The sequence below is a fragment of the Bos indicus genome, chromosome 3 (genome assembly GCF_029378745.1).
Source record: "Bos indicus isolate NIAB-ARS_2022 breed Sahiwal x Tharparkar chromosome 3, NIAB-ARS_B.indTharparkar_mat_pri_1.0, whole genome shotgun sequence".
Lineage (NCBI taxonomy): Eukaryota > Metazoa > Chordata > Mammalia > Artiodactyla > Bovidae > Bos > Bos indicus.
Window position 1 is genome coordinate 58,906,332 of NC_091762.1, and position 217,910 is coordinate 59,124,241.

Consider the following 217,910-nt stretch of genomic DNA (forward strand, 5'->3'; position numbering starts at 1 on the left):
AACTAATACAACATTATAAATCAACTATAATCTAATAAAATTTTAAAAACCCAAAGCAATAACAAACTCCCCCAAACCTGTTAATGGATAATATTTAAGGAACACCTACTAGGTGCTAGATACCATTTCTGGCACTTTACTAAGACATTTATGTTATTAATTTTAACCTTCCTAATAATCCTATGATAATGGGTTCATTGTTTCCAGTTTCATAAGTGAGGAAGAAAAGGAGGCAAAGAGCTTTTAAGTAACACAACTAAGAGCATACAATAAGAAAATAGCAGAGCCAAGCTTCCACCCACAAGGTTTGGCTTCGGAAGCTACACTCAGTCTCCACACCATATGTCTCTCCACTGCTCAAGCGATGAAAGTTTAAACCTTTCTACCTTTATTCTCCATTTTCCCCATTGTACTCTGGGGCACAAACCAGCTAGCTGTTTCCCCAACCTGTTTCCTCTCCTTTCTGGGCTCATAGAAGACTATTCCCCAGCTCTTCCCTTTGGTCACTGTAGCTGTATGACTGAGTTCCAGCCAGAGGAAAGCGAGCAGAGGTGATGGATATCACTTCCTGGCCTAGCCCATCAAGCCTCTTACATCTGATACTGCATCTTATAATTTTCTTTCAGCTTGAGGAAGGTGAGCATACTGAACTTGGATGCTATATTTGAAAGTGTTGGAGCCACAAAATGCAAGAAGGCCAGACCCCCCTGTATGTTGTTTGGAGAAGAGTCAGGAGCCAATCAAGAACATCTGTGTTAGCTCTTAAGGGAACAAGAGATACACTATCCACTTGGTTCCACCATATGTGTTGGGGTCATTTTGTTACAGCAGCTGGAGTTATCTTAACCAATGCATACATGATTTGAGCTGATCTGTTGTTCCTTGAACATGCATTTGGCTTTTGCACATACTTTTCCTTGGGATTCTTATTCTATTCTTGCAAATATTCACATCCTAAAAATTATTCAAGGCCTAAACCAAGACCACTCATCTTCAAGCAGCTCTCCTTCACTCCTACTGGCCACAGTGCTTTCTTTTTTGCTTAACTTCCTATACCACTTTGTTGATAGTAACTCTCATGTCCTCTTAGCATAGCTCTAATTTTGGATGTCTTGTTTTCCCAGTAAGCTCTTCAAGGTCAAGGATCATGCTTTAAAGCTGCCTGTATGTCTCTGAAGTATATAACATGGTAGTGTGCCTTGAGAATTCTCAATAAATATCTCTGAGGAAAATGAATTTATATATATATATTAGACTCAATAAAGTCCATGTTCCCAAAAATAGTCCTTCATCACTCAAGCAGGAAGGCATGTAAATGTAATTTACTGGAGTTTGTCTTTATTATTCTTTTCACCAACACACACATCCCAACACTTTTTGACAACTGCTTAGAGAAGACAGAAGGCATGCTTATCAAATTTCAGATGATACAAAGCTAGAGGTAATAAATAATGCACAGGATGACAGAATCAAAATGAGGCAAGTTGGAATGAAGCAGATAACATTTACTAGGGGTAACTGCAAAATTAGATTAAAAAAAAAAAAAAAAGAGGCCCAATTTCAGTATGGAACATGTGGCTAATGTCAATTTATAGGAAAAATCTTTCAGGTTTTAATTGGCTGCTGGGTTGACATGGGCCCAGAGTGGATACATGGGACTTTGTTTATAATTAGGCTCAGGGCACTTCATGGCAAAGTATTGAGGCTTTAACAAGGCATGGGCATGAATTAAGCTTGCTAGGTGGGGACCAGTGTAGGTACATGAAACCTCAGTGTTAAGTAAAGAGGGGAACCAAGTCCCATATTTTAGCCTGGGCAAGCTCAGCACATGAGGTAACGTTCACCGGTAGCACTGGTGAGAATCCCCTGCGGAGGACACCATCAAGTAATTTCTGGACACTAATTTGATGCCAACAGCATGGGTCCCCTGAGAGTTTTGCCTCAGAAGTAGAACCCAGTAGGCCTCAAAGGCTTGTTGTGTTACTTTTGGTCCCACTTCCCAGCATCAGGGTTGGAGCTGTCCTTCACTTAAAACCAGTCACTTTCAGAGCTGAGAAATGCCGTGTCATCTGGGTAAATTCAAGTCATCCTTGAGAGAGAGGGGAGAGAAGGCAGATCACATCTCCTCTGTGCTTAACTGAGACAACTGTTCCAGGATCCTTAGCTAGCTAGGTATCTCCTTGAAACCTACACTGCATGTTTGCATGCTTAGTTGCTACATTGTGTCCGACTCTGCAACCTCATGGACTGTGGCCCACCAGGTCCTCTGTCCATGGGACTTCCCAGGCAAGAATACTGGAGTGGGCTGTTGTTTCTGCTTCCAGGGGCTTAGGCAGTGTTAATAGAAGCCTAGCATCTGGAATAAGGGTCCTACTACAGTCTGTGAGAGTCAGGCCACACAGGAAGAATTGTTTCTACTCTAGATACTATGATTTAAAAGGGATACTGACAAACTGATATGAACCAAAAGGAAGATAACCAGAATATTGAAGAGATTTAGAAACCAGTCACTAGTTCTTTTTTGGTGGGTTAGCCTCAAGGCCCGGAGTGGGTTAGGACAGCGAGTGGGAGGGGGTGTCAGGTAGCAAGGAGAGCAGAACTGTCTTGGGATGTATGAATGCTGCCTTGTGAAAGAACACTTGCATGTTAGGTAATGGCAGAAGGCACAACTGGGGCCAGGGGTATATAAGCCCCAGATAAAAATGCTTTGCTTGTGGTAACTCTGAAAGCAGAATACACTTTGTAAGTGAGTTTAGAATGTTCAAGTAAAGAACTGGTGACTGTCATAGATGTTTTAGCTGGAATTCCAGAACATTGGGTAGGGAGTTAAATGAAAGTGATTCTAAGATCCCATTCAAATCTAATGTTCTATGATCTAATTAATCTTTAAATTAGAAATGTGCTACAGAATTTGAGGAAATAAGATTATTAACTGAGATGATTTTGGAGTTACAACCTGAAGTGGATCTTCCCCTCAAAAAAAGCAGATCCCATGGATTATTTTATCTGTAATGTGTGAGATGGGAAAATAGAAGCCTAGTACCATTATGAAGGAAAAGGAACTCCCAAGGGGTATGAGAAAAGAAACATTTAATAAATATGAGAATTTCAGAGTCTGATACAGGCCTGAGGGGAAGGCAAGGGAGGAATTTGGAAACCTTCTTTCCCAAAGACAAAAGAGTTGTGATGCTCCACATCTGAAACTGCTCAAGGTGAGCACTCATCTATGGCTGATGAAAACATACTTGGTCTTTTCCTCCCTATTCTGAAGGCAAAAACTCCAGAATCACACATAATCACAGTGTTCATAGCACTTTGCCCATGACTCTGTAAAGAATCCACCTGTAATGCAGGAGACTCAGGAGACACTGATTCGATCTCTGGGTTGGGAAGATCGCCTGGAGGAGATCATGGCAACCCACTCCAGTATTCTTGCCTGGAGAATCCCATGGACAGAGGAGTTTGGTGGGCTACAGTTCTTGGGGTCCAAAGAGTTGGACGGAACTGATGGAACTGAGCAGGCGCGCACCCACTCTGTTCATAAGAACCGATTGTCTTTGAAACACTGTGAGTTTCTGTATGTCTATTTCTCTCTGTGTTTCTTGTCCTTACAGAGAGGAAGAAATAAGATCCTTTTCACAATCTTGAGTCTGGCGGGGCTGAGGGGGTCATTTGCCGAGAAAGTCAAGGTAACATGGCATGCATGCGTGCTCAGTAGTGTCTAACTCTTTGGGACCCCATGGACTGTAGTCTACCAGGCTCCTCTGTCCATGGGATTATCAGGACAAGAATACTGGAGTGTGTAGAATACTTTAGTGGGTTGCCATTATCCAGGGGATCTTCCAGACCTAGAGACTGAACCTGTGTCTGCTGCATTGGCAGATGGATTCTTTACCACCGAGCCATCTGACAAGCCCCAAGGTAACATGGACTTGGGTACAAAGACAGATTCTCATCCTGGGAACTGGAGGGGGAGGTTGGGGTTGGGGGCAGGACCACATGCCGGGAAACCTAGGAACAGCAGACTAGAGAGAGAGGTCAAAGTATCTATCCAGAAAGGAATCATCCCATCCTTGGCTTCCCGACCACCAAGCAACCCCTTCCAGTCGCTCTGCGCAGACCACAGCAGCTCTCCAAATGTGAGGGGTGCACCTGCGGCGAGATACAGGTAATGTCAGGTTCAGGTACCGCGCCTTTTGGCCGAGGTTCCCCCACCCAGCACCCACCAGCGCACACCTCTCGAACTCCCCGCTTCCTCGGCCGCCGCCTTCACCCCGACTTCGTGCGACGGTCGCCACTACAACTCCCGCCTGGGCCGCCTGCAAACCCGAGAGCGCCGAGTGGGCGCGCGGGCTGCGCGCGGGCAGGCGCCCGGAGCTCTGGGCATGCTCAGTCGCGCGGGCAGGGCTCCGGGCGCGAGCAGGGCTCCCGCTGCACCACATTCGCCGGCTGCCAAGGGGAGCCGCCGGGCGCTCGCAGACTCGGCGAGCGCTGCCCGCACAAGACCCTACCGCCGCGCCCCGCGCCGCCACCCCGAGCCATGGCTTCTCTCGGCCACCCAGCCACCTTTGGCCGGGCCACCCATGTCGTGGTACGGGCGCTGCCCGAGTCCCTCGCCCAACAGGCGCTGAGGCGCACCAAGGGCGACGAGGTGGATTTCGCCCGCGCTGAGCGGCAGCACCAGCTCTACGTGGGCGTGCTGGGCAGTAAACTGGGGCTGCAGGTGGTGCAGCTGCCCGCCGACGAGAGCCTCCCAGACTGCGTGTTCGTGGAGGACGTGGCCGTGGTGTGCGAGGAGACGGCCCTGATCACCCGCCCCGGGGCGCCGAGCCGGAGGAAGGAGGTAACTGCCCGCCCGGAGAAGCGAGGGGTGCGGCCCGGGATGCTCGCCCGGCCCTTACCTACCGAGCGCGACCGACTTGCCGGGGAAATCGCGGAACTGGCCCCCGGGCTAGTTCAGAACTTCCCATTTAGGGGAGAGGGTGTGTGTGCGAAAGAGAAGTTCATTGTTCACGCCTCCCGGCTGCCGGCGCAGCTTGAATGCCTTGGAGAGGACCCGACTGAGTGTGGTCGTGCAGACTCGGGCAGGTGGGTGGGGTGGGGAATCCATCTCACAGCATTTTTATTTGTAAAGATTAAAAAGCAGTAAAGACAGTGCAACTCTGCCCGTTTCCCAGGGAGCTGGGGGCAGGGAGAGGTGCCTTTCCAGGCGGGCGGGTGGAGGCTGGGCGAAGGGCTCTGAGGGCGGGTTGGTGACCCTGAACCCACAAGTCCTGCCAAGAGCTGGGATCAGGGCTGTCCAGACGAAGGAACGGGATGTCGGTTCCCATAGATCTACGGCGTCCCAAGTTACTTTTCAGTGGTGGAGAGAGTCCCGCAGAAAGGGACTAACAAGTAAATGAATGTAAGACTGGCTTGCTGAGCTGTGGTGTCTGGGTTGGAAAAGCTATATTCAGTGTAGGGTGTTGGGTGTGTGTATGTGTGTGTATGTTTAATTGGAAATGGTTTCACAAATTCCATAATTTTTATTCTCTCTACTTTAAAACTCATAGTAATTAGAGCTTTTTGTGTTCTCAAAGGATGGTGACTACTTTAAAATATTGCAGTTTGTGAAAATGGCAGTGATTGCTTTAAACACAAGGTAGGTTAGTGGGGAGAGACAAATAGAGTGAGATTGGATTTTTAAATGCCATCTGGCCTGGGATTCTTCTCATTGCCTGCTAAGAGCTGGGGCTCAAGACTCTCGGTTGCTATTGGCATCAAGTGGCATTGCAAGAAGCTGCTAGTTTCTTTCTTATATGGAGGGTTAGGGATTGTTTTCCCCCCTATTTTGTCTTTATTTGATTCACGTTGGAAATGTCTCACAGAGCTCATAGTTAAAAATGTGCTTATTCTCCACCTGCTTCCCTACGCAAGTGGATGATAGAACTTTGCTTGATCTGAGAGAAAAAGCATATTTGGTTTATTTCTCACTGAGATTATCAGCTTTTTTTTTCTTCCCCACCCCGCCTTAGCAGAAAACCAAGAGTAACAGGTCGCATTCTCTTAGCTGTTTTATCTCCTTTGCCATGCCTCTCCATCTTTGAGTCTGTGAGATGACCTGCTCCGTTTTAAACTGATAAGCACGTAACCACATTTGAACACTTTCTGATGTGTCCTAGGCCATATGGCAAAACTGTGGTTTGTTTAAAAGAGTAAGGTAGATTTTAAAAACCCTTTCAAAATGGTACTCATTTGTTGAGGCTGGTCCAATTTCCTGTTAAGAGACTGTGAATATATTTAATCATCTATTTCATTTTATTCCTATAATAAAACCTTTCAAATTTTGGCCTTCCTGATGCTAAAGTGGGTAGTGATCTGTCTCCCCATCAGATTTTGAGGCATACATTTAAAAAAGACCTCACTCTTGTATCTTGTACGTGGCCCACTGCCAGAGGCCACATAGTGTAATAGCTTGAACATCAGACTGTAAGTGTAATAGATTGAACATCAGACTGTAAGAACATCAGACTGAATGTAATCCTGTGACCTTGGGGACTATCTCTTGCCTCAGTTTTCTCACCTGTAAAGTGGACATAATCATACCTATTTCATAGAATTTTGGTAATAAATTTGTTAATCCATCTGAAATATAGAGGGCAGGACATTTCATGAAGTGTTTTTATTCACTTCCCAGTGGGTCATGGAAGATTTGCTCCTTGAGCAGTAAGAAGTCTACTGTACACTGATGCAGTTATAGTGACATTTCCCCATCCCAGGGTGAAGGGGAGTTGTCTTCATGCCTCAGGTTCCATCCTAATCTGCTCCGTAGCACTGCCTCCCAGGTTGAGTTTTCTGCTGGTGTGTGGTCCCTCCCCACATCACCTTTGCCATTGCCTCTGATCAGATCCCCAGGGTAACAGACCTTCCAATCAGAGAAAGGAATTCAGGCAGTCATGTTGGGTGGGGTGCTTCAGAGATTTCTTTGAAATCTCTCATAGTTTGCTGCCTACATTGAAGTTAATAAATGCTTGCTGAGTGAATGAGCAAATGAATTAATAAAATACTAGTTAGCTTCCCAGGTGGCTCAGTGTTTAAAAATCCACCTGCCAAGCAAGAGACATGGTTCGATCCCTGGGTCAGGAAGATCTCCTTGAGAAAGAACATGCAAGCCACTCCAGAATTATCGCCTGGAAAATTCCACGGACAGAGGACCCTACAGGAGGCTACAGTCCATGGAGTCACAAAAGAGTTGGACATGACTTAGCGACTAAACAGCTAACAGCTCAACAATTAGCTAATATCAGTAAGCTGATAATAATTATTTTAAGGCCCTCTTGAATTATTATATATAAATATTTCATGTAACACTAATCTCCCTAACTGAAATTACACAACAGCCAGTGCATTATTTTAAAATTATTAACACTATTCAAAAAAAAAATTATTAACACTGATCTCCTTGTTTCCTGTCTCTTACTACTCATTCCATTTTCCGCCAAGCTGGTCTTTCTAAAACTCAAATCTGATCCTGTTCCTCTTCTGGTTAAAATTCTAGAAGGGCCTCCACTGAGCTTGATAAACCCATTGAGCTGGGCTCTGCTTGCCTTTTCAGCTTTAGCTGCATCTCTGACCCCACCCCACATGCCTCTCAACCCTTGGCTCAAGCCAGGTTCTTTTTCTGACTCACTATACTATTGCTTTTATGGGCATACATTTCTCCTTCACCCAGGACACTCTTCCTCCTTCCTCTCCTGCATTTTATCTGGCTTTTCCTACTCATGCGTCAGTTCTCAGCTTACTGTTACCATTAATATTATTAGCTAATTGTTACTGGGTGCTTGCCATTTGCCAGACATTGTGCTGGATTTATGACATGCATTTCAATGAATGTTCACATCAACTCTTTGAGCTCATTGTTATCATTATTTGTGTTTAAAAGTTGATGACACTGAGTCTGGGTGAGATTAAATAAATTGCCCAGGGCAAACCACTTCAGTATTCTTGCCTTGAGAACCCCATGAACAGTTTGAAAAGGCAAAAAGATAGGATACTGAAAGATTAACTCCCCAGGTCAGTAGGTGCACAATATGCTACTGGAGATCAGTGGAGCAATAACTCCAGAAAGAATGAAGGGATGGAGCCAAAGCAAAAACAACACCCAGTTCTGGATGGGACTGCTGATAGAAGCAAGATTTGATGCTGTAAAGAGCAATATTGCACAGGAACCTGGAATGTTAGGTCCATGAATCAAGGCAAATTGGAAGTGATCAAACCGGAGATGGCAAGAGTGAACATCGACATTCTAGGAATCAGCGAGCTAAAATGGACTGGAATGGGTGAATTTAACTCAGATGACCATTATATCTATTGCTGTAGGCAGTAATCCCTTATAAGAAATGAAGTAGCCATCATAGTCAAGAAAAGAGTCTAAAATGCAGTAGTTGGATGCAATCTCAAAAACGACAGAATGATCTCTGTTTGTTTCGAAGGTGAACCATTCAATATCATGGTAATCCAAGTCTATGCCCCGACCAGTAATGCTGGAGAAGCTGAAATTGAACAGTTCTATGAAGACCTACAAGATCTCTTAGAACTAACATCCAAAAAAAGATGTCCTTTTCATTATAGGGAACTGGAATGCAAAAGTAGAAAGTCAAGAAACTCCTGGAGTAGCAGGCAAATTTGGCCTTGGAGTACAGAATGAAGCAGGGCAAAGGCTAATAGACTTTTGCCAAGAGAACGCACTGGTCATAGCAAACACCCTCTTCCAACAACATAAGAGAAGACTCTATGCATGGACATCACCAATGGTCAACACCGAAATCAGACTGATTATATTCTTTGCAGCCAAAGATGGAGAAGCTCTATACAGTCATCAAAAACAAGACCGGGAGCTGACTGTGGCTCAGATCATGAACTCCTTATTGCCAAATTCAGACTTAAATTGAAAAAAGTAGGGAAAACCACTAGACCATTCAGATATGACCTAAATCAAATCCCTTATGACTATACAGTGGAAATGAGAAATAGCTTTAAGGGACTAGATCTGATAGGGTGCCTGATGAACTATGGAATGAGGTTCGTGACATTGTACAGGAGACAGGAATCAAGACCATCCCCAAGAAAAAGAAATGCAAAAAAGTAAAATGGCTGTCTGGGGAGGCCTTACAAATAGCTGTGAAAAGAAGGGAAGTGAAAAGCAAAGGAGAAAAGGAAATATATTCCCATTTGAATGCAGAGTTCCAAAGAATAGCAAGGAGAGATAAGAAAGCCTTCCTCAGCAATCAATGCAAAGAAATAGAGGAAAACAATAGAATGGGAAAGACTAGAGATCTCTTCAAGAAAATTAGAGATACTAAGGGAACATTTCATGCAAAGATGGGCTCAATAAAGGACAGAAATGATAGGGACCTAACAGAAGCAGAAGATATGAAGAAGAGGTGGCAAGAATACACAGAAGAACTGTACAATAAAGATCTTCATGACCCAGATCATCACGATGATGTGATCACTCACCTAGAGCCTGGAATGTGAAGTTAAGTGGACCTTAGAAAGTGTCACTATGAACAAAGCTAGTGGAGGTGATGGAATTCCAATTGAGCTATTTCAAATCCTGAAAGATGATGCAGTGAAAGTGCTGCACTCAATATGCCAGCAAATTTGGAAAACTCAGCAGTGGCCACAGGACTGGAAAAGGTCAGTTTTCATTCCAATCCCAAAGAAAGGCAATGCCAAAGAATGTTCAAACTACCGCACAATTGCACTCATCTCACACACTAGTAAAGTGATGCTTAAAATTCTCCAAGCCAGGCTTCAGCAATTCGTGAACCGTGAACTTCCAGATGTTCAAGCTGGTTTTAGAAATGGCAGAGGAACCAGAGATCAAATTGCAAACATCTGCTGTATCATCAGAAAAGCAAGAGAGTTCCAGAAAACCATCTATTTCTGCTTTATTGACTATGTCAAAGCCTTTGACCATGTGGATCACAATAAACTGTGGAAGATTCTGAAAGAGACGGGAATACCAGACCACCTGACCTGCCTCTTAAGAAACCTATATTCAGGTCAGGAAGCAACAGTTAGAACTGGAAATGGAACAACAGACTGGTTCCAAATAGGAAAAGGAGTATGTCAAGGCTGTATATTGTCACCCTGCTTATTTAACTTATATGCAGAGTGAATCATGAAAAATGCTGGGCTGGAAGAAGCACAAGCTGGAATGAAGACTGCCAGGAGAAATATCAATAACCTCGGATATGGAGATGACACCACCCTTATGGCAGAAAATGACGAACTAAAGAGCCTCTTGATGAAAGTGAAAGAACAGAGTGGAAAAGTTAGCTTAAAGCTCAACATTCAGAAAACTAAGATCATGGCATCCGGTCCTATCACTTCATGGCAGATAGATGGGGAAACAGTGGCTGACTTTATCTTTGGGGGCTCCAAAATCGCTGCAGATGGTGATTATAGCCATGAAATTAAAAGACGCTTACTCCTTGGAAGGAAAGTTATGACCAACCTAGATAGCATATTCAAAAGCAGAGACATTACTTTGCCAACAAAGGTACGTCTAGTCAAGACTATGGTTTTTCCAGTGGTCATGTATGGATGTGAGAGTTGGACTGCGAAGAAAGCTGAGTGCTGAAGAATTGATGCTTTTGAACTGTGGTGTTGGAGAAGACTCTTGAGAGTCCCTTGGACTGCAAGGAGATCCAACCAGTCAATTCTAAAGGAGATCAGTCCTGGGTATTCTTTGGAAGGACTGATGCTAAAGCTGAAACTCCAATACTTTGGCCACCTCATGCGAAGAGTTGACTCATTGGAAAAGACTCTGATGCTGGGAGGAATTGGGGGCAGGAGAAGAAGGGGACAACAGAGGATGAGATGGCTGGATGACATCATCGACTCGATGGACATGAGTTTGGGTGAACTCCGGGAGTTGGTGATGGACAGGGAGGCCTGGCGTGCTGCAGTTCATGGGGTCGCAAAGAGTTGGACACGACTGAGCGACTGAACTGAACTAAACTGAAAGGTCTAGTTCCAAGTGTTGTGATGTTGATCTCACTTTCTCAAGCATAGGATTGGTTCTCCTTTTATGAACACCTCTGTATGCCCTGTTATATTTATTGTAACATATGATAATTGTCTGTGTATCTTTCTGTAGCTCCCCCACTATTATGAAAGCTGTGAGGCAAGAATCATATCTGCATTGTTCAACATGTTATCCCCTGGACCTTGTATATGTGGCAAATATTTTGTTGAAAAAAAAAATGTGTCTATGATTTTAAGTCAACCTTTGTTCTCCCTCATTATGGCATATTTGGTGTTTTTTAAGCATTTCCAGTCAGTAGAGTCCCAAAAGTTTCATTGCAACTCTGGGTGATTTGTAACTGTTTTTCTCTTCCTCTCTCTTTTAATGCCTTTGTCTCTTGTTGTTGTTTTGTTTTTATTAAAATGCTGAGAAGTTTCTTTTTAATCAAAACATCATGTTATATTTAATGACTTTTCTTCCTTGGAAAAAAGGACTGAGAACCAAACTCAAGAAAGTAACCCTTCTGTGCACACTCAGTATTTGCCCTAAAGGGGCCTCCAAAGATTAGTAAAACACAGACCATGTCTGCAGCAAGCGTAAGTTTTAGTGAAGAAAACTGTATATAGAGAAAATCAGCAAATAATATTACTTGTCTTATAACTCCATGTCTTCAGGAATATGAATGCCTTCATATGTTGAATACTTTGAAGACAAATAAATTAGCCTTGAAAAGCTAGTCATATTTTAAATGAATCCAGATTACATTTCAGAGGGGGAAAAGGTCGATTATAAATATCAAAAGTTGAGTACACAAATATCTAAATGCTGAAATAAAGCAAGTGACAGGGTGTGATGACTGGATTTTTTTAAAAATAAAAATCTCTATTATACTTGCCTGTAGTACCAAATTCAAAAGGCACAAAAGGAAACATAGTAAAGGTAACTCTTTCCCCCTCACCTGACCCTTGTACCTTACCACCCACTTCTCTTCCTGAGGCAAATACTAATGCCATTTTCTGTAATTTTTTTTCCAGAAGGTTTTTAGTACTTAGTAAATGATTAACTGACAAAATTTATTCAAGGAAAATTGTGAAATATATCCTTTGCCCTTTCAGCCCTCTCTCAGAGCCATTTTATATTTTCCCAGGTACTAAGTATTAATATATAAAGTATTCTGTCTAGGAAAAAAGCCAAGCAAACTAATTCTCACAAAGTAATAATGGCTTTAGTTATCCCTACGTAGAGCCTTTGCATTGTTGGGGACCTCTTTAGGAAGAAGGCAATGCTTCAGTTCAGTTCAGTTCAGTTGCTCAGTCGTGTCCAACTCTTTGTGACCCCATGAATCGCAGTGCGCCAGGCCTCCCTGTCCATCACCAACTCCCGGAGTTCACCCAAACTCATGTCCATCGAGTCGGTAATGCCATCCAGCCATCTCATCCTCTGTCGTCCCCTTCTCCTCCTGCCCCCAATTCCTCCCAGCATCAGGGTCTTTTCTAATGAGTCAACTCTTCACATGAGGTGGCCAAAGTATTGGAGTTTCAGCTTTAGCATCAGTCCTTCCAAAGAACACCCAGGGCTGATCTCCTTTAGAATGGACTGGTTGGATCTCCTTGCAGTCCAAGGGACTCTCAAGAGTCTTCTCCAACACCACAGTTCAAAAGCATCAATTCTTCAGCACTCAGCTTTCTTCGCAGTCCAACTCTCACATCCATACATGACCACTGGAAAAACCATAGCCTTGACTAGACGTACCTTTGTTGGCAAAGTAATGTCTCTGCTTTTGAATATGCTATCTAGGTTGGTCATAACTTTCCTTCCAAGGAGTAAGCGTCTTTTAATTTCATGGCTGCAGTCACCATCTGCAGTGATTTTGGAGCCCCCCAAAATAAAGTCTGACACTTTCCACTGTTTCCCCATCTATTTAGCACAAGGTAATAAATCTCCAATGTAGAAATAGACATGAAGGCCAAGGGTGGGGGGTGGGGGTGGAGTCAGGGGTGGTGGACAGGAAGGTGTAAATGGAAAAGATAAGCAATACATATTTGCATGGTAATTTCTGTTCTATTAGGGCAGTTAGCTATTTGCATCTACATATTTTGGTCCTGGGAGAAGGCAATGGTAACCCACTCCAGTACTCTTGCCTGAAAAATCCCATGGACGGAGGAGCCTGGTAGGCTGCAGTCCATGGAGTTGCTAGGAGTTGGACATGACATAGCAAATTCACTTTCACTTTGATGCATTGGAGAAGGAAATGGCAACCCACTCCAGTATTCTTGCCTGGAGAATCCCAGGGACGGGAGAGCCTGGTGGGCTGCTGTCTCTGGGGTCGCAGAGAGTTGGACACAACTGAAGCGACTTAGCAGCAGCAGCATTTTGGTCCTGGCTTCTTATCTGGTTAGGAAAAAGCATAATTATATTATTTCCAAAGGCAAGGTGAGCATTAAGATCGTGTCTAATAACCAACCAAGTTGTGTATGTGTGTGTGTGAATAATAAAATGATAATGTTATTATTTTTGTTGTTTAGTTACTAAGTCATGTCTGACTCTTTGCAACCCCATAGTCTGTAGCTCACCAGGCTCCTCTGTCTGTGGGATTTCCCAGGACAGGGTACTGGAGTGGGTTGCTATTTCCTTCTCCAGGGGTTCTTCCCCACCCAAGGATCAAACCTGTGTCTCCTGCAGTGGGAGGCAGATTCTTTACCACTGAGCCAACAGGGAAGCCTCAGAATTATTTTTATTAGCTCTATTTAAAAGATAAGGGGACTGAGTCTTGGGTAACCAAGGTTACATAACTGATCCAAAGTCACACACAGCTAATTAGTGGCAGAATTGAACTTCTCATGAAAGTATGATCATTTTTGCTTGAAGGGCTTGTTGCCAGTTGTTGAGTTTAATGGATCATTAAATCAATATAAAACTGCTACCTGAGTTTCATTTTATACACTAACGATGTACAATATAACTTGGACATTAACTAAGTGAATCATTTTACCTCCCTCCCTCCTAAAAAACTAAGTTTTTTTTTCATTTTAGTTAAAAAAAATAATTCATTTACATGAAATCCCCAAATTGCCTGGGCACAGTTCATGAATAATTGTGCCTTATTTACCAGCAGACTGCTTGATTGCTTTTTGAAATGCACACATTTCCTCAAACTTCTGTTTAACTTCAGGTGAGAAAACTGCCCTAAGCCATAATTAGAAATTACCCAGACTCTTACCAAGCTGGAAAGTGAATGAACTAGAGGCGCCTCACATGGCAGCAGATTAACGGTTCTTGATAAATTGTCACCTCAAACTGGTTAGAACAACTGCTGCCTTTCAGGGTGTTTCTTTTCAGACTCTTTTACGTGGCCTTGGCAATAAGCTTTTGGAAATTGAACTGTTTCTTGGAAACTTGGATGCATCTAATAATGTAATCTACTCCCCTGCAGTTGATCTTGAAAGCCTTGAAAAGAAAAAATGTAATGATGAGTAGGGAGTGACTTCTATTAGATACTATTAGCTGAAAATGAGCTTTCTGCAGAGATCCTTAGAATCATAAAACTAAGAAGGCAGGGATGGATCCCTTATAATTCAGATATGCTGTGAAATTGCTTTTGCATGTTTTTGAATTCTTACTGAGCTCAGATTTCTTCAAAATTAGGTATCTAGTTCATTAATGTAAACCACAACACAGAAAAATCTACTTAAGACTTTTGAACAGATTTACCTTCTACTATCTTTGCATCATAAATAAATGATTCATGAAACTCAATCTAAATTTGGAGATGTGTGTTTAGAAAATGAGTGATGGTTATTATTTACTTGACAGCATTTGCTGTTAAAATCTGTAACCACATCAGAAAGCCCAGCTTCCTGACTGGAGATCTGGACACTTGGTAGAGTTCATTCTCCTAATCAAGAGGTACCATAATTGAAGGTAAAATCACTGAAATCTTAGTGAGAAAAGGTTTCATTTACACCTTATAGGACTGCAGTGCATTGTTTACCCCATGAAGTAGATGAATCTTTATTTACTGTAGCGAAATCCCTGATGTTCCATCAGAATGCTCCCCTGACCTTTGAAGTTGGCTTTCACTGCTTTCCCTACACTGATATTAGGCATTAAATCTGTCAGAGTCCTCAGGCACATTTCATAAACAGGCACTTCTCATCCAAATGGACAGAGTAATCTCAAACAACAAATCCCCTTTTAAAATGTGTGCATGTAACACCATCCTAGTTTACTTTGTCATCATCAAACAATGTAATAATGTACATTGTCTTACTAAAACTGAGCGCTGATGAAGGGGTAGAATCACATAGAAAGAATAGATCACTGGACTGTAGGTTCATCGTGTTTGTATGACCAGAGAAATGAGCACAGCAGACCATGAAGACAGAAGTACAAATTAGTACAGGGTGGGTTTAATTTTGCCCAACAAATCAACGGGGACAAACCTGAATTAGTTTAACATAGCAAATTAAAGGGAATACAACTTTTAGCCTGCTTTCATAGCTAGATGGGCTTATGGTATAAGTTGTCGTTCTGATAGAGATGAGTAAGTACATCAGTATTTTGCTTGACTTGAATATGTGTAAGTAAATCTTTGACTTCATTAAAAATGTGTTTGCCTTGAGTTCTCTGTCCTTATTTTGTTTAAGAAATATTGAAGTTTTCCATGGAAAACTTTCAGAAGTTTTCTTCAGAAACAGACTCACAGACTTAAAGAACAAACTTATGTTTACCAGGAAGAGTCAGGGGAAGGGATAGTTAGGGAGTTTGAGATAAACACAGACACACTGCTATATTTAAAATGGATAAAATGCTTCTAAATGGCACAGAGAACTCTGTTCAATGTTATCTGGCAGCCTGGATGGAAGGGAAGACTAGGGGAGAATGGATATTATATGTATGAGTCACTCTGCTGAGCATCTGAAGCTATCTCAACATTGTTAAGTGGCTATACTCCAGTGTAAAAAAAAAAGTTAAAAAAATAAATATTGAAATTTTGTTATTTATTTATAGCAGTAATGATGGGTGCCATGATTGTGTTAAAAATGACTGTGATTTTGAAGCTGAAGGCATAATAGTTGGATCACTCGTGTATGTTTGTGCATTCAACAACTGTCTCCTACACACCAGACTCAGTGTTTGATGCTGTGGAGATGTAGGTTAATTAGATACCACTGTTGCCTACAAGGACCTCACAGTCCAGCTAGGGAGGCAGAGCAGTGGCAGACACTTGGAGAATAGGGTTTTATGGCAGAGCTCCGTCTGGTGCTAAGGAACGTCCAGGAGGTGGGTCTGACCCATACCAGGGCTTCTCAGACGTGATTACTGAGTTAGCAGCAACCAGAGGAAGGCAGAGAGAGGCAGTCTTCAGAGACAGCACTATGGGATAGGATGAGGGTGATGGCACTGTGAAAATTAGTTTCACGAATGTTGAAAAGGATGCAGGATTGAGAAAAGCCTGCCTGTGCCCCCTCAGATCTAAAATTTTGATTCCCAGTTCTAAGTTCACCAGGAGAACTACTCCTTAATCATGTTTCCTGTTTGAGGCCCAGAGAGATTTGGCTGTCCGACACACTGCATTTCTAACTTGTACTCCCATCTTTTCTTCTGCCTTGTTCTCCATCAGGGTCTGGCATTCCTTCCAGGATTCCTGAATAGCACAGTTTGGGAACTATATAGTCTTACTGACTAAAGTCCACTCCAAATCTGAGATTCATTTCTTGAGGTTGCTAGAATGTCATTTGGCTAAGTTGTGCTTTTTCCCCTTTGGCCCACAATTCGCACATCAGGATGTGTAAAGCAGACCTGGCATCTGCCACGTATAGGTATATAATATTACCCGTGTCAATGGCAGGTAAGAGAGAACGCTTTCCTCTTTGCTGTTGAAATGTGTTTTTATTCACAAATCTTTCCATCTTAGCAGTAGACACCACTGAATCTCACACTAATATAAATCAAGTGTACCCAAAACTGAGCATGCATTTATAATCATAGGTTGAATTCTGTAGAAGCTACAGACAACAGCAGAGTCAGAACACAACACTGTCCTAGGTGTTGGGGCACGCTGGTTTTGATTTTTGTAGTGATAATAAGATCTAATATTCTTTCCAGCTCGGAGATGCTACACTTTCCTTTTGGAACTCAGAGTGTATTAGGGTGGAAAGTAGAGGGTGGAGAAGGGCTGGGGGATGGGGAGATTATAATAATTTATATTTGTGAGATGGGATTGGGGTTTGATGAATAAACATATTGGATTTCTTTCAACTGAAAACATTAAACTTGTTCTACTCAATTAACCAATCATTTAAACTCATGCCTTGCTAATGATAACCCATTAAGAGATGAAGTTGAGATGAAGTTGAATTTTCTAACTCTATGTCAAAATCTCTGCTTATCCCACCTTTTATATGGCACATTTGATAAGAAATGTTTCCCACAGAAAACTTCAAATAAAAGCCGCTGAAAGATCATAAGATTCCTAGAAATCATTCCACATGATTTCTCTCATCACACATCACTGTCATCTGTGTCTACCAGCTGATGTTTCTGTGGTGAATGTGAATCAGTGGCTCCCCAAAAATGGAGAGAATTGGACACAAGGTATGTCCTATGAGGTGTGTTTTCTCTTATAACTAAAAGTCTTGACTTGCCCATAGCACTTCTTTCTTATAAACCCCCCATGCATATGTACTAATTTCCATTTGGTGGTGAAATTTGAGTTTCATTTTCCAGATTTTACCTTTTGTCTTCCAAAAAATGCGTACAGTTATTTTTCTAAGTAAACACGAAAAAAGCAAGATAGATGTAGCCCTTCTATAATAAGCTGTGTAAAAATTAAGACTGTTGACATAAGTAAGATATTGACATAATTTTTTTTTAACTTGGAAATATGCTTGTGATAAACTTAGACATTTTTAGCCTGAAATGATTCCCAAAAATTGAAATTAGTTAAATAACCTTGGTGCAGTTACAAGATAAAAATAGAAGAAAAATACATCTATTTTAATCTTAATTTTTTTTCATCAAAAGGGAACTTCCATTTTACAGGGAAAGAGAATAACTATAGCTTGGCTTCACTCATATTTATCATATAGATGTATTTTCCAATTCAAGAGTTTTATGTGGAGAAGTTTAGTTCTTTATTTTGAGGCACTCGAACCATTTTTGCTCTTGCTTTCATATTCTCCTGTGTGCCATCTTAGTCCTTTATCAAGGGTCCTGGCTTTCTGGACCCCCTTTCTCCAAAAAATGCACTGTTGGGAGAGGGAGTGACCACAATTTAAAAGGGCACTGAATTCTTCACTTTTCCCTGTCACTCTGTTACTAAGCATCTCTAAGACTAAGCTGTAGTCTTCCCTTAGTCTCCAAGCTTCCCCAAGCTTCTCCAAATATATAAGCAGTTTAACTCTGAACAGAGCACAGCTTCAAGACAAGGCTCTTAGTACAGTGTGTTGTGTGTCTTCAAATTGCTGCTATCCATCTACTATCATGGGGTCATGAAATCAATTTAGTGGGTCATGTCCACTTCTTTTATTTTTCTTTTAATAGAATCAGTAGAAAATGTCAGAGTACATGGCAACCTAGGGACAATATTTTTTCATGAAACCTTTCACTTTATACATTCGTGTTCATGTGTATATTAATTAGGAACATAAAATATGTTTCTTACTCTGAGTCATGCTAAGAAAAAAAGTATAAAATAACCCACTATATCACCTTTCAACCAGATTGTACCACTCAGCCTTTTATAGAAATTCTAGAGGGTCATGTCTTTTGGTCTCTGGGTTCTGGGAATCATGGCCAGAATCCCAAATGCTTCTCTATACATATCGAAGCACACTGATTTCCACTTGCTTGGGTTGAATCCTTACCGGGACGGTGTCCTGGCTGTTTGTATTCCTGTCTATCCAACATCAACAACAGAAATCATAATCAGGGAACATAAGGAGGAAGAAGACTGTTTACTTGACTCTTTGCTGGGAGCTGATTCTACCTCCCCTTCTTTGATGACATTCTAAACCAGGGATAGTTACAATGACTAAGACGAGAAAGAATAGCTCCCATCTGAACTTGCATCTTTTTCACTTTGGGAGAGTTGATTAGCAGGCAGCATACTAGTCCCTTGCGTTAGGAGAGGTTGTGCTCCTGCATCTTCCCGCCTGCAGCACCCAGGTGGAAGCTGAGATCTTCGTGGACCCCAGGAGACCTCAGGGTCCAGGGTCAGGATTTGGCTGTGGGTACTCTTGGAAAGAAAACTGAAACTCAGAACAGCGTTTTTGTTGTTGTTGTTGTTCAAAGAGCCCCAGAATGTGCTAAAACAGTCATAATGTTAGTTCAAATCATTCTCAGACCACTGCCGAAAGGCCTACAGGGACCTTGAAAATCACTGCTTTCACCATTTTTTCCCACTTCTGCCATACTAAATGGGTAGAAATCCAGCTTTTATGAAAGAATGCCCAGAGGAAATTTAGTTTTCTTCCCCAAGTAATTCATTTCAGCAGTATTTGTTGTTGACGGTGTCCACTAAATAGGAGACGCTTTGACCAATGTATAGGTTGTGGTTCATTCTGAGAAAGTGCATTTGACTGGTGAGTAATGAGTTAGTCTGTAACTACAGGGAAAAATGTGTCAGGTTTTTTTTTTTTTCTCGTGGTAACCCCCTTTTCACAGCTGAGCAGCCTAGTACTCAGAGTGAAGTGTGCTCCCTCACACATGCTCTTTTGTCCCCTCCACCCCATCCCCGAAAAGGAGTGCTTTGAATATTTTGCTAAGAGACACTAATGATAGAGGCAAACAGTTTGTGGCTGTGACTGGAGAAATTGTGTGTTTGTAGGGAAAGGGCTTAGAAATGTACGTCTTGGAACTATAATTACATGAAGAAAAATGGATAGTGTGATTGTCGTGTTCATGTCTGCATTTTTCTTTGTGAGCGCTCAACTGGATAACTGAAGCCTCTGAGTGGTTTGAAAGAAACTGAGGATTAATATTGCTGCTAAACTGGACCCCAGAGAGAAGCTTCTTGGTGAGGGGGAGGAATGATAGGGATTTAAGTTACAACATTTTCTGGAAAGTAAAGGCAGAAAAATATAAATATACAAGATACAGCCTACTGGCCTCAGCTGGCTAAGGGCTCAATTATGATTCTATACACGTTGCCTGAATGAAACACAGTCAGCCTAATGACTGGAAATTCCAAAAATGTAACAGCTACTGTCCCTTGGCCTGTTTAAAACACACACACACAAACACACACAGCCCCACACTCATTCTGAATCAGGTTTGGATAAATTAACACATTCTGGGTCAGGTTTGGATAAAATCAGTTTTCTACCAATGCCTTCTCTGTAAATAATACTTCGTAGTAATGTGGAGCATCAAAAATGATTAGAGGAAAGGACTTCTATGGTGGACCAATGGTTAAGAATCTGCCTACCAATGCAGGGGACACGGGTTTGATCCCTGGGATCTGGGAGGATCCCACATGCCAAGAGGCAACTAAACCGGTGGGTCACAACTACTGAGCCCATGCTCCTGAGCCCATGCTCTGCAACAAGAAAAGCCACCTCAATGAGAAGCCCACACACTGCTCGCCACAACTAGAGTCCCCCGGTTGGCCACTACTAGAGAAAGCCCATGCATAGCAACAAAGACCCAGTGCACCAAAAATAAATAAGTAAACATATAAATAAATAATACTTTTTTTATTTTTATGTTTTTTAGAAAAAAGACCATTCAATTCCCTTTAGAAAAAAAAATGATTAGAGGGAATCTTGAGTCACTTTTGGAGAAGGAAATGGCAACCCACTCCAGTATTCATGCCTGGAAAATCCCATGGATTGAGGAGCCTGATGGGCTACAATCCATGGGGTCGCAAAGAGTCGGACACGACTGAGCGACTTCTGTGTTCTGTGTGTGTGAGTCACTTTATTTTGGTGAATCACTAGCCAGGAGAAATATTTTTTTAATTCTACTTTTTCACTGGGCTTTTCCAAGTCCATGATCACCTTCTTTCCTCTTGGTTTTACTGTTTTCTGGAACTGTCAACAGAAGAGAAAGAGCTTATGCAGTTCCTGGACCTTTCCTACCCTTCTCTAGTTGGGGAGTTTCTGTAACACCATGGATTTGTTCTCATTTCCTGGACCTTGATAGTGATGTCAAATTATAAGTCTCAACTCATAACGGCATCATAAAGTCAACTTAGTGTATCATTACCCTCTTTGTTTTTTGCAATGAAGTAGAATTAATATTTCTGATAGAAATATCAGAGTGTGCGCATAACACAGGCAGGTATTGTTTCATGTAACTTTTGTCTTCTTTTCTCACACGTGCACATATGCATGTTCCTTTGTGTGTTGTGGATTCCAGTGTAAAGTGTATTTCTTACTGTGGATCATTGTCATTGAAATCTACTTATCTAGGACACCAACATGAAAAAGATACTATCATTCTAGTTTTTGTTGACATTCTTCACTGTTTGTAGCAACTATAGAGTTTTGGCCTGTGTCAAAGGCACTTGGCTCATTGAGCAAATGGGCAGCTTGGTCTCAGGCACTCCTTTTATTACCTAATCGGAAGGTAAGGCCACTCATCTAAATGTAGCAGAGTACGTGAGATGGAGAGGAAGAGAAGAAAAGCAAACATTGGAAATATGGTGAAAAAATAGTTCTAAAGTCTTGGGTTTCTGTCAGTGAATAAGCATTTTTAGATATCAAGGACTCCCTCACATAAATGCTATAGAGTGTTTCTATACATTTAAACGTGGTATGTTCATTTGTAAACCAAAGTATGATGGTGTGCTATTATAGCCTAGGATGGCAGGTATTCAGAAAACACCCCTCTTATTGAAGGGGCCACATTAGAGCCCTGTGCATTTGCATGTTTTCTTGACACCCACCTCATTTCTGCTGATCCTACTGCTCCTTGTTCCCCACTGATCTGCACAACTGCACCTTTAGCTTGCCCCACTCTCCAAATCCATTATCACTTGAGGTGCCTACTTGTAGGTATATCAGTCATCTTCATGCCAGCATGATCACCTGGCACACGGAGCCTGGCATGTAGAGACACATGCGTTAAAACTGACTCAAGAGGCAGACCGCCTCCTGTGACATTCCTTGAGCTGTGCCTTCTCCTTTCCCAGTGCCTTGAGGGGTGGAAGAGGACAGCTATGGATTCAAATTGTGGTTCCATTGCTTATTAGCTGTGTGGCCTTGAGCAAGTTGAGCCTTCAGTTTCATCATCTATAAAAACTGGTGTAGTTTTGATCACACTATAAGTTTGTTATGTTGATTTGATCTGTTTACATGTTAAAGTGCCTAGCAGTACCATGCAGGAGGAGTTCTATCAGTGATTGATCAGTCCCTTTCCTTTCTGTGGTTGCCTGCCTTCCATCTTTCTAGAGAGCAGTCATTCAAGCCCCTAAGGATTGAGGCTGCACTTTTGTCTTGCTACTTTCTCTCCCTGGAAACTGGAGACCTCTGTCCCTTTGACTGTGGCCTTGCTACCTGGGGCCTACCCAGACATTGAGACTGTGCCTGGAGTTGGGATTCAGGGCTCTTGTATTTTGGTCCCCTGTGCTGACTCTGCCTGAAATCTGCTAGGAGGTTGGGAAAGTAACATTAGAAACATCTCTTGAGCTTGAACCTCAGTTGTGGCTGGGCCAGTCCACTAAAGCTTGTGCTACCAAAAAGGCAGGTATGATGGCAACCCATTCCAGTATTCTTGCCTGAAAATGCCATGGACAGAGGAGGCTGGTGGACTCCTGTCCATGGGGTCGCAAAGAGTTGGACACAACTTAGTGACTAAACAACAGTATGGGACCTGGCCTTTTTTCTGCCTCACTTTGGAGTGAGTCGTCATTTTCAACTGAAACAAAAATAATATTCTTTGTATAAGTCCTCTTCATCCTTCTGATCTTCTGAATGAGTATTTCAAGAATCTCTGCCGTTAAGCTTGCCATTTGAACTGGTTGCATATGGGTGTTTAGATTTGAATTCACATTTCCTTTTTTTTTTTTTTGGATGTGGACCTTTTTTTTTTTTTTCTTTTAAAGCAGTCCCATCTCTTTATTTTTCCTTTTCATAGCAGTGTCCTTTTTTTTTTTTTACATTTTTATTTATTTATTTATTTTTTGGCTGTTGGGTCTTCGTTGCTGCTGGGGCTTTTCTTAGTTGTGGCAAGTGGGGGTTAGTCCCTAGCTGTGGGACATGGGCTTCCCATTGCAGTGGCTTCTCTTGTGCAGCACGGGGCTCTAGGACACGAGGGTTTCAGTAGCTGTGGCTCACAGGCTCTAGAGCACAGGCTCAATGGTTGTGGCACATGGGCGTTGTTGCTCTGAAGCATGTGAGATCCTCCCAGATCAGGGATTGAATCCGTGTCTCCTGCATTGGCAGGTGGATTCCTTACCACTGAACCACTTGGGAAACCTGTGGAAGTAGACTGTTTTTAAAGTCTTTTTCAACTTGTTTACAATATTCCTTCTATTATATGTTTTTATTTTTGCATTAAGGCATGTGAGATCTTAGCTTCCCAACCAGGGATCAAACCCACACCCCCTCCATTGGAAGACGAAGTCATAATTACTGGACTGCCAGGGAAGTTCCTGAATTCACATTTCTAACATCTTTATACATTTAATATCTTTTCCATTTTTAAGAACTTCTAAAATTCTTACATTGCAAGGTGAAATTCCACCTGGAGTTGAGTTTTGGTTCCTCTTTGCAGTTACGTCATCTTGGGCAATGCACAGCTTTCAATTTCCAGTAAAATATCTTTTTGCTGTTGCCCAAGGTTGTTGAATATTGAAGTGTGCTGAACATTGTGATGGCTTGACATATGTGATTCCACTGGTAACATTGTTATGATGAGGGATAGAGTGTACATAACGGTAGTGAAAGTGAAAATCGCTCAGTCGTGTCTGACTCTTTGCGACCCCAAGGACTATACAGTCCATGGAATTCTCCAGGCCAGAATACTGGAGTGGGTAGCCTTTCCCTTCTCCAGGGGGTCTTCCCAACTCAGGGATCGAACCCAGGTCTCCTGCATTGCAGGCAGATTCTTTACCAGCTGAGCCACAAGGGAAGCCCAAGAATACTGGAGTGGGTAGCCTGTCCCTTCTCCAGAGGATCTTTCCAACCCAGGAATCAAACCAGGGTCTCCTGCGTTGCAGATGGATTCTTTACCAACTAAACTATCAGGGAATGGTAGTAGTAACATTATTATTTAGGAACTAGAGATGACTAGCTTGTTCTTGATGATGTCTCTGACTGAATAGATTTGACCTATGTCACTGTGACCACGATGCTCTGACAACCCTTTGGGAGAGGCCTTGATAAAAAGAGGCTACCCTTAGAAAGCTCCAGGCAACTTAAAGATCTACTCGTTAGCAAGGTAAACTTGGGCACATAAGTATAGTTTTACATATATATATATATAGTTATATATATAGTTATATATATAAGTAAAGTAAATATAGTTTGGGTATAGTTTGTCATCTGTAAGGTGTAACATGGCTTTTGTTTGTTCAACAAGCAATTACTATTAAGTGCCTGCTATATATAAAACAGATAAAGTGAATAAATATGAAACCTACCCTGATGGAACCTGCAGTCTAAATGGGGAGAAAAACATAAAATAAATAATCACAAATATATGTGTACCTATAAACAGTGGTAAGCACCTACTGTATAGCACAGGAAACTATATTCAATATCTTGTAACAGCCTATAATGGAAAAGAATCTGAAAAAGAACTTTTATATATATATATATATATATGTGTGTATATATATATGTATATATATATACACGTATAACTGAATCACTTTGCTGTACACGTGAAACATTGTAAATCAACTATACTGCAATCAAGATAATAAAAAATAAATTTTAAATTAAAATGTTTTCCAAAAACTGGAAAAAGGTAAAGGATGACTTTCCTCATAAGGTTATAAAAAGTTCATAGGAGACCTCAGCTGAAAAGGGCCTGAATATTATTTCTTAGAATACCTCTTATTAAATGGTAGGCAATAAATGTTTGTTGATCAAATGATAAATAACTGGCTGAATATGGTATTACCAGAGACCCTTCCCCAGGCAGTAAAGTGGTAGGTTTATATTAAGCAGGACCTAGACTAGAAGTCTTCAAACCTCTCTGCTTAAAAGCTGTGCAGCTGGGGGCTAGAGGACAACTGCTGTGGACGCAGGACTCCTCCCTGTAAACTGGGGTTATGCTGCTGTCAGTAACCCTCTGTTGTGCTGAAATTTAAATGAAATGAGTGAAAACACTCTGAAAGGATCATGGCTGTAGGTATTAGGTAGTGGCTACCTCTGAACTCTAACTCCAGAACCTGGGGTCATAGCCTGCCTGACCTGGAGATGGGTCCCTGGTCCCATAGTCTTCTGCAGAAGCCTTAGGACCAACTCTCTGGATCCCAGTCTGCTTGAGACAGCAGAATCTACAGTAGTGGCATGGAGTGTATCTGGCTTTTTGCCCCATATTAGAAGACGCTTACTTCTTGGAAGGAAGTCTGTGACAAACCTAGACAGCATATTAAAAAGCAGAGACATGTCTTTGCTGACAAAGGTCCATCTAGTCGAAGCTATGGTTTTTCCAGTAGTCATGTATGGATGTGAGAGCCGGACCATAAAGAAGGCTGAACGCTGAAGAATTGATGCTTTCAAATTGTGATGCTGGAGCAGACTCTCCAGAGTCCCTTGGACAGCAAGGAGATCAAACCAGTCAATCCTAAAGAAAATCAACCCTGAATACTCATTGGAAGGACTGATGCTGAAGCTGAAGCTCTAATACTTTGGCTATCTGATGCAAAGAGCTGACAGCTCATTGGAAAAGACCCTGATGCTGGGAAAGGTCGAAGGCAAAAAGGAGAAGAGGACAACAGAGGATGAGATGGTTGGGTAGCATCACTGATGCAATGGACATGAACTTGGGCAAACTCCAGGAGATGGTGAGGGACAGATAGGCCTGGTGTGCTATAGTCCATGGGGTCACAAAGAGACATAACTTAGTGAGACTTTGTTGATACAACTAGCACAGCCACAGGTTTGATGCTACCAGGTGGTGGTACCCCATCCATTAGTGAGATTCAAGAAGAATGGGAGACAAAGGCTTCCTTTCTGAAGACAGGTTTCAACTCAGCATCTGCCCATCCCTCTATCCTTCATCTATGAGACTAGCCCAAAAACTTTCCCCACCTAGCAGAATCACAGATAAGCTGGCCATTGTCTCCAGCCACGCATTTAGTCTGGGCTTGATATTTGTTGGCAGAGTTCCTCACCAAATAATTAAGCAGCCCTTGGAGAACTTTGACCTTAACTTGTATGTGCAAGAGGCATGCTTAGTAAGAGTCTGAACAGGGATCCTGGGAATGGTCCAGCTCGAGGAAGGACCCCCCCCCCCCCCCCGCCGGCTCTTTGGGATAACAAACAAGGGTTAATTCCATCTATTCACCCACAGACTTGTTCAGTCCTCCCAGAGCTGATTTGAAGGGGAAAATATGTGAAAAATATGTGAAAGATAGGGACACAGATTATCACTATTCTGGAAATAATTGTTACCCTAACTCTGTGTGTCTCAGTTGGTAACACAGACCCCAGGTCAACAATACAATAATACAAGCTTCAGTACAAGTGAACTACAACTTGCTGAATTCCTCTGCACCTACTTTTTTATTGAGGGAGCAGGGATGCACATAGAAGTATGCCCAGGCATTGTTCTCCCTGTATTTTAGAGGAGGGAGGGTAGGATGACATGCTTGGCTTTGGGTCTCAGCATCTCTTAACCCCATAACTAAGATACTGAACTTTTGCTTGAATAAACTCTTGGCTCCTTGCCCTCCCTGCCTCTTCAGTCTTGCTCTTGGGACCACTGCTACCCATGCCAATGCTCCTGTTTGTACAGCTCTTGATTTTATTCTTCTGGATATCCCCTCTCCCCTCTGTAGAGGACTAGAGTCCTGCCCCTGTAATCCAGCCCCCTAGGGACCTGCCTCTGACCCGTTCTGACTCGTGGACCTTGTGGTCTGTCTATCTCTAACCCATCACATACCTCATACCTCTCAACCTTATCTCCCACTGGTTCCTGCCACCATCTTTCCAAGAGATTCCACCCACCTGCCTGAACTTTCACTACCAAACATGTCTCTCCATGTGACAGGTCTAGCTTTCAGGTTCATAGACTCCTTCCAGTGTGACCCACCTTCTCTCAGTTAATCCTTTCACGATAAACAACAGCAATTGTGAGTCAGAAATTTAAGTCTATCATTCTTACCAGCTGTCTTGGACCTGTTCCAAGCTCTTGGAGCAGTCTTGCTATTAGGGGAGATTTAAGGACCCTTTGGTCAGTAGGTTAATGGGTCAGCCTCATCATTTCTGCTGTTGGCCTTCTCTGTCATGACCTTTGCTCATTTCATATGCTGAGGTTATGCCCTGGTTTCAGATATAACTGATTTATATCTTGACCCCTTTTGCTGATTTTCTGCCTGGATCCCTCACTAAAGACTGCAAGACTGAACTCTAGCTCTTGTGTGAGAGAATCCTTGAAACATGCCAAGACCTTAGGTACGACGTTGTTCCAGCCTTCAGGGCAAACACCAGCCTGCTTTATGCTGGGGTGAGCCCATCAACCCGATCCCTTTTGCTGGAGCCTCTGGTCCCACTATGATTCTTCTTCTTTCTGCCTGGAGTTGGAACTATCCCTGGTCGCTGGTCTTGCCCTGGTGGACCATTTTGCTGACTGGACATCAGATCCAATACATGCTTGTATGTCTTAAAGTATTTATTAGGTGCATTTTAAGAAGTTTGGGCTTTCCAGGTGGCGCTATTGGTAAAGAACCACCTGCCAATGCAGGATACATAAGAGACAGATTTGATTCCTGGGTTAGAAATATCCCCTGGAGGAGGGCATGGCAACCCTCCAGTATTCTTGCCTGGAGAATCCCATGGACAGTAGAGCCTGGTGGGCTACAGTTCATAGGGTCGCAAAGAGTCAGACATGACTGAAGTGACTAAGCACTCATGAAGAATTTTGGAGTAAGATAACTTCCCTAAGTTAGCATATATTTAATTTTTCTTTTCCCTCCTCACCTTCTATAGTAATTAGTTATCAATTAAATGCCACTTTTCTGGCTCAGTTTAATAAGTCAATTTATTCTTTGAATTATCGCTAAAGTAGCTTTAGTACAATTTAGTTAACAGGCATTTTCTGGTAGAAAAGTAATGTTAACTGTATTTCATTGAACAGATTAAAATGTGATTATCTCAATTGTCAAAAATGTTTTCATAGATTTCCTGTGTTTTGTAGTGTTGTTTCTTTTTTGGAGAAGAAGAATTACTCACATTATTGTAATTCCATATAGTGCAAAGCTAGAACAAAGGAAGTGATGCAAATCCTTGAACAGAAAGGTCATTTGAGTCACTGGAGTGTCCTGAACCATAGCGGGAACTTAAAGCTGCTATTGATACCCAGCACATTTCTTCAGATTCTGACACCACTCATTTATGTAGATGTTTTTCATGTGAATTTTGCGCTGAAGGAAAGCAATAGAGAGGCATTTACTTGTAAACAAAGATGGGTGATGGGAAGAGGGTAAGGAAACCTTTGTAGAAAATAAACCAGCTTCTCAGGATCTTGCACTCTTAAAAGTTCCTGCCATTCTTTATCTTTTAGAACAGAAGTGCTTGAGAGAATTAACAGAATTAGCAGTGATGAAAACATGAATTCTGACTGGTGATCCAGAATCACAACTTGAAACTAATAGACCTTGATGTTCTCACCAGAAATGGTGATGAAGATGCCGACTCCTGATCATAATTGGCTGGTATTTACTGTTGAGCACACAGCACTGTACAAGGCCTCCATGGCTTTCTTGGGTTAATTAGAATAAGTGATGAACGCAGAGGCACAGCTGGCTTGTTTGGATAATTGAATGTGAAGGAAGAGGATAGTTTCAGAGAGGAGAGATCTTTCCTGTGTTTTCATTGAGGATTAGCCTGTGGATGAGGAAATTCAGAGAGTAAAGGCCACTGTAACTTTTGGTTAACATTTTGCATAATTCAGACTGACTAATCTTACAGTTTCTGGTAACTCAATTTGAATCTTTGGTAAGTTTTAGAACTTGATGGGGAGTTATCAAATGTACCTCCCGGCTAAAACTAGCAATCAGTTACTGGGTCAATGATTTTTGCATTGTATTCTGGTTGTTTTAGGGCTTTTGCAAACAACAGAGACCTATCCATGGCTACTGCAAGAAATAGGAGGAGGAAAATTGGTGCGTTGTACTTACTCAAATTGAAACCACAAAATCACTCAGAACAGGGAGTCACTCTTTTCCCTCAAGCTCACTCTTGTCTCTGTGGATCTACTTCATTCTGTTATTTTCTCACAACTTCATTTCCCTGTGGTTCAGCATTTACTTCATATCAATCAGACTAAGCAGTTTCTCAATTTTAAATTTCCACATGGGGATTCTCATACTAATTTTTTGAGCCAGGCAGCCAAGTCATAGGTGGTTGGCTAGCCTAGGGATGCTCAGTTACATCCTATTCTTTGCGACCCCATGGACTACATGGATTCTCCAGGCAAGAATACTAGAATGGGTTGCCAGTTCCTTCTCCAGCCTAAGGATAAACTGGGTTTATGTCGGGTGCCTAATATTGGTTCTGTTAGCTGTGCTTCAGGGTCAAAGGCCAGAGTAGGTTCCTACAAAGCAGCAGAGTCTGTGGACAGGGCAGAGTCCTGCGTATAGATGGGCAGTGATGGTGTCTCATGCAGAGCTAGTTTCCTCCTGCTAAGAGGTGAATCTGAACACTGAACTGTTGAGGGGAAGAAAAATATTCTGGGCGACACCACCATCTTGGCCTTTTTTCTTTTTGAGTTTTGAAATTCTATGATGATGACCTTCTTTTCTCTTCTGTTGAAGGTGGCCCCCTACTATGTCTGTTCAGTGAGGATGCTTCTCTCCTGCCCACACATAAAAATTGACATAAAAACCTACAGGAGAATGGGTTCTGAGAAGAAAATGGGCAAATGGGAAGAGACAAGGAGAAGAATGGGGGAAATACTGACTTGAAATGAGATCCTCAATTTCCACCTAGAAATGTGCTGCCTCTCCAGATGATTAGGGGTGGTGATGGGAGGTTTGAGGAGGAGGAAGAGAGAGGGAGTTAGGGTTACAATAAGGGACACAAGAGCACGAAAGAGAGGATTTGGGATATTGGGCCTCAGAATATGGGAATTTCACCTTCATGTCTTTGAAGTGATATTGCCAAAGGGTAGGTCAAAAGTGAGCCTGGGATGGAGATGAACTGCTGAGTCAGGCTGACATTTAGCTCCTGTCTTCCCAAAAGCACTCCAGTAGACAAGTTCATGAGCAATCTCCTGGGCAGTACAGCTCACTGGGAGTATTTCAACTTCTAACCAGCCCCAATTAGAGATGCTCCAGAAAGCAAACATAAGCATGTTGCAGATATTTTTATTGGGCTGAAATATTTTAGTTTACCATTCTAGCAAATGGTCAGAGTTGCAGATGACATTTAACTGTTGGGATAAATTCATCTGGCTTTAAAACATTATGTGTCATTTTCACCGAGCACATAACCTTTAGGGAAAAGAGAAGGACCTCTTTATTTTTTATGTATCCTCCTTTGCTTCTAACATTAACCATCCCTCCTAATTTGTTGTCCTATGATCTGGCCTGCAAAAGCAACCTATGTCAGTGTTCCTAAATATTTGGCCTTGGGCACAGTTCTTCCATTGCATAAGTTAGTCTTTTACCCTTCTTCATTGAAAGTTAAAGAAGGGCCTGCCTGTTGAACTCTTGAATTCATCCTGTTAACCCTATCTCAGATGCCTCTGTCCTTGAAGTGATGCTAGAGTTATGTGTCCCCTGTGTAGTTAGTACAAACTGCTCTGTATTGCAATTACTTAATTACATGAAGGTCTCCCTCACTAATCTGTGAACTCCTTTCCTGCATCACCTGTGGCTGTTTCACTTCTGAGCTTCCAGTACTGAGATCAGTGAGTGATGCACTACAGGTGTTCAGTTCAGTTCAGTTGCTCAGTCGTGTCCAACTCTTTGCGACCCCATGAACTCCAGCACACCAGGCCTCCCTGTCCATCACCAACTCTTGGAGTCCACCCAAACCCATGTCCATTAAGTCAGTGATGCCATCCAACCATCTCATTCTCTGTCGTCCCCTTCTCCTCCCGCCCTCAATCTTTCCCAGCATCAGGGTCTTTTCAAATGAGTCAGCTCTTCGCATCAGGTGGCCAAAGTATTGGAGTTTCAGCTTCAACATCAATCCAATGAACACCCAGGACTGATCTCCTTTAGGATGGACTGGTTGGATCTCCTTGCAGTCCAAGGGACTCTCAAGAGTCTTCCCCAACACCACAGTTCAAAAGCATCAATTCTTTGGCGCTCAGCTTTCTTTATAGTCCAACTCTCACAGACAAAGTAATGTCTCTGTTTTTTAATATGCTGTCGAGGTTGGTCATAACTTTCCTTCCAAGGAGTAAGCGTCTTTTAATTTCATGGCTGCAGTCACCATCTGCAGTGATTTTGGAGCCCCAAAAAATAAAGTCTGCCACTGTTTCCACTGTTTCCCCATCTATTTGCCATGAAGTGATGGGACCAGAAGCCATGATCTTAGTTTTCTGAATGTTGAGCTTTAAGCCAACTTCTTCACTCTCCTCTTTCACTTTCATCAAGAGGCTTTTGAATTCCTCTTCACTTTCTGCCATAAGGGTGGTGTCATCTGCTTACCTGAGGTTATTGATATTTCACCTGGCAGTATTGATTCCAGCTTGTGCTTCCTCCAGCCCAGCGTTTCTCATGATGTACTCTGCATATAAGTTAAATAAGCAGGATGACAATATACAGCCTTGATGTTCTCCTTTTCCTATTTGGAACCAGTCTGTTGTTCCATGTCCAGTTCTAACTGTTGCTTCCTGACCTGCATACAGGTTTCTCAAGAGGCAGGTCAGGTGGTCTGGTATTTCCATCTCTTTCAGAATTTTCCACAGTTTATTGTGATCCACACAGTCAAAGGCTTTGGCATAGTCAATAAAGCAGAAATAGATGTTTTTCTGGAACTAGTGAATGTTAATTGAATGGAGTCAACTGCATGTAATATGGTTTAGCATTCACAATATTATCAGGGCCCACTCTTGTAGGGGGCAATTTTGGTGAAGCAGGAAGAGTTGGAGTCAGGACACTTCTGTTCAAGTCACAGATATGGTCACAGTCTCCCTGAGCTTTGGTTTCCTCCTATGCAAAATAGAAAAAAAGGATTCTTATTACTCAAGGCTTTTGTGAAGATGAAATGAAAAACAAATGTGGAAAGTCTTTATAATGTTAAAGTGCTATATATAAGCAAGATTTCCTCAAAATCACCATTTTGGAAATTCATTAAATAATCTTCCTTAGATGTGCATGCTCCAAGATAGATCTTTCTTCTGTGGCTCTGCAGCAAACATATCATAGAGTTGAAAGCTATGCTGTTATGAGAATAATAAACAGGAAACATCTAATATAATACTTAGCATACAGTAGTCACTCAAAGAATGAAAGCTGCCGTTACTTTTATTTCTATTACTGTTATTAGGTTAATGTAGCATTTCCTCAGCTGGCTCAGAGGAAAGCAGTTGAGTGATCTGAGAAAGGCAGTGGGTCTCCAATCTTCATATGATTCTGTAACTCTCCATCCTTAACAAGCCACTGATTGCTTGTCTCTTTTCTCTGTATTCTCATCTTGTGCTGAAGGATTACTCTGAGCTCAGAGAAGAGGAGCTGTAAAAACCCAGGTGAGTGTTGCTGTCCTCTTGAGCACGTACTTAATTCTCTTATTATCTGTATCTGTCAGACAGTGGAGCCTCTAAGGATGATGAGGCTATAAAAATATCTGCATTTATCTGCAAGGCTGATACACTACCTTATTTGGAAGTTAAGGTGGGGACAAGCCATTCAAGTTGATGCCATTGAGCCTTGTTAATTTGTGAAAGGGTTTTGTATTCGCCACCCCCCCCCCACCTTTTTAACCATTTTTTATTTTCCAATCCTGCTTTTTGTCGGCTTCAAATATGCTCACAAGAGTCCTGCCAGCTTTAGTTGGAAGGAATATATATTTCCAAGCTTAGTTGGACATCAGTTGTTTTTGGGCCCTGCCCAGACTTTTGACAGAGAAGGTAGTGTTAAGGGGGCTGATGGTGTCTAGACAGTAAAATCAGAAACTGTGTAATTTATGTTGTATTACAGACATTCACTTCCCGGATTGGAAAAGGAAAACTGGTTTTTATCTAAGGAAGTTACATTAAAAACCAAAGCTTCTGGGTATTTCTGACCTATGAAAAGTTACGGCTTGCATAGTTTTTCATAACATTCTCCAACTCCTTTAAAGACAAGAATTATTGAGAGTGTTACATGAGAATCGACCGCCAAGTTTCAGGGCACAATTCATAGAATCATATATAGTGTTCTTTCCAGCTACTCACCTCTGGTTAGACCCCTGTAAGCTTACAATGTAGTTTGATTATTGTGCACCAGTTTCAGAGGGATATTGGGAAGTTGGAGAGGAGTATGCCTAATAGCAAAAGAGGATAGAGTTGTTTGGAACTATAAAGAGGATTGATGGTCTGACTCAGGGATCCAAAAAAAAAAAACTTGGACTTTGCCTTAAAGAAAAAGCCTACTCTTAGTTATGAAAAAGTTATAGTAAAAATTTTTAAATGCCTAAGTCATACCCCAGTATTTTGTGTTTCTTTTTAGGTTGCTTGGGCTTCCCTGATAGCTCAGTTGGTAAAGAATCCGCCTGCAATGTGGGAGACCTGGGTTCGATCCCTGGATTGGAAAGATCCCCTGGAGAAGGGGAGGGCTACCCACTCCAGTATTCTGGCCTGGAGAATTCCATGGACTAGTCGATGGGGTTGCAAAGAGTTGGACACAACTCAGCAACTTTCATTAATGCTCGTAAACATCAGATATTCAGTATTCATTACTGTGGAAAATACTAGAAAGACAGAATCTTAATGAGCTAGGCAAATTTATAACTTTTGGCTTACTTTGACTTGGATAATCACCCAGGGCTTCAGTTAAAACTCTACATTTCTTTCAGAAAAGTGTAAATGCCTCTATGGCGAGCTATGAGACATTATATCAAAGACTGCTCCCTGAACTGTTTTAGAATACATGCATTTAAAATGCTGTAGTCATTAGTTTATGGTGAACTGTTTCTAATCATTCTTTGAAAAGTTATTAATAGCTCTTAAAATAGGAAAATTAGTCATCAAACTTCATTCATTACCAAGGAATTATTTTATGTCCTCTTCAGATCCTAGGATGCTCTACTAGGTTTAATTTCAGTTTAATAGTTTTCATTAGATTGTACCTATGTCTTAATAAGGCACTCAACAAATTTGGTTGAACTCTATGTTGAGCTGTTTCTAAATCTTACATGGAAAGCATTTTTTAGTATATAGTAGCTAAACAATTAAAATTACTTTAAAAGGAAGATAGTTTCAGAAACACTCATTATATGATATTAATAGTAGATATTAGAGAATAGAGAAGAGTTAATGTATTAGATTGGCCCAAATGTTCATTTGGGTTTTTCTGGAAGATGTTATAGGAGAACTTGAATGAACTTTTTGGCCAACCCAATATAATGCATTGATTGATAAATATTCATGATATGTATAACATTCAGAACTCTTTGTAGCAGCCAGTGACCGTGGAGGGGCTTTCCTGGGGGCTCAGATGGTAAAGAATCTGCTTGCAATGCAGGAGACCCAGGTTCCATCCCTGGGTCAGGAAATTTCCTGGAGAAGGGAATGACTACCCACACCAGTGTTCTTGCCTGGAGAATTCCATGGACAGAGGACTATTGACTGCTATATACTCATGATGTGTATAATATGCAGAACTCTTTTATAGCAGCCAGAGATAGTGAAAAAGCCTTTTCCACAGCACCATAGCCCTTTCACAGAAAGGCTTGGAGATCAGAATTTCAGCACATGCCTGGGAAGCTGAAGACACTTGTTCAACACGTCATCCCAGTTTTGGGTGTTTAGATTGTTGATTTCCCAGGATGATAGTCTCCACCACTCTATAGTTGCCACAGGTTTAGCACAATGCTGGGAATGTAGAGGATACACTGAGAAATTCTTAATTAATTGGCAAATTGTCTGTATAGAAGAATGCTTTGGTAACTAACATAAGCTGAAACATTAGTATTTCTCCACTGCAAGTTATGGTAGAATGCAACAATGGGAAAACTGAAAAAATGACAATAATAATGGTTACCATTAATTAATGATAATAATAATCACCATTAAGCATTTACTATTAGCTCACTTACTTTTTCCAACAGCTGTATGAATTATCACAATCTTGTCACAGTGATAGTATTATCGCAGTCTTCCAGATGGACAAATTTAAATTCAGATAAGTGAAGTAATTTGACTAGGATCACAGACTTAGTAAATACTAGAGTTTTAAGATTCATATTTAGACTATCCTGAGTCCAAAACCATCCTCATTTTTAATTGAAATATAGTTGACGTACAGTATCAGGTTAGTTTCAGGTGTCCTGCATGGTGATTTGACATTTGCATATGTTATGAAATGACCACAGCAATAAGTCTAGTAACCATCTGTCCCTATACAAAGTTATTGCAATACTATTGACCATGTTCCTTATGCTACATATTATATCCTTGTGACTTATTTTATAACTAGATGTTTGTACCTCTTAATCTCATTCACCTATTTCAGCTGTACCACACATACCCCTCCCCTCTGGCAACCATCCATTTGCTCTCTGTATCTATGAACTGGTATTCATTTTGTTTATTTATTTTTAGATTCCCCATACAAGCAAGATCATATGGTATTTGTCTTTCTCTATCTGACTTATTTCACTTAGTATAATACTTTCTAAATCTATCCATGTTATTGCATATGGCAAGATTTCTTTCTTATATGTCTAATCCATTATGATTATATATATATGTATATGTATCATATCTTCTTTATACATTCATCTATCAATGGACACTTAAGCTGCTTCTATATATTGGCTATTATAAATAATATTTCAGTGAATATTGGTGTGCATATTACTTTTTTTATTAGTATTTTTGTTTTATTCAGGTAAATACCTAGAAGTGAAATTGCTGATCACATGACATTCTATTTTTAATTTTTTGAGGAAAATCCATACTGTTTTCTATAGTACCACTAGCAATCCCACGAACGGTGCTCAAGAGTTCCCTTTTCTCCACACTGTCAACAACACTTGTTATTTTTTTGTCTTTTGATGATAGCCATTCTGACAGGTGTGAGTTAGTATCTCATTGTGGTTTTGATTTTCATTTTCTTGATGATTAGTGAGTAACCTTGAGCATCTTTTCATGGGCCTGTTGGCTGTTTCTTTTTTGGAAAAATGTCTGTGCAGGTCTTCTGCCTGTTTTTTAAATCAAATTGTTTGTTTTGATGTTGAATTGTATGGGTTCTTTGTATATTTTGGATATTAAGCCTTTATTATATATATCAATTGCAATATATCATCTTCTCCCATTCAGGAGGCTGTTTTCATTTTGTTGATAGTCTCCTTCACTGTGTAAAAGCTTTTGATGTGGCTGGGTTGTTAAAGTCCCCTTCTGTTACTGTATTACTGCAAATTTCTCCCTTTATGTTTGTTAATAGTTGCCTCAGTAATTTTGCTATGGAGTCCTTCTAGTGTATTATTCATCTCTGTTTGTTTGTTCTTTAGTTCTTCTAGGTCTTTGGTAAACATTTCTTGCATCTTCTCAATCTTTACCTCCATTCTTTTCCTAAGATCCAGTATCATCTTCACTATCGTTATTCTGAATTCTTTTCCTGGAAGGTTGTGTATCTCCATTTAGTTGTTTTTCTGGGGTTTTATCTTGTCCCTTCCTCTGGGACATAACTTTCTGCTTTTCCGTGGTGATTAACTTTCTGTAACATGGTTTTTGTTTTAGCCTCTCTGAGACTGTGCTTCTTTTTGCTTCTTCTGTCTGCCCTCTGATGGCTGAGGCTAAGAGGCTTGTGTAAGCTTTTTAATGGGAGGGACTGGCCATGGGAAAAACTGGGTCTTACTCTGGTGGGCAAGGCCTTACTCAGTAAAGCTTTAATACAATTATCTGCTGGTGCGTGGGGTTGCACTTCCTCCCTGGTAGTTGTTTGGCCTGAGGCAGCCCTTGGGTCTACAGGCTCTATGCTAGGGTTAATGATGAACTTCAAGGTTTGTAGGAAGGCCTACATTATTTATAATATACACTTGTGCTTAACACCAAGTCCAGACCCAGAAAGGGTTCAGTAGGATGGACTAACCCATTCTATAAGCAGGATCAGAGATTCTCTATTAATTTTCTAATGGAACTCTTTAAAAAACAAAGTTTCTGTTAGTGGAGTAAAAGAAAGATGTGAATAGTGCTGCAGTGAACATTGGGGTGAAAGTCACTCAGTTGTATTCGACTTTTTGTGACCCCATGAATTATACAGTTCATGGAATTCTCCAGGCCAGAATACTGAAGTGGGTAGCCATTCCCTTCTCCAGGGGATCTTCCCAAACCAGGGACTGAACCCAGGTCTCCCTCATTGCAGGCAGATTCTTTACCAGCTGAGCCACAAGAGAAGCCCAAGAATACTGGAGTTGGTAGCCTATCCCTTCTCCAGTGGATCTTCCCAGCCCAGGAGTCCAACTGGGGTCTTCTGCATTGCAGGTGGATTCTCTATCAACTGAGCTATCAGGGAAGCCTAATATTGGGGTATGTGTATCTTTTTCAATTATGGTTTCCTCAGGGTATATACCCAGTAGTGTGATTCTTGGGTCATATGATAGTTTTATTCCTAGTTTTTTAAGGAATCTCCATACTGTTCTCCATAGGGGCTATATCAATTTACATTCCCACCAACAATACAAGAAGGTTCCCTTTTCTCCACACCCTCTCCAGCATTTATTGTTTATATTTTCTAAGTCTTAATTCAAATTCTCACTGTGTTCACCGATTCTTCTCTCAAGTTTGTTGAGCATCCTTATGATCATTACTTTGAACTCTTTATCAGTTAGATTGCTATCTCTGCTTTGTTTAGTTCTTCTTCTGAGGTGTTTATCTTGTTCCTTCATTTGAAACATTTTTGCTGAATTCTCTTTATTTCTATGTATTAGATGGGTCAGTTGGGTTTTCCAATCTTGGAGAAGTAACCTTACATAGGAAACATCCTATGGATCCCAGCAGCACACTCCCCTCTGATCACCAGAGCTATATGCTCTAGGAGTGCTCCCTGTTTGGACTGTTTACAGCCTTCTGTTGTAGTAGGGCAGACTACTGAGGGTGCACTGGTAGGTGGGGCTGGCCCTGGCTGGGTTGGCTGTGAAGCCACGCCTCACGTGGTGGTGGCAGGCCCATTGCAGGCCAGTGTAGCCTTCCTGTGTGGTTGGCTGTGTGACCCATGGGTACATGGGGCTGCTATTGTTGTGCTGGTGAGTGGGGCTGAGTCCCTGCATGCCTGTCTGCATGGGCCAAGAAGGCTTGAGCCTGGATCCTCACATGGCTGTTGGCAAGGCCCTGGGGATGGGGGACAGCAGAGCACATCATATTAATTATCATCATGTTATAGAATTTTTATTGCACCTTCACCACTAGTTTTTCCTAAGAAGCTTTATTTGACATACCCTAGTCTGCTAAACAGAGCTCTCTGGGTATCCATATCATACCTTGAAAACTAAGGACCCTTTGAAAATAGATCTTCCCCATTATCATTGTGATTTTTGTTCTGGTTATTTAATGCTGCCTAACAAATTATCCCAAAACTTAGTGGCCTAAAGCAATGACAGAATTTAATTTGCTTATGAATTTGCAATTTGGGCAGGACTTAGTGGAGTTAGTTATCCCTGCTTTGCTTGGTGTCAGCTGGGGTGACTCAAAGAGGAGCAGAATATTTACATTTCTGGTAAGTGATGTGGGAAAGAAACAACTGGGGGCTGTTACAGCTAAGGCTTCACAGGCCTCTCTCTCCCACTTTATGTGGATTTGCCAGTGGTCTCTCCAGTATGGTGGACTTCCGTGGTGGCTCAGCTGGTAAAGAATCCGCCTGCAATGTGGGAGCCCTGGCTTTAGTCCCTGAGTTGGGAAGATCCCCTGGAAAAGGGAACATCTACCCACTCTAGTATTCTGGCCTGGAGAATTCCATGGAATGTGGGAGACCTGGGTTCAGTCCCTGGGTTGGGAAGATCTCCTGGGAAAGGGAACACTCTACCCACTCCAGTATTCTGACCTGGAAAATTCCATGGACTGTATAGTCCATGGGGTTGCAAAAAGTCAGACACGACTGAATGACTTTCACTTTCACTTTTCTCCAGTATGGTGGCATCAGAGTTGTCAGGCTTCCTACATGTTAGCTCAGAGTACTCAGGAAACAGAGGCATAGTAAGAAAGGGAGAGGGTTTCAGGAGAGAGCGAGGGAGCAGGAAAGCACATACATACCAAGTGGATACTCCATTGCCTTTTCGACCTAGTCTTAGAAATCTTGCATCATCACAAGTTTTTTTGACTAGAAGCAAGCCAATAAAGCATGCTGCTGCTAAGTCACTTCAGTCGTGTCTGATTCTGTGTGACCCCATAGACGGCAGCCCACCAGGCTCCCCCGTCCCTGGGATTCTCCAGGCAAGAACACTGGAGTGGGTTGCCATTTCCTTCTCCAATGCATGAAAGTGAAAAGTGAAAGTGAAGTTGCTCAGTCGTGTCCGACTCTTAGCAACCCCATGGACTGCAGCCTACCAGGCTCCTCCATCCATGGGATTTTCCAGGCAAGAGTACTGGAGCGGGGTGCCATCACCTTCTCTGCCAATAAAGCATACACATATTCAAAGGAAGGGGAATTAGTTTTTACCATTTCTTGGAAGAATGTCAAAGATTATGTGAATTTGTTTTAAAACACCATGGTACCATGACTCTACCATGAGTTGCTTTTCTGCTGTCTCAACTTGAGGCAATAGGGCTGGCCCTGGGCAGAAATGTGAAAGAAGTATGAGTTATCAGCAACATCCATCACTTCCCAGTTGTGGCCCTCGCCTCTTCCAGGGCCTCTCTTCTCACTGGTAATGGCCAAGTGTCTCTGTGGAACTTCTCTGCTTTCCCAAACTCAGAAATTTCCAGCTCCCCTACTCTACACCCCTTCTTACCTCCATCATTAATACTCATCTAGATGATTAATTCACCCAGGACAGTGAAGCCTAGAGATGCTAGGCGCCATTACCAATGCAGCCAGCAGAGCTCTGGCAGCTTCAGCACACCTAGTACCCGAGCCAACTCTGACCAAGGCTCATGGTGCACCAGTGTTGTCATTGCACACATTTTCATGAGATATACGTTATTGCTTTGTCATCTTTTGCATTAATGATAACCCACAGCTTTCCCAGGATATTTCTACCAAAACCTTCATTGTCCACTTTAGTATATCACACACTTATGTTCTCTGAAATATTAAATCAAGATGAGTGGCATAAATGGAAGCTCAGTTCAGTTCAGTTGCTCAGTTGTGTCCAACTCTTTGCGACCCCATGAATCGCAGCACGTCAGGCCTCCCTGTCCATCACCAACTCCCAGAGTTCACTCAGACTCACGTCCATTGAGTGAGTGATGCCATCCAGCCATCTCATCCTCTGTCGTCCCCTTCTCCTCCTGCCCCCAATCCCTCCCAGCATCAGAGTCTTTTCCAATGAGTCAACTCTTCGCATGAGGTGGCCAAAGTACCGGAGTTTCAGCTTTAGCATCATTCCTTCCAAAGAAATCCCAGTGCTGATCTCCTTAAGAATTGACTGGTTGGATCTCCTTGCAGTCCAAGGGACTCTCAAGAGTCTTCTCCAACACCACAGTTCAAAAGCATCAATTCTTCGGTGCACAGCCTTCTTCACAGTCCAGCTCTCACAAACCATAGCCTTGACTAGACGGACCTTTGTTGGCAAAGTAATGTTTCTGCTTTTCAATATGCTATCTAGGTTGGTCATAACTTTCCTTCCAAGGAGTAAGCATCTTTTAATTTCATGGCTGCAGTCACCATCTGCAGTGATTTTGGAGCCCCCCAAAATAAAGTCTGACACTGTTTCCACTGTTTCCCCATATATTCCCCATGAAGTGGTGGGACCGGATGCCATGATCTTCGTTTTCTGAATGTTGAGCTTTAAGCCAACTTTTTCACTCTCCACTTACACTTTCATCAAAAGGCTTTTCAGTTCCTCTTCACTTTCTGCCATAAGGGTGGTGTCATCTGCATACCTGAGGTTATTGATATTTCTCCCAGCAATCTTGATTCCAGCTTGTGCTTCTTCCAGTCCAGCATTTCTCATGATGTACTCTGCACAGAAGTTAAATAAGCAGGGTGATAATATACAGCCTTGACGTACTCCTTTTCCTATTTGGAACCAGTCTGTTGTTCCATGTCCAGCTCTAACTATTGCTTCCTGACCTGCATACAAATTTCTCAAGAGGCAGATCAGGTGGTCTGGTATTCCCATCTCTTTCAGAATTTTCCACAGTTTATTGTGATCCACACAGTCACAGGCTTTGGCATAGTCAATAAAGCAGAAATAGATGTTTTTCTGGAACTCTTTTGCTTTTTTGATGATCTAGCAGATGTTGGCAATTTGGTCTCTGGTTCCTCTGCCTTTTCTAAAACCAGCTTGAGCATCAGGAAGTTCACGGTTCACGTATTGCTGAAGCCTGGCTTGGAGAATTTTGAGCATTACTTTACTAGCGTGTGAGATGAGTGCAGTTGTGCAATGGTTTGAGCATTCTTTAGTATTCCCTTTCTTTGGGATTGGAATGAAAACTGACCTTTTCCAGTCCTGTGGCCACTGCTGAGTTTTCCAAATTTGCTGGCATATTGAGTGTAGCACTTTCACAGCATCATCTTTCAGGATCTGAAATAGCTCAACTGGAATTCCATCACCTCCACTAGCTTTGTTCGTAGTGATGCTTTCTAAGGCCCACTTGACTTCACATTCCAGGATGTCTGACTCTAGGTCAGTGATCACACCATCGTGATTATCTGGGTCATGAAGATCTTTTTTGTACAGTTCTTCTGTGTATTCTTGCCATCTCTTCTTAATATCTTCTGCTTCTGTTAGGTCCATACCATTTCTGTCCTTTATCAAGCCCATCTTTGCATGAAATGTTCCCTTGGTATCTCTAATTGTCTTAAAGAGATCTCTAGTCTTTCCCATTCTGTTGTTTTTCCTCTATTTCTTTGCACTGATCGCTGAAGAAGGCTTTCTTATGTCTTCTTGCTATTCTTTAGAACTCTGCATTCAGATGCTTATATCTTTCCTTTTCTCCCTTGCTTTTTGCTTCTCTTCTTTTCACAGCTGTTTGTAAGGCCTCCTCAGACAGCCATTTTCCTTTTTTGCATTTCTTTTCCATGGGGATGGTCTTGATCCCTGTCTCCTGTACCATGTCACGAACCTCATTCCATAGTTCATCAGGCACTCTATCTATCAGATCTAGTCCCTTAAATCTATTTCTCACTTCCACTGTATAATCATAAGGGATTTGATTTAGGTCATACCAGAATGGTCTAGTGGTTTTCCCTACTTTCTTCAATTTAAGTCTGAATTTGGCAATAAGGAGTTCATGATCTGAGCCATAGTCAGCTCCTGGTCTTTTGCTGGCTGTATAGAGCTTCTCCATCTTTGGCCTCAAAGAATATAATCAATCTGATTTCGGTGTTGACCATCTGGTGATGTCCATGTATAGAGTCTTCTCTTGTGTTGTTGGAGGAGGGTGTTTGTTATGACCAGTGCATTTTCTTGGCAAAACTCTATTAGTCTCTGCCCTGCTTCATTCCGTATTCCAAGGCCAAATTTTCCTGTTACTCCAGGTGTTTCTTGACTTCCTACTTTTGAAATCTAGTCCCCTATGGTGAAAAGGACATTTTTTTGGATGTTAGTTCTAAAAGGTCTTGTAGGTCTTCATAGAACCGTTCAACTTCAGCTTCTTCAGCGTTACTGGTTGAGGCATAGACTTGGATTACTGTGATAGCTTTCATATGGCAAGCCATTTCTTTGATGGCACAGAAAAGAGGTGGGTTTGCCTTTCTAGGAAGAAAACTTGTTACGGGGACAGAGCAGGATTTTTCTTCTTTGGCTCCTTTGATGATTTTGATATGCTAGAAAATAAAATATGGTACCTCTGGATTTTCATAAATCTTGCTGTGTATTTTTTTCAAGTTTGTGAAAATTCATTTTTAGGAAATAAAAGTACTAAAAACTTCTTAGAGCTTTGGAGAATAATAGGGATTACCTTTTTTTTTTTACTAGTAAAAGAAATTATTGTACAGTTGTCCCTTGGTATCCTTGAGGGATCCCTTGAAATACTAAAATCCATGGGTGCTCTAAGTTCGTTATATAAAATCGAATAGAATTTGTATATAACCTACTTATGTGCATCCCCCTTGTACTTCACATCATCTCTAGATTACTTATAATACCTAATACAATGTAAATGCTATGAAAATAGTTATAAATACAATGTAAGTATTATATAAATGGGCTTCCCTAGTGACTCAGATGGTAGAGAATCTGCCTGCAATGCAGGTGACCCTGGTTTGATCCCTAGGTCAGGAAGATACCCTGGAGAGGGGAATGGCTACCCACTCTGGTATATAAATAATTGCTGGTTCACAGCAAATTCAGGGTTTGCTTTTTGAAACTTTCTGGAATTAAAAAAATTTTTTTTGATTTGCAGTTAATTGAATCTGCAAATGCAGAACCCACCGATACAGAGGGACAACTATAGTTGTCAGAAATTTCTTCTGTTGTATTCCCCAAACATATTTTCATTGTGTTCTCAAAGCTGAAATAACCTGTAGGATTTATGTTGTGAGGGCCTGTGACTCTGTACCTTGTTTTTATCATCTTATGAATTATATAGTGGTCTGTGAAGGCACTACTGAAGTCCATTTTCTGATTTTAAAATATGGCACTTGATTTGAGGAGGGGCGACATGGCCCTTTGGGTTTTGACTTAACTCTTGATTCTTAATCACTTCATTATATATGAGCAGTGGTTCTTAGGCTATTGAATTCTATTTCCAAAGGTGGCTGTCTCCAATCTTTGCTATTCAGGAGGATGCAACACCTTGTACCAGGGATCCTGGTATGTTACTGCAATGATACTTTAAGGCTGAGTTCAGAAACAAGTGACTGTCATTATCACTGTGGCTATTTAGTGAGTATTTACTATGTGACAGAATCTTGAGTTTTTTTAATCTCATGAAATCCTCTGAGGTAGATGTTAATATCCACATTTGACAAGCCCCAAAAGTAAGCCCCCAAGAGATTAAATAATTTGCCCAAGATTACCTACTAATACATGTTGAAAACTTGATTCTAAACTAGACTTTCTGACTCCCCAACCCTAGCTGTTAGCCTAGTATACTCTACTACAACTGTTAATAATTACTAATTCTCCATTCTTTTACCACCTCCCACTAGCTAATCATGATGCAGACAGCTCCCAGTTGCTAAAGGATGCGCTTTCTTTCCAGTGATATTGCTATAAATAAATCCTTTTTCTCATGCACTGAGATAACATGTATAGTAAGAAGAGAATCCAAATAAAATTCTGAGAGTTTGCAGAGTTTCTATTTGCATGAGAGACAAATAAGCCTCATAGGACTCAGTGACATTTTGTTGCCACATAATGTATATCTTTTTATAATTGAATTGAACTCATGGGAAGCATTGGAATTGATAGTCAGCCTTGGATTCAGACTGTGAAGCAAGGAAGGACCCAGTCTGCTTCCCACTGCACTATGTAGGACACGACTGAGCGACTTCACTTTCACTTCTCACTTTCGTGCATTGGAGAAGGAAATGGCAACCCTCTCCAGTGTTCTTGCCTGGAGAATCCCAGGGACGGGGGAACCTGGTGGGCTGCCGTCTATGGGGTCGCACAGAGTCGGACACGACTGAAGTGACTTAGCAGCAGCAGCAGCTAGTAAAAGGAATAATGCTAAGCAAGAAGTACCTTTAAAAACTGGGAATCTGGAGGGTACAGTGTGCTTCTTCCAACTCTCACAGAAGTGGCTGAAGAAAGAAATGATGGAGCAGAGACTCCCAGATTGGTACCCGCATTCAAACAGTGAAAATCAGGATTCAGAGCCTCATCAACTGACTCTAAAAATCAGTGGCAATGAGATGTGTTTGCCCTACAAAAGTTCATGATAGTGAGGGTCTGATGACAATTCCCTTTTTAACTTCAGCTTGTGTTGTCACCTAGCCAACTCTTATGATAAAAGTTCTATATGAGGTCAATATGCTAGGCATTGCACCATAGTCTATTAGGATTGAAGGTGGGAAGAAGAATAAACAGACAACTATAACAGTGATAAGAGCTGTAACTAAGAGAAACACTGAGCACACTTGTCTAAAGTAGGTAGGTCTAGGAGGACTTACCATAAATGGTGTCATCTGAGATGAGCATTCATTTATTTTTAAAGATATTTTTATTACTTTCAGATATGTACGTGCTTATTTACATTTGTCACAGAAAAATGAAAACTTTGAAAACTTATATAATACTATGGTGAATAAGAGTGAGTGGTGACAGTAAATATCCTTGCTTGTTCCTGATCTAAGAGAGTTTAGTCTGTCACCACTAAGTTTAAAATTATCTGTAAGATTTTTATAGATAATGTATACCAAGTTGAAAAAGTTCTCCTCTATTCTTATGTTTTTGAGTGTTTTTTATCATGAGTGTTGATTTTTTAGTGCTTTTCTGAATCTATTGATAGATTAGTATCAATAGTATGATTCAATCATTAGTATGATTTTTCTTTTTAAACCTGTTTTATGGTAGATTGTGTTTATTCTTAACATATTGAACCAGCCAACTTGATTATAGTATACAATTCTTTTCATCTATTTCTGAGTTCTATTTGGTAATACCAGCTGTGGATGTTTGTGTCTCTGTTTATGAGGGATATAGGTACTAGGATAATCCTAGCTTAATAAAATAAATTGAAAAAAAAAATAAAATGAATTGAAAAATGTTCCATCATCTTCTTTTTCTGGAAGAGATTGTATAAAATTGGTGTTAAATCTTCTTCTAATTTTTGGCAGAACTTTCCAGGGAAACCATCTGAGTCAGGAGAGTTTTGTTTTGAAGTTTTAAAATTATCAGTTGAATTTTCTTAATAGTTATAAGACTACTCAGATAATCAATTTCATCTTGTGTGAGTTGTGGTAGTCTGTGTTCTCCAAGGGATTGACTGTTTCAATCTATGTTGTTAAATTTATGAGTGTACAGTTGCTTGTAGTATTCCCTTATTATTCCCTATATGTCTTCAGGGTCAGTAGTAATATCCCCCATTTCATTCTTGATATTGGTAATCCGTGTCTTTTCTCTTTTTTGGTCAGTCTTACTAGAGGATTGTCAATTTTATTGATCTTTTCAAAGAACCAGCTTCTTGAAACATTAATTTTCTCTATTGCGTTTTCTGTTTCAATGTCATTAATTTCTGTTTTAATCTTTATTATTTTCTTCCTTCTATTTGCTTTGATCTCATGGGGCTTTTGCTCTTATTCTGTGTTCTTGAGGTGAAAGCTTGGATTATTTATTTGTGACTTTTCCTCTTTTTCAATCTAAGCTTTTTAATGCTATAATTTTCCTTCTTAGCACTACTTTAGCTGTGTTCTAAAATTTTTGATATTTTTATTTTCATTCATTTCTCTGTATTTTTCCATTTCCCTGAGACTTCCCTTTAACTCAGTGACTACTCAGAAGTATGTTGTTTGGTGTCCAGGTATTTGAAGCTTTTCCTGTTACCATTCTATTATTAATTTCAGATTTGATTTCACTGTGGTCAGAGAACACTGAATAATTTCAAGATTTCTTTTCAATTGATGAGGTTTGTTTTATGGCCCAGGATATACTGAGTTAAACGTGTTCTAGTATATGTTATATGGGCACTTGAAAAGAATGTGTATTTTGCTGTTGTTGGATGTTCTATAAATATCAGTCGAATGCTGTTGGTTGATGGTATTTTTGAGTTCTTCTGCGTCCATCCTGGTTTTATATGTACTTGTTCTACCAGTCACTGAAAAGAAGGGAGTTTAAATCTCCAGTCATATTTGTTGATTTGTCAGCGTATTGCTGTTCATCCTGCTGACTATGCCTGTTGTATTGCTGGTCCTCCTCACAGCGCTGATTATCTTCCTGTTCACACTGTTTGCTGAACCCAGGGTAGACAAGGCGCAAGCTAAGAGGCTGGAAGAAGATGGGAGGAGCCGAAGGAACTACAGACACATTTCTTCTCTCCTGGCTGGCACAGCAGCCATAATAGAGCCTCTCTCCTGGTTGATGCAGCAGCCATAGCAGTAGACATAACATAACCATAACATAGCCATAACATAACCCTATATAACATAATCATGAGGCTGCTCCAATGTAGCCCCAGTGCAGCAGCAGCCAGGGCCTTCATGGTGAAGCTCATACAGGCGTGCCTCACAAAGTAGCCCGTGACCAAACAAGTACCTCCAGACGCGCATGTGCTGTGCTGTAAGTGATCTCAGCTGTTACATAACTATGCAAAGTCATTGTTTACAGAACATGGGGCAAGAGGGTCCGCGAGAGTTTGGGGCAGGACCCTGAATGGCTCCGTTTTGTTAATTTCCCCAAGGTCGCTTTCCCTTTATAATTTTTCTTCAAGTGTTTTACAGCTCTATGGGTTGGTGCTTAATTATTTAGGATTACTAGGATTCCTGAGTCTTCTGAGTGGATTGTCCCTTTTAGCATTTTGTAATGTCTCTTGTGCTCTCTGGTAGCTGTCATTGCTCTGAAGTCTATCTGACATTAATATAACTACTCCTGTTTTGTTTTGACTAAGGTTTCCATACTACATTTTCTATCATCTTATTTCCAATCTACCTATGTCATTATGTTTGACATGAGTTTTTTTGTTGAAAACATAAAATTCTGTTAGATTTTTTAACCACTTCAATTTCTGAATTTTAACTGATGTATTTAGATCACTTGTGGTTAATGTAATTATTGATATTTTAGAGCTAAGTCCAAAATCACTGCAGATGGTGACTGTAGCCATGAAATTAAAAGATGCTTGCTCCTTGGCAGAAAAGCTATGACAAACCTTGACAGAATATTAAAAAGCAGAGACATTACTTTGCCAACAAAGATCCATATAGTCAAAGCTATGGTTTTTCCAGTAGTCATGTGTGGATGTGAGAGTTGGACCGTAAAGAAGGCTGAGCCCCAAAGAATTGACGCTTTTGAACTGTGGTGTTGGAGAAGACTCTTGAGAGTCCCTTGAACCTCAAGGAGATCAAACCAGTCCATCCTAAAGGAAATCAGTCCTGAATATTCATTGGAAGGACTGATGCTGCAGCTGAAACTCCAATACTTTGGCCACCTGATGCAAAGAACTGACTCATTGGAAAATACCTTGATGCTGGGAAAGATTGAAGGCAGGAGAAGGGGATGACAGAGGATGAGATGGTTGGATGGCATCACCAACTCAATGGACATGAGTTTGAGCGAGTTCTGGGAGGTGATGAAGGACAGGGAAGCCTGGTGTGCTGCAGTCCATGGGGTCACAAAGAGTCGAACACAACTGAGTAACTGAACAGCAAAGAGCTAAGTCAGCCATTTTTGTTTTCTGTATGTTCTATTTTCATATCTCTGCTTTATTCTTCTAACCTTCCTGTGGATTATTTGAACAATTTTTATAATTTTAAGAGTATATCTCTTTGTACAGCTTATTTAGTGAAGGAAATGGTAACCTACTCCAGTATTCTTGCCTGGAGAATCCCATGGACCGAGAAGCCAGGCTACAGTCCATGGGGTTGCAAAGAGTCGGACATGACTGGGTGACTTCACTTACTTACTTACTTACTTATTAGGTATATTGCATATACATAACTTATCAGTTTGAGACATTTTATCAGTTTGAGTGAAGTATCAAAATCTTACCTTCCTTTACTTCCCTTTACCTTCTTTCATTTCTAATTGTCTTGAATATTTCCTATACCTACATTTGGAATCACATCAGACAGTCTTATAATTTTTGTTTCAAATGTGAAGCATTATTTAGAAAACTAAAGAGGAAACTGGCATTGAATTATTTATATTTTTACTGCCTGTTGCTCTTTTTTCCTAATGTTCTAAGATTTCTTCTTTTATTTTTCCTGTCTGTTAAGAGAACTTTCTTTAGCCATTTTTAAGGGTAAGCCTGCCAGTGTCAAATTCTCATAGTTTTCATTAATCTGAGAATGTCTTGAATTTCCCATCATTTATGAAGAATATTTTCATTGATATAGGATTGGATTGATGATCCAACAATCGTTGGACTGACGATTCTTATTTTTTGGAGGGGGAGTGTTATTTAAAAACTGTGCTATATCCTTCTAGCCTTCATCAGTTCAGTTCAGTCGCTCCGTCATGTCCAACTCTTTGTGACCGCGTGCTCTAACCTTCATAGTGTCTGGTGAAAATCCACTCCTCTTTGAATTGTTTTCCTTCTATATACAAGTTGTTGTTTTCTTGCTGCTTCTATGATTTTTGTTTGTTTTTGGTTTTCAGAAGTTTGACCATCATGTGCCTTGGTGTGGATTTCTTTGAGTTTTATTTTCATAATTTGTTTGGCTTCTTGAATCTATAGGTTTACATCTTTTGCCAACTTGGGGAAGTTTCAGCCATTATTTCTTTGAGTACATTATCAGCCTTACCCTCTTTCTCCTCTCTATCTGGATTCTGATGACATGAATGTTAGAATTTTGTTGTAATCTCATAGGTTCATTTGGTTCCTCTTCATACCTTTATTTCTTTGCTACAAATTTCTCTTATTCCATTTGTTTCCAGCATTGTGTAATTGCTCATCGAAGTATTTATGATGACTGCTTTAAATTTTTTGTCATATAATTCTAATATCTCTGTCAATTAGTATTGGTATCTGTTGATTCTTTTTAAAATTCTAATTGTGGTTTTCCTTGTCCTTGAGATAATGTATGACTTTTCAATTGAAATCTGAACATTTTAAGTGTTGCAGACTGTGGATTTTATTTAAACCTTTTAACTAGCTTCCTCTGACACTGCTCTGGCAAGGGAAAGAGGACAGCATTGCTTCAGTATATATATTTGGCCTCTTTTGTTCAGTATAACCTTGTGTTACCCATTGTGTTTATCTATTATGTTGAATCTGTAGATTAATTTTTGGCAAAATGACATCTTAACAGTATTGAATTATACGAAAAAGACCCAGTATGTATTTAGTCTTCTTTACTGTCCTCCTGCAATGTTTTGTAAATTTGTAGTTTCCTTAACTAGTTGATCTTTTTGGTGCTATTATAAATGGTATTATTTCTTAAAATTTATTTTCCAATTGTTTATTGCTAGTATATAGAAAAACAATTTTTTAAATTGTGTATAGTGAGTGTATATCTGCAACCTTGCTAAATTTACTCATTAGTTCTATTAATATTTTGTGGATTTTATTGGATTTTCTATGCACATGCTCAAGTCACCTGAAAAAAAAACAAAACAAAACATAGTTTTACTTCTTTTCTGAACAATATATCTTTTCCTCCCTTCCTTTGTTTTTCTATTTTAACTTATTGCTCTAAAACCTTTAATGCAACATTGAAAGAGGTTATGAGAATTAACATCCTAGCCTATTTCTAATCTTTAATCTTTAGGGGAATCTTTAATCTTTAGGGGAAAAACATTTAGTGTTTTGCCATTAAATGTGATGTTAGTTGTAAGTTTTTAATAGATGCTTAGATTGAGAAAGTTTCTTTCTACTCCTAGTTTCCTGAAAGTTTTTCTGAATTTCATGAAGGGTATTACATATTTTCATATGACTTTTCTTCAGCTTTGAGATAATCATATAATTTGCTATTCTGTTAAATGGTGAATTGACATAATTTTTTAAATCAATGATCAAATTAAAGCATAAAGGTATTCTTATTAAAAACTGTCACAAATTAAGGAGGCCCATTTTCACCTTTATTTAATATTGTTCTTCAATTCCTGGCCAATGCAATAAAATATGAAACATAAATAAGTGGCCTAGCACCATCATATGTGCTATGCTCACTTCCATCTAACCATGGCCCAAAACACTCCTCCTTAAGGCTTTGCACTGCATGTTCTGTTTGCCTTGAACACTCCTCTTTCAGATATATGCATGGCTCATTTCCTCGCTTTCATCAAGCCTTTCCTCAGAGAGGTCTACACATACTACCTTATTTAAAATTGTGAAACCTTCTACTTCTTGCCTTCCTTGTCTCCCTTATTCTACTCTGCTTTTCCATTGGATGTATCACCTTTGCACATGCTATATTTATTATGTTTATTTGTTGTTTTTATCCCCCACTAGAATGTAAGTTCCACCAAAGTGGGAATTTTTGTGTGTATTATTCATATTTGTTTTCCTATTGTCTAGTATTGTTCCTTGTGTAGGAGATGCTCTTTAGATATGCGCTGAATTAGTTAATAATTATTGGAAAGGAAGAGACTAAAATCATGATTATTTGCCTTCTTAAACTGTCTGATTAGAAATCCCAAGGCAATCAAACAGAGAACTATTAGAACTAATAGGCAAATCAGGAAGAAAGATCAATTATTATTTTGTATAATGTCAATAACCTATTAGTAAATATTTTAAAACTCTTATGTAAACCTAAAATGCCGAGAAAAACTTTTATTAAAAAATCTCAGAACCCATATAAGGCAAATTATAAAACTTTACTGATATATAAAATAACAAAAAGTAAAATGATGTGTTTCTGAATAATTACTAAATATCACAATACAGTATGAGGTTTTTTTAATATTATATATCCAATCAAATGCCAGCAGGATTTTTTTTGCTTTGACAAATGAGTGAAAGCTCATATAGATCCAAGAATGTGAGCAAAAGTAATCGAGAATACTTTTCAAGAAGTGGGGATTATATTTGGTTGGAGAATTTCCTTCATTATAAGGTGTTGAAACATAGCATTGTACAACAATAATGCAAAGGGTATTGTTTCAAAGAGTAGACATAAAAATTAATGAAACATAGGTAGTCTAGGATCTAGACTTGATTATATGTAAGAATTAGCAAATGTGTTAGGAGGCATCACAAAGCAGTGGAGCTGGGCAATTGATCAATCATTTTTAAAAATTAAGGTGTCAATGCCACTGTCTCAATTCATGCCCCACTCCTCTCCCATTGTGTCCACAAGCCTGTTCTCTATGTCTCCACCTCCATTCCTGCTCTGCAAATAGGTTCAGATAGATAGCTAGTGGGAAACTGCTGTATAGCACAGGAAGTCAGCTTGGTGTTCTGTGATGACCTAGTGGGATGGGATGGGGGGTGGGGAAGAAGCTCAAGAGGGAGGGGATATATGTATACACATGACTGGTTCACAACATTGTACAGCAGAACTAACACAACATTAAAGCAATTGTGTTTCAGTGAGTGCATGTGTGGTCAGTCGCTCAGTTGTGTCCTACTCTTTGCAACCCCGTGGACTGTAGCCCACCAGGCTTCTCTGTCCATGGGATTCTCCAGGCAAGAATACTGGAGTGGGTTGCCAAGCCCTCCTCCAGGGGATCTTCCTGATCCAGGGTTCAAACACACCTCTCCTGCATCTCCTGCATTGCAAGCAGATTCTTTACCACTGAACCACCAGGGAAACCCCTATATTTCAGTGGTGGTGGTGGTTTAGTCGCTAAGTTGTGTCCGACTCTTGTGACTCCATGAACTGTAGCCCACCAGGATCCTCTGTCCATGGGATTTTCCAGGCAGGAATACTGGAGTGGATTGCCATTTCCTTCTCCAGGGGATCTTCCCAACCCAGGAATCAAACCCAGGTCTCCTGCATTGCAGGCAGATTCTTTACCAACTGAGTTGTGAGGGAAGTCCATATTTCAATAAAAAATAGCAAAAAAAAAAAAAAAATTAAAGTCTCATGTGACATATCAAAATAAATGATAGATGGATCAAAATGTTAAATATAAAAACTAAAAAGTAATGAACCATAAAGAAAAAGAGAAACAAGTGATTTTTGTGTTTTTAGGATGGGGACGAGGGGAGTAGTGTAACTGTAAAACAGGGAAAGGAATAACAATGGGAAAAATAAATCACTTTCACTACTTTTTACACCTTAATATCATCTATTGATTTTTAATTAATAAAAAATATGGTATACAAAAATGCTGAGTTGTTTTCTTTGAATCCTACATTTGAGCTAAATAAGTGAAAAAAAAATTATCTGAGGTTTATATGTGTTTTTTTTCATCAAATATCAAAAGCATTGAACATATTATACATGGATTTTAAATTAAATAAGAAATCACAAAATATTTATTTTCCCTAAAATTTAAAGCTTTCCTAGCATTTCTTTTTATAATTAGCATAGTTTGGGTTATAAATAATATATCTATGTTGTATTACATAGTTATTAGCTTGTTGACATTGTTTTTATGAAAGAATATGGATGATTTTAAAGATTTTCTTATAAAAGGATGGTACATATATGGAAGCTTTAGGGTTTTTTTTTTTAATATGCTCATTTTTTTCCAGCTTAAGATTTTAGTATGAAGAAAGTGAATCTTAAAAGTTATCATCACAAGAAAATTTTTTATAACAATGTTTGGTGATGAATGTTAATTAAACTTATTGTGGTGATCATTTCACAATATACAAATATCAAATCATTATGTTGAAATCCTGAAACTAGTATATCAATTATTTCTAAATAAAAAATAATAATTTGATACAAGTTTTATGTATATTGTTGAATATTTGTATATGTATATTTCTTTGTTGTTATGTATATTATTCAGTACTGTTAATGAATTAACAATAATACCTGTGAAATTCCTTACAATTTTGTGTATCAACTAACCTTCTTTAGAAAATTCTAATGATGTTCTCAGATTGCATGCTAGATTTTTTGCATTATTACAGTTGTCATTGTTGTTTAGTGTTGAGGATGGAAATCTCTATACATGTCAACCCAATACTTGATGCGTTTTCCAGAAATCATTGAGGGGAGATAGATTTCATATGCAGAGGTGAATAGGAAAACCCTCTCCCTCCCCGCCAGGACAAGCTCAAACCCTACACTGCTGCCCTGCCACTCCCTTCTTCTGGGTCTGCCAGCTTAGGTCCCTTGCCAGGTCCTTGATGTTTTCCCTCCTAATTACAATTCTTCTTGGCATCTCAGACGTGCCACAAAAATTCTCGTAACTTAGCATGCATGCTAAGTTGCTTTCAGTTGTGTCCGACTTTTGAAATCCTATAATTTGTAGCCCGCCAGGTTCCTCTGTCCAAGAGATTCTCCAGGAACATAAAGGACCTTAAAAACAAAAGTACAAAAAAATTGAGCACTGTATATTTGTGTGTGTGTGTATATATATATATGTATACATACATATATATATATATACATATATGTGTGTATGCTGCTGCTGCTGCTGCTAAGTCGCTCTGTGTGACTTAGTATGTGTCCGACTCTATGAGACCCCATAGACGGCAGCCCACCAGGCTCCCCTGTCCCTGGGAGTCTCCAGGTAAGAACAATGGAGTGGGTTTCCATTTCCTTCTCCAATGCATGAAAGTGAAAAGTGAAAGTGAAGTCGCTCAGTCGTATCCAACTCTTAGCAACACCATGGACCGCAGCCTACCAGGCTCCTCTGTCCATGGGATTTTCCAGGCAAGAGTACTGGAGTGGGGTGCCATTGCCTTCTCCAATATATGTGTATATATATATACACACACACAGCCTGGCCCCTGATGGCTCAGATGGTAAAGAATCTGCCTGCAATGCAGGTGACCTGGGTTCGATCCCTGGGTTGGGAAGATACCCTGGAGGAAGGAACGTCTACCCACTCCAGTATTCTGGCCTGGAGAATTCCATGGACAGAGGAGCTTGGTGAGCTACAGTCCATGAGATCACAAAAAGTCGGACACAACTGAACGACTTTCACACAGCTTGGCTCCAAACAAGTTTTTTACATGGATTCGTATCATGCAATATAGAATGTCATAGAGTGGATTCCATGGTTTGAAGTGATCTTCTCCGAACCTATAAGTTTAAGCCAAATCTAAATGGAGAATTATAAGGTCTGGAGTGTTGTTTTGTTTTATTGGTTTTGGTTTTGGGGAGTCAGTCCAAGTCCTGATCAGTTCATGCCCCTAATTTGTTTTCACCACACCATGCCTTCAAGATGCTAAAATACCAGAGCAAAAAGGGATAAATTTTGTTGGTTTTTTAGAAGCCTTAGTTACTAAACATTTGAATTAACTAATGGAAGGTGGAATAGAAAAACCAAATCATCAAGTAAACTGAAATTCATTTATATTTGTTTCTGGAGTATGTCATGTGATATTTTCCTGGGAAGATTCACATTCTTAATTATGTTTGGTTTACAATAATATTAAAATAACCACATTTCCTGAGTACAATTCAATTGCGCCATTAAGGGATGTAGTATTCTTTCATCATTCCAGGCAGTGTGGAATCCACTGGGAGTAAAAATTGGCCATGAATAATCCACAGAAATGACTATATTTAGAAGCATATATAACATCAGATTTTGCATTATCTCTGAGTTCTAATGTTGATTAGATGACTCAGTTTCATAACTTTGGAGAGATATGGGGGAGTCTTCTTGTTAATTTAACAAAGATTTATCTGAGAGCCTTCTTTATACCGTGCACTGTGTTAGTCCATGTAGATCGAAAAATGGGAGATGAAGAGTCAATACCCTCAAAAAGTTTCCTGGGTGGTGATGCTCCAACTTGCCATCTTGAACCTTTGTTCACCCGTTCATGCTCCAGGACCACCAAACAGGGCAAGACCACTGCCCCCAGGGAGTTCACAGTCTAGGAAAGGATGTAGAAGGAGATGAACCTTAAAAATGGAGAAATAGCTCACACAGTCCTTTTAAAACTTTCTAACTGCAAAGTCAAGCTCATTTCCTGAGGATCTTTCAGAATGCCATTTATTATGCCTGCTGCTGCTGCTTCTGCTAAGTCGCTTCAGTTGTGTCCGACTCTGTGCGACCCCATAGACGGCAGCCCATCAGGCTCCCCCAGTCCCTGGGATTCTCCAGGCAAGAACACTGGAGTGGGTTGCCATTTCCTTCTCCACTGCATGAAAGTGAAAAGTGAAAGTGAAGTCGCTCAGTCATATCTGACTCTTTGCGACCCCATGGACTGCAGCCTACCAGGCTCCTCCGTCCATGGGATTTTCCAGGCAAGAGTACTGGAGTGGGGTGCCATCACCTTCTCCGATTATGCCTAGGGATGACCAACATTTTTAACTATAAAGCTTATCATGTTTTAATTAACGTAGGTCGCACCCGCTGGGATGTTAGCACAGGTTCAATGCCTGAGGTTGGGAGAAAGTATATCATCCTTTGAGGATCCTGCCTCTTGGATTGATTCCGAGAGCAACCTCATGTGAGAAATGGAAAGGCACCTTGAGACCACCCACATCACCTAGCTGGACTCTTCTCAATTTATGAGGCTGTAAATAAGTGTATGTAAGGAAGGTTGCTTATGCCTCCAAGCATCAGCTTTGTCAGGCTGTAGGTGCTGCTCACCTAGTATCAGATCAAGAGGTGCCCAAGAGGATTGAATGTGCTACAGCACAGGGGAGGATATGTCTAAGTGTTTTTAAACACTATCATAAAGTTTCATCTTAAAAAGAAAAATAAGAAGAGAAGGAGAGAGAGAAAATGTTTCCTGGTTGACAGATGCACAAGGAGGATTCTAGCTTAAGGAACAGCGTTATGTAGTTCACTTCGGGCCCTGGAACTTGCATCTTCTTGCTCTCTGACAGGGAAGGTAAGGCATTTCCCCAGACCCTAGAGACCTATCCTAGCCATTTGCACTGGGACTCAAAAGTCTCCTGTCCCCACAGCCCTCCCTAGGTTTCCAGTCTTCTTTACAGCTTTGGACTTCCGTGGTAGCCCTCTTTGCCCATTTCACTTTCCTGTGTTGCTCTTTCTAGCCACATGGCCACAGATGCTTGGATTTTATCATACATACTCAATAGAAGAAGCCTTTACTAGAAAATTGTAGCCCAGCAGAGCTAAAATGCTTGATCATCCTGCATAAAGCACTGCTTTCTTTGCTATCCAGGCAGGCAGGATTAAACAGCAAGCTGCTGGTTGTTGATGTTGTCTGGAGTTAACTCTTGAGTCTACTGCAGGAAGTCGGTGGGGAACAGGCCATTCCCACTGCCTTCTCAGATATCTGTTCACTGACCTGGCAACAACCTTCCCCTTCTTAGCATTTGTCTCCAAGTAAGCCTCTGCACATGCAATCATATCCTTCTCCCGAGCCCTGACTCTAAGAAGTCTGGAAAGGCAGATGGGTAACTTAAAGGATCTTGGGTGACACCACTTGGGTTCTGAATATGAATAGACAATTTAGTGGCAGTTAACTGAGACCCAGCTAGTTAACACCTGACTGCCACAGCAATCTATTACTTTCCGTAACTTGTGAGACCATGATACGGAATGGTGCCACGAACGTAAGGGTTGGGCTCAGTAGCTTGGATTATTCTCTCCCTCATGTTCAGATCTCAGTGTTGGAAGAGATATTTGACACCTGAAAGACCAGAGTCTTTCTACTCACTTCTTCGCCTAGGATATTTGGGAGGACAGTTCGTTAGGAAACACATTAATATTTATGAGGTGGGAAGGATGCAAAAAGAAAAAAATATGCTCAAATATCATTAACTCCTGTTGTGACCTCTTCTGACTCTTCCGCTTTTTCTACTCTTCCAAGTGTCACATCCTTAGAGAGAAACAAGATATTTTCACTATGTTTATTTGTTTGTTTTTCAAGAGCAGTTTACAACAGTCATGTGAACACACCCACTTTAACGATCATGTAAGAAGATAGATGACTATTCTGGCCTGTCCTCTGAGCTGGCTCTGCAGGGACTGGCAAGACACAAGCATTTTGCACATGCTATTTCTATATAGAGATCTCACAGCTGTAAAAGCCTTGCTTAAATCCAAGTTACCATACAAACCAGCTGGAATAAAACCCCAAATAAAAGTTCCAAAACTAGCTTGTTTCTTCTGAGCAGGCTCCTTGATGGCTAGAAATCTGAAACTTCACATAAAAAGTTCAAGAAAACAAACAGATTTGCTGACATGCCATAATCCAGGATGCTCTCTTCTCTAAACTTGTTCTTCATTGTCTCTTACATTGGAAAAAACAAAACCAAGAAACAAAAACAGAACTACTAGAATGATGAACCCCTTACAGACTGCAGAATCGAGCAGGGTTTAAGTGAGAATCGGAGGCCTGTGTTATATTTTATATGTCAGCACCAACACTGTCTTTGGTTAAATTATGAAATGGAAAGTGGAGCTAATGCTAACTCGCTGTGATCCTGAGCAAGTTACTTAACTTCTCTGAGCCTTACATGCTTCACCTATAAAATAAATAACTTGAGTTAAGATCACCCACAAGATAATAAGGATATTTAGAAGTTTTAATTCAAGTGGGTGTGCAAAGAAAATGTAATGTTTCTTGACACCTTTGAGAATTCAGATAATTTACTGAATGTCAGTAACAAATTAGTTGTTTGGGTAAGCTAGTAGCTGGTTACCCTACTTATAAAGCTTGTGTCTTGAGTCTCAAGCATTTTCAAGACTGCCTGAACAGTGGCTACACAATTACTTATGCAGTAAATTAATATTTAATTCAGTAAACATGGTTTAAGGGACTTCTGAGTGCAAGGACTTACGCCAGATGCCACATACTGACATTTTTAATCCTGTAGCACTTGGTTTAAAAATCACTTTCATATGAATTATTCCATTTTTCTACCAACACTACATGGACTGGAGAGGGCAAATATCACCATTTTACAGACAAGGAAATTGAGGCTCAGTGATGTCACATAGAATGCCAAATTTAAATCTATTGTTTCTGGGTTCCAAGGAATGGGTAAAATATAAAAGGAAAGCTTTTTGTGAAAATTAAATGTTGGATAATGATGTGGCTAACATTTAATGAGTTCTCACTGTGTGCCTGACACTAAGTCTCATGTGTAATTAATTTAATTCACATAACAATCCTATGAAGGAGGTACTAAAATTATTCCTGCTAGTGTTTAATATAATGTAAGATCCACTAGGACAGGATTTTTACCTCCTTTGTTCACTGCTATATCCCCAGCCTAGCAGGCTATATAGTCCATGTGGTCACAAAGAGTTGGACACGACTGAGCAACTGAGCACACACATACATATCCCAGCAGTTAGAATAGAGTCTCACACAATAAATATTTTTTATTTTTTTGAATGAATGAAAGTTTCTAAATGTTTTAAATGAATGAATCTCTGTATTTCAGATAGAAAAACTGAGGGACAGGATAATTAGGTAACTTCCCTTAAACAAGATTAGTCAGATAATTCAGGATGGATGCAGGATTTAAATGTAGATAGCCTAATCCAAAATTCTTTAAGACCACAAGCTATCCTTGTATTAAAACAGTCCACCAACCAAAGTATGCTTATGCTTTGAAGGGAAGTTTTAAACTACTTTGAAAAAACATAGTAACTTTTCTTGTCCTTGGATTTAAGTTCTTGCAAAGGAACATTTAATTGATATAGAATCCCAGACTTGATATTAATATATAAGCCTTATGTATTGAGATGGTCAAGATTGAAAAACAGTTGTTTAACTGAGCATTCTGGTACTTCTACTTGAGAATGCATTCTCTAATCAAATGTGTAATGTTTTATGTTTGTGTTGACCAAGGCACTCGTTACAAACTAGAAAAGGCTGCTGCTGCTGCTGCTGCTGCTGCTGCGTCGCTTCAGTCGTGTCCAACTCTGCGCGACCCCATAGACAGGAGCCCTAGCTTTAATTTATTCATCACAGAAATACAACTGTCTGAGAGATGGAGTGAATACCCATAGAAAGTTGATGTAGCTGGTGCAGTGGGGAAGGATGCAAATTCATGTCCGTCAAAATAAAATATTAAAGAAAAACTGGGTTATCAGAAATTTGTTGGCTTGTGAAGATGAACCAGTGAAAATCTAGAAAGAAAAGTAAGATAAGAAAAGAAACAATGGCTTGCCTTTGAAAAGTAAAAATCTAAAACATACAGTCTTGAAGTGAGGTTTTTGGTTTCAACATGAAAGAATTGCAGTGTGAACTATAAAGCCTGACTTCATCCAGCAGTTAATACGACATGACAGCTCACCTGGAAATGAACTGTAAAGCAATGTTTAATTTAAAAACAATACTGTATGATCTCAGTAAGTGAAATGGTAAAAGCTGCTTAGCAGAGCATAAGTAAATGTTTCAGTGAAAAGTACACTCTCTCCTACAAGTAGCTTGTGACAATAGACTGGATGACTGTGATAATTTTCATTATTGTGTACATAGCTGATGCAATCCTTACCTATATGCTGTGTGTTTACACTTGCTTCTTTTACACTGATAAACTAAAAAGGAAAGCCAAAGGTGGATTCCTCTTTACTTTGCAATTTTTTTCTATTATAAATCTAATTAATACATAATCACTGGAGAAAATTGGGAAAATATAGAAAAAGAATTTAAATTTAGCATCTCAGAGTTTAAAATTTTCCTTTAAAGAGGTGATATATATATGCCTATGTTAAGCCCTTTAGGAACTCAAAATATTGCTTTTTGTTTTTTATACCCATGTGAATTAAAGAGGAGGGAGATAATGGTACCCATTTACACATTTGAGAAAGCAGAGATACTGGATAAGGAAAGGAAAAAAAAGACATGGATTTTTAGAAGTCATGCTCGCTAGACTGTATCTGCATCTACAAAGGTCTTCCTTTTCCTGCTTAAATCTGTTCTTATATCATGTATTGACAGATATCTTCTTAGTTCATGTTTGTACAGAAAAACATAAGTATGTCAGGCTGTACCATCCACATCATACCCTAGTCTCTCTAGTCCCCCCATCTCTTTCCCATCTTGTCCCAAAGTAATTAATAACCTTCCAAAACACCAACCTTGATTGGTTTCATTGGTGAATTCTCTTCAACATTTAAGAAAGAAATGACACATTCTCCTAAGCTCTTACAGAAAATAGAAGTTGAAGTACTTCCTAACTCATTCTCTGAGGCTACTATTACCCTAATACCAAAATCAGATAAAGACATTACAAGAAAGGAAAACTACATATGGCCAATATCTCTTATTAATATAGATATAAACATTCTCAATAAAATATTAACAAACTGAATCCAACTGTGTATAAAAATAATTATATGCCATGACTGAATGGCACTTATGTCAGGTTTCAAGGCTGATTCAGCATTTGAAAGTTGTTCAGTATAATCTACCACATGTAAAGGCTAAAGAAGAAAACATTAATAATGAAGATAAACATTTGACAAAATCCAACACTCATTCACGATTTTTAAAAAAGTCAACAAAAATTAGGAATAGAGAAGAACTTCCTCAATTTAATAAAGAACATCTACGAAAAAGCAAACAAAAAAAAAGCCCTCAGCTAATACATTCTTGATAGGAACAACCTGAATAGTTTCCCACCAAGATCAGGAACACTTGATAACAAAGACGTTCTCTCTAACCATTGCTCTCAACATTGTACTGAAAGTCCTAGATAGTGCAGTAAGACAAGAAAATGAAATAAATATATAAAGATTTGGAAGAATAAAACGAAAGTGTCCTTTAGTTGCAGGTGACATAATTGTCTAAACACAAAAAGAAAATCCAAAAGAATTGACCAAGAAAAAAACAAAAAACTTCTGGGAATTAGAAGAGCATAAAAAGTTCTCAGGACACAGTGTTAATACACAAAAGTTAATTGCTTGCCTATATACCAATAACAAAAAATTTGAAATTAAAAAAATATATATCATTTACAACAGCACCAAAAAAGGAGAGAAAAAAAAAGGAAAGAAGGAAGCAAACTGGAAGCAAATATAGGTTAATAGATCTGTATGTGGTACATCCATATAAAGGAACGTTAATCATCAATAAGAAATGAGGAATAAAGCCATGAAAAGACATGGATGAATCTTTTTTTGTTGTTGGAGTATAATTGCTTTACATTGCTGTATTAAGATGTGGATAAATCTTAATGCATACTGGTAAGTGAAAGAAGCCAGACTAAAAAAGCTACATACTGTATTATTCCAATAATATGATGTTCTGGAAAAGGCGAAACCATAGTGACAGTGAAAAGATAAGTGAGTGCCAGGGATTCAAGGAAAAAGGAGGAGAGTTAAATATATAAAGCACAGGGGATTTTGTGGGGCAGTGAATCTATTCTGTTTGATAGTTATTTTGAATACGTGACACCATACACTTGTCAAAACCCATAGAACATTACAACACAAAGAGTGAACTTCAGTGTGCACGCATGCATGCCCGTGTGCTCAGCTGTGTCTAGCTCTTTGGAACCCCATAGACTGTAGCCCACTAGGCTCCTCCATTCATGGAATTTTCCAGGCAAGAATACTAGCGTGGATTGCCATTTCCTACTCCAGGGGATCTTCCTGACCCAGGGATTGAACCCACGTTTCTTGCATCTCCTGCATTGGCAGGTGGATTCTTTACCACTGTGCTACCTGAGAATCCTAAACTTCAGTGTATTCAGACTTAAGAAAAGAAAAGAAAAAAAAAAATTGGGGATGTTGGGAAACCAGGATGGAAAGCAGAATATGATTTTTAAAACCAATTTATCCTTATCATAAGGTATGAAACCACCTCACTGAAGTGGGTGGGTAAAGAGCTGCTGACCTAATAAATAACTTTGGGGATGAGTAGCATCTCTAAGATTAAAAGCAAAAGAAAAGTATATAAGCACTGTACAACAGTTGACATTTTTTTTCCTTTGGAGATACCAGGATTATTGCTGTACACATACGCTGGAATCGAACGATTAAGTAAATGGATGGCAGATGGTAGAAGCTAAGTGTCTCACTGTTGGAGCAGAGTTTGCAGATAAGAAAAGCTAGAATGATCCCTACAGTAACAGATTAGAGTTGGAGACACTGGTATGAATCCATGTTTAACTTAATATAAATACAGATGGTTACATATAGAAATGTTTGTAGATATGTGTGTATGGTTTGATATATGGAAATATAGTTCTTGCTCTGTCAACTGAGAGGGCCTACAGTAGCAACACCCCAGCATCAGTGATCCTTCCTAGCGCCCAGATCTTGGTTTCTAATATCATCCTCCAATAAAAAGAACCAGAACTCCTTATTAGAAATAGCTGATTTTAGGACTGGATCAAGAAATGTACACAGTGAACCTGGATCATCTTGTAGTGCCAGAAAAGTTAGGAAATACTTAAAAACACACATACCAGACTTCCCTGGTGGTCCAGTGGTTAAGAATCTGCCCTCCAATGCAGGGGATACGGGGTTCAATCCCCAGTCAGAAAACTAAGGTCCCATGTGCCACAACTAGAGAAGCCCACACACTGCAGTGAAGTCCCAGTGCAACAAAAATATAAAAATAAAAACATACAGTGGTGGAGCATGGCAAAGGGATATAGGAGCCAATATGAGCTAAAGATGGAACAACAAAGTGAATAAAATGTTATTGGATTATAATCCAAAGTATAAAATAAATATACTTGAGTTTATACTGATACAAATGAATTATTGAATAAATGAGTACTCATGGGAGAAAAAGCAAATCTTCTATGCAGAAGAATTACAAATAATGTATGTAGATACTCTGCCCTCTAGGATATTGGAGCAAAACTCCCTACATCTTAAGTGTAGACTGCACATGGTGACTTCGTCCCAAAGGTAGAAAAGGGAGAAAAAAGTAACTTTACATGGGAGAAACCTGCTAAAAAACCTACTAAAAACTGTCTCAGCCAGGTGATCAAGATCACTGTCAAAAGTGATGTCATGTTGACAGTACGTGCTCTTGATACAACATGACGAAAAAGGAGCTTTACCTCTGTGGTCTTCCTTCCCCAAAATCATCCTCCCCCAGTCTAATCATGAGGAAAATATTGGGCACATTCAAACCAGGGGACATTCTATGAAATGCCTGACCAGGAGTCCTCAAAACTCTCAAAGTCATCACAAACAAGGAAAATCTGAAAACTTGCTACCACCAAGAGAAGCCTAGGATGATGTGATAACTAAATGCAGTGTAATATCCTGAACAGAAAAAGGACTTAGGCTAAAACTAAGGCAGTCTGAATAAAGTATGGACTTTAGTTGATAAAGCTATATCAGTATTGGTTCCTTAACAAGGTACCAACGTATGGGAGCAAAGGTACCATACTAAGGTATGTCAATTATACAGGAAACTGGTTGTGGGCTCTGTGAGGGCTGCCTGGATTAGCTTCACAATTTTTCTGTAAACCTAAAATTGATCTAAAAACAAAGTTTATTTTTTAAAAAGATTACCCAGACTTTCTCACCGCTGCTGTCCTAAGGGTCAGTACATTGCACAACTCCAGAAAACAGCACTGGTATAAAATTCAGTGTGAATGATCTCCCCAGGAGTTGTGCAAGGCTGCAATACTTCTCCAACTTTAGTGGCTTTTTCCTAAGAAAAATGAATTGCCACACATCAACTTATGTTTTCCTTGAGAAATTTGCCATCAGTTTATTACAGATTCTACTTGACTGGTTTTCTCAGGAAGAAAAAGTTGGGCTGAGTCAGTAACAAACCTTTTTTAGACAGACATATGAAAGACACTTTCTTGTTAAGCAGGCATCAACCCAACCACATATGAGTGGAGAGGGACGTGGAGCCAAGCTGGGGAGACGTGACTACTTCTCCTGTCCTGGCACGTCCACACTCCACACTTGACCACCTTTGACCTCGGTCATTGGATAGGAACCACAGCCTGGCCCAAATGGCGGTCTTAGCGTTTCAACCTCCTGAACTAGAAAACAGCCCAAATGGGCCAGAAAAGCCAGAGAAAGTGGGAACTGTGTTTAAAGTTTCAGTGACACATTTCTGAACATCAAGAAGAGTTTTTCCACCAGCTGAAGAAATTCTACATTTTTTCAGCTTGTTCAAATGAGAATGTGAAAGGTGAAAACTTTCGTTGACTGCTCTGAAACATATTTAACTGAAATATGTAAATGAAATACTAAATCTCCATGAAATGTGAGATCTTTTCTGGGATTTGGTCCATAATTTGTATTCCACCAGATTTGAGATCATAAAGTTTCTCCATTTCAGACCAAATTAGTGATCTCTTTCTGTTCCTATAAGTTATAACCCCCAGATGTGTCAAATTATGTTATGAAAACCATATAAAAGAAAATTTTTAGGAACTTCATAAATTTCTTGTTTTACTGAGGTTTATTGGTCTTGTTTTAATGGGAGAGAAGAGAAATTAACCTTTCATGTTTGTACTTTTTTTTCCACACTGAAGGGAGACTCTGAATTGTTAGGGCAACAAGGGAAAATGCCTAACTCGGGCCAGTTTCTTGAACAGACTGTCCAATTGCTGAGATAAGCCTCTTGCAGAATCAAATGTATGTTTTTGTGTTTGGTCTTGGATCTTATCTGTCTGCAGCAGCAGCAAGTTTAATAACAAAGGAGGTTCAAACAGATGAAGCTGCTGTTTCAGCCTCTTCTGCTAGTGTTTTCAAAGATCTCAGTAGATTTGGTCATTATGCCCATCCTAATCAAACACTTTGAAAGCTTATCTTCTCCCACCATTTCCTACAGTCTTTCCGCAAAGCAGCCATTATTAGTAATTATTAGTAGAATGGTATGTGGTGTGTAAATATACTTAATAGGCAAATTTCTAAGACATTGTTTAAGACCATCTTTTAAAGAATCTAATGAATTTTGGGTTTTAGTTGTCAAATTGGAGTCTTTTGCAATTTTGCAAATCAGCACATTGCAGTTGATTGCCTAAATTTGTTCTTCAGTTCATGAGAGATAAGGCTTTTGTAGTGCAAATAAGTTGGATCGATGCCATTAACGCATATAGATGACAGTCTGAGATGGTTTCACTCTTTGTGTTGAATAATTCTACAGGAATAACATGCTGATCATAAGGAAGTTATGTATATGAAGGTTGGTAAAGGGGAATATTTTAAGGCTTTAAGATTTTCCTGGAATGAAATGGGTGGGATTCACAGTCTAAATTTGTTTTTCTTAAGAGGACCCTGTTTGCTTAAATTCCCAGAAAATATGATCAGAGTCCTTGGTCAACCAAGTTGTGGGAGTGTATAGGAGCCCAGCGCTGAGAAGGGAACCTGCCAATGTTTGGAAGTTCTGGGGGAGGTGATGCTGGAAATGAGATTGCTAGGATGGTAGGGGTGGGGACCAAAATTCCTAGAATGCAAGCATATTGAGCCCACTTGCCTCTCTGTGAGTGGGGCTCGACCCACAGGCTGGCTTCCCTGTCCTCCCTCTCACTCACCCAGCAGAGGACTGACCCAGCCCCGCCAGGAGACAGCTGTCCTTGGCTGGAGCCAGCTCCTGGCTGCAGGCTCTCTGTGCTCCACACTGCCATCCAGCCCAGCCAGCTTGGCTTTGAGGCCTCGGATTTCATCTCCAAGTGCCAAGAGTCCCTTCACGAAAATCAGATTTTTTTTTTCACCTGGCAATTCTATCACTTTGCAGTTGGTGGGTTTCGTCCACAAAAATTGTCTTCTAGAAGATAAAATCCAGTAGAGCACTACCCAGTAAAAGCTACACAGAGAACCATAATTCAAAATCCCAGGCCAGTAATCAGATTCACTCCAGATCTGACCGCACCATTCTAAACTCTTTTTTTAGAAACTAGAAATACTTGTTTTGGAAATAAATATCTTTTGGGAATGTGTTATTAACTTCACGAGCATTTCTCTGTGGATAATCAAACTAATCAGATACTATTTGCAAAAGGAAACCAAGATTATAGTCACAAAAGACCACCATGAGTGACTTCGTTAAAGTAAAAATTTCAGAAAAGATCTATTGTTTCTTCTTACCTTGAAGAAAATGTTATGCTAATATGTTCTAATATAAGCAAACCCAAAAGTATGAATATCAACATAGATAAATTAGGGAATTATTTTAGTTGCTTTACTAAGGCTTTCAGTATATAATTTATATAAGTAGATAATAACTATGGTAGGATGCAGGTAGAATTTGATTTATTTAAAAATGTAGCTCACATATGATATTTTTTAATTATTGAAAAATTTATTATACATTCAGAAGAGTGTTATAAAACATAACTAAACAGCTTAAAGAAAAATAATAAAATGAACACTTGTGTATTTATTACACAGATTAAGCAATCAAAACTTAGAAGACCCATGAATACCCTTCCTCACTCATAGTCTTCCCATAGGGGTAACTACTCATCTGAATTTGATGTTAACTTATTTCCTTGTTTTATTCCCCCATAATTTAATCATCTATGTATTTTTTTTCCTCTGAAATAATGCAATGTGTAGTTTTGTCTGGTTTTTAGCTTTATTTTTTGTGCAAAAATGCATCTTTTTTTTTCCCCTTTCAATTAATCTTTTCTTCATTTTAAACTACATTATTTTATCTCTTTTACTGGAGTATACTTGCTTTACAATGTTGTGTTGGTTTCTGTACAGTTGAAGTGAATCAGCTGTGTATACATACATCCCCTCCCGCTTGAACCTCTCTCCCACTCCCCCACCCCCATCCCATCCCTCTAGTTCATTACAGAGCACCCAGCTGAACTCCCTGCGCTGTACAGCAGCTTCCCACTAGCTAGCTATTTTACGGATGGTAGTGTATGGCAACATGTCAGTGCTACTCTCTCAATTCATCCCACCCTCCCCTTCCACCCCACCATGTCCACAAGTCCATTCTCTGTTTCTGCCCTGCCAATAGGCTCATCAGTACCATTGCAGGTTTCAATATGTGTGTTAATATTTTTTTTTCTCTTTCTGACTTTCTTCACTCTGTATGACAGACTCTAGGTTTATCCACATCTCTACGAATGACCCAGTTTCATTCCTTCTTATGGCTAAGTGATATTCCATAATATATATGTACCACATCTTCTTATAAATAGAATCATACTTTATATTTTTGTGTGACTTCTAAGCTTAACATTACTGTGTGTTGTATTCCAGAGTAAAAATAAGTACATTCAATTTGTTCACCCATTTTCCTGCTGATTTACATTTAAGTTAGTTCTAGTTTCTTGCTGTTATGAGAAAATCTTGCAATTAATAGTCTTAAACATGTCTTCTAGATTGCATGTGCAAGAGATCCTCTAGGGTACATACCTCAGAATAGATCTGGGTCGTAAGGTATATATATTTTCATCTGTACCAAGTAATGCCAAAATGTTTCCCAAAGTGGTTGTTCCTGTTTATGTTCCCACAGCAGTTGAACAAAGTGCCCATTGCATCACGTTCCCTCCAACACTTGATATTATTTGATTTTAGTTCTTTCCAGCATAGTGAGTATGAAATGCTATCCCATTGTGATTTTTGTTTCCCTGATTACCAGTGATTGGATGTCTTTTTATATGTTTATGAGCCATTTGTGTTTTCATTTACTCCATGAATACTGCTTGAGTACTTCCCATTTGCTAGGCACTGTTTGGGTCTCTTCCACTTCTTTGAAATATCTGTACCTATCCATTGGCCATTTTTCTATTGAGTTATTTTCCTTTTTCAAAGGAGTTCTTTATAAGTTCCAGAAAATCCTTTGTTGGCTATATGTTTTACAAATATAACTTCCAAATTTGTGGCTTGTACTCTATGGTATTTTTTGATGAAGGGAACCTCTTAATTTTAATGTGGTCATATCTCCTTTTTGTATTGTCTTTTTAAAGCTTTAATGTTTCTAATTAAGATTTTACTTCTATTTGAAATATATTCTTATATATTGTAAGAGGAAAAGATCCAATTTCTTTCTTTTTATTTTATTCCCCGTATGGAGAACTCACTCTTCTGGCGTCGTTACTGAATGGTGTCTCCTTTACCTGCTAACCTACAGTGCCCTCTTGGTCACGAGTCATGATCCTGTGTATATGTGTGGGTCTGTTTCTGGGTTCTCCCTTCTGTTTCATTGTTCTAGTTGTCTCTTTCTGTGTCAGTTCCACTGTACCACTCATCATGAAAAGCAGAAGGATAAAAATTATTTTGGAAGTTAAATGCACAGTGCCTAACACATGTTAAACAATCACTAGATACCCTCTATTATCATTTTAGTAGAGAACACATTTTAATATGTTGTTTTAAACAATGTCTAAACTCTGTAGAGAATTCGTAAACATTCAGTAGACATTTGATCTGAGTCACCCGGCTGTGCAGAGACTTATGACATGCACATACACTATCATTGCCTTTGCCTTCTTCTAAACCATGTGGGAAATGTGAAGATGAAGTCTATAGGCTCTTTACTCATCCTCATTCAGCAGTCACTCAGAAGGGCTAAAGGAAGGAGGCTTGATTTGGATACTTATTTCTTTTCCAAAAAAGAGTGTTAAAAGAGAAAATGATAAGAAGGAGTAAAGAAACATATTTGGGAGAGATTTTCACCTGTAAATATCTAGAACATCCAGTTTTCTACACCTTGCTTCTATTCCATGTTTATTATAAACCATCTCACAATCATTATAAAATAAACCCATTCATTTGATGAAGGAGAGGAAAGTGCCACATTTTAACTGTTACTGAAAGAAATGTTCTTTACTCTGTTGGTCTTGGACTTCCATGGAATACTTGATTCCAGATGTTAAATTGTTTTTTCAGAAGCCTTGTTAAAGTGCCAGAGCATTAGATTTTTTAAGGCGTTTCCAACCCCCAGCTGATTATCACAACACACAGGAATCCAAACTTTCAAAGCTCAGTGTTGGCTCTGAACTGTAACAGCAGCTGCAAAAAACATGTGCAAAAGCACAGGTTCACAGAACTTGGATCCAGTGTCCTTATATGGTCAGACTATAAGTAAATTTCCTTTATTTCCTGGTTATCAGAGATTCAGACCAGTTTCTTAAAGGGTGCTGAATTTCCTTGGGTCCAACAAAAATTTGTAGCTCAGTAATGGTAATAATCATGTAGCAAGATGACCTGTGGGTTTTATTATATAACATTATATATTTTTAAGAATAGCTATTAATTCTTCTACCAAAGTATTCACAACAATGAACTTATTTTACATTTTACTCAAACTGTACCTTCCAGAATCCATTAACAAAGTAAATTTTCCTCAGATTATTTTATACATAGTCACTATTTGGTTTTCTTCTTGAGAGGTTTCATCATTCCCTATGGAACCAACTTCCTGCTTTCAATCCACCTCATCTCCTTCCCCCTGATGGCACAGGGCTCATCAACAGATTTCCCAGACAAATGAGGGCAGGAAGATGTAGGATTAGGAAAGAACCAAAGAGGTACTTTTGAGCTATAACCCATCAATTGATAGTGAAGAAGAAGGGAAGACTTTTTAGATGGGAGAAATGACTAAGCAAATACACAGAGGTCATAATGACCAAGAGACTCTAGTCACAGTAAAGCAGTTGTGCCTTGAATGAAGGGGATATTATGATTTGTTAAGGGAAGAAACAATTGGTAGAAGATCTTAAAAGGTAAAAATTCAGTGTGTTCCAAGAGCTGATTGGTTATTTTTTTTGTTGTTATTTTTACTGGTTATTTATTGGTTATTTTTACTCTTATTTGACAAACAGCATGAAAGCATCTATCATGGTATAGTAGACTCTACACTCAATAATTTCTTGATGTCAGATAGAGTTGAATTTTAAAGACAATTTATGGTAAATGAGAGATTATCTCAGGCCTTAAAACAAAATGTTTAAAATTAATTTTTTTAAAGTATATTCTATTTCCTACCACTGGCATTATGCCTGGAATTTGGTACATGTTCAGTTCAGTTCAGTCACTCAGTTGTGTCTGACTCTTTGTGACTCCATGGACTGCAGCACTTCAGGCTTCCCTATTCATCACCAACTCACAGAGTTTACTCAAACTCATGTCCATTGAGTCGGTGATGCCATCCAACCATTTCATCCTCTGTCGTCCCCTTCTCCTCCTGCCTTCAATCTTTCCCAGCATCAGGGTCTTTTCAAATGAGTTGGTTCTTCACATCAAGTGGCCAAAATATTGGAATTTCAGCTTCAGCATCAATCCTTACAATGAATACTCAGCACTGATTTCCTTTAGGATGGACTGGTTGGATCTCCTTGCAGTCCAAGGGACTCTCAAGAGTCTTCTCCAACACCACAGTTCAAAAGCATCAGTTCTGTGATCCTCAGCTTTCTTTATAGTCCAACTCTCATATCCATACACGACTACTGGAAAAACCATAGCTTTGACTAGACGGACCTTTGTTGGCAAAGTAATGTCTCTGCTTTTTAATATGCTATCTAGGTTGGTCATAACTTTCCTTCCAAGGATCAAGAGTCTATTTTAATTTCATGGCTGCAGTCACCATCTGCAGTGATTTTGGAGCCCCCAAAAATAAAGTCTGACATTGTTTCCACTGTTTCCCCATCTATTTGCCATGAAGTGATGGGACTGGATACCATGATCTTAGTTTTCTGAATGTTGAGCTTTAAGCCAACTTTTCCACTCTCCTCTTTCACTTTCATCAAGAGCTCTTTAGTTCTTCTTCACTTTCTGCCATAAGGGTGGTGTCATCTGCATATTTGAGGCTATTGATATTTCTCCTGGCAATCTTGATTCCAGTTTGTGCTTCATCCAGTCAAGCATTTTTCGTGATGTACTTTGCATATAAGTCAAATAAGCAGGGTGACAATATACAGCCTTGATGTACTCCTTTTCCTATTTGGAACCAGTCTGTTGTTCCATGTCCAGTTCTAACTGTTGCTTCTTGACCTGCATACAGGTACATGTAGGAATTTAAAATCAGTCTAATGCCTCTCCCACTTAAAATCTACAAGTACATCCTATATTGGCAGGGTCATTTAGAAGAAGCGATCATGATATCAGTGCAAAAAATTCCTCCAGGCCTAGGTGATGTAGAAGTCCTGCTTTTATCCATTTCTAATTTCTTTTCTAGTTGTTAACTAGCCTCTATGCTGCTGAGGCAGAGGTCTCAGCTAATCTTTCCCGGTTTCTTAAGATTTCTTCTTTAAGGGCAGAAGCCAGCATGATCAAAATACTTCCAAGAAATCCTCAGCAGCAGTCTCCATGGGGAGCCTCAGAATGATTGTGAAATATAGCATGTACCCTCAAATGGCTTAGTAGTTGTCATCATGGCAACTCTCAGAACTGCAGATGTCTTTTTCACAGTCTTTTTATTTGGACTCAGTAGAATTAATCATCTGCTGTCCTGGCATCTGGACCTAGACAGATGTACTGAGCAGCCATTTTGCTAAGGGCTGGAATCCAGAATTGAAAGACACAGTGACAGCACACAGTGATAATCAACACAGCATCAGTCCCCCATCGGGGTCAGCATTTAATATGTCAGGAGAAGGAGCCTCTTACTTTCTGCAGATCTGTTCTTGTTCTAGTTGTTTCTCCAGCTATATGAAGTCTTTTCTTTATCCTACTTAACATTAATCCTTGTAGGTTTTTTTTTTTTTTAATCTTATTCTAAGCTACTCATTGGAATTGTTCCAGATGTTTAATTTCAAATTCTTCTAGTTCCTCTACCAACTTTGTGAAGATAACTGTTCTAAAAACCATGCCCTAAAAAACCAAAAGACAAAAAACTCAAGCCTACCTTTCTTTAGGCAATAATTCTATAAAACTGTGTGAATATTTAATTCGAACAATTCATAACAATTTATTACTATTTCTTGGACTACTCCTTCTCTGTCTAACTGTTGTTGGTCTGTTTCATGGACAATGCCTGAATATTTTCACATGCCCTGCAGTGGTCTGGGGGACCATGTGTTAACTTGTGGGCTAGACCAAGACTGGCTGGTCTGGGTCCCTGCCAGGCATTCAGTAGGAGAACCTATGAAGAATATAATTGGATAGAGTTGGATCTCAATGCATTATCTCAGACCCATGGATGAACAGTACTGTCTACACTGACTCTATACTTTTATGGCATCTTCCTGCTTCATCAGAATGCTTCTCCTTATTGGTCCATATTCCCCAAGACTGTTGCACCTGAAGCAAAAGGTTATCCTTTCATTGCTTTATTTGCTTTGATGATCCACCAAAGAAGCAAAGATTTAATTATTTATGAAATAAAGGTAAGTGAAATTGAGAATCAAAGTATTCTTGAGACTAGGTCATGCCAACGACTGCAATATTATCTTTAAGAATATATTCAGATTGTGCATTCTAAACTAAATAATAGTATCCAAACCTAAAAATATTCAAATATTAATTTCATTTTTCCATTTCTCTAAAGGAGATAAACGTTCAATTTGATGGAGATTTCCTTAGATATATCTTTCTATAATCTATGTTGGTATGAATATAAAGCAAATTGTTATGAGTATAATAGACATTATAATCAGTCCCTTGGACAGGGCAATCAAACCAATCAATCCTAAAGGAAATCAAACCTGAATATTCATTGGAGGGACTGATGCTGAACCTGAAGTTCTAATACTTTGGCCACCTGATGCGAAGAGCTGACTCATTGGAAAAGACCCTGATGCTGGAAAAGATTGAGGACAGGAGCAGAAGGGGGCAACAGAGGATGAGATGGTTGGATGGCATCATCAACTCAGTGGACACAAGTTTCAGCAAACCATGGAAGATAGTGAAGGACAGGGAAGCCTGGTGTGCTGCAGCCCATGGGGTCGCAGAGAGACCGAAACGACTGAGCGACTGAACAACAACAGTAATAGACATTGGATTTGCCTGGTTAACTTTTACCTCAACAACTCAAATAAGGATGAAGACTAGTGAAGCAGTGAGTCATGGCTGATAGCGTAAATTTGATACTTTAGCATCATACCCTCAAAATTGGTTTTTAGCTGATAAATAGCATTTCCTATAAAAAGAGTTGAAAAAGCTTATATATGCATTACAAATAATGGTGGAACAGCATGAAATGCCATTTTAGAGGTGAATGCAAACTGCTTTGGAAACACAAAAGTACATACCTGCTGTGTAGGAATCAAGTAGCCCTTCACAAAAGAGGCAATATTTGATCTAGGTCTAGAATGTTAAGTAGAAGTTCCAGATGGGGAAAGGTGAACAATATTTTAGACTGTATGTGAAACAGCATAGACATCTGACAGAGAATCTCTAAAGAACAGAAGAAAGTTTAATGTGACTAGAACTTAAAGTAACAGGAAAAAATGGGAAAGGACTGTGAATGCCAAGATCAGATGATTATGCTTTGCCCCATATTGTAGTTTATTGAAAATGATGAAGGTGTTTCACTAGGCGGTAATGTGGGGCTTCCCTGGTGGCTCAGTTGTAAAGAATCCGCCTGCCAATGCAGGAGACAAGGGTTCCATCCCTGGGTTAGGAAGATCCCCTGGAGAAAGAAATGGCAACCCACTCCAGTATTCTTGCCTGGGAAATCCCATGGACAGAGAAGCCTGGCAGGCTACAGTCCATAAGTCACAAAAGAGTTGGACACAACTTAGTGACTAAACAACAAGGTAATAATGTGTTTAGACCTTGGTGTTTGGGGATGCCTCTGCTGTAGAATAGGGCTTCCCTGGTGGCTTAGATGGTAAAGAATCTGCCTGTAATGCAGGCAACCCACGTTCCATCCCTGGGTTAGGAAGATCCCCTGGAGAAGTAAATGACAACTCACTCCAGTATTCTTGTCTGGGAAATCCCATGGACAGAGAAGCCTGGTGGGCTACAGTCCATGGGGTCACAAAGAGTCGGACACGACTGAAGCAACTAACACAACACAACTCAACACTGCTGCAGAATAGAAGATCAAAACACTTAACTCAGAGAAATTACTTAGGGCCTCCTGCACCAGTTTATGCCAGAAACTGGGTCTGTAGTAATAGTGACTATGGGAACAGAGAGGAGGAGTTAAAATTGGAGGTTATTTAGAATTGGACTCTTAGCTCTGTGAGATCAGGGACTATGTGTCTTTTATTCAGTTTTGCCCCCATAAAGTTCTCTACACCTGTTGTGATCCCTAAGTTGGTATGGCCCCTTTCTTGCAAAATTCCCATCTTTTCCACTTTACTACCCGTTTTTACTAATTGGTCTACATTTTCCAGTGTAACAAACCCGTTCATTGCTCCTGCTACTATCAGATACATAGAACTCTCATCCACGAAATTAAGTAAAGTGAAGTCGCCCAGTCGTGTCCAACTCTTTGCGACCCCATGGACTGTAGCCTATCAGATTCCTCCGTCCATGGGATTTTCCAGGCAAGAGTGCTGGAGTGGATTGCCATTTCCCTCTCCAGGGGATCTTCTCGACCCAGGAATCAAACCCGGGTCTCCCGCATTGCAGGCAGGCGCTTTACCATCTGAGCCACCAGGGAAGCCCGAAATGATTTTTAGCAATCAATTGAAAAGATGTCTACGTACAGATATGGAAAGATTTCCAAGAAGTGCTTTTTAAAAAAAGTAATTTTTATAACAATATATGACAATGTATGAAATGGAGAAAAAATCAAAATTATTAATATGTTTCACAGGCTTTGATATAATTATGTAAATATCCAAAAAGCGGTATGAAAAAAAATACTCCAAATTGATAACAGTGGTTACTTCTGAGAGAAAGACCAGAAGTAGAGGGAGGATCTTTCAATTGATCTTTATTGTTTGAATCTTTTACCAAAAAGAAAAAAAGATGCAAGAGAAAAAGAGAGAGGAAGAAGGAAAAGAAAAGGAAAAGGAGAAGGAAGTAAAGAGCCAAGAGCAGAGCTCTTTCCAGGCAGAAAGTTTCCTGTTCATTGTTTCTGTTTGTCAAGAGCAAAAGAAATTAGGAAATACGTCTTTGTTCAAAAAGAAAATGAAAGAGATTTAGTTTCATAAATTATTTTTATTACTGCTGACAAATTTGTAGTTGGTGAAGTAGTGCAATGGATCTAATACCTAACTTTAAACTATCAAATCTGTATTGTAAACCTGGACCTGCCTTTGAATAGCTAGACCTCAAGCAAGCAATTTAAATTCCATGTCCATCGTCTCCCAGTTCTAAAGCAAGAAAATAATTCTTACCCCTAAAAAGGATATTGGAGGAGACAAATGACAGATGTGAACAAAACAACTGAGCTCTTTTTGAATTTTATGTGAACATCAGATAGGATGTTCTGGTATGATCTCTATATGTATGCATATTCTGACAGATGCCAATATCTGTTTCATAACCAAGTTTGAATGTGCCATGTAAGGGTACTCTTACATAATCCTTGGGTCAATATTACCAAGAAAAAACTAACAATCAGTTCTTTCAGTTTCAGATTTCAAAAAACTTCCTTTCAGGTTTCAATTGAATGGGCAACCATCATTAAATCTCCAATTAGTAGCAGCTATTGTCTAATTAGGTGAAATTGATCATCTCAGAAAGTCTATCATTCATTATAAAAACAAGATATAATAATTCAAGCATATTTCCAGAGCCAGTGAATTGCTGGAAAGCTACAAGTTTAACTTTCCACTCTGATAGAGTTTTAAAAGAGGTCAGAGTACGTTTTACCATAGTGTCTAGCAATGTGAGTTTATTCAGACCTTTTGGCAGTCATTCCTGCACACTCAAGCTAAATCAATGAATCATCCATTGTTGGCCAGCTCCGCTCTCAGTTGCTAAGAGATTTTTCAAGCACACTGAGGTTTCATTCTACATGGTCTATAAAAAGGGCAAAATGTATTAAATTTTTAAATGTGTCATTGTTTCTAAATTAGTAATTAAAACTTTGCCCAGAACTTTAATATTGGGGCAATGGGAAAGTCAACGTGCTGCTGGAGGAGTTTCTACTTGGGAAAATACGAAAGAAAACTTCCTGTTCATAGCTCTTCAGAAATATGTGTGTGGAGGAAATGGAAACCTTTAAAAAGTGGACACAGACACCAAAAACAAAAACTCAACTAAAAAAGTCTAAACTCTTTTAAAGAAATACACACTTGTTCTTATGTTTTTCAAGAAGAAGGTTGTCTTTCATTTTTATTAAATGTACTTTAATTTTTATCGCTTCTCTGTGAGTCATAAAGACTGTCTTTGTAATTTAGCATGTTATTTTAAAGCTTTGATATAATGGCTTTTAATGTAAAAATTAAAAACTACCATAAAAATAGAATGTCATTTTTCAGCTTGCTATTTATGAATGTGTAAAGTATGTCAGGTTCTCTATGTCTCCTTCCTGAATATTTCAAGTTGTAAAATAAGGAATCCCATAATTTGTTACAGAGGTTAACGTTTCATTTTGATGAGAGGAAAGGGATAATTTGAACAAAAATTTTTAAAGAAGAAAGAGAGCATAATGAATCTTAACCTAAAAACAAGATTTTTTAAAAGTTATTGGATTTGAGAGTGTTCCATAGTTTCTCAGGATAAAATTCGATTCCATAAATTTCTCCTAAGGATGACACTTTTGAGACAGAATGTGGGCTTTGAAGTTACACAGGTCTCAGTTCTATTCCTGGCTGCCCCAGGTTCTAAATGGTGTGACCTTGAGCAAGTTGTTTGGGCCTCAACTTCCCACGTCTCTAATGTAATAATGCATGTCACACCAGGTTCCTGTTGGATTCAAATGAAGAAACATCCTAGCCCTGGCACAGAGTGGGTCTGGATAAATATCCATCCTCAGCTTCTTTAAAATTCTTGGAGGCTGATAACAATATGCTCTTAATGCTCAGAACCAAACCATGTTTGTTTTAAGCTGGCAACATTAGTGCTTGTTTTACTTCTGATTTCAACAGAGCTGTCTTCAGATGAGTTGGGGAGATCATCTCACGTTAGGGAGTTTGGGATAAGAGCACATAGAAGAGTCTTGTACCTCCGCCTTCTTTCTTGCAGAGAAGCAAAACATTTGTGATTCTTGCATCCCCTCGTTCAATGAGGTCCTCTCCTTCTCCTCGTGGACCCTAACTTCTTTTAAAACCTCTGTTCAATGTGCCATCTTCAGTTAACTATTCAATGCTGTAAAGCAGGATTTCATTGAGGGCACTTTCATTTTAGACAACAACCAACTATTTCTCCAGCCCAGTGTAGAGCAGGGGATGAGCCACACCTTAGTACGTCCTTATTCTGTTGATTCAGAACATTACTTTTTAATACTTTAAAACAAACTTACAGAAAAATAAGGAATGACCTATTTATATGCTTAAGCTTCCTAACACCTGTGTTTGTTTGGAGGAAATATCTCCATGTCTGTACTAACATTTGACGACACCCACTCTTTATAGAACCAAGTGTATTATTTTTACAGTAAATTTTTTAATGTCAGGGAAAAGCAATATTTTTTCCTTAGGTGTTTGAGTATTTCCCTCTGTAATCTTAGATATGGCTTAACCCCTATTTCTTTTAGGTAATCTTTGTTATGCTAGAGCGTTGATCAAATGGAATCGAACTCACTTGGCCTATCTGTTGAATTAAGCTGAAGAGAACTGCTCGCATCTCTGCTCTCAGAATAATACGAAGTGGCAGCTGTGTAGAACTGATAGAGAATCTAGTGTCCCCTGCCTAAAAAATAGAAGGCCTCATGTAGCTTGACAGTGGTATCAGCAAAAATACATGTCCGTCCTTGCCAAGAAAAGATAAAACAGAGCTGAAAGTGACAGAGGACGTAGTACGCAGGCTCTGCGAGGGCAGACCGTAGAGTCAGTCATTCCCTGGCAAAAATGAAGCAAAGCAAAACTCAAAGGAAAGAAGTTTAGGCCTCATGCCTTACGAAATGATGTTCCTCCCAAATAAAGAGAATCGGCATAGATTAACTTAAATTACTGTGATGACGTTCAATAAGGGGTCCAAATGGAACAACTCTTGGAGATTTCTGTTACTGTTTCACTTTGCAATTATAGTTTTTGTATAATTCAACTTGAGAGGGAGGGTGGGAGAGACAGAGAGTGTCCCTCACTTTCTAAATCATGGCTCAGTCATGTGTTATAAAACACCAAGAACGGAAAAGCCATTACGTGGAATATAAAGAAATACTTGAGTCTACAATATCATTGAACTCTTGGATTGAGTTTCAACAGACATGCTCTGTATTCCCACAAGAGTCTGGAAAATTAACTCCTATTTTTTTCTGTCTGGAGTTGCAGTTAGTGTTATTATTTGCTCCATGGCTCAATCCGGGTCAGACTGTTCTGCAGGAACACAGGTGGATGTTAAAACAGAGAATCTGTTGAAAAGATTGTGGAGGAACTGCTTCCCTAAAGCTGTTTTGGATGGCAGTTTGATGGCAGTCAGCTCTGGTAAGGACAGATGAAGCTCAGCAGGGCCTTCCAGAACGTGGTCTCGCAGGGTTTGTCACCTGCCGTGCTATAGGGAGAAGTTTCGGGTGTGATGGGTCATTGTGACCTGGTGGCATCCTCTAAGGAGTGGATGCTAGAAAGGAAGGCCATTGAATTTAAATACTTGTGAATTGTAACATTGCTCTGAATTTTTCTGATTAGCTTTATTTGTGAAATGCAGTAATACAGTTCTTAAAGGAAAATTCCATAAACCTTTTGTTCTTTTGTGTGGGCTTTAAGATATTTAGGAAATTTATTGTTAAAAACTAATTGCAGAAAGATTTTTTATCCTATTAAAAGCAGCTAGAGAAATATAGTTATGATTTAAGGTATAAAAATTGTTTTGTATACTAGTGTTTTATTGTCAGCAATTACGTTTTTAAAATGTAATGTTGCCAAGACTACAACTTGTATCTGTTTGTAAGCAATCACACAAGGGAAACTATATTTTGTGGTTCTACCCATTGAATGATTTTTCTAGTAAACAATTTGACATAAAATAGACCGAAACATCCATTTATTTTAAGAACTGTGTTAAATTACAGATTAATGGTCTGAAATAAAATCGGAACTGATTTAATACACAATTGAGCATCAGGGGGAAAATAGATCTTTTTCCAGCTGAGTGTAGTCATACTTTTTTTCTTTTCTGAAGACCTTATTTTCCCCTTAATATGTTTAGGACTTGCTTGAACCACAGCCAGTTTTGAGAATGTTTGTTCAGAAATGGTCAATGTTATATTGATGAGGAGCAACTTGGGGGTTGAAAAAGTAGATCAGTATTTTTGGTTTCTGACTTTAGACTATCTTTAAAGTAAAGGGCTGAGCGTTGCAATTGAAAATTGCAAATGCTATGGGACAGTGTGCATGGAAATAAGATTCCTGAATTGTAGAGCTTGGGGATGTTTAGGCAGCCCTTGTAGAAGCGGACCTTCAAGTACATTTTAAGGACAGTGTGTATTGCACATTTTGAACGGTTGCTCTCAGGTTTTTCTTGGATGTAACTGTTCTTTTTTGTTTGACTTCTCTTCTATAATTCTGAGATAAATCTGAGAGTTTATATGTCCAAGGAAAAAATTCCCTCAAATTTGCTATCATTAGTCTCCAGCTCAAACTCTAGGAGGCCATGAGGGAAGGTCCCAGCTGTCTGCCAAAAGACACAGATTCCTTCTTATCACTGGGAACAGATGCTTCTCTGTGGGCACGTACACAGCTTCTTTAAGAGACCAGGTATCTGTTGAGGCTTAACTAATATTTTTGGAATATTTCAGAAACAAGAATTCTGAGAAGAATTTCATTAGTTAATTGTGTTGTCTAGAAATGAAACTTAAAGTCAGCTTTATTTACCAGCAAATTCAGAAAACACTTTTATATCTCTAGTATTTGTAACTGAAAGTATGAAGTTCAGAAGAAATTATCAAATAAATCCAAGTCTAAAACAGTGTGGGAAATTCACACATACCATCTTTTAAAAATATTTTGTTTATAAAAATTTAGAAAGTAATTTCATTTGGTATTAAATGAAAGATTGATTGAGGAAAACATTTCACACTTAGACTCTGGCTGGAAGAGAGAAATAAGTGAATTTTTAAGACTACACTTTCAGAACATATCAAAACAGAACTAGATCCAAAACAGTTTATGAAAATGTCTTCTTTCAAATAAGGTAGTAATATTAGTGCTTCTTTTTTTTAATGCATACACAGCAATATCTGATTCTATGGTTGCATGAGAAATTTTAAAATATCTCAAACAATGCTTATCTTAAAATTCAAAATAAAATTATATTTCACCCTTATTGCAACCTTTTTTCATTAAGGGTAAATATTAACTGTGTTATTCTATATATGCTGTTAGAACTATCTTTAGTAGTTCTGAATTTTTTAGTCCTTCTCTTGTGTTCCCAGAAAGTGAATGAATCTGGATTAAAAAAAAAAGGTCAATAATGGCAGATTTCACTTTTAATGAATTTCTACTTTTCATAGTAGTCTCCCTTCTCTTTTCAGAGCTCTAGACTCTTGGGAAACTAGAATGTTTCTGTCCTTCTATTGTTAGACTGTGTCAACATAGTATATATCATAGCTGCTTTTAAGTACTGGAAGGCGTTTTCTACACAGCACCAAACTTTTCTGATAAAAGAGAGAGTCAGTCTAGTGTACTTGCAGTGTTTGCTTTGCAGCCCAATGTTCTGGCATTGTATAAATAAAACTTGAGAAACTTCAGACATTTACCTACACTGTCCCAAGTCCCATTTGTTCTAATCACATTGTGGGCATGGATTATATCTCTGCTTGTTACATTTTTCATTTTTTCTGCAGAAGGGATATAAGATAGCCTAGAAGGATGTATAAAATAGAAGTTAAAATCAATGGAAATATAGATAAAGGGAGAAAATGAGTAGTTACCATTGGGTAGAGCAGGGAGCACAGGTCATGAATTGCAGTCTAAGCTTTCTAACTGCTAGGGTTAATACCTGAACCTTGCAGGTGTTTCAACCCTGAGGATGGAAGATGCAGGCAGATCAGTTAGTGATCTGAAAATAAGTAAAATGTTCTTACTAAGCTCAAAGAGGAGTTTCCTCTCACAGACTCCATGTATGCCGTGTGTGATGATGTGAATAGCATCTTCTACTACATTTCTAGAATAGATACATCTCATTGGATTCAGTAATACAGGGGCGGGGGGAATCTCTTAATTCAGATGTGCATTTTAGAATTTTCTAGAAGAGGAGACTGTGCTGCTGGCAGCCCTCCTTGATTGTTTTTGATGAACAGTACCAATGAGCTCAAGATTTTATTATGAAAAAGTGGCTCACATACAGCAAAACAAGGCCAAGTTTTTCCAAAGGAAAAAAAATCTTTGGGTCTACTCAGGCATATAGACCAAGAAAAAAAAAAAAAAAAAAACGCTTTTATAAACCCCACAGTTCTGTTCCTTTAAAAAGCCTGACATAAACGCAATCTAAAAAATATGTAAGGTCCTAAATCTGGACTCCTAATGGCCAAAATAAAATCTCAATAAAACATGTATTAAATTTGGGCAATACTGTTTCCTTGCTTTGTCTCCAAGATGAACTATTTGAGAACTGCACACCCAGACAACTAAATGATCTAATTTCCTCCAGATTATTATATAAAAGACAAATAAACAGTAAAATAACTTTGGTTGTAGGATATTTGAATTGTAGTACCTTGTTTTGGTTTTTATCAGCTAATAAGTTTATCTTATTGGGCCATTCTTAGTTAGAAATAAATCAGAACACTTGGCTTTCTGCTATCTATAGCAGAAGAACAAGCATCTATTTTATCTAAAAACAATATAGCATCCTCTCTTTCCTAAATTAAAAGTTACGCTTGGAATATGGTAGGCAGGGGCCCTTTATTTCTTTTCCTGATGTTTCCTTAAAGGAAACCATTGCAGTGAACCATTCTGGTCCTTTGATCCATAACAGGAAATAGCTAATCCTGTTGGTCAGCCACATTTTTGAGTGGATTGGCAGATCACTTTGCTTCAAAATTACGGAACAGGTTCCACCTTTTTCTCTTTGCTCAACAGAGCACACCCTCCCCTCTGTTTGCTATTTTTTTGTGGAATGTCTTGAGACAGGTGGGTGGAGTGGGTTTTTAACTAGATTCACCCTGCTTGCAGGCTATGTTCATTTCTGACTGGAAGGTAGGGAACCTTGCCAGTTCTTCAGTTTGGCCATTGGATGAAGCTGCTGTCTGATCCCCATTTATCCCATGTCTCTTCCTGAGTAGTTACAGGATGGGAGAGAGGAGCGGGTAGTGATTAACATTCCTAATCACTGGCAAATAGGGCAAGGACATGGGCAGGATTGGGTTTGACTTGACAAAGAAGACTATGAAACAGTATGTTCCTTTCCCTCCTTTAACTTCAGATATAAAATGGACTAATTTCTTTTTTCTATCATAAGTGATAAAGATCCTTCTGTTTTTGTTAGAAATTGAGAAGTCTTCTAAAAGTGTCAAGTTTGATTTTTTTTTTTTTTTGGCCAGTATTAGTAAACTGTATTAACACAACTGTAACAGAAATCTTTGGTATTTTACTCATGGTTCTCCCACTGCCTGAGATTCCCTTCCTAATCCTCCAGGCATCCATTCCCCCTTCTGGGATTTAATTTCAACTCCAGCTAGAATATGAGTTTCTTGAGGTCAAGGAGTTCATCTTAATTATCCATGTGTCATAACCATTAATTCATTCCTTGCTCATTGGTCAAAAACATAAAAACCTCATCAACATCTTTTATCTGCTAGGCACCATGGTAGTGACGTAGCCATGGACATGAGAATAGAGCTACTGCCCTCCCGAGAACTCAGTGTCTGGTCCAGATCCTCATGATTAAAGGACTTTAGCTCAGTAACTAAAGCATTGGTCACAGACCTGCACAGCTTCAGCCATTCTATGCATGTCTGTTTAGTGGATAATGAGTCTATACTGATGAAAGTGGCACAGCCGGTGTTTTAAGTTTTTTGTATGGATTATCTGGACTCATATTAGAATTTAATAGATTGTAAGTAAATAATACCCATTAACTATTTACTGTGGATAGAGTGCCATGCTGAGTGCTATATATATATATGCTGCTGCTGCTGCTAAGTCGCTTCAGTCGTGTCCGACTCTGTGCGACCCCACAGACGGCAGCCCACCAGGCTCCCCCCGTCCCTGGGACTCTCCAGGCAAGAACACTGGAGTGGGTTGCCATTTCCTTCTCCAATGCATGAAAGTGAAAAGTGAAATTGAAGTCGCTCAGTCGTGTCCGACTCTTCACGACCCCATGGACTGCAGCCTACCAGGCTCCTCTGTTCATAGGGATTCTCCAGGCAAGAATACTGAAGTGGGTTGCCATTCCCTGCTCCAGGGGATCTTCCCAACCCAGGGATCAAACCCAAGTCTCTTATGTCTCCTGCATTGGCAGGTAGGTTCTTTACCACTAGAACCACCTGGGAAGCATACACACACACACACACACATACATAATTTTATTCATCGCAAGATAAAAACATTTATAACTGAGGAAACTGAGGCTCAGAGTATAAGTAATTTGCCCAATCAACTTGCAACTATCAGAACAAGAATTGGAACCAAGTTGTTCAATCTCCAATCTTGTGAACTTAAGCAATTCACTGTCTCTCAGGGATTGTTTGAATTCCTTTTTGTGAATCTTGGGCCAGTGGGACCTTAACAAAGAAGCCATCCATCAGTTAGGAAACCAAATATTTTATATTGAAAGTAGATTCAAATAGCTTCATCAAGAGCACTGTGAAGATGATACTTTCTTCTTGTCATTTTTCAAAGAGTTGTTGATTGTCCTAAAATAATAGATCCTAGGATTTTCCTGAGTGTTACTTTCAGATAAAGAGGAGATACTTATGGTTTGTTTTTTTTTTTAATTGTCAGGATTTTTTAAGGTAAAGTGTAATTTTATGCTTTAATAAGTGACCTACTGATTCTGGACAACACACTCAGGAATGGAACAAGGTTGAGGGGAAATGTTTTCCCTCATGCTTCCAGTTTCCAGTTTTAAGGAAAAACAATAAACATGGTTAAAATTGTTTTTATATAATTACCTTTCATTTGGTCATTCAGATTATTTCTTTTTTATTTTTTAATTGGAAGAAAATTGCATTACAATGTTGTGTTGATTCTGCCATACAACAAAACAAATCAGAGATTATTTCTATAATCTCATAGTTTGTAACATTTACCGTCTCTCTATATATAACTCATAGTTAAAAAGGTAGAGTTCCAGAGACAGGTTTTTTTTTTTAATAACAATAGTATTAACAGTAGCAATAGCTGAAATTGAGAGTTTTCTATATGCCAGGCATTATATTAAGGCTCTTACATGCATTATTTTACATAATCATCACAGCAACCCTATGGGACAGTTATTATTGTAATCTCCACTTTAACAATAAGAACCCAAAAGTGGAGAGGTTGAGTGATATTTCAGGGTCACACAACCAGTAACTAGTTGATGTTCTATTCAAAATGAGGTCTGGCTGATTCCACTGTCTATGAATTCAGTTATTCTTGTAGACAGCCTCCTTGCAAGGCTGAGAAAACTGACTTTAGGTTAGGCCTTCCTTGCAGCTGAAATGAATATTCCCAGTAACAAAATGATTTGAGGGGGAGACTGGTACATTTTCCAACTTGACAATATTCTTTTGAAGTGTGTTTTTAAATGAGACAGCTCTCCTAAAAACAAGTTAGTAAAGAACAGGGTCATTATAAGATAAAATTTAGTACCTATTTTATGACTTCCTTATTTTCTTCTAAGATGTTCCTGGTTTTCTTCACCAGGCCTAAATGGAATGTTTTTTCCTGAAGCCATTCTGAATTTGTTTTTGCTTCAAGTTAGAAAAGTTCCCTGGGTGTAGCTATGGTTCTCTGTTTCCAGCTGCTTTGCTCTGTATGAATGGCTCTGACTCCACCAACAGTATTCTGGCATGCTAAGTCTGTCTTTTCAGGGGCTTAAATAGATATTGCAGAGAAGAAGAAAAAAGGAACCAGCAGCAATTATTAATTATGTTACCTGGTCTCTGTTAATTTTAATATAATGATTAAATTTGCATATTAATCACTTTGCTACAGATCCATTTCCCAAGCACAGTCCAGACCAGACTGCTGTATAGTTCCCAATGGCCTCCTTAATTAACTTTCAACCTCTGTTAAAGTTAACAGCTATATTAGAGCATGGCATTTTAAGTAAAATTTAAATAAACACTAAAGGAGTTTTATCACAGTCACTGTCTACTGCCTCTCACACCAACATCACTAAAATCATCAATAATCACTATACTTATTCTTAGAGAAGTAATTTCTAAATCATACATGTATTTGTTAAAAGGGGAAATGTGGATCCTCATTGTTTTAATGAGAAAAAAGTTACTTCAGTTACAAGATATTATATAATGTTGTTATGGAGGTTGTCAGGGAAGCAGAGTAACAATGTTTAAGTTTACAGGCTTGAGCTTTCTACATCTATCCAGGAAAACCTACAAGAATTTCCTTTTTTCTTATAAACAACTAGAAAATGACCGATTATATGAAACAATGGCTTTTAAACAGTGCACAACAGGAAGTGTAGGACTGTGATCCTTGACGGAAGGGAAACAGATGAAGTAAGAGCTACAGTTGCCTGAGCTTACTGTCTGGAGGCAGTTTCCAGGCCACAGAAGAGGGAGGGGGAATGGAACGGAGCTCAGTGATCTCACTAAGTTGAGAGGACAAAGATCAGAGTTTGGGAGGCCAAGTTGGTAGAATTTGCAGGACAAAGTACTGGAAATAAGGGAGCTTCATAGAGCATTCCGGAGATCTGCAGAACTGTTCCTTTAGTCTTTGGCGAAGAGTTTGTCTGTGCATACATAACAGGATGTATGTAAGGCTGGAGGAAGAACCAGCGGAAAGTAGGCCAAACAATTCCCAGAATGCACACATAAATGGAGAAAGTTCATATCCCCACCAGTCAGAATGGAGAGATATCAAAATTGGGTAAAACCTCAGAAGTGCCATAACTTACAGTGAGAAGAGATCAATCCCAGAATAAACACTGCCCTGAAATCACCATAACAAAGCCTAAAACTTATACTCAGAAAGATCAAAATGATCTCAAAGATATTCAACTACATGTATAGGGCTTCCTTGTGGCTCAGCTGGTAAAGAACCTGCCTGCAATGAGGGAGACCTGGGTTTGGTCCCAAGGTTGGGAAGATCCCCTGGAGAAGGGAAAGGCTACCCACTCCAGTATTCTGACCTGGAGAATACCATGGACTGTATAGTCCAACACTCTTTAAAGAAATACAGTAAAATCTAGCACCCAATCATGTAAAAGTCTACAGTGCCAAGAATCTAATAAAAAATTAACAGTCATGCAAAGAAGCAGAAAAATATGACCCATGTTTAGTAGAAAAGTCAATTAATAGAAAGAGACATGTAAATGATATAGTAGAAATAGTAGGAAGGGACTTTAAAACAATTATCATTTAAAAATCTCATAAAAATGGTTAAGGATATAAAGAAAAACTCAGCAAGCCATGTATATTTTTTAAAGACTTGAATGAAATTTCAAGACAGGGAAAAAAATCTTAAATGGAAAACACACTGGATGGGGATTAAAAGGGAACTTGAATATATTGCAATAGAAACTTGCCAAAATGAAGCACAGAGAGGAAAAAATACTTAAAAAAAATAAAGAATATTTGGAGGTGAGGAGAGGACAGAAAAAAATACTTGAAGGAATAATAGCTGAACACTTTTCAAGTTTGATGAAAACTATTAGCCCACAGACTTAAAATGCTGAATAAATACAAAGCAGAAGAAATAAAGCCAAACCAAGATACATTATAATCAAATTGCTGAAAACCAGTGATGAAGAGAAAATCTTAGAAGCAATCAGAGGAAAACATGCGTCTCATATAGAAGAACAAAGAAAAGAATGACCGCAGAATTTTCATTAGAAACATTGCAGGCATAAAACAATGTAATGACATTTGTTAAAGTGCTAAAAAAAAAAATTCAACCTAAAATTCTATATCCAAAGAAAAAATATCTTTCTAATAAATTCCTTTTCAGAAACTCATGAGGCCATAAGTGTTTAAAAATTCATATTTTTTTCAGATTTAAGAAATAGGGTATGTAAACTCTGTATTTCAAAATATATCCAGACAAGTCTGAAATAGTGCCTATAACTAAACACATTAATACACATATACAGCAATACATATATTATTATTTATTCATAAACTAAATATGTTTATAGAATTACTATATATTATATTCATTCTAGATAGAGATAAAGTATGTCTGTATATACCTTCACAGTGACTCAGATTAGATTTTGCCACCAAAAAAAATGTTTTCTTGGCCACAGCACACAGCAGGCATGTGGGATCTTAGTTCCTGACCAGCAATTGAAAAGATTCTTTGTTTTCAAATTTGGCATTTCAGAATTATAGATAAGAGATTTTGTGCTAGTCACTTTTCTAGATGTTATAGTTTCATAACCTCTGATCTTTATAAAACATATAATTGTCTGAGTTTTACTCAGTGGGGACTGAGATTAAGTAAGTGATGGAGTTACTCCCAAGCAAGAAGAATGCAAGTCCAGTCTTGGATGTGATTGAAGAAATCAAGAGGAGCGCTCCTCTAGGTTCTATCAAAGATACCATCCACTGCCATTGTAAACTAAAGGCTCCATTTGACAAACCTCAGAGATACTTCAAACTTCATGGAATCCAAGGGTTAACATGGAAAATCTTGAGTAGAATAGAAATAGCTAACATCTTATCCTGGATTCTGGGCTACCATGGTGTGACCCATGTACTCCTGCGGCCTTGATTTCATACAGTCATCCCTAGTTTCCTGTCCTTTCACCATGAATAGCAGAGAAGAAAGGTGTGTGTGTGTGTGTGTGTGTGTGTGTGTGTGTGTGTGACAGAGTCCAAAAGAGAGACACAGAAGGAGAGAGGGAGAGAAAGAGAGATAAAGGAGGAAGCCAGTAGTGAAAGGGATCTTACAGTTGGGATCAGATTATATGGTTGCAAAAGGCAGCATGAACAATATAACTAGAGATCAGAGCAAGTATGACCATTTCAGCTACAATTATGCCAGTGACCAAAAATCTAGGACTGTGGTGGGATGATTGTAAATCCTGAAAGAGCCAGTACAGGGTTCTGTGTAAATGCTCTGTGTGAATATTACCGAGAAAAAAAGAGGTGGAGAAGAAAGGGAAGGATATGAATGTAACTGAGTTTAAATTTGAAATGATTCAGAAATTACTGGATTTGACTGTATTTACTTGGATTGTTTTCTGTCTCTAGAAAATACGTGCAATTATAAGAAACAAGTGACATTTTTATATAACAGAGCTTGTCATTTTTAAATTATGTACTCCATATTACTGTCATGGGGCCTGGTTCATCATCTTTGGTCAAAACCGAGGAAAATGATACCAACTTCATACAATTGTATAAGATTTCAAAGAGTAATTTTTTAAAAAGCTTTAAACATTTAAAAGAAAGTTTCAAATGTGAATGTTAGGTAAGCTTAGGTTTTTTAATTGATGAGATTTCCATTGTTTTAGGAAAATTACTCTGGTTAGAGTGTGTGTGATGAATTGGAGAAGAGAAGGCCATGATGAGGAGATCAGTTAGGAGACTGAGTGATGGTTCAGGCCATGGAACATGAAGAATGAAGCCATATTTCAGTGCACATGGATTTAAGAGCCTTTCCAGTGACAAAAATGTGGAGAAGGATGAGGAATTAGGGGGGAGTCAAAGATGACTCTTAAGGTTCCAAGCTTGGTGACTAAGAGGACAGTGATGACACTGACTTGGAGAGTAAGAATGTCAGCAAGTTTAGGGGAAAGATGGAGAAGGCAATGGCAACCCACTCCAGTACTCTTGCCTGGACAATCCCATGGATGGAGGAGCCTGGTAGGCTGTGGTCCATGGGGTCACTAAGAGTCGGACACGACTGAGCATCTTCACTTTCACTTTTCACTTTGATCCATTGGAGAAGGAAATGGCAACTCACTCCAGTGTTCTTGCCTGGAGAATCCCAGGGATAGGGGAGCCTGGTGGGCTGCCGTCTATGGGGTTGCGCAGAGTCGGACACGACTGAAGCGACTTAGCAGCAGCAGCAGCAGTTAGAGGAAAGATAAGTTCCGTTAGAATGTGCTGAATAAAGGGAACGAGAGAAAACAAGAGTCAACAGTAGTGTAATAGTTAAAAGCAAGAGTCTGCTGTGACTCTGGAGGAAGACTCTTGCAAAAGTTACTTAAGCTCTCAGTGCCTCCATTTCCTTTTCTGTAGAATGGTGGTGAAAATAGCATATACTTCATGGATTTTTATGATGTTTGAGTATAAACATCTAGGAGGAGTGCTTAGAAGGGCACCATCATTGAATGGTGCTATTGCAGCCATTGTTGTTAATGGGCATACAGTGTCAAGAACATGATGCCCTGACCACTGCTCTGGGAGACAGAAGGTACAGCTCTGAACTATTACCAGCTTATGACTTTGAATGGGAATTCAATTGGACCTCAGTCTGTCCTTCTGTGAAAAGGAGGGATTGGGTAATTCTTTATAAGTTTCATTATAGCTGTTATTAATACCATTGTATGATTGTATTAAGTCAGAGCACAAAATTTACCCCAGATAAACCATAATGGAAATAATTTATTTACAGACAATGGAGCAGTCAATGACATTTAACACATACCTGTGTGTCCAGCCTAAGGCAGGTTTTGTATTTAAACTACATTCAGTTCAGTTCAGTTCAGTCGCTCAGTCGTGTCCGACTCTTTGCAACCTCATGAATTGCAGCACGCCAGGCCTCCCTGTCCATCACCAACTCCTGGACTTCACTCAAACTCATGTCCATCTAGTCGGTGATGCCATCGAGCCATCTCATCCTCCATCCTCCTCCATCCTCCATCCTCCGTCCCCTTCTCCTCCTGCCCCCAATCCCTCCCAGCATCAGAGTCTTTTCCAATGAGTCAACTCTTCGCATGAGGTGGCCAAAGTACTGGAGTTTCAGCTTTAGTATCATTCCTTCCAAAGAACACCCAGGACTGATCTCCTTTAGAATGGACTGGTTGGATCTCCTTGCAGTCCAAGGGACTCTCTCTCAAGAGTCTTCTCCAACACCACAGTTCAAAAGCATCATTCTTCGGCGCTCAGCTTTCTTCACAAGCCAACTCTCACATCCATACATGACCACTGGAAAAACCATAGCCTTGACTAGACGGACCTTTGTTGGCAAAGTAACATCTCTGCTTTTGAATATGCTATCTAGCTTGGTCATAACTTTCCTTCCAAGGAGTAAGCGTCTTTTAATTTTACGGCTGCAGTCACCATCTGTAGTGATTTTGGAGCCCAAAAAAATAAAGTCCGTCACTGTTTCCACTGTTTCCCCATCTATTTCTCATGAAGTGATGGGACCAGATGCCATGATCTTAGTTTTCTGAATGTTGAGCTTTAAGCCAACTTTTTCACTCTCCTCTTTGAATTTCATCAAGAGGCTTTTTAGTTCCTCTTCACTTTCTGCCCTAAGGGTGGTGTCATCTGCATATCTGAGGTGATTGATATTTCTCCCAGCAATCTTGATTCCAGCTTGTGCTTCTTCCAGCCCAGCATTTCTCATGATGTACTCTGCATAGAAGTTAAATAAGCAGGGTGACAATATACAGCCTTGACGTACTCCTTTTCCTATTTGGAACCAGTCTGTTGTTCCATGTCCAGTTCTAACTGTCGCTTCCTGACCTGCATATAGGTTTCTCAAGAGGCAGGTCAGGTGGTCTGGTATTCCCATCTCTTGAAGAATTTTCCACAGTTTATTGTGATACACACAGTCAAAGGCTTTGGCACAATTAAGAAAGCAGAAATAAAATTTAAATATGGTAAAGGTAAAAAATATCTTTTTGATTTAGAATTTTAGCTGTGGATTATTCTAGTGGCTTTTTTTCTGTTTACTTGTCACTACAAATTTTCTTCAGTCTCAGATAACTGTATGGAGTCTTTTCCTGTTATGTTTGGCTTAGTGAAGTCACAGAATATTGGTCTGAATGTTTACGTCATTTACAAGAATAGGGTGTTTCATTTGCCAGAGTTTTTACTTGTTAAAAATCACAGGCTCCATAGACAGGGTACTAATTTATTGTTTTTTGAAAATCCATCTAGAACAGGTACAATTCTCTTCCCTTTAGGTTACTAGAAAGTTTTATTAAAGTGGACATGCTAAATACATAAAGCTAAGATTTGCATTTGTCATATTTATGAGAAAGCAGCCTTTAAGGAGAAGAGAGGATACCAAAGTACTCCTTCTTGAAAGCTTACACTTGTTCTAACACTTTGCCTTTAACAAGGGAGAGTTCATTCACCCTCGTTAACTTCTTTTACCCCTTTCTGGTTTCCAGAATCTGACACCCACCCATATATACTGAACAAAATAATTTTTAACTTACTTTTTTTTTATAAATTGCAATATGCAGGCTATTTTTGACATGATAGGATGGAGTCCAATATGCTATGCTATGCTAAGTCACTTCAGTCATGTCCGACTCTGTGCGACCCCATAGACGGCAGCCCACCAGGCTCCCCTGTCCCTGGGATTCTCCAGGCAAGAACATTGGAGTCCAATAAGTGACCTGTAAAAATCAGTCTAACTACTTTACTACCTCATATTCATGCTGAAAGCCTTCTTCTTATGCCATATGTTTTGTATTCCTTTAGATATGTCTTCAAAATATTCAGCTATCAGAAGTTAGAAATCAAATACAAAAACTGTGTCCGTTTATATTTTGTATTTTCCAGTTTTTTTATGTATGCAGTCTTCAAATATATTAATGAAGAGGAAGAGAAGTTATCAACTCTGGAAGCCAAATCTCCAGTCTTCAAACAGATTACTCAAAAATCTTGCTTAAATATATGCACACATGTATGTGTTTGTGTGTTAGTGTGTATGTGTGTGTGTGTGCATGAAAGAGAGAGGCAGACAGGGGCAGAGAGAGAGAGATTCTACTTTATTAAAGAACCTTTTAGGGAAATTTGCCAGACACTATGAATACCTTTGATTTTCAATTTTTCATCAGTTCAAAAAATTGAAAAACACCTGGACCATTAACTCTACATTATGTGAAAACCTCAGAAAGTGTTACTGCCTACATAATGTCACATAGGACCATAGTCCTCACCCTTGTCTTCCAGCACCAAGCCGCATTGATTCTGTGGTCTTTGGTTTCATCAGATAGCAAATACTTCCTCATTTGATACCATGAAAAGTGAAATCCTAGGCAATGTGAAAACTTTAGATAAAATCTGGTTATCTGTACTTGAGTCTAAGACAATTTAAATGTCCATATATATGTAATCAATAGGATATTTATTAATTCTCAAACTAAGAAACAATTTTTATTAGTAGCATTATCATTGATTTTTTGTCTTGAAAACATTTCCACTGAGTCAGGCCATTTCACTATGCTATAAATAAGGGACCTTGTGAATGGATAAAGTTTCCCAAACCTAGTAGGACTTGGTCCCCTGATCCATATGACTGCTAAGATCTCTTCTGATCTTAATTTTTTTTTTTTTGATTCTGTGAGTTATATATCCTTTCTAGCTTCTTTTCATTAAATTCTCCAGTCCAGAAATTTGCCAACATGTATATCTGCACCTAGCTTTGACATCTATAAGATGATCAAAAAATATTTGTTATAGGTAACTGTGTTTTGCTATTTCTATTGGGTTGTGAAATTACTGTGATTTCACAGCTTTTTATATTGGACTATTATTCATTTTTATTTTTGTTGAATGATATTATTGTTGTTTTAACATTTATTTCTTCTCTACTATGGCTTGTGCATGATTTAGAATTGATTTTTATCTGTTCTCACTAAGGTGTGTCACAGGGAAGCTGCAGGAAAAATTCTTTCACTACACCTAATCTTAGTCACTCTAAAAAGACAGACACAAATATTTTGATGATCATAAAATAATCCAGAAAGTGGATTTTACTTTTATTCAGCTTGACTTTGCTGGTAGGGGGGAAAAATCATTTTGATTACATTGGCAGCTTATTTTAAACTAGTTGCTCTGTGGAAAGAAATGCTACCTCAACTCTACCCATTGAAAAACTGACTCGTTAGAGACAACATTTTGGTACCAAAGTGTGGGGAGACCTGTACTTTCTTCTAAGGCTTTTTTGTGGATATACCAAATAAAAAATAATACACAAAAACAATTGCTTCCTATTTGATTAAAGAATTTTAAAATTAAAGCATTTGTTCCCTTAACATTAGTTTTTACCATCATACATTTTCAATTGATCTTTAAATAGAATATAAATTATTTAACTAAGTCAGTCATCAGGTAGACAGTATGCGTAGTGTATTAGTTCTTTAAAAAATGCCTAATTATGTAGGATATATATTCAACCTCACGTATTTTCAGTATTTAACACTAATACAGCAGTGGCTTAATATACTATTTGTAATTGAGAGACAGTTAATTAGTTATGCTAATAAAAAGCAAACTTTAGAGCATTTAATCCATTGTGTATTATTATTTGTTTTCAGAGACTAACTCAAGATTTATAGGGTTTAATTTGCACCCCAGAATAAATGAAGGGAAGAGAAGCCAAAACTTCCCTGGTGTTGAGGAAAAACCTTTGCTTTCTAGTTTCCTATGAAAGGCAGTACTGTTCACCACCATTAGCACAGGGGAAGTAGGCCCTGCCATTCCATACTTAAGCTTGTTTTTATTTTTAAGGAATGTCGGAAAATTGTGGAAATGAATGTTTTTTCTTTTCTTTTTCCTTAATACCTCATGGATCCTGACCTTTTCCTTTAAACTGGTTTAGTATGTGTTTCCTTTAAAATTGGTCACTGATCCAAAAATAAGTTTGATTTTCCTTTTCCATGATCTTCTTTAAAGAATTCTGTTAACAGCATACTAAACTGGATTACAAATTTACTGAATAAGTGCTTTGAATGCATGGCAACCTTGGAATAAAGGACACAGAAAGAGTAATGCTGCACAGAAGAAATTGGGTGAGTTGGTATAAAGGAAAAGAATGCAACTGTATGGCTGATGTGATCAACATCTAGTAGGTTTATTAGCAATTTAATGGAATATGTTTATTCAGGCACAATAATGGCTTCAGTTGAAATGTCTGCTCTGCTTTTTCCCATACACTTTGGAATGAGTTGAATGTGACAGTTGAGCTTTCAACAACCTTCATGAATTTTAAATCCTGTTTAGTCATAAAATGGGGTACATGGCATGTAGTCAGAGTGGACAAGGAGTTGGCAGCTTCATCAGATATCATAGGATATCAGGTGTCTTCAAGATAATGAGGAATTGGATTCACCAAGTGCATTCTGGGTCTGTTCTATGTACCCACAAGGAACAGAGGACCTCTCTTTGTCCAACATTTAATAATCAATCATTTTGAGTCTGGAATTCTTGAACGAGCATGTGGTTCAAAAACTTAAGCTTTGTATCATCACAGAAGAAAATCTTTACTGACGTCTCAGAACAAATTATTTTTTGGCAGATAAATATTTCTATTTTTTTTTTATTTCTCTGATCTGATTAATCTGATTAATTCAAAGAACTACACTGCAAATTGTGGCATAACTTTGTATCCTCAAATTTTAGCACATATCCTAATTGATCCTGAAGCATTTCTTTAAAAATTTTATAAAGTTGCTCTCAAATTATCTTTTGTTGGTGTTGTTCAGTCACCAAATTGTGTCCGACTCTCTGCAACCCCATGGACTGCAGTACGTACGGAGTTTGCCATCTCCCGGAGTTTGTCCAAGTTCATATCCATTGACTCGGTGATGCCATCCTACCATCTCATCCTCTGTCACCCTCTTCTCCTTCTGCCTTGAATATTTCCCAGTCTCAGGGTCTTTTCCAATGAGTCGACTGTTGCCGTGAGAATCCCATGAACTGTATAAAAAGGAAAATTTTCTTACCACCATAAAAATCTTAATCTTTGCTTAGGGTTAAGTTTTGAAGTAGTCTGAAATTCAATACAAGGAGCTTTATTTATTATATTTGGAATTACCTAAGAACAAAAGACTGTTTTCAGAAGAGAGTTTTTCAGTAACTCCACTTTAAAGCAATCTAAATTTTAAGTGTGAATGTATTTTTAAATTACCTTATAATAATGCCCCATGTTTTATTTAAATATGGGATGTGTGTGCTTATAGTATAATTTTATAGGTGAGCAAAAACTTTTTCTCATAAACATATTTAATAGGAAATTCTGGGAGTTTGTTTGCCAAATTATTAACAGTGATGTATATGCACGGTTTTGGGGTTAAAAAGATTTTTAATGTTTTAATTTTTACTTATCTGTACCTTCTGAAGGAAAGTTATGACCAACCTAGACAGCATATTCAAAAGCAGAGACATTACTTTGCCAACTAAGGTCCATCTAGTCAAGGCTTTTTCCAATGGTTTTTCCAGTAGTCATGTATGGATGTGAGAGTTGGACTATAAAGAATGCTGAGCGCCGAAGAATTGATGCTTTTGAACTGTGGTGTTGGAGAAGACTCTTGAGAGTCCCTTGGACTGCAAGGAGATCCAACCAGTCCACCCTAAAAGAGATCAGTCCTGGGTGTTCATTGGAAGGACTGATGTTGAAGCTGAAACTCCAATACTTTGGCCACCTGATGCAAAGAGCTGACTCACTGAAAAGACCCTGATGCTGGGAAAGATTGAGGGCAGGAGGAGAAGGGGACGACAGAGGATGAGATGGTTGGATGGCATCACTGACTCAGTAGACATGGGTTTGGGTGAACTCCGGGAGTTGGTGATGGTCAGGGAGGCCTGGCATGCTGCAGTTCATGGGGTCACAAAGAGTCGGACACGACTGAGTGACTGAACTGAACTGAACTGAATCTGTACTTTCTAATTTTTGTACCTTGAATGTGTGGAATGGGATGTGCTACCTTTTTCACTTTGTCTATAGAGATTAGGCTTTAAAGAGACCCCTCAGAAAGTTGATATATATTCCCTACAGGTAGGAAAATGCCATGGACCAGAGTCTAGGTGATCTTGAGAGCCAGAAACTGGGCAACAAATTGTTTAGATAAGGAACCCAAAGAGTGCTACTGTGTTGGTCATAATTGCACTGCCAGAGTTTGTGGAAGTGTTTGCATGGGCTAGAAATGGGTCATGCAGGAGCAAAAGCTATGCTGGGTCTTCTTCAAGTTCTGTATGGAAGGATATCGCAGGGAAGCAAGAAGACCCCAAAAGTGAGAGCCTGGATGGAGTGAGCCACAGATGAACCAGGGGCTGATATCCCAAGCCAAAAAGACTCCCACAAGATAGCTACTAACAGCCCACTCTTCCTTACCTAGAGTCACATTAATTTGAGGTGTTTAGAATAATAGAAAAAGTGCATCTGAATCTATTTGCTTTGGGAGCCAGAATGGGCAATGGTTACTATAGTTGTTGGTAGTAGATGAAGTTTTAAATGTTTAAGTATTCCTCAGCTTCTACTACTACTGACACAACAACCATTATTCACCAATCATAGCTCTTTCATTTTTGCACATTTTTAAGTCTTTATTGACAATCATACTTCTAAAAATTGTTTTAATCTAGTTTTCACCTAGTCTTTTAACTGCTAAATGTATCCACATTCTTCTTGTTGTTAAAGAATCTTTTAGTTTTTCCCTGGTTATTTATAAGGATGCTCTTCAGTTCATTGCACAAATATTCAATAACACTGATCACTGATGAGGCGATAAGTTAAACTGTGCTCTGAAGACCTGAAAGAGTTAATCTACTTTTCAAGGCTCTGAGGTACTATCGGAAAGAAACAGAAGCAACGAGAAAACCTGGCTAACTATATAATGTCAGTAATAAATACTAAGGAAGTATGTTTGCATAATTCTAAAATGCATTCAGTTTAGTTTTGAAAGCATAAACATTACTGTGTTTACAGAGATTTATTTCAAGATTTGAGCATCAGCTTCTGTGATATTAAATTTAGTTCAGATACATCTGAACACTTTACAAACTATTCCCACTGTTAGAGTGGTTTTTGGCTAACAAAGTGTATGCTTTGTTAGACTATAAGCTTTGTACATTTTATAATGAGCACATTCCTGTTGTGAAATGGAATGCATCTGATCCATAATAAATCTAGTTGAGAGACAATGGAACCTTGCCAGCTCAGCTCCAGTTCAAGGAAAAAAACAATAAATAGGGGCAATGACATTTCTGAGAATATAATTTCATCATGCTTTGCCTCATACGAAGAAAATCTAGATGGTATTAAGGTTATTGTACTTTGAGAATTACTCAAAACCAAGTCCCTTCTGTTATGGAAGGAACTAGTAGCTATTCCTCAAATGAATGTTTTATTTTAGTTAATACTTAGTGACAAATTAGAAGCAGAAATAAACCTTTGAGGGGGAAAGGGAGAAAAACTGTAAAGGCAAGAAGATTACCATATTTTTCTAAAGCAATTTGGAAAAGGCAAAACTCATTAGCTAGACAATAATTAGTTTTCCTTGGTAAAACATTGACTGGAATGTTTCTGTTAGGAAAATATTATCAGACTGTTCCAGTCTCAGTCCAGCTAAGGATGCCCAGATTTGATAACAGAGAAAAGAAATTACTCACTATTTTTATTACCATCATGTTAGAATGTGGACAACCATCGAAAACAAGAACAATTTCTTGAAGCTAGCCATCTCATACAACTACTGTTGGAAATAAGCCTTTGCTCAATATCCATAAGCATACAAATACTCAGCTGATGGCTTTTCACTTATGTGCTTTAAATAGGTTCCAAAAGAAGCAAATGTTTGAACACATGATAAAGGGTGAATATTTGCCACACTATAGCCCAGAATCCAAAGGCCTCTTCTTAGAATGAATTAGTATCTCCTCTGTTATCCCTGCTGGAGCCTGTCACAGCCATCTTTAATGAAGGCTGAAATCACAACACACACACACACACACACACACACACACACACAATCTAGACTCAGAAGGAAAAAAAAAAAAAACTAGCATTCCAAAAACCATCCTGAATATTGTGTTCAAACACTGGGCAATGTGCTGCAGTCAAAAAAGCACCAACTTGCATCAATTGTGAAGAAAGCTTATTTCAATTGGTTAAAACAATTAATAAGTACAGTATTTTTTAAAGAAAATGCAGCCTTACTGATTTTTAGCACATACAGCAATCATTGCATATCTACTAATGAAGGGTTTCTCTCAATCAAGAAAGAATTTTAGTAAACCTACTTGAATAAGGGAATAAAAATATATTTTAATTGGCACAGTAGCATTTATTCAGCCCATGGTGCTATAGTGCAAATATAGTGTAGACTGACTCATCTAAACCATGTTTGAACGTTGTTGTTCTTATAGCCTTGTATACTCTATTTATTTGCCTAATGAACTTTGCCTTGTCTGTTCAAGTGATCATAATTTCAAAATTGAAAGTTTCTGAATGAATAAAGTCATATACTACTACTACGTTGTGTAGCTTCCACAAAATTGAATTTAACAAGAAAATGGACAGGCAATTGAGAAGAAGTAGCACTTGAAGACTTTACATACCTACTACATCTGGAAAGTTCATTGCAATCCATTTATGTGTTTCCAGACCTTTAATCCTGGTGCTGTGTAATCATGAGTATGCATAAAGCAGGGCTTTGCTGCCAGAGGGAGGTTTTCCTAACTACTGCTGCAAATAGCTACCATACCTTATAACAGCAATAGATCTAAATATCTCTTGGAGTCTCTTTCTTGGAATACTGTTGTTAGGAGGAATTGTCACCTCATTTCCTGCAGGATGGAGTTTGAGATATAGTTCTCATGTTCCTTAGTTTTAGATTTTATGTCATTGACTTCAAGTCTTATTTCCAGTTCCAACTACTCTGCAGAAGTCTAGATTAATAGACTTTAAAATTAATGTCCTCTCTATTTGAATATCTAGAAGGCATTTCAATTTCAACATGGCCAAAACAAAGCTATGGTTCTTCCAGTGGTCATGTATGGATATGAGAGTTGGACTGTGAAGAAAGCTGAGCCCCGAAGAATTGATGCTTTTGAACTGTGGTGTTGGAGAAGACTCTTGAGAGTCCCTTGGACTGCAAGGAGATCCAACTAGTCCATTCTAAAGGAGATCAGCCCTGGGATTTCTTTGGAAGGAATGATGCTAAAGCTGCAATTCCAGTACTTTGGCCACCTCATGTGAAGAGTTGACTCATTGGAAAAGACTCTGATGCTGGGAGGGATTCGGGGCAGGAGGAAAAGGGGATGACAGAGGATGAGATGGCTGGATGGCATCACCGACTCGATGGACGTGAGTCTGAGTGAACTCCGGGAGTTGGTGATGGACAGGGAGGCCTGGCGTGCTGCAATTCATGGGGTCGCAAAGAGTCGGACACGACTGAGCGACTGAACTGAACTGAACTGAACTGAAAACAAAGCTTGAATTTTCTCCCAAACTTGCCTTTGGTCTCTAGTTTCCTCTATATAAAAATTGCTACCACCATTTACCCAGTTGATCAAGACCAAAATCTGAATCATTCTGTCCCCATCCTAAATCCCCTTGCTGCATATCTAATACCTTCCTGCATTCATTTTCTAGAGATACCATAGCAAAGTACCATAGACCAGGTGGTATAAATAACAGAAATTTATTGGTAAAGAATCTGCTTGCAATACAGGAGACACAGGTTCAATTCCTAGGTCAGGAAGATCCCCTGCAGAAAGAAATGGCAACCCACTCTGGTATTCTTGCCTGGGAAATCCCATGGACAGAGGAGCCTGGTGGGATACAGTCCATGGGGTCACAAGAGTCAGACACGACTTACTTAGTGACTACACCGCCACCACCACCACCACCACATTTTCTCACAAACTTGCAGGCTAGAAGTCTGAAATTATGGTATGAGCAGGGTTGACTTCTCCTTGACAAGCAAGTGGCCACCTTTTCCCTGTGTCTTCATCGCATCCTCCCTCTGTCTCTTCATGTAAGGACGCCAGTCATATTGGATTAGGGCTCAGCCTAGTAAGCCCCAATCAGTTTAACTTAATTACCTCTTTAAAGGCCCTGTGTTCAAAGAGTCATATTCTGATGTTAGGACTTCAACACATGAATTTGGGAGGGAGCCACTTCAGCTCATAATACTTGCCCTATTCATAGTCCCACACTGACTGTCTTTTTGTTCTGTTCTGTTTTTTGAACAAGTCACACTTGCTCCCACCTAAGGGCCTTTGCATTGCTTTTTGTTGGAACATTCTTCTCCCTTTTGGTCCTTTAGGTCCTTTAGATGTCAGTATGCATGTCACATTTTCAGAAAGGTGTTTTTAGCCTCCCAATCTACAGTAACTACCACTTATTTTATACATCATGCCCAGAGAATTAAATCTCTGCATAGTATCTACCTCTACCTAATATTTTTCTGTTTGTTATTTCTTGTCGATCCCTCCATATCCCTGCCAGAATACACACAAGGATTTTATCTTTTCACTGATGTATTTCCAGGGCCTAGAATAGTGCCAGATGTGTTTTAAAATGTTGAATAGGTACTTGTTGAATGACCCAATAAATGAATCAATTTATTGGGGAAGGTAAAGAGAAGAGTTAATCATTACTGTGACAAATAGACCAAGGGGTAGTGTCCTCACTTGGGGGTCTTTAGAAATAAAGATGAATCTGCTTACCTTTAAGAGTGAGAGTTGTCTAGAAGAAGTTACCCCACCTTGCGACTGTGCCTTGGTTAAACAAAGTGGATATTTTAAACGTATGCATAAATTTGTTATAACATTTCTAGAAGTCATGTCTACTATAACTATCAAAGTTGTTCAGCTGTTCTTTCAGTGAACATATTGCCAGGGTCTATCGGGGTCTATCGGGGCCAGATCTTTTGTTAGTAGAATGCCCCGAGGAACATGGGAGCATACAGAAGGCATATCTAATGCAGCCAGGGCTTGCAGCTGGGGCGGGAGCAGGGTTCTGCTGGCAGGCTTCTGAGGCAGCTTAGTACCTACAGTGTATGAATTGTGTATACTGGACACACAAAATATTTCTCATACTTTCAGTCTATTTGCCTTTATAAATGACAACATGCAACTTCTCTGAATTCATAGAAAATTATGGGCACTTCAAGCTTGATGTCTGGTGCTTACTTTGGATGGTGTGCCCAGCAAATTTTTATGCTTCTCAACTTTTGGGAAAATTAGTTTAAAATTTTAGAAACTTGTCAGTTCTCTAGTTTTTAACATACTAAATCTTGCAGGCCCTTTGGCAGCTGACACTTATTTCCCTTTGGTATTTGGTGATAAATCATATTTGTATTTGTTCTCTGCAGACAGAGTATCAGTGGCTCTTAGAAACTCAATAGACGTACTGTGTTATTATCATCAACAAGGAAATGAACCACTTGAATGAGTACATTATATCAAGAGAGTAACAAGACCAGCCAGAGCTCCTGCTTTGCTTTTCATTTAAAAACTACACGTTTCCAGCCTTCTTCCCAGAAACTGTCTTGCTGTGATATCTTAATGCATGGGCCTTTGAAAATCTAGAACTTTGCTGTTATGTCTTCATGTTCTCTCCAGATAATGACAGGGGTCTTGCCCAGTTTTCTTCAGAGCTATTTTTATTTATCCTGTGTACTCTGACCCCACTGGGTTTCTTTCTGTTTTCCTATCTAACCTTCCTATTCACATTCCTCTAGATCTAAGTCCTGGTTCAGAGATGAGAGTGCTGAACAGTAACTTCCAACTCTGACATATGGAACTATAACAATTGTGTTTTATCTACAGATTAAGGCAATGTAATACTTCCTGGGGTGCTTTTCACTTTACAAATTATTTATAATCTGTTTTCTATGAGCAGAGTGATCTTCATGTGATAAGTGACATTTGATCAACATGCTTATCAGCCAAAATACTGGGTACTATCAGTTAAAATATCATCTTACATATTGTGTCATTTGTTGAATAGCAAGTCATGGCGTAGTCCTAGAGAGAGAAAATTACTAATCTTCCATTAGTAGTTGTTTCTACATCAGAATTTAATGAGTTTTAGTAGTTTTGTCTTGTTATGGACTCTAGCTACTACTTATCAATTTTGTTATATAAGCAAATGAGTTTCTTTTAGCTGCAGCTAAGAGAAAAATCAAATTAAGGAAATGAAGAATCTAATGTATCAGAACTCCAGGGTTCCAGGACTGGTCCATTCATCAGCTCACAATGTCATCAAGGATCCAGGCTCTTTCTGTCACTCTGTCCTGTCACGCTAGGTGATATCATGGTGTCAGACCAGTCCAGTTCCAGGCACCATACAGGACAATGGACCATACAGAAAGAAGTGAGATTATGTTTCTTTCTATGTCTCCAGAAACTCAACAGACTTCTCCTCCATGGCTAAAAGTAGGTCATTTGTACCAGTCCCTGCTAAGAGGGATGGAACTGCCATGACTGCCTTAGACTAGGAGATACCTGAAGGGATGTGGCATAATTAACTGTGATAATCCATGTAAAACCACCTACCACAATGCCTGGGACTTAGAAAGAGCTTAATAAATTTTACTTAATGATGAAAGTTAAGTCTGTGGCAGTAGTGCCAGAGTTACGAGTAGTTAAGAGAGAGATTTCTCAGACCTTGATGATACTCATTCTGTGTTTAGGAGAGAGATGACAAGGATCACTTGCATGTAGCGAGCACCTGGAAAGCCCATCTACAGTGCTGGCTTGTAGAACTAAACCTCAGATTTTTAGAAAGAACATATAGAAAGACTCTACTCATAGGAAGAGACTTGGGTAAGTTACTAGAACAGGACTCCAGGGAAAAGAATCAAAAAGCAATACCTAGGGATATAGTCTTAAATGGGACAAAGCGTAAAGAAAGAGTTAATACTACATCCCAGAGCATTGACCTGGAGCTTGTTAAATCCTCCTTTTTCAGGTCATGATTGATCCTGGGGATTGGGTAGGAATGAACCCAAAGCTGATGAAATCTCCTATACTTTATATGGATATGAGCAAGCACGCAGAAGTTAGCAGCAAAGCAAGGCCTGACATCTGTCTTTATACAGGAAAGGCATTATTCTACATAGTATAATTATTCTCCCTGTTGGCAGGTAAAAAACAGTACTTTGGGTTACTAAAAAATAATAATAATAAAATATAAGTATCAAAAGTTAGCATTAAGACACACACACACCTTATTTTCTAGGTATAGTTTTTCCCACTGCAGCAGAATCCTTCCATTTGCCTCTGAGGTTCCTATCCTAGGATCTTTTAATCCACTTTTGGGTCAGTCTTACCTTTTCCCTGCATCCATATACCCAGCTTTGTGCCTTTCTTCTTGGCTGCACAGCTTATGAGCTCTTAGTTCCCCAACCAGGATAGAACCTGCCCCTGCAGTGGAAACTTGGACTCCTGAATACTGGACTGCCAGGGAAGTCCCCAGACTCTTGCTTCTGATTGAATTTGGTTAAATACTAGAATACTTTACTCATAAATAACCATCTGGGGTGTTTTCAGTAAACTCTCTAGGGGGTAAATTGAATTACAGTTAGAGTCACATTTATGAATGCCAAAAATTGTTTTGAGACTACAACTGTTAGAAATCTCGAGCTGGAAATGATCTCATTCTTAAGCTCTGCCCTCTCATCTTACAAATATGGACTCATCTTACAAATATGGACTCATCTTACAAATATGGACTCATCTTACAAATATGGAAACCATGATGTTAAATATCCTGGTCAATTTTTAGAATTTGTCACTGGAAATAAACGAGTAAGTTTAGAAATCTAAGAAATCAATGGAAAAAATGCAATGGATATTTAATAATATTACAAAGGTTCAGTAAGAGAGACATGAACTAGGTGGTTATAAAACTTTCACACACATACATCCTATAAATATTATGAGTTCCCAGAATAATCACAGGACTAATGACATTCATTTGACTGATAAGTTTTGAAGATTTTAACGTATTAAGTAATTTTCAGTTCTGACCATTTTCCTAACACAGTAAGCCTTTCCTTAATTTTTCATAGACGAAGTTGAGCTGTTTATAATCTGAGGATCATCCAGAAACCTTTCTGTTTCTAAAGAAGAATTCCAGATGACCCTCCAGCAGTAACAAATTGCTATTATGATTTTGATTCCTTAGTTTAAATGTTACTTCCTCAGAGTGACCTTCCTTGACCTACTGAATCATGTACCCCCCTTATTTCTCAAAGCACACTATTGTTTCCTCCAATATCCCTTGTCATAATGTGCAACTCTTTAATGTGTATTACCCTAAGGTCACTATATACCAGGGATCATGTCCTGTTTTTGATGGCCACTGACCACTGTCTATCATGGTGTCTAGCTCACAACACACACTCAGTATTTACTGAACAAATGAAACAAAATAAGATTGGAATGGCCCAAGGCACAGTTTTGCTTTGTATTGCTATTTACATATTTACTTTTATCATTTTAATTTTTATGAGCATGTATTAGATTTGTAATGGAATTGCAACTTGTTTTCTTCATTTAAAAATTTAACGGTATAAGATTTCAGTAAATAATAGCTTACGGAGAGCTTCCTTGATGGCACAGTGGTAAAGAATTTACCTGCCGATGCAGGAGACACAGGTTCAATCCCTGATCCGGGAAGACCCCACATATCACAGAGGAATTAAGTCCATGCGCCACAACTGCTGAGTCTGTGCTCTAGAGCCGGGGAGCACCAACTACTGAGGCCACAAGCCACAGCTACTGAAGTCTGTGTTCAAGCTTCACAACAAGACAAGCCACCACAATGAGAAGCTTGCATACAACCAGAGAACAGCACCCACTCACCGCTGCTAGAGAAAACTCCACCCAGCAGCGAAGACCCAGCGCAACCAAAAATAAATAAATAAATCTTTTTAAAAAATAATGGATTAAGGAAACTGATGGGTCTGGAATCCTAAATTTATTGAAATCATTATTTTCTTGGGAATTTCTTACGAACATTTTAAGAACTAGTACATCATATTCTGAACAACTTGGAAATGAACATTTAGTTCAACATTTTGCTTCAGATCAAAGCCTTTTTAAAGACATTTTTTAAAAATTTGGGGGTTCTCTCTATAGTTTTCTATTGCTATCATAAACATAGCATTAAAAGAACACCTATTTATTATCTCACAGTGTTTATAAGTTGGAGGTCTGGGCACAGTGTACCAGATTGTCAGCTGGACTGTATTCTCACCTGGAGCTTACGTCTTCTTCTAGGCTAATTCAGAATTCTGTTATTGACAGAATTCAATTCCTCAGGATTGTAGGACTAAGGTCCCTGAGTTTTTGCTGGCTAGCAACTGGGAGTTGCTCTCAGTTCCTAGAGGCCACCTGGTAAGCCCCCTGCATAGGCAGTTCCCAACATGGCTGTTTGCTTTCTTTCAGAACAGTAAGAGAACATACTTCTGACCTCCTCCATCTCTGACCTTTAAACCCTCTTTTAAGGGTTCACCTGATTAGATCTGGCCCATCCAAGATAATCTCTGTTTTGAGTAACTCAAGTCAACTGATTAAGGACCTGAACTACATCTGCAAAATATCTTTACCTGTGCTGTGAAATGTAACTTAATCACAGGAGTGATAACTCATCATATTTGCAAGTCCTTTCAAAACTCAAAGGGAGAGGTTTACACATGGCATATCCATTAGGGGGTGGCTATCTTGGGTACCATCTTGGAATTCTTTATGGGAAGCCTACCATACTTCCCACACAATTGCACTCATCTCACACGCTAGTAAAGTAATGCTCAAAATTCTCCAAACCAGGCTTCAGCAATACGTGAACCATGAACTTCCTGATGTTCAAGCTGGTTTTAGAAAAGGCAGAGGAACCAGAGATCAAATTGCCAACATCCAATGGATCATGGAAAAAGCAAGAGAGTTCCAGAAAAAACATCTATTTCTGCTTGATTGACTATGCCAAAGCCTTTGACTGTGTGGATCATAATAAACTGTGGAAAATTCTGAAAGAGATGGGAATACCAGACCACCTGTCCTGCCTCTTGAGAAATCTGTATGCAGGTCAGGAAGCAACAGTTAGAACTGGACATGGAACAACAGACTGGTTCCAAATAGGAAAAGGAGTACGTCAAGGCTGTATATTGTCACCCTGCTTATTTAACCTATATGCAGAGTACACCATGAGAAATGCTGGACTAGAAGAAACACAAGCTGGAATCAAGATTGCCAGGAGAAATATCAATAACCTCAGATATGCAGATGACACCACCCTTAGGGCAGAAAGTGAAGAGGAACTAAAAAGCCTCTTGATGAAATTCAAAGAGGAGAGTGAAAAAGTTGGCTTAAAGCTCAACATTCAGAAAACTAAGATCATGGCATCTGGTCCCACCACTTCATGGGAAATAGATGGGGAAACAGTGGAAACAATGTCAGACTTTATTTTTTTGGGCTCCAAAATCACTGCAGATGGTGACTGCAGCCATGAAATTAAAAGACGCTTACTCCTTGGAAGGAAAGTTATGACCAACCTAGATAGCATATTCAAAAGCAGAGACATTGCTTTGCCAACAAAGGTCCGTCTAGTCAAGGCTATAGTTTTTCCAGTGGTCGTGTATGGATGTGAGAGTTGGACTGTGAAGAAAGCTGAGCGCCGAAGAACTGATGCTTTTGAACTGTGGTGTTGGAGAAGACTCTTGAGAGTCCCTTGGACTGCAAGGAGATCCAACCAGTCCATTCTGAAGGAGATCAGCCCTGGGATTTCTTTGGAAGGACTGATGCTGAAGTTGAAACTCCAGTACTTTGGCCACCTCATGTGAAGAGTTGACTCATTGGAAAAGACTCTGATGTTGGGAGGGATTGGGGGCAGGAGGAGAAGGGGATGACAGAGGATGAGATGGCTGGATGGCATCACTGACTCAATGGACGTGAGTCTCAGTGAACTCCGGGAGTTGGTGTTGGACAGGGAGGCCTGGCATGCTGCAATTCATGGGGTCACACAGAGTCGGACATGACTGAGCGACTGAACTGAACTGAACCATACTTCCTAATGTGGCGGAAACCCTTCTCAGAAGCTCTCCAGATTAATTGAATTGGTTTGAATTGTATCCACATGTCCATATGCTATTGTAATCTCACTGTAATTAAAATATATTATTGACTATTTAAAGATTTTTCTGCAACTAATTTCTCATAATCTAATCTAGAAATTGGAAGGATGAAGTGATGACTCCTCAAATTCATTAGCCTTAGTTGGTATACACTTAGGAAAGCAAAATTTAGGATCTTTAGAAATCAAAACCAAAGTTCACATTGCTAGAAAGTTGTACCTCTGTCCCCGCCCTCCTCCAGAATATCTTAGTCCACATTTTTTTTTAAACAAATAGATTTAAGTGAATATATGTTCTGCCTGCAATGCAGGAGACCTAGGTTTGATCCCTGGGTTGGGAAGATCCCCTGGAGGAGGGAATGGCAACCCACTCCTGTATTCTTGCCTGAAGAATTCCCGTGGACAGAGAAGCCTGGCAGGCTACAGTCCATGGTGTTACAAAGGGTTGGACATTACTGAGTAAATAAGCACACACAGCACAATATGTTTTTATGGATATTATAGATTCTCACAGTCACTTCTAACAGTTTTCATTTAAATGCACAGTGGTTAGCTAAACTGTCTTTTTGTTAGTGACAAATTGTATAGCAAAGAACACAAACTTTAGAGTAAAGCTCTCTAAGGTCAGATTTCAGCTCTGCTGCTCTAAGACCCTAGGCAAGTCACAACCTTGCCTTGGCTTTCTCATCTGTAAAACAGAAACACTGTTACCACTTGTTTCATTGGATAAGGAAGATTAGGTAAATTCAATATGAGTTCTTAGTAGAGTGTCTGGCACAGGGGAAGACTATATGGATGTTTGCTGTTATCATTGCTAACTAAATTCTTCCTAAGAGCTTTGCCCTAAAATTAGAATGTAGAAGAGAATCTCAATATGTTTTTATTTAGAAATTTTTAAGTTTGAATCATTTAGTATATTAAACTCCTTTTTGATCTTTTGTGTGTGTGTGTGTGTGTGTGTGTGGTGGTGGTTTTGGTTAACTTTAGTAATTTCATTAGTACATGTGGAAAATTTAAGGGATAAACCACTGAATAAACCTAAGGCATCCCAAAGTTGAAGGGTGGCAATTAAAATGCTGGCCATCCTTGCATCCTTGGCAAACATTCCTGCCGTGGTTTGTAATCCTGTTCATATTGTTTATTACATCACACCTTAGCATCCTAGGGCCTTAACATACAGAAATGTCATCCATCTCTGATGTGAAGAGATCATGGAATCCAGAGTAGACTTAAATGTACAGAGTTGGAAAAGAGAAGACATGAGCTCCAGTTCCAATGTGAGCTGCATTCTATGATAAGACCTCAGTAGAATCATGATCACACAGTGCAGTGCAGATGAACATGAACATGGGCTCAGGAAGCTTGACTCAAGTCAGTCAGCCTCCCTTAGCCTTGGTTTACTCATGTAAAATGGGTATATCATTGTGTACCCTTCCTACCTTTTGGAGTTATTCTGAGCATCACAACAAATATTTCATCTTTCTATCATTATACATTCATAAGGTACATCTTCCCCACTGGATAGCTAACTTCCCAGGGACAAGAACTATAGTTTTGTGAGGTTTTTCAATCTTTGCAACCTATTTTGCTTGTTTTTTGTTTGTTTGTTTTTTTGAAGTTGACATCCACTAAGTGTTTATTGAAGTTGAAATGTTGATCACATGAGAAAATACATGTGAAAGAAAATATGGATGTTAAGTATTGTTACAAAGTCACCCAAATATGCTAGTTCCGGTGGCCACAGTGGCTGAAGATGTACTGATTAACCATGAACATGAAGGTGGCATAGACACATGAAGGTTTTTGTGTGACCAGGGACAATACAGTACAGCTTTGATGCAAGTTCCAAGCCTGCTGTGTCATGATGAGCGGAAGACATCACATCTGCTTCTTGAGTGACTTCCTCAGCAGTCACACTTAACACTGAACAGCAAAACAAAGTCAGTGACAAGTTGAGAAAATGAAACCATTTCACTACTAACAAAACTATGTTGCTGCTATTCAGTTCTTCAGAGCTAGACCAGGATGACAGGATAATTTTAAAGTTCCCATAATATGATGAGTTCAAAGGGATTCAGAACATTTAAATGGATGGGCACTGAAAACCTAGTATTAATAGTGTTGACAGCACTGCTCCCATCACAGGGCAGAACTGTAGGTGACTGAGGCCTGTCAGCTGCAGACAGGCCAATGCCAAGGGCCTCGTTTGTAGTCAGAACATCTGGCAGCCCATTGAGCAGAAGCAGCTAAAGGAAAGTGGCTTGGCAAACAGAGGTGCAGTTCTTAATGGAGCACAGCACAGAATGGTTCATCAGGCCTCACGAGCACAGTCACAGCATCCGAAGGGAAGGTGGGAAACATTCACAGTGGATGTTGCTGAAAATATGCATCAAACAACTTTGGATAGGGCTAACTGGAAAACGCTGGCCTCTAAATAAAGAGTATTGCAACTAATTATGGTGTGTTGCAAACTATTCTAGAATACAACTTGCCAATAAAAACGTGTAAAGTTTTTTTTGTTTTGGTATTTTGTGTTTGGGGGAATTTTGCAAGAAGAAAAGGAGAGTTAGGATCAGAATGTTTTATTTCATAATGAAAATTGTATGTTTTATTTTTATTTTTTCGAAAGAGAGCCAGAATCCAAAGCACTAAGTTAATTTAGGGTAAAATAATAAGGATACTACTGGTTTTGCACACAAATGTGTCAGGTGCTGAACTAGGTGCTTTCTGTATATTAATTTGTTACTTACATAATCACCATTAAAGAGAACACATTATCCCACTAGCCAATTAGAAAACTTGGGCTCAGAGACGTTAACTCATCCCAAGTCATATTGCTAATAAGTGATAGAGTGCTGTGCTTTGTCATTAGTCGTGGCCAACTCTTTTCAACCCTTTGGGTTGTAGCCCATGAGGCTCCTCTGTCCATGGGATGTTCCAGGTGAGAATACTGGAGTGGGTTGCCATTTCTTCTCCAGGAGATATTCCTGACCCAGGAATTGAACCCACATCTCCTGTGTCTCCTGCATTACATGTGGATTCTTTACTCACGGAGCCATCAGGTTTGCTCAGTAAATGAGACAGCCTGTATTCAGATCCTCACTTCTTGCCATCACCGTGAGAACCCAAAAGGAATGAAATGAGAAGGCAGGATGATGATGTGAACATGACAGGACAAATGAGGGAACAGAAGTGAGAGCCATAAAAGAAAATCAGAAGAGAGTAGAACAGAAAAGGTAAGAAAGGGAGACCAGGCATCAGGAAGGAGCAGAAATTCTTTAGATGAGCCTTTTTAAGTGTAATGTCTTCAATAACTGTAATCATTCTGTACCATCTTGGCTGACACTCTTTTGAGTGCTGTGGAACATCTTACAGGACAAGCCCACTTCCCACCTCGTGTATTACCTCCAGAGGGCTATTTCAAAGCAGAGATTATACAAGAAATCTACCACATAGCCTGGCAACTTCCAGGAGCTGGAATGAAATCAAATTGGATTGATTTAAATGTAAATGTGTCCTCAATGTTTGTGCCCTGACTTTACATTGGCTTTGCAGAAAAGACTAATTTTAATTCACTAGAAAGCAGATGGGATTTGTTATAGGGTGGTAAAACACAAGAAACTCATCCAAATGTAAAAGAAAGCAACAGCTTTTCTCTTGGAGGCCAGTTTCATAATACAAGTATTTGTCACTGGGTCCACACAGGCTGGTTTTAATCAAAATAGCGAAAGTCATATCTAGTATTATTGAGCAATTATCACATGCTGTTTTGCATGTATTTAATGTTGAGGAAGAGCCTAGGAAGTTGCCACTATTATGACTAGCCACCCATTTTAAAGATGAGAAAACTGAGGCTCAAAAGTTAAACAACTTAAAGTCACCTGGCTAGTAAATTGCAGAACTGGGATTTTAACCCTATGCCCTGGATCATAATCCAAGAGTGAGGAGTGACTGTGAATGTGTAACCCAAGAACTCTACATTTTTTAACATTTATACTCCAGAAAAGAAAGGGAGCAAGGGAAGAAGAAAAGAAAAAGGCAGTTACCTCAAATAGTGCGTGTTCGGTCGTGTCTGACTCTTTGTGACCCCATGGACTGTAGCACACCAAGCTCCTCTGTCCATGGGATTTCCTAGGCAAGAATACTGGAGTGAGTTGCCATTTCCTCTTCCATGGGATCTTCCCCACCCAGGGACCAAATCTGTGTCTCCTGTGTCTTCTGCATTGGTAGGCAGATTGTTTACCACTGAGCTACCTGGGAAGCCCCACCTCAAATAGTACCAGCTCTTGAAAGACATGTGGTTTGTATGATCAGAAGCAGCAAGTGTGGCCCGAACCCCCTGTGGCCAGGAAAGAAATCTGTCACAAAGGGTGGGAGGAGAAAAGTTGGGGCAAAAAGAAACAAGAATATAAACTTTAAAAAAAAAAGATGGGGGAGTTGGGGGTGACTCAAGAGGGAGTTGATATATGTATTAAAAGATGCTTACTCCTTGGAAGGAAAGTTATGACCAACCTAGACAGCATATTGAAAAGCAGAGACATTACTTTGCCAACAAAGGTCCGTCTAGTCAAGCCTACGGTTTTTCCAGTAGTCATGTATGGATGTGAGAGTTGGACTATAAAGAAAGCTGAGCACTAAAGAATTGATGCTTTTGAACTGTGGTGTTGGAGAAGACTCTTGAGAGTCCCTTGGACTGCAAGGAGATCCAACTAGTCCATCATAAATGAAATCAGTCCTGAATATTCATTGGAAGGACTGATGTTGAAGCTGAAACTCCAATACTTTGGCCACCTGATATGAAGAGCTGACTCATTTGAAAAGACCCTGATGCTGGGAAAGATTGAGGGCAGGAGGAGAAGGGGACAACAGAGGATGAGATGGTTGGATAGCATCGCCGACTCAATGGACATGCGTTTGGGTGAACTCTGGGAGTTGGTGATGGACAGGGAGGCCTAGGGTGCTGTGGTTCATGGGGTCGCACAGAGTCGGACACGACTGAGCGACTGAACTGAACTGAATGGTGGCTTGTTTGTCTTGTATGCAGAAACCAACACAACATTGTATGTAGAATGCATGTCGAGTGAAAAGGGAAGAAGTTCTTATAAATTTTTTAGGATCAAAATTAAGGTTGTTTCTCTAATTTGCCATTTTTATTCCTGATTTCATGGGCTAAAGTGACCCATTCAACTCAACCTTTGGAATTAATACTGTTTGTTCTGACAGTTTCTCTCCACCCTGAGTAATGCTAATTTCCACTCTGCAAGTTTACTGTCTCAGTGAAAGGCGGTGTTGCTTGGTCTTTTTTTTTTCCCTCTTGAAATTTAATTATGTCAACATTAAACACAGCCATGAAACCATAGACTGGGCAGTTTCTTGAAGGCTCATGGTTTGGACCTTTTCCACAAAAATTCCCACTTCTATAATTATATTTAGTGTTCTAACTACCTGAATAACTGGCTTGCGATGGGCCGTATGTCAGGGCAACCCTGGGTTTTGTTTGCAGTCAAGTTTGTCTGCTTCATGGAACCACTCTGCCAAGAGTGTGTGGTCCTGAATGGAGTTGATCCTCTGGTTTTCTTCTCCAGAAATTTCACTAGGGTTAGCATTGCCCATCTGATGCTGTATCGTCCTGCAATTCTCAAAACTGTTTACTTAATGTTTAAAACATTTTTTAACTTGTCCATACCCTTAACTCTGAAAGTAATAGTATCAGGTGTGTTTATGGTATGGGCCTATCCTAATGACTTTGTGTGTATAGATATGACTGAATTTTTTTTAAGTCCTTACACAAAAGCCAGTTTTTTCATGTTGGTGCAGCTGTTTAACTTTTAAAAAACCACATGCATTTTATCCTCTAAAAACTTTAATTTGAAAGATATAGGACTTTAAAGTGCAGCATTCCTGAAACTGGTATCTATTAGCCTCCCTACTTCTGTCTCTTTAAACTCTTAATTAAGAATTAAATAAAGTTCCTGAGTTAAAATATTACATGTAAACTTTTCAGATAAAAAATACTTGTTATTGCTGAATTCCTAGTAACCTTTGAAAGGTTAACTTATAAGGGAAGCCGTGGCATTCGTAATAGAAACCAAAGGTAACAGTAGCTCAGTTGTCATGATTTCTCCAAACTCAGTGAATTTTCCATGGACACAGAGGCAGATGCCGGAAGAAAACAGTTGTGGGTTTTCCTGGGTTCACTGTAGCCCAACAAGTCATGGTAAATATTAGTCTGCTTCTTTCTTATGCTATAGCAACAATTCTACTTCCTGTTACATAGGAAAACCTGCTATTAAAAGAAATTACTAGATGTATTTGTTACATGAAGACCATTTCATCCATGGAAATAATTTTTTATTGTTCTGAGTAACTCTAGTTTGTGGAATTTTTACATGAGTTCCAGGACAAAGATGAGATGATATATTTATTTTATTTTGTATTTTCTTTACTTTTTTTTTTTTTTTTTTTTGACTGCATGAATGTCAGGCTTGCTGTCAAAGTATGTCCATGTTTTTATTACTTTAGAAGTTACTCTGCTGTATTTATGTCTCCTAAACTCTTCATTCGGAGAAGGCAATGGCACCCCACTCCAGTAGTCTTGCCTGGAAAATCCCATGGACGGAGGAGCCTGGTGGGCTGCAGTCCATGGGGTTGCACAGAGTCGGACACGACTGAAGCAACTTCACTTTCACTTTTCACTTTCACGCATTGGAGAAGGAAATGGCACCCCACTCCAGTGTTCTTGCCTGGAGAATCCCAGGGACAGGGGAGCCTGGTGGGCTGCCATCTATGGGGTCGCACAGAGTCGGACATGACTGAAGCGACTTAGCAGCAGCAGCAGCAAACTCTTCGTTGACGATTCACTGTGTGTACGGGGCATGCTGTATTTTGGGAGAACTTTTGCCAGAACTTTTGCTTTTCCCAGTGTCATGTGATATCTTGTTTTTCCCTTAGTCCCTATTCATGTCTTCTCAACGTATGTCTTTACCATGTGAAAAGTTATACAGACCTTCAGAAATACTTAAATTGTTTTGTTGAATTGCTGAAAGGACTTAAATTTTGAGCTTCAAAGGGCATTTGTTATGCCTTAAATTTTACTCTTGTATTAAAGTAAACCTTACTCTAAGTGCTCCTTAGTCCAGCCTGGAGTATCTCTGTGCCTTAGACTGATCCCTGAACTCATAGAAAGTCTCTGAAATTCATTTTCTGTTATTATTTGGCTTGATTACAATTATTGTATTTATTAATCACCTGTAGAGACCTAGGTTAAAATTTAAATAACAGTTCAGATTTACAGAGAAGCCTTAGATGTTCTGATATTTTAGCAACTATTTGAATAGAAAACAGTAACAACAGTCCAGTGGGCTGAGATTTCAAGTTATTGGTTATTGTCATTGATATTCCTTCCACATATTACTCTGTGTGCAATTCTTCTTGACTGACTTAAGATTTAAAATTAAATCTTGTGTTTTTCTGGCAAGTGTAACTGGGTTAAGTATTCTGTCTCCCACATTTCTCAACTCCTGTACCCTAAGTCGTCACACTTACAACAATGTCCTCTAAGTAGTCAATTCCAACAGACAAAAAGAGAGAGATCCTAATATTGACTTGATTTTAGACTAGAAGGGGACAAAATAGACAATTTCTAACAGATAATTTCTCCTCTTGCAAATGATCATGGCTGGTTCAATATATACGACACTTATATATTCATGAGCTTCCCTGGTGGCTCAGATGGTAAAGCGTCTGGCTGCAATGCGGGAGACCTGGGTTCAATCCCTGGGTCAGGAAGATCTCCTTGAGAAGAAAATGGCAACCCACTCCAGTACTGTTGCCTGGAAAATTCCATGGATGGAGGAGCCTGGTAGGCTACAGTCCATGGGGTCATAACGAGTCGGACACAACTGAGAGACTTCATTTTCACTTTATATTTTCACGAGCGTATGCTTGTGTGTTTGTGTGCACGTGGGAGCATAATTCAATGATCTGAAGTTTTAGATGACTGGTTTTCTTGTTAGAAAATGGTAAGAATATTAATCTGAATCATTTTATTTTCAATAGGCTGACATGATGAAAGAAGCACTAGAAAAACTTCAGCTCAACATAGTAGAGATGAAAGATGAAAATGCAACCTTAGATGGTGGAGATGTCTTATTCACAGGTAGAGTTGTATTTACTTTTTCGTATCTAAAAATAATTCTAATACCTTTTCTATATCCCCTTGCTTAATTATAGGTTTTTATTAATTACCAAAGTAAGAGTAATTTGGAATATACAGAGAAGCACAAAAGAAAGAAAACAAAAAATGACCTTTCATTCAAAGATAATCATTTCAATATCTGGATTATTGAATATTTCTTTATTGAATATTAAAGTACCTTTAGTACTTTTGTATGCACATAGTTGCTTATTTTACATGTTACCAGTATATATATATCATTTTATAGGTTGTGTCTACTGTGTTCTTCCACAACTTTAGCTTAAGAGTTGCATAGTTTTGCATTGTGTGACAGTATATCCAATCTGTATTTGAAAGATTCTTAATTCAAGATCTGTCATTTAAAAATAACAAACACATGAAAAGATGCTCAACATCACTCACTATCAGAGAAATGCAAATCAAAACCACTATGAGGTACCATTTCATGCCAGTCAGAATGGCTGTGATCCAAAAGTCTACAAGCAATAAATGCTGGAGAGGGTGTGGAGAAAAGGGAACCCTCTTACACTGTTGGTGGGAATGCAAACTAGTACAGCCACTATGGAGAACAGTGTGGAGATTCCTTAAAAAACTGGAAATAGAACTGCCTTATGATCCAGCAATCCCACTGCTGGGCATACACACTGAGGAAACCAGAAGGGAAAGAGACACATGTACCCCAGTGTTCATCGCAGCACTGTTTATAATAGCCAGGACATGGAAGCAACCTAGATGTCCATCAGCAGATGAATGGATAAGAAAGCAGTGGTACATATACACAATGGAGTATTACTCAGCCATTAAAAAGACTACATTTGAATCAGTTCTAATGAGGTGGATGAAACTGGAGCCTATTATACAGAGTGAAGTAAGCCAGAAAGAAAAACACCAATACAGTATACTAACACATATATATGGAATTTAGAAAGATGGTAACAATAACCCTGTATACGAGACAGCAAAAGAGACACTGATGTATAGAACAGTCTTTTGGACTCTGTGGGAGAGGGAGAGGGTGGGATGATTTGGGAGAATGGCATTGAAATATGTATAATATCATATATGAAACGAGTCGCCAGTCCAGGTTTGATGCACGATACTGGATGCTTGGGGCTGGTGCACTGGGACGACCCAGAGGGAGGGTATGGGGAGGGAGGAGGGAGGAGGGTTCAGGATGGGGAACACATGTATACCTGTGGCAGACTCATTTTGATATATGGCAAAACCAATACAATATTGTAAAGTTAAATAAAATAAAATTTAATTTAAAAAAATAAAAATAATTTTCTTCCCAGATGGCAAGATCAGTTCAGTTCAGTCGCTCAGTCGTGTCCGACTCTTTGCGACCCCATGAATTGCAGCACGCCAGGCCTCCCTGTCCATCACCAACTCCCGGAGTTCACTCAGACTCACGTCCATTGAGTCAGTGATGCCATCCAGCCATCTCATCCTCTGTCGTCCCCTTCTCCTCCTGCCCCCAATCCCTCCCAACATCAGAGTCTTTTCCAATGAGTCAACTCTTCACATGAGGTGGCCAAAGTACTGGAGTTTCAGCTTTAGCATCATTCCTTCCAAAGAAATCCCAGGGCTGATCTCCTTCAAAATGGACTGGTTGGATCTCCTTGCAGTCCAAAGGACTCTCAAGAGTCTTCTCCAACACCACAGTTCAAAAGCATCAATTCTTCGGCGCTCAGCCTTCTTCACAGTCCAACTCTCACATCCGTACATGACCACTGGAAAAACCATAGCCTTGACTAGATGGACCTTTGTTGGCAAAGTAATGTCTCTGCTTTTGAATATGTTATCTAGGTTGGACATAACTTTCCTTCCAAGGAGTAAGCGTCTTTTAATTTCATGGCTGCAGTCACCATCTGCAGTGATTTTGGAGCCCATAAATTTAAATAATTTTCAGTGTAAATTGGCTTGACTTAATGCCAGATGAATAATAGCAGAACTCAACAAAATATAAATAGCTGATACTATTGATCTAACTGGAATCAATTTTTATAAGGGGTATAATATAACTACTACAGAAATGGTAATTTTAGCATTTAACTTTTCCAGCTGTTTATGATCATATTATTATTGTGTTTGTAAAGTCATGTGCTAAAATCTGGGTCTCCAGAGTCATACTAGCTATATTGATCAGCAAGACATCAATAATAATTTTTAATTGATAATGAGAGTTTGTTTTCCCCTACTTGTCAAAGAATAAAAATCTGTTTCACAGATGTATCCCTAACAGCAGAGGCTGGTCCCCAGAGATCTGGGGATGTGGTCCCATGCGACCCACTGGAAGCCTGGAGATTCTTGGAAGTTTAATATTTTAGCTGATGTGAATTTTATATCAAATCCTATGTGTATAGAAAAATATAGTCATTTTCATTTTAATATAAAAATAATGTTTCATATAACTTACATTTTGATATCGTTAATGTTCCTGGAGGAGGAAGAGTTTTTACCCGGAAACTTTGCGTAGTTCCTTGCTTGGTGTCACATACCTATGGGTGGGGGCGCTGTCACTGAGCCTCAGGGATGCCGTTTTTCTCATAGGTTTGTGAAGAGCCCTCCCCTGGAGTTGTGCCCTGCACGACCTGTGCTGCCACTGTCATGGGCGATGGCCCTGTCTCTGGGGTTTGTTGTGCACACCCCTTGAGCCTAAGAACACAGAGCAAGGGCTCAGAGAGGCCTACGCTGCATTCTCAGCTCCAGTTGTATCCAAGCCGACTCAGGCATTCTTTGAATCTGCCTAGTAAGTTCCACTTAGAATATTCTTTGTGTCTCCGATTGATGACACTTTTCATTCTTTTTAGCAGCACAGAACAACAGCCTATTTCTCTTAGAAAGTGGGCTTTTGTGATAAGCTAGATGTGTAAATCACACTTCATTACAATAAAACTTTTTTTACCAGAACATAGCCATAGAATGAATTACTTGTTGTAAGCAGGTACAGATACTGTTTGAAGAATGATTTAAAACAAGCTGTGTTCACAGCCATTTAGTTACCTCAACAGCTGAGCTGAACAGATTGCCTAAAATCTTCTCATTATTACAGCAAGGCTTAGGAACCTCTTCCACTTGTCAAAGGTCTTCCCATAGCATCTCAAGCCTGTTGCTTTTCCCATAACTTCTAATTAAGTCGTGAGCAATGAGGCTTGCCTTGGACACTATCTGTAAGCTTTGTTTTGATAATATTCAGTGCTTAATATCTTAAAAGTTATGTTATTGAAAACAGAGATAGTGTTGTAATATTAAGATCTTTATCTGCTCGGCCTCTCATCCATGCCTAATGAGTGGTCCTGCCTTCTATTCCTACTTCTCAACTTTTTTGCGTCCTTAAAATTGTAGTAAAATATATTTAACCTAAAATGTGCTATTCTGACCATCTTTCAGTGTATAATTCAAGTGGCATTAATTACATTCACAACATTGTACAGCCATCACCACTCAGTTTTTAGATTGTGCAGAGTTGAGTAAGAAAAAATCTGGAGCACTTCCCACGTGCTCTGTGTCCCCTTCCTTCTGTGACTCAGAGCTTCATTAATAATTGATCAGGAAATGGACAGAAGGAAAGCAGCTTCCAACTCTAGTTCCACTGGGAAATCTGTCAGTCAGGCAAGCAGCTGCTGGTAGAAAGCATTTCAATCCTTTTTCTCTTAGACAGACAACATCAAGTAGAGGTACTACTTACATTTATTTATTTTTGTGAAATATGGGACATATAAAGAAAAGTTGTAAAATGATTATGTACAGATTCAATACCAGTAATATAATGAACACCTGAGTACCTGACACCTGACTTATGAAAGAGAACATTGCCAGGACCATAGAAGCCCCAATCTCAAACTTTCTCTCCTCCCAGCTTGAGGTGAACCCTGTCCTGAATTTTGTGTTAATCACTGCCTTGTCTTTTTTTAGTTTTGCCTCAATATGTGCACTCCTAAATTATACATTGTTTAGTTTTGCTTTTCTTATGACTTTATATAATTAAGGTTATATTATATGAACTCTTATGTGATTTTTCTGCCTTTGATCTAACTTGATCCCATGTAGCTGGAGTTCATTCATTTTCACAGCTGCATGGAATTTCATAGTAAAAATGAACCATGAGGTATTTATTCATTTTACTGCTGATATATATTTGAGTACTTTTCAGTTTTTCTCTACTGTCTTCAATGCTGCTATGTACAGTCTTATTGTATCTCCTGAGTATATATATAAGTTTCTTTAAAGTAAAGAGCTGGAACTAGAATTTCAGGTGATAAACTCTCATCCTATTTCAATGGTTATATGATTTTCTTCTTTAATCTATTTATGTGGTTAATTATATTAACTGATTTCCTGATATCAATGATCAAAGTTTACATCCCTGGGATGAAATCAGACTTTATCAAGATATATCCTCTTTTTATTACAGTGTTGTATTTAGCTTTATTAGGGCTTCCCTGTTAGCTCAGTTGATAAAGAATCTACCTGCGATGCAGGAGACCCCGGTTCAATTCGTGGGTCAGGAAGATCCTCTGGAGAAGGGATAGGCTACCCACTCCAGTATTCTTGGGCTTCCCTGGTGGTTCAGCTGGTAAAGAATCTGCCTGCAATGTGGGAGACCTGGGCTCAATCCCTGGGTTGGGAAGATCCCCTGGAGAAGGGAAAGGCTACTCACTCCAGTATTCTTGCCTGGAGAATTCCATAGACTGTATAGTCTGTAGGCTCACAAAGAGTCACATGACTGAGCAACTTTCATTTCACTTCACTGTATTTAGTTTGCTGACAATTGTTTAAGATTTGTTTCTGTGGCGTGTAACTTTTCTTTCTTGTTATCCTTGTCTGGCTTTGGAAATTATGTTAACCTCATATAAAATGTATTAGAGAATATTTTACTGTGTTTCTATTCTCTAAAATCAGTAAAACTTTAATTGTGCATTACTTGAACTTTGGTAGAATTTACCTATTCAGGCCCTGTGGGCCTTGACTTCTTTGTGGGAAGATTTTCAACTGATTTTGTTTTTGTAATAATTATGTGACTATTGAGATTTTTTTCTGAGCCAATTTTGGTGAGTTCTGTTTTCTGAGATTTTATTTATTTCATCTAAGTTTTTTAAATGTTGGCTATAAAGTTATTCGTATTTTCTTAATATTAAGTTCTGCAAAAATTACAGCTATGTCCCCTTTTATTCATAATGTTTTTTGGGGCCTTCATTTTCTTGCCAGAGATCTGTCAATTTCATTAACCTTTTCGAAGAACTACCTTTTGGCTTTTTGAACCCTTGCTCTTGTAGGTTTCCTTTTCTCTTCCTGTTTCTACCTTTATTTCCTTTCTTCAAATTTCTTTGTTTTTATTGTTCTTTTTTCCTTTCATTGCAAAGTGAAAGCTTGTCTCTTTATTTTGAAACTTTCTTCTTAATGTAAGCATTTAAGTACTACCTTCTAAGTAGTGCTTTAGCTGAATCCTTTGTGTTTTGATATGAATATTTTTGTTAGCAACTCAAAATGTTTTCCCATTTCCATTATGATTTATTCTTTGGCTAATTAGTGGATAATTAGTGGATAATAATAACATATTGATCATTATTATAAGTTGCTGGGATAACAATTCATTACTGTGATCATTGATAAATATAAAGCATTTAGCCTATCTTTTCTTTGTGAACTCTGCTTCAAGTAGACCAAATAATTGATTGAGAAAATTTGTTTTAGAATTCTACCCAGTAAATGTAGATCCTTATAAAACAAAGGACCTGTGCAATGATCATCAAAGCATGTAAAACTTTTATATGAGGGATTTTCCTGGCAGTCCAGTGGTTAGGACTCCAAGCTTCTAGTGCAGAGGGTATGGATTTGACCCCTGATCGGAAAACTAAGTTCCCACAAGCTTCAAGGCAGGGGGGTAAAAACAGATAAAGGAATGAAACAACAACAACAAAAACTTTACATGAAAGCTTGATGGGGAGCTTTATGATGGAGGAATCAGGCTGATGCTACATGAACGCTCTTACAGTTCTAGCATCACTGAAAATGTGACAGTCAGGATATGACGTGCTTTGGGATGTGATACAATAGATGTGTAACCCCACCTCTGACGCTTTTGAACTGTGGTGTTGGAGAAGACTCTTGAGAGTCCCTTGAACTGCAAGATCAAACCAGTCAATCCCAAAGGAAATCAGTCCTGAATATTCATTGGAGGGACTGATGCTGAAACTGAAGCTCCAATACTTTGGCCACCTGATGCGAAGAAATGACTCACTGGAAAAGACCCTGATGCTGGGAAAGATTGAAGGCAGAAGGATAAGGGGATGACAGAGTGTGAGATGGTTGGATGGCCTCACCGACTCGACGGACATGAGTTTGAGCAAGCTCTGGGAGTTAGTGATGGACAGGGAAGCCTGGTGTGCTGCAGTCCATGGCTCACAAAGAGTCGGACACAGCTGAGCAACTGAACTGATAGCCCCACCACTGAAGTAGTCCTATCCAAAAAAAAAAAAAAAATTTGAGCAAGAATCTAATGAAGTATCTACATAGACTATCAATTTGCCAAAAAATACAAAGGATAAAGGAACAATTTAATGTTAGTATGCAAGGAGGGGCTTCCCTGGTGGTTCAGACAGTAAAGAATCCCCCTGCCATGCAGGAGATGCAAAGAGGTTGGTTCAATCCCTGGGTTGGGAAGATCCTCTGGAGGAGGGCGTGGCAACCCACTCCAGTGTTCTTGCCTGGAGAATCCCATAGACAGAAGAGCCAGGTGGGCTATAGTCCATGGGGTTACAAAGAGAAGGACAAGGCTGAAGCAACTTTGCACATGCGTGTGCACAGGCACACACACACACATACACAAGGAAACAATCAACCAAATCCAGAATGTAAGAAAGTCAGTAGGATAAATGACCTGATTTCTTCCATGAAAGAATAAGATGAGGAAGGAAAAGAAAAAGAGAGTGAGTGGTTATAGAAGAAAATGACATGAGACATATAACAACCTAAATACTTTTTACTATTTTGATTCCAGAACTTCAGTTGTTTTTATCAGAAAGGCTATTTAAAGGGGTATAGCCTGCCATACTGCTAGAAACAGAAGTCTGGCTTACTTTTTAAAGACATAAGCAGTTTGTTTTTCTTTGTATTTTTAAATGGAAAATGTGTGTGAGGTGTTTATATTTGCATATAGTGTTTAAATTTGCATAATAAAGTAATTTTTTTAAAAATTCAAGTTGCTTCACTTCTTCTTTTAAGTAATTTTTGTTTGTTTTAGCTGTGCCATGCCTCATCAGGATCTTAGTTCCCCAACCAGTGATCAAACCCATGTTCCCTGCATTGGAAGCATGGAGTCTTAATCACTGAATTGCCAGGAAAGTCCCTAAGTGTTTTTTGTTTTTTTTTTTTAATTGTGTGTAAATCTAATTTATAAATCTACATTTAACATAAGAGAATTAAGGAAATTTGTCTTTTTTATTTCAACTGACTTTTTTAATAAAGAGATTAATACTTTTTGTCAAGCAAAGGACCTTTCTCTTACTTAAGTTTTGATTTGTATGTAGTGAGTTTTCTCAAGGGACAGCACAATCGGGCCACTACCCAAAACACTGTCAGTTTGCCACCAACGATTCTTGTGTCTGCCAACACCATAAGCCATCGGAATTTATTGTAACATCATTTGACCCCTGTCTTTTACCCCTGTTATAAGGACACCATGAAGATTAAAGTTGTAACAGGTGTGAAGTCTATCAAGCAATTCCTTCTACATGGCTACAAGTGTACATGACTATACTGTTTATACTTGTTCTGGGGCAAAATATATACTGATTTCTGTTGGAATATATTTTCCACATTTCATGTAGAATTCTTTTCCAAAGGATTAAGGAAGGATAAGAACCGCTACGTTTATGCATTGCCTAACTCTATCTACTGTCATTGGTTTTTTGCCTATAACTAGAAGAGCATTTTTACTTGATGCTTTGCTTTCTGAGAAAAAAAAAATTGTAGAATTTCAGAAAAGCCAAATAACTAGAAAGTTTCTTTCTCCGAAACTTTAGTGCTTTATAGATAGATGTATTTGAGGGTTAATTTGAAATAAATAGGTGTGTTGTTTTATTTTTTATTTTATTATTATTTTTTTTTTAGGTGTATTGTTTTAAAGACAGCTCTTAGAGCTGAAGACCAGTCAGCACTAAACTCATTTTACTGAGATGGTTTCGTCAGCCCTTACATCAACACTATGTTTAAAAAAAAAAAAAAAGGGTATCTGACTCATCAAGACTGTATAGTATTGTTCTTTTGGGCGAAAAAAAGGAAGTTCTGCTAACTTATTGCTATTACTTAATTTCTGATTACAGGTTATTAGTATGTTTAATTCTGTTATTTTCTAAATAAAAACCATATTACCTTATTGTGGTAAAATATACATAACATAAAATTTACCATTTAACTATTTTAAAATGCACAGTTCAGGGGTATTAACTGCATTCATGTTTTGCAACCATCACCACCATCCATCTCCAGCACTGTTTTGCCTTCCCAAAATGAAACATCATACCCATTAAGCACTGACTCGCTAGCTCCGTTCAGTCCTCTCCCCCATATCAGCCCATGACAACCACCATTCTATTGATACTTTCTGCCTCTATCAATTTGTAAGAGTTTATTTCTAATGGCAATAATCTGAAATCATTTATGTAAAGAAAGTAGGAGTCAGGGTACAAGTGGAGCTGACCTCTACGGTAGGAAAGAACTGTGTGAGGCTTTGAAGTCTTTATTTATAGATAGAAAAATAGCATGCCATCACTGATGCTACCCACTCACTGTGTTCCATGACATTTATTATAGGCAGAGAATTTTTTGTGGGCCTTTCCAAAAGGACAAATCAACGAGGTGCGGAAATCTTGGCTGATACTTTTAAGGTAGGTAAAGGATAATTTATGCCTGGCACAGAGTAACTACCTAATAAATAGTCATAAACCCATTGAATCAATATGTCATGAATAATGATATTTTTATGTCATGGGCTTTGCAAAATAACTCCTAATGTGTGTATGTTTGCTAGAAGTTTTAGAAGCTAGGACTTAATAAATAGACTTCATGGGACTCCCACAGCAGCAACAGATAAAGTTATCATGGACATTCTGCTTTTTCCCAGTGTATAATCAATCATACGACCACTTGGCAGATATTCCTGGCACAATTGATGGCTTAAAAAAATGTATCTGGAGTCCCAGTTGTCTCTAAAATGAAATGTGGAATTTTTCAGATCGGAATTAAAGATCACCCACACTTGGCTGCCTACTGTGTGCTGGGCCTTGCACATACATCCTCCCAAGGTCCCTTTACTCTACTGATTTTGAGCAGATTGGCTCACCAGACTGCTAAGGAAGAGATGAATCCCCAAGAAGCTGTTCCCCAGGACGATGTGAGGCTCTTGTCTGCATGGGATATTCAGACACATCCATCTAGAGTAGCCCCCTCTGTTAAGGCAGTCACAAGTCAGGTAGGAGGCTCTGCACTTCCTTTTTAGAAGCAGTCTTCATTTAATTGGCAATACCCAAACCTATGAGGCCCAGTTTTCCTTCCAGATGTTCAGGGACCCCAGCAGCCTCCTGGGGAGCAAGAATGTTTTGAGCAGGTTTGAATGGGTTTTAGAGTTATTCTGCTATGACAAACTACTTTCTCTCATATGCATAGGACTATGCGGTCTCCACGGTCCCTGTGGTGGATGCTTTGCACTTGAAGAGTTTCTGCAGCATGGCTGGGCCTAACCTAATCGCTATTGGATCCAGTGAATCTGCACAGAAGGCCCTCAAGGTAAATGTAAAACTTTGCTCTTTCGAAATGCAATAGGCACTGCCTGCTGCATGGTTTTTCTAATACTGTCTATTGGACAGAGAGCAACCAAGGGTAGCAGGGAGAGAACTTGAGCTTTCTCTGATTTACACTGTCATGACCTCACATTTATTAGGAACCAGGAGCACTTAGTACGTACTGTTACTCTGAGTAAGTAAGTACTTGTTGTTCAGTTGCTAAGTCATATCTGACTCTTTGCAACCCCGTAGGCTGTAGCCCACCAGGCTCCTCTGTCCATGGGGATTTGCAGGCAAAAATACTAGAGTAGGTTGCCATTTCCTTTTCCAAGTAAGTACTTAGTAAGTACTCTTCCTGGAAAATACACCTATGAGAAGAATTCTTCACTAATGAGTCATTCTTCCTCACACACCAGGTTTTCTAGAAAGAAATAACTCATCACAGTTATTTCTTCTGAGGAAAAGGAGGGCATTCTACCAGCAGAGCTCTTTATAATGTTTTATCTCTTAACTCAGGTAATTGGTACACAGAGTCGTTACGTTATTCTTATCCTTTTGTATTTCTGAACTATTTCATAATAATCTTTTAGAAAGCCATGATTCAGAAGTACCTAAAAATTTTAACTTCTCCATTTGCAATGGAATACTTAAATTTTAGGAAAGTCATTTTTCTCATTTCACAGATAGGAATCGGAAAGTCCAGAAAAATTACTACTTGCTTTGGGTCACACAGCTGGATGGAGAGTAGACGTCATTGGTAGTGAAGATTTTCTATCGTTATAGTGCTTTACAGTTCAAAGGCACCTTCCTTCTCTGTAGCTAATAACCCTGGGAGATGATCTGGACACTTCATAAGGGCAAAGACCTTGTCCATTTCAGTCACCATTTTGCCCCTTTATGCTTGCCCCAAGGTGGTCCCTAAATAAATATTTGGCACACAATGAATAAATGAATGAGGGAAGTGACTTTATCTCCATTTTGCAGTTCAGAACTAGATCGAGTTGCTCCCCCCAGATCACAAAGCTAATACTAAAAGGTGGGCTGGGACTACTTTTTGTCCCTTCCTCTCAAGTGGTCCTGCATGACATGTGACTTATTAAAGGACCAAGACAGGGATTTCCCTAACAGTCTAGTGGTTAAGACTCTGTGTTCCCATTGCAGAAGGCACAAGTTTGATTCCTGTTCAGGGAACTAAGATGGGGTTCCCAGGTGACTCAGTGGTAAAAGAATCTGCCTCCCAATGCAGGAGCCACAGGAGATGTGGGTTCAATCCCTGGGTCAGGAAGATCCCCTGAGATGGAAATAGCAACCCATTCAAGTATTCTTGCTGGGATAATCCCATGGACAGAGGAGCCTGGCGGACTACATTCCATGGGGTTGCAAAGAACATGGTTGAAGAAATTTAGCACTCACACATGCAGAAAACTAAGATACTTCATGCAGCACAGCTCGGCCAAAAAATAAAAGTAAAGAAAAGAACGAAGACAGAAATTTCTCTTAGGCAAAGAGAGGAAATCTGTGAGCTCCAAGGTACACAGTTTATTTGTTTGCCCTATCTGGTCTTGACTCTTCTACGTCAGGGCTGGGCTTGGTTTAGTTTGTCTGGGAAGCAACCTCTGCCTCCCAATTGCTGACTTTCTGCTTTGCATTATCTGCAACTTCTTTCAGTCAGTGCACTTGGCCTTTCTTTCTTCCCTTTCCCAGACTGTATCTCTGATTATATTTCTAGGACCTTTAACAATTGTTGTTGAATAATCTACTTTGGATTTTGAATTTAGTGGCTTTTTCTATGTTTCCTTTAGAGAATGTCTTTTGTTCTGTTTCATCTGGAAGCCTGTGTCAACTTTCTGCTTATAAAAAAAGAAATGATGCCTTGAAAGGAAATATTTGATGAATGATGTCATTCAGAAGATCTAGGAAGATTATGTCTCTCCTCAGGGACTAACTATGATGTCTTCCCATGGCAGCTGGGTTGGCCTGCACGTGTCTGAAATTGATTACAAGGGAAGGAGAAGGCTGAAGTTGTCCATGCTATGCCTTTGTGTAAATTAGCAGAAAGAACCTCCTCTGGGTAGACAAACTAGAAAAAGTAGTTTCATCTGCCATTCTGGGTAAACTAGGTCCCTAACTCAAATAAATTGGTCTCTAACTCAGTAGGTCTCTAATGCAAATTGGTCCCTAACTTAGTCCAGAGAAAACTAACATGTAATAAACTAAGAGATAAAACAATATGGTTAACTAGCACTCAGTTATATGAAATAGCCCTAATTGTTATTCAGAAGATAAAAAGAAACTCCTTGAGGCCTAGATATTCAGAGAAAACTTTATGAAGAAAATGTGGCTTGATGTGGGTCTTGAAGGGTTTGTCAGAGTGGGATTCAGTGAGAGAGGGTTCCAGGTGGGGACAGGAAATAAGCAAAGACTAAGCACAGTATATTCATGAAATGTAACCAAACTAGCCCAACTAATAAAGTTTTCTTGTGGGTTCCAGGGGACACAGCTGGGTGGGGCAGATGATGTCTGAAGAGGTAGGGACATAAAAGTGAGCAAAAGAACGAGTTTATCTCCATGAAGTAGAAGGCTGGTTATCCATAGGCTCCAAGCAGAAGAGGCTGTATTCCTGCAAAGCTGTTGGACCATCCCTCCTTTTGCAAAAAATTAAATGGAGAGGGAAGGCCCTGTGGTCAAAAAATGGCAACTGATGACCTGGAAAAAGAAAGCCAAGCCTCAAGTTCCATTCTATGCCTTGGCCACTCACTCACATTTCTCCATTAATCATTTCTTTTCCATTGTCAAGTCCTCTAAGACCACATTTTTTAAGAGCATCCTGTGAGGGTTTTATAGTCCTCCTTCCTTTAGAGTTCATTTGAGTCAGTGTTAATAATGATGTTCACTCTATACTTGAAAACTTCTGTGTCAGAAACTACAAATAATTCTGACTAGAAAGACATTCTTTGGAGACTGAATTTTCCATCAGAAAATGTGCTTCATAAACCATGGGCCTGTGGAGTTGGCCAATGCCCCCCTGCCATGTTCCTAGCATCAAAAAGGTCCTCTTCCCTGGTAGCCAAGGTAGGAGTACAAAGTAAACTGAAAACTAATGACGTCTCCATGAGGGTCAGAAATAAGTGGGTTGGTGAAATTGGGATTTAGTGAGTTGAACTGGTTATTTGAGAACAGTTTAGGCACCTGCATTAAATCAATGAATAAAATTGATGGTGGGTAAGTCCTACTGCTAATTTGGACATATAAATACTGATATAGACAGGCAGGAAGACAAATGGATGGAGACAAATACGTCATTTCAGTTCAGTTCAGTCGCTCAGTCGTGTCCAACTCTTTGCGACCCCATGAATTGCAGCACGCCAGGCCTCCCTGTCCATCACCAACTCCCGGAGTTCACTCAAACTCACATCCATCAAGTCGGTGATGCCATCCAGCCATCTCATCCTCTGTCATCCCCTTTTCCTGCCCCCAATCCCTCCCAGCATCAGAGTCTTTTCCAAAGAGTCAACTGTTCACATGAGATGGCCAAAGTACTGGAGTTTCAGCTTTAGCATCAGTCCTTCCAAAGAACACCCAGGACTGATCTCCTTTAGGATGGACTGGTTGGATCTCCTTACAGTCCAAGGCACTCTCAAGAGTCTTCCCCAACACCACAGTTCAAAAGCATCAATTCTTCGGCACTCAGCTTTCTTCACAGTCCAACTCTCACATCCATACATGACTACTGGAAAAACCATAAGCCTTGACTAGACGGACCTTTGTTGGCAAAGTAATGTCTCTGCTTTTGAATATGCTATGTAGGTTGGTCATAACCTTCCTTCCAAGGAGTAAGCGTCTTTTAATTTCATGGCTGCAATCATCATCTACAGTGATTTGGGAGCCCCCAAAAATAAAGTCTGACATTGTTTCCACTGTTTCCCCATCTACTTGCCATGAAATGATGGGACCAGATGCCATGATCTTAGTTTTCTGAATGTTGAGCTTTAAGCCAACTTTTCACTCTCCTCTTTCACTTTCATCAAGAGGCTTTTTAGTTCCTCTTCACTTTCTGCCATAAGGGTGGTGTCATCTGCATATCTGAGGTGATTGATATTTCTCCCAGCAATCTTGATTCCAGCTTGTGCTTCTTCCAGTCCAGTGTTTCTCATGATGTACTCTGCATATAAGTTAAATAAGCAGAGTGACAATATACAGCCTTGATGTACTCCTTTTCCTATTTGGAACCAGTCTGTTGTTCCATGTCCAGTTCTAACTGTTGCTTCCTGACCTGCATAGAGGTTTCTTAAGAGGCAGGTCAGGTGGTCTGGTATTCCCATCTCTTTCAGAATTTTCCACAGCTTATATGTCATTTACAAGTAATGAAATTGTGGGGGGGGGGGGTTTTCCACTTCACAAGTGAAAATACTGAGAAGAGATGAAATAAGACATTTTGACTAGGATCTCATGGTTTCAGTATCAGATTTCCTAGACCCAGCTTCTGCTGGCCCCAGTTGCCCAGCCCACTCCATAGCTGTTCTTTTTCTATTGGAAAGCCTTTTCTAATTATTTTGCCATGGATTGGTTCTAGCTAAGCTCCCTCTTTCTCCTCCCCTCTCTCCAACTATTCCTCTCTTCCCATTTATTGCTGGTTATCAGTATCTGATCTGTATCAGGGAAGATGTGAGTTTGGTCCCTGATATCTGTTTTTCCTTTGTAAATCTTGATGTCTCAGTCTTGTCTCCATAGAGAAGCCCCTGGCCACTTGGGCATCACTTTGAAGGGTGTAGCATTTAAACAGGAATGAACTGTGCCTTTCTGTGCTACACACTGAAAACCCGATTGCTTCCCACATCTGTCATGCTCTTTGAGTACTTGCTTCCTTCAGAGTCTTTAAAACTACTTCTTGCATATTCATGCAAAGCTGAGAGCCCAAGGGCTTCCCGGTAGTCTTACTGCATTTGAAACACTTTGTAATGGGTTGCAGTCTATTCTTGGTTAATGAAGTGGGTTCTTATGGAGATAGTCATCATACCTGTCTAGGCTGTAGGAGATTTAATAGTGTATGCATTGTCTATTTAAATGAAATAATCCATCTAAGATGACTTTAGCAACTCTCTGCTAAAAAGCCCAGAATGTATTTCATGCAGGATATATTTAATATACTTTTAATACAGTTTATCTAATATAGGAAAGAAAAAAAGGAGGACCTATCATTACCATATTTTACCATTGATGTGGCCAAAGTACTGGCAATTAGGTTGATTTGAAATTACTAAAGATATTAGATACCAGGTCTTACCCTAGAAATACTATTATCTAAGCAAAATTAGTCTTTAGAGCAACCTGCCCTTGCTATACTTTTTCTCCTACACTTTTCATCATTCCCTTCATGCCCCTGGGCAATCACTACCTTCATCCCGCTCTTCTAGCTATAAAAGAAAATAATATAAGAGTAATTAATTTATTTTCAGGCAGTAGATCCACTAGTACTCTTCCACGAGGAATGTTTGTCTTCCCAAAGACAATGAGAACTCCAGTTGCTGCACAGCTGGAGCTCCAAGTCACAAATGTAATTTGAGCAACAGAAGCCAACCTCCAGATAACACATATTCTCTTATCTCATTCATTTAAAGTTAAACAAGAGATAAAACTGGAGTGGATAGCCATTCCCTTCTCCAGGGGATCTTTCCAACCCAGGGAATCAAACCTGGGTCTCCTGCATTGCAGGCAGATTCTTTACCTTCTGAGCCACCAGGGAAGCCCAGAGATCAAACCACTCTATGCTATTAGCAGTTAATTCAAGAGGGAGGGAGTCATGGTGTGCAGGGCCATCTTGTATGTTATATTTTAATTTTTAAAGATTAAAAATACATATATTATCGGAAGTGGGCTGTGATTAACTTATAGAAATAATTCTTCAGTAGCTAAGTCTTTCTCAAATCCTTGCTTTATCTTCCATCTGATATCTTTTAATAAGGAAAAAGGCAAACTTTATATACCCCTTGACCAATATCTCCCCATTTCTCCTCGCCTGCCAGCTTTGTAAACCTTAAATATATATATATAGTCCTTTATATGTCAGTAAAGCTGGGGAAGGAAAAACATAATAAAGAGTAGATTTGCACTACATCTCACCCATTCTTTTTCTATATCCGTGCCAAAATCGACTTGCTTTCCAGGAACCTGGATTAATTACATGCTCTCTGTCACAGGCAGACAGATCGTAATTCTCACCATCGGGAGGGGCTCTCAGTAATAATTTTTAACCCAATCTTCTTGGTAGCATTTAGTCTTCCAGCCAACTGGGAGTAAGAGAGAGGAAGGAAGGAAGCACAAAGAAAGGGAGTGAAGAAGAGAGGGAAAGGAGGTGGGGAAGAGCGACACTTAGCTAAAACAATCAGAGGAGGAAGCTGCTGCCCTCCCCAAGTTCAGAGCTCCAGGGACTTGTGGTACTGACATGTTGAGGGGTGTGCCATAAGCTGGCCAGGAGGCAAGAGGCATATCCCCACCTTCCTAACTTAACCCCACACAGGAGACCAGGTATTTTTCTCCTTTCAGCATCTGCAGTTTTGTTTAGTGACCTTTCTTTTATTACTAATTTTATTCTTTTGTATCACAATGAATTACTGTTTAAGATTTTTAATAGAAATACTAAAAGGATGTAGTAAGAAAAAAATGATGAGATCACCACTCCATTTTTTGTGCCTTTGTCATATAAATGGAGCTGAACTATAGTACATGGAATTCCAGTAGACTTGTAATTTTAAATTAAAAAGATCATAATGCATCTGGATGGAAATGTCTCTAAGTTTTTTATGTTTCCTGAAATAACAAATTACATTTGTAAGATTCCTTGAATGAGGACACGGCCTGCTTGCTCCGAGCTAATTTAAATTGCATAGAATACAGTGTGTTTTTCTTTTGCATGACTAACTATTAATAGAGGTCACTGTGTATTTCCTCTCGTTTTGACTCAGCTTCAGCATTGATTTTATGTCCAAAAATGTCCATATTATTTTATAGGTGGTCATTTAAAAAATGAAAATGGAAAAAGTCCTTAATGTTTTTGGATTTTGTATGTTTTTTTAATCACCTGGAATTTCCTTTAATGACAACTGGAACAGCAATAGCAAAAACCAAAAGACAGAAGGAGAGCTAACCAGTATCAACAGCATGATTGAAATGGAAAAATAAAGACTTTGCATTTTCAGTTGCTGTCACAGGGAATTACAGTCTGTAGCCACAAGATTTCCCACTTTGTGTCTCTACTGTGAAGGACAAATTGACAATCCATCGTAGGTTTAATTTAGTCTCATTTTTGGGTTTTCTGTTCCAATTGTATTCACCAGATTCACAAGACAATGATCTTTTAAAAAATAATCAACCGTGCCTGAATTAAGAAATTAAAACACAAAACCAAATAGACTCTGAGTTTGTAACAACTGTTTATGCTCCTTTTCCTGGCAGCAGTTGGCTTATCTGACAGTATTCCCAGAGCTGTGTGCCAACAAGGCTGGGGTGGCCAAATAAAATGCTTTGGCATGAGAGGGCAATAAATAATCTGAAGCTCGGAAACCAAAACAACCTTGCTGTATATCAGCACTAGTCCCAAGCAAGGCAGGAAGAAAGCAAAATTGGCCAAGTAGGAGAAAGGGAACAATAATGTTTTTTTCTCTTGAGCTTTTAAGAAAATGTCAAAGAGGAAAAAAAGGAAGAAATAACATTTAAAAGGCTGTTCATTCTATCCATTATATAATGGACATCAAAAAGTACTTAGCAGACTCTATGGGATGTCGTTGGGGGAACTCAAGTATCTTGTTTGGAGGTTGAGCAAATGGCCTTTTACGGGTTGTTTCAATCTAAGACTCCTGCTCATGAAAGAAAAAGCCTCTGAGTGACCTTGAATTGGTGGTTCCTGATAAAAGGTGTGGTTTAAAACTTTCTGAAAACACACTGTCCTAACCCTATCTCAGAAAATTCTGATGTTCTAGGTCTAGGATCCAGTCTGGCCTCTGAATTTTTAAAAATTTATTATTGAGGTATAGTTGATTTACAGTGTTGTGCTAAGTGGTGCTGTACAGCAAAATGATTCAGTTATATATATATATGTATGAATATATATATATATGTATAAATACATTCCTTTTCATAGTCTTTTCCATTATGGCTTATCACAGGATATTGAATATAGTTCCCTATGCCATACAGTAGTACCTTATTATTTATCCATTCAATACATAATAGTTTGCACATGCTAATCCCCAGCTCTCAAACTTCCCCACACAGCCCCCCTCCATCTTGGCAACCACGAGTCTGCCCTCTGCCAGGCATCTGTATTTTCAGAAGTTCCACAGGTGATTCTGGTACACAGACTAAGTTGAAAGCCACTGCCTTCAAGAATTTCTACAACTTACAAAATCACTTAACTTATGATCCTGAATAATATGCACCTGAGGAAGCCAATCACTGTGTCTATAATAGAGGTACAAAAGAACATCCTCCAAGTAGCATTAAAAGTTAGAGAAAGTATCCAAATCAAAAACGATCGAAAGGCAGAAACTCCTTACTCTTTTCATGCCAAGAGCTCAACATTGTACAACTTAAAATATTAATATAATACCTAACTAGGTAATACGTTGAATGCCATCATTCAATCCATTTGACATGTTAAACTTCTTTATTAAAATATTCTGAGTTATCAAAAATCACTAATGTTATCATTTTCCAAGAATAGAAAATTTGCATTTGACTCATGCTTCCCAAACCCCTCCCCCAAAACACACATACACACACACACAAAGAAAATCTAACAACAGTACCTTATCTTGATGTACAGATTTATGCCAAAGAGAAAAAAAGACTAAACTTCATATTATTACTGATATTAGAGAAAAAAACTTACTTTACAAACAAAATCATATGTTGATTGGACTGAAGAAGCACAGTTGTCTAAAGGGCCAAAATGGATTTGAGGGCAAAGCAGAGAACTTTAGAGTCCAAATTCACAGGTTGTCCTGGCTCTGCCTCCAGCTCTCCCTGTGTGACCCCGTCTCCAGTAGGCAATCTCATCCTGAAAAAACAAAGTTCAATCAGCCTCTCCAAGGAATGAGAGCTTCATTCCTCCCTGCTGGAAATTTCATGACAGGCAGTCAAGGTGAAGGACTATGTCTCAAGCGTGGCAAAAAGTAGCAACCGTCTAATTAGAAAGCACTCAGTGATATAGATAGTTCCAAAGTGGGTTCACTATAGACTCTTGACCATCGTGACATCGTCCTTTCAGTGGCAGTAAGTGATAGAAGACTTACGCTTAGCTGAACGTGCTGATGCTGGCTTGAGGATAGAAAACTGCAGAAGACTCCATCCTAGTTCCACCTCTCTTTGAGGAGGCTTCAACTGAGTGTGTAACTTATTAAACTGGGTATCTAACAAACATCATCATTTCCTAATTCATACATAAAAATCTGATAGAAAAAAAGGTAAGGTTTCCAAAACCTTTTATTGTTGTCTCTTCTGCAAAAAAAGACTTTTCAAAAAGCAGATGAAAGAAAAGGCAATTGAAAAGAGATTGCATGTGTGCGAAGTCTCTTCAGTTGTGTCCAACTCTGTGCAACCCTATAGGTTATAGCCTACCAGGCTCCTCTATCCATGGGATTCTGGAGGTAAGAATACTGCAGTGGGTTGCCAAGCCCTCCTCCAGGGTATCTTTCAACCCAGGGATCACACCCATGTCTCTCGTCTCCTGCATTGGCAGGCGGGTTCTTTACCACTAGCTCCCCCTGCTGCTGCTAAGTCGCTTCAGTCCCCTGGGAAGCCCCTAAAAAGAGATTACAGCTGAGTTTAAAGTTAAGGCTTCTTGAGCATCACACAGCAATTTATTGAGCAACTATATGAAAGATAGAGTCTCATACACAGGGAACATAGAGGAGGATGCCCTCAAGGCCTCTCCAGCTGAACTGGAGAAACAGGACGGTGTCAGTGTAAGATAAGGCAAATGCTACTAAATGATGCAGGGTCCTAGTAGAGGTAGTGGGAGTTCCAAGGATAGAGTGATCACAGGAGGAGGGAACCAAAGTCTGAGTGGACCTGAACAAACAGCAAAACACAGACGGACGGGCACAGGGGATGAGTGTTCACTGTAGATGGACAACGGGGGGAATGTATATTTTATAATCAACAGATGATGTGCAGGGACAGGAAGAGAATTAAGGTCTAAGAAATAAGTTGGGGCTAGTCCAAAAGTAAAGGAATTGGAGTCTTCTTATCTGCAGGCTGTGGGAAGCCACTCGATTTTTTAGCAAAGGTGTAAAAGGTGGTATTTCAGAGAGATCTGTCTGATGTTATGCCTAGAATGATTTAACAGGAAGATCAGGAGTAATAAAGCTGCTTAGGAAGCATCACACAGTCCAGAAATAAAGGAAAGGAGGGTCTGGACTGGAGAAGCAGCCATGACAACAGAGAGGACCCTGCAGGGGGTGAGTTCTATTTACAGAAGTAGCAGAACATCATAACTGATGGAGTTGAAAGAGCAGGGGAGGAAAAAGACTCAGGTCAGCACTTGGACAGATACTTATAGAACTCCTGTTCTGTACCAGGCACTGTACTAGGCCCTAGGGGACAATGATCAACGAAATCACATCAGAAAAGACTACCGAATGGGGTGCCTTTGGTGGAATTCTCAGAAGAGAGTTCAAACTCTCCCTGGCATGGTGAATTCAGTTCTTTCCATCAACACAGGAACAAACTATAGAAAGTTGGTGGACGAATGTGTTGCTGGATTCCTCTGACCTAGATTCACATTTTGAGAGCTGAGCTGTACTTAAGACACATCCAACTGACGGCAGCTCTGGTAGATGGCCGACGTCTAAGCTCGTAAGACACTAACGGGGCTGGCTCCCATTTCAGTTTCCATTGGCAGCAGTCAGCGGCTCATCTGAATTTAGAGTCTCTGTCCTTTACCCTTTTCCATTTATTTTTTATTATCTTTATCTACTCACTCTCAAAAGCACATGGAAAAAAATCACTTTAACATTTGTGTGCCCTCTGTCTCCAGCAGGGTCTCATTGTTTCTTGGCTGAATTGAGTTGGCAAAAGACCACAAAAAAAAAAAAATTTACCCAGGATGATTTGTGCCTCATGGGCTGAAATCGTACATCACAGAATGGCCTATGTGACACTCTCACCAAGCCAACACCAGTACCCTTGATGTGGAACAGATTAGGAAATGTGTCAGTTGAGCTGGAGGGAGAATGGTTGGGTTTTGGGTTACTGTTTCTCCGTGAACATCACATGTATTAAATGCCTTAGGTGTTGATGAGTATCCTATTGCTTGGCTGAAGGTTAATAAAGCATATGGTAAAACCTAGGCACTAAATTAGAAATGACATTTCAACCCTAAATCATTCTCCAACTTCTAGAGAAAACATGCACACAGATGGATACAATACTGGGATTTAGCCCGTCCTTAGAAACAGTGACATACAAGAGAAGCAAATTAAAAGTAAATATTCTGGGGGAGAGGGATAAATTAGGAGCTTGGGATTAAAATATACACACTACTACTATATGTAAAACAGATAACCAACAAGGACCTACTGAATAACAAAACCACTCCAGTAGTATTCTATCCTTAATAATCAGTTACTATTTCTCCCATTTTAATCTGTTTTTCACTTATGGTCACTGGGGGACCCAGTATTTCTCAAATACTATCTGCCTACAGATGTATAAAACTTCGGAGATAGCTTACAACAAAGCCATTCCCTTTTATCTTTTTCTGGAGTGGGACCAAATTCAAAGCTGTAGCCACATATCCAGAGGGGACTTTTGGTACAGAGTTTCAAAAACAAAACATCTACACCCTGGAAAGTGATGAGTTCAATATAGATTAGCTACCAGTAGTTGTAATATCAATAGTGGTAATAATACATTTTAGGTGTGATGTTCATGTTAATTTAATTTGAAAAGCCTAAGTTAGTGATCTTTCAACTTTAACATACCCAAGAATCACAGAGTGCACATTTGAAATGTGTATCACAGGAATTCCCTGGCAGTCTAGTATTACCACTTGGGCCTTCATTGCTGTGGGCCCAGGTTTGATCCCTGTTTGAGAAAATAAGATCCTGCATGGTGTGGCCAAAAAGAAAAACTAATGCATATATATAGAATCCAGAAAAATGGTTCTGTTGAACCTATTTGTAGGGCAGGTATAGAGACACAGACATAGAGAACAGACTTGTAGACACAGCGGAGGAAGGAGAGGGTGGGACGAATTGAGAGAGTAGCATGGACATATATACACGACTATGTGTAAAGTAGATAGCTGGTAGAAAACGCTATATAACACACGGAGCCCAGCTCAGCACTCTGTGACAACCTAGGGGGTGGGGTTGAGGGGGAGGTTCAAGAGGGAGGGAATCTATATATACTTATAGCTGACTCACACTGATGTACAGTAGAAACCAACACAACATTGTAAAGCAATTATCCTCCAATTAAAATAAATAAATAATGACATGCACATCACATTTCTTGGGTTGACCACAAGAAATTCAGCAGCAACCCTGGCATGGAGCCTAGGAACCCCTGCATGACTTGGGTGCAGGTAATCTGTAGACCACACTGTGAGAAGCATGCCTCTGTCTGGAGTTCACCAGACATCCTATATCAGCATTTGAGGGCAGGGGGCGACGATTCATGCCAAAAGTAAATCACTGTGTTGTTGGACAGAAAATGCCCCCTAATATCATTCAGAACAGTGTCTTATAAAATAAAACAACTGGCATAGCACTTCAGAGAAGTAACACTCATGTGATAAAAAAAAAAAAAAAAAAAAAAACATGCAGAAACTAGTACAGCCACTATGGAGAACAGTGTGGAGATTCCTTTAACTGGAAATAGAACTGCTATATGACCCAGCAATCCCACTGCTGGGCATACACACTGAGGAAACCAGAATTGAAAAAGACACGTGTACCCCAGTGTTTATTGCAGCACTGTTTAAAATAGCCAGGACATGGAAGCAACCTAGATGTCCATCAGCAGATGAATGGATAAGAAAGCTGTGGTACATATACGCAGTGGAATATTACTCAGCTATAAAAATGAATGTATTTGAGTTAGTTCTAATGAGGTGGATGAAACTGGAGCCTATTATTCAGCGTGAAGTAAGTCAGAAAGAGAAACACCAATACAGGATATTAACGCATGTATATGGAACTTAGAAATGGTACTGACGACCCTATATGCAAGACATTAAAAGAGACACAGATGTAAAGAACAGACTTTTGGACTATGTGGGAGAAGACAAGGGTGGAATGATTTGAGACAAGAGCATTGAAAAGTGTATTACCGTATGTGAAATAGATGACCGGTGCAAGTTCAATGCATGAAGCAGGGCACTCAAAGCTGGTGCTCTGGGACAACTCAGAGGGCTGGAGTGGGGAGGGAAGTGGGAGCAGGGTTCAGGATGGGGAACACATGCACCCATGAGTGACTCATGTCAATGTATGGCAAAAGCCACCACAATATTGTAAAGTAATTAGCCTCCAATTAAAATAAATCAAGTAAATTTTTTAAAAGTTAAAAAAATCACTGTAGCAAATTTCAAAACATAAAGTTTATGTTTCCATTTTAAGAACAAAAAAATGTGCAGAGCTTCACTAGATTTTTGAAATACAAATACCTATGAAAAGCTAAATAAACAATATCATGAATTCCGTCTAGTTCCTTTTTCTCTGTTGATAATGTTTACATATTAAAATACAACATATCTGCAATAAGTGTTTATTGCTCTAATTCTCTTGGGCTACATAAGGCTCTTAGACTTGAATAGAAAAGTCTGAAGGTCTGAAGTGCTGTGGCTTGACAATGAACAGGATACTAAATTCTTCAAGTAGGAATAGTGGAAAGAGGAAGGAAACTTGGGTGGGAAGTGTTGTGTGCTCCCATCCCTGAGCTTGTTAGGAAGAATTTGAAAAGGTGCCCCTGGAGAGAGCGCCCACGCTGATTAAAGCTGGAGTTCCAGTGACAAGTATCAGTTGCACAGAAGGATGCAGCACAAGCCCTGGCTAGAAGCTCTTCTTTGCTTCCAGAAGGTTGAGCTCTGAGTGAGTGTGTCTTGCAGGAAATTGCATCAGGAGATTTTAGGAAGATTTTAAGAGTTACTGAAATGGCAAAATGCACTGCTGAAAGATTATTCATCCATTTGTTCAACATTTAACAAATGTGTTGAGCGCCTACCCCATGCCAGGCCCTGCACAGAGAGCCAGTGATGTGTCTTTGCCTCTCTGGAAGCTTCATCCACTCTCCTGAGATGACTTGGTTACCTTAACTCAATTCAATCCAAGCAGTATGTCGATTGCCTAAAGGGGCAGAGGTCAAAATTTACACAGTAGGGATACAAAAATGTATGGCTCTCTGAACCAATTGATGACAGTCAGCTAGTCGCCTTCTCCAACTTCTATGCCACCCTTCCTTCTTATTAATTGAACCTTGAGTTTTAAATGAACATATTGCCACTTGGAACAAAGTCCACCCCCCTCAGCTTTCTTTGTCCTAGGTATAACAATGAGACAAAGCATTGTCCAATGATATGAAATCAGTGGTGCTGGGTATGATATCCAGGAAGCCTGGATTTGAAAGAAAGGAGTTGTGCCCTTCTCCGTACCCAGAAGCTTGAAAAAAATATGTGAAGGCTGGAGCACAAGGCTATTTCATATCACTAGGATAAGGGCTACATAACAGAGCAAAAGCTAGAAGAAGCTCAGCCTGTGGTGACTGTCAAGTCCATACACTGCACTACAACCTCAAAACTTCTTTCACATGACAGAGAAAGAAACTTTTAAAAGTTGTTTAGAGGGGGCAGGTACTTTCTGTCGTAGCCAAATTTAGTTCTCAATGATAAAAGCTGTTTGTCTTCACTAGCCATGAACAGAAAACCCAGGTCAAACTGGCTAAAACTGTGAAAGGAGAATTATTGGTCCCTGTTGTTCTGAAGTAATGTAGACTTTAAGGTAGATTTGATAGGTCTGCTCACTGATGCTGACAAAGAACCAGACTCTGTCTTCCCTTCTACAGATGAGCTTCACTATAAAGCTGGCTCCTCTTCAGGGGAGCACGGTAGTTGCCAGCAGCTCCTGGCTACTTGCCTCCTCACCCCCATTCAGGGAGAGGGACATCAGTTCTCTCAGAAAAGTAAGGAAGTTTCTTTCGATCTTGTCCATTCTTATTGGTTCAAACTGGTCATCTGTTCATCCCTGAACCTCTAATGAAACTGGGGGTGAATTTCTCCGGTGCTACAGTTTCCTGACTGCATCCAGGCACAGTGGAGCACCACAAACAAATTCACAGGAGTACAAGGGTAGAAATAGAAAATGTTCAAAAAGAAAGATACACCTGTCAGACATCATCCACCGTTCTACTATTGTTTGGACCTGACTACTTAATAAATAAAAGCTTATTTATTTATGATAGAGCTTATTTTTTTGTTTGTTTGTTTTGATTTGTGTTTCACTCTCTTTTCTTGGCCTGAAGGCCCCATGGAAATATTCCTGGGACACTTCGGGGTCCTGTGAACCAAGAGAGGAACCTTTGGCCTAGAGTCTCAGTCCTGCAGTCAGAGGTGGAATTGGCTTCCCCCAGATAATGTGGGCTTCACAGGGAGGTGTGGATATACAAGTGATAACCCAGGTAACTACTAAGAAAGCAGAGAATGGATGTGTGGGAAGCAACCGCAGTGTCCATAGGCCCTTGGAAGAGCTAAACCCTGCATTCTTAGAGAACTGCCCGTGTCTAGGAAAATACAATAAGGCCTTTGGGGTAAAAGGTGAGATCCTTGAAGGCTTGGGATCAGCAGGGGACAATACAGCAAAAGAGAAAGCAAAAATGTCCTTTGTTAGAAACAACAGGAATGCGGAGATAGGGAAAGAGCCGAGAAAAGGGAATGAGGAGACATCTGGACTACAAAGCAGAGTTGTCGCACCTTTGAAGAACACCAGCATTTCATATTCTAAGTGTCTTTATCACTGCAGTACTCCAATCTGCCAAACTTGAGAACAATCTATCACTGTAGGTGAATAGAGCTTTTTCTCCAGGCAGTCAAAGAGAGACTGGGGTCCCAGCTTATGTTGACATCGTTTAAAAGAGGGACAGCGCCTGTATAATAATTGTATTTCTAAAGGGATCTAATTCAGTGGGGCCAGGGATAACGTGTGAATATCAGCTACCTCCTTTCCCTTCTCAACCTCTCTCCCCAAATTGGTCAAAGTTATAGAGAGGGCATAGACTAGTGGTTCTCAATCCTGTCTCCATATTATAGTCATCTGGAGGCAGGATTTAAAAAGAAACAGTGACATTTTTCTGCTTTAGACCAAGTCAAAAAAAAATCTCTATGATTGGGGCCCAGAAACCTATATATTTTTTTAAAGTTCCCCAGATGATTCTAATGTGTGGCCCAAGTCGAGAACCACTGGCCTAGGACATTCCACAAATCATGGAATGCAATTAGGTTGTACTGGACAACCTACTTTAGATCTTGAAAGGGAAGAGAGACTCCTTAACTTGGGAGTGGAGGAGAAGGCTGGTAAGAGGTTGATTGTTCCTCTTTGTCCCACTTAAATTCTCTCCACCAAACCAAGACCACTAGAAAAGGCCTGGACTGAGTCATGAGAACTAGGGTGTAATCCTAGCTTTGCAGTTCAGTTCACTACCTTTGTGTGATTTTAAGTAAGTCACTTAATTTTTTATCTCTCTGAACCTCCATAAAAGAGAAGTGGGCTTGATGAAATGACATCACTTTCCCGAGTGTTCAAAGTACCTTCTCAACATTCACGGTCTGACACTGCTGCTGCTGCTGCTGCTAAGTCGCTTCGGTCGTGTCCGACTCTGTGCGACCCCATAGACGGCAGCCCAGCAGGCTCCCCCGTCCCTGGGATTCTCCAGGCAAGAACACTGGAGTGGCTTGCCACTTCCTCCTCCAGTGCACTAGCAAAGGCCAAATTCAGGAGGAAACCACAATTTCTCTTCCCCATTTCAGAAATGTAAAACAGAGAGCCCACATAAGTAGGTGAGGTGGGGTGGCTGCTTTCTTCATCCGCCATGGTTTGGTTGTCATTTACAGGGGATTTGGGTTTCTTGTACAAGATATGTGTGGATAACAGCTGTTTTCTTAAATACCAATCCATTTCTTTTCAGGGATCCTATTAATTCAGAGGAAGAATAGAAGAGCAAATGCTATATACTTCTTTGGAAGTTTGATTTCTCTTTTTCTGGTTATTTTTCCTCCTATCTCCCATAAGTATCTGCTTTTCTTTTAAAATATGAATAGATTTGATAGCTTTCTTCTTAAAACCGTGGTTTTCAACCAGAGGCAACTTTGTCCTCCCTTTCTCTCAAGGAAACATCCAACAATATCTGGAGATATTTTTGTTATTATGTGGGGGGTGAAGGGGGTGGATGCCACTGATATATAGTGCGTAGAGGCCAAGGATGCTCAACCTCCTCTAATACACAGGACAGCCCCCAAAACAAACAATTATCCAGCCCAAAATGTCGACAGTGCTGAGGTTAAAAAAACCCATCCTAAAACATGAGTGAAATCTGTGAACCTTGTTTCACAGAAATTTCCATTTCTGAGCATATCATAGTTGAGGGGCTTTTATTCCTGATGCGTTTAGCAACGGCAATGACTCCTGAAGATCAAGTAGTTCATGACAACAAGAGAGTCCCTCAGAAGCAGGGAATTAAATAGCTATATACAATCTCAGTGGGCTTCCCAGGTGGCACTAGTGGTAAAGAACCCGCCTGCCAAAGCAGGAGACGTAAGAGATGAGGGTTCAATACCTGGGTGGGGAAGATCTCCTGGAGGAGGGCATGGCAACCACTCTGGTATTTTTTCCTGGGAAATCCCATGGACAGAGAAGCCTGGTGGCTACAGTCCGTGGGGTTCCAAAAAACTGGACACGACTGAAGCGACCTAGCACACACGCATGCATACAATCCCAATATTTATTCAATTTTTGTGTAACATTATTTACAGACATTGGAACTGTTTATGGGCAAAAATTAGTAATTGTAAGACAATCACAGAAATTGCATTCACAAGTACGAAATCTGAAGAGGTTTTTGTTACTGGCCTTTGAGAGGTAGACTTTGGGACCCCTAGAAACTGAGATGTTCAGGCTCCTTCACTGACAAATTCAGTGGGAGATAAACAGGTTCTGTTTTGAGTATGTACATGTGTTAAAAATAGTCTGAAGGGCTTCCGTCAAACTTAATAGTAATTTCCCATAAGGAAAGGGAGAAGAGAAAAGACAACGATGGAATAGAGGGGGAGAAAGAGGGTTTCAACTTTTTAAAGTCAGCTTTTGTGAAATATAATTTCCATACAATCAAATTCACAAGCTTTAAATGTACAGTTCAATGGGCTTTGACAAATGTGTACAGTTGCATTAAGTCCAATAGAACTTTTTTCGTATTTGACAAGAAACTTGTGTTATGTATTTTTATAACTTGTATTTTCGTTTATAATTTAAAAGCATATTTTTAGAAGAACTGTTTGAAATTATGTAATCATACATCACCTGATTTCTTAAGTAGCTTACGAAGATGGAAGGAATATAGCAAAATAACCTAACTGGAAATGAAAGGGAAAGATGGTATAAAAGGGGAACAATAATTTAAATTGGAGCCAAGTTTAATAATGTAAACTGTGAATTCTCATTTCCTCTTTACACGTAGACAATAGACTTTACGTTTCCGATCAGTCATCTTCTCTTGTATGTTTGAAAGCTTCATTGAGTTTAGGCTCCTATTTAGCAAATCCAATTTGCCATCCTTCCTTTTAAGTATTCATGATACCTTATACCATCAGTGTATTTCAAAAGCTCATTGAAAGCTAATCCTCAAATATTGTCTGCCATGAGAAAACAAGAGCTACATGAGCCAAATTTTAAAACTAAAGTTATCCGTGGTACTAACAAAGAAGGTGGAGGATGACTTAAAGTAACTTTCTATGAAAGGCCAACGTATGCTGAAATTCAAGAACCAAGTCTTAGAAAACCATGAAGCCCCCTGTATAGGGCAGTGGTTTGCTACAGCCAGCTTACCCAGGCCAACTGTTACATTTTGGGGAATTTTGACAGGTGCTTATTAAACACATCTGTTATAAAAAATCAAATTGTATAAACTTATGATTAAATTTTGTTCTAAAAAAGGTAATAACTTCCTAATTATATTATTACATTTTACTTAGCCGTGCTCTTACAGTTGTTTACATCTTTTATGTATATGGTAGTGTTATATAACACTGTGGCCATGCACATCCCTTCCCAATGCCATATTCAATAATATCACAATGGTAATTTGAAATTGGCTACGGTGAGAATGTTTGCACCACAGAAATCAGCAAAGCTACAAAACAGGAGTTAATTTATCATTTTACTGATTTTCTAGACATAAGATATTGATGGAGAAATTTTTTAAACTTTTAATTTTATATTGGGGTAAATATGCTCAGTCACTAAGTCAAGTCAAACTCTTTGTGACCCCATGGCCTATAGCCCTCCAGGCTCCTCTGCCCATGGAATTCCCAAGCAAGAATACTGGAGCAGGCTTCTGTTTCCTTCTCCAGTATCGGGGTATAGCCAAATAACAATATGATAGTTTCAAGAGAACAGGGAAGGGACTCAGCCATACGTATTCGTGTATCCTTTCTCCCCTAAAGCCCCCTCCCATCCAGGCTGCACATAACACTGAGCAGGGTTCCATGTGCTATACAGTAGGTCCTTGTTGGTTATCCATTTTAAATATAGTAGTGTGTACATGTCCATCCCAAATTCTGATGGGAAAAATTTTAATTATGCAGATTAAACTTAAAAGTGTATTATGTGTGTAACCATTACACTGAGGGAAAATGAGGAAATATTCTTCCAGTATTCAAAAGCTACTATGCACTTTAGCAATGAAGTCACTTACATCATTGCCAAACATTGTTTCATCCGTCTTACTATTGTCAACAAAATATCACCCAGCAGCCATTTTGGAATTGTTATGCTGATTTGTCAGTTGCAGCTATTGGTTTGGCCTCAAATGCACAAACTGCAAAAATCAACAGAAGCATTCTGTGAGAATCAATTGGCAATATGAAAATTGCAGTCAGGAGCGCTGAAGTCTTTATTATTATTTATAGATTATATGCTACCCATCCTTTATAATACAGTAAAATTTATAATAAACTTCTATGGGTATACTAGGCATATATTTTCCCCCACATTTACCAGCATACTACCACCTGGAGCTGAAGATCTCAGGGCACTGAACATATGCTAAAGACATGTTTCTTTAGCCTGTACCCAGGCTATGAGTACAGTTTTGTAGAGCAATTAGAAGTCCTAAAGGTGATTTTCTTCACACTGTTCCAGAAAAGAAACAAAAAAGAATGCTCTTTCATGTGTACAGACTCTCCTCTAACCCCAAGCAACTCTTTCATAAATGGCCAAGCACACCAGGTCGAGGATTTTGAATATCTCAAAGCAAAACAATCACAATTATTGCATAAAAAAATGTAAATGGGTACCTGATGAGATAACCCAGGAATCACTTGCTCATACGTAGACTAAGCATTAATCCACCAGTGGTGGGGTCCGAGTCAACAGCGCTGGACATGGGCATCATTACAAAGTGTGCATGTTTGGCCATTTCTCATCTCTCATCTTCGAGCTTGCCCCTCTGCTGCTCTAGAGGTGATAATGCCTCTTCACCCACTGTCCTTTTCTATTCTTGAAGGCTTTTCTCTTCCTTTATCTGCTTAAAAAATAGAGTAGCTATCTCTGAGGAAACCAACCTTTTAGTCTAATAGCAAACTCAGACAACTTCAGGGGTCAGACATTCTCTGTCCAAAATGCACTTAAATGAAAACTTTTAAAAATATGTGCATGTCAAATAAACTATATCTACAGGAAAAATTAGCCCACAGACTGTCAGTTAGTGAGCTCTGAGTCTAATCTTTCAAGGGCAATTTGCAAAGGTGGCAGATTGATGTGACCACAAAATGGTGGGCATTTGGAAGCTGACTTACCTGGATCTGAATCCTGGATTTCTGTCTTCGTGTGTGACCTTGGACAAATTACTGAATTTGTCTGAACCTTGGCTTTCTTATCTGTAAAATGAATTGTTGAAGAGAGGAGTGAAAATAGATGAACCATCAATAATTAGAAGATAGCTCAATAAACACTTCAATTATTTCTTGTTATTGAATGACCCAAGGGAAACTGAAAGATCATCCAGTTCCCAGTACCCAGGGAAGTTAATTTTTGATGATGAGATTTTGCGAGCTGAATTTAGGGTGTAGGTATCTGGTGAAGCAAAGCCAGGGCATGACCTCAGTAGTCAAGTAGGCAGCTGTCTACTGTACTTATTCAAGACATAAGGATAAGACTGTGGGGGATTTGCATCTGCTACATAGCTAGTCATAGAGAAGCATGGCAGGGGGAAGAAGGGAGGGAAGAATGCCAGACTTTGCATTTGGGAAGGGATGCTCTGGTCTGATTTTTTTCCTCTCAACCCCTTGAGTCAAAAATTTAAATCAGGGCTGTAACTCACCCAGAGAATTGCTAGTTGTTCCTTCTGCCCCTACTCTGCTCCTCAGCCCTCCACAGAGTTCAGAGTGGTCTTATAAGAGTTGGGAGGGGTGGGGGAGGGGGTGTGGGTCCCAGCCTTCCATAGAAACCATTGTGTTTAAGGATTCCTTCCAGAAATAGTTTTTGTGACTTGTGGTTGTAGTTTGAATAACAGAAGAAATCTTTCCTCCACATTTTCATGTGGCCCATATGATCTGAGTAAAAGCAGCAGCTCCAAACATGAGATAATTTATGGAGGAAATGTCAGCTAGCTTGGAAGGAAATATTTGGCATTGAAGGTTTGCCCAGATTTAACTAAAAAGAACCATGTAACTTCATTCTTAGGATCTATACAACCCATCAATTCAGAGAGGTTGTTTAAAAGGCAGCCTCACTAGGGTTGTGTTCATTTTGAGCTGATCCATGGAAACACTATTAAAAAATGAAAACATGATATCAGTTCTAGAATGTCATTCATAGCTATCTGACTGAGCCTTAAAAGGACTGCCAGGACTTGATGCCTGGCATATTGTCAAATTCTCAATAAACTCTTGACGGATAGGTGGATAAATAAATGTATGAATTATTTTAGATATCCAGGAGCAATGAAAAGTGTGCTTGACATCATATACTGTATATCTCAATAGAATCTATAATGAGTTGTTTTATTGAGTTGGTTTCACTTTGATATGTTAAGACAAATACATATGTATGCTTCATAGGAAGATCCGGTATGAGCAAGCCAAGAATGTGCTCTGTTTCCTAAACATCTTTAAACACCTTCTATACAACTTTGCTTCGGTATTTGACCAATGCGGCCTACATTGTTCTGTAAAACAACATAACCTGGGAATTTTTTCAAAATAAGTGATGTAGTACCAAGAAAGCATGAGTAACAAGTGAGAGAATGAAATTGCCTTCCAGACCTGTGGATGAGAAAATTCCCAGAAATGTTGGGAACTGCCGGAAATGCCTAGTTGTTAATGCAACTAGCCATGCAAATTATCTTGGGCTGGAAGCCAGACATTTCCCACTCTGTTTTGTGACAGCTCCCCTCTGGGGAGCAATGTGGGTTCCTTCGAATGAGCAGCTGTGTAACAGACCACCAGGACGTGGCCAATTTCCTCTCAGGGCTGCATGCCTTCTTCGTTAAGGAGATGCCTGTGTCACAAGTGACACTGACTTTCATTTTACTGCTAGTTTACCCTTGACCTAGCTTAAATTATAGATTATCATCTTCTGAAGGCAGAATCCATGGCCAGGTTAGCTTGGCATCTTGTCTAGGTTCCCACCTTCCACTGCCATCGTGCCAGGCCTGAAGGGGGAGCTCTAGGAAGACAGTGGAATTGGATGGAATGCCAGTTGCATCCTGTCCTGAGTAGCTCAGTTGGTAAAAACTACACCTGCAATGCAGGAGACATGGTTTTGATTCCTGGGTCGGGAAGATCCCCTGGAGCAGGGCATGGCAACCCACTCCAGTATTCTTGTCTAGAATCCCCACGGACAGAAGAACTTGGCGGGCTCCAGTCCATGGGGTGGCAAAGAGTCAGACATGACTGAGCATCTAAGCATAGCACAGCACACATAGTGAGTGGAATAACTCCTTTGGGAAATGGCAGAAGTCAGAAAAGAAGTTCAGAACAGCAATTTAGCCTCTCAGATCTTCCCCCGAAGCCCTGTAGAAATCCTGTGTGTTGCCTGGAACCCGGGGCCTCTGGGGACCTTGTAGCGTGTACACGGTTTAGGGGCTTTCTCCTTTTCATTCTGGCTCCCAGGGCAGCAAGAAGCAGGAAATACAGTCCCTGGGGTTAAAAGAACACTTTACACACAGCTTGGAGCAATACACCTCCTCCACCCCTTTTTAGGAAAAAATGTTGGGACATAGAACAAAACAGCCCAACAGCCACATTCTCGGGATATTTGAAATGATGCTCATCTTTTAACAAAGGCTGCCGTGCATCCACAAAGAGGAAGCAAAACCTGTTTCTCTGCCTCATGGTGGCTCCATCATTGAGCCCGTCGAGGTGATGCCCTGCGAGCACATCCTCACATCCTCACAGTGCCATTCCAGCACAACAGGGGAAAGATGCTAGAGAGACACACAATCTCCTGAATCTTCTTCTGTGTATTCCCCTCTGGATGGCAAGCGCCCTGCGTTCTGTATATACATACATCTCCTGAACCCAGCTATAAATAAATGTAAGCTGTCTTATTCAGACAATAACAACACATAAGAAAAAAGAAAATAATCACTAACAGGAAAAGAAAAACCTGTTCTTTGTCCCAAAAGATGGAAACCCTTTGTGTTTAGAATAAGTATCTTTAGCTTTTTCATGGAAGAAATGTAATTTTTTGTTTATTATCTATAGTTACCACTTCCTAAATCCTTTTAATTTAGAAAGACTATGCCTGACAGAGCTTTTGTAATTTTTCTTCCATAGTTAAGCAGAACTACTTACTGCTCCAAACGGGGTCTGTTCTATTATTAAAAGTCATTTCTTTTGGCATATTTTTAAACCTGTCTTAAAATGATAACCAGGGGGCCTTGACAAATTAATTGCAAAGCTTCTCCTAAGGTGGCTTCAGAGGTTTCATTTAGATATTTATTTTAAGAGTATCTCTCAATAGAATTTATCAGTGAATTACTTTATGTATTCCCAGCATTAAAGTATTTCCCCACTAAGAGCAGTATAATTCCTTTCCTCATAGTGATGAAAAAAAGTGAAACTATCCTCAAACAATGTTAGGTTGGGTACTGACCTTATGTCAGTAATTTTAGGAATGTTCCCACCAGAAGTTATAAATCATACATATAAGACCCGGAAGAGAGAGAAACATTAAAGAGTAAGGGAAAACAGCTATTAGAATTTCACATAAACACCGTTAACTGAAGAACAATAAGGCAAGCACATAGGAAGCAGGGGTGGTATTGTTCAAACTAGAAGGTTGAGGGGGGTGAGGTGGGGTGGATAGGAGGGAGCATGGTGAGAGCTGAAGGCCGGGTAAACAAACCACACCAGGAAAGGAAATATTCTGTCTCCGCTCCTCCAGAGAAACTGGGCTCTTCTGAGGTAGGCATAACCTTGGAGATTCTAGTTTGTTCCTTCATGGTTAAACAAGAAGTCAGCACTGATAACATCCTTGATAACACTTCCTCTGGAATGTACAACATTCCATATTTCTGCTTCATAGTCACCCCCGGACAGCATGAGTCAGACTGAGAGGTGGGGAATTTGCCAGGCTGCTCGTGGGACCATTGAAGTTATACTCAGGACTGTGAGGTATGGACTTGCTATGCTTCTTTCTCTTTCAGCTCATCTTGTACTAAGAGCCATAGGTGATTTCTTTACCTCAAAACAGACTATCTTAAGAGTGAGGTTAAAGAGCAAAGTTTGCTACAATGGTAGATGGGACTGCAGACTGGACACGTGAACCCTGTTTGTCTGATCAGATCAGTCGCTCAGTCGTGTCCGACTCTTTGCGACCCCAGGAATCGCAGCATGCCAGGCCTCCCTGTCCATCACCAACTCCCGGAGTTCACTCAGACCCACATCCATCGAGTCAGTGATGCCATCCAGCCATCTCATCCTCTGTCGTCCCCTTCTCCTCCTGCGCCTAATCCCTCCCAGCATCAGAGTCTTTTCCAATGAGTCAACTCTTCACATGAGGTGGCCAAAGTACTGGAGTTTCAGCTTTAGCATCATTCCTTCCAAAGAAATCCCAGGGCTGATCTCCTTCAGAATGGACTGGTTGGATCTCCTTGCAGTCCAAGGGACTCTCAAGAGTCTTCTCCAACACCACAGTTCAAAAGCATCAGTTCTTCGGTGCTCAGCCTTCTTCACAGTCCAACTCTCACATCCATACATGACCACAGGAAAAACCATACCCTTGACTAGACAAACCTTTGTTGGCAAAGTAATGTCTCTGCTTTTGAATATGCTATCTAGTTTGGTCATAACTTTCCTTCCAAGGAGTAAGCGTCTTTTAATTTCATGGCTTCAGTCACCATCCGTAGTGATTTTGGAGCCCAGAAAAATAAAGTCTGACACTGTTTCCACTGTTTCCCCATCTATTTCCCATAAAGTGATGGGACCGGATGCCATGATCTTCGTTTTCTGAATGTTGAGCTTTAAGCCAACTTTTTCATTCTCCACTTTCACTTTCATCAAGAGGCTTTTTAATTCCTCTTCACTTTCTGCCATAAGGGTGGTGTCATCTGCATATCTGAGGTTATTGATATTTCTCCTGGCAATCTTGATTCCAGCTTGTGTTTCTTCCAGCCCAGCGTTTCTCATGATGTACTCTGCATATAGGTTAAATAAACAGGGTGACAATATACAGCCTTGATGTACTCCTTTTCCTATTTGGAACCAGTCTGTTGTTCCATGTCCAGTTCTAACTGTTGCTTCCTGACCTGCATACAAATTTCTCAAGAGGCAGATCAGGTGGTCTGGTATTCCCATCTCTTTCATACTAGTAGCTAATTAAGGGATTAATACAGTGCCTAATTATATTCATTATCTTCATTTATCTTTCATAAGAAATGTGTGAAAGACCATTATTATCCCAATTTTATAGATGAGGAGTCTGCAGTACACGGGGTCACAAACAGTCGGACACAACTGAGAATCTGAACAACAATAGATGAAGAAACTAAGAAGTGAGAAAAAAAAAAGAGCTTGAATTTCTATAGCTCACAAAGGAGAGAACTGAGACTCAAACCCAGGTCTTATTCCAGAGTTCATGGTCTTAATGTGTCCCTTCCCACACAATGATAAAGGGAAGCTACTATTACTGTGTTTTGAAAGCAGCCAAAAGAAAGTCTGCATAAGATATAATTAAATGGCAATTCATAGGAGAACAGAGTTACTTGGGTCTGGATTTTTTTCTCTTAAACAAGCCTCTTCGTATTATTTTGCAGCATATCCATTTCAAAAAGAGAGCTAAGTTGAATATATTGATAATTTGCTTACAGTAGTTCTTAATTGTCCATGTATTGAATGGCTGCTGCTGCTGTGCTGTTCTCAGTCATGTCTGACTCTTTGCAACCCCATGGACTGTAACCTGCCAGGATCCTCTGTCCATAAGATTTTCCAGGCAAGAATACTAAAGTGGATTGCCATTTCCTCCTTCAGGGGATCCTCCCAACCCAGGGATCAAACCAGATTCTCTTTCATCTCCTGCGTTGGCAGGCAGATTCTTTACCACTGAGCCACCTGGGAAGCTGAGAAGGGAATGGCAAGCCACTCCAGTACTCTTGCCTAGAAAATCCCACGGACAGAGGGGCCTGGTAGGCTGCAGTCCATGGGGTCGCTAAGATTCGGACATGACTGAGCGACTTCACTTTCACTTTTCACTTTCATGCTTTGGAGAAGGAAATGACAACCCACTCCAGTGTTCTTGCCTGGAGAATCCCAGGGACAGGGGAACCTAGTGGGCTGCCGTCTATGGGGTCGCACAGAGTCGGACACGACTGAAGCAACTTAAAAGCAGCAGCAGCAGCACCTGAGAAGCCCATATGTATTGAATAGGTCTAAGGTTTCTCAGTCTAGGTGTTAAAGAAGAGCCCACCCTACTGGTGGGTGATTCATCCTATGGGTCTATCCCCTCAGGGAACAATTTAAATTGAAAAGTGCAAGAGAGATGTCCAGTCAAGTCCAAACTGTACCATGCCATAATAAGATTACACATGAAAAGAGAATAAATAGTACCATGATTAATGGTACCATGATCAGTTTTTACCATACATAAAAAGTACCAAATAAGTGAAAAATAAATGATACAGATTTTGCTGCAGCTCTGGAGGTTAAGAAAGAGAGCAAAGTGAGATGATTAATAAATTAAGTTTTAAGGTGCACAAATCTGGGTTTAAATCTACCTGCATGAGCTTGGTCAAGTTTTTTGACCTAAGTCCATTTTCTTGATCTGTAAAATGGGAATTTGGGGATTCAAGAATACATATAAAACTGTTAGCATGGTGCTCTGTTTGTTCTTATTGTAATAAATTGTCTATTTGTCGGACAGTCTCCTCCAGTAGGCTGTGACCTCTTCAAAAACTGGATATTTTCCTATTTATCTTTGCGTCTCTGAGCCTTTGATATAGTGCTTAAGCTCATCCCCACTCCTGATGTTTCCTTCTCTGTGAAGGATATTCCATATTACTTCTGGTTTCTGTCTGCCCCTGACATAGTCCCCACTAGGAAAAGAGAATGATTTAAACTGATGGTGAGTCAAGAAGACCTTACCATCTATACTCTTCACATCCTCTTGGGAATGAAGTTTCTGCAGGGAGCTTGGTGTCTCTTCTGCTCTTTCCCAACATAAATCTGACTGTCCAGTGGCTCTGTGATTGAACATGCAAGAGACCTAACTCTGGGTTCTAGTAATATGAGGTCCCTTTCCACCCAGATATTGAGGGGTAAAGGAAGACCTAGCTGGAAATGTAGATTAGAACCAGACAATGAAAAGATCTTGTTACACCTTCATGGCATGACATTTTGGCAGATTCTTTCAAACATATAGATAACGATAAAGAATGGAAAGAAGCTACATGAGTAAGCCCAAAATAATACTTGTTTCCACTTTTGATGTTTGGATATTTTTGGCATTATGGGGTGGGGTAGGGGGGTAGGGGAACTTGTTATTGGCATTTTTGTTTTAATTTGTTGAGGGGCTAAAGATGAGATACCAATATTTTTAATTCTTTGTAGAATTCATCTGTCTTATTTTTAAGTTGTTTTATACTAGGGTACTAATAAACCCGTCACTTGATGAAGAGACTTGCTAAGTCGGTTTTTCTTCAAGTGTGGTCCAGGGACCATCTCCCTCAGAATTACCCAGAGGCCCCTCAGAATACAAATTTCTGTTCCTCACCTCAAATCTGTCAAACCGGAATCCCTAGGAGTGAGACCTTGGAATATGATTTTAACGTTCACCTCCCCCAGGGGATTTTTATGCTCATTATATTAAGGATAGCACTTGCTAACAGACAAGTGAATTCAATTTATTAATAAATGCACCTAGAAGAAGAAATTATGTTTGTGCGTGAATATGTGCAGTATTGCTAATCAGTTAACTGACTGTTCTGATTGTTGCTATAGTCCTTTTCCCTATAGACCAGAGCAGTCCTGCTAACTCAGCCAAGGATATCATCAAAACCCCAGCGGGGCCTTTTGTCTGTGTGTTTTTCTGATAGATCTTATGAACAAAAACTAGAAAAAATAATCATTTTAAAACCCTTAAAAACACTTTTAAAAGGACCCTTACAATTCTTCCAAAGAATCATAGTTACATCTGGTTTTCCTATTCTGGTTTTAAGTGATGAGGCAATGGACAAACTTCAACACAGAGGAGCATGCTTAGGTGTAGGTTGCAAGCTTTTATCCTGCCACACTGCCCGCCTGTTGGCCGATGTGGAAGACGCTCTGCTTAGGCCCGCTTTGTATCTCTTTATAGATCATGCAACAGATGAGTGATCATCGCTACGACAAACTCACAGTGCCTGATGACACGGCCGCAAACTGCATATACCTGAATGTCCCCAGCAAAGGCCACGTCTTGCTGCACCGAACCCCAGAAGAGTACCCAGAGAGTGCAAAGGTAATAAAACGTCCTTCCTGCCACAGTAGCTGGGGAGATCTCCTCAAAGCCTTCCTGCCTAAGGATTTTTTTCACGATCGAGTGACAGATAACAGGGGCTTCCTTTCCCCCTAAACACATCATTAGGAAAGCCCAAAGGATAACATAATTTAGGGCCAAAGGAAAGTTTATTTAGCTCGCTCCTCTCATTAGTGTCATTGGTCAGTAATACATGCAGAGTAATTGAGATGATCATGCCTGGTATTCAGAGCCTTTCAAACGAGTATTGGGTCTCCCGAGTCTGTGTTCCAGATCTGATTAAATGCACTTCCTGACACTCACATGCTCATCAAGCATAGAGACCTACATAGGTCACCTGTGTCATTATTTCTGACAAATCTAAGCTTCCCCTCATCAGAGGGTCATTTATTCCTTAAGGCAGAGAAGTAGGAATGACCCAAAGAGAAGAGTACTCGTTGTCAGGGCTGCAGAAAAGCAGGGGATACGCATCCTAGGCAGCAAAGTCTTGAAAGGAGAGAGCAGGAAGAAATATAAAATATTACACACTCAGAACCAGCCGGCTGGGCCCTACAAGTATCCCTTCATTTGTGTTCTAAACAGGGAATTGCTTCCTCGGTATGGAATTCTTTCCTGGTCTGAGAGAAAGACTGGTCTTCCCAGCCTTTCAGAGCACTCTGCCAGTCTTACCTGTATACTTTAGTAATTTCAATTTAATCATACCAAACAGATCCAAGGGTGCTCATCCATCGATCCTTCAAGGGTTCATATCCTTTTTAGGTTTTTCAGCATCATCTCTGCCCAAAGGAACAAGATATCTATACGAAGCATTACAGAAGAGCCTTAATAGCCATTGATCTCTCTTTTTTTATATGCATGTACCTTAGGTTTAAAATTTTTATAAAAGTTTTGCTACCTTTTAAAAATTCAGAGACACGTGTACCCCAATGTTCATCGCAGCACTGTTTGTAATAGCCAGGACGTAGAAGCAACCTAGACGTCCATCAGCAGATGAATGGATAAGAAAGCTGTGGTACATATACACAATGGAGTATTACTCAGCCATTAAAAAGAATACATTTGAATCCATTCTAATGAGGTGGATGAAACTGGAGCCTATTATACAGAGTGAAGTAAGCCAAAAAGAAAAACACCAATACAATATACTAAGACATATATATGGAATTTAGAAAGATGGTAACAATAACCCTGGATACGAGACAGCAAAAGAGACACTGATGTGTAGAACAGTCTTTTGGACTCTGTGAGAGAGGGAGAGGGTGGGATGATTTGGGAGAATGGCATTGAAATATGTATAATATCATATATGAAATGAGTCGCCAGTCCAGATTCAATGCACGATACTGGATGCTTGGGGCTGGTGCACTGGGACGACCCAGAGGGATGCTATGGGGAGGGAGGAGGGTTCAGGATGGGGAACACATGTATACCTGTGGCAAATTCATTTTGATATATGGCAAAACCAATACAATATTGTAAAGTTAAATAAAATAAAATTTAAAAAAAGGAATCTAAAAAAATAAAAATTGCAAAAAAAAATAAAAAATAAAATAAAAATTCAGTACTGTATAATTACTAGGCTGATTCTCATAATCAGGATCTCCCTCAGCAGATTAAAAAGGGAGAAGGGGAGGAGGATAAACAGATTTTTTTTGTCAATTTTCATGGCCAAAAGTTTGAATCTGAGGAAAATAGAGGACCTCTGACCCCCCAGACTGTGCCTTAACCAGCTCTCAGATGAATACTGGATCTCATACCTTAATGTGCATCAAAGTTGTTAAAAATACAGGTTCCTGGACTCCCGCCCTGGAATCTGCAGTATCAGTAAGCACGCTGGTCACTGAACTTACTTGGGGAAATGGAGCTCTGGATCGTTCATACCTACCTCTTCAGCCACATCAACCATGTGATAGTGGGATTATCATTAACTGCTTCTGAATTCAGCCCTGGGTCTATCACCAAAAACAGTAACACTATTCGTGTTTGTAGAGGGCTTTCTCGGTGCCAGGCACTGTGCCTGGCGTGCTGTATGCATTACCTTGTTCATCCATTACAGCCGCCCGTGCAGGCACTAATATTATTCCAGTCTTACAGAGAAATAATCCCATGGGGATGCTAATTGACTGAAATCACACTTGAAACCATGAGTTGACAGAATTGGGGCTGGAACGCAGCTCTAATTCCACCACTCTTAATTAACCATGGTACTGAATTTTAAGGAACCAAGTACACTCTACAGAAGCCTGGTGGATTGGTTTTAGACAGTATATTTTCAAGTGATTTTTTTTTAAACAATATGCTTTGATTTATCATCAGAGAAAAATCTGTTTACTGTTTATTTGAAGGTTTGACACATGCTTTCTTTCTATTCATGTCAAAAGATGCTCTAAAATTCACACCTGTCATTTAAAAGCACTTTGACCTGAAACCCTTCACTTAAATCATATTTTGGCAAGTGTTTCTAGTTAGCTTGTTAAGGAAAGAAACATTATAGTTGAGAGGGTTTTAAAGTGTGGAGAGAGAGTCATACTCAGACTGAAATTAAGGCCACAGACTTTCATATATCACTTAATCCAGCACTGACAAGGGCAGAATAAAGGCCTTTCTAGTAACAACCACATTTCTGACACATCTTTGGCTTTGAGGTTAGAGCAGAGAGCTAGTGGTTAACCAGGCTGCTCGCTTTATGGGTTTCGCTGTGGGCATGGGTGTGGTCTCAGTGACTTGCATACCTTGGGGTTCCATGTATGGAAAGCCTAAACTCACAAGCTAAATGCATTATCTATACCAGGCAGAGGGGGTGAGGGTGGGGTGGGGCTGGGGGGGAGCCAGGGAAAACAGAGGCAGAAACTGAACCTTCTCTACTTTTCCTTGATTCCTCCTGTAGGTTTATGAAAAGCTGAAGGACCATATGCTGATCCCCGTGAGCAATTCTGAACTGGAAAAGGTGGACGGGCTGCTCACCTGCAGCTCGGTTTTAATTAACAAGAAAGTAGACTCCTGAGTCGCAGTCCCTCCCTTGCATCCGGCAGTACTGCACTCCTAAGGCCGGTAACTGTACCCACTCCTGTCGTTTTCACTGACAATCTCCTGTGCCACTGCGCCACTAACCCTGGTTTACAATTCTAAATTGCATTCCTTCGTTCTGCACCTCCCCCACCCCCTCCCCTGACAGTGGTACCTAAACTGTGGATTTGCTCAACGAGTTAAGCAATCTAGAAAATATAGAGCTAATGAATTATTGAAATGTGATTAATACTAGTAAGGAAACACTTGCTTTAGTGTTTGTATTATCTGTGTGAAAATCATTTAGTTGCCAATATATGCCGAAGAATGTCTTCTTGATCAGTCAGATAAACTGGGTTTTCTTTCTGTTTGTCATTAATCATCTCTGGCTCCTGTGAAATTCCCTGGTCTGGGGATCCTCTCCTTTTCCTTCCCTCTTTTTTCTTCTTTTCCTACTTCTGTCACTGTCACCTTGACCTTAGGTAGAATCCGGTCTCGCCTTCTCCACACCTTCCTGCAAGCGCACTCTGTCTTTCATTAGTCTTCTCTGCCTCACGGCTGCATCTTCTGCCATCACACCACTCACCCCCAAAAGGGTCCACCTTAGCAGAAGTGTGACGAGAATCAGAGCAGCTGTTGAGGGGAGACTTAACTACACAGAGGCAATTCCCGATGGGGTTTGCCCCAGAGATCTAAATTCCAGAAGAAGTAGGGCACCACACCTAGGAAGCTGAATTCAGCATCAGATGGTTGCTAGGGGACCGCAGATCAAGAAGCTTGGAAACAATCCATGGGTACCACACTTCAGGAAGTCTTTAAGTCACATTCCATGAATTTTTGCTTCATTACTGGCCATTTACAGACCTTGAGAAATAGACTGAATTTTTTTCATTTAACTCACTTTCATTCCCCCCGGTTGTAACTCACCTTGTTTCCACCCTTCTACCCCTACACTTTTCCTGATCTACAGAGTTATTCCTTTCAAAAGAGACATTACATTTAACAGTGATTGTAGGTGGGCTAGTGCAAGCCAATTGGAGCATGTTCAGGAAATGATAGGCTTGGTGCTTGAAACCAACTATAGACAATGGACAATTCTACTTTGACATATCCAACATTTACTGTGGAATTCAATTAAAATTTATTTCCTGTCTAGCCTTCCTATTACACAAGCTTAAACTGACACAAATCTCTTAACAAAGAACAATGCTGCAGTGAAGGGAGAGATAGTTGTCTTTTACTTAAACATGAAAGAATCAGCCTTTTAGCAACCTGGGAAAATGGTACTTTCCAAGGAATGGTGACTGATCCAGGCATGTTATCAAACTCCCCAGTCATTTCCACCTTTCCTATATTGCCTTTGGCTTCTTAAGATTTGGGGAGTTTAAGAAATGCTACTTCAAGTCTTGCTCTGCTCACCTACAGGTTTGAAATCAGACATTCTTTATGTCTGGTGACCAAGAGAGAATACCTTCATTTATTCTATCTCCCCCTGAGCGAATTGAGGTAAGAAACCTCTGAGCATACAAGACATCCTTAACCACTATTTTTTTTATTTGATGATTTTCTGTCAGACTTTGAAGAAATTCCTTCTCCCCCTTCTTTTTCTTTTTGCTTAAATTTAATATTCATATTATGTACAAATATCTAATTTCATGCATCCTATGACTAAAACATATCTTGATCACTGTCATATTTCCAACTGTCTCATCATGGGTGAACAATATATTTTTGCCACAGAGAGAATGAATGTTACCCACATGCCAAGTTAATAAATAAAAATTGTCCTCAGCAGTTATAACTGCCCTTTTGGGTTAAATCTGTCCCTATGCTGGCAAAAACAGAAATCCTCCCCAGGAGAGTTCAACATCTCAAAAACAACCACGGGAAAACGAACGCAATGAGCCACTTCAGGCTTACTAGTAAAGCTAATTGGCTTATGATTTTCAATATCTTTATTTCTATCATTCCAAATTAAAGAACTGTTCTCTATTATGTTTAGTAAATTGAAAGTGGGTCAGTTTTTCTTTTGAACAGTTTGTTCTAACAGAAGGCTGTTTTCACTTTTCTTTTTCTTTGCGTCTTTCCATCTTTCGTTCTCTTTGTCTCAAGAAATCACTTAGAATCTATGTGCCTCTTCTACAGAATCTTATTCTGCACTGTTCCGTCACCTACAAGACTGGCTTCTTTGGGCCCTTTCTGTGATATGATGATGTGAAAACCGAAAATACTTGCAGAATACTAATATTCTTTCCTTGGTGTACTCATCAGCATAATATTATCTTTGAAGAGGAAAGACAACCCATTACCCCATTATATAGGTTCCTCTTTTGTCCCATGTGATTTACAAGGATAAACTAACAGAAACTGCTTTTTGACATTACAAGGACATTAGAAATTGTATGTAAGTAAATAACAGTTGAGTCAGAATCTCGTGGTCAATAAGATTCAGCTTACTAAGGACAATATAGAGAAAGTACATGATGCGGCATTATTTCTCAACTGTGACAGATTGCTACAGAAATCAGCAGGCAGATCTCTCTCCTGTGTATTGATTGCTCTTTCAAGCTACTGTGAACAGATTCCTAAGGCTATCTCTTCATCCCGAAGGGGGGAAATAGTCTGATGAACAATGTGACTTATTTAGAGTTGCATGTTAATCTTTGTAATTATTTACTCCTTAACATCCTACAAAACTCAGAAATGATTTCCACATGGTGTTAGATTTATTGTGCATTTTATCTTACTGACCATCCTGTTGTAGGCCATGTATGATTATCCACTCTGTGTGCCAAAACCAGTAATGCCTTTCACGGCCCTTTAGTCCAGAGAAGTTCTGCACTGATTTTAGTCTCTTGCTGTCCTGATCCTACAGGTATACCAATCACGATGGAATAAAGTGTGAGTTGTACTGTGCTCTACAGCCTGTGTCTCTTTTTTGCAACAGAAACTTCTACGGTGAATGAAATCACCATTTCCTTGCTATCAGAGATGGGAAGGTTTTTTTTCTCTTTTCCTATAAGATATGGGATTAGACATACTATATCTGTAAATCAGCTGCCATCCAAAGCTTGGATTAAAATGATAATTGAAGGATACTTCATCCTTCTGGTGCTTAAAAAGTATGCATATTATCCATGCCTGGTCAGGAGACCTTGATTTCACATGTGTTCATCCTCAAAACAGCTTCCCTGGTTTCTTTTACTCCTAACTGTCATCAGCACATTATAATATGGCTCAGTTATGGAGACAGTTGAACAGTTTGTTTTTGCTATGCTCATGCAAGAGTTTGGTTTTTTGTTTTGTTTATTTTACACTAAGCATTTTTTAAGGAAATTTGAAGGTTTTTTAATGAGGCTTTTTATTTCCAACAATTTTTTTGCAAACTGAAAGTAGATTCATTGTTCTCATTGTAAAGATAATAACTGCTCATCGCAAAAATAAAAATCACACCATACCCCCCAAAAAACATAAAACATAGGAAAAAATAACCCAAATTTTATCATCTACTGCTGCTGCTGCTGCTAAGTCGCTTCAGTAGTGTCAGACTCTGTGTGACCCCATAGATGGCAGCCCACCAGGCTCCCCCGTCCCTGGGATTCTCCAGGCAAGAATACTGGAGTGGGTTGCCATTTCCTTCTCCAATACATGAAAGTGAAAAGTCAAAGTGAAGTCAATCAGTCGTGTCCGACTCTTAGCGACCTCATGGACTGCAGCCTACCAGGCTCCTCTGTCCATGGGATTCTCCAGGCAAGAATACTGGAGTGGGGTGCCATTGCCTTCTCCTTTATCATCTACAGATAGCTACTATTAAAATTTTGGAGAAGGACTTTCCTAGTGGTCCAGGGGCTAAGACTCGAGTTCTGAATGCAGGGTGTTCAGGTTTGAACCCTGGTCAGGGAACTAGATCTCATATGCTCCAGCTAAGAGTCTGCATGCCACAGTGAAGATCCTGCATGCTGTGGCTAAGAACTGGCACAGCCAAATACATAAATATTTCTTAAAAATTTTTGGAGAATATCCTCACAGATACAGATATAAATATGAGATAATTTTACATAATTACACTGTTTCATAACCTGCTTCCTTCACTTGGCAATATATTGTGGCCATGTCTCCATGTCAATAAATATAGATCTACATCAGCAATTTTAACAGCCCTATTTCATGATACGGTTATACAGCAGCTCTTTCTAATTTATATGGAATGTTACATCACAGATGTTCAGCATGACCACATTTCTAGTCTTCAGGCTATCAAAAATGTTCTGTATACAAGCTTTCACACACCCGCAGGGTGAGCTCAATCTGTAGTCCTCTCACCGTAACTGAAGGGTGAATGCAAAAGCCCACCGAAGCACAGACCAATACTAAAATCCCTTGGAGAGTTCATTGAATTAGTCACACCTCTCAGTTGATGATGCGTTGGTTAGTTCTCCCTTATTTAGGTGAGTATTAATATGGGTAATGAAGCTAAAAACTGCCAACTGCCACCCCCTGCAAAACTGCTCTGGGCCCCCACAGGAAATGGAACCCTCCACCCAAGTGCTACTGTTCTGTGCTACTTTCAGAAGAGAAAGGGAGACAGTTTATTATTATTATTTTCTTTTAATTTTGGGCTGTACTGTGCAGGATGCGAGATCTTAGTTCCTCAACCAGGGGTCACACCGTGCCCACCGCATTGAAAGCTCAGAGACCTAACCACTGGACCACGAGGGAAGTCCCAGGGAGGCACTTTTTAAGGCAAGAATTAGTAGGGCTTCCCTGACTGGTCTTCCTCCCAGCCTTCCAGAAGAATGAAGATAAAAATTCCCTCTCATGACAAGCTTCAGATTCTGAAAATGAGAATTTGCTGGATGAAGAATTCTGATCAATAATCATTTTAGACACATGAGCCAAAGGAGGAGAGGGCGGCAGAGGATGAGACAGTTGGATGGCATCACCAATTCAAAGGACACATTCTTGGGCAAACTCTGGGAGAGAGTAAGGGACAGGGTGGCCTGGCATGCTGCAGTCCATGGGGTCTCAAAGAGTCGCACACAACTTAGTGAATGAACAACAACAACAACAAACACGTGAGCACTTGTTTAGCAAGCTCCCACACTCGGCCAACCCACCCCAGTATTCTTGCCTGGAGAATCCTATGGACAGAGGAGCCTGGTGGGTTACAGTTCGTGGGGTCACAGAGTCGGACATGACTAAGCGACTGAACACGCACGCACACACACTATGCCAGGCTCCTGGGTGCCGCTTCTGTCTTTCAAGAGCTGGCAATCAGAGAGGGGCAGGAAAGGAAGACCACACAAGTGCCCAGATGATGGTGACACAATAGAAGGTAAGGGAATCACCAAAAAGAATGGTGCCATGGTGGTTCCTGAGTAGGGGCGAACAGATGGAGGGCTTAATCTGGCCTTGAAAAGTCAGCTCTGGCTTCAATAAGCCAGGATGGAGCCTGGGAAATAGCAAGAGCAAAGGCTGGGAGGTAGGAGAGCATGGTGTGCACTTCAGAGGCACCTACCATGTGCCCATTAACTCTGCCGGGCCCTGACACTACAGTGGTAACTACCCCTGCTTTCCTAGAATTTACATCCAAGTAGGAAGACAGACATTAAACAAGTTACAGAAAGCGTAGCAAACATAATGCAAGGAGAATGGAGTTCTCAGGTCACATGGTAGAGCCCAGCAAATGGATTTGTTTGGCTGAAACATGAGACAAATACTAGAGCACAGTAAGGCAATGGATGTTGGAGTGTCAAGGGCTTTGGATACTGGGGCAGAATTCGGGCTTCCCTGATAGTTCAGTTGGTAAAGAATCCACCTGCAATGCAGGAGACCCCAGTTTGAGTCCTGGGTCAGGAAGATCTGCTGGAGAAGGGATGGGCTACCCACTCCTGTATTCTTGGGCTTCTTTTGTGGCTCAGCTGGTAAAGAATCCACCTGCAATGTGAGAAACCTGGGTTCGATCCGTGGGTTGGGAAGAGCCCCTGGAGAAGGAAACAGCTATCCACTCCAGTATTCTGGCCTGGAGAATTCCATAGACTGTCTAGTCCATGGGGTCACAGAGAGTCGGACACGACTGAATAATTTTCACTTTCACTCACTTTGGCAGTCTGGGAGTGTCTCCTGAAGACTTTGGGGACAAGGAGTTGTACAAATGGAATATGATATGGCAGCACTGTATACAATGACCAGGAATTGAGTCTGGTGTTCTTCTAAACTTAATCTCCCCAAATATAATTCATCATTGAAATATCTCTTCTCATCACCAAAATGAGAGCTGGGCAATTAACTTGCTATTTTCTCTCCTGAAAAACAGATTAATAACACCTTCCTCTCCCAACTCCAAGGGGATATTTTCAAGGCAAATGAGATAAAAGGACTAGAGGGTTCTTTGGAAGAAAGGTATAATGTAAATATCATTATCATCATCATTATCCTCATTAACTCCTATCACAAGAAGTCTGGAGCCCATCAAAATGTCATCTTCTATTTGACACATCAATCACCTACTCCAGAAATAACTCAGAATTTTCATCATTGATGCCTGTAAGCTGGCCTGACGGCTTCTGTGGTGAATTTACAGGTTTCCTTGGTCCCCGACACGGCTGCTCCAAAGATATATCTGCTTTAGGAAACTTCTGGCAAATCGGAATGGTCCTCATCTCCCTTCCCTCTCCAAACACTCATTTCTAACTCAGTGAAAGCTGAACCACTTAGAGCACAAGATAAGGGGGGTTATCAGGCTTTTGGGAGAACGTGTAAGTGCCAAGTATGTTAGTCACTATAAATAAATAAAAGATTCAAACCAGTTTGCCCCTTAACTACTTGGTAAAATATAGCTTGGGCTGGCTGTGGCATGAATGCCTACAAGCAGCAATGGGTCCCTAGGTCTTGGGAAGCTCTCTCTATTTATAAATAGAAAGTTTAGTCATTTGGCTATGAATACAAAGAAAGAGTTTGGGTGAATTAACACAGACTTCTGAAGGTGGTTTGCTTTTCCTGTGCTTAAACTTTTTTTTAATAATTTTTTTTTAAGTTTGTGCCCACAGACAAGGAAGCCTATTGACTAGACAGGGCTTTGGGCCAGAACTCAGAGGACAACTGCTCAAAATTAAGCAAAGAAACCATGTGCTATGTGTTGAAATTTCCCACTCTCCCATCAAGGTACAAGAGTGCATATTTCAAACTCTGCATATTTCACACCACTGCAGGAAAAGTTCAGGAACCAAACAAGTTCTGATTCCAAGCAACAGTTGAGCTGTGTAAAAATGTTAGCTCTTCTACCTCTGGAAAGAGCTTTGGAATAAACAGAGTCATGGCCATGGATACAACAGAGGCTTAAAATTCCAGGACAGGATATGAACAAAGTCATCTATTTTGTTTACATGGGACTCAGATGAGCATATAAGATTCCCCTGGAATTAATGTTAGGACAGCAATATGGGGCTTGCTTTCTTTCTAGGCTTAATAATAATTAAGGGAGACAGATGGAACATTATTACCATGGCAAGGGATGACAGAGGATGAGATGGTTGGATGGCATCACTGACTCAATGAACATGAGTTTGAGCACATGTTGAGCACATCTCCAGGAGATGGTGAAGGACAGGGAAGCCTGGCGTGCTGCAGTCCATGGGATTGCAAGGAGTTAGACATGACTTAGTGACTGAGCAACAAACAGCAACAAAGGTGGTAACAAGGAATCTTCTGATAGGAAATAGAATTCACCCCCATTTGTATCAGATGAAGAGATTTTTAACAAAAGTCTGTTTCAAAGATGTGAATGTTTAACATACAAACAAGGGAGAGTGGGTGAGATGCCCAGAAACTAGCTGTGAGCAGCAACCCTAAACCCAGCAGGACGAGGACAGGAAATCATGCCGCTGGATCCGGAAGAGAGAATGAAGGGCCACAGCTCAGTCAGAGACCAGGTTTCTCCTTTCTCACTTTCTGACCTGCTGGTGCTCCCCATCGACTAGACACAATGTCAGGATGGCTGGTGGGGGTCCAAGGTGATACCTCTTTGCAGGGGCCAGCACAGAACTGGCAGAGAAGGGTAGAGAAAGGATCCGGGGAGAGTAGAAGATGATCAGCACAATGACACGATGAAAATGAGCTCTCGGCCCTTCAGAGAGTAGTCATCACCATCTCGGTCTCTCAAGGTTGGCATTTAAATCCTATTTCTTAGCAAATTCCTTAGGCACATGCTAGTTCTGTGGTTCTCTCTCTTGGTATCAGAAAATGGTTGGAGCAGAATCAACAGTAGAACAAGAGTCTGCACAGCCTGAGGGTGAGAGAATGGCACATTCCAGACCCATGAGTCCTGGACCTCTTTAGTAAACACTATGTTAGTTCTAAAATTAGTGCAGTCGCTTGGGCACCTGGTGTCCAGAAACAGCTAGTTGCCTTTTCACTGTGTGCCCATGACCCGCTGGTGACATAAAGTTGCTTAGAATTCCAAAGAACCTATTTTCTGCATTTTCCCCTTTTGTTTCTACATATAGTCAGCCTTGCTAGGTGCGAGCTGTTTTGATTTTACATGGTTATGTTGCTCGTGGGGATACTATTCAGTCTAAACTAATAGTAGTGAGTTCCACATTCTTGGGGGGTGTTCAAGTAGAAACTAAAGGACCACATCCAACAGCTGTTGCAGGGACTGCTCTATCCAGTTAAATCTGATATAAGTAGCATCCAACATCCTTCACCACCCTGGAAGTCTGTGATTAGGTATTTGTGCTGTTCTGATCCTCAGTGACTTTCCTTTTGCCTCTAACCCTCACTCCCCAGTCTCACTATCTGTGAACACTGTCCTCATCTATTAAATAATAGTAATAAGGGTTTCACTTCCAGTATGACAGCATTAGAATATAGATGGCTGGCTCCCTTCCAAAACTGGAAAAAAAAAAAGTTTTAAAAGAAATATTTAGTCTCTGGAAATGATCATAAGTGTATACATCAAATGACTTTTAGTCGAGAAAATCTATGAAACTTTGTAAGATCAAGGAGACTCTGTAGTATTTGAACCTGCACCCCTCCTTCTCCCCTCCCAGCTCAGTGGGATAGTCCTCCACTCCAGACTGGGAGCCAAGAACACAGGGCCCTCTGGACCTGCAGCACCCAGAAAGGTGAAAGGTTAACATTGCTCATCTTGCCCTCAACTACCTGTTGTTGACACTGATTTCTAGACAAGTGTGGCCAGAAGATGGGGGCGCCTCTCTTTCTCCTAGCCCCACTCATGAGACAGAGGCTCTACCCTGAGCCTTGCACCAGGGAGAATACTGGGGCCCTAAACACCCTTGCTTCCGCTTCCAGAGTGGGGTGCCAGCTAGGAGAGGCAAGTCAAAAAGACTCTAGGCTACTGTCCCCCTCTACCTGGCACATAGCAACCAAAGCAAAGAGGTCACTCAGACAGGAGCATACCATTATCTCCACTCCAGCTGCAGAACATTGCCTCAGAGACTTTGCCCAGGAAAAGAAGCACGCTGTAGAACAGAGTTCCAAATTCTCATCAAAAAACTGACTTCTTTTGCATCAGAGCATGAAGAAGTTGTCTAAAGATGTGTTCAAAAACAGTGGAGGTTGTAGTGAAAAGCGGTTGGTAGATTCCTTGGAGGTGTCGGCTAAACTGTAGGCATCCAGATTGGAAAGGAAGAAGGAAAACTCTCTCTACTCAGAGAGATTGACATGATGGCGTGACTTTATACACAGAAAATCCTAAGGGACCCACTGAAAAATGGTTAGAACTAATACATGAGTTCATCAAGGTGTTAGGATACAAGATCAATATTTTAAAAGTCAATTGCATTTATACACATGTGATAAACAATCCAAAAATAAAACAAAGAAAAATAATTACATTTATAACAGCATCAGAAAGAATACATTACTAAGGAACACGTGTATGCCTGTGGCGGATTCATTTCGATATATGGCAGAACCAATACAATATTGTAAAATTTAAAAATAAAATAAAATTTAAAAAAAATAAATCAAAGAAGAGCTAAGTAAATGGAAAAACCTCTCATGTTTATTTGTTAGACTACTTAATATTGTTAAGGGCTTCCTTGGTGGCTCAAGTGGTAAAGAATAGGCCTGCAGTGTAGGAGACCAGAGTTTGATTCCTGGGTCAGGAAGATCCCCTAGAGAAAGGAATGACAACCCACTCCAGTATTCTTGCCTGGAGAATTCCATGGACAAAGGAGCTTGGGGGCTACAGTCCATGGGGTCGCAGAGTTGGACACGACTGAACAACTTTCACTCACTCACAATATTGTTAAGATGTCAATCCCTTATCTACAGATTCAATGAAATATCTATCAGAATCCTAACTGACTTCTTTGTAGAAATTGGCAAGCTGATTCTAAAATTCATATGGAATTTCAGGGAACCCCAAACAACTGAAGAAAACAATACTGAAAAATAAAAATAAATTTGTGGGACTCAGACCTCCTTCAAAGTTCAAAATTAAGAGTAATCAAAACAACGTGGTACTAGAATAAAGACAGAGACAAAGATCAGTGGGATAGACCTGAGAGCCAAGAAGTAAACCCATGTGTCTACGGTCAACTTTTTCAACAAGAAGGTCGAAACTATTCAGTTGGGGGATAGATTTCTCAACAAATACTCCTGAAACAACTATATATCCACACACAAAAGAATAAAGTTAGACCTTTCCCTTATACTATATATAAAAATTAATTCAAAATGGCTCAAACACCTAAGTATAAGAACAAAAATATATAACTTTTGGAAGAAAACATGGGAGTAAATCTTCATGACATTGGCTTTGACAATGGGTTCTTCGACATGACACCAAAAACACAAGCAACAGGAGAAAAAAATAGACTTATCAAAATTGAAAACTTGCACTTCAAAGGACACTATCAAGAAATTAAAAGTCAGCTAATCAAATGAGAGACAATATATCATCTATCTGATGAGGTACTTTATCTAGACTATCTAAAGAACTCTTACTATTCAATGATAAAAAATACAAATAACCCAATTTTAAAATAAGCAAAGGATCTAAAAAGACATATCTCCAGAGAAGATATACAAATGGATGATAAACACATTAAAAAAAAAATGTTTGACATCATTTGTCATCAGGGATGTGCAAATTCAACCACAATGAGATACCACTTCACACCCATTAGAATGGCAAGAAGCAAGAAGTCATATAATCACAAGTATTAACAAGGATGTGGAGAATCAGAACCTTCATATATTGCTGATGGGAATACAAAACGCAGCCACTTTGGAAAATAATCTGGCAGTTCTTCAGGGCTTAAACATTGAACTGCCATTTGAACCAGTAATTCCACTCCTAGGAATATATGCCTAAGAGAAATGAAAGTATGTGTCCATACAAAAACTTGTACATGAATGTTTATAGCAGAGTTATTCAAAGTTACCAAAGGGTAGCAGCAACCCAAAAGTATACCAATTGACAAATGGATAAAGAAAATGTGTCATCTCCACGCAACAGAGTATTATTAAACACAAAAAAGAATGGAGCACAGATACACGCTGCAACATGAATGAACCTTGAAAACATGCTAAGTGAAAGAAGTCAGTCACAAAAGACCGTGTAGTATGAGTTCATGTATATGAAGTTCCAGAATAGCAAATCTTCAGACACAGGAAGTAGATTAGTGGTTGCTGAGGGCTGGGAAGATGGGGAAGGCAGGGAGGGAGAAGAAGAGGGACTGATACTAAAAGACAGGAGGTTTCTTTTTGACATAATGAAAATGTTCTAAAATCATTTGTGGTGATGGCTGTGTATATCTGTGAAAATGCTTAAAACCACTGAATTCTACAATTTAAATGGCTGGGTTGCTTGTATATGAATTAAATCTCAATAAAGCTGTTCTTTTAATGACGGTAATAATACTGTCATCTTTGTATCTCAAAGGGTGGTTGGGATTATTGAATGAGAGAATTTATATAAAAGTACTTGGTATCCTATGCAGTGCTGTACAAATGTAGCCCATTATATTCTTGAATGGGATTAATCAGCTTTTCACTAGCACCTGTCAGTACAAAACTCATAAGCTGCCATTCCTGAAACTACCTTCACCCCCAATTAGATTTCCTTTTCTTTTGTGGTTAAAATTCTTTGACAGAGCCCAATGCTTGAAAGAGTACCACATAATGATTGCTTATGAAATGCTTCTTACCATCACAGCCTTTTTAAAAGAGGAAATAATGTTTCTTTTATATGTTTTCACAAAACTCAACTCACGTGTGTGCAATTACCACACATACCAAGGTCCTCGTTAGTCAGCCCAGGAGTCCACATAGGTTGTATAATAGTTTGGCTAACTGGCGAGCCTTCCTCTCCTCACAAGTTCCCAAACCCCCCACATTAAATTATTACATTTTGGCCACCATTGTGCTCTTTGAGCTGGAATAAACAGCAGTCTGAATAAGCAAAAGGATATGAGATGAAATTTGCTCAAAGTGGCAAGTTTGAAAGTAATACTGAAAGAAGCCAGTTCTTGGCCAGGTGAGTTTACGCGCATTGCACCAACACGGCATTTTTATATGAGAAAAAGAGGGAGAGATCGAGTTCCCCTTTCTGGTGGCATTTGCTTTGCTTCGCCTGGCCTATCCCATCTTGCTGTCTTCATACTCATTCCTTTTTTAAATCCACTGTACAGCCTTGGACCCCAGCCCATCCTATTTGTCTAGCAAGCAGCTGAGGCCCTCATGATATCTTTTTAAAAACTTTTAACTAGTGTTTAATGAGAATGGCTTCTCTTTTTTTCTAAAGTTGTATGTACCTGGCACAGTGCCAGGAAGCATTATGTGCTTCTTCCCCTAAACTTTCCCTAAACAAGTACCTGAAGAGGCAGGTGACAAAACTGAAGCCCAGAGTGAATCAATCACTGGGCCAGTGGGTGTGGCTCTGGGACTCACACCATCAGCTCAGTCCTAGCTCTTCAACAGTATTCTTCGCTGATGAATGAAAACAGGTGCCCTATTAACATTTCAAAGTGATCACAGATTAGGCATTTTCAGAACGTAGAAAGTGTTCTTACTTCTGCCTTTCCGTATTAAAGTAGACCCCTAAGTGTGTGTTATCCTCTTTCCCAGAGGCATCCCCTGGCTGAGTCTCAAAAACAGAGGACATCCCTGTTTGTGGACAGCAGTTTTTGCAGGAAAATTGTGGAGCCACAGCGCCCTCAAGTGGTCGTTTGAATTTTCTCATGAGGCCTTTAGGCGGTTGTTTAGTCACTAAGTCGTGTTGGATTCTTTGCAACCCCATGAACTGCAGCAAGTCAGGCTGAGAATGTGGGGCTTCTGAACTGTCTGGCCTCCGTGATACCCGTGACCCCTGGGAAGGTGAGCCTTTTTAGGACCTGGCCGTGGACCTGGCCTGGGCAGATTCGGTGGCCTGGACTCTCCCACCTTGCCTGAAACCAGAAATGGAATCAAGAGTCCCTGCAGAGGTGTTTTAGATCCTTACACACTGGAATCTGGGAGGGTCTGAGGCATCCCGACCAGGAAACTAACTCTGCTCCCACCCCAACCTCCAACCATCCTTTAACCCACGACTGTGTCTGCATTTCCACATTTCCTGACATGGAGCACCAGCTCTTCCGCTAATGATCTGTTCGTTTGCTGAAAAATAAAATCATCAACTCTGGGGTAGAGGTGGAGGTGGCAACACTTTACGTCTTATTAATTATTCACATCTGCATGTGAAATATGTGCATCCGACACCTACCTGGTAACAGGTGTTTTAAGAGAAAGGAAAGAACCTTAAGATAATGAGATCCAGTAGTAGCTGGGGATGACAAGAAATTGAGAATGGCAGGAGAATCAGAGAGAGAAGAGACAAGGAGAGGAGGAGAAGGGGATAGGATGGCAGCAGAGAACATGGAAGGGAGGGCAGGAAGGAAGTTGGTCCAGACACATGTGCAGTCTGACTCAGCCCTCATTGCCTCAGCCTTCAAAAGTGTGGAAAGCCCACAAGGTCGTTTTTGCTCAATGTAACAGATGTTTCAATGGCTGTACTCCCATTATTGCTAGAGATAGAAAGAAGATAGCTATCTAGATAGATAGAGAGATACTAGACAGAAAATAGATATACAGACAGATGGGTACTAGATAGGTAGATTTACTATAAGAAATTGTCTCATACAATCATGGAGGCTGATAAGTCCATGATCTGCAGTTGACAAGCTAGAGGCTCAGGGAAGCCAATGGTACCATTCCAGTCTGTCCAAGAGCGTCAGAACCAGGAGAACTGATGATGTCCAAGTCTGAAGGCAGGAGAAGACCAATGTCCCAGCTCAGAGACAACAGGCAGAGGGAGAGAATTCTTTCTTACTTGGGCTTTTACTCTGTGCAGGCCCTCAGCAGCCTGGATGAGGCCCATCCACCTTGGGGAGGGCAAACCACTAACTCTTCCACTGATTCAAATGGGAACCTCATCCAGAAATCCTCCCACAGACACACCCAGAAATGATGTTCAACCAACTATCTGGGCACCCTGTGGCCCAGTCAAGTTGGCACCTGAAACCAACCATGTATCTTGGCCACAGCTGTGCTCAGTCAGCACTCTGCTTTTCGGTTGTTTGTGCCCAGGTTATTGTTACCTTAGTAGACACTGAAGCCTGAAACAGCCTTTCTCAACCTCATACACCCAGCATCCAATACAGTCAGTCCTCAGGATGTTCGAAAATATAAAAATAGACAAGCTCACAGATTTGGGTCCAATATAACGAAAATATAATATTTGTCTGATTACGCAGCTGTGTCTTCTAAGAGGACAGTGATCACTGAGGCAGGCGCCGTGAAGGTCATCACATTTCCAGGACTTAGTATGGTGATTAACACATAGTATGAGCGTGCTCAATTGTTCGGTTGTGTCCAACTTTTGTGACCCCATGGACTGTAGCCCACCAGTTTTCTGTCCATGGGATTTCGCAGGCAAGAGTACTAGAGCGGGTTGCCATTTCTTCCTCCAGGGGATCTTCCCAACCCAGGAATCAAACCTGCATCTCCTGCATTGGCAGATAGATTCTTTACCACTAAACCACTTGGGAAGCCCCTTGACACACAGTGGGAGCTCAGTAAATGTGCAGGAATGGATCCATCAGGCAGTGAAAGAATAGAGCCAGCCATCCATCTCCCGAGCTGCAGGACTGACCTTGCTTTTCAGCTGGAGCTGACCAAACACCACTCTTAACCTCTGGTCAGAATCTGGAACAAGTCTTTACAAACTGGTATCTTTGACATTCTCTTCAGAGCTGAGAAGCCTTTGCTTGTAAAATTCCAGCCTTGCTTGTTATCACTGTGTTATCATCATGGTTACCAAGAAACTCTCAAAATCCTATTGGACCCCTTTGGAAGTAAAGCGAGGAAGTCCCTACAATTACTGCTGTCTGTGAGGAGCCCATGACAGCACCTTGGGCATTTTCAGTGGAGTATGAAAACTCTGATTAAATGGAGACTGTCACAGCCAGCAAGCCTGCTGAGCTGGTGGGAGATTTGCTCTAATGCTCTGAGACAGGCTTCCAAAACAATTTGGAGAAGGGTGAAAAGCCCCAGTCCAGGTTCATCTTAAGTGCTAGAAGTCTCTGCTATTCAGGAAATGAGAGGAAGGGAAATCTACCTTTTTGGCTTTACTGGTGAAAAGCAGGGATGGTGGTCCCAGAAGAGAGTCACACCAGCTCACCAGTCCCCAACTCCTCTGGCAGGAGGCCCGGTTCAGGGAAAATCAACCCTCCATGAGTCACGTCCTTTGCCAACTTACAGAGGGTACAGGGTAGCGGTGGAGATGTGGGCTGTAGAATCGGAACTGCTTCCAGATTCTAGCTTGGGCCATTACAGTTGTTTTCAGTCACTCAGTCGTGTCCCACTCTTTGTGACCCCACTGACTGCAGCATGCCAGTCTTCCCTGTCCTTCACTGTCTCCGGGAGCTTGCTCAAACTCACGTCCATTGACTTGGTGATGCTCGCCAACCACTTCGTCCTTTGTTGCCCACTTCTCCTCCCGCCCTAAATGTTTCCCAGAATCAGGGTCTTTTCCAATACGTCAGCTCTTCACATCAGATGGCCAAAGTTTTGGAGCTTCAGCATCAGTCCTTCTAATGAATATTCAGGGTTGATTTCCTTTAGGATTGACTGGTTTGATCTCCTTGAACTCCAAGGGACTCTCAAGAGTCTTCACCAACACCACAGTGGCAGAGCCAAAAGGTATCTTAGAAAGGATTTAGCCATCCATGATTCTCTCACTGGCCTCAAGCTGTTCCAAATGATGATCATAACCATCAGATCAGATCAGATCGGTCTCTCAGTCGTGTCCGACTCTTTGCGACCCCATGAATCGCAGCACACCAGGCCTCCCTGTCCATCACCAACTCCTGGAATTCACTTAGACTCATGTCCATCGAGTCAGTGATGCCATCCAGCCACCTCATCCTCTGTCGTCCCCTTCTCCTCCTGCCCCCAATCCCTCCCAGCATCAGAGTCTTTTCCAATGAGTCAACTCTTCGCATGAGGTGGCCAAAGTACTGGAGTTTCAGCTTTAGCATCAGTCCTTCCAAAGAAATCCCAGGGCTGCTCTCCTTTAGAATGGACTGGTTGGATCTCGTTGCAGTCCAAGGGACTCTCAAGAGTCTTCTCCAACACCACAGTGCAAAAGCATCAATTCTTCGGCACTCAGCCTTCTTCACAGTCCAACTCTCACATCCTTACATGACCACAGGAAAAACCATAGCCTTGACTAGGCGGACCTTTGTTGGCAAAGTAATGTCTCTGCTTTTCAATATGCTATCTAGGTTGGTCATAACTTTCCTTCCAAGGAGTAAGCGTCTTTTAATTTCATGGCTGCAGTCACCATCTGCAGTGATTTTGGAGCCCAGAAAAATAAAGTCTGACACTGTTTCCACTCTTTCCCCATCTATTTCCCATGAAGTGATAGGACCAGATGCCATGATCTTCATTTTCTGAATGTTGAGCTTTAAGCCAACTTTTTCACTCTCCACTTTCACCTTCATAATCATCATTGTAAAAAAAAGAACAGTGGAAATATTCTTGTCTTATAGAAAATATTAATAGAGCCTTATTTGAAATTTTTTGTTGTTGTTGTTGTTATTCACAAGCTAAGTGAACCCAGTATACTTTTGGTGCAAGCACAACTTTAACCAGAACAGTCTCCCCAACAGCCAAACCAGATCACCACCCTCAGCACCTACAATATGTAAATTCTGGAGTCAACACTGGCAAATCGCTTGTGTTCTGTAAGCCTGTTTCCTCCTCTGTGAAAACAATGAAAAGTAATATAGTTATTGAGTATTTCCTGTTTTCCAGGCACTGAGCTAGACGTTTTTATGTGAATTATCTCATTTAACCCTTTTAACAACCATCCTTATCCCTCTGAGCCTCAGTTTCTGAAGCTGGAAGATAGAGATAATAAAGCCTGTCTCTTGGAGTAGACACAGAGGAGATGATGTGTGTAGAATATGTGGCACTGATACAACTCAATAAATGAAGGTCATGATGGTTACAATGATGCTAGAGAGGGGGAAGGGGAGGGGAAGAGGAGGATAAAATCATGGCTTCTGATGGGCAGAGGCGCCCAGCTTCTACTTCAGCCCTTCCTCAAGTACGCATTTCAGCTGCTTTCTCTCCCGAGTACCAGCCCTGAAATGTGTCCCCAGTTGTTTACATGTTTCATTCGTGTAAGCTGAATCCACGCAGAGCTGAAAGAGAGACATCTAGAACCAAGTTGAAGCTGACACAGGTGATGTTTCCCAAAGGCCAGAGCAGCTATGATCCAGAGCACAGCTCATTCCTGGGGAAATACAACCTGGCTTTGCTCACACTGTAACCCTGGTCCTTTGCCTGGCATATGGAAGGAGCTCAATAAATATTGACTTGAATATTGATTGAATGAATACTAAGACTGATAGATTTGAACTGTCCAAACTAGAAACAGTTCTGGCAACAAAGACCAAAATTTGGGCACCCTAAGGGAAAGGCAAGGGTTATCTGTGCTCTTCCAATTTCTTCATTGGCTGCCCCTCTGAAAATCAAAGGGCCTCAAAGTCTCTTTACAGAATGCCCCTCTTTGGGCATCCCTGGGCTACTTTCCAAATTTTAGGAGACAGGAAGTTGGAGGATTTTGGAAGACTGACACTGGGTCTCCTGAAGAGCTGAACTGAAAAATATTGCTAAAGAAACAACACTAAATAAAATTGCCTTCCTTCACTATTCACTCATTCAGCAAAACTGCACTGAGGCTCACTATATGCCAAGCTTCCTTGGTGGCTCAGACAGTAAAGAATTTGCCTGCAATACAAGAGGCCCCGATTCACTCCCTGGGCCAAGACGATCTACCATGGACAGAGGAGCCTACCAGGCTACGGTCCATAGCATCACAAAGAGTCAGACACAACTGAAGCAACTTACACACACACACACACACACACACACATACCAAGCACTCAACTTAGTGTGGGTGTTATAGAGATTATAGATGTCAACACAGTCTGTGCCTTCAATAAACTTATGTACTGCCCCACACCCTTCTCATGATCTCAGCCCCTGTTTGCCCCCAGATCCCACCTCAGAGAGCAGACTGTGGGGAGCACAGCCACCCTGCTTATGAGAGACTTGAGGAAGGAAGCAGAGAATCAGCAAAACTCTGTCCAAGAGAAGAACGGCGTTGCCAGAACTGTTCAGTCCATAAGCCAGCCTTGCCTTTCGCACCTCCATTCCCCTCCTTCTCATCTGCTCAGAGTGGCAGGGCTCCCATTACTGCACCATAATGCACTGCAGTCTTTCTAGCTGGGACACCCTGCACACACTGTGGCTAGGAAGTAGATACTCAAATCAGATTGCTAGGTTTTTCTCGTTGCAGCCCAGACAGAGGTGCTCACACTGCCCACTGACATTTGAAGGGGATGGTCATCTCTCCCAGAGCCTCCCTGACCTTGACCAGGTTGGAAGTGGGGAGTGCCCTGGCTAACTTGACAGGAGGAAGACTGGAAGGTACCAGCCCTGGGCCTGGGGGCTAGGGAAGGAGACATAGAATGGGTAGGAGGAGAAGCAGAATACATAGGACACTGTTAGAGAACTGGGTCAGAAAGCTTTTTATCAGGAAGCCTGTGTGGTGGTGATGGTGACCACGAGCACTGTGATATCAGGAAGTACAAGATGTCCAGAGAAAGTGACCGTGCTGCCTGCACATCAGGAGAGCCAGCACAGAGGAAGGACACACTGAACCATTTAAACAAAACACTGACTTTCCTCTGGAGGAACTGCTGACCCACTTATCGTTGATTTCATAGTTGCGGAAACCAACATGTACATTAAAAAGAAAGTGTCACTTAATCTGTAAAATAACTTTGGGCAGGTTATTTTATGGTTCTCTGACTTTGAGAGAGAAAATCAGTTATAGTCGGGTTTGATATGGTTGGCCATTCAGAGCAGTGGTTAAAGGCATACTTTATCACTTTCCCCCTCTCTGGCCATGCCACATGGCTTGTGGGATCCCAGTTCCATGACCAGAGATCAAACTCATGCCCCCTACATTAGAAGCACAGAGTCTTAACCACTGGACTGCCAGGCAAGTCCCTAAAGGTGTAGCTTTCTAAGTTTCATTCCGTTTAGCCATTTTTCTAGTTGCTCAACCTTGGGCACATTAACATCCATCACGCTATATCTTTGTTTCTTCACCTGTAACATGGGGGTAAAAATTGTAACTCTCATAGGGTTTTGGAAGGATTAAATTTTTTTAATAAATGAAACCATATTTCACAATACTTGGCATGTAGTAAACATTCACAATATTAATTATATTTTTATGAAGTGGATCTCATATTCTTAGCATTCAGTTCAGTTCAGTTCAGTCGATCAGTCGTGTCCAACTCTTTGCAACCCCATGAACCACAGCACTCCAGGCCTCCCTGTCCATCACCAACTCCCAGAGTTCACCCAAACCCATGTCCATTGAGTCAGGGATGCCATCCAACCATCTCATCCTCTGTAGTCCCCTTCTCCTCCTGCTCCCAATCCCTCCCAGAATCAGGGTCTTTTCCAATGAGTCAACTCTTTGCATCAGGTGGCCAAAGTATTGGAGTTTCAGCTTCAACATCAGTCCTTCCAATGGACACCCAGGACTGATCTCCTTTAGGATGGACTGGTTGGATCTCCTTGCAGTCCAGGGAACTCTCAAGAGTCTTCTCCAACACCACAGTTCAAAAGCATCAATTCTTCGGCGCTCAGCTTTATTTATAGTCCAACTCTCACATCCATACATGACTGCCGGGGTCCAGCCCCAGCTGATCCAGGGTATTCGAAGCGGGGACGGCATCGGCGACCTATTTATTTAAATATTTTATCAAAGATATAAAGAGTAATAGGATGAGGATAGCTCAGTAGGAAAATTCAGTGGAGAAAAGAGGCTGAGTGGCTTGGTTTACGCGGGAGACCAATAAAACTTCAAGACAAGAAGTTTGCACCACTTACGTAGGCCACAGGCGTCCTTCCGTTCTCCTGAAGGAGAGGAGACACTGAGGCCTCCCCAGTCAGATCTTAGAAGCCCAGGCATAATTAGTAAGCATGGTGGGTTCCGCGCTCCAGATGGAGACTCACCCAGAGTGAAAGAGAGACATGGGGAGACCAGTATTTCGAGAAACTGATCCCAATTCTTTATTTTCCATGGTCTACTTTTATACACTGAGATGTTATGCAAAAGTCACGCGGGGTCAGCAGTCCTGACTTTTATCAAAGTCAGGTGCTTCATACAAATGTATACAGAGGTCTTAGGGGTGTTACATCATCTTCTGGCCAGGGGGCCTGCTAACAATTTATGACCCTCTCCTTGTGACAGCGGTCAGTCAACCAGGACACTTATTTCTCCAGGGGTGATTATTCTTAAAACAGACACCACCCAAATAAAGTTACATTCCTATAGGGTGAGGGTGTAGTGGGTTTTAGTTAAGGAAAGAATTTACTTAGCCTAAGGTCTAACGTGATTAATATCAAAGGTTAATACTTATTTCTTCTATATACTCATTAACGTGTGTAAGGGCAGGGGATGTGGAGACTTAGCAACAAACATTGGCTCAACCAATGAAAAACCCTTCACCAATACAATTTCTAATCAGCCCATTATACTTATACTAATAGTTTTCTAACTTTTCTAAGGAACCTGTTTTTAGAAGGTTTAAAGCATCTCGTGCCTCTCACGGTTGGGAGGCTATGAGCGATCACATGTGGCCGGACAAGCCTGTCAGGCAGGCCAGAGAACCTTCAGAGGAGTTTGTAGGTTAAAACACTCTTGTCACACCCATGAGTTTTTATTAACTGGAGCTCTAAGTCAACTCCTTCTCCGAAAGAGGTGGTGGGGGACAGCCCCCCGTAAAGTCAGAGGTGTAGGTGACAGCACAAAGTAGTAAAGTAGGCAGGCTCTGGTCATGGGGGTAGATGCTCGAGGAGTTCCAGGGGGACTCCTGAGGCTCGATCCCGCCTTTGTGTATGTCGAGCCTCCTTCCTCATGATCTTTGTCACGGGCGGAGTACCTCACTCTGGCCCCCAACACATGACCACTAGAAAAACCATAGCCTTGACTAGATGGACCTTTGTTGGCGAAGTAATGTCTCTGCTTTTTAATATGCTGTCTAGGTTGGTCATAACTTTCCTTCCAAGGAGTAAGCGTCTTTTAATTTCATGGCTGCAATCACCATCTGCAAAGCCCAGAAAAATAAAGTCAGCCACTGTTTCCACTCTTTCCCCATCTATTTGCCATGAAGTGATGGGACCGGATGCCATGACCTTAGTTTTCTGAATGTTGAGCTTTAAGCCAACTTTTTCACTCTTCTCTTTCACTTTCATCAAGAGGATCTTTAGTTCTTCTTCACTTTCTGCCATAAGGATGGTGTCATCTGCATATCTGAGGTTATTGATATTTCTCCCAGCAATCTTGATTCCAGCTTGTGCTTCCTCCAGCCCAGCGTTTCTCATGATGTACTCTGCATAGAAGTTAAATAAGCAGGGTGACAATATTCACCCTTGATGTACTCCTTTTCCTATTTGGAACCAGTCTGTTGGTCCATGTCCAGTTCTAACTGTTGCTTCCTGACCTGTACACAGGTTTCTCAAGAGGCAGGTCAGGTGGTCTGGTATTCCCATCTCTTTCAGAATTTTCCACAGTTTATTGTGATCCACACAGTCAAAGGCTTTGGCATAGTCAATAAAGCAGAAATAGATGTTTTTCTGGAACTCTCTTGCTTTTTCAATGATCCATTGGATGTTGGCAATTTGATCTCTGGTTCCTCTGCCTTTTCTAAAACCAGCTTGAACATCAGGAAGTTCATGGTTCACAAATTGCTGAAGCCTGGCTTGGAGAATTTTGAGCATTACTTTACTAGCATGTGAGATGAGTGCAATTGTGTGGTACTTTGAACCTTCTTTGGCATTGCCTTTCTTTGGGATTGGAATGAAAGCTGACCTTTTCCAGTCCTGTGGCCACTGCTGAGTTTTCCAAATTTGCTGACATATTGAGTGCAGCACTTTCACAGCATCATCTTTCAGGATTTGAAAGAGCTCAACTGGAATTTCATCACCTTCACTAGCTTTGTTCCTAGTGATGCTTCCTAAGGCCCACTTCACTTCACATTCCTGGATGTCTGGCTCTAGATGAGGGTGAGTGATCATATCATCATGGTTATCCAGGTCTGAAGATCTTTTTTGTACAGTTCTTCTGTGTATTCTTGCCACCTCTTCTTGACATCTTCTGCTTCTGTTAGGTCCCTACCTTTTCTGTCCTTTATTGAGCCCATCTTTGCATTAAATGTTCCCTTGGTATCTCTAATTTTCTTGAAGAGATCTCTGGTCTTTCCCATCCTGGTTTTTTCCTCTATTTCTTTGCATTGATCACTGAGGAAGGCTTTCTTATCTCTCCTTGCTATTCTTTGGAACTCTGCATTCAAATGGGTATATCTTTCCTTTTCTCCTTTGCCTTTTGCTTCTCTTCTTTTCACAGCTATTTGTAAGGACTTTCAGACAGCACTTTGCTCTTTTGCATTTCTTTTTCTTGAGGATGATTTTGATCCCTGTCTCCTGTACAATGTCACGAACCTCTGTCCATAGTTCATCAGGCACTCTGTCTATCAGATCTAGTCCCTTAAATCTATTTCTTACTTTCACTGTATAGTCATAAGGGATTTGATTTAGGTCAGACATTAGCGGGTATGCAATTCCCTAAGACTCCATGGTCGAAAAACATGCTTCTGCCCATGGTTTCTGTTCTATGTGTTGTAAGACCGTGAGCCCACAATTGCAAAACTAAGATCAATTGCAGATCTAGTGAAAAGAAACTATGGCTATAAATGTCTTAAAAATATACTCTATCATTCAACTTTGTAGGTCTTATTTTTAACCTCTTAAAACGATGTCTATCTTTTAAATATCAAATTCTTAAGATATGTTGAAGAAAAAGCATACATTCCTTTTCCTCTCCACTGAAATAGCTATGTTCATTTTTTAGTGAAACAGTTGTAGCTGATGTAAACATGTAGCAAGGAAGATATTTTGCAAATATTTCTTATTTTTATTAAATATTGCTTATCCCAAAGACAAATGCTTTATGCTTTCAACATTACTTTTAGAGTGATATATATTTATGACATAATATGCCACTTTTGAAACTCTTTTATATTTAAGTTTCTAAAAAGTGGTATTTACATAAATTTTCCTCAAGCCAAAAAAAAAATAGATGCATCAAACTTTTTTTAACTTTTCATTTTGAACTAGTTTTAAACTTGAAGAAAAGTTGCCAAAAGGGCACAAAATTTTTTTTATATCCCTTACCCCACTCCCCTAATGTTCACATCTTACATGAACACAATATAATTATCAAGAATAGAAAATTAACTTTGGTACAATCTTACTAACTAAACTACAGACCTTATTTAAATGTCATCATTTTTCCCGTGAATGTTCTCTTTCTGTTCCAGGAATCCAGGATCCTATATCGTATTTAGTCTAGTCAGGTCTTATTTCTTGCAATCTGTAGGAGCAAATTTCTCAGCCTTTGGTGGACTTGACACTTTCAGTTATTTTGTAAAATTTGAGTTTGTCAAAAGTTTTCTCATCCCTGGAATCATGTAATGTGCTTTTAGCAAAATACTGCAAAATGGATACTGTCTTCTCATCATATCAAGGGGTTAATAATGTTGATATGGGTTTCCCTAGTGGCCCCATGGAAGAGAATTCACCTGCCAATGCAGGAGACGCAGGTTTGATCCCTGCATCAGGAAGATTCCCTGGAGAAGGAAATGGCAACCCACTCCAAAATTCTTGCCTGGAAAATTCCATGGACAGAGGAGCCTGGCAGACTACAGTCCATGGGGTCTCTAGAGTCAAACACAACTTACAGACTAAACCAGCACCACCCACGTTGACATGTCTTATCCCTGGAGACGTTTGTAGTGATCCCTTGGTTAAGTTGCGGTCTGCTGAGTTTCTCTATTGCAACACTCCTGTCTTTATTTGTAGTTAAGCAGTTTGGGTGCAATATTTAGACTTTTTTTTTTAATGTCTATCATCCTAAATTGATTACAATCCTTAGCCTCTTCATGTGTTTGATTTCCTAGTGTAGTATTATGGTTAACTTGAGTAGGTTAAGCACCCTGACCTCAGATTGCCTTGGCATTATTGATTTTAGTGGTGCTCAAAAAGTAATCAAGGGATATAGGAGAAAAGTTCCACAATGATACATGACTGTGAAATGCAACATGTGAATCTTGTTTGGATCTTTATTCAAACAAATCAATTATAAAAGGAGAGTTTTAAGACAATTCATTAAAATTTAACATAGGCTGACTACTGAATGACAATAAGAAATTATTTCCTTGTTATGTGTAATAATGGCATTGTGATTATATTAAAAATATATTTTCTCATAGAAATTCATTCTGAAGTATTTACATGTAAAGTAATATGATGGCAAGAATGCATTTAAAATACTGCAGAAAAAAAGTCTGGCAAGATAGATGGCACTAGAATGGCAAATGTTATCATTATTGAAGCAGGCAATGGGCACATAGAGTTCCATCATACTTTTCTAATTCTATATGTTTTCTATTTCCCAAATAAAAAATAAAAGTTATTTTTTAAAAGCTACTTAGTTCTCTCAGTTAGTCAGCCTCCTAAAAATAGCTCATTCCCATAGTTCTATAATTTCATCTGCGTTCTATGAAAACTGGTCCCTTCCAAACCACAACGTCAAGAGCAAACTTATCTCGTGCCCAGTTCCTGGGTGGCCACTGACCTTGTTCCCCAATCTGGGTGATGCGCCCCTCTCAACAGCTTTTTCTCAAACAGAGTCTTCCTTTTTTCCCCTCTTGGCCAGCTTTCTTCTCAGGTGGGTTCTTCACTGAATTGCTGCAAACTCATTCCATCATTGACAGGTATTCACATAATTTTGTGCCTGGAATATCAGAGTATAACATCATCCTCCATGTGTCTGCACCTTTCTCTGTACCTATTTCATCCTTGTCTTCAGCACAAATTCTTTCCATTTGCCAACTGCTTTCATTAATCTTTATGCTTGTCCAGTTCCTCATGGAGAGTTCAGATGCCATTGGATGCCAGCACTGAATTGGGTAGGGGAATCTTTGAGGTTAAAGATTTCATGTATAGGATGAGGACAGCAGCCATCTACCACATAGGTCATAAAGATAATTGCAGAGAATGATACGCATGTTCGTCTTCTGTGCATTGTGGGACATTAGAGATGCTCAGTTAATGGAAGGTTTCCACCCTGGCCGGGCTGGCCCCAGAGAGGTTCACGTGGACCTACATGGAAAACATCTAACTGTGGTGAGCAGGTGCAGCAAAGGGGAAAAGCCTTAATGCTGGCACAGCGGGACTTCAGGGCCCCGTACATGAGACCTAGGCAATGCAACTTGCTGAGGAGAATCGATGCCTCACTCTGTAGAGTAAGTTATATTTGAAATTTGATGTGGTTAGAGATATAAAGCACCATAATCCCACACTTCTATGATGTTTCTAAGATGGCAGATAGCTCTGAGGTCATCATATATGACTGTACAGGGCACAGCCCAGCAGAGCTGCACTTGCTGGCCCTCAGCATCTCCCTCAAATGGCCCGGTCAATCTGGATGGCTGCTTCCCATTCTCTGGCCCCCTCTATTCCTTTCCATTCCTCCTTTTATCCTTTTGTAAAAGTGGAAGCCACAGTAATACCATGAGATGTTTAAGTAGATCAAAGTAGATGTGTTTAAAAGTGCTTAGTAGAACTTAGATTTTATTGTTCTGTTTTTGTGTAGTAACTGCCCTGTATGTGTCACATACCTTTTGTTGAAGTGCTGTTTTATTCATTTGGAGTAGATTTTTTTTTAGTTTTCTTGTTGTTTAGTCACTAACTTGTGTCTGGCAACCCCATGGACTGTAGCCCACCAGGCTCCTCTGTCCATGGAATTATCTAAGCAAGCATACTGGAGTGTTACCATTTCCTTCTCCAGGGGATCTTCCTGACCTGTGATCGAACTCGCTTCTCCTGCTTGGCAGGCAGATTCTTTACCACTGAGCTGCCTGGGAAGCCCACTTTTGGTTTTGAGGGGCTTTTTGTTGTTTTGGTTGTTGTTCTGATTTCTGGTCCATAAGGGAATTAGTGGAATTTTTACAACCTAGCAGACCTCCTGGCATGGCTGGAATAGAAACATGATTCTCAGAGAATTCTCACCCTGAAGCATGTTACATAGACTTGCCCATGTGAAAAGTGGCTCAATTACAAGTTCATACTTGGCACTCAGAGTGTCTGTTCTTGTGACTTTTGATTTGAGGGCCACCTTAGAAATCACAGTGTGTTTCCTTTGTCTGAATGTGTAATACTTGCCTCTCTAGATTGGCAGGTGTGGGGGCCTCTGACTGATCTCAAATTCAAGAACTCTGGAGGCTCTTTGAGGTATTTTCCCTCAGGAACCTATAAAAGTCTCAGTAATGATGTTTTGTTTCCCAGCCTGAGTTCTGATTGTATTGAGAAATAAGAGAAAATACCAAGTATTTAGTTAGATATCCAAATATCACATTTATTATTGAGAAAGATGAGACTGGAAGAGCTCATTTGTGCAAGCGTGCTAAGTTGTTTCAGTCATGTCCAACTTTTTGCGACCCCATGGACTGTAGCCCGCCAGGTTCCTCTGTCCATGGTATTCTCCAGGAGTGAGTTGATGGGCCCTCCTCCAGGGAATCTTCCCAATCCAGGGAGGGAACCACCGTCTCTTAAGTCTCCTGCATTGGCAGGCGGGTTCTTTACCACCAGCGCCACCTGGGAAGCCTGAGCTCATTTGTTGCTATTGTTGTTCAGTTGCTAAGTTGTGTCTGATTCTCTGCCACCCCATGGACTGCAGCATGCCAAGCTTTCCTCTATCTATGGTCTCATTTGTATCTGTGGGCCAATGGAAACAGCCTTAGGAACCACCATTTCAAGGCAGTGCTGGGCCAGAGCAAACCTCCTGATGCAGGGGCAGAGCCTGCCCTGGGAATGCTGAGTGAAAAGAAACACATGCTCCCAGCTGATGAGCCTGCTCCTGAGAGTAAAAAGTCAGGCACTGAGCCAAACTCCCAGTGTTCCTTCCCAAATTCACCAAACAGAAGAAATGTTGCCATAGACCAGCCCTGACTAAGGACTATTCTTTTCCTTCAAAGTCATCTTGGCACAATGTTTATAAAATGACAATATCCTTCAAGAGAGACATCTGGTTACCCTGTGATCAACTCTAATCTGATGTAGTGATTAAGACTCCTCCATTCCATGCTCTTTCTGGTGTTTACCGCAAACCCAAGTTGCAGGCTGGCATTCACACCTCCTACCACTGCAGTCACTTCTTCCGTTTATCTTACACCCCACACCTACTCACCCCAGCTGTCGTCTGAGGGCGCGCAGGACACAGTAGCTGGAGTGCACATTTCCTCTTAAACTGCTTTACATGATACGGCCTGTTCCTCTTTCATCCTTACATAGACATGTTCTGTTGGCGGTTTCCATATTTTTGGACTTCATTGTCGTTAAGTGTCACATGGACCCACAACAACAATAAATGGAAAATCCAGTCATTGTGTGTGTGTGTTATTTTAGATTTGTTCCATTTAAATGAGTCATACCATTAAGTAAATACACAGCTTTCTTTAAACCTTTCATCAGTTACATAAGTACCAGAGAGTTCACCCTGACCCTGTGTGATGTTAAGATTTCTCCCTTGTTCTGTAAAATTTTTGTTCTTGGATTACGCATTTTCAGGGACAGCTGCCAATCCATCACTTTGCCTTCAGTTCTCTGAGCATTGTGTGTGTGTGTGTGTGTGTGTGTGTGTGTGTGTGTGTGTGTGTGTGTTAATGTCAGCATCCTAGTCCTACAAATAAAAGTCACCTTTCCTGTTTTTCCAACAACTGGGATCAATTTCAACTTTCTACTGGGCTTCCCTGTTATTGTTCGGTACATGTACTTTGCTGGACTTTTCCAATAAGCTTCCCACTTTGTTTTGAAGGCATCCAAGATAAAGAGCATTACATTAGAAAGAAAATGAATTTTCTGATCCTTCAGAAGCTCAGCCTCCTCCCTGAAGGACCCAGCTGTTGAGCATATGTTTAAGAGAACCTTCTGGCTGGTATTTGCAGCCTCCTCTGCACATCCATTATCTTCCCAATAACACTCTATTCTTCCTTCTACAGTGAACACACCACCAGAGCTTTAATGACTTGCTTCTCTCTCTTTCTCATTACCTGTCCTGTGGATTTCCCCAGGGCAAATATTCTGTCCTAGTCTTTTGATCTGTTCCAGCTAACTCCTCTCTCGTAGTGGGAGCTCAGTTAATATTTGAGGGAAGGGAAAGGAAGGAGAGGAAAGAAAAGGAAAACAAAGGAAAAGATTGTGGAAGGTCAGAAAGGGGCGGAGGGGGCCCCATCCCCTTGAATATGCTGAACTCCTGTCTAGCAATCTGTTTCCATACAATTCCTGTGGCCAGCTCCTTCCCTGTCATTCCCTTGTCCATCTAAATACCCCGCTCAGAGTGCTCTGCCCTGACACCCTTCTTAAAGGAGCCAGTACATGGGCACAGCCACTCTATTTTATCTACTTCGTGGCTCTCCGCTCTCTGAAATTATTTAGCCGCATGTTTATTTACTGTCTGCCTCCTTGCACTCTAACGCAGGCTCCAGGAGCTACTACGGCTTTAGTTTCTTATGTAGTGCCTGGCGTGAGTAAGTGCCTAAAACATTCCCATGCAATGAATAAACAGGAGAGACAGGAAGGAAGGGAGTGTCTTCCCTGACCTTTTCCCCTGTTTAATAAACTTTAAAGTGTGGTTTGGTGGGAGCCTCCGCAGAGAAAAGGGATGCTGTTCTTCTGCCCTTTGCTGACCTGCGCCTCGCAATTCATTGTAGACTGTAGGGTCCAGAAGGCATCTTGAGTGGGAAAAACAGGTGAGGGAAGTGAGCAATGTCTCATACAGAAGACTGCTGTGAGGACTGTGGCTCCTGAGACTGTTCCAGCCACACTGCCTGTGCTCAGGAACGGACAGGCTTCACTTCTGATGGGGGAACTCGAAAATGGATTTCACAAGCATTTAAGCAGAGGTGGGGGTTATTTTATTTTATTGTTTTATTTTTTCATGTTGTCTGATCCTTTTGATGTATCTTTTTAAATTTTTTCTTTTATATTGGAATATAGCCATTTAACAACATTGTGATAATTTCAGGTGCACAGCAGAGGGACTCAGCCATACATATACATGTATCCTTTCTCCCCCAAGCTCCCCTCCCAAGTGAGGGTTACTTTAGATACACCATGGTATCCACGAGTTGGCGGCATAATGAAGCCCAGAGCCAGACCTGGCAGGGAAGGGCCCCAGGGCTGCAGGGATGCTGCTCTGCTGTCTGAACTGTCCTCCTTTCCTCTTCACTCTGGACATCTGCTTCCTTTTCCTCTGTCACCGCAGCCTGTGCACAGCCGCCAAATACTGTTGCTCAGGAGGCTCTCAGGCCCATTTCCCAGTTTGCACGACAAAGAGTCTGAGGGGTACCACTTGACTCAAGTGTGCAAACCCCTTCCAGTCAGCAAAGGGTGAAGGGGTCACAGTGTACAGAGGTGGCAGTTGGGTCAGGGTTCAGACGAGGGGGTTTGTGGCTGGGGATCACCCTAAGATGGGGGTCCCCAACCTCCAGGATCTAATACCTGATGATTGGAGGTGGAGATGTAATAATGATAGAAATAAAGTGTACAATAAGCGTAGTGTGCTTCAATCATCATGAAACCACTCTCCTCTCTGGTCCATGGAAAAACTGTTTTCCACGAAACTGGTCCCCAGTGCCAAAAAGGTTGGGGACCATTGCCCTAAGAGACATTTACCTTAGGCAACAGACGACACGCTCCAGGCCCCAACAATATCTGCAAAGCAGTTTATTGTCATTTCCTTTCAATTGTCCAGATACTTTCCATTTGTCTTCTCCATCACTAACCCACAGCCACCTAGCCCCGGAAGCATAAAATAGAAGAGGCTGCTCTTGGAAATATTTGCTGGGTCACTAGGGCATTAAACACTTGTTTCTAATGTTAGTGGATCTAAAGCAGTAATCAAGAGTCAGTGACAAAGGTTTACTGCCCTAAATTGGCCTAGAGAAGCCAGATGCTACAAAAGTCCTTTGGGCAAATTTCCACTTACCTTTTTCGATCTTGAAGCCTGAGAAAACAATTCCTGGAATGTACCCACGGAATCCAACCACCTCAACCAAAGAGGACAGTGTATCCTGAATGTACCCAAGACACACCTTTCTATGAGTAATTATAAAGCAGCTTACACAACTTTCTGCTTTTCTCACTGACTACTTCTGACTCATCCAGAAAGTTTTCTGGCTCTTTAGACCAGGTGTATATGATAAAAGATGACACCAGGTGAGATCACACCTTGGGTTTTTTTGAACGCCTCGTATTTTTCAATTGATTGACCTTTGAGCAAACTCCTCTGTTGTGGGAAGCCTATTCAATACCCTGGGGAGCAGGGTGCAGTCAATAACACGGTGACTTCAAGAAGAGAAGTCGCTCTGCACATTTATGTAAGTAGTTGCCATAACTGTGGACAGGGACATAGTTCCTAAGATGATGTTTCCTTTGGATAAATATTCCTACTCTAAGAAATGTAGTGCAGGTGTGTGTCTACATTGTCCTGGCTTGCTGAGAGGTTTGGGCCAGTTCTACCTGGTCCTATGGTACTATTTGCCCAGGTACTACTCCAGGAAGACCTCTAGGTGACCAAGACTTTGATCTCAGGGCTTTTAAGTGTCCTAGGCTGCTGGAAATGAGCTTCCCATATGGTATGGGTGGGGCAGACAGCTGAACAAAATCTCGGGGCACAGGTACCTGTCTTTGGATCTAATTAATCACCACTGTGACTGCAAGCCAGATGAAAAGGACATCTGATCTAGGTCCTTAGGATGTGAGCTGATGGGCCATGGGCCATGTTCCAGTGGAGCACAGGTAGCACTCTCTCTCTCTCCTTGAGTCCTTCTTCTCTCCCCATCCCCCAGTCTGTGCAATCTTTAGTCTGGGGGGATAGACCTCTCTTTGTAATTATGCAGTTACTTATCTGGCTCTTTCTTATACCTGCACCAGTGACTTCTGAACTTAAACACCACAAATTTGCCTCCTTTATTTTCTGGTTTAGGGCATGGCAACCCACTCCAGTATTCTCGCCTGGAGAATCTCATAGACAGAGGACCCTGGTGAGCTATACAGTCCATAGGGTAACAAAGAGTCGGATGTAACCAAGCACACACACATGCATTCTCTGGTTTAAGAATGACAACCTTCCTAAAGCAGTGGATGACATATCTAGTTTTCTGGGCTAGGAGGAAGATCCTCAGGGTGCAAGTGAAGAAAATCAGAGAGCCCAGAATTGGGAAGGTTGTGACAATTGGGAGACAGGTGTGAGAACACAGAAATAATTCTTTAAAATATTATCCCACTCTGAATGAATCATGCATTGTTCTAGAATATGAGACTTATTGTCGAGTTGTGTGTTCTTGTTCCCATGCTTCTTGAAGGCTGCAGAACAGACATGTGGACCTTCCACAGAGGACAAGGCAGGAAAAGTAGCTTTGTCCATCACAACTGGGGCTTACCTGTAGATGTCCTGCTGCAGAGTTGGCTGAGGAACCCAGATCTTGAGAAACGCTCTGATATTAGGCTGTGCATTCTTTGTCTTTGGAAGACCTTAATACCAGACCTCACTGCCAACAATGACAGCTCCCCCATCAATCATTTCTTGGATGAGCTGACCTAGAGCAGAGTGAAGAAGAAAAAAATGACCAAATACTTTCTTCTTTTCCCTGGAGTGAGTCAGCTCTGGCTTCTGAGGATGAAAATGAGTGGAGACTTCCTGTTTGGAGAGATAGAATTTTTGGTTAAGATGGGCTTTACTTTGGGAGATAGGAAGGAGAGAGTGTGCCAGGCACAGTTGGTGCCCTCCCAAATGCCTTGGCACCCACTGCTTTTTACTAACTACCTCGCTGGGATTCTCTCCAGCTCAGAAGGACACTGCTTTGCAGGTGGCAGCAGAAGTTCCAGGGAGTTAACTTCCCCCCCACACACACCCTCCAGGGCAGTATTTGGCCAGTGATGATTTGGAGCAAGCAGGTAAATATATCCAGTTTCTTCAATTTTCAGGTTGGGGAATTCTAAGGCATGACCTACACCAGTACTGTTCAATTGAAATATAATACAAATGACAGGTGGAATTTTACATTTCCTAGTAGCTACACTTTTCACAGAAAAATGAAACAGGTGAAATTAATTCTAATAATATATTTTTTGAAATCATATATCTAAAATTTATCATGCTCAAGTGCAACCAATATAAAAGTCATCAATGAGATGTTTTACTTTTTTTTTTGTCCTAAGTGTGAGAAACCCAATGGTGTTTTCACATTCAGAGTCAATCTCAATCATGATTAGCCACATTTCAGATGCTCAGCAGTTTTGGGCACCTAGTGACTACAATGTTGACCAGGCAGTTCCATACCATCTTTCAAAGGTCCCTTAGGGTATGGTGCCCCAGCTGCCCATAGAAGCAATCTTCTTACTGATACACCCAATCTAGACTTCCTTCCCTCCCCTGAATGACTTCTGTACTTTCACCAACACTTCCTACACACAAATCATCTGCCAAGTGAACTATTTACACTCAGATGCGTGCCTCTGAGTCAGCTTCGGGGGAACATCTAAGGGTAGAAAGCTCTAAGGGTAGCCACTTCTCATATTTCTTAAGTTATTCTCAATTTTTACCTTTCCTCTTGTTATTTTTGCATGGAGTAAACCCATTCTGAAAGTTCCAGCAAGGTGTGTTCTATGCTGTGACAACCTCAGGGAAGGGGCTGTTCATTTTTGAGCCTGAATATCAGAGGACAGAAGAGTGTCCCCTCCCCTGAGGCCAAAGTGGTGATGGCAGTAGCAGCACCCATGGAGACAGCTGCGCCCGGTGAAGCAGCAATTTCCCAGGGGCCACCAGAAGCAGTGTGGCTGAGGGATCAGGGGGCTAGGGCAGAGGAACACAAGGGACCTACCTGCTCTGCCACAAGATGACTCTGGGAATCTTCGGACAGGCCAGAGGAAGGGCGGAGGTACAGATACCATAAATCTATATTTAAAAGGAAATTTAAATTTGTGTAGGCATTGGTGGTAAAGTCATGACAGATGAGTAGCATATGAATTAAGTCTCCATCAGCTGTCTCAGTCAGGATGACTCCACAGAATCCTCCCTAAGTCTCTAAGAGCAACTAACAAAAACAATGGACTGTTAAGCTGCAGATCAACTCTGACAGTGTTCATAAAGTCCCCTAGAAGAGGTGCTTCCTTCTAGGAATCAGAGCATGACTGAAAATGTTGTCAAAAACACAGCACATAACACAGCTCTGTCAGGGGGTGGAGCAAAGACCAGAGAGAAATTTTATGTCAGCAAGCACTAAAATACCCCTAGAAGAAATCTGACCCTAAAATGTCCACGTAGATTAACAATAAACTTTCTGTTGTTTATTTATCGAATGAAAACAAAACATTCCTTTCTGCTTATTTGTACTTTGTCTCCAATTCTCTCAAGCCAAATGAAACAATCCTTTGAGAAACTAGGGGTATATTTCCAGGTGTATTTTTCTCTCAAATCATCCTTACCAAATATAGGCCAATATATTTTAACTTTTGAGCCAAACATAATAAAAGAACAAACTATCATACCAGAAGACTAACCTCATGGCTTTATTTTCTTACCCCCAAACCACATTTTTCTAAAAAGTGAATCTGTGGACAACAATGGCAACATTTCACCTTAGCTTCCACAGCACATTCTACTGAAATTACTCTAGGGTCCCAGTAACCTCCTGTTCTAAAACCAGGACTTTCCTCTGTGTTATCATTCTACGGGAAATTTCCACAGCATTTAATATATCGAACAGCTTTTCTTTGTTCATTCCAGTTCAATAATTATTTACTCAGTATCTACTATAAACCAAGCACTAGTATGCTGCTAAGTCGCTTCAGTCGTGTCCAACTCTGTGCGACCCCACAGATGGCAGCCCACCAGGCTCCCCCGTCCTTGGGATTCTCCAGGCAAGAACACTGGAGTGGGTTGCCATTTCCTTCTCCAATGCAGGAAAGTGAAAAGTGAAAGTGAAGTCGCTCAGTCATGTCCGACTCTTAGTGACCGCATGGACCGCAGCCCACCAGGCTCCTCCGTCCATAGGATTCTCCAGGCAAGAGTACTAGAGTGGGGTGCCATTGCCTTCTCCGAAGCACTAGGATAAGCACCTTGAATACATCAGAAAATAAAACAAAGATCTCTGTCCTTTGGAGCTCACATTAAAACAGAGGAGATGTCATAAATCATTCACCTCAGTAAATCACAGAGTATGTTAGAACAATGGAGACCAAACTGCCCTTTCGGAGCAGCAAGAAAAGAAGAAAAGGACTTGGGGTTTGGAGGCTGGAGACTGTGTGGTGGTGTGTGATTTTCACCTAATGTAACCGCAGTCAATAAATTCCTAAGTATCACAAGCTGCCAAACACAATCGGGATTCTTATGGAAAATAGAGTTGGGGTGTTGCCCCACATCTGGGTCTGAGAAGGTCCACCAATTCTCTCAAACCCACCCTTCCTCATGAGCTCAGGGCTTCAGCCTTCAGGCAGCTCTTCTCTCAAGCTTCAGTCTAAAACTTCTCTATCCCACTCCCCATACTGGGGCCCGAGGGTGCGTGTGTGCTCAGTCGTTCAGTGGTGTCTGACTCTTTTGCAATCCTATGGACTGTAACCCACCAGGCTCCTCAGTCCATGGTATTTCCCAGGCAAGAATACTGGAGTAAGCTGCCATTTCCTTCTCCAGGGGAGCCTCCCGAACCAGGGATCGAACTCTTGTCTCCTGTATCCCCTGCATTGCAGGTGGATTCTTTACCACTAGTGGTACTTGGGAATCCCTGCTGCCCAAGGGGTCACTCCCTAAAATACAACTGTCACAGTCTTTTCCCTAAAATAGACCTGAAATTGATCATATGCTTACCAAAGCATTATATTACCCTGAAAATATATACACTGAGAGATGCAGGTTCATTTGTCAACAGAATCATACTTAGAAAAAACACAATGTGGAGAAGGAAATAGCAACCCACTCCAGTATTCTTGCCTGGAGAATCCCATGGACGGAGGATCCTGGTTGGCTACAGTCCATGGGGTCGCAAAGAGTCGGACACGACTGAGCAACTTCACTTTCAGTATCAGAGGTGTGGGGAAAACAAGGAGACTATTTCCACCCTCTGTTCTCTTACTGTGGTATTGAGATCAGACAGACCTATTGATTTTCTTCATAGAATAAATTCTTGATCTGTCATAGGATTTGCTGCTTTCCTAAGTGTAAAAGAACTGGATTTTAGAAGGGGCTTGTTGAAACACCAGGAGAGCACTGGTTAAATGTAATCTTTGTACTTTAGACTTGTGTTCTTATTGCATGGCAGCCTGATATGAGGCAGCAGTTTCAAAAAGTATTTGACTTCTTCTGTATCTCTATGTGTAACAGACAAGTTCTTTATGTTGTTGGGGTAGGGGCAGTGCTGGGAGCAAGTTCATTGTCAAACTTTTAGACCAAGGCTTTTCTTAAAGCTTTGTTTCTGTCCACAGACACACAGTGAGGTTGAAAGGGAAGAAAGAATGTACAAAACTGAAAAGGAGAGTGGGGTGGTAAGAGGAAACTTAGAATTAAAGTATTTTGCTTAACTCTGCAAAGAAAAAAAAAAAGAAAAAACACAATGGAATCATTCTTTTTCTCTTGAAAGAAGAGCAAAATGGTCTTCCTATTTTGAAAGGTTTGGAATGCTTTTCACTACTGTAGGAGTTACCCAAAGTTGAAATAAACAGCAGCAAGTCTAAGAAATTTCAGGTGGCTGACAGAGCTAAACGGAGTTTGACAGACAAGTGATGGGTCTGGGAATTTTCAAGTTTAAAGCACAGCACTGCTGTGATGTTGAATCTTCAATTCAGCAGTTTGACATGCCTGGCAATGCTCCGATCAGAAACATAGAATCAATGACTAGTCTTTAGCAATAGCGAGGTTTGTTTCTGCTTGAAACATAGGCCAACAATATGTGGGTGCAGTTCAGAGGGAACCAGCACCTAAGGTGGTAGCTCTGGGCCTGAGTTTCCTCAGGGCAGCACAGTGGATGGGAGAAGCTGACTGTGCCCCAGGGGATTCAAGGTCATCGTCAAGAAGAAGGTGCTGACAAGCATCAGATCCAAAGGATGAGCTAATAATGATAGCACATGCCCAGAATAATAAAATGAGGATGCTAATATTTACTGCCTGTATGGTGTATGCAAGAAACTTAGTACTTTATGTGCATTCAACAAAGCTAAGATCAGATGTCACTATTTCTTACTCTTTTTATGGTAGTAATTCCCAACATTCCATCTTTATTTCTCTTCCCTTCACACATTTAAGCTTTTTTTTTTCCTGAGTGGATGAGAAACTTGGGGGACAGAGCAATTAGGAAACTTGCCTGAACTTGAAAAGTAAGTGGTAAAGAAATGATGCAAGCAAAAGGAAAGTAAGGCTGAAACCCAGAGAATGAGGTGTCAGCCAAAAAGTACAAGGACGGAGGTCAGGATGGAGGAGGGAAAGGAATAGGTTGAGGCAAGTGGGTGGTACTAGGGCCGAGAAGAGTTACAGAGCACGGATGTCTCCTTGAGCTGCATCCTGGAGTGTTACAGAAGGGAGAGTGGCTGCTGAGGGGAGGGTGAAAACTGAGGGGTGTAAAGGAAAAAGTATGCTGATATAAAGATGTTAAGAATATTGTGTTTTTTACTTTATTGTGGTAAGAAGGCTTAACATGAAATCTACCCTCTTAATAAATGTTTTAGTGTAAAATACAGTACTGTTAACCATAAGCCCAATGTTGTACAGCAGATCTCTAGAACGTATTCATTTTGTATAACTGAACCTTTATACCTGTTGAATAGCTTTTTATCTCATCAGTCATTCAACATGTGTTTATTGTACACTTAGCATCTTAGTCCATTTGGGCTGATACAACAAATTACCACAGACTGGGTGGCTTGTAAACAACAGAGTTTTATTTCTCATGGCTCCACAGCTGTAAATCTGTGATCTCTAAGGGTGTTGGCATGGTCTAGATCTATGGAGAGAGCCCCCTTGCAGGTGGCAGACAGCTGACTCTTCATTATATCTTCCCCTGGCTGAAAAAGCAAGAGAGCTCTCTGCAGTCTGTTTTATAAGGGCTCTCATCCCATTCACAGGGCTCCACCCTCATGACCTAATCACCTCCCAAAGGCCCCACCTAATACCATTACACTGAGTGTTGGGATTTCAACATATGAATTTTGGAGGAGACACATTCGATCCATAGCACCTACTGTGGGCCAGTCACTGTTTCAGGAGCAGCACTGAAAAAGTAACTAATGTGCTGGCTTTATTGAAGTTACAAGCTAACTGAATAATAATAGATTAAATATTCTACAATAAAAACAGTAGATCTAATATGCCCTGCTATCACAGTCAGCTGTTTTCAAGGCAAAACCAAGTGGAGCCAGATTAGGAAAATTAGGAGAAAGATAAAAGAGAAAAACAACAACTTTTTATCCTGCAGGCCAAGCCCCTTCACCTGCCTACCAGAGACCTGGTAAGAGTAACTCTGCCAACATGAATAGAGTCTTCCAGAAGTTTAGAGTGGGAGCACTGTCGAAGTCACTTAGGCCAACCTCCTCACCTTCTGGGTTTTGAATCCCCTTGTAAAAAAGTTGTCTGGGATATGTTTGAATATCTTGCAGGAAATAAAACTTCTTACTTCTCAATACAACCCACTTCAGAGAAGATTCATTTCAGTTTTGTTTACCCTTTATATTGATCTCTGTAAGAGTTCATCTTGATCCTGGATTTGTTATTAAAAGTATTTTATGATCTCAGTTTTGGGTTACCCACATTTAATGAAAAACTACCTTCTGAATCACTGGTGTTCAAACTATGTTCTACAAAGCCCTGGGTGAGCAGGTGAGAATGGAGGCTTCTACAAGTCACCAGACAGCACCCTACCAATCTGCTCACTCCTGGTGGGCCCAAGAAGAGCTCCTCTTTTACCTGTTTGGGTTTTTTTTTTTTTCCCCTCTTAAGTTTCTACAGAGGATTTCATTGGAGGAAAGGGTTGTACAGTTAGAAAAAAGTTTGAAAACTCCTGCTCCAAGAGATCCAACCAGTCCATTCTGAAGGAGATCAGCCCTGGGATTTCTTTGGAAGGAATGATGCTAAAGCTGAAAGTCCAGTACTTTGGCCACCTCATGCGAAGAGTTGACTCATTGGAAAAGACTCTGATGCTGGGAGGGATTGGGGGCAGGAGGAGAAGGGGACGACAGAGGATGAGATGGCTGGATGGCATCACTGACTCGATGGACATGAGTTTGGGTGAACTCCAGGAGTTGGTGATGGACAGGGAGGCCTGGCGTGCTGCGATTCATGGGGTCGCAAAGAGTCAGACACGACTGAGCGACTGATCTGATCTGATCTGATCTGCTCCAGATATTTGTCCATTGAAGTCATTAGTATAAATGTAGAATTGAATAGAGCTGAGAACAGGGTGCTAAGACATACATCCCTGAATGTCAGCAGCAGTCACTAACATCTTGGGTAGAGCTGGGAAGCCGCCTATGAACCAACATCAGTGTTCTTCAAGATCCCCAGGAATTATGAAACGTCTCCCTAAAGCTGCAAGCGTCTCCCTGCAACTGTCAGCCTGTGTCCTGTGATTCACCATTCTGTCAGCACCACTGGTTCTCATCCCACCTGTGAGTCTAATGGTCTCATTACAATCAACTAGGACATTTTTAAACTGCCAGTACTCCTCCAGAAGGTAAAACACAGTGTTATTATGTAACCCAGCAATTCCACTCCTAGATCTATACCCAGCATAAATGAAAGCATACATTCGCACAGTACCTTGTACAAAAATGTCCAAAATAATAGCATTATTCACAGTACCCAAAAAGTGGAGATAATCCAAATGTTCACCAATTTATGAATGTATAAATAAAATGTGGCATATTCATACAGTAGAATATCTATCCAGCCATAAAAAGGAACGAACCACCAATTCCTGCTACAACATAGATGAACCTTGGAAACATTATGCAAAGTGAAAGAAGCCAGACACAAAAGGTCATATATTATATCATTCCATTTATATTAAATGTCCAGAATAGGCAAATCTATAGAGACAGAGAATCAGTGAATAGATGCCTAGGGCTAGGAAAGATGGGAGGAGTAGGGATGAAGGCTAAAGACCACAGATTTCCTTTTAAGAGTGAAGAAATATTCTAAAATTAATTGAGTGATGGTAACACAATTCTGTGACTATACTAAAAAGCTCTGAACTTTATACATTAGGTGAATTATGTAGTACGTGAATTATATATCAATGAAACTGTTAGAAGGGGAAAAAAAGTCCTCCCACTACTCAGGCTTTAAAACTGGTCTGCAGTGGGGCTTTAGCTCCTACGTGATCCCAGACCAAAAACCATGGATTCTAACTATGGCTCAGGAGGAACTCACTGATTTTGAGGGAGGCCATGCTACCTCTCAATGGTCACCCCAACCTTCACTCTAGACACACATCAGCTACTCCATCAATGTTCCTTCCCAGAATTCTACCTGCATTTGAATCCGACCCACAGTTTGCGAGTACCACCTTCTTCCTCCTTCTGCAACTCATGTTACTGACCTGTGCCTGGTCTCCAGCATTGCCAGCATGTACACAATGCCTCATGCATCTTCAGCAGGACCAGGAATTCTCACTCTCAAGTTTCCTTCTATACCTTGAGGTACCAACTGACAGAACTATGAACCTCTGAACTCATATGAAGCTGTTTAGTTACCATCTCTTCATTCACCAGAGGATGGTACATTTGCAGAAACTCACCATAGACTGTGAAGTCCTCTTGGTACATTCCTGAGTTTGGCCACCCTTAGTTATATTGGTGCTGCCTTTCAGAATCCTGATCCATCAGTTACATCCCTAGGCCTGGAACACTGGGTGCATTCCTTGGCCTTCATAGTGGCAGGATGTTCTTTTAAGGCTGCAGTTCAGGGTCCATCAAGAACCTAAGAGCTTTCTTCCAGGCAATCTTTGGGTGTTCTCCTTTGCATATAGAGCTTAAAAATCCCATGATAAGTTTCCTGGCTTTTCTTTTTCCTACCTCAGAAACAGAGAACACACCTGAATGTGCTATATCTCTCCTCTTGCCCCAGGAAATGTTTGAGTATCTTACAGCTCCACAGAATCACTATATCCTATTAGTTCAGTCTATAGCTAATAAGAACTGTACAAAAATGATCTTCATGACCCAGATAATCACGATGGTTTGATCACTCACCTACAACCACACATCCTGGAATGTGAAGTCAAGTGGGCCTTAGGAAGCATCACTACAAACAAAGCTAGTGGAGGTGATGGAATTCCAGTTGAGCTATTTCAAATCCTAAAAGGTGATGCTGTGAAAGTGCTGCACTCAATATGTCAGCAAATTTGGAAAACTCAGTAGTGGCCACATGACTGGAAAAGTTCAGTTTTCATTCCAGTCCCAAAGAAAGGCAATGCCAAAGAATGCTCAAACTACCGCACAATTGCACTCATCTCACACACTAGTAAAGTAATGCTCAAAATTCTCCAAGCCAGGCTTCAGCAGTACATGAACCGTGAACTTCCTGATGTTCAAGCTGGTTTTAGAAAAGGCAGAGGAACCAGAGATCAAATTGCCAACATATACTGGATCATCGAAAGAGCAAGAGAGTTCCAGAAAAACATCTATTTCTGCTTTATTGACTATGCCAAAGCCTCTGACTGTGTGGATCACAATAAACTGTGGAAAATTCTGAAAGAGATGGGAATACGAGACCACCTGATCTGCCTCTTGAGAAACCTGTATGCAGGTCAGGAAGCAACAGTTAGAACTGGACATGGAACAACAGAATGGTTCCAAATAGGGAAAGGAGTACGTCAAGGCTGTATATTGTCACCCTGATTATTTAACTTTTATGCAGAGTACATAATGAGAAACGCTGGGCAAGATGAAGCACAAAATGGAATCAAGATTGCCGGGAGAAAATATCAATAACCTCAGATATGCAGATGACATCACCCTTATGGCAGAAAGTGAAGAACTAAAGAGCCTCTTGATGAAAGTGAAAGAGGAGAGTGAAAAAGTTGGCTTAAAGCTCAACATTCAGAAAACAAATCATGGCATCTGGTCCCATCACTTCATGGGAAATAGATGGGGAAACAGTGGCTGACTTTATTTTGGGGGGCTCCAAAATCACTGCAGATGGTGATTGCAGCCATGAAATTAACAGATGCTTACTCCTTGGAAGGAAAGTTATGACCAACCTAGACAGCATATTAAAAAGCAGAGACATAACTTTGCCAACAAAGGTCTGTCTAGTCAACGCTATGGTTTTTCCAGTGGTCATGTATGGATGTGAGAGTTGGACTATAAAGAAAGCTGAGCATCACAGAACTGATGCTTTTGAACTGTGGTGTTAGAGAAGACTCTTGAGAGTCCCTTGGAATGCAAGGAGATCCAACCAGTCCATCCTAAAGGAAATCAGTCCTGAATATTCATTGGAAGGACTGATGCTGAAGCTGAAACTCCAATACTTTGGCCACCTGATGTGAAGAACTGACTCATTTGAAAAGACCGTGATGCTGAGAAAGATTGAAGGCGGGAGGAGAAGGGGACAACAGAGGATAAGATGGTTGGATGGTATTACCGACTCAATGGACATGAGTTGGGTAAACTCCAGGAGTTGGTGATGGACAGGGAGGCGTGGTGTGCTGCGGTTCATGGGGTCGCAAAGAGTCAGACACGACTGAGCAGCTGAACTGAACTGAACTGATAGCTAGTAATTGAGAACACTGGCCTTGTTATCAGATAGAGCTGAGTTGTAATCCTGATTCTGCTACTTGTTAGAGGAATGGCCTTGGGCAAAACATTTTCTAAGCCTCAGAGTCCTCACCTATAAATTGAGGGTAATAAAGCCTACCTGGAAGGACTGTCATAGAGATTAAATTGTAACAGCAGCCATATGTAAAATAGTTAGCCAATGGGAATTTGCTGTATGGCTCAGGAAACTCAAACAGGGGCTCTATATCAACCTAGAGGGGTTGGATAGGGAGGGAGGTGGGAGGAAAGTTCAAAAGGGATGGGATATGTGTATACCTATGGCTGATTCATGTTGAGGTTTGACAGAAAACAACAAAATTCTGTAAAGCAATTATCCTTCAAGAAAAAAATTAATTAATTAAAAAAATTATAACAGCAGAAGTGGTGTGCTTGGCTCAGAATGGGTATGAAATAAATTGCTAGTAATTGGTTCTTCCCAGGCAATTGTATTCCTAGGAGATCTAGTCCTTTTCTCAAGATCTCCCTGCTGGTATACGGGACGTTGCCTCCCCTCAACTAGATCCAAGGCAGCCTATCCCATAAACCTGCAGGCCTCTAGTACCAAACGCCTGTCCTTATCCTCAAAACCAACCTGTCTTCTAGGGGGAAGGCAGAGCGAATGATCCCTTTTCTCTGATTTCCTCATCAGCCCCGACAATATCTCCATCTTGGGATTCACTTGTAACTGTCTTCAGAGGATCTGCTCAGGCCCATGCTCCCCACTCCATACCATCCTGGTTCTTCCTTCCTAGGCTGCAAGCCACTCCTGGGGGCAGGACCACCTGGAATCTTCCCAAAGTCCCTGTGCTAAGACATCTAAACTCTCCCACATATCGCCTTGCCATTCAGACCAGGAGTGTCTGGCTCAGAAGTGCCACTTTTCTCCTCCAATGATTTCCAGGAAATTTATAATACAGATTACTTGAAATAGAATTCGAGTCACCATGAAATAGAATTCACGGCACCTGGTATCTGGCAGGAAGTGTTGGAATAAATCATTAAACAGCAGTTAAAGCTTCACCGGCCCAGTTTAAATGCATCTCTTTCATGTTGTCTTTTCAGTGATAAATGGTCTCCTCTTCCCTCCCTCTGCCTTCTTATAACAGCTATGTTTATGGAATGCTTATTGATTGTTCCCAGGTCATACAGCTAACAACTGGCAAATTTAGAATTCAGCTGTACAGAGTTGAATGGCGTCTCCTCCAGCATTCAATGGAAACTCAGAATGTGACCTTATTTGGAAAGTGTCTTTCCAGATGTAACCAAATTAAGATAATTTCATCCTGGGTTAGAGGGGGCCCTAAACCCAATGATTAGTGTCCTTTAAAAAAAGGACATTTGGAAACAGACATAGGTAGAAAACAGGGAAGGCCATGTCAAGACGGAGGCAGAGACTGAAGTCATGCGCCAGAGCCAAGAAAGGCCAAGGATTGCCACAGCAGCCACCAGACACTAGGGAGAGGTACAAAGTTAATCTTACCTAGGGCCTTCAGAGGGAGCTGTGATGGCTCTACCAGTTTTGGGTTTCTAACCTCTAACTGCAAGAGAATACATTTCTGTTGTTTTATACCCCATGTACGGTAATTTATCAAGGCAGCCCTAAGAAACTAATACCCTAAGTCCATCAGACACCAAACATCTTCATTTTTAACCACTCTGATATACTGTCTTATGTTTGTCATTCCCTGACTGTATCCTTCATAGTCCATTTATCAGATGCCTTGTATTTCATAAAAAGAGGCAGATGGTGAGTCTAGAGGTCAAGGTGAGGATGGAGGGGGTGGGGAAAAGGTAGAAGTATTGCAGAGTCGAGAATAGGCAGGGTGATTTTCTTGAATCTGTGCCCTATCCTCATTATGTCTCTTCCTGTAATAGAGCAGAGAAAGGGGAAGTAATTTGCTTATGAAAGAAGGATGATGCACTTGAATGCAAGCAGGCACGGGAATTGCAAGGCCTGATGTGAACTAGCTCTGTGACCAGGCACATGACATTCAGATGTGGCTGCTCTGACATAGACTATGTGACTTGGAACATTGCGATATGGCCTTAAAAACAATATATCAACCTTTTGGCTTCCTCATTCAGGCCCACCCAACCCCTTATCCTCATTTTATGACTTCCATTCTGACAACATTTTAGCTGAATAAACGAAAAAGGGAATAAATAAGGAAGAAGGCTGGAGGTGTCAGAAGTGAAATGGTAGTCAACAACAAGGAAAGAGTCAGAGGCATAGTAAGGGTCATAACGAAGGCTCAAGAATCAGCAACTAATCAAATATTAGTCTGCCACTAATATTTGGCAATAAAAAAACATAACAGAAGCAAATGCACTGAAATACCCTACTTGTTAAATCTTGGTAATGAATGTAGGGTGTTTGTAATGCTATTTTTTATAATTTGGTGTGTTTGAAGTATTTTGTTTAAAAAAGAACAAAAGAACAGCAACCTCAGATTTCCATGGTGGTTCAGTGGTTAAGAATCCACTTGTCGAGGCAGGGGACATGAGTTCGATCCCTGGTCCCGGAAGATTCCACATACCACAGGGCAACTAAGTCTGTATTCCAGAAGTACTGAAGCCCATGCTCCACTGCACTAAGAAGCCCGAGCACAACTAGAGGATAGCCACTGCTCACCACAGTAGAGAAAGCCCGTGAGCAGCAACAAAGACCCAGTCAAAAAAAAAAAAGTCCACAGCCAAAAATCCTAAATAAATAAATAAATCTTAAAAGAACAGCAACCTCATAATGATAATACCCTATGAAAATGTGTGTAGCAAATCAGCCTCGTTCAAATCCCTTTGCTTTGATAGGTTCTGAGTCCCCTCTTTCATCAGCAGAGCACTTATGGTTTATTGCCATACACGGATGGACCAATCCCTTGGAGAGAACCTGTGGAAATATGCATGAAAAGACAGAAAATAGTCATTTCACTAGGCTCTGTACTCCTGCTCCTGAGAACTTATGCAAAAGAAATGATAATTCAAATGAAAAAAGGCCTGGGGAATATGTGGATAAAAAATTTAGGGACAAATTTGTTATAATAATGAAAAATTAAGAATAACTTGAGGACCTGCATACAGATTTCTCAAGAGGCAGGTCAGGTGGTCTCGTATTCCCATCTCTTTCAGAATTTTCCACAGTTTATTATGATCCACACAGTCAAAGGCTTTGGCATAGCCAATAAAGCAGAAATAGATGTTTTTCTGGAACTCTCTTGCTTTTTCCATGATCCAGCATATGTTGGCAATTTGATCTCTGGTTCCTCTGCCTTTTCTAAAACCAGCTTGAACATCTAGAAGTTCACGGTTCATGTATTGTTCACGTATTAGGACTCCCCTGGCCGCTCAGACAGTAAAAGTGCCTGCCTATAATGTGGGAGACCCAGGTTCAATCCCTGGGTTGGGAAGATCCCCTGGAGAAGGAAATGGCAACCCGCTCCAGTACTCTTGCCTGGACAAATCCCATGGACGGAGGAGGCTGGTAGGCTACAGTCCAAGGGGTCGCAAAGAGTCGGACACGACTGAGCGACTTCACTCACTTGAGGTCACCATGGGGAAGAACTTACCACTGCTCCCAGCCTGGTGACACCACTCTTATCTTTGCTGGGATCACTCTGGTAGCTTCCAGCTGATCTCTCTGCATCCACCCTATACATCTATTATTTATTCTCTACTCAGCCACCAGAGTGATTCTTTGAAAAGGAAATGAAATCACTTCCCCGCTTCAAAATGTTCTCACCACCTTTGCTGCTACCAGCACCATTCAGAACCACCATCTTCCGGGCCAGATGATGGTGATAGCTCCCTATCTGGTCTCCCCTCTCCCATCTTCCTGTCCCTCAAGGCAACAGTGAAAGTGTTCCTTTTTCAAATTGTAAATCGGATCATATCACTCCTCTGTGCAGAACCCTCCAGTGGCTTCCCGTCTGACTCAGAGTATGCCCATATGACTCAGAGAAAAGTCAAAGTAAACTTTTACAGTGGTGCACAAGGACCTTATCCCCTCCCCGGTCACACTGGATCCTCTTCATCGACTGTTTCCTCTTCTCATTGTATTCTTTCTCCATATGTCTACATGGCTCATTCCCTCAATTCCTTGAAGTAGCAATTCCAATCTCCCTTTCTCAGTAAGGTCTTCATTAACCAGCCGATTTAAAATTTTACTGCTCTAGACACCCTCATCCTATTGCCCTGTCTTACATTTTCTCTTAGCATTCATTATCTTCTAACATAATAAATAATTTACACAATGTTTTTCAAACATCTGTCTGCCTTGCACCAAACAAACATACACTAGAATTTAAACTCCAGGAGGAAAGGAATTGTTATCTATTTCGTTCACAGCTGTTTCCCCAGCACCTAGAGCAATCAGTCTTTGGCACATAGCTAACATTCAGTAAATGTTTGAGAAATGAAAGAACAAATGGTTTAGTAAATTGGATTATATCAAGCAGATGGAAGATTAAGCAATCAGAAAAAATACTATGTATCAATATGGAAAAAGATGTGACATAATGTTAATGTTAAAAATAGAACCCCTGTGTTGTGATCAAATATAGCTTGGTGTGGCTTTGGCAATGTTATTCTTTTCTGATTCCTTTCCTTCCTCTTCCCTTAATTGTTGGGCTTCAAAGTTTGTTTTTGGTCCTCTTATCATTTTTACCTACCCTCTAGCTTCAAGTACCATCTACTTTATTTCTAGTTTACTTAGCATGTTGTCCAAACAACCCTCTTGTGTGCAGGACTCTGTTTTGAGCTTTTCATCCACCCAGATTTTTACTGGGTATATACACCTCTGTCAGTAGCTGGAATACCATTCTGAGAACAGTGATTTGTTCACCAGGCTCCCCAGTATAACGGTAGAATGGTTACAGAATAAGATACCTACAACATATTAGTAAGGACTCAATACATGTTTTAGTAGTGTAAGATAATGATAAATTGGGTGTGTGCTGTGTGCCCAATACCTGTAAGAATCTTACAGATACCACGTCATTTAATTTTCACAGAGGCCCTGTGAAAGGTATGAAGTAGACAAATCTTCATTATACGGATGAATAAATGAGGAAACAGGTTGATAATAAAGTGACCAAAAAGATTGCAGACGTTAAATTAAGTGTTAAAGTGTTGGGACTGTAGGCGGTTTTTCTCTTTCATAAATTTAATACTGTTGATAGGCTGTGTACACGCGTCTCGTGTATGTGTACGCACGCATGTCAGTGTCTGACAAATAGTTTTAAAACGAGTGAGCAAGCAGCAACAGAAAATCGTTGGATAGGGTCTGGGAAAAGGGGAGGAACCATAAAGTACAGACAAGCAGAGACCCGACTCCACCTGTGAACTGTCTACGCAGGCGGCGACCGCAGGAAGGCAGAGCAGCTACGCACCCCACCCACGGAAACGATTCCCTTCGGGGAGGCCACCCGACTGCCACACGCTGACGCTCAGGAGGCTGTGGGCGGAGCCACTCCTGAAAGGCTCCGGCAGGGGGCGGGGACAAGGGTGTCCCGCAGGCTGGCTCTGATTGGCTGCTGTAGAGACTGGGCGGGCTCTCCCGGTGGCCCCCCGAGGGGCGGTGCCTGCTCCTGGGCCTCCCGGAGAGAGAAGGATCCGGGGCTCCGGTCTCCGCTTTTGGACAAGGAGGTCTGTTGCGCCCTCGGCTCTGCCGGAGGCGCCACAGTTTGACTTACTAGTCCATCGGTCCTCGACGGGGCAGCCCTCTCCTTCCCGAACCTCTCCGCCTCCCTTCTGCCCCTTCATTCGAAGGCCGAAGCCCGCAGCCTGGGCGGGGCGGCGCAGCCGGAGCTCCTGGACCCGGAAGAAGCGCCATCTCCCGCCTCCGCCATGGAGCCCACCGCGCCGTCCCTCACCGAGGAGGACCTGACTGAAGTGAAGAAGGACGTGAGTAGCACAACCTTGCCCAGGTGCCGTCGCGGGCTAGGGGCGGGCGGGGGCTGGCTGCAGTACTGCGGGCGAGGAAAGCGGAAACTCGGAAAGCGTCGTAGTCCGAGTCGGAATTGGAGGAGGAGTCCGGGGTCTGAGAAGCGGAACGTCCAAGAACCGCAGGACCGCGACGAGCCTTGCATGCGAGGAACCTTGGTGGAAGTGACCTGCCCCCCGCTGACCTGTTAATCCACGTTTTAAATCAATAAAAGCAGGGCTTGGGTTTCTGAAACCTTGTTTAGTGGAGCGTTTCTTCACAGTCAGCTTCTTGCCCACTCTTCACTCATCCCCTGGTGATTTCACCCCAGATGCGCTTTGGAGCGGCGTTGCTAGGGATCGACGACTCAAGTTCATCCTTGAGTCAGACTGCCTTGGCTGCTGGCTCGACCTGGAGCAAAAGCTGGACCAGATAAAGCATCCCAAGCAGCGGAGCAAATACGTGAAACTTTTGCAAAAGGGGTTGGGGGAAGCTCGACAGCTGAAAGCACTACCTGGAATTCCCCTACTAAGGAAACACCCACGTATTTAAATTGAAGGAGTGGGGTGGGGGTGGGGGGAGAATACAAGAAGTCGAGAATTAATGTACAGGTAAACGTTGGAGATACTCGGTAGCTAAATTATGCTCTTCTCCTTGGATGCTGAAGTGCACAGAGCTTAGTATTTATTCGTAGAGAATGACTTTATTGAGGTCTGACCTGTTTCTCTTTTCCTTTGCTTTTAGTAACTTGTTTTGCCACATGAGACTTCTCAGAGAACCATCAAAACACATTATATTCAAATTAAAAACAACAAGAACATGAACTGTGTTCTGGCTTACCACTGCAGTACTTACACAAAATCATCTTTGTGAACTAGACAGAACAACAGCGTTTTAAATGTTTGCTTTTCCCTCACCTGTAAGGTTTATTGTGCTGTACTCATAATTACAGTGAGTAATTACAGAATTACTGTGAGCAATTCTGATAATGAATTAGCAGAAGGAAACTGGTTATGACTGGAACGTGTGCCTTAGTTTCCTCCTTCAACAGATAGTTGTGGAGCACTTATTTTATGGAAAGTACTGTTCGTAGGCCTGGGAAGATACAAAAAAAAAAAGTCACCCCTGCTTTATATTCTAGTTAAGACTGGGATATTGATAACTACTAAAGAACAAAAGAGTGTTGTGTTATTCAAGATTTGTGCCAGTAAAAACATGAACTTCAAGAGCTACGCCTGCTGTGTCACACAGTTGACAATGTTCCCAACAACCTCTAAGGCAGGTCATTGTCTTTCCCATTTTATAGTTGATAAGACAGGTAGTGAGAGGTTCAAATGAAAAGATAGAAAACATGTACATAAAAAACCTATACATAGAAAACCTGTACAGATGTGAAGGGAGGCTTCCAGGCCTTTATTTTTTCCCATCTGTTCATTGATACTTTCCATCTCCATGACTTCAATTTACAGCTGTATCAGAAATTCATAACCTTGGGGAATCATGAACAGGTTTCAGGACATCTGTGAAAAATAGTATGGGCACATTTTTTTCTTAGAAATTTTGTTCATGATATTTTCAAAGTGGTTTGTGACCTTTTCTTAAAATTATCATTCACATATTTGGACTTCCTTCCTTCTCATCTCTAAGTGCTTATTTCTAAATATCTACTGGAAATCCACTTTTATATCCTTCAGACTCCTCACTTTGTCTAAAATTGAATTTTTTATCATCCCTCCCCCAAAGCCAGTTGCTGTTTCTACTATATTCTCTGTCTTGGTGACTAGTGTACAGTTCTCCTTCTGTATCCATAGAGGATTGACTGCTGATACCAAATTCATGGATACCTAAGTCCCTTTTATAAAATGGTGTAATATTTGCATGTAACATTCATACATCTGCCCATATACTCTGAATCATCTCTAGATTACTTATAATACCTAGTATAATGTAAGTGCTATGTAAACAGTTGACCCACACAGCAAATTCAAGTTTTGCTTTTTGAAACTTCTGGAAATTTTTTTTTTCCCAAATATTTTTGATACATTCTTGGTTGAATCCGAGGGTGCAGAATCTGCAGATATAGAGGACTTATCCACGTGGAAACTCCCATTTCTTTTTTTTTCAGGCTACCACTTCTTTACTGTATCACTTCTCCCTGTGTACCTCATCTAGTTGTTTCTCTCATCTTTGAATTTAGTTCAGTTTCATAAATATGGACTACACACTATTGTCAGGCTGATACTGCCATTGATTCTAACAGTTTAAAAATTAAAAACGAAGAAAAATTCTAGTTTGAGAATAGCTCAGCTTCTTGCGGCAGGAGAAAACATGTAAAATGATAATTGCGAATCACAAAATAATGATGAATTTTACATTCATCCGAAACATTATCTACTCGGCACTCTGCTAAGTGTAGGATATACAGAGTTGAACAAAATGTACCTGGTTCTTGCTTGCTTTTAACATGTGAGTTCTTAGGGTTGAAAACAAATGTATAATTTCAAATTATGGTAAGTACTGTGAAGGAGAGGAATAGGTGCTGAGACAATAACAGGATAAGAGGAGAAATTACTTGAGATAGGATGTTCAGGGAAGGTTATATTTAAACTGATTCCTGAAGGATATGACAGAACTGGGGAAGAACATTCTAGACAGAATAGAATTTGCAGTGGATCTAATGCAGGCAAGCTGTTGAGTGCCTTGAGGTGAAGTTAGGATGGTAGGCTAGGGCCAGATTATAAAGGGTCTTATAGATGGTAGTAAAGTGGAATTTTCTTCCCAAGTGTAATAGAGACTTACTGAAGAATTTCCTCTGCCTAATGTATGGGTTGGGGTGAGCAAAAGTGAGAAGAGGGCAACTAGTGAGGAGATTCTTGGACTTTATAGAGGTGAGAGATGATGGTGGTTTGGATCAGGGTACAGATAGTGGATATGGATGGAATAGGAGAATTCCAGACATTTTTTTAAATAGTAGTGATAAGACTTGGTGATGATTTGAATGTATGCGCTGAGGAAGATGAATATCAGCAAGATTTGGTGGGTGGGTGATCGAATGTGTCAGGTGGGTGGAAACAGAAAAGTCAAGGATGGGTTGAAGGTTTATAGCTTGTTGAATAGATGGTGGTACTCCCAAGTGAGTTTACAGTGTCAGAGGAAAAGGATAGAAGATAAATTTGGTTTTGGAATGTTGAAGTTCAAGTACCATTGGGATGTCTAGGGAGAAAGTCTGCATCACATAGCGAAATTTAGGGATCAACAACATATGGTAGAAATGAAACATGAGGTTTTCCAAGAAGTTCATCTTTTAAATCTGTTTTTCTCTCTCCTCATCCTGTCAGCTGAAATTCATGCACTCAGCATAATATATGTAAGATACGGCAGCAGTCGTCTAACTAGTCCCCTTTGACCCCAATTTTTGCTTCCCCCAGCCCTCTGTAAAACTTTTCTTATGGCTTCTTGTTTATAAGCCTTTGATGAGGTTTTGGCTACAGGGAAATATAATTTCCCCTACTACATACCTTTCATGCCTCTTGCTCAGGTGTGGCCTCTGTAAATTTCCCAGGTCCTAGAGGCAGAATAAGTTGTCTCTTCTATGCTTCTCCACTACTTGACCTATATCTTTTTTTTTTTTTTCTGGGTCATATTCCATTATCTCACAATTACTAACTTGAGTTAATAACGTATTCTTCAACTGGACTATGTGCCCTTCGCATGCAGAATTTAAGTCTTGTTCATCTTTGCATATCCACTGTCAGCACTTGGCATATTAGGCATTTAGATATGTGAAATGTGTCTTGTGCGAATAAATAAATGTGGGAATTTAGTGGACTGAGAACTCTAGGAACCCCTTCACCTAAGCTACTTCTCTGCCACCATATACTGGAGTAAAGATTTTCCATTGCCTTTAGTTCATCTTTGTCAGTGCGAATCAAATTAGTCATCATTGGCATCATCACTAACATTTACTTATCACTTACATGTACCAAGCACTTTTCCAAGTACTTTACATATGTTAATATTACATATCTCATTACACTCAGATGAGGAAACTGAGGTCCAAAGGAGTTAAGTTACCCAAGATCGCATATCTAGTAAATGAAGGAGCTATGTAATACAGCTGCTCACATCAAATTATTAATACCATTTATGGATACCCAGATCGATTTTTGGCTAATTAAGCCTCACTAGGCACTTGTCATGGAGAAGGAAATGGCAACCCACTCCAGTGTTCTTGCCTGGAGAATCCCAGGGACGGGGGAGCCTGGTGGGCTGCCACCTATGGGGTCGCACAGAGTCGGCCACGACTGAAGCGACTTAGCAGCAGCAGCAGCAGGCACTTGTCAGGTGTGCATGCGTGCTAAGTTGCTTTAGTCTTTTCTGACTCTTTGAGACCCTATGGACTGTAGCCCTCCAGGCTCCTCTGTCCATGGGATTCTCCAGGCAAGAATACTGGAGTGAGTTGCCATGCCCTCCTCCAGGAGATATTCCCAAACCCAGGGATCAAACCCGTGTCTCTTAGGTCTGCATTGGCAGGCGAGTTCTTTACCACAAGTGCCACCTGGGAAGCCCTTGTCAGTTGTAGGCCTGTTTATGTGATTTTCTTTATTTCTTTAGTTTTTTTTTTTTTCAACATCCACTGTTTCTTTCCTCCCATACCTTTCTACCTCCCAAGACTGAGTTAGATTATCATCTTGCCAACTGACTCCAAAGACAGACACATTATGTTCCCCTTTAGTTTAGGCTCTTTTTCTTTCTCTCTCTCTCTTTTGGGGTTTTACTCTAGAAAGATGCAAAGTTAATAACAAGAAAGTTATAAACCACGAGCCCTCTCCCTAAGTTATCCTCTCTGGCCCTGACTAATCATAGATTCCTTACTAAATGGAAACGAAAACGTCCAGTAACCTCTGCTCTCATCTTTACCTCTGAAGGCCCTCAGCATACCTCTCATTTCCACAGACCCAAGATCCCTAAAAGAGACTGGCCCCCTCCTCACAGTAGTTTGATCTTGGCTTATAGTTGTGGAGATGAGATCAGAGCGGGACGGAAGCAGTGAGGAATATCTATTCAGAGACCACCTATCTCTTTCCTCCTTCATCTTTTTTTTAGTGTATATAATTTTTTATTTATTTATTTTTGTGCTGGGTCTTCATTGTTGCACAGGCTTTTTTCATGTTGCCCCAGGTGGGGGCTACTCTGTAGTTGTGGTGCACAGACTTCTCATTGTGGTAGCTTCTCTTGTTAGGGAGTGTGGGCTCTGGAGTTGCAGCACATGGCTCAGCAGTTGTGGCTCCCAGGCTCTGGAGCACAGGCTCAAGAGTTGTGATGCACGGGCTTAGTTGCTTCACAGATTGTGGAATCCTCCCGGACCAGGGATCAAACCTGTGTCTCCTGTATTAACAGGCAGATTCTTTACCTCTGAGCCACCAGGGAAACCCTGCTCACTCATCTTAATAGCAGGCCTTTAGTAGGGCTGAGCTTCCTGACTTCAGGATGTTTTCTCTTACCAGTCAGATTCCTAACTTACCATCAGTTGCCTGTATGACTTAAGTGTTACATTAAGCCATATTTTATTTCTTTCAGGCTTTAGAAAATTTGCGTGTATACCTGTGTGAAAAAATCATAGCTGAGAGACACTTTGATCATCTACGAGCAAAAAAAATACTCAGTAGAGAAGACACTGAAGAAATTTCTTGCCGAACGTCAAGTAGAAAAAGGGCTGGAAAACTGTTAGACTACTTACAAGAAAACCCCAAAGGACTGGATACCCTGGTCGAATCTATTCGACGAGAAAAAACACAGAACTTCCTAATACAGAAGATTACAGATGAAGTGCTGAAACTTAGGAATATAAAACTAGAGCATCTGAAAGGTAAGATATCTTAGGTATCCAAGAGTTCATTTAAATGTAACAATGCTTTTGTAAGTAGAATGCAGAACAGAAAACCCAGAAATGACCATTTTTGCTTTTATTTAAAAAGTTCAAAAAAAAAAAAAAAAAGTTCAAGCTTCAGCATTACATTTGATTTGCATTTTTTTAACCTTATTTGAGTTCATTACATTGGAAAAGTGAAGTATCGCTCAGTGTTCTGTATTTCTGTTCATTAACACTACATTTCGGAGAATGCAATGGCAACCCACTCCAGTGTTCTTGCCTGGAGAATCCCAGGGATGGGGCAGCCTGATGGGCTGCCGTCTATGGGGTCGCACAGAGTCGGACACGACTGAAGCGACTTAGCAGCAGCAGCAGCAGCAACCCTATATTTATAGAAAACAATTTCATAATGAAATCGCAGTATTTCATAGAAACACAGGAGTTTGTTTCTAAAGTTAATAGAATGCAAGATCAATCTGTTAAAAAGTAACCCCTGAAAATGCAGATCATAAATAAAGAACAGTGTATAGGTAAAGCATTTTACCTTTGATAAATTCTGGTGGTTTTTATTCTACCAGTTGATCATACAATAAAATAGTTGGCCTATGTTGATAAGAATCATGTTGTATAAATTATATGTGACTTTAAACACTAGAATCACACTCAGTCTGGCGAGATGAGAGAGGCATGAAACTGATATTGATTAAGGGAGGAGCAAACTTACCCCTTGTTTCACCCTCACCCTGGAGCACACACTCACTGATTGGAATGCTATATAGAATTGTCTGCACAATTCAAATTCCCCTCTCCCCCAAGTCCCCCATTTTTTCCCCCGTCTCTCTCTACATAGCACTTAAGATAAATGTGAGTGTGATAACAGCTCTATTCCAGCTCTTTTAAGCACTAGGGAAACAGAAACAAGTAATTTAACTTTACCTTACAGAACTCAGTCTATAAGTCTGAGGCTGGAACACATGTGAAGTTTCCCCTTGAAACATATTTAAGAAAATAGTTTCTCTTCCATGGGACAGAAATGCTGACTGTATTGTGAGGTTGAAAAACTAATGGAAAAAAAATGACATACAGATGTGCTTTACAGACTTTGCAGGTGTTATACAAAATCTGTCAACTCAGAAACTTTTCTGTGCCTGTACACAGTTGGGTTGAATATTTGCTAAGCCTAACAGAAAGATAAATGCATTTGTATTTATTTCCACCATGAGGCTAATTGTTGACTATATCCTTTGGATATGACAGAATTTTTTGTTCAGAACAACCACTGCTCTTTAAGTAAAGTGGTAGGTTGAGAATCAGAACATTTTTTGTGTGATGTGAAGAGGAGACTTGGGTTCTACGTGTCACCTTAGCATGAAGTAATCCTGGAGTGTTGGGCATGACTTCAATGTTCTGGGCCTCAGTCTTCTCCTAGTGTCTCTCACAGTGAGAGGCTATCCTGGATGCCCTCCAGAATCCCTTCCACTTCTAATACTCCATGATTCAGGAATTGAAAGTACTTAACTTATAGAATTTTAGGATATATCCAGTTTTAACTTTATTTTTATTGGGTAAAGTTTTGTGTGTGTGTATACTAGAATGCCTAAAAATATTTTTTAGTTGTAAAAGCTATTTCTTATTCTATGAATAATTTTAGGAGCTACTTTATTTTTTCAGGTCCTTCAATGGTTAAGTATAAGTACAGAAATTAAATGTGAATTTTAGCATGTTATTTAGCTTCCTTGAGATTATTCACTTGTCTCAAAAATGTAAATAGCAGTATACTTCAGGATTGTCAGGAGCAGATAAAATGTGAAATGGATTATGACAATTTATAAACTGCTGTTTAAAATTTGTATAATCTTTAAAAAGTTCCAAGATGGGTGTGGATTCACATTTCCTAGTTACTTCTTATTTATATCTGAATAATTGTATTGTAGGACTGAAATGTAGCAGCTGTGAGCCTTTTCCTGATGGAGCCACAAATAACCTCTCTAGATCAAATTCGGATGAGAGTAATTTCTCTGAGAAACTGAGAGCATCCACCATCATGTATCACCCAGAAGGAGAATCCAGCACGGCCCCCTTTTTTTCTACCGATTCTTCTCTGAATTTGCCTGTTCTAGAAGTAGGCAGAACTGAAAATCCCACCTTCTCTTCAACTACACTTCCGAGACCTGGGGACCCTGGGGCTCCTCCTTTGCCTCCAGAGCTGCAATTAGAAGAAGAAGGAAACTCTAGTGAGATGTTTCTTCCCTTACGATCACGTGCTGTTTTGCGGCAATGACAGTTTACTGCCTTTTACTTTTTTTTAATGATGACAAAAAATATTGGAAAGGATATGAATCATAAAATTGCTACAATGACTTACTAATATTCATACATGTTTTATAAAATGCAACATAAACATACTTTGTAAATAGAATTTTCTAGAATAAAAGAAGCATATTTTTAGAGAGCTAAAGTAAGTGTTGATCATATTCAATGTTGATCATGTACTTTTCAGTATTTTCAAATTTCAAAAGTTTGAGATTTAGTGTTTTCACTCTCTTCATGTGTTAAGACTAACTTTAATAGACAACATTTCTCTATTTGAGAATAGAATGTTAGACTGTGAATGTTTCTTCCTTGTGAGTTTGCGCTAATAAGTTTCACAGTCTAATAGTCCTTTCCAACCATTCAGCAGTACATTTTCAGAATTAAGCTGTTTGCATTTGGTAATAAAGCCTATCACTACTGGGAAAACTGCCAGCAGACAGAAAAAAATCTTTTCCCCACTTAGTTGGCTTCCAGACACTTACAAAGTCCCCTTTTGATTCAGAGGGATAGCTAATGGAGTTTGAGCCAGCTAAGGTATCAATTTGCCAAAATACATGTCTTACTAATTTTACTAATAAATACTACTTCCTTAAAATTGTGACATTCTTTGCTTTATCATTTTTATTCCTAAAGAAAAATCTTGGCATAAACTTCAGTTATTACATATAATTTGATGAGATTTTTTAAAATACTTTTTTCTGTATTTTTTGTTCCCTTTTAATGAGGACCACTGTACAATTGAAATAATTAGGACAAAATGGTTTTTGTGTGTGTATATTACATTCTATTTTTAATACTATTTGGAACAAGCAGGTCATTTGTTCTATGACAAAGTATGACTTATTTTATAAATTTATAAATCTGCTTTCATTGTTTTCATTAAATTATAATTATCTATTTCCAGATACCTGTCTCATATATATTTCCATTACTTGGAAAAAGCAGAGATGGAAATATGCTATTGAAAATAAACATTTCTAAGTTGTAGTGCTGTATTTTGGAAGTTTCAATTTTTTCAATACGAAATACCTAGAACTATTTTTATATGTACCAATTTTTATAGGAAATATTACTTCAAGTTGTGAGATGAAGTTCATTTCTGAATGGACTGATGAAGTTATCAATCATGAAGAAGACTGGCATATTGGCTTTTAAATTTTTTTAAAGACTGGGGGATTTTTATAGTATAAACATTTTCCAAGGATTTTAGAGAAACATGTTTCACCTCCAGGATAGCATAATAAGATATTGGCAGTTGAAAAAAAAAAGTAGTGACATTATGTTTGAAGAAATCTTTTTAAAAAGCAGAAGTAGGCTTTTCATTTATTAAAATAAAATTTGATACGCAGTTACTTTTTTTTAAGTTTAAGATTTACTTGGAATCAAAGATCTTAATTTAGATATGCTGTAGCACCTATATTTATATTAATACTTTTCTTTCAGACTGTTGACTATGTAGGCAATAAAATTAAGGTTTTTGGGTTTTCAAATTTAGGCTTTTGGATTTTCTGAATCCTATGAAGTCAGTTTTTTTCCTTTAAACACTGAAAACCAGCCGTTGCCAAAAATGTAAATTTGAATGGTAGTCTGACATGATAGAGTGCAACTGGTTATTGGGTTGATTAATGCAGCAATGAAAAAGTTCACAGATACATTATCACTTAATATAAAAAAATACACCTTTGAGTTCACTTTTTAAAATTATTTTAAAAATTGAGAATTTATTTTCTAGAGCAGTCCTAGGTTTATGGAAAACTTGAGCAGAAAGTAGAGTTCCCATATACCCACCCCTGTCCCCTGTTTCCTATATTGTTATGTTCCGTCGCTAAGTCATGTCTGACTCTTTGAGACCCACACCAGGCTCCTCTGTCCTTCACTATCTCCTGGAGTTTCCTCACATTAATGCTCATTGAGTCAGTGATGATACCTAACCATCTCATCCTCTGCTGCCCCCTTCTCCTTTTGCCTTCAATCTTTTCCAGCATCAGGAATTTTTCCAGTGAATTCTCTCTTCACATCAGGTGGCCAAAGTATTGGAGCTTCAGCTTTATCATCAGTCCTTCCAGTGAATATTCAGGGTTGATTTCCTTTAGCTTTGACTGGTTTGATCTCCCTGCTATCCAAGGGACTCTTAATAAAAAGAGTCTTCTCCAGCACCACAATTTGAAAGCATCAATTCTTTGGTGCTCAGCTTTCTTTATGGTCCAAGTCTCATATCTGTACATGACTACTGGGAAAACCCCAGCTTTGACTATACAGACCTTTGTAAGCAAAGTTATGTCTCTACTTTTTAATACACTCTAGGTTTGTCATAGCTTTCCTTTCAATATTAAAAATGTTTTAAAATATATATACTTAATAATTACATAAAATATTGTTTGATGAATCATATAGTAGTACAATCAATATTTAGTTATACAATGATTATTGGGAAAAAAATAGCTATAGCTAACCGAGGAGCAAATCAATCTTTAATTGTTAAATGTACTCTTAGGAGGGTCTTCTGAAAGGAGAGCTAAATTTAAGCACAATTTGTGAGTAATTTTAGCGCTGCTCCTAAAGTCCTCACTCTGAACTTGACATTGTACTTAATTATCAGACAGTTGTCCTATGGTGGTTCTCAAACTTTGCTGCCCATTTTAGAATCACCTAAAGAGCTTTTAAAGATCCCAGTGCCAGGCTACACCCCATTGCCAATTAAATGAGAATGTCAGAATGTTTGGATTGTGAAAGACAGTCATCAGAAGTTTGTCAAAATTTCTAGGTGATTCCAATGTGCAAGAATGTTTGGAAACCACAGTCTTACTGGGTGCCAAATACTGGTGGCTTGGTGTTTCCACATGTGTGTTACTGTTTTCAGTGCTAATACCAACCCTGCAAGGAAGGCTTTATTGTTACTTTTTTTTGAACAGAGAAACAATCTCTTTAGAATTGAAATCTAGGACTGTTTGACTTTAAGGTCAGTGTTCTTTCTATAACTCCATGCTCTTTTTAAAAAAATTTTTTTTCTATTTTTATTTGCTATTTTTTCATTGGAATATAATTGCTTTGCATAATTTTGTTAGTTTGTTAGTTTTTGCTGTAGC

At 40.2% G+C, this 217,910-nt stretch overlaps 2 protein-coding genes across 3 annotated transcripts; both read left to right on the forward strand.

The window, feature by feature from the left end:
• Positions 1-4,408: 4,408 nt before the first annotated feature.
• DDAH1 (dimethylarginine dimethylaminohydrolase 1) lies at positions 4,409-161,119 on the forward strand. Its single transcript, XM_070786188.1, has 6 exons — positions 4,409-4,843; positions 116,058-116,157; positions 125,014-125,087; positions 125,866-125,985; positions 155,036-155,179; positions 158,085-161,119. The coding sequence occupies exons 1-6, from the start codon at positions 4,541-4,543 to the stop codon at positions 158,199-158,201; spliced, it is 858 nt and encodes a 285-aa protein (XP_070642289.1). The 5' UTR covers positions 4,409-4,540; the 3' UTR covers positions 158,202-161,119.
• Positions 161,120-206,199: 45,080 nt separating this feature from the next.
• On the forward strand, positions 206,200-215,819 carry BCL10 (BCL10 immune signaling adaptor). 2 transcript variants are annotated; one of them, XM_070786189.1, is made up of 4 exons: positions 206,200-206,620; positions 207,384-207,917; positions 212,220-212,508; positions 214,446-215,819. In XM_070786189.1, exons 2-4 carry the CDS (start codon positions 207,855-207,857, stop codon positions 214,790-214,792), a joined length of 699 nt encoding a protein of 232 aa, XP_070642290.1. In that variant the 5' UTR covers positions 206,200-206,620; positions 207,384-207,854; the 3' UTR covers positions 214,793-215,819. The 2 variants fall into 2 exon arrangements, with proteins under 2 accessions (XP_070642290.1, XP_019812737.1); XM_019957178.2 differs by lacking the exon at positions 207,384-207,917 and having other exon boundaries at positions 206,254-206,620.
• Positions 215,820-217,910: the final 2,091 nt, after the last annotated feature.

Bases quoted from the DNA above. Each gene is read 5' to 3' on its own strand.
- DDAH1 (XM_070786188.1), top strand. From the start codon at position 4,541: ATGGCTTCTCTCGGCCACCCAGCCACCTTTGGCCGGGCCACCCATGTC. The intron at 116,158-125,013 runs GTAGAGTTGTAT...CATTTATTATAG, and splicing joins TGGAGATGTCTTATTCACAG to GCAGAGAATTTTTTGTGGGC. The intron at 125,986-155,035 runs GTAAATGTAAAA...ATCTCTTTATAG, and splicing joins CTGCACAGAAGGCCCTCAAG to ATCATGCAACAGATGAGTGA.
- BCL10 (XM_070786189.1), top strand. From the start codon at position 207,855: ATGAACTTCAAGAGCTACGCCTGCTGTGTCACACAGTTGACAATGTTC. The intron at 207,918-212,219 runs GCAGGTCATTGT...TATTTCTTTCAG, and splicing joins TGTTCCCAACAACCTCTAAG to GCTTTAGAAAATTTGCGTGT. The intron at 212,509-214,445 runs GTAAGATATCTT...ATTGTATTGTAG, and splicing joins AAAACTAGAGCATCTGAAAG to GACTGAAATGTAGCAGCTGT.